This window comes from Typopeltis vanoorti, chromosome 19 (genome assembly GCF_054136105.1).
Source record: "Typopeltis vanoorti isolate ZY-2024b chromosome 19, IOZ_Tvanoo_1.0, whole genome shotgun sequence".
Taxonomy (NCBI): Eukaryota; Metazoa; Arthropoda; class Arachnida; order Uropygi; family Thelyphonidae; genus Typopeltis; species Typopeltis vanoorti.
The window spans coordinates 77610353-77847598 of NC_143567.1; the positions used below are offsets into that span (position 1 = coordinate 77610353).

At 35.9% G+C, this 237246-nt stretch overlaps 4 protein-coding genes across 4 annotated transcripts; 3 read left to right on the forward strand and 1 right to left on the reverse strand.

Annotated features, from left to right (window-relative positions):
• The first annotated feature begins 10023 nt into the window (after window positions 1-10023).
• On the forward strand, window positions 10024-44419 carry LOC150096269 (myosin light chain 1-like). The gene is made up of 6 exons (XM_090409655.1): window positions 10024-10144; window positions 14326-14353; window positions 38288-38428; window positions 41555-41722; window positions 43562-43648; window positions 44064-44419. Exons 1-6 carry the CDS (start codon window positions 10142-10144, stop codon window positions 44114-44116), a joined length of 480 nt encoding a protein of 159 aa, XP_090265781.1. The 5' UTR covers window positions 10024-10141; the 3' UTR covers window positions 44117-44419.
• Window positions 44420-85480: 41061 nt separating this feature from the next.
• On the forward strand, window positions 85481-121443 carry LOC150096270 (WD repeat-containing protein 27-like). Its single transcript, XM_090409640.1, has 5 exons — window positions 85481-85707; window positions 93483-93580; window positions 101792-101894; window positions 111536-111634; window positions 121279-121443. Exons 1-5 carry the CDS (start codon window positions 85597-85599, stop codon window positions 121336-121338), a joined length of 471 nt encoding a protein of 156 aa, XP_090265766.1. The 5' UTR covers window positions 85481-85596; the 3' UTR covers window positions 121339-121443.
• Window positions 121444-130366: 8923 nt separating this feature from the next.
• Window positions 130367-209867, forward strand: LOC150096271 (glyoxylate reductase/hydroxypyruvate reductase-like). Its single transcript, XM_090409018.1, has 7 exons — window positions 130367-130618; window positions 143094-143226; window positions 144447-144519; window positions 146919-147035; window positions 152453-152484; window positions 202656-202712; window positions 209839-209867. The coding sequence occupies exons 4-7, from the start codon at window positions 146926-146928 to the stop codon at window positions 209865-209867; spliced, it is 228 nt and encodes a 75-aa protein (XP_090265144.1). The 5' UTR covers window positions 130367-130618; window positions 143094-143226; window positions 144447-144519; window positions 146919-146925.
• An 8088-nt stretch (window positions 209868-217955) lies between these two features.
• LOC150096272 (glyoxylate reductase/hydroxypyruvate reductase-like) lies at window positions 217956-223368 on the reverse strand. The gene is made up of 4 exons (XM_090409021.1): window positions 223287-223368; window positions 222250-222409; window positions 219383-219513; window positions 217956-218232 (listed from the first exon to the last, which is right to left on the reverse strand). Exons 1-4 carry the CDS (start codon window positions 223366-223368, stop codon window positions 218108-218110), a joined length of 498 nt encoding a protein of 165 aa, XP_090265147.1. The 3' UTR covers window positions 217956-218107.
• Window positions 223369-237246: the final 13878 nt, after the last annotated feature.

The window sequence follows — 237246 nt, forward strand, 5'->3', positions numbered from 1 at the left end:
CAGAAGAATCGAGGTGGAGAATATCTAAATTTCAAGAAAGAACCAAAATCAAAAACATTCAAGATGTTCAGTGAAGAGGTCAGAAGCAACAAACTTTGACAGCTTGAGCAAGGAGATTGTTAGCCAAAAATATTTTAAAAAAAGGTGTTCTGGATTGAAAACTCTGTGTATGTTTATCAGGATAAACATACACAGAGATGGGACATCGTTGAGTCAGAGTCGAATAATGTACGATTAGGAAAAGAGGCGAATATTTATTGAAGAAGAAACAGTTCATTTCTGTTAAGTAAATAAAGCACAAAAAAAAAAAAAAAAGAGATACGGTCCGTTTTGTTTTTAAACCGCATGTGCTTCGTCGTTCAGCTGTAGTCAATACTTCAGCCATCTGCTTCTTGTGTGCCCGTTCGCTCCGCTTGAATGGTTCATTAAAGGAATAAAACTGATAATTTTTCAGATAAGCTTTTGTCTACTCACACCGGAAAAGCGTTATGAAGTAAACGTCTTCAGTTGTATCTGAAGTAGCTCGATCTGTTACATGATCACATATAGAGAAAATGTGAGTCGAATGAAAAGAAACGGTGAATTATGCAAGTTGAAAAACTTGCGTCATAATTTTGAAGTGCTGCTGTTTGATTCCATGCTGTATTTCAGCAACTTGCCAAACTCGAATTTTTTCCAGGTTCCTTCTGGGGGTACGAAATGGTTATTTAGCCAAACCATCAACACACTGTACTACTTTAACAAACCAAACATTCAATTTCAAAGTTAGACTAATTAGAAGAATTTTCATCTAATTATGAACGCACCACAGGTTTCGTTATTTAAAAAAGTTAGACTAAGTTATTATTTTGAATTCCATATTACGCACAAAAATTTAGCCTTTTTATTATTTGGAATGTCTTTCCAAATAATTTTTAGAAAAAATTACGTATTGCTATTTTGTATCGCTACAAACATTTTATTTCTTTTTGTTCTTATGTTTGAAATAACGAACTTATTTTCAATCAACTCTGAAAGTTCATTTAAGGTTTTTTGACCGCGTGGTTAGCGTATCCGCTCTAAACCTATAGCATGCAGGTTCAAATTTCACATAAACATTCAGGTTGAAATTACGAGTCTTTCACTTGGGTGAGATTTTAAATTTTATGTAAAAGATACAATATAATTCATAATATATATATATAATGAAACAAAAAAATTTCTTGGCATACTTAAGGTTTACAACCTTTCTTGGGTGAGAGTCACACAATTAAAAAAAAATACACATACACAATTATCTAAAAGTTCAAAAGACTGTTTTGTTTTCAAATGGCATAATACTCTCGTAAACTCGATTTCTTGTCACATAAAATCATACAGATTATAAAAATGTAAATTTTATCTGTGAAAAACCAAATTGAAAAAGGAGACATGTGTCTCCATCTGTTGGCCAAGTTTCCAACTGAATCTATCTGCTTAGGTCCTGTGTGTGTGTGTGTGTGTGTGTGTGTGTGTGTGTGTGTGTGTGTGTGTGTGTGTGAAATAATTTCATTTCCAAAAACCGGATGGGAGATATGTTTCCATGACAACACGTTCTGCTTTTGGTATCTCAATGGTAAGATACAGTTCAAACGCTGCACCTGAGTCACCTTACACAACTTTTTTTTTATTTTTTAATTAGGAAAGAACGAATTTTTATTTATTTTCTTTAACGATTTCTTATTTTGGTGTGCTATGCATGGCCCTTTCTTCAGACAACATTTATACACCTGGGTTCCTAAAACGCTTTCATGGCAGCTTCAGAGCTGTAATTTAAATATAAATCTAGCATTTAAAACATAGCAAAAACAGAAATAAAACATTTGTACCAGTTTTAAATAATAATCTATGTAAACTTCCTGATGCCTAATGATTAACGATGCTCGTCAGTAACTGAACAAATTAGATTCAAGTACTTGTGAATATAAAAATATAAATTGCCGCTATGAGTCAGGGGGCGCGTAAGTTTCATTTTATTCATAACAGTTTTCCACGTATAGGTAAATAGAAATGTGTGTGGGGAGGGAGATTATTAAAGAAAAATACGAACAGTAACTGGGAGTTGGCAACGATAGATGGGGCTTCATTATATTCTTACTGTAATATGAATCAGCAATGGAAACTATAAAATGAGAGAAGGAAAACAAAGATTAAATGGATTGACTGGTTTAGTTACATTAAGAAGAGATACTGCTTTAGTTAGTATTAATATATATATATATATGTTAAAGTTACCAAGCTATTTTAAACCTGGTTTAAAATAGCTTATAACTTTAACATTTATTATACCCAAGGTAAAATACTTTCTATATATATATATATATATATATTATTATTATTATTATTACGGGCAACTTCAAGGCGTCCTTAGACTCATCGACGGAGGCCCTAAACATCATATCAAGAACAACTATTCGCACAGTATCTATCATACTTTGCTTTGAACTCATTTTCAGTAATGGCACCCACAACAGACTCTGGCAGCTTATTCCACTCATTCACCACTCTCCAAGTAAAAAACCTAGCTTTAACACCCTTGTTAACTACACTCTTGCTCAGTTTCCGTGAATGGCCCCTAGTTCTCCCATCACCAGTCCTGTTCTGAAAAATTGCCTTGTAAAAACTTTTCAGTAATTTGAATGTCTCAATCATATCACCCCTTTTCCGCCTACCAACCAATTTCTGTAACCCACAGATCTTCAACCTGTTCTCGTAAGGTTCATTCCGTAGACCAGCTATCATCTTGGTCACTGGCCTCTGGATCCTCTCTACCTCCTCCTCCCCATCAAGAAGAAACCCTGGGGCCCAGATCTGGGCACAGTAGTCAAGATACGGTCTTATCAAGGCTCCAAGAGGAACAATAACTTGCTTATCTCTGCTCGTCAAAGTATTCTTCAGTAACCAAGTGATCTGATGAGCTGATTTAGCCACTTTTGCAATGTGCCCCCTAAACTAAAACTCCCTATCCACCAACACACCCAAATCTCTGGCTTCGTCAACTTCCTGGAGTACAGTTCCACCAATGTGACATACTGCTGCTAATTTTTTTACCCCAAAATGCATAACCTTACACTTTGCGACACTTAAACTGACATCCATTCTCATTAGTCCAATCTGCCAATCTATCCAAATCATCCTGCAAATTTTTGACATCATGTGTATTCACTTTGCATCATCAGCAAATAAATGAACAGTTCCTCTCAGATCCTTTCCCATATCATTATTGAACAAATTAAAGGAAAGTTCAGGGGATCATACATTTACGATATTTTCTAGCCGATTCTTGTGTCATTCCGTGATAACTCTTGAGACGCCTCGAGTTTCATTTAAGTATTATATACTAATTTTCCGATTAAGATGTTAAGATTAAAAATAAGATATTGATTTTTTGCCTATTTTGTTTAAATTACTTTATGATAATTAGAGGGAACGATGAATTTTTTTTTTTTTTTCAAATATAAAGCATTTTCAGATATTTCATGCTTAAGTACAATAAATGTTACTAACTCAAGAAACTAGCCAATCTCATCGATGTTTGTTGATTAAGATGCAGACAGATTAATTTCAGAAAAATATATTAAACTACAATATGATTAATAAGACTTAAATTATTATATGAATAATCCTAGCCGGCTACTGTGTTATTAATATAGTAGTCTGGTATGCCTACACGAATTTCCTTCTCTCTCTCTCACACACACACACACATCCTTTTCCGTCACACTGGCAATGCGCCAAATACGCCTGCTTACTAGACGAAACTATTTTTTTCTTATCCTTAGTTTAATTTGTTTCCCTGATTTCAGAGTTTGTTTCTTTGAGATTGAGAAGACGTTTCTGTTTTTTATTTTATTTTATATATTTTTTTTCCAGGTAGCTGTCTAAACAACAGATGTAGTTATTAAATTTTTTTATAAAAAAACAAAATTCAGTTTAAGAAAAGAAACTCAACACGTTTATACTCGATGGTACAAAAACATTAACACTACAGTGGAAGATAATTAGTATCGTAAGATGAATGCAAATCTACCCTTTGCTATAGAGAAACGAAACTATTTTTAACTCGTTGTAATGTCATCTGTACAGATTTTTCATGCCAATATCTGCAGTAGAGTCAGGCCATGTGAACAGTAAAAACTCTGTTTAAAAATCGCCCAGACTCATAGCGATTCTAACATACGATGCCAGTGACGTAATAACTGTATTAAGGCGAAAGATCGGTAGCCTTGTTTGTACTTAGACCATGTTTTTGGTGTTTAGAGAGAAAACAGACACATCTATAAATTTACTATAAAGAAAGGCAAATATTAGCTGATGAGAAATGCATGAGTGAGTGAGTGTGTGTGTGTGTGTGTGGTTTCACGGAGTCTAGCATAAAACTGAGGTAGGTTTTCTTACTCTCGTTAATAACATGCATTTACGTGTTACCTCCAACGTTTATCTTCCATGCGATAGTTCAATAACAAGCATTAGACAACACAGATGATTCACCTCTTTGCAGTGAATGATTCCTTATCCGGTATGCCACGATATTTATAGATTCATAGAACTACATGGATTTGCCAAGAACAAACTTGTAATTGCTACATTTAGATCAAAGCTTTTTTTTTTTACTTCCATGCATCTCGCAAGACCTCAATTCCTTTGTTCGACTCAACACTAAAATCAATATGAAACATCTAACGATCTGTTGAGTGATATTAAGTATTATCTTTAGCTTTTTATACAAAACATTTAGTGGGTCGAATGAAAGAGAATCAAAGGCCGTATTGCGGTGCATGGGCCACGACTTATTATAGAAACGAAATTTGTATAATACATTGATTTTCCTATAAAAATAAAAAAAAATGCATTTGAAGCATTGAATTCTCTTCTTTTTCCCATTCGTAACACTGAGCATTGTATAGTTAGTGATCAGTGTCCACTGTAAAAAAAACACAAACTCTGATTTGGCTGCATTCTTGCTAGTTAGTGGTTCTAAATTAAAAATGGCAATGGAATCTTGAGGATCTGTTAATAGAAGATTAAATCCAATGAAAATCGGATTTAATCTCCTATAAACACCAAACAACCTATCCAAGTATTGAAATTTTTCGTGACGGTGTCTGCTATTCATCTTCCTTTCAAAAGGAATTTTAAGAGATATACTCAGTGACTACACAAACAATAATCCTAAGATGTAATTCAGAGTTTCTTGTGAATACAGATGAAGATAGCATCCTAGGCGCTGATAAACGCCCTCGCAACTCAACTAAAATGCAATATTTGCTCTTCCGTTGTGGCTATCTGGGTTCATATCCCATCTAGGATGCGAAGAATATAAGGATCCCCATCAAATGAAGGCGAGCTATCCCGTCTCGCACGGTGGTGGTGGTAGTAAGAGGTTAACTCTTGGAAAAATGTAATTTTCATCTTCTAAAACTGAATTAAATAGACATTAAAACAATCTCAGTGGCTTCAGCTGTAATTCTGAGTAGCAACTTGAATAAATTTTAAGGGGTGATTCTGCCTTCTACTTCCACGTGACGAATATCACACGTTTTGATTTTTCCACCAGTAACCGAAACGATTTTAGATATTAATGTCGCCATTAATTTTTATTTCGATAGCCTTTAAATAAGATTTCCAACTGATAATAGATGATAGTTAAATGATATTTTAAAATAAAAATTTCAGAAGAAAACTACTTTTACCTCTCATTTCAAGCACTCTATAGTACCATCGACATACTGCAATGACTTAAAGATTAGAAAGGGAAAAAAATATATATTACATTCGACAATATGTTGGTGTTATTTATAAATGGGGAATAGCGTTATTATTCCATAGCATGGACGAATTAAAAATGAATGTGTCCGGAACAGCATATCTAGTGACTGGTTGTGGTGTTACTACTGGTTTGGAAGGTATTTGAATTATAGATGAAATTCAAGGACCATTTCATATTAGAGACGGAATTAGAATTTGTGGAGTTATTTATGCAAAATAACACATGAACAAAACGAAGGATAGAGAGGGAGAGAGAGAGAGAGTTTGAATCTCTTTTCTTGTAGAGCTGGGGAAAAAAAATTGCTTTTAGACTAAAAGTTAATTAATTCGAAGAGGGAGAAATCTAATCTTGTCCCGTTATTGATCGAAGGCAGGAACAGACAAAAAAAAATAACTTTTTTTATGTGAGAAAAAGACTGAATCTTACTAAAGTTCACGTGAAGAACACTTATTTATTAGCATGAATTTTAAGATCTCACAAATGACCAGTGACAACACCGACAAAGGGTGAAGTAGCACGATATATGTAACCTTCACTATAAGCAGTAACTTGTCCAGACATGTCACTTCGCACCCATCAGTCACCACTAATCATCGTGATTTACCATTCTTCAAATGAAATTCTTGCTATCGTAATTTAAATTACTGCATAAATTTGGAATAACTGAAAGCGTAAGTAATCTGAGGCTGATTGCTGCCATGAGAAAGAGTGGATCATCTCGTTTAGACTTCAAGAAAGGTTTCATACACAGTTTTCTGCATTTGTGTGAAACCCGGCGATTAATATGAAGATAGTAGTTGTGTCCTGATAATGCAGTATAGTCTGAAGTCAATGAGTTGTGTTGTTTTAGATTATCTGAAGACAATTTTTCAGTTTTCACCGCGATTTTAATCCTAGGTTAAAATGCATAGACAATCTAGAAATACATTTACACGTCCTATTCTATCCCGAAAACATATTTCGTGTTTCCTTCAGTCTGTCACTTGAGAATAAAAATTTTAAAAAAAAAAAGTGGAAACGAAAGGGAAAGGAGTTAAAAAATATTAAATATGTGCTACTCTTGCTTTACTAAAATGGTCTCAGCTCTATTTTTCTGTTTGCAAGAATTATCATTCAGCCTAAGTAGAAGAACCGCCTTTCTGTTAAATTATAATTTAGATTATTATACGGAGTTATTTCTGCTCCTTTGCACAGAGAGGAGTTGGTCAACAACTTAATTACGGAAAACACAATTTTTATAATTAGATAGCACGCCACCAACGAAAATGCATTCTGAGATAACTCGGCATTTATATTCTGAGTGCGATCTAGAGAATTGAGTTCATTACTTGCGAATTTATGCTTTTTGAGATGAATAATTAATTTACATTGTTTTTGATTACCCACACGTCCTTGTAACTTTTTTTTTATTACTGAATAAATACGTGGGATGTTTTGTCAACGAAAACATCCCATGTATTTTATAATAATAAAAATAATGGAACTGAGATAAGTTTTCAATTATGCACAGCAATGTTTCTCAAAGTTGCAGTAGCTAAATACTGGCTGGGACACAACTTCGTCGCTAGGGAGAAATAATAGAGAAAATCAGAGATATTGAAAAACTATGGACTTTTTTATTAAAATCTGCTGTCCAGTTAAGCGAAATACTTACGTAAACTACAATGCAAGCTTTTCAGATGTTGCTTCATATTTTGCGACAGATCCAAATTGATTCCACGAGTTTAATATTAACTAAAGAGGTAAAAAGGAATCAAATTCACCCACAATTAAGGCATATATGCCACAGCTGCTCCTCTTTTTTTGTTATTTTTAATAATCATGTCTATTTTGTATTGAACATGGAAAACGGATATAAATATACCCTGCACGGACAGATTGAGGTTATTCTAATGATGGACGTTGTGGTTACCGTGAGTCGGCCACCACAGCGCCATGGCCGAAGCATGAGCATAAATATTGGCATTAAGCGTTAGGCATTTTCTTTCTGCTTAATTGACCCATCAATATTATTAAAAATATTTATACCATAGTTTTCAAGAAACTTCTGGAAAAAAAGGAAGATTTATTGCTTTGTTTTCAGTAGCTTAATCCTTATTAAGCAGTGGTATTATCTACCATTCTAAACGGAAAAGTCGATTTTCACTTAGAATTTGCGCAGCCAAAAATACTGTCCATTTAAGCAACTGTTTTCATAATTTCGTGTCTTTTTAATTTTTGTGATTTTTCTCCCCCACCGCGTCAAACATTTTGCATACCACTTGTGGTACGAGTACTACACTTTGGGAAACACTGATGTACAGTTACTGCTATATTATAATTATTTATTTATTTAGCGTATGATGATACAACGGCCGTGAGGCCCCTTTACGGGGAAATACGATACCATCTCAATTCCCCCCGCCTCATTTTTATCCGGGCTCGGAACCGGCATAGCTGACGAATCAGGCCTTATAGCTGGCTCATAAATATTCCTGACTGTAATCCGTGTGTGTGTGTGTTCAAGGGGCAGGTTTGCCTGTTCTGGGGATCAAAAACCCTTCGTATGAGACCGGCTAACTCCGCTTTTGTCGAAAGAGACTAGATAAAGGTTCCTCACATCTTGGACGGGAATCGAACCCAGGTCTTTCCGACGAAAGAGTTGCGTCTATACCGACTGAGCTACGGAGGCTGTTACATTATAATAAATCCTTGCAAAGAGTTCTATTGGTGTTAACTAACTTTTGGCAATTGGAAGCAGCCAGTGTCCATCAAACTGCACCATTTCGTGATCCTAATCCCTAACACTCGTATTATCATTATTATCTGAAACAGTGCGAGTTCCAGCGATCTTCTCTGAGATGTTAAAAAATAATTTTCCAAGAGAAAACGCTACTTTCCTGTGTCACATATCGACTAGCTCAGGAGCTGGATAAATGCCTAGAAGTTCCTCTAATTTGGGACTAGAATCGCATTCATAACGGTCATCCTTTCTGCGGGTTAGCATTATAACACAAGAAACGTTGCAACAAGCTTCGTAAACTTTTAAGGCCTCATAAAGCTCTACAAGTTTTGTTCATGACAGGCTTCAGAAGAGGGCGATGTTTGCTCGTACTAACACATTCAAAGCATAATTGTAATTTGTAAGATGAGCAGGCTGTTGAATTTAATTAAAATGATTGTGGTATAGATGGTAGTCTGAAAGAAACCTAATTACCGTGTTTATCGCGTGATTCAAAGAGGATCATTTAAAATTTTTTTAGATTATAACGAGCATTTTTATAAGACCATTTTTTAAACGGTTCTGAACTCTCATTATAACGGAGATTTTCGCTCAGTCTCTGACATTTTGCTCAGCTGAACACAAATTGACAATGGAATATTTGGAACCCTTCACGATATTTTTTACTAACTTGGAAGAAGCAGTTTACTTGGATTCTACTGCGGTTTTTTTTTTTTTTTTTTTTTTTTGTGTTGGACCCTTCTCATCTTAATTCTCTTCTTCGTCATGGATGCAGTAACATCAATGGCTTTTCAAATTCCATTTCCGGAAGGCGGTATTTAACTACTCAGTATAATAATAAAGAAGATCCATTCATATCATGCATGAAATATGCGAGAATGTATTTAACTCTGCTTTCAAGCCCTAAACAAATACGACATGTTTTCATAGATGTCAAAGATCGTCCGGCATCATAGAACCCTAATCTTAGTTCAATTTATGTCGTCAGCAGGAAGATATTTTATACTAGAAAGTGAAAAGTTTGCAAGAAGGTAACCACGATTAAATTGCAGTTCAAGTGAAGGACTGTTCTTTTTCTGAATTAGCTACTTTTGAGCTTAAATTGACCTTCGATTATCCCAATTTTAGCAGTGTAACTAGAGAATGGTTAATAAAATATATATATCAAAAGCAGAACACACGATCAACAATCAAATTCAACACATAGGCTTAACCGTAATGTACTTCCATAGGGAAAAGTTGCACTGCTTCTGACACTACATGAAAAAACATTTCACTAATGTCTGTAGACATTCCTGCCGTTATCTAAAGAAAGTAGGTCTCCAGTTTGTTTATAGCATCTCTCACTCTCACACAAAGACACACAGGGAGTTGCTACGTAACAGACGATACCCCACTGTCTTCTCTTCTTTCAGAGTGGTGCCGAAATGCCATTGCAGTTACAAAGGAAAGTCATGTGCTTACTACGTAACTGCAGGATTATTTTTTTTTTTATCTTGAACTCTTGGACCTGCTTCAGTGCCCTCTATCCCTGGATCGTAAAAACCGAATGAGATAGACTAGTCTCACATTCAGGTTGAATCTGTTGCACCGCCAGGACCTCGACGAACGGTCACTAACAAGTAACTGAAATGGTAATTGGATTTCCTTTATTTTATTTATTACAGATTATATGAAAATAACGTACTTAAATGCATGGTATGTATGTTTGTTTCTGACACTTTTTGACCTTCAAATTTTCTTAGGAAACTTGAGTACTGAAGTCAGACAAAGATTTAGGTACATTAGACAGAAATTTCTGGAAATCGTCCGAAAATTCAATCGTTTGAGTATAACTCGTTGCATCTCAGTGTTTTAATACTGAAATCGTTTCGTTTATTTATGGCAATGGATCAATAGAGAGAGAGAGAAACGGGAAAAAAAATTCTGCAAAAAAATTAAATATTCAAGTTCTATAAAAATTCTCTTAAAAAAATTAAACACCTAAATTCTGTAAAAATACTTATGCAAATTGCTGCTTATCTCTCTCCTCTCCAAAATACAAGCTTCTAAGAATTATAAGTAGTAACTTAAAAAAAAAATCACGTTATCGACTCATCCTTAAAAGTAGCAAAATGCATGAAACAGTTCAGGAATCGTATTATTCTGCCAGCCTAGCCGGCCAAGTGGTTACCGTACCACTCTCCAAGCAACAACTCGCTGGTTCGAACGCTGCGGGGCATGGATGTTAGTGATTGTCTTTCGGTGAGAGATGAGCTTCATCATCCGGTGTGAAACCACTACCACTTCGCTTACTGGAGGCTGAAGTGGCATGAAAAACTTCCATGCATCATTTAGTCTAGTGCAGAGTTACCGGAATAAGTAAAAAGTAAATAAAAATATATAAACTTAATAAAAATAGAGAAACAATTATCTATAGCCCACTCAAGGTACAAATGTACTATAGGTTTACAAAAAAAAAAAAAAAAACTTTCGTGGGGTAGGAACTGCATGAACATCTAAGATTTTTATGCAATTTTAACTGCCAGATAGATAAATAAGAAGTTTCTTTACTAAGAAGAGTGCTTTTCTTTAGCGAGAGGAGATTAATGATTATTCTAAGAATTTAACTCGATCTAATGCGAAAATAGTTGGCAAATATTCAAGTTTTCCGAGACTTCTGTAACAAGTGATAGGCGGATAGTAGTATTACAGACCTCAATAAATGAAGGAAATCATCATAAAATGAAAGGAGGTGAATAACAGTTATGAATTACCCTTGTTACAGTAGATCTACTTCTTATCTCATGGTGAAGAAGGCAGTTCTATTGAACGGAATCAACAAGACGACTTCTTGCAAAAATGCCAACTATTACTGCATCGGGTTCCCTGATGCAGCATCTTGAGGGATATTCATGACAATCTATGTTTTGTTTGTCTACTGAACTGTGAGAAGTGTGTGTCCATGGAAACCATTCACGACCTTGAACGAAGTGATTTCGTTGCCATGGAAATATGGACGATATGTTTGTGTAATCATCTGACAGTTCACCCACACTGTTCTATGGATATATCTATCAGCGAAACGGACAAAGAGCTAACCAAGTGCATTCACGTGATCAATCTGCATTGTTGTTTTTTTCCTCTTAACAAAACTATCGCTAGCAGTTTTTTTAATTAGCAGTTTTTGCTAATTAAATTATATATAAAAGTGGTACGAATATACTTTATTGTGTGCAATAAAACACATTTTTATGCATTCGTTTTTATAATTGTAAAGTGAAATAGTTTGATTGTGCAAATTCGGCAGACCACTGTGTTTTCAGTCTTGCTCTTTAGACTACTTCAAAGAATATGAAAATCAGGTTGTTCCTATTACGATCATTACTTCGAATTAGAAAACAAAAGAGTTACAGGAACAAGCTTCTTATATTCTCGAGATATTTATATCGTAACTACAACTATTAAATCATGAATAAGGAAATCACAAGCTAGAAAATAACGCGCGATGCATATGATTTTCTAGATTGTAATTTCCTTAAGAGTTTTCATTCGATTGTGTATTATTGACTCTGGCTATCTTCCTTTTTGAATGATTTGTGAAGTTACCATAAATTTATTGTCGCCGAATCAGATTCCAAAATTGTCGCAGTTTTTCTAGGATATTATGAATAACCGATTTTTTTTTTTTTTTGGTGTGTGCGTGTATAAAAGATAGTTTACTTTCTTACTCGCATTCCTTCTCCTCTAATCCGACTAAAGCAAAAAATAAAATAAAATAAATATTAACTAGAGCAGAATTGTGATATAGAGGTATATATTGTGATACTAATTACTATAAAGCATTTAGCAATTTTTTTTTTTTTTTCACCGCACGCAGCATTCATAATAGTGATAACTATTACTGCAGGTCCTTAAGACCCACCACTTGTCTATATTGGCTTTCTTAACCATAATTTTAAGATAAGTGGATTAAATTTATGCCTAAATATATTTTTGTGTTTGAATTACGCGTTTGCCTGTTGTGGAATGAAAAACCCGATTTTCCGAGAGTGATAAAACTCTTTCGGCTCAATATGAAACTGGTTAACTCATCTTCGAATAAAAAGCCTGGATTAAGGTTCTGCGCGTCCTAGACGGGATTCAAAATGCAGTTTTTTTAACTAAAAGGCTTCGCCTAAACCGAACGGAGCTACCAGAAGCTCTAAGTATCAGTTTACCAACAATGTAGTGCTAGTTTAAAAGATGGTTAAAAGTGTTTTGTGATATATAATATTTACATACAGTAAGAGCAATAATGCAATTTTTGGAGCATATTATAGCAAGTATAAATTGTTTCTTTAAGAAAAATATTATTTCGCCGTTTAATATATAATTTGGCTAACTTGCTGCTGTTTTTCTCTTCCAACACTCAGTTTCGGCTGAGGTTTGGATAGTCCCCCCCCCCAAGTTATTGTTGTTGTTGTTGTTGTTGTTATTATTATTATTATTATTATTATTATTATTATTATTAAAGTAAATTATTATTATTAGCTTAATTATTATCCTAGTGTAAAATAATATATTATTTATTCTTCTACATTTCTGAGTAGCATAACTATTGGTGACGTCATCGTAATCCCTGGCATCGTTTTCAATTGCTTAAAATGAAACGCTGTTTAATCAAACATGCCCCATAGTTTACTGGAATTAGTTTTAAATTTGCTTTAGCGTGAAGGATAAATTGGTCACCACTATATGACCGATCATATTTTAGACAGACAGACTGATTACATATTTCAGAAATATGAAAGGGATCACAATCCATATATTGCCCATATGTAAATTCATTATAAAATAATGACTTATGCATACTCTGCCATAATAAACAGATTATAATAATCTACCATAACATTGTGGCAATAAATATGTGAAAGATAGCAACTATTGACTAAAGCTTGACGCATTTCTTAAAATGCAATGGGGAAAAGGCTATTAGTCCGTCACATAAACGACCCCAACTTTCAAGAAAATTATTATGTAAGGCAGCTATTCAACTAAATTGTAACATATTGTGAGCTTCCCACACAAATATTTTGACTAGAATGTTATCCAACTTCCATACATGGTCTTCAAATTACAGTAGTATATTAGTATATAATTATACCCACCTATTTCGAAGCTAACCCAAGCTTCGAAGTAGGTGGGATTAAACTGCCTCACTCATCCACACGTAATCCTCATAATCAAAGACTGCAAATTATGTAACAGAACAGTCAGTACGGTGTATAATAATAATGAAGATATAGATATAAAAAAAAATATATGAATTTGTATCCAAAGAAAAAATATTGAAAAGAAATAATGTGCCTTAAACTGCGTACAGTATAATGTACAGATCATCAAGCGTAATATGCATTAATTGTAAATATGTAAATACTCTGCACGATGAAAATACAAAAATTGTTATTATAATGTGTAAGCATGCAAAAAATGTCTGTAATAATCTTATGTATGTAATTTATCTGAGACATTATCATATTATTATTATTATTATTATCCATTATTCAAAAATTCCGCGTAATCTTCATTGTTAATATTAGAAGAACACGTGTTGTAAATATAGATGCAAAAAAAGTATCATTATCAAAATAGAAAATGAATCACATATGCAGGCAGCACTTAGTGCTGAATTTTGTAAAAATTACAAGTTGGAATGTCACTAAAGATGATTATTGTAATTGTGTAAATATTTCAGAAATCAATTCTTCTTATTTTTCTTCTTCTTCTTCTTCTTATTATTATTATTATTGGTTCATTAAATTCGTATTAATATTTATTTTTATTGTTTCCGTAGGCAGACCTGAAATCATACGAAGTTGAAGGTAAGCACTTTGATTTTTTGTATTAAGTATTTTCTGTATGTTTTATAAAGTAGCATACAATTTTGTTGTCTATGTTAAACGGCTGCCGCTTCATGAACACATAATGAAGTTATGTGTTCATGAAGCCACTGAAAATTTTTAAGGTTTATGGAGTTCTAGCGAGTGTTCTTTAGGTATCAAAATTCAATAATGAGAAAACTTAGATTGAAGTAGTATGATAATCAGCATACCTGATACATTTTGGGAAGATAAAAAAAAACTATAATTATTTTACATATCCCCCCCTCCCCCAAGCACATATCTATAAACTGTACTGATATCACAATAATAATAGTGGAAATGAAAACAAACTCATTAAAATATAAATGAGATTTGGATCGCGGTGAAGATTTATTTTTCTTGCTATATTACACAATGAATTTTTGCTCTTTCGAGAAGGAAAGGCGATGTTCTTTAATATTTTTAAGAGCTGAAGTAACCCAATTGTTTTTAAACGGATTCAATGTTTAGTCATCCATAGGATAATCAACTGTTAACATTGCAATTTAGGCCTGTTTCAAGTCTGCGATTCTTTCAATGACCAAATCTGCTACTAGCGCTGATCACTGATAAAATTAGATGAAGATTATGAAGTTGCAGACTGTAAAAAAGCTGCTTGACCATCAATCATTAGAATCTAAACCTAAGGATTAGTTAGTATTCACTGCACAGCGTAGTTGTTATGAGTTACTATGGCAACCTATAGGTATTTAAGGAATTCATCGAACCAACAAATCTGACAGCCTCATATTCCTGGATGCTGCGCTGGGATTACTTCATCTGCTGTTCCATTCATTCGTTTTCAGAACACATTGTAGGAGTATAGCAAGAATCACCTCATCCTTAATCGCCTTTGTCACTGAAATTAAAGCTTATTAAAGCTTATTATGAACCGTAGCAGAGAATAATGACGATCATCAAGACCATAGGAGTATAGTTCTGGAAGGAACTTAAGACTTAGAAATCTCTGAAAAGAGTAGACAGAAGCAAAACAAAACGAATGAAAAAACGGTACAGCAGAAGAAGCCAAGAATTATTATTTATATTTAGCAATTTCTTTCATTCTTAAACTTTTCTCTTTGATTTGCCAGCACATGCAATAAATCCATTTTAATGGATCCATATAGCAAGAGCTGAAAAAATAAAAAATTAAGAAAATGTTAATATATGTATTTTCAAACCTTATCAACGGAAGTTCTAAACGGTATTAAGAGTCTGCGATGCTACCAATCAGGCCTATAATAAATAAATCTTCCGCTTAAACACCGTCACCTTGATTGACGTCTTCAGCTGTTAAAGCAGAAAAGAAATTAATGAGAAGTGTCGCGATTCGTTTTTTAAGACCCACGCATTGTTTTGTATCACTGATGTGAGACAATCATTGCAGGAGGTCCAACATTTGTTATCGAGCCGTCAAGTGAGAGGTTGAAATGCTGGCTTAAAGCCAGCGTTTGTTGGGGGTGGCTAAACTAACCTTCTGTGAAAGGTTGATAACTGGCAGACATCTGCGTCTCCTACATTAAAGTCACGGTTATTTTTGAAGGTAAAGGGCAGAAAGATGTTAGAACTCGTTAGAGAACAGTGGGAGGTTGATAGCGGGTGATATCAACGATCTTCGTAGGGGAACCTGCAATGAGTCTCATTTGAATTCTTTAAAGCAGTGAGTAAAAATGATTAGTTTCCGAGGATTTATCTATCCGTTTGCTATTCATAAAAAAATTTGTTAACGTGGTTAAGTAGCCACAGGAAATGTACATTTAGTGAACATTCTCGGTAAGCATACCAATTTTGGTTTTTAATTCTAATATTTGATATCTAATAGCTGTACAAATATTTTAATAGTGTTAACATGAAAAATTGCCATGTGGAAATAATTACCATCTGTTTCATAGCTTTGTACAAATAACCAAAGTTTTAAATTCAAGAGAAAAAATGTCTCTTGAACCTATCTCTATAGGTGTTTTTCCTAGACATAAGGCAAATATTAACTATATTTGGGACACGACCTCATCGACGTACCACCGTCCTACGTGAGAATAATATTGAAAAAGGGCAGGGCTATACAAAACATAAAAATCTGTTATGAGTTTAACATAGTGTATTTGGAATAAACACAATTCAAAAAAAAAAAACTAATTTGAATACGAAACAAATTAATAATAATAGTTTGTTTTTTATTTCCTAAGATATTAGACACTATGACAGGGATTTGGGAAGTTTAATAAAGATGTAATTCTACAATAAGAAGTTTTCAATAAGAAAATTTCGCTTTTTCCTTTTAAGGTTAACCAGAGAATCTAAACTTGTACATGCTTCAATGCTTTGTCAGATAGGGCTTGATATTCAGAATTAGCGCTCAACCAGAATAATATTGGCGTAGTATAGACATTATAACAGCCATTAAAAGATCCAAATGGCAATGGATAGGTCATATTGCAAAAGTAACACTCAGAAATGGACAAAGTTGAGAAATCAGAATGGTATCCCAGATGGAAAAAGAGCTACAGGAAGACCAGGCTTTTCTCTATGGATGAGATTAAAGAGATGGTTGGAACTCAGTGCCATAGAAAAGTCTCAATATAACTGAATGGAGGACTTTGGGGGGGGGGGGGGGGAAGGAGGCCATCGCCAAGCAGTGGACAGAAAATGGCTAATGAAGAAGAATAAGTTTATTCCTTCTGCTGTTTTCAGGAATCTTTTTGAAGCAAACAAGAATTTTGGTTACTCTGAATCTGACAGGTCATATTTGGCAGTGTTTGACTGATAATGAAAGGGTTTTTTTATTCACTAAAAGCTGCTTCCTGGCTAAGGGAAATATATAGCTTAAAAAACTATTTTGCAAACTTTTCAGATGTTGCTTCATATTTTCAACGCATCAAAACCGATTCCACGAGTAATGTTAACTCATGAAGTGATAGGAAGGAATCGAATTCACTCACAACTATATATATATATATATATATATATATATCATAACTCCTGTTTGTTTATTTTTAATAATCAGGACTACTTTATTTTGAACACGATAAACAAATATCTTGCAAGGATAGAATAAGGTATTCAAATTATGAAAAGTGGATACCGTGAAGCGCAATCTCCAGCGCTATGGCCGGAGCAGGAGCGTAAACATGAATATGTGTTAACGTCTTTGGCGTTAACTGCCGTTTGACTTGATCTCTCTCTCTCTCTCTTTTTCAAGATAGCTTCCTTCTTCTACAGATGTTAAGAGACATCATACATTTGATTATCACTAATTTAAAAAATAAACGCCCTTTAAATAAAAAATGGCGTTCACAGAAACGTAGAATATTTTTAACCTTGTTCTTTTCCTAGACAGACCCGTCATACCTAAATTGAGCATTCTGCTTTATTGTGCAATAGAATACAGTCGTCATTAGACGAAGCAAGAGAATAAACAAATTACGATAAGCATAAATATATAAATATGCAGAGTCAGTTTTATTTCATGTTGGTCGCCACCCCATTAAACGCAACAGGCTACGTACTGTAAGAAACTATTTTTGTCACTGTCCATACAGTTTAGGATAGGGACTCGACCTAATTATTGACCGCTATTTACAGAAAGAGTAACAGAGATGGGGGTTCTGCCAACAGCACCCATTTAGAGAAAAGAACGTACCCTGTATGACGTAATGAAGAGGATTCATTTTTGTTTTCTTTCTGAAACTCTGCCAAAGACTTGTTCTTGACAAATTTGTCTACTTCCCCCCCCCCCCCCCCATCACTCCCCACAGACTCTAAATGCGAAAGAGGATACTAAAGTATCGCAATGATTGTCATATACAGTGAGTGTAATGATAATTACAATTTCGCTTGATGGTTACCCGAATTATTCAGAGATGTGGAAGAACTTATGACTACAAACTGATCGTTTTTTAAATGATTAGCATATTTTCTGATTTATGTTTCATGAATTCTTGTCAATTTTCTGATTTATATTTCATGAATGCTTGTCAATTTTCCGAATTATACTTCTGGATAGCACATTATCAATATATCTATCTACATACATTCAAAATAAAAAGCTAGAATCAAACTAATAAAAACAATTACTAAGGTTTCTCGACTGAATATGTCGATATTTTATTAACTATTATATATAAATAATGTGGATAGCTACATATGACGCTGAGGTTTAAATTTTTCATTTTCACTATTTTTAATGCATTACTGAAAAGTATTATTATTGTAAAAAAAAATCTGTGTGTGTGTCCTTGAAAGATACTTTCAAAGTATTTCTATTGCATAACATGATTTTGCCTCGTAATTCAGTCGATCTTTCTGTCCGAATAATTAGTATTAGGAAAATAACTTGTGATATCCGATATCTTAGCTTATCCTCGAATTAGCCAAAAAAAAAAAAAAAAAAACTGCAGTTTTCTTGGATATAACTCGAAGCCATACTCTGTATGGCTATATGAACTACACAATAGATATTTAATTTACCGAAAATGAAAATTCGGTTACTAACTTCACCGTTTTCAAAATATTGCGTCAAGAAGAAACTGCCACATCGCCATTTTTAATAACAGTCAAAATCATTTTAATAATCATTTTAAAATTTGATACAGTTTGCATAAAATATCATAGTGAATTTAACACACACACACACACACTGTTATTAACATAAAACAATGAAATATAAAACTGCATACTTCTGAAAAATTTAGTAACCGTAAAGAGAACAAAGCGGTCGGTTCGAATGTGCTGAAATAGTTTGCATCAAAACGTCTAAAAATTTATGCGAAGATTTTCGTGTTGTACAATAACAGTAATTTTTAAATAATTCTATAGTAATGTAGTGATTTGGGAGAAAAACGGTTACAAGCAAGTGGTAAAATTCGAAAATCACAACAGTGAGGTCTTTTGATATTACTAAAATTTTATTAGTAATTTAGGTGTATTTACTTCTTGATGTTCTTTTTTTTTTACATTATGGTGTTTCCGGAAGTAACAATACTTTTTGTGCGTGATGTTAGAATTTTCATATACGTTTTTATAATATCTTTGCAAAATTTATCATCTGATTATTATTATTATTACTATACCCTCCATGCAGTCGGCAGACTCATCGTGGAAGGTTTATTCAACTGACAACATATTTATCGATCTACTGTGTACACTATACCATCTACTAGATATTACACTTCGTAAAATTCCATTTAGTATACGTCGAGTATGTAGGCTTCGATAATTGTTTGTTACTGTTTTAATTTTTTTTTTTTTTTTTTTTTTTTTTTTTTTTTTTTTTTGCGGCCATACAACAGTATTGCAGCACAAATTTTGTTAATTTTTGTTCCCGATGATTCCTCAACTACTGAACATTAACAGTTACGTAATTACCAAGGATAGATTTAACTATATTTTGACCTTTTATGAAACGTAAATATATTTGTACAGATAATTGGGATTAATTATAAATACGCAAAGGAAAACTTGTTAAACAAAGCAGGCTTCAGATAATCAAAGTGTTTAAAAAAAAACAAAAAAAAAAAAAACAGACAATCTCTTTTGTCTTAACAGTTATCTCACGTACTTGCGACTGCCCAAATATAGTGGGTCCAGCCAAGAGTTCTTATAGCCATTAAAAGAGGAACTAGCGTTGTCAGGGTTTCTAAATTTAGGACTGAGCGCGGCATATTATTGTCATCAAGCTCTGCTTTCATTCCTCCTGACTTCATCCCCGGATTTTCTCCCTTATTTAGACGAGAGACGGATTTCTAAAATAGCTTCATTTAGAATTACCATCGTTTCTCTGCTATCGCACTGTTTGATTATTTTCGGTTTTTTGGAATAAACTTTAAACCACAGGGGACACAAAAGGGGAAAAAAAAAATTGCAACGACTGTTATTTTTACCTTGAAGAATTTCGCATTGTCTCTATGTAGCTGCTTAACTATGGTATTCTCAAGTTCCTAACACTGTTTTTATTAGCCTGTCTCCAATTTATTTAATCTAGTTTAGGAGTTAATTATAAACGGTTTAATGATCTAAGTACATTAACTAATAAACAAAGTGACAAAGTTGCTAGCACTAATTATCGCGGTTTAAATAAAATACAAGTTTTATCGTCTGATTATATACGCTTTCTTCCGTTAATTCAACGAGCTAGCAGACGAAAACTTTAGCGGTTTACATAAAGGCCTTTTTTTTTTTCATATAAAAAAGAATAATTAAATTCTGATTTTACACCGAAGCGGACAATTGCCTAGGTTTTATTCATCAGAAGCATTTATAAGGTATTGGCATTTCATGATTATAATATCTGTAAATTCATGTTTATGAAATAAATAAATAAAACGCTTGTTGCCTACATGGGATCCTATATTTGTGTGAAGAGTGAAAATATTTCAGATATCCGATTTCAAGAATAAAGCTTATTCTTGAAAGCTAGAGCTAGTTCTATATTTAATTATTCATTAGATTATAAGTTAACTAATTCATTATGTTCGGCCTAACCTAATGAATGAATAAAATATTTAAGCAACGTTAACACAAGATGCTTTAATTCATACGCCAATGTGTTTAGCAAGTATGTGGTTCGTCTGTAAAAATTTATTTCCTGGTATTTTACAATCATTGAGGTAGCAACACGCTTGCTTGGTAACTATAAACTTGCAAGTGCACCTAACCTCAGACATTAACGCTGGAAAAGCTCTCATCATTTCAGTACGGAATGCTGGAGATAATTTCAGCCATAAAGAATGTTAAGACGTGATCATTTAAAGCAGTCAGCAAGCGCGCTGCGAATTATGCGCTGTTGCTGACGGTTTTACATTGTTTTACTGTATTTAAATTGTTTAGAATTATATTTTAATTATTGAAAGTTTGATCCTCTTAAACCTTTTTTTTGAAAATTAGAAATGAAGTCTGTTATGGGTATTAGCAAAAGAGACATGCTGACGAAAATCCCTGAGTTTGTATTTTAATGCAGGCTTTGCTAGCTTATGAAACAACTCGGTTGTTTCATAACCCAGAAAAGATCCATTTGAAAATGAAATACGGAATTTTTTTAATGATTTTTAAAAACATTTCAATATACTTATCTACGCTCTACTATGATTAAAACAAACTCGCGACTTTAAGTTACAGTGTCATCAATGCTAATAACAAATTCGCTATTACACACTTGCTCAAAGCCTTCTTCGGCGATTTATCTGTATCCGGGTAGCCAGCGTTTTTCTCTGGTCGAGCACTACGTGTCATGGTAGATTACTTCCTCTTCCAATTTCTGCACCAGTGTCGAAGTGCCTAGGACCTCTTCCATCTGCCACCCTCTTTTTTTCCTATGCATAAATGCCTTCTCTCACTGACCTCGATATCATAACTTCGGCGATAACAGTACATTCTTTTCACTTCTCTATTTTCCAAACCTTGTAATACACAATCATTCGAAACTTCAAAATCTTCCATAATCCATGCCTTAAACTCTGATCTCCCGACAATTCTTCAGTGAAGCGAGGAAAACCTAGGATAATCTCCAACACAACCAAAAAGAGTCTTTTTCACACACACACACACACACACACACAAAAAAAAAAACTGAATTTGCTTTCCCTTACCTTCAATAACAAGGACGAGACAGGATCACAGTTCTCTACTTGGACTGACATTTATCTTCAGCCTTTCCATAGCACATCGACAGCTTCTCAGTCTCTAAAAACTTTATTATTTTCTGCTGAAGCCCTATTTTTCACCCATCCAGTTACTAACTGTAAATCCTCCCAAACATAGAATTCCTTAACTGTTCTTAAATTTGGGGTGATGCACCAAACACTTTCCTAAAAATTCTTGATGATGCTCAGAAGAAGGAAGTTCGGCTAATCGCATCCCAGACTGGATTCAAATCCAGGTCTTTCCAGACCTGGGGTTGAATCCCGTCTGGGATGCGAAAAACTGTTATAAGGGCTTTTCAACAGAAGGTGAATTAGCCGGTCTCAGAGTCGAAAAGGCGTTTTTCTCCCAGAAACTATGTTTCTCATCAGAACATACGCAATTAAAGACATAATACACTGGCTTCATATCTCAATTGCTCAAGCTCGTAACAGCAGCCTTCCTCATGTCCTCACTTACCTTCAGCAAAGCAAAATATCAATAGGCTCATTTTCTCTTAATCTCTGCCTACACACACACACACAACACTGATATGCTATACATTCTGCAGACACTGGTGTGAGCGTGACATATAACAATTTTAAAAAATCATTTTAATTTAAATTAAACTTTTTGTCGTACTATAAGTAGACTGGTTATAAGCATGCCGCTATTCGTATAACACAATCACCAAGTGCATACTGTACACACCCTGGATTTCAATGTATTTAATGTCAAAAATGCATAAAAAAATGACATCTGAATCAATTTCTTCGCTTGAATGAATCTTCATATATTGTTAAATAAATAGTAAAGAATTGTTGCACTTATATCAATTAATATATAATCATTGCTTATATGGTTGAAGTTGTCTCCATTTGTATTAAGAAATAATTGACGTTAGTCTTCTTATTAGAAGTAGCAACATATTCATCAACAAATATAATATCGTTCATTTTTATGATTACTGGAAATATTTATTACCAAAATTATTAAAACACTAACAGGCGCACAATTGTAAAGTTTTTGTAGTGTAGAAATTTTATAATAATAATGAGGAAATCCTCTACTTCAAACTTCCAACAGTTATGAAACCGTGTGGTCTAGAAATATTATTTCTATATAACGCTGTTCAGTACAACCTAATTCAGTACGTATTTTTAAGTTTAAATACAATTAAAATTCATATATTCCAGAGAGAGTGAGAGCGTTGTATGGATATTTAAAAATCTTACTGCGATATAGTTTTATTAAATTATGATTATTTTACCATTACTATTATTACGTGACACCTCCAAGGAGTCCTTGGAGACTCATCGTGGGACACACACACACACACAGTCTCCTCTACTTAATCCTCCAACTACCGAATACGCTACTATTACCATCAGCATAGAACGCCATCTACCGCCCACAACCACCACCACCACCATATTTTTTCTGTAAATTGCGGGTGTTCTCTTGATAGATGTCCTTGCTTGTACGCGGGATGGAAAAAAACCGAATTTCTGGAGGGAAAAAAAATTACGACGAGGGGGTAATCACAACGAGATTTTTCAATAAACTATAAATTGATTATGAAAATGTTCTGGAAAAATATTTAAAAAATTATAATTTTATTTAAAACATTTTTCCGGAACTCGAACATTCTAGCAGAACACAGTTGGAACATCACTGCACTAATCTGATTAGAAATTGGTTATGATTAGAAAAACAAAAGGTTAATCTAACGAATTCAATACGCTCTTAAAGAAAGACATGAAGTTAGAAAGAGTAACGGCAAGGGAAATAATATTCTGAAATCTCTTACAGACTAAATATGGCCAATACTTTCAGTGAGCTGTAGTAACTCTGTTAAATAAGGAAATACTTCGAAAGTAGCCTGAATTAAAAGGCATGTTTTTCATTCAAGAAGGTGAATATTCTTGCAACGTATCTCGAACCTGATTGCATTCAGACTATGATGATCACTCCCATGACCTATCAGACGCATGCAAATAGTCGCAGACTTCGTGTCGGGCATGTATAGACTAAGAAAAGTAAAATGTTCACTTCTGTCTTATTACCATGCATGGACTTCCACTGTAATAGAACTTTCCAATGGTAATGAATATTTATAATAATGCGTAGAACGTCAAAGAAGAGATAATTAAGTGAAGCGAGGTATTTTCGGGCTTCTAAAACTTCTAGAGGTTGTGATGGATATGCTTTAACTAGGTTAGTTATAATCGACAGAGATATATCAGCTATTCAACGTAAACCGCTTACTCGATGACACGTCTTGTATATGTTAATTGCTTTCATAAATCATGTTTGGAAGATAAGTCAGTTAGTTAACAGACATATGTAGGAAGATAATGAATTGGATATTACTGCTATGGAAATGGTGTTATATGCTCGGATAAAAAAAGTATTCAGAATATAGGCGTAGATTAACAAATAATTTAATAATTATGAAGAAAGTTCTTCACAATAGTAATTTCTTACAACGGTATTTCATCTCCAGCGCTATTTTATTGTAGGAAACAGAACAGAGAAGTGGATTAGCAATCCCAGAAACATGTTAAATAAATATTACCTCTTATTTGCAGACAGAATTAAAATAATAATTTGAAAATTAATGTTTTGTTTGTTGTGTTGTTTTCGTTGGGGAGGATTATACATGAAAAGCATATATGATGTTAGTTCTTTCTTTAATGAATTACGGTGTGATTTCGAATATCAATCTCCTAACTCGTTATTTGAATCTTGAGAAGTAGTATTATAAGAATTTATGACAGGAATTAAGAAGAGAAATATAATATTAGAAAGTCTTGGTAAGACTTTCTAATATTATCCGTCTACATATTTCATTACTCTCTTCTGCATACTAAAAAGGGTTAATTTCTTTACGAATAAAGCCATGTTTTTAAAATTTTAGTGAAGAATTGTACACTTGAAAGTTCCAGACGTCCTCTATCAACACAAAAGCTTAAAAATGGCAGAATTCCAAAATGCGGATTACCCTGAGAGTAATGCAACTTCGATTTATAAAGTAAAGACTTGTCGCTTTTCTTTTACTTGATAGAACTCGGAATCAGCAGACTTGAAAATTTAAATGGAAATGTCTTTGATGGATTTTATTCCATAAAAAGACGAGAAGGCATTTCAGCTGCGATCTGGTTTTCGTCGAACAAATAATACTGGTTAGAACTATTCTCTTTAAATAGTATATCGCATATATTTCACCAGCACTTACTGAACGAAAGCCTGATAATTAAAACTAAATTAGAATTTCAACGTTAAAAACAAAACATCTCAGACCGCTGTGGTTGATTTTCTTGTGTTTTGCGTGTTTTTTTGTTTTGTTTTTTTTTACTCTAAAAAAAAAGAGAGAGAGAGAGAGAGAGAGAGAAATAATTCATTATTTTTATCCAATAAAGTCGCTTAATGTTTTGATTAATTCTGTTAAATAATTAACTTGACTTAACAGGCTTCCTAAAAGTAATTACAACATCTGCGATTTTTCGACTCCTCATTGATATTCTTCAATATCTCTAATTGTAAATAATAGTTTTATATTTAAATATTTAAATATTATAATAATAAATTTATAATAATAAATAATATAAATATTATTTATAAACATATAAATATTTTTAAACATTTTAGAAAGCTCGTGGCTGTTTAAAATGTTTAAAAAAATTGTTCCTAAGGGGCATTAAATAGATCTATGAAAACGTATTGAAATTCTCAAATATTGGTCTGCTTGGTATCTAAGGGATGTTTCTGCATTTGACATCGTTTATGCTGGACCATGGCCCAGTGATGTCACAGTGATTTACTATATTATGCAAAATTCAGATGTAAATTATCCCAATTTAGATACAAATAATCCACTGTTATGTGATGTTTACAAGTCTATATTGAAAACAAAACAATAAAATATTTTATAAATTCGGGCAGTTGTTTTTCTATGTTTTTTGAAATTTCGTACCTAATTAAGGTGCATGTTTAGAACTTTAAATTATCCTAATTCATAATAGCCAAACTAATTTTTTATTGAACAGCCAAATATGAATTATGAAATTTAATAAAGTAATTTAATAACCCGAATTTTGAATCTATTTTGATTTTAAACGAACTGCTGACTATTGTAAATACATTATAATTTTGCCTAGAAGTAAGTTTATTATTACCAAATTAGATTTTTGCCGTTAAAATTATATATTTTATATATATTTAACTTAATCCAAGTTTCCGTTACTTCATTTAAACTTAGTATAAAAATATGTCTCCTCATTTTTAGTATTTCTTACGTAGTAATTAAAGTGTACCAACGTATCTTATTCATGCCATATATACACATATATTATATAGAATGCGATTCTAGATTTTGTTTGTTTTGTTTATGGATATTTACAAATCTCACGCCAACAAAAATGTTCACAAACTATATGCCACTTTTTTAAAAAAGGGTTTGCTTCTAACACCGCATAACGTATAACGCTGATTTCATCCATACCTGAGGTTTAGTCACATTTTGAATACCGCGCCTTTCTGATTAATGGTTGATTTAATAGTGTACCTAATCAAATATATTATTTTATTTGTTTATTGCTCTCCGTTAATTATAATTAACTATGCAATAATAAGAAATTGAGACAAGACCGATCTTTCTTACTTGGGCACTTGGCTTTGTCTTAGACCACACTTTTTTTAATATAGAGTATGTAATTTAAAAAGCTGGCTGTACGACATTATCAGTCAGATATATCGTTGTTTGCCCTAAATTATTTCCTATGACTGTGCTTTAAAATATTGATGAAACGTTGCCATTAGTGAGAAAATGTAAGATTTAGCGAATGCTAAAAACGCCGTCAAAAAGCATGTGTTCCACTTGATGGAAAACATGCTTTGAATAATTCTTCAAATAATCTCACAATCGCAAATGCGAAGTGTATTCCATGCATTCCTATTTGGAATACACGGAATACTATGTATTTCTATTAGGACAAAAATCCTTATCCTAAAATAGCCAACAAAATGTATTCCACTTAAGATCATATAGTCTCCTATGAATATATCCAGTTTTGAAAGTGCTTCTAAAAGTGAAACCTTGAAATGAATTGCTGGATATCTTGTTAGAAGATTGCATATTGCAAACGAAGTGAAGAAATATATTTAATAGATATTTGCTAATCTATTTGCAAATATCTATTAAATTTGCAGCCCTTTTCCCGCTCCACACCTAGAAGTAGATGAAATACGCAATTCCTTCCCCTCAAGAATGGGGATAGTTATAGGCTTCATTTAACTATAAACATTGTAACTTAGGGTGTAAATTAACGGATTCGTAATAAATAATTTGTTTTTAACAAGGTTATTAGTTGCATTTTTGAACTACTTATTTAGTTCTACTTCGAACTTCTTTCCCCCCCCCCTAATTTCAAGTCCATCAAGAGCTTGCGGCAAATTAAAATGCTACAGCATCGCTTTTTTAAGTTTTTTTTTCTTTGTAAGCTTTTTTCTTCCCTTTCAAAGCGAAGAAAAAATACTGGTTTTTAGTAAAAGCTCGCCCTCTTTAGTTATGAGTAAAAAGGTATTCTCGATAACATCAATACCAGATGTAGAGAGAGAGTTGTTGCATCCATATTTGAAGTCACTGAAAGGGTTTACTTCCACTATTGGAAAAATCGATCATCTGTTCAATGAAATTCCAGCGATACTTCTCGATATATTGGATAGATCGGCTAGTATATTGGCTTACTAAAGTTACAGGAGCTTAATTCTCTTCAGATCTTTACAACTAGAAAAGGGATGTTTAAATTATCAGTTGAAACTCCGGAAAATTCTGCACTATCGGCTTTTAATAGTTATTCTTTCGTTAAACCTTTGGAAGTCTCGCTAAACCTCATTAGGAGTTAAGCAAGTTCGCAGAGCAAATCGAGTTCGTGATGCTTCACTTGTGCGCTGATAGGTGTAGGTGGGAGAAAAGAGCTTCTGCAACGTAATGCAAATACATTAGTGACACTCCACTCACCTGAGGCACGACACGCTTGCATAACACTTCTTAACTGCAGGTGCATATGACCTCAGAAATTACAGCTGGAACATCTCTTGCAGCCTCTGTATCATGGGGGTCTGAAATAGCCTTCCAGCTACATATTCTTCGCTATAACAAGAACCACAAATTTTAAAAATTAACGCCACCTATTGTCAGGATATAAATGCATAGGTGAAAAAAAAAAAAAATCAAATTGAAATTTCTAAACCTTCATTCTTAATCTGTTGTGACAGACGGCTAAAACATATTTCCGAAGAATACTTATAAAAATATCCAAATGAACTTCTCATTGTATCTAACAAAACGTTAAATACGAAGAGAAATGTTGGGTTATACAAAAACATAACGTTCTGTTTATTAGTTTCACAGTTGATAATGTAATTTATTTTATTTTTATTGAAAAATAATAATATAAATTATATCCTAATTGTAATCGACGATTCAAAAGGTTATAAATAGAATATAATTTTTATTATTTCTAATAATAATAATCAATTACATTATAAAACATTTTCTGAAATTCTACAAATGCGGTTTTCCATACCATATTATTATGGTTAAATTATGACAAAGAATCCTGTAAATGGTATTAACTGTAGCACATTGTCGTGATATATCTTGGAAAACAGCACCCATATGCATACCCTGAGGGCCGACAGTCCAGTTCTGCATTAAAGATAAAATTTCGTGACACAACATTAAATAAGGAATTTTCAACTGAGTTAGCCAGTCTCATACGGAGTGATAGGTTTTCTGAGGCTTACTGGCCCGAAGAACACACGCAATTAGCACACATGATAAACTAGCCTCACAGCCTTAAATGCTTTAGCCGTCCAATCCTAACGAAAACCAGAGGGAAAAGGCTACAAAGTGTACTGACGTCTTCTATCTAACTAGACACTGTTTAGTGAGATTTTTAGTTCTTTACAAAAATGAAATTTCACACCTCAAGGGAGAAGACGTTGACGATGTCCAAGCCAGAGACAAATGGACAGGGTGTGGGAGGTTGATTATATAGGAAATATAGGATTGATTAAACTTGTGTTTGATTATTTATTTGTGCTGCTTTTCTTTCATTAAACCTTATAATGAATTCTAACCCGCACGTAATTCTAAATAGTCGACTATTAAAAAATAAGGGAGAAACATGTAAAGAAATATAACAATCCGCGTAGATCTTTTTCTTAGCCGCAGAATCAGCCGTTTCAAGTTGTCCTAAACTTTAATTTTAAAGGCTCGGCGATACAGCCGTTAGTGTCCTTAGCCTTGGCCACAACTTGGCAGTAGCGTCACGTCAAGTTCCAACTTTTGACATTATACTGCATATAGACTGGTATTGGCAAACTTGCCTCCTACTATCGCAAGCAATATCAAATATCAAGTCTGACGTAGCTAATATCCTCTCTCAAGTTTCGCCACCTAGAAGAAATCTCTCTAACAGCCCTCCTCTCTCTCTCTCTCCGTAAATTACGCAAAGATGGTAGCTCAAGTAATCACCAGAGCCAATAAAGGTAACTGTACTGTCTTCATCAATGTTAGTGAATATAATCGGAAAATGAATGTGTTGCTCAAAGACCGCACTATTTATAAACTACTGTATTATGAATTCTCAAAAGAAAACATTAAAAAGGCCTCTTAAAAATGCCACTTATTGGCTTTCTGAAATAGTTAAAAACAACTGAAACCGTTTAATTACTCACCCCCCCCCCAGATATACGGGTTACCAAAAATTTATAAACCCAATAACCCTCTTTCTTCATTTTATGTTAAAAAATCTTTAACCAAAATTTAGTTTTAGATAATAACTATATCATAGTATCAACGATATCACGATATAATCTTTGATGGTCATCTCTCTTTTTACGATATCTCTCTTTCTGACACTTTGAATTTACTATAAAATGTTTTTCCCGCTGATATCATTGATCTTTTTAATTTTACCATTCATTCTGGCTACTTCCTTGGCAAAATACCATTCATAAATAATTGAGGGCAGCGACTTGGGCTTTCTCTCCCCCTTTAGCCAGTTATTATATCGATCATTTTGAAAAACATGCTCCTGATACTGCTATTCTCAAATCTTCTATTTGGCTAAGGAACATTGATTATTTGTCCTCTATTTGGCCGTTTGGCTCAGACATATTAGACTTCTTCCTCCTTCATCTCAATAGACAACACTCCAGAATTCTGTTCACTATAGAAAATGAAAATAATAATAGTCTACCTATTCTAGATACTTTAATATCAGGCGTCTTCCCAATGGCATCCTTTCTTTCGCTGTTTACAACCCCCCCCCACACACAAGTAGATACATGCACAAACTTTCCCATCATTTCTCTTCCCTCTCAATAATATCGTGTTATCAAAGCCCCCGTTAGCAGAACCCCCAATATATGTTCTACCCAGGCTGAATTTACTACTGAACTCTTCTTTATTCGTCAGACCTTCTTTTCAATTCCAAAAATAAAGATCAACAAATTAGTTGTTCTTCCCATCTCCCCACTACCCTCTTAACATACTGACGCTATCATTGTCCTTATATCTGGGACATCTCGGAAAAAACAACCAGAACGCTAAAAAAATGCAACCTCTTCACTGCATTCAAACATCATCTGAAGCTGTCTGCCTTCATCCGCTTTCCCAAGATTCCTCTGTTACAGGTGTTTATAGGGTTCCTTGTTCTTGCAACGTATCATATTATGGTCAAATTGGGAGATCTGCAAACATCCGCCTAGAAGAACCTAGACCTAACTGACCATACTTATGCAGCAGATGTATTCTTTATGTTCTTCTAGGCCAGGGGTCGGCAACCTTTTTGGAGCGAAGAGCCATTTTTAAAATTATATCTGTTAAAAAAAAAAAATTTGGGAGCCGCACGTTTTTTTTTTTTTTTTTTTTTTTTTTTTACAGTAACACGTTATCATACTTGTAAAACACAGGGGTGACATGTCACATGAAATTATATGATATTTTAAAATATTAAATAATAAACAAAGATTTCCTTCTCCTTACAAAAGCATATGTATAAAATCCAATAACATACCTATTTCTTTAATTTTTTTAATTTAAAATATCTTTTGCTGTTGAACTTCTTCGGATAGTTTCTCAATATGCGACGAATACGCCGAAATTTTCATTTTCAAACATGACGAAAGACTCACGTTGTTTAGTGGGTTTCTCAACTTACTTTTAATAAAATTCATATTGGAAAATATTTGCTCACACAAATATGTCGATCCGAAAATCGATAGAAGTCCAAATGCTTATGTTTTTAACCGAATGTAAGTGTCCGGTAAACAATTCACGTGTCAAATAAAAAGCAAGATCAGATTGTAAGATCTATTTCAGACCATTTGTGTTGTATTGCAAGGGTAGATTTTGGTCTTTTCAACTCCTCCAGGTCAGCTTCAAGATTTCTAAATTTTGAATTCCACAAATCCTGGGTTTTCAGGTCCTCTAACTCAAGTTGAAATGCAGCCTCATCAATTCCAGCAAAAGGTGAAAAATTTAATTCGGCAGGATTAATTTCACGTGATCGCAATAAAAATGACATAGTTGCCTTGCTTTTTCTAAACTCCTAAAATCTCCCATTAAATTCAGATCGCATATTTACCACAATTTCTTTGAAAAAGGTTAAATTTATGGAATTATCAGCTTGTTCTTGTTGATATTTCTTCAACGTAGGAAAATGTAATAATGTGCCTTTCTCTTAGTCTGTCGCAAACAAGTATAATTTTTGTTCAAACGAAATCACTTCTTCTAAAAGCAAAACTGCTGTATTTCCCTTTCCCTGTAGTTTCTTATTTGCGTTTAAATGGGAAGTCATATCCACCATAAAGTAGAATTTTTGTAACCAATGAGTATCTTCTAACTGTACATATTCAAGGTCTTTTTGTCTTAGAAACAACCTAACTTCTTCAAGGCAGGTGGCAAATTGCATCAACACCGCACCTCTGGAAAAATATCTTATTCTGTTATGCAAAAGAAGATCGGAATATTCGCAATTGATTTCTTTAAGAAGTTCACAACATTTCCGATGATGTAGCGGTATTGCTATTATTTTGTTAACAATTTCTAAAACCAAATCCATCACTACTATTATCTCGTTGGGAAAAGTTTGTGCACAAAGTATCTCTTGATGGATTATGCAGTGAAAGGAAAACACGTCACGCAAAATTTGTTTTTTAAATAAAGAAACAAAACCTTTTTTTGTACCTTTCATGCTCTGCGCCCCATCGGTTGAAATAGATATTATTTTGTTAATATTAATATCCTTATTTTTCAAGCAAGTGGTAACAGCAGATTCAATGTCTTCTCCACGAGTTTGTCCTGTAAGTGGCAGTATATCGAGTAATTCTTCCTGAGGTCCTTGAGAGTTTATGTATCTACAAATAAGTACAATCTGTGCAATGTCATCCACATCACATGATTCGTCACAGGCAATGGAGAATCCTGGTGTTGAATTTAGATCTGTAACCTGCTGATTTGTTATATCTTCTGCCATTCGTATAGTTCTGTCCCTTACAATCTTAGCAGATAACGGCATGTCTTTTATTTTTTTTTAATTATTTCCGCTTTGTTTTTAAAATCGCAGGAAAGATATTCGGACATTTTAATGAAACATTCTTTCACATATTCGCCGTCCGTAAAAGGTTTTCCTCGTTTAACAACTTCTTGAACGGCCACAAAACTAGCAATAGTTGTATTTCTTGATGCTTTTATCCATTTGGAAAATGAACATTTAATTAGATTTACTTTACGTTGCAACTCATCTACTGCCTTTTTTTTTCTTTCATCTCCCCGTGGATATGCTTTGTCAAATGTATCGTGTTTATTTAAAAAATGTCTTTGTATATTTGATTTTTTATTATTTGAAAGCTTTTCATGGCATATTAAACAAATTGGAAATCCTGCTGTATTTGCTACAAATTTCGGTCCATTCACTTTTAACTCCCGATTTTCTTGTTCTATCTTTCTCTTCTTTGCTGACATTTTAAATACTATAAAAATATTTTTATTTTGTTAATATTTAATTGAATGTTACAATATTCACGTTACCTAACACAACCACCAGTAAATAAAAGCACGGCAACGTCCACTACAAAACCTTTACTTATTTTAATAAAGTGAGCAAATTTACACACCACACCTGCACTATATGCGAAGACAATGGGCACAGGCAAGCGCTACATGTGCTAGCCTAGCGTGACGTCATAAATGTGTCCGAGCCAACTGCTCGATTCGTAGCGCTAAAGTAGCGATCGCCATTCGCTACGGTAGCGCTAATAAATTAGCGCTATGGTAATGACTAATAAAATTAATCACTACAAATTAATTTAATTTGTAGTGATTAATTTTCGCTACAAAGTAGCGCTCTGCCTGGCTGATCGCGCCCAATGTAAACTGACGTTTTTTGAGTATCGACATATGGTTAGGGATCATTTGACCTACAAAACATTTCTTTTTACTTCTATGTTTAGATAGATCGTTTAATAACGAAAAGAGCCGCAATTATTCATTCAAAGAGCCGCATGTGGCTCCGTAGCCGCATGTTGCCGACGACCCCTGTTCTAGGCGGATGTTTGCATTATGCAAACATCCGCTTTTGATTGTGTACATTTGATACCTTGCACAGAATCAAGTGGGAAAAACTACTGTACTTCACCACAACAAATACAAATTTGAAGACTTTTTTTTTTTTTAGAATAAGCAGCAGATTTGAAAAATCAACCCAATCTTTATAAATATGATTGTATTAAACTTCCCAAGATTTGGGAAACTTTAATTCTTAGATTTCCCGTCCAACAGCTAAGGCTAGCTAACAGCATCCATAGAGGGAGCCCCTTATAGGACTTTATGCTTTCAGTCTAATCTTTTACACTTATTGTTTTGTGCAATTTTGTGTGTGTTATTACAATTTTAATATTCGTTTCCATGACGATGTCTCAGTGACTGAAACTAAATACACCCATACCTCGTTATACGGCCGAGACGTTCATGAAAAGTCGGCCGCAAAGCGAAATCCTGTATAAAGAATCATTTATTTCCATATAAAGCCGTATAAATTCAGTAAGATCCGTTCCAATTTTATAAAAAAAATAGATCATTGGGTTTCTGGTTGAAAATGCTTTTTTTTTTCTTCATTTAAAATATCGTTTACATTAGTTATTAATAAAAACAAAAATATAATTCTATAATACGTACTAATAAAATAAAACAAAATAAAACACAAATAACAAATGAACGGTTTTTTTTTTTTTAAGTTTCGAATCAGTCTGATGACGAATTGCACGACATCACTTCGTTAATGTCACCATCTGTTGTTGTCTGAGGACCCGGTTTTAAAAATTTGTCCAACGTTTGTTGTGTTGCGTCCCTTTTCTTTTCTTTTTGCAATTCTTTGTAGCAGTTAATAACTGTGTTAATGCCGCGAGAAACTTTGGCGCTGCGTTCTTCATTAGGATCGTTTTGAAGTAGGATGTTTATTCTTTGTTCGAAATGAGTAAGCGCATTCGATAAATCCTTTGAAGTTAATTGTCGGCAAACTCTTGTTGTTCCTCATCAAATGTACGAATTATGTGCTGCGCGACTACAAGACGACGCAAGTAGCGTTCATATTAATAATTAAATAATTAAACACGTTTAATCAATAGATTAAACGTGTTTTAATTATTTATTTGTGCCGTTTTTATTCCATAAAGATTTACAATGAATTACAACCAGCACTAAGTCTAAATAGTCAATTGAGGTAAATGAGATGAGATCTCATACTTTCAATACATTGGCTACTGGTACAAAACTTCTAAACGAGTGAATAAAGGAAAAATTGAAATATCCGCAACTAAATTAAGAATCTTTATATGTATATTTAGGGCAAAATATTCTAAAAATTAAGATGCGCTGCTATCGATTTTGGTATAGTTGTTATAAATAAAACAACATTTAATAAATGAAATAGAAATACATCTTTCAAACAGAATATAAAAAAGGTAATACGAAATTCTTTAAAACAGTTCAATAATTTTAATATATGAATGAAGCAACATGCTTTAGAATTACACCTTTTCTTTATGAATATGACTTTTATAGTGCAGCTACTTAGGTAAAACAGCGTATTTTGAATAGCCACAGAGAGTTTTTACGTGGCGTGTATTCTGATTCTATTTGAATAGTAATTTATATTAGTTTGAAACCTTTGATTCAGATCTTCGATGTGGTTCAATCGTTTTTTTTTTTTTTCATTATCCCATGGTATTATTACACCAGATCATGGAGGTCAAGTTCATGTAATTTATTGAGTACCTTTGCTGGGTTGTTAGAGTTCACATTTGGAAATATTCATACAGTTTAGCAAATGCATTGGTGATGCTTCCTCGATGTTACAGATTTTGCAGGTGGGAAAGACTTTTATGCCATTGCTAAACTTGATTGGTCTTGTGTGGCCGGTCTTGAGGCGAGAGATCATGGCAGTGGCACTGCGATTAAACTTGGAGTTGATGGTAGATCCTGGATTTTCTGCTGAGTACCAGTGGTGAGTCATGTCCTGAAGAACTGTTCTTTTTATGTTTTCTTTCTGGGTGGTTTTAAAAAGATCGAAATCTGTGGTATCACTTGATGTTGCGGCCATTTTTGCTACCTCATCTGCAGTTTCATTTCCCTTTAATCCCAAGTGAGATGGGATCCATTGGAAGATTATTTCTGAATCCTTATGTAGTTTGTTTATGTTTTTTGCTATGTCTCTAAGTATTTCTTGATGGCTAGTGTAGCAGTTCTTAATAGCTTGAAGGGCTGCTAAGGAATCTGTGAAAAATATAAACTCCTTCGGGATTTGTTTGTCCAAATATTGCTGTGCTGTGTTAATGCCTATTAATTCTGCATGGTATGAGTTGCATCCAATACTGTTAGTTGTTTTTAGTTCTATATTATGAGAGCCATAGATCAATACGCCACGCCCAGAATTGCCATTTGGATTTTCGTTTGATCTTTATTGAGTCAGGTCCATATTCCATTCTTTTTGAAAGGGCTAATGATCTCAAGATTTCAGGGTTTTCTAGGCTTTTTTTTTTCCGCATGTTTCCCTATTTCAGAGTTGATAACTATATTTTTCCTGTCTTGATTTGGAGGAAATGCTGGGTATTTGGGAATTTTATTTTCTATGATTTCATGCATTGTTGATTTTTTCTTTATTCTGTTTGTTGGTTTCCAGTTTTTAAAAAAGTTCACTTGTTCTATGATGTGCAAGGTTGGCTCTTTTTTCTACAAATTTGGTAATATTTTCTTGCCACCTAATTTTTAAAGGAACATGGTTGGATTCGAATTCTGCTATTTTTCCAGAAGTTGTATTCCTTCCTTAGTTCACATATGATTTTAGCTGCATTTTTCTGAATTTTTATAAGCTTCTCTAAACTGGTTTGTGATGTTTGCATCCAGATTGGCGAAGCATATTCCATTATGGGACGGATAATGGAGGTATATGTGACTTTTAAGGTTTTAGCATCGGCTTTCCACTCTTTACCTGAGATTTTTCATGATATTTAGTCTTCTTTTTGCTCTGACTGCAACATTGTTGATATGTTTATTGAAGCTTAGCGATGGATCCAGAGTAACTCCAAGGTATTTATGGTTTTCATTAAATGAAATTAGTTGACTGTTTAGCTTAATCTTTGGTCTCCACTTTCTGAGGTGGTTATTAATAGTAAAAATACAGATTTCTCATTTAGTAGGGTTAATTTTGATTTTTTTTTTTGGTTTTCACAGTATGTAGCTAAACTTTGAATGGCTTTGTTTAAGTGACCTTCTGCTGTTTCTAGGTTGTTGTGAGTTGAGAATAGGACCATATTATCAGCAAACCTAGCTATCTTTGTTTCTTTATTAATATTTTTATCTAAGTCATTTAAGTAGATGAAAAAAAGGAGTGGGCTCAAAATGCTACCTTGAGGGAGTCCCTGTCTTATTTTCACTTTCTTGGAAAATGTATTATTCATTCTAATTGGAATTGTTCTATTTCTTAGAAAGTCATAGATCCAGTTAAGAACTTTCCCTTCTATTCCAATATGACAAAGTTTGGAAAAGAGTTTCTGCCTCCACACCTTGTCAAAGGCATTGCCAAAATCTATAAAAGCTGCAATGGTGGATTTGGTAGGTATGGTCTGGAAGTTATTTTGAATTGACTGGATTAAGTAGAAAAGATGATCAGTTGTTGGGTGATTTCTTCTAAACGCAGCCTGAAAATGTGGTAGCATACTATTTTTGTTTAGGTAGTAATTCAAACGTTGGAGTATCATTTTTTCCATTAATTTGCCTGGAATTGAAGTCAGTGAAATTGGTCTATAACTTCCTGGTTGGGCTTGTGGTTTGTTAGACTTTACGATTGGTATGATTGTGGCTGTCTTCCAGTCTTTCGGAACTTTTCCTTGTTTTAGGCTATTGTTGTATAGGCGAAGTAGCCAATCTAGGGCTAGGGAAGGAAGATGTTTGATCATAATTCCTTGTATGTTATCTGGTCCACATGATTTATTTATATATAGTTTCTCCAACGCACCTCCTAATTCAGAGATTGTAAATGGATCCCAGAATAGTTTGTTTTGATAATTTGGGGAGTTTGCAGCATTTTTCTGCTGTCGAAATTGTTTTGATATTTGATGGTCTTTCCTAGTATTCATCTCTAGTTTGCTTATTTTTGAAAATGAAAGGCCAAGGTATTTGAGATCTCCCTATCTCCAATTTTGATATTTCCATCTGGATCTTTTAGCGTGTTAGTCTCACTTGCCTTTGGTAGGTCTCTTTGTAAATTAGCAGTCAGTTTCCAAAGTTTGGTATCTGAAGTGTTTGGATTTAAGTTGTGGCAAAATTCTTGCCACCTAGTTCTTTGAAATATATGTTATATTTTTGTTTAATTTCAACATTTATCTTGTTGTTGGTTCAAACGTTGTTACCCTGAACAGGTGATGAGGTGTAACATGTACAAGTTACACCACTATCCCGCTGATATAATTAGTACCATTTCTAAGAGTGAATTCTGAAATACATCTCTTTATAAAAATTTAATTATAGAATACGTAGATTTTGAAAATATTTAATTAAATGGTGCGGGCATATATATATATATATATCAGTTTTAGATTGGGAATTTTATTTACATTTTGAAAACAAATTTTGCTAAAATCTTTTTTTTACATGTATATATCAGGTTAATAATAGAGTTTTTCCATTCTAATTAAATGTAACATTTCCAGAATGCAGGGCAAACTTCGAGGTATTTGACACCACTGGTGGTGGAAAGATCGATGCCTTTTACCTAGGCACTCTGCTCCGTTCCTTGGACATGCCAATTACAGATGCCCTTGTGGAGAAGAGCGGAGGTACCAAGAAGCTAGGTAAGTCAGTTTATGAGTATTATCGGCATGATTTCAGTCGGGCAACATAGCCAGAGACACTCTTTTCTTAATGCCTTGAACTTTTAAATAAAATTGTGAAATACAGAAGTTCTAGTCGAATAGTTTGATGACCGAAAGGCTTCAGTGTAGGAGATGAATAAACATCAACGGGTCATGTATCACATACAACAAACGATATTTGGCCATGATGATTACATTCCGTTTAATCAAGGACATCTTACATGTGAGGCAGATCAAAGATGCTGAAGGAAGAGTATTATGGAGGGATGTGGACATAAGAAACAGATGGAAAATATACTTTGAGGGACTTTTGAATGAGGAAAATGCAAGGACTCTCAGAGGAGATGGGCAGCCTTCTGAGGGGATGGTACAGAACATCAGTAGAGTGGAAGTGACGGAGGCCATGAAGAGGATGAGGAATGGAAAATCGGTGGGCCCCGACAGAATTCCAGTGGAGGCATGGAAGGCACTGGGGGAAGAGGGAATTGACCTTCTGTGGAACCTGTTCATGAAAGGTTGCCAACAGGAGAATATACCCGAGGAATGGAGGGAGAGTACTCTTGTCCCCATCTACAAGGGTAAAGGGGATGCACAAGACTGTAAAAATTACAGAGGAATAAAGTTGATGTCCCACACAATGAAGATCCTAGAAAGGGTTCTTGATGGTAGATTGAGGAAGGAGGTGGAGATTGCAAAGGAACAATTTGGATTCATGCCTAGTAGATCAACAACAGATGCTATCTTTGGGTTACGGCAGATGATAGAAAAATATCGAGAGAAACAAAGGGAGCTACATCTGGTATTTATTGATCTGGAGAAAGCATACGATAGAGTGCCAAGGCAAGGAGTCTGGAGGTGTCTGAGGGAGAAGAAGGTGCCGGAGAAATATGTCAGGTTGGTGCGGGAAATGTACAGAAATGTGAAGACAAGTGTTCGGACCTGTTTGGGACAGACAGAAAGTTTTCAAGTAACAGTTGGCTTACATCAAGGGTCAGCATTAAGTCCGTTTCTGTTTAATATTATGATGGAGGTGGTAACAGAGGAGGTGAGAGAAGATGCACCATGGACAATGTTGTATGCAGATGACATCTTGCTGTGTGTAGATTCAAGAGAAGAAGCGGGAACTAAACTGGAAATATGGAGAAAAGTACTGGAAGAGAGAGGTATGAGATTGAGCAGAAGTAAGACAGAGTATATGTGTTGCGCAGTCGGCGGCGGCCAGGGGACAGATCTGGAGCCGGAAGGAAATGTCATCAGGAAGGCGAGAGACTTTAGATACTTAGGTTCAACAGTGGAAGAAGATGGAGGAGCTGAGAAGGAAGTGGGATGCAGGATACAAGCGGGTTGGAGGAACTGAAGGGAGATGGCTGGAGTGTTATGCGATAAGAGGGTGCCGATCAATCTGAAAGGCAAAATTTATAGGACAGTAGTGAGGCCAGCTATGACATATGCTATAGAAACTGTAGCCCTGAGGAAAAATAACATCAGCAGGATGGAAGTAGCAGAGATGAGAATGCCTAGGTGGATGTGCGGTGTGACCAGAAAGGATCGTCTGAGAAATGACTATGTCAGGGGAACAGTGAAAGTTACGAACTTAGGAGCAAAAATACAGGAGGCAAGGTTGAGATGGTTTGGTCATGTGATGAGGAGGGAGGACGAATATGTGGGAAGAAGGGTCATGCAGATGGATGTGCAAGGAAGGCGGAAGCGTGGGCGGCCAAAGAAGAGATGGAGGGAGCTGGTAGAAGAGGACTTGAAGATGGAGAACTTGGATGTGGTGACAGCCCAAGACAGGAAGGCGTGGAGGAGACTCATTACAAACAGTGACCCCACTTAAGTGGGAGAAGCTGCAGAAGAAGAAGATTACATTCCGTTTAATGTACTGTATTAATGCTACCTTATTATTGTTCGCACGCAACTCACAGTATTATTAGTATTATTACAATATGTTCGAAACATTAGTTCATTTATTTATATAAATAACAGAGCTTCAGTGAAGGCTAGCGCACTAATAAATTAATATATCCTCTAGGGAAAAGAGGGACAGGTCTTTGTGAAAAACCCATAGAATTTGATTATTTATTCTGAATGATGCCATTAATTTGCATATTTCATAGAAGCATTTGATGTCACAATGGCCTTAGTCGACAAACAAAACTATTTTATTATATAGAAGGAATAACGAATATCAATTCATCACATTCTTTGTGGCATTTATATTCGCTTTTCCGGTAAGATGTTGCGATCAGTATAACTTTTCTAATTTATTTCGTATATTATCGAAAATTCTAATTTACTTACTCTTGGTTCCTACAGAGGGAGCCTCCTTAGTTCAATGGGTATTGACGAAGCCCTTGAGTAAGAAAGCCCTGGATTCAAATCTCGTCTAGGATGCGAAGAATATTTATAAAGGGATTTTCAATTGAACGCATAGCAGGGTTTCTCATCCCAGAATTTTTTATATCATTCTCTATCCTTCAAAAGAGGCAAAGAACCGGCCAGAAGGCAGTTGACACACGTAACACTAGCCTCTTGTTGTTAGTTGCTTCGGCCATAATTACAAGACAACCTACAGAGAAATGAGATAAATACCAAATATCTTTTGGCATGTTAAACGCAGTAATTTCAACAATAAGTAAATCCGCTGGAAAACTTTCAGAATTTTAGACTGGGCAACTTTCATCATAGGAGAGATACTCACTTTTGACTCCAGCTCTCTCTCTCTCTCAGTGTCATTTCAACTTACAGGAAATCCTACGTTTTTTTTTTTTTTTTTTTTTTGTATTAGTAACGAAATATGTGATATTCTTAAGAACTTACTCCGATCCTAATTGAGCTTACATTTGACACTTCTTGGTGTATGTATATATATATATATATATATATATATATATATATATATATATATATAAAATGTATATATAATATAGTATATATAATATATAATATTATGTACAAATTATATATATATATATATATATATATATATATAATTTGTACAGAGATGATTTATATAAATATATATATAAATTATCTCTGTCCAAATTGCATGCGATCAATTGTTGTTCACTAAGCTTCTTTCTAAAATGCTGCTTCAATTCACAGGTGAGAAGATGCTAGAATTCGACGAATTCCTCCCAATCTTCAGCCAGGTAAAGAAAGACAAGGAAGTAGGCGCCTTTGAGGACTTTCAAGAGGGTCTGAAAGTATATGATAAGAATGAGAACGGTACCATGCTAGCTGCAGAAATGGCCCACGTTTTGCTTTCTCTAGGTAAGTGTCTTGTCAATCCAATGCACTAATTATTTCCATTTATGAACTATCTACTTAACTGCACTCAGGTTTCTTCCTTTCACCTGAATCAGGGATTTAAGTAGAGAAATACCTGATTGCATAAGCGAAAGATGACAATTTTACTTGACAAATTAGTTATTAAAGTCGACCTATTAATGCACTAGTATTTTTATGTGTTTTTTTTTTTTTTTACTTTTTTTGCTGAGGGCTCTGTAAGGAGAATATGATTGATTATGACACGCAAAAACCAGTTTCGCATATGGCAGATTGACGAAAATCATTAGCATTAATTTGCATCCATTAAGCAATAGGGGATTCTTTCTGAGCAGATCGTATAAATTTCAAACTGAAATGATCAATAGAAATTTAATGGAATGAATAACAGTGATTTTTTTTATCATAAAAAGATGATCACAAAGAAATATATATGATTCTTAATGGATTTCATTTCCCACTTTGCTTTTTTTTTTTTTTTTAACTTAGAAGGATCTTCCAAGCTGGCTGACAGTAGATGTTACAATTTATCTTAAAGTGACATTAGCAATAACTTTTAATTTCTTAACAAGTATGAGGTTGAATTTCCTGAATTGAATGTATGCAAGAAAAGACATAAGATAGTACTTTTATTGTACAAAGCAATTACAACGTTTTAAGGGAATTAAATCATGTTAAGCTTACAATCTTTCGACCCTTCCACGACTTGCTGCTAAATAGAAACTGCTAGCATATATAGCATATATAATCTCCTGAGGTGGATTGAAAATGCCACGAAATGATAAAAAAGACGTGTAAAATGAGTACCAGGTACGATTAATAATATATGCATACATTTATTTAAAAATAATGAATTGCTGATCTCATAAAGCAGAAATCGTGTGGCTTGTAGAGAAAGCGATCTTGTCTCTGTAAACTAATCCTGGATTTCAAATTCATAGAAAAAGTTTGAATACTTAAGCAATGAAAGAAATTTAAATGCATAGGTAATGCTTTTTATTTTTCGCAAGAAATAAAATAAAGAGAACAATTTTTTAAGCCTAAACGAAACCAGCATTTTTGCAGATGCATCAGGAAAAAAATCTCTATAAATATTATTTAAATTCTGGTATTCTATAATTAATGAAGCTTATTAGCTCTTTATATTTAAGTATCTCTATAAATATTATAGGATTATCTCCAAGGCCAACTGCTAAATTTGGCTGTAAAGCAACGACATGAGATGAATAAAGGCAACAAAATTAAGTTTTTTGAGACCACTGGCTGGATATAAAATGATTGAATGTAAAAGCTCATGTGTATTAAAAGTTAACTAAAAACAAATAACAATACAAAAGAAACGAATAAAGAATGCCACTTTCTTCTTGGTCACAAAAGTCCAAGAAGAAGAAGAAGGTGAAAATATGATTAAATATTCGTAGGGGGCCGTTACGGAAAAGATATGCAATAACATCTGAGGCTCAAAAGAAGAAAGCCGCTTTGAAACAGAAATATCTTTAAATAAAAAAATAAATAAAATAAAATTTCTGAACATTATAAAAAATGTAAATTTGAACTGCAAGGGCATTAACAAAGGAAATAAAGCTAATATCGTGAAGTATTACGAGATTTTAATGAGAGTCAGAAAAAACCTTTTATATGCTTATTCTCAAACTATTTTATCTACAGTAGTTTAATCAGAGTAATTTCTGATAGAAAGGATATATATTAAGAAAATTCTTCAATTTTAATTTGTTTTGTAATGTTCTCTAATCAACATTCTTTTCAGTAAACTCTATTAATGAGACTAGCTTAATCAACAACTTTTATTCATTTATGCTTCAGGTGAAAAACTAACAGATTTGCAAGTTGACGATATTTGGGCAGCTCTCAACCCACAAGAAGATGAGGATGGATACATTAAATATGAACGTAAGTGTTTGTTTTCTTTAGTTGCTGTTTGCATTATTAAATTATTTCTTTAGTTTCTCTCTCTCTCTCTCTCTCTCTGTGTGTGTGTGTGTGTGTGTGTGTGTGTGTGTGTGTGTGTGTGTGTGTGTGTGTGTGTGTGTGTGTGTGCGCGCGCGCGCGCGCGTGCGTGGGGGGGGGGGGGTGACGAGAAGAAAAAGAGAAGACTTCATACGGGAAGGCGATAATCTTAGTAAGTTTATATTTGAGTTCTAGGCGATTCAACTAATATTTCATCCTGAAAGAGGGAACAAATGAGTCAGAAGTAACGCTCATATTCCGATGTATTTCAGCTGGGTTGTATTAGTTATTTTGAGAGAAGAACTCTATATTTACGATACCTTTACGATTGCTTGACTGTACTTTTTTTTCCTTGCAGCTTTCGTCAAAGCCATCATGGCGGGTCCAGTTAATCCAGAGGAAAAGAAGTAATTTCCTGCTATCTTCCTATCCCAGCAAGTGTTCCACTCCTTACTGTGCATCCAAATCCTGACCTTCCAAGAGGTAGATGCCTTCCACGTGCCTGCCCTCGTTTACCCCTGTACAAAGAGTCGAACCTCTCCTTCTTCTCTCCACCCGGGGTGTACATGTGGTTACGAGCATGCCGTGAACACCATTTCATGAACATACAAGAAGAGAGAATTGTGCAGTGTGTGGATGTGTGTGTGTGTGGATGACTTCGTATGAAATGCGAAGTCATCTCCGGAATGAGTAAATAAAGAAATCAGTGAAGTAGTGGTTGATTGTGTTTGATATAAAAACATTACGATAAAGAAATGTTTAGCTGTTGTTGTCACGAACATTAGCTAATCAATACACATACACCAAATCACCTTTTCCACGTTCCCTCCATTTTAAAGAATGAGCTATACCTTGCAACTATCTCCCCTGGATGAAAAGTACTATCCCGACACTCTCCCCGATACTGAATGAAGATTATTATTTCCTCCAACATTTCTCCCGATACTGAATGAATATTATCATACCCTCTATTTTTATGACCCTATTCATCAGAATGTCACATTGCCTGTTCCCCCATTTATCATGAACTCCCTTTCTTTCTCCCGCGGATATTTTCCTTTGTGTTGGATATTGGACCCTAAAAGAATATTTCCGCTTCCAATCTACTGAATAAATAATAATTATATGATTTTTTTTTATCTTAAAGCAAGGACAACAGTAGCCAGTCTTCAAAAAAAATCTTCCCTCCTGATGTCAAGTACTGGAATATAAAAATAATGGTTAGCCACATAGTGATATAGCTACCCACATTAGCTAGCCCAATGTTATGCGGATAATGTGATCTGAAGTCCTCACTGGAATCGTTATTAGAATAATGAATAAATATACTGTTTTAATCTAGAAGCAAAGAGGGCAGAGTTTCAAAATGATGAAACCAAAGATTGAGATTATTAATCCTAGGGAAAAATAATACAGGAACCTTGTAAACAAGTAAAACATATACAGAAAGAATATACTTATGAACTCTAATTACAGTCTTTCATTAGAGGGTAAGCTAGTATATTTATGATAATTAAATAATTAAAATGATTCTTTAATAACAACACTGTTGTGTTTTATACTTGAAGAGCTTGTTGTTGACTTGTTCTTTTTTCTCTCTTCCACCGACGGACTTTAATAATAGCTGATGTGTCGAGAAGCTGGTGGATGAAGCACGTTAGAGTTATTTGAAATTACAACTAAAAATTAAATCCCAACGCAGTGTGTACTAGGTTGTAAATACTAGCAAGAACGTGCAATCAAATTTCTTCTTCAATATATCTCTACCCAGTCAGTAATATCGATTTAGGCGAATAATGTTCATTGGCCATTGTCGTTAGTGCTTTTTATTATTATAAAATTCCAAACGAGGCTTAAGAAACCAAAAGAAGAAGAATAATAAAGATTCGATCATTGATTAATGAGAACTAAGTAGTTTTTCTGTAAAAAAAAAAAAAAAAAAAAAAAAAATCTGATTAATAGAATAATAAAAGTTGGTCGTTCTGCCTGTGGCGGTTTCTATTAGCGTTTCGTAACGATATGAAGTTTGATTTTTATCAAAAATATTTTCCTTCAGTGTCTTTTTTTTTCTCCTAGTAATTATTTCTAAAGACAGTTTTGACCGATTTTTATATTTAACTATAACAAGTTGTTTTATTGGAAATTGCCATCTGTTGTAGATAACTGATTTCAGAGACTGTCTAGAGTCTGCAGTAGCAGAACACTAACGAAGGTCTCTAGTATTATTTGCGATTCCTGACAAGCAGTGACTATATCATTAGCGAAGGCTTTTTCTACGGAAATCGTAAATCAAAAATCAGCTGAAAAGTTTATCTGTTTAATATGTATTTTCTTAAGCTATATACATCAAAAATATTCCTAATATTTTTCGTTGTTGCTTTGGTATTTGGTCTCATTTTCATTTTTTTTACCTAAGTATATTATTATTATTATTATTATTTTATGTCGTGTCAATGGAGTACAAAGACTCATCGCAGGAGGCTACTCTACACCCCACGATGCATCATCCAACACCATGTTGTTCACTGTAACACTGTGCAAAAAATCAGATATGGAATCAGAATCAGGCCGATTTTCCTGTTTTGCAGGACGAAAACCGAGTTTTCGAGGGTTTTTCGCCCATTCGTTTAGAAAAGACCTCATATAAAGATTCTCGTCGTCACGGCGAAAATCGAATTGAGGTCTTTTCCAAATTAATGGTGTATGTCCCTTCCAATGCACTATGGAGACAGTCTAATCACAATTATTACTTGACCCTCAGTTGCGATATTTTTGCAATATGTTCCACATCTTAGGATTCGTCCATCATTTTATTACAGTAGAAGTAGTACTACCTATGTGATGTCTGATCTGTTTTCTAATTTATAGCTTAACAGCACTAAATCGTGATATATTTTAAATTTATTGGATATTACACTGTCATAGTGTAATATCCAATATACTTCGAACGTACTTGAAATATTGTCTTGTTTTACTGACACCCTAAACCTGACATTTGTTTATTTAGTGTCACAGACGCTGCAACTGCATGTGTGCTCGCCAAAAAGTCACCATTCACAAAGTGTTAACAAAATGTGTTCTTTAGTCATAATAGTTTCTTCAACACCATCTATGAATTCTGTCATTGCACACAGCAAACTGCCGTACGCGAGCTATTCATTCTTCAGATATCAAACTTTTATTGCCCATAACCTTTTGGACCATAATGTTTTATTCTTTCTAGAAACTAAGTGTAATGGATTGTCCTACCATTCTGTTTTAAATTGGGTACAGCGAGATTTCTATCTACTAAGCATACTGAGACCATTTCGCTGTCTTTATAACAGATTTTTGCAGCGGATCCCATCAATGTTGTCATCTGGCTGTTAAGTTATGGCTTTGTGATCTCATGAACAATAATGCACTAAAGTCTTAGTAATTTTTTTACTTCTTCTTCGGTTATTTTCGGTCTTTGTGAACGATTTTGCAGAATAACATGTCAGCACAAATCTTACTAACCGTGTATGGCGCCTGCTAAATGTTCTCCATTTTTATCCCAAAGTACTGTAATTGTTTCAGGCAGCAATTTCTATCATAGATGGCGCTTCTCATCTGGTAATATACGTTTAACCTTTTAAGTCTGGTAATTCATTTCGCACTTGCTGCAAAAATACAAATACATAAAATGTGCTTCCCATTATTTGATTTGACTGAAATATGAGCCTTACTTTTAAGTAAATCTTATATTTCAATCTTCATTAGATTCTTCTTTTTTCGTTCTAAAATAAACCGAAGATATTCTTAACCAGTAAACGAATACGATATGTTTGTTCACTGAATCTAACAGAATGCCTTAAAAATCAATTGAAACCAGAATTTTATTTCTAGTGATAGGTAGCATTATGTCTCCAATGGAATTTCGATATGTGGATTCCTCGTTGATAGGTAGCATTATGTCTCCAATGGAATTTCGATATGTGGATTCCTCGTTTTCAAAGCTTGCGAATTCCTTCAAAAAACGTGCACCTGCGTCCATTTTCTCTCTCCCCCCTCCCCCTTTCGGTTTTCATAAAAGAACAAATCATGAGAGATACCATCACTGATAATTCAAAACTTCCAAGAAAGAATGTATCTAATCTACAATGGGACGATATTTTTATTTTAAATAATTAAAACTGCTTTGTAATCTTCGTTCCTTAAGCGAGTAACACTAAATGTAACACGATTTAAACATTTTGCAAAATATACGGTCTTTGGAAGTTTTAACTATTTTAAGGAGATACATGCAAAGATTACTCCAGGATTAAGGTATTTATGTATGGTATGGGCAGCTCCCGGTCCGCGGGCCGGATCCGGTTCTCTACTTCTTTTGATCCGGCCCTAATCCAGTTCAGCGAAGTTTGTCTGATTCATGGTGGGAGAAAACATGATGTGTTCCACTAACTCACATTAAGCTGACGTCATATGACTTGCGCAAAACACACTGTTTTCTCCAACCAAGGTCTCTTTCTCACTTTGACTAGCGGTATGTGTGAACGTGTTACAACGTGTCAGTTCGGTACTTGCGTTGGTGTTGTGCTTTGTTCAATGCCTGCATTGATATTATGTTCTGTTCGCTGCGTTGATGTTGTGTTCTGTTCAGTGCCTGCAGTGTAGAAGACAGTTTTGTTTGACAGTTCTGAATATCGCTTATAAATTTGGGACAATGTCAGGGGTTATTGCAAAAAAAAAAAGAAACTAGATGCAGAGAATCGTCAATTTCAAGACAACTGGACGGAGGATTATTATTTTATTCCGAATAAAGGTTTGCCTGTATGTTTGCTGTGCAACAAATCCGTATCCGTCAACAAAGAATACAACTTGAAGAGACACTTTACTTTGAGACATGCGGATCACCCAAAAATTGTTTGGATGAAAAGATGAAATACAGAAGTTGAAGAACTTGGATACCCAACAGCAAATGTTCAACAAGTAAAGAACGCAGCACCACAGCATTGTCAAAGCCAGCTTTGTGGTAAGCGAAAAAATCGCTAAGCATTCTAAGTCATTTGGCGAAGGAGAATTTATCAAAGAATGTCTGCTGGATGTTGCAAGTATAATATGTCCTGAAAAGAAAAAAGACTTCGAGAATATTCGTTTGTCGAGACATCCTGTTGTCCGACGGATAGAAATTATGGCTGATGATATCAAAAAAAGTTTAAAAGAGAAGACTGCTAGACTGGACGCATTTTCAATTGCTTTGGATGACAGCACCGATGCCTCCGATACAGCACAACAAGCAATATTTATTCGAGGAGTTGATGCGGATTTTAATCACAGAAGAATTATTGGCGCTTCGGCCGTTAAAAGGAACAACTACTGGTGAAGATATATTTGAAACAGTCAACACAGTCTTCGAGAGATTTGTGTTTAAATGGAGTTCGTTATCTGGCATATGCACTGATGGAGCCCCTGCAATGGTTGGTGCACAGAAGGGATTTATTGGAATAGTTAATGAAAGAGCAATAGAACTACAGATCCATCCGAAAAATTTAACACATTTTCACTGCATTATCCACCAACAAAATCTGTGATCTGTGTGCAAAATCGATTAAATTCACAAATGTTATGGAAGTTGTAGTAGCCAGTATTAACTTTATTAAGTCACGTGCACTTAATCACCGCAAATTTAAGGAGTATTTGGCAGACCTATTTTCGGATTATGAAGGTGTGTCTTATTATTGTGAAGTTAGGTGGTTGAGTAAAGGTAAAATGTTAAAACGATTTTATGATCTGAGACAAGACATTGCAGATTTTATGGACATAAAAGGAAACACAATTAACCAAGTAAAAGATCATGAGTGGGTGTGTGATTTATCATTCCTTGTAGATGTCACCAGATACCTAAACGAACTGAATCTTAAATTGCAAAAACAAGGATAACTGGTTAATGAAGTGCATGGACATGTCAAAGCTTTTTGTAATAAACTAAGATTGTTGGAAAGTCAGATAAGAGCTAAAAATTGTTATCATTTTCCTACTCTAGCAACTCATAAAAATATCTCTTATAATTGTTATGGAGATGAACTGAAGGCACAAATACAAGGTTTGATACAAGGTTTGCCGACTTCAAAAACAAAGACTCCACATTCGCTATATTTGCTCGTCTGATGGATGCTGATGTAAATAATGTGCCAGAAAACTTACAGATGGAACTTATTGAGCTTCAGGCGTATTTAGTGCTAAAATCACAATTTAACAACATTGCTTTGACGGATTTTTATAAATTTTATTTGGTGGAAGAAAAATATACAAATTTACGCACCTTTTCAAGAAAAATCATTTGTCTTTTCGGCAGCACATATGTGTGTGAGCAGTTTTTTTCCGAGGATGAAATACAATAAATCAAAAATTCGGACAAGAATAACGGACGACGAAAACCTCGAAAATTCTATGTGATTATCCTTAAGTAATATTAACGTCAATATTGATAGTCTCGTAGTTGAAGTACAAGGCCAATCTTCACATTAAATTGTTATGTCGTTCATTATATTATAAAATTTATGTAGAGCTTTATACCAAAGCATTATATTATAAATAAATGAATATGAAGTAGCAGCTTATTTTAATTCATTTAATATTAATTTATTTTATTTAATAATTTGGTCCGGCCCTTGACTTGGAGACTATGATAATTTGGCCCCCGAACTAGGAAAGGTTGCCCATGCCGGGTATATATGATCGGCGTAGCCTGATTGATTCAATACTGTGACACACAACGCGAAGCTGCAAGTATTGAAGGCAAAGGAATGCACAATACTAGAAATGAATTATGGTTTATATTTAACTGATTTTCGGTGAAGTGCTACGATAGGTTTTCATATTATTCATCAGTCATTTCGAGCTACTGCAGCAGTAAAGCATCTGAGATCACATTCGGCTTCATTAAAAGAATGAAGAAATTAGAAACAGTCTGACAAATCACATAATCTGAGAGAAAGCAACAAAAAAGTGCTAAGAAGGATTGCCCACTCGTGCAACATTAGATACTCACAACCAGGAGATCAGGAATGTCAGCAGCTCAATATATTGTACTAGAACGTTACATACTGAACTCCATGATCTCGGTTTTCATAAAAGGTTGTTGGCAAATATGGCAAAGTCCTGCTTTTGTAGTAGAAAGTTCACCATTCGTCAAAATGGTAGTGTATTTTCTTTCTTTCTTTCGAAGTCTCTTTTTGAACACGTATAGACACTCACTTACCTCATAGGGTTTCGTGAGTGAAGTCTCTGCTAGGAGAAAGGTCGCAGATGCCCTTTCCACGCAAAATGAGTAAGACAATCACAACCATTCATACCCATGGCGAGATTCGAACAGGATTCTGATCTTAGTCCCTTAGCCCTTTGGGAAATGTGTTCTTTACCATATACACTAGAGAAAATGCTTGACCTTAAACAACCAAAACTCAGTCAGGTGAGGTATGCGAAGCATTCAGGTGTCCGTATCATTTTGTAACATAGTGTAGTAAGTATACACGCCAAACTAAATTAAAGACATATAGTAAAAAACCCTATTAATAGTTTCGATATATGTCTAAAAAGAAAAGTAAAAGCTACATTACAGGATTGTATTTTTTCCTATCACAATAAATTATTGATGTTTTACAGCAGGCTCGTTAGGAAGGAAGGTGGGAAGAGAAAAATAAAGAGAGGAGAATGAATTTGTTTCTAAACTGCAGTTCAACAAGAAAATAGCATCGTAACGAAAATTTAAAAAAATTCCGTTTTTCCGTTTGCATGGACTTTCAAGTTACATAATTTAATTTTAATATCATAATTAATATTGTATGCATAATAAATGTCACAAATTCACGACGTCGTCAAAAATTAGAACACTCGAAGGTAAAAAAATAATCGCACAGACTTTCCATAACTTGGAATGAGCTTAATGACTCGCGGTAGTCACAGTAAGTTCCCAGATTATTTATTAGTTCACAGATTCAGTGAACTAATAAATAATATAGAAGTTGTCATAGCAGCAGGAGACTCTATATTTGTATTTTTTTTTGTTGTTGTTGTTTTAAATTTTCTTATACATTAGCACTATAAGAGCAAAGAACTTTTTCTTCAGGACATGATTACTGTATTCTCCCTTCATTTTTGACATAAAGTTATCTAATGTTTCAAACATAGCAAAGATGCTATGTTTGACAACAATAAAAATGCAAGTTATTTTTACATAATGCATGCTAATAATTATGAATCTATTAAAGAACTTACAGTTTTTACTGACCGTTTTCAAAATACCAGTGTTTATCTTACTCGGAAGTTTCGTTTGACATCAATATTTGAAAGCTTTTTAGTCGCCAATACACAGTACTAAATCGTTTGGTTTACGTTCAGCCTGTTGCTATCGTGAGCGACTGTAGCGCCACAGTGGCAGATTTGTTATATCAAAATTTCAACAGTTTCTTACCACCAAAATAAACCATAATTGCATACAAGCCTCTATTCTCTAAAATAATATATTTTTTATTAAATAAAATTAAATCTCATAATGTTAAAAATCTATGTTGGTATAACGATTTATATTTGTAACGCTTATGATGTGATGATAGAGAAATAGAAGCATTACGTATCAAATTCACTAATTAAAAAAAAGTTCGTATTAGTTTGCCGAAGATCGAGTTTTTGACACTAAACAAACGTCCCCAACCTTTTTAAATCAGCGCAGTTTATATATATATATATAAACTTAATATAAAATTAAGTTTATATATATGGAAAATTAAGTTTATATATATTAAATATATATAAACTTAATTTTCTTCTTCACTAGTTTTTTTTTTCTTTTTTGCCACGTTTCGTCACTTTCATCCGCAGGGCGTTTCAATAGAAACCTCTCCAAGGAGCTTTGTTTCTTCCTCCTCTTTAGAATGTTTCTGAAATGAGTTAGGCAAGTGTCATTAAATAGCGCCGCTGCACGACCAGTTGCAACTTTTTCAGGGTGTTTCTTTTCAATAAAGTCCGAAAGTGTTTCCCACATTGCTAACACTTTCTTTATCTCACTTGAAGAGATAACCTCCTCTGCCTCTGCGGTTGTACCAATCTCCTGCAGAACCTCCGTATGTTGCTGCGTATGTAGTTCCGTCAACTACTCCGTCGTCAGTTTCTCGGAATGTGCGGCGACAAGGTCTTCGATGTCTCCCTCATCCACCTCCATGCCCATGGACTTTCCGAGGGACACATTCTCCTCCAGCACTTCCTGTTCAGGTCTAAATCCTTCAAAGTTCCTTTCAGCCACAGCCTCAGGACACAGCGTTTTCCATGCAGAGGTCAAGGTCCTATTTGTAACACCCTGCCAGGCCATATCAATAATTTTGAGGCATATGACAATGTCGTAGTGGTCCTTCCAGAACTCTCGAAGGGTGTGGTTTGTGCTCTCCGTAACCTCAAAGCAGCGTCGGAACATGTGTTTGGTAAAAAGTTTCTTGAAATTGGAGATCACCTGTTGGTCCATGGGCTGTAGGATAAGAGGTGGTGTTGGGTGGAAAGTAGAGAACCTTTATAAAGCTGAACTCCTCGAGGATGTCGTCCTCAAGGTTTGGTGGGTGGGCAGGAGCATTGTCAAGAACGAGAAGGGCTTGCAGGGGGTAAGTCATTGACCTCAAGGTATTCCTTAACGGCAGGACCAAAGACCAAGTTGACCCACTGCACAAAAACTGCCCGGTGACCCACGCCTTTGGGTTTGCCCTCCACATAACCTGCAGTTTTTCTTTTAAAACCTTATGTGTCTTGAAGGTTCTGGGGTTTTCTGAGTGGTATACGAGCAGCGGCTTGATCTTGCAGTCGCCACTCGCATTTGCACACAGTGCGAGGGTCAACCTATCCTTCATGGGCTTGTGACCTGGCATCTTCTTTTCTTCTGCCATTATGTAAGTTTTGCTTGGCATCTTCTTCCAGAAGAGCCCTGTCTCGTCACAGCTGAAAACTTGTTGGGGGGATGTATCCTTTGGCTTCGATCAATTCAGCAAAGGTTTTTACAAATTCCTCAACTGCTTTAGAATCAGAGCTCGAGGCCTCACCATGCCTGACAACGGAGTGAATGCCGGTCCTTTTTCGGAAATTTTCGAACCACCCACGACTGGCTTTGAACTGCTCTTGTGAAGCCTCCTGTGCTGAAGTATCTGGGGTCTGCTGCAGCAAATCTGCGTAAATGGCTCGTGCCTTCTCGCAAATTATAGTCTCTGTCACAGTGTCTCCTGCGAGCTGCTTCCCTGTCAACCAAAAAATCAGCAAGTTCTCCATCTTTTCATGGACAGAGTTGCGTAGCTTTGAAATAATTTTAACCCCATTAGCTGGAGTTATAGCCTTTATCGAGTCCTTCTGCTTCAGAATAGTACATATCGTAGAAGTAGTGCGATCGTACTGCGTTGCCAAGTCTATTACACTTACGCCTTGCTCATGTTTGTCCATTATCTAACGCTTTAATTCCATGGATATCACCTTTTTCCTTTTCTCACCACTGTTCTTTACACTCACCTTCTTTGGACTCATGGTTATATGAAAAAAAAATTAAAACTCAACACGACAGAAATGCTTCTACGGTGAGGTAAACATGTGAACTGAACGACGCGCAAGACTCGGGAATCTGAGCAGAGTGGTGGTTGTGACGTCACCAAAGCAGGCTCGTATATCAAATTCTGGCCTCGTAACTCAAGGCAAAAAATCGACCTAGTGACGGATTGTATCTCAAAACACTCGTGTATGTATATATATATATATATATATATACATATATATATACATACACACACAGTGGTGGTGTTGGGTGGAAAGTAGAGAACCTTTATAAAGCTGAACTCCTCGAGGATGTCGTCCTCAAGGTTTGGTGGGTGGGCAGGAGCATTGTCAAGGACGAGAAGGGCTTGCAGGGGGTAAGTCATTGACCTCGAGGTATTACTCTATTGCTGACTCCAGAAATGTTATACACTGACCTGCATTCGGCTGATTGGCATACCTGCTTTTCGAGTATGTAATAGAATAGTTCAGGTGATTGCTATCAAATGCGATAACTATTTATAAAGTAAAAGTGAAAGACGTTCGATAAGTCAGTTTCTAAAATGTGATGTTGATAGAAGTGCAAAGCAGTTAGTTAAACACCATTCTCTTGAAATCTAAAACTCAGAAGTGAATGCTGGCGTCAAAATAACAGCCAGCATATCGATAGTCCAGTGAGTACTGTATAAGCAAGTCTGAAGCTACAGTTGATCATCTATACATTACCTATAATATTGCAACAAGATATTTTCGTATGGACTTAATCACTACAGTAAACAAAAAATAATTAGCTTATTGATAGTAACAGTTCTTTCGAAAGAGGTGGATTGGACATAATAAAGCTCGTATAACAATCGGCTAACAGTTGGCAAGTGTTACATGCTAGAGGAATGGTGTGTTATCCAACAAATGGAAAATCATTTTAGATAAATTACTGCAGAAGTATGTTTATTAATATTACATAGATGTCTTGGGGGGGAAATGTAGAAAATGCAGCTAATTTAATGCAGTTCAAGATTAGAATCTCCGAAATTTTTGGCTCATCATTCCGATTTAGGTTAAGGCGATATAGTAAGGCCTTAAAACTCTCCTGAAACAGGCGTTAGTGTCTGAATCTGTTTCTTTGAATTAACAAGGTGTTTTTCTCATTTTAATACCAGGTTGGGATTATTTGGACTTCTGCTGTTTGATGTAAGCTTTCAAGGCAGTAGAGAACCGAAAAGTTCTCTTTTTTTCTTTTTTTTTTTTCTCCCCAAAATACTGGGTATGAAACTCTTTTATGATTGTGGAAATAGTTGGAGAGGTGTGTAGTTATGTATGATTATCTAAATGACTTTAGGGCGCCATATTTGTGATTTATTTAATAGTATGGCATTCTTGCTGTAATGGCTTTTGTGTGTGTGTGTGTGTGTGTGTGTGTGTGTGTGTGTGTGTGTGTGTGTGTGTGTGTGTGTGTGTGTGTGTGTGTGTGTGTTGTAGAAATTCTATGGGTTTTACTCATAGAATTTCTATGAGTAAAACCCATAGATATATTTTTTAGACGTCATAATTTTCAATTTGCCAGTAAAAGCCTTGAGATATCTTTATAATGCAAGGGTTCTATCGGACGGTCTTTTAAAATATCTGTTACAATTATGCGTGTTTTACCTGAACCCTATGGTTGGTAGAGTAGCAATGCTAGGGAGTAGCAAGGTGATTTCCGGTTACCTTCCTTGCTCATTATTCTGCCTGTAGATATGTGTTCATGGGGCCGGTTTGCATGTTTTTTTGGGACAAAAAACCCGAGCTTCAGAGAAAAAAAACCCGAAAATCCCCACCTCAGTATCACACCAGCTAACTCACCTTTGAGTACAAAACCTTGCTAAAGGTTCTTCGCGTTGTAAACAGGATTGGAACCCAGGTTTTTCCAATCTCAAAGGGTTCTGTCGAAACATCTCTCTGTTACAATTAGTAATCAATATTACTTTTCGTACCGCGATTACGTATATATTAGTACAATATCAGAACCATAAGTACCTTTAAATTTTAACTGGAGATATTTTGAGCCAGATGTCAACTCCCTGAGAAATGATTAGAAATTATATTTGTGAGATCCTCTGAGCATAACTCCACTGAGTTCGTTATTATGGAATTTGAAAAATGAGTATTTTCAAGTAAAGTATTATTTTCTATTTCTCGACATTTTTTTACCTCAAAAGCGATAAACGCGGATAGATAGATATATCATGGGAAATTTATTACAGCGTTATTATTGCTACAGAATGCATTTAAATGCATTTTATTTGAAATTTTCGATTATCACGAAATCTGTGGTCTGATTCTAAAAGAAATCCTGAAAAGACATTTTTCATATTAACTTATAAATTTAAAATTCTGAATTCACCTTGAAACTTTTGAAACCATACCAGACCTAAAAGAAACAAAGAAGGAATCGGAGGAATAGGAAACATACTTCAAGAAATGCTTTCATCTATGGTTAAGGTTAACTGGCTTTGTTGGTAAACTTACCAAAATGTTTCGTAAAGCTGTTCTCTGTTATGTCAAGTATTTGCTTTAAGCATTCAAGTTGACGTTGTGTAAATATTACTGCAAATATTTAGCCATCAATGCAAACAGCCAAAAGATGTAATTAATTTAACTGGCAATAGCAGTCCGAAGCCTATGCCCACAGTTAATTAATTCCAAAGTTATCAACATCTTATTCAACTTCGTTCAGTATATCATCCTGTTCAGAATTTATAAACTACTATGATATTTGCTAGTTATTACGTCATCGCTGTTTTCTTTTGAAAAACCGTTTTCAAATACAATCTTTGCTGTCTTTATTTCAGTTATAACATTCTTTGAACGTACCTTGTTTCTCATCCCGAAATAATTTTTAAAGTCTAATGGTGTAGTCATGGCTCTCCAACATATCTTATATCAACACTATAACTGTGCTATTCACGAAAATTACCTGCTTGAATTTAATTCCTAGGTAGTGTAATCAGAGGAAGACACGCTATTTGATTTTATGTTGGAAAGATTTGTGTTCGAATCCCATCTGAGATGTGTAGAAACTTGAGTTAGTTTCATCAATATATCGTCAATTTCATATGGAAATAGACGAGTTCCCTCCCCCCCAATAAATTTTCATTTTTCCTTCCTGAAAAAAAGGGGCAAAGAATCCTCTCAACAGACGTAAAAGACCATGCAGATATGATTAATCATAACATAAGTTATTTAAGTGGAAGTATATACGAGTAGATATTCCATTTAGAAAAGGCTGAACTTCAAAGCAGGAAATTATGACCAACTGAAGAGAATACCAGGTTCGATCCAATGGTATAGGTTGCTACCCATATTGGGCACTGGATTAGAAGCCTTTATGCAATACGTAAACGTCATTTACGCAGCGTATATTGCAAAATTCTTGGTCAGGTGCGTCACCACGTGTTTTAGACAGCTATTTAGGAATGGTGGTGGTCAGTAATCGCCAATAGTGTTGATCACAATGGAAAAAACAAAGGATCTTTCGGAACTCGATAAAGGACTTATTATAGGTGCCCATCTAGTTGGAGCCACGATCTTGAACACAACACAGCTGACTGGTTTCTCAAAGGGTGAGATATCCCCGATGTTAAATTAGTATAAAAATAACCCTTGTGTAAAAAGGCGTAACTGTGGTCCTGATTCTAAGACACCAAAGAGATCGCCATCAGTTAAACAATTCAACGAAGTCAGGTACGAGATCGCCATCGTCTAAGAAGGCTTGTACTGACAAACAGAACTTAATGAAGTTCTGTTTGTCAGTACAATTCCCTACACATAGTTCAGACCGAACTATGTGCAGGGAATTGAAGAGGACCGGTATTGGCGCGTTCCTATACGTAAAATAAAAGTTTCTAATTCAGTGTCCGATATGTAGATTGGAAGAATATTGCCAGCATTTAAAATGTATTTAAGAATACATTAATGGTGCAACATTGGAATGTGTCCCAGGGGAGAATTCTCTATGCTTGCTGCGCAAGCTTTACTTGAGAAAGAAGTACTATTTATATGTTAATAAATGCATGCATTTATAAGCATTCCATTTAGGCTTTTATTTTTGTAGACAGAAGACGTCTTAAGCTTGCGCGGCAATAATTGAGCTTTGCGTTGTGTATCGAAGGCCGATGCTTGCTCGTCTAGTCAAAGCTACCTTGGCTTGCTCGGTTGTCGGAGCTTCCAGGTGCCTGCAGCAGCAATGTGATTTCATGCGCGCGCATAGCCATTTCACGTCGTCTCACTCTGTTGCTTAAACACAAGCCATACGCAGCAAAAGTAGCTCTAGCCAGTGAGCTTCAGCCAGCCTTTACAAGTGTGCGTGTTGCTTGGAAAAATTAAGTTACAGCCAACTTTTTATGACGATGTTATTGACCAGTTCATAAAAAAGAACCGTAGGGTAGAAATTGTATTCAAGTAGCTAAATTGAAAAAGATAGAATATCATTTGTAAAATAAATGTTGTATTTGTATGATTAAATGCACATAAATTTCTAAATATATAGTTTTAAATGGTCAGTAATTCATTATTCCGCTAATCAGAATTCTGAATGATAACAAGAGCAAACGTGAATTTCAAGACCAGCATTCGCCCCTGATGTGTCCCTAAATTTTTATGTTCCTCCCATCCATGAAAAGTTATATAAAGAAAAAAATGGCATAGCATTTTTTGTTTTTTCAGACGATTTTTTATGTGTGTATGTTTATTTTTATGAAGTCCAGAAAGCCTGCTCTAGAGACCAAACATGGAACTTTTCCAAGCTACTTCAGACCTCCAATGAGCGGGGAGGTGGTCTCACACACCGGTCGATGACACATTCATTTCCCACTTGAAGACAATCACAAACATCCATACCCACGGCGGGATTCGAACTCACGACCTGCTTGTGGGTTAACCATTCGATCAACCAGGACGGCAAACGGATGTGCAATTTTATTAAGCTAGAGATGCTTAAGAAAAAAAATATGTGGAAAAAAGTATCATATGTATAAGGATGTCAGTTTCGAAAATTATATGGCTGAAGCCAAAAGAGTTACGACTATTGTACGGAAAGCTAAATGTGAGAAGGAAAAGAAACTGGCTCTGCAAGCTAGAGACAACCTACAGGAATTCTGTCGTTATGTTGCAAGTAAAAGAAGGAATGAACGTGAAAGAACAATTCTCGTCGGTGTGGGGTGACACATCGGAAGAGATTGTTTAACTAATGAGAGCCAATTTTCCTAAAAGCTATCAACCTGGTGTAAGCAACATTGAGCTCAGTGCTACTTCTACACTGGAAGAAAAAACGTAGGAGGAGGATACTAGAGCTGTTGCATAAACTGAATATGAATTCTGCAATATGAACTGATGGATATCAGCATGGATGCTAAAATATTGTTTAACTAAACTGGTTGTTCCTTTGACTTGGCTGTATAATTTGAATCTCAGTATAGGGAAGAAAGATTCTACACGAGTGGAAGGAATGAATGATTGTCCTAGCGAATAAAGATGGTGCAAAGACTGGTGTCTAACGAGCGCCCTATTCAGTATCACTGGAGTGATAGTGGTGAAGATTTTGGAAAAGCCGATAAGAGATCGCATACAGAAATGGGTTGAAAAATAATCTGTAATTTACAATAAAAAACATGGGTTGATGAAGGGAAGGTCATGTCTGAGTAGCTTGCTCACATTTTATAATAATGTCATAGATGAGATAGACAAGGGGAATGAATATGCCATGATAATTTTGGATTTATTAAAACTCTTGACAGGACTCAACATGGAAAGCTGTTGCATAATTTGAAGGATATCAGATTGGAAAATTGCTAGTTTCGATAAGACGATGGCTGAGTAACAGATATAAAAAAAAAGTAGTTTATTGGGAATATGAAACTACCTGATTTAAGGTGTACCCTATGATCACTCTTTAATCCAGGGTTTCCCAAAGTATGTTCAGCGGAACACCAGTGTTCCGCGGAAAGTGAATAAGTGTTCCGCGAAAAATTATTAAAATTAATATAATGGTTTTAAATGCCTGCGCCAAGTTCAAACATGTTTGAAAATCATTTTGCGTGTGGATTGTGCTATTAAGGCCAGCGCGCGCTGGCCTTGACTCAGTCGCCCGCGATTGTCGACACCCACGAGTGCGAGTGAAGTACGGAGGTATCTATTCTAGGAAACGGGCGGTCACAAGCAAGGTCAATGCGATGCGATGCGATGCGGCGTGGCATAATCTGTAGTGTGCGCTGTCGCATGTTTGCGATGCGATACAGCCTGCTTCGGTGATAGTGTGCGCTTAGCGTTATATTGAATACGAGAGCGATGATACTTGACTCTAACCAAGGTGTTCCGTTAAAATTTCGGGATTTGAGAAGTGTTCCGGCGTAAGAAAAGTTTGAGAAACGCTGCTTTAGTCCATTGTTATTTAGTTTTGATATTAATGTTAAGTGGGAAGATTTGGCAGGAAATTTACAGCTATTTTCTGATGATGTAAAGATAGTTACAGTAATGGAGAATGCGAATGATATGAAGTACTTGGAAATTGATTTTAATAAACTAGAATTGTGAACATGTGAAAATGGATAGTAGGTGAATGTTAATAAATGTAAAGTTGTGTACTTTAGTGAAATGAGTTATCCAGTGGTATGTTTTATTGGTGAGATTATGCTAGAAGCAACTGACCAAGCTAGATCTTGGAGTTTAATCGATAAGAAGTTAAAGCTCAGAGGTCATATAGCAAAAATTGCAATACCACACTTAGAGTCAGAGGATAATTGCAATGCCGAAACGAATAATGTAAGAATAAGGAGGCCAGTTGCCTTTCTACAAGACTGATACGACCTCGTCTTGACTACTGTGTGCACAGAATTGGTCTTCTAGTTTCCGAAGTGATGCAGATAAAGTGGAGAGGATGAACAGACAGAGAAAGAGAGTGATATGATATGACTGATGGACTGTTTTGTTTTGAGGAGGGTGGAAAGAGGACGAGAGGGCATCCAGTGAAGTTGAAAATGAATGCATCATTCAGAACGAAGTGAGATGTAGATTTTTCTCTGATCCAGCCGTGCGTAAATGCAACAGTTTGCCTTTGGAGGTTGCGAGGGCAGACAGAAGGAAGGAATTCAACAGAATGTTTGACATATGATGTGAGTGACATGTGACCTATCCTCTCTCGATGAGTCCCTGACTCCCTGGAAGTCTATTGTAATTAAAAATAAATAAATAATAATAATACTAATAAATTCAATTTATGAAAAACCCAGTTAGTCAGTCACTTAAATTTCTGTAACTCTGTAGCTAGTCTCCTATATTCATTTCCTGTTAAATTATACCATTAATAGTTAAACAGCGCAATGATATTTGCACAGTTTTCACTAATTATGCAATATTTTTAATGATTGTGACCGGTTCTGAGAAGACTGCCAGTTTAAAATTTCGTATCCCCAGTGTTAAGATTCAAATAGCTTTTTAGGTTCTCTGCTACTCCAACGAAATGCATTGCCAACAGCATTTTTCTTCTAAATCTATTCGGGAAATTGAGAGCATTACACGTTAAACTGAGTCTATTGCTAAAGTACATTTTGTGAAGTCAGAAACATGATTTTGTCTACTATTAATGTGAAGAAATATTCACATTAGTGCTAATATGATTCTGGTGTCATTGTTGATTGGACTTCACATTGATGGAAATTTAATATTCAGTGTTTCCTGATCAATTTGCAGAGTCTCTGATTGGTAGATACTTTTTGTTTGGACTTTAAAATTATGCGTTTCACTGTGGAATACCTTATTGAACATAGGACACTTGTTTATGATTTAAACACGAAAGTAACATAAATTTCGACAATTTATGTTAATTGATTAGTCAAGGAAGTAAATAAACCTCATGTTTCTGCATTTAACCACCTGAAACAAGAAACTTATTATTATTATTATATTATTACTAAAAAGCGTGAAAGTTCTTTGCATTTTTCTCCACCCAATGCAGCGAACTATATATATTTTAATATTCGCAAAATAAGGGCCATCGCCAGGTTAGATCGCGCCCATAGACAAACAATTAAATATCACCCCTTGATGGATTATAAGACAAAAATATAAGAAAATCTCTAATTGCTCTTTTGTTTTTATTGCATGAGAAACATTAATGCAAAAATTACATATTAATATTAATTAAATACTCTACGGGGATATCGCAAATAAAACTATTTATAAGCACTTCTAAATTTAAATTATAAGCATTATAATTTAAATTTATCTAAATTTAAATTATAATGCCTCTATCGATATAGTCGCTAGACCAACCAATCATCTTTCTTGGGTCATTGACTGACTGATTTTCCCTTTCAGTCGTTTCCGACTGTAGGTGACTTTTGTAGGCGTGGCCCACAAAGTATTCCTGGTGAGATTTTTATAGGGTAGTTCACAATTGCTTTCCCCAACCCCACAATTTTATCCGGGCTCAGGACCGGCACATGGCTGGGATGTATTCATGACTGTAATCCTTGTGTGTTCACCGGGCTGGTTTGCCTGTTCTGGGGAACATAAAACCCGAGTTTCCGAATGAAAAAACCCCCCTACCTCCGTATGAGACCGGCTAACTCACCTTTAGTCGAAAGAGACCAGATAAAGGTTCCTCTCGTCACTGACGGGGATCGAACCTAGGTCTTTCCGAACAAAGGGTTTCGTCTATACTGACTGAGCTAAGAAAAAAAAAAAAAAAGATGTTCTTTGGTCTTTGCTGTTCGCAAATAATTTTTAATCAGTTTAAGCTTGGAAAAACTTCTTTCAGCACTTTCTACGCTAAAAGGAATTGTTAACAATATCCTTTGGGCGGTGGTTACATTGGGATAAATTTATACACAATTCTGGTTATATATATATATATGATAAAAATTTGGTGGGGAGTACTTTTCTCTTGTATTAGTTTTGAGAGAATTTTCAATTCTTCAAATAAATCTATTGCATCTACATGAGATGTTATAAATTATCTTGTTGCCCTACCGCAATATGGCTGATCGAGTGCCCTTAATTAAGCGGCGCCGTGAGGTAGGCTCTATGCCACACCCTGTCGATACTGCGCAAAGTTCACTGTATCCAGTCAGCATTAGTTGTAAATGAGCCAAAGTAATCTTTTGGCTTCATAATCTTCTGAAAGGAATGCTTCCGTTATAAATTCATTAACTATTGAATTAATTTCGAACTGTGTAATCAGTATGTTGAATCCCCCCCCAAAAAAAAAATATATATATATATATCCTTAGATCAAAGATAAAACATCATTAGAAAAGACACCTTGCTTAAGCACCTCCGGGAACCTAGTCACGCAAATTCTTGAAAACAGGCTTAATCACCACTCCGCGAAATTTCGGAAAGTTCTCTAGGTAAAAAAATCTACAGGGCTTCATCTAAATTCTCAAAAAAAAGTCCACGAAGAGCTTATTATCTAACACAGTGCTTCCCAAACTTATGGACGAAAAGGCTCCTTTGTAAAAATTTAAATATTTCACGGCCCCCAATAGAAAAAAAATCGTAATATAGACATATATTATTATTATATTTATTGTATTTATATTCAATACAAAACATACAGAGCAAATATTGCAAAAATCAAATGCGAATATTACATTTTTAGCATCTTACATACATATCTAACATGGCACACTTAGTCTTAAAACATTTTAAATTTGTTTTCATTATTTCGTGGCCCCCCCTCAATAAAACTAACGGTCCCCCCTTGGGGCCGTTAGTTTTATTGAGGGGGTCATGAATACTCCACTGATTATAAAATAAATGTTATACACAATCCATACAGGAAGTGGTGAAGATAGTGATCAGAATGATAGACGTTGAGGAAAAGGTGGGAATATCAGTTGCAGAAGAAGTCTATGTGATGTAGTAACATCGAATCATGATTAATAATGAATAGAATGTTGGATGTCAGAAAGTGCCCTTGATGATAGACTTTGGTGACGAAATTCTACAACAGAAAGAAAAAAAACTTTAAAATGAATCACTGCTTAAGAATTACTACAACCTTCCCCCACTTCTTGTTGAAGATTCATATGAAGCTGTAAACTTGCTGGACGTTTTTTTTTTTTTTTTTTTTTTTAAATTCAGTAACTACTATAAAGAAAATATAGAAGGTAATGGAGCTAATTTCTACCGAAAGATGGCGCTCTACTTCATAACTTATATGTGACATTTTTAAATCAATACTTTCTTGAGCCCAGTATCATTCTCGATGAAAGATTTCTTGCTTCACTGTTCCACTCTAGCACAAGTGGAAACTTCCAAAGGACGTTTAAATGTAAATAGTGCGATTTTAATGTGTTGAGGATTTTACACGAGTTATCAAATGAAAAAAAAAAAAAATCTAATAACCAACCCCAATTTTCTCTTCAGTAAATCTTTTATTTATGAATCACTTTGCTGTAAGGAAAGAATATGATATTTCTTGTATATGGAATGCACCATCACAGCAGACTGGCATGAGAAATATGTAATCCTCGTAGTATACCTGTTTTGACAATCTTGTTTATAAATACCCTGTATTGAATTGACTATTGGGTCAGAACCATATTTCAAGAAATTAAAATTACTGAGGTGACTCACACCTCAGTAGTTTGCGAGTCACCTTTAGTTAGCATGATTACGCTTTTCACTATTCCAAGTATAGTATAGTATCTACCACTATGTGCTAATTCTTCCTCCAAAATGATAGCCGATCTATTGCGCTGCTAGACGTACTCTTCTCCTAAATCTTAATCATACACACAGTGCTTGGAAAGGAAACGGCTAAGAAAAGGAAACTCACGAAGTTTGAAAGAAGCGTTGTGATAGGACGTCATGTTGCAAGCCTATGTTCGGCAAATTATTGGGTCATCCCAGATCGACAATCAGTAATACCATACTGAGATGGAAGCGCAGGAAGTCAACTGCAAGTGCTACCGCAGTGGATGATCCACCACACTCCCCAAATGTGACTGTAGGCGCTACGAAGGATAATCTGTAAAAACCACCATGGTGAATGTGGAGTTCCGAACGTCGACTCTAACACGAATCTGCACAAAAGCTCATAACATTGGTTTCCATAGTAGGACTGCAATATCCCCCACCCCCCCCCCCCCCCACCCCCCCCCCCCCCCACCCCCCCCCCCCCCCACCCCCCCCCCCCCCCACCCCCCCCCCCCCCCACCCCCCCCCCCCCCCACCCCCCCCCCCCCCCACCCCCCCCCCCCCCCACCCCCCCCCCCCCCCACCCCCCCCCCCCCCCACCCCCCCCCCCCCCCACCCCCCCCCCCCCCCACCCCCCCCCCCCCCCACCCCCCCCCCCCCCCACCCCCCCCCCCCCCCACCCCCCCCCCCCCCCACCCCCCCCCCCCCCCACCCCCCCCCCCCCCCACCCCCCCCCCCCCCCACCCCCCCCCCCCCCCACCCCCCCCCCCCCCCACCCCCCCCCCCCCCCACCCCCCCCCCCCCCCACCCCCCCCCCCCCCCACCCCCCCCCCCCCCCACCCCCCCCCCCCCCCACCCCCCCCCCCCCCCACCCCCCCCCCCCCCCACCCCCCCCCCCCCCCACCCCCCCCCCCCCCCACCCCCCCCCCCCCAGTATCACACATGTAGTATGATACAGTGCACTGTATCATAATGCAGGTGCAATTACGATATAGTTCGAGAACAAAATGTGGAAAAAAAGTTTTGCCGTGTACAGACTCCGATTTGTACCCTGCTTGGAAAGAAGTCAACAGACAAAATAGTGTGGGGAAGAAACAGCCATGGTGCTCACCATCATAACATATAGGACTTCCTATTGTTGCAATGACTACAGCAGTCCTACAGGACATACTTTCTACAAGCGTACGATAGTGATCAATGGGAGTTTTGGACTATTCTTCTTATAGGCATCTAATGAGGTCCTGGATTATTGTCAGGCAGACGTCCCTTGACCTCAGATGTTCAGTAGAGTTAAGATCAGGGCTCTGTAGAAGACAGTCAAGTGTGGTGACTTTCATGTCGACAAACCACGCAGTTATAGCAGCAGGAGCCTTATGACACAGAGCAGTGTCATGTTGAAAAAGACAATGGTCAGTTCCGTAGAAACGCTATAAAGTAGGAAGCATTTTGTCCAGCATGTTGAGATATCTCTCAGAATTCAATGTTCGTGGCACCACAAAGAGAGGTCCGAGGTCAAACCAGGAAAAACAAGATCATTCAATCACACCGCCTCATCCGAATTTCATAGTTGGGATTATTCACTCTGGTAAAGAAACGTTCATGGGCATCCACTACACCCACACCCGCCCATCTGCTTGGTAGAGGATATAGAGTGATTCGTCGTCCATAATATAGCCTTCCAAGCTTCCATGTTCGACTGCACACGCCGTTTGCACCACCGAAGACGACGCTGCATGTTGGTTCGGGTAATGTGGGACTTGCATATTGCAGTCCTACCATGGAAACCCATGTTATAGCCTCAGTTCTGAATGCTTTTGTGCAGATTCGTGTTAGAGTCGATGCTCGGAACTCCACATTCAACGTGTTGGTTTTTCCACAGATTATCCTTCGTAGCGCCTACGGTAACGTTCGGTGAGTGTGATGGATTGTCCACTGTCGGTAGCACTTGCAGTTGACTCTCTGCGCTTCCATCTCAGTATGGTATCACTAATTGTCGATCTGGGATGACCCAATTTGTCAACAATTTGCCGAACAGATAGGCCTGCACCATGGCGTCCTATCACAACGCTTCTTTCAAACTCCGTGAGTTTCCTTTTCTTAGCCGTTTCCTTTCCAAGCACTGTGTGTATGATTAAGATTTAGGAGAAGAGTACGTCTAGCAGCGCAGTAGATCGGCTATCATTTTGGAGGAAGAATTAGCACATAGTGGTAGATACTATACTATACTTGGAATAGTGAAAAGCGTAATCATGCTAACTAAAGGTGACTCACAAACTACTGAGGTGTGAGTCACCTCAGTAATTTTAATTTCTTGAAATATGGTTCTGACCCAATAGTGAATTCAATACAGGGTATTTATAAACAGGATTGTCAAAACAGGTATACTACGAGGATTACATATTTCTCATGCCAGTCTGCTGTGATGGTTCATTCCATATACAGGAAATATCATATTCTTTGCATACAGCAAAGTGATTCATAAATAAGAGATTTACTGAAGAGAAAATTGGGGTTGGTTATTAGATTTTTTTTTTTTCATTTGATAACTCGTGTAAAATCCTCAACACATTAAAATCGCACTATTTACATTTAAACGTCCTTTGGAAGTTTCCACTTGTGCTAGAGTGGCACAGTCAAGCAAGAAATCTTTCATCGAGAATGATACTGGGCTGAAGAAAGTATTGATTTAAAAATGTCACATATAAGTTATGAAGTAGAGCGCCATCTTTCGGTAGAAATTGGCTCCATTACCTTCTATATTTTCTTTATAGCAGTTACTGAATTTAAAAAAAAAAACGTCCAGCAAGTTTACAGCTTCATATGAATCTTCAACAAGAGGTGGGGGAAGGTTGTAGTAATTCTGCATCCATGCACATAATCGAGAGTCCGTTTAAGCAGTGATTTCTTTTAAAGTTTGTTTTTTTTTTCTATTGTAGAATTTCATCACCAAAGTCTATCATCAAGGGCACTTCTGACATCCAACATTCGTAATGAGGGGAGCATGAAATAATGAAAACAAATTTAAAATGTTTTAAGACTAAGTGTGCCATGTCAGATATGTATGTAAGATGCTAAAAATGTAATATTTGCATTTGATTTTTGCGATATTCGCTGTGTATGTTTTGTATTGAATATAAATACAATAAATATAATAATAATATATGTCTGTATTACAATTTTTTTTCTATTGGGGCCGTGAAATATTTAAATTTTTCCAAAGGAGCCTTTACATCCATAAGTTTGGGAAGCACTGTGTTAGATGTTAGATAATAAGCTCTTCGTGGATTTTTTTGAGAATTTAGATGAAGCCCTGTATATTTTTCTACCTATTGAGCTTTCCGAAATTTCTCGGAGTGGTGATTAAGCCATATGTATATTTTTTTTTGGGGGGGGGGGGGTTCAGCATACTGATTACACAGTTCGGAATTAATTCAGTAGTTAATGAATTTATAACGGAAGCATTCCTTTCAGAAGATTATGAAGCCAAAAGATTACTTTGGCTCATTTACAACTAATGCTGACGGGATACAGTGAGCTTTGCGCAGTATCGACAGGGTATGGCATAGAGCCTACCTCACGGCGCCGCTTAATTAAGGGCGCTCGATCAGCCATATTGCGGTAGGGCAACAAGATAATTTATAACATCTGATGTAGATGCAATAGATTTATTTGAAGAATTTAAAATTCTCTCAAAAATAATACAAGAGAAAAGTGCTCCCTCACCAAATTTTATCATATATATATACATAACCAAAATCGTGTATAAATTTTTCCCAACGTAACCACCGCCCAAAGGATATTGTTAACAATTCCTGTTAGCGTAGCAAGTGCTGAAAGAAGTTTTTCCAAGCTTAAACTGATTAAAAATTATTTGCGAACAGCAATGACCCAAGAACATCCTTTTTTTTTTTTTTTCTTAGCTCAGTCAGTATAGACGAAACCCTTTGTTCGGAAAGAGCTGGGTTCGATTCCCGTCAGTGACGAGAGGAACCTTTATCTGGTCTCTTTCGACTAAAGGTGAGTTAGCCGGTCTCTTACGGAGGTAGGGTTTTTTTTCACCCGAAAATTCGGGTTTTTTCGTCCCCCAGAACAGGCAAACCAGCCCGGTGAACACACATGGATTACAGTCATGAATACATCCTAGCCATGTGCCGGTCCTGAGCCCTGATAAAATTGTGGGGTTGGGGAAAACAATGGTGAACTAACCTGTAAAAATCTCACCAGGAATACTTTGTGGGCAAAGCCTACAAAAGTCACCTACAGTCGGAAACGACTGACAGGGAAAATCAGTCAGTCAATGACCCAAGAAAGATTGGTTGGTCTAGCAACTATATCGATAGAGGCATTATAATTTAAATTTAGATAAATTTAAATTATAATGCTTGTTATTTAAATTTAGAAGTGTTATAAACAGTTTTATTGCGATATCCGTGTAGAGCATTTAATTAATATTAATATGTAATTTTTGCATCAATGTTTCTCTTGCAATAAAAACAAAATAGCAATTGGAGATTTTCTTATATTTTTGTCTTATAATCCATCAAGGGGTGATATTTAATTGTTTGTCTATGGGCGCGATCTAATCTGGCGATGGCCCTGATTTTGCGAATATTAAAATATATATAGTTCGTTGCATTGGGTGGAGAAAAATGCAAAGAACTTTCACGCTTTTTAGTAATAATATAATATAATATAATATAATATAATATAATATAATATAATATAATATAATATAATATAATATAATAATAATAATATTATTATTATTATTATTATTATTATTATTATTAAGTTTCTTGTTTTAGGTGGTTAAAGGCAGAAACATCAGGTTTATTTACTTCCTTGACTAATCAATTAACATAAATTGTCGAAATTTATGTTACTTTCGTGTTTAAATGGTTGTTGTTGTTGTTGTCTTGTCCTTTGAAGAGTCTTAGATGTTTCCGTGTGCTCTTTGTACTGCTTTGGCTATGTCTGTGATTTTGTTTGTATAGAGCTGTTGTTCAGGATTAGGATCTATTTCTTGCAAGGCTGCTGTAATTGCTGGACAGGTAAAGATGTGAGTGGGTGTCAGTTCAGTATTGGGGCAGTTGTTGCAGTTTCTATATGTTCTCGTATCATCTGTATTGATCTTCATTCCTCTATAATGTCCTGTTCGTAGTCTTGCTATCGTGGTGGAGGTCCTTCTGTCAGCATTGATCTCAGGAATTTGATGTTGTATCACTGATTTCAATGGAATTAGTTTAGCTTTTGCTAGTGCATTGGCATCAGCAAGAGTTATCATATGAGTTTCTTGGTTGAGTTCTCTAGCCTCTTTTGCTAATTTATCAGCTGCTTCATTGTGATCAATGCCTACATGAGCAGGAATCCATTGTAAAATGCAACTTTTTCCTAAACACTTTAGATGATTTAAGAGTTTATGGATGTCTTGTGTGAGCTTGGTATTGCCATTTTTGATTGCCTCCATAGCTGATCTTGAGTCACTGTAAATTATAATTCCTTCAGATTGTTGAGATGATGATAGATTTAAGTAGGCTTCTAGTGCTTTATTTATTGCGTAGAGTTCGCTGGTAAAATTGGAAGCGAATCTCCCAGATCCAACTTTTATTGAAAGTTTTTCACCTTTCGGGAGTAGAAGGAGAACACCAGCGCCTCCATTAATCATATTGGTGTCTGATGATCCATCGGTATAACAAGTAACCTGTTTGGAGGATGAAAGAAGGTTGATGGTACTTAGGCCTTTTTCTTTAAGCATTTCTTTTGGTTCTTTTTTTGTACAGAGTTTGGTAAGGTTTAGATTTATGGAGGTATTTGAAGGTAAAGGACTGGAAAATAGAGGTTCTTTGTTTATGTGGACAGTTAGCTGATCAAGACCTATTTCTTTCCTGATAGTGTCATCATATTGTAATGTTGATGATCTGTGAAGTCTGCAAATTTGGTTCCAATGTTCATAAGTTTTTAGGGAGATATGATCACTTTGGTAGCTTCTGATATTATTTATGAATTTTATGGTGGCAAATTTTCGTGTGTCCTCCAGCAGGTCAAGCCCACATTCCTGTTGTGCTCTGATGTTGTTAGTGGATGAGACTGCACCAATGATAATCTTGGATGCTTTTGCTTGTATTTTGTCGAGTTTTTTCTTTACCGATGAGGCCGAAGGTGACCAGATAGGTGCTGCATATTCCATTATTGGCCTTATTAGTGTAGTGTAAGTAGTTTTGAGGATTTTTGGCTTTGCGCCCCAATTTGTTCCACAAAGCCTTTTCAGTATATTTAATTTTTTTAGAGCTCTGTTGGAAGTGTTAGAGATGTGTTGTGCAAAACGTAATTCCTGATCAAGCGTAATACCAAGGTATTTTGGATTTGTGACTTTTTCAATTAGCTTGTTATTGATCATGACTTTGGGATTGTAGGAATGTCTATTTTTCCTGTCTGTACTAAATGTACTTAGTTTTGTTTTGTCTGGGTTGATTTTGAGTTTGAGTTCGTCTGACCATTTTTCTAATCCTCTCATGGATTTGTTTAGAATTTCCTCTGATTCTTTGATTTTAGCACTAGTGTGCCAGATGGCTATATCATCTGCATAGCAAGTTACTTTTGTGTCTTCTGTAAGGTAGGGATGAATATTATTGACATATAGAAGGAATAGTAAGGGACTGAGTACTGAGCCCTGGGGAACACCAGCCCAGGCTCTCCGCTCTTTTGATATTGCTGCATTGATTCTGACTTTGATCTGTTGTTTAAATCATAAACAAGTGTCCTATGTTCAATAAGGTATTCCACAGTGAAACGCATAATTTTAAAGTCCAAACAAAAAGTATCTACCAATCAGAGACTCTGCAAATTGATCAGGAAACACTGAATATTAAATTTCCATCAATGTGAAGTCCAACAATGACACCAGAATCATATTAGCACTAATGTAAATATTTCTTCACATTATTAGTAGACAAAATCATGTTTCTTACTTCACAAAATGTATTTTAGCAATAGACTCAGTTTAACGTGTAATGCTCTCAATTTCCTGAATAGATTTAGAAGAAAAATGCTGTTGGCGATGCATTTCTTAACAATTTTTTATATTTGTTATTTAAATAATTATGCAATATTTTTAATCATTAAAAATGTTGCATAATTAGTGAAAACTGTGCAAATATCATTGCGCTGTTTAACTATTAATGGTATAATTTAAGAGAAATGAATACAAGGGACTAGCTACAGAGTTACAGAAATTTAAGTGACTGACTAACTGGGCTTTTCATAAATTGAATTTATTATTATTATTATTATTTATTTATTTTTAATTACAAGAGACTTCCAGGGAGTCAGGGACTCATCGAGAGAGGATGGGTCACATGTCACTCACATCATATGTCAAACATTCTCTTGAATTCCTTCCTTCTGTCTGCCCTCGCAACCTCCAAAGGTAAACTGTTGCATTTACGCACGGCTGGATCAGAGAAAAATCTACATCTCACTTCGTTCTGAATGATGCATTCATTTTCAACTTCACTGGATTCCCTCTCGTCCTCTTTCCACCCTCCTCAAAACAAAACAGTCCATCAGTCATATCATATCACTCTCTTTCTCTGTCTGTTCATCCTCTCCACTTTATCTGCATCACTTCGGAAACTAGAAGACCAATTCTGTGCACACAGTAGTCAAGACGAGGTCGTATCAGTCTTGTAGAAAGGCAACTGGCCTCCTTATTCTTACATTATTCGTTTCGGCATTGCAATTATCCTCTGACTCTAAGTGTGGTATTGCAATTTTTGCTATATGACCTCTGAGCTTTAACTTCTTATCGATTAAACTCCAAGATCTAGCTTGGTCAGTTGCTTCTAGCATAATCTCACCAATAAAACAGACAATTGGATAACTCATTTCACTAAAGTACACAACTTTACATTTATTAACATTCACCTACTATCCATTTTCACATGTTCACAATTCTAGTTTATTAAAATCAATTTCCAAGTACTTCATATCATTCGCATTCTCCATTACTGTAACTATCTTTACATCATCAGAAAATAGCTGTAAATTTCCTGCCAAATCTTCCCACTTAACATTAATATCAAAACTAAATAACAATGGACTAAGGCAGCGTTTCTCAAACTTTTCTTAAGCCGGAACACTTCACAAATCCTGAAATTTTAACGGAACACTTTGGTTAGAGTCAAGTATCATCGCTCTCGTATTCGATGTAACGCTAAGCGCACACTATCATCGAAGCAGGCTGTATCGCATCGCAAACATGCGACAGCGCACACTACAGATATGCCAGGCCGCATCGCATCGTATTGACCTTGCTTGTGACCGCACGTTTCCTAGAATAGATACCTCCGTACTTCACTCGCACTCGGGGGTGTCGACAATCGCGGGCGACTGAGTCAAGGCCAGCGCGCGCTGGCCTTAACAGCACAAGCCACACGCAAAATGAGGAGCGCCTGATTTTCAAACATGTTTGAACTTGTCGCAGGCATTTAAAACCATTCCAGGCCCATATTAATTTTGATAATTTTTCGCGGAACACTTATTCACTTTTCGCGGAACACTGGTGTTCCGCTGAACATAGTTTGGGAAACCCTGTACTAAAGAGTGATCATAGGGTACACCTTAAATCAGGTAGTTTCATATTCCCAATAAACTACTTTTTTATATCTGTTACTCAGCCATCGTCTTATCGAAACTAGCAATTTTCCAATCTGATATCCTTCAAATTATGCAACAGCTTTCCGTGTTGAGTCCTGTCAAGAGTTTTAACAAATCCAAAATTATCATGGCATATCCATTCCCCTTGTCTATTTCATCTATGACATTATTATAAAATGTGAGCAAGCTACTCAGACATATGACCTTCCCTTCATCAACCCATGCTGTTCATTGTAAATTACAGATTCTTTTTCAACCCATTTCTGTATGCGATCTCTTATCAACTTTTCCAAAATCTTCACCACTCACTCCAGTGATACTGAATAGGGCGCTCGTTAGACACCAGTCTTTGCACCATCTTTATTCGTTAGGACAATCATTCATTCCGTCCACTCGTGTAGAATCTTTCTTCCCTATACTGAGATTCAAATTATACAGCCAAGTCAAAGGAACAACCCGTTTAGTTAAACAATATTTTAGCATCCATGCTGATATCCCATCAGTTCATATTGCAGAATTCATATTCAGTTTATGCAACAGCTCTAGTACCTCCTCCTAAGTTTTTTTTCTTCCAGTGTAGAAGAAGCACTGAGCTCAATGTTGCTTACACCAGGTTGATAGCTTTTAGGAAAATTGGCTCTCATTAGTTAAACAATCTCTTCCGATGTGTCACCCCACACCGACGAGAATTATTCTTTCACGCTTCCTTCTTTTACTTGTAACATAAAGAAAGAATTCTTGTGGGTTGTCTGTAGCTTGCAGAGCTAGTTTCTTTTCCTTCTCACACTTAGCTTTCCGTACAATAGTCGTAACTCTTTTGGCTTCAGCCATATAATTTTCGAAACTGACATCCTTATACATATGATACTTTTTTCCACATATTTTTTTCTTAAACATCTCCAGCTTAATAAAATTGCACATCCGTTTGCCGTCCTGGTTGATCGAGTGGTTAACCCACAAACAGGTCGTGAGTTCGAATCCCGCCATGGGTATGGATGTTTGTGATTGTCTTCAAGTGGGAAATGAATGTGTCATCGACCGGTGTGTGAGACCACCTCCCCCCGCTCATTGGAGGTCGAAAGTAGCTTGGAAAAGTTCCATGTTTGGTCTGTAGAGCAGGGTTTCCGGACTTCATAAAAATAAACACACACACACATAAAATATCGTCTGAAAAAGAAAAAAAATGCTATGCCATTTTTTTTTCTTTATAGTACTTTTCATGGATGGGAGGAACATAAAAATTTAGGGACACATCAGGGGCGAATGCTGGTCTTGAAATTCACGCTTCCTCTTGTTATCATTCAGGGAGTGAGAGGTGTGACTGAAGTCTGATTAGCGGAATAATAAATTACTGACCATTTAACACTATATATTTAGAAATTTATGTACATTTAATCATACAAATACAACATTTATTTTACAAATGATATTCTATCTTTTTCAATTTAGCTACTTGAATACAAATTCTACCCTATGGTTCTTCTTTATGAACTGGTCAATAACATTGTCATAAAAAGTTGGTTGTAACTTAATTTTCCCAAGTAACACGCACACTTGTAAAGGCTGGCTGAAGCTCACTGGCTAGAGCTACGTTGACTGCGTATGGCCTGTGTTTAAGCAACAGAGTGAGACGACGTGAAATGGCTTTGAACGCGCATGAAATCGCAGTGCTGCTGCGGGCACCTGGAAGCTCCGACAACCGAGCAAGCCAAGGTAGCTTTGACTAGACGAGCAAGCATCGGCCTTCGACACAACGCAAAGCTCAATTATTGCCGCGCAAGCTTAAGACGTCTTCTGTCTACAAAAATAAAAGCCTAAATGGAATGCTTATAAATGCATGCATTTATTAACAAATAAATAGTACTTCTTTCTAAAGTAAAGCTTGCGCAGCAAGCATAGTAAGCATGGAGAATTCTCCCCTGGGACACATTCCAATGTTGCACCATTGATGTATTCTTAAATACATTTTAAATGCTGGCAATATTCTTCCAATCTACATATCGGCCACTGAATTAGAAACTTTTATTTTACGTATAGGAATGCGACTGCCAATACCGGTCCTCTTCAATTCCCTGCACATAGTTCGGTCTGAACTATGTGTAGGGAATTGTACTGACAAACAGAACTTCATTAAGTTCTGTTTGTCAGTACAAGCCTTCTTAGACGATGGCGATCTCATACCTGACTTCGTTGAATTGTTTAACTGATGGCGATCTCTTTGGTGTCTTAGAACCAGGACCACAGTTACGCCTTTTTACACAAGGGTTATTTTTATACTAATTTAACATCGGGGATATCTCACCCTTTGAGAAACCAGTCAGCTGTGTTGTGTTCAAGATCGTGGCTCCAACTAGATGGGCACCTATAATAAGTCCTTTATCGAGTTCCGAAAGATCCTTTGTTTTTTCCATTGTGATCAACACTATTGGCGATTACTGACCACCACCATTCCTAAATAGCTGTCTAAAACACGTGGTGACGCACCTGACCAAGAATTTTGCAATATACGCTGCGTAAATGACGTTTACGTATTGCATAAAGGCTTCTAATCCAGTGCCCAATATGGGTAGCAACCTATACCATTGGATCGAACCTGGTATTCTCTTCAGTTGGTCATAATTTCCTGCTTTGAAGTTCAGCCTTTTCTAAATGGAATATCTACTCGTATATACTTCCACTTAAATAACTTATGTTATGATTAATCATATCTGCATGGTCTTTTACGTCTGTTGAGAGGATTCTTTGCCCCTTTTTTTCAGGAAGGAAAAACGCAATTTTATTGAGGGGGAGGGGGGAACTCGTCTATTTTCATGTGAAATTGACTAACTCAAGTTTCTACACATCCTAGATGGGATTCGAACACAAATCTTTCCAACATAAAATCAAATAGCGTGTCTTCCTCTGATTACACTACCTAGGAATTAAATTCAAGCAGGTAATTTTCGTGAATAGCACAGTTATAGTGTTGATATAAGATATGTTGGAGAGCCATGACTACACCATTAGACTTTAAAAATTATTTCGGAAATAACTGAGAAACAAGGTACGTTCAAAGAATATTATAACAATTAAAGACAGCAAGGATTGTATTGGAAAACGGTTTTTCAAATGAAAACAGTAATGACGTAATAACTAGCAGATATCGTAGTAGTTTATAAATTCTGAACAGGATGATATACTGAACGAAGTTGAATAAGATGTTGATAACTTTGGAATTAATTTACTGTGAGCATAGGCTTCGGACTGCTATTGCCAGTTAAATGAATTACACCTTTTGGCTTTGTATTGATGGATAAATATTTGCAGTAATATTTACACAACGTCAACTTGAATGCTTAAAGCAAATACTTGGCATAACAGAGAACAGCTATACGAAACATTTTGGTAAGTTTACTAACAAAGCCAGTTAACCCTAACCATAGATGAAAGCATTTCTTGAAGTATGTTTCCTATTCCTCCGATTCCTTCTTTGTTTCTTTTAGGTCTGGTATGGTTTCAAAAGTTTCAAGATGAATTCAGAATTTTAAATTTATAAGTTAATATGAAAAATGTCTTTTCAGGATTTCTTTTAGAATCAGACCACTGCGTTGTGGATCAACTACTTTCTTTCGTGATAATCGAAAATTTAAATTAAAATGCATTTAAATGCATTCTGTAGCAATAATAACGCTGTAATAACTTTCTCACGATATATCTATCCATCCGCGTTTATCGCTTTTGAGGTAAAAAAATGTCGAGAAATAGAAAGTAATACTTTACTTGAAAATATCCAGATAGAGACCAAGATATAGAAGATTGCTTCGGTCAGATGTGCCCTAGAAGGCAGAAGTAAAAGATCCGACAGTACTGATGTACTGACATGTGATAGTCTAATTTGTAGGAAAGTTGCTGACAGGAGATTAGCAATAATGCAAACTTAATTGTCATAGTAACATGTATCTTGCACTGTCATAGTACATGTACACTCCTTGAAGGTGCATATTAGAATATTGGTTTGGCGCGTAGTGATGAGGAGTCATGCTGTCATTGTGATCGGACGTATTCCTTTAGACTCTGCCTAGTTGATTTTTATATAAGGTTTTTAGGGAAGCTCGCATTGCACTGGAACTATCACAGTTCGTGATCTACTATCTCCCCCTCTGTATGAAATATGCAGAGGTCTAATGGCCGGCAGGCCCCACCCGCAATGAGGACCAGTGGTGGTTGAATGATTTTTTTTTTTTTTGGGAGGTAGATCGCTGCACTGTGTCCAAGTAAACTCCTGTAACTCCTTTTTCCTCGTTTTTTAGGATAGTCTCCTATAACAGACTAACTTTTTGCTGGTAGACGCTTATTCTAAGCTGTCTACGGGATTTGCTAGTAGACTCTCAGTCTACAAGATCACACGAGAAACTGCTAGTTTCTCTAAAGCCAAACTATGGACTCTCCATACAACGAGCTTGATTTCAAACAGCTTTTGGCTCTTTAAACACATTGGAGGCCTTCTACAAAGGAAATGGCCAGGTAAGGTGGCAATCCACCAATTGGAAGAGGTGGATACAGAGGACTGTCAATCCCCTGACCCTCTCCCCAGCACTTCTCAAGATAACACCAGAGAGATTATGTCACCGGTAAACGACCAACCCCTAGTGGACTCAGATAACTCTACAGACTATCAGGTTGTCAGCAGAAAAAAGCGTAAGAAGAGTTCACCAGCAGCAGAACCTGAAATAGTACATCAAATGGACACATCAGTGCTATCTGGTGCAAGAACAGAGACAGATATACTGACACAGCCCAAAGAGAGGATACCACCAGTAATCCTGAGATCTAAGGAAAAATTGTCGTCACTTGCACAAATGATGAAGAACAATAACATCAAGTTCTCATCAGTCAAAAACACAAATGATGGAGTCCGCATACAGCTGGAAGGAACAACAGACTACCGTCAGCTCACCAGGCTTATGGATGAACAGAAACTACCATACCATACTTACCAACTAAACAGTGAAAAGAACCTTAAGGTAGTGATCAGAGGATTGGTAGAAAACATAACATCAGAAGAGATAGCTACTGACCTCAGATCACAAGTCTTGGAGCCAATCAAGATTTCTCGTATGTATAGAGCAGACAAGCGTCCCATGCCTCTGGTCTTAGTGGAGATCAGTAAAGATCAGAGAGAAATCTACGATCTCAGAATAGTCTGCAACTTAGTGATCAGGACTGAGCCACTGAGAAGAAAGGCATCGGCTGGTCAATGCCATCGCTGCCAAAAATATGGACATGCACAGAAACTATGCAGGGCAGAATATAAATGTGTAAAGTGCGGTAACAACTATCCCTCACACATTTGCACTAAGCCACGGACAACGCCTGCAAAATGTGCAAATTGTGGTGGCCCACATCCAGCCAACTATAAGGGCTGTTCTTTCTGCCCATCTAACCTGTCGAAGACGAGAGAGGCAACAGCCCCGTCCACTCAGAAGCGTGGCACACAACCTGCTCCGGAAGTCATAGCTCGCACAGTAATACCCAACAAATCATATGCCTCCGCGGTCTCTTCACACAACATGCCGGGACCGAGCAGCCAAAACTCCACCGCAACGCTTGCCGTTACTCTGGGAGAGATGTTACTGGCATTCAGCAAAACAAACCCCTCCCAGGCTGACACCAACAAATTCCTGAGGAACACCCAAGTCATTTTCACAATGATTAATGGATAATCCGGCCAGCACAACGAACTCTTTACAGATCGCATTTTGGAATGCCAACGGTCTCAATAATAAACTCCTGGAGCTACGAGAATTTGCAGTCCGCTACAAAATTGATATACTCCTGGTAAATGAGACTCACCTCCGACCCTGTGATAACCCTAAACTCAGATATTACTCATTGTTCAGAAACGACAGATCTAATGCCAGAGGTGGTGGTACTGCCATTTACGTCAAGAGGAACATCCGACATAATGAAATCAAAAAAGATCAACACAACAAATCTGGAAAACACTGGTGTCGGAATCCACACCAATAATGCAGGCAGTCTCAAAATATTCTCAGTCTATAACCCCCCCTGGCAACACTCTATTATCCTCTGATCTTTCTCAGCTGCTCGATACAACTGAAGCAACAATTGTGGCCGGTGATCTTAACTCTAAACATCCACTATGGAACAGCAAAGGCTTCAACAGCCACGGACACGTTCTACACAACTTCGCCTCACTAAGGAACATCGTTATCACAGGCCTGGCTGAACCAACGCACTACGGGCCGCTAGGCACACCAGATGTGCTTGACATTGCCATCTTCAAGAATACATCATATCACTTTCAACTACAAGTCGTTAATGACCTCAGTTCTGACCACAATCCAGTACTTTTAAGCCTGGGAGGGGATCCAGAACTCATTCCCAGCCAGACGCGTACTAACTTCAAAAAATTTAATACTACTCTCTCAGCACCCTAATAGGCTCAGTACCAACTATCTCGTCGCGAGAAAAAATTGATGCAGCGGTCCAGTACCTTGAAAATAAAATACATGTTGGCTTATCTGCAGCCTCCACTGCTCACATCCCAGTCCAAGAAAACCTACTTCCGGAAGACATCCGCACTTTAATCCGCAATAAAAATAAGATCAGGCGCCGCTATCACACCACACTCTCTCTCCTCAAGATCGCCAAGAGCTAAACAGAGCGACGAATTTAATTCGCTACGCATTGAAAGATTACAGAAACCAAGAGTGGGAAAGAAAACTGTGTTCCCTTGAAGCGGAAGACAACTCCATATGGAAGATGACTAAAGCTCTCCGAACGAACCGCTCTGCCATACAGCCCATTCACGGTGAAAGAGGTATTGTCTATAGAGACGATGAAAAATCTGAAGCCTTTGCAGACGCCCTACAACTTCAATGTAGCCCAAATTATGCACATGCAGATTTACTTTTCATAGAGAGAATACACAGACGTGTCCGAAGCGCTCTACGCCAGCCCTGCAGCCGTGAAAATATCTGCAATACTTCGCCTAGAGAAGTCTACTCCATAATAAGAAAAATCAACAACAAAAAAGCTCCAGGACCAGACAAAATTACAAACAAAACCATCAAGGCGCTCCCGCATATGGCAATTATGCACCTCGTTGCCATTATTAATGCAATACTCCGTTTTAGTTACTTTCCCACTCGATGGAAACATGCAGACATTATTCTCATCCACAAACCAGGTAAGGCGCCACAATTCCCGCAAAACTACAGACCAATCAGCCTTTATCATGCCTGGGAAAAATAGCGGAAAAAGCCATTCTAAACCGACTGCAAGCTGAAGTGGACAAAAACAACCTGATCCCTGGTGAACAATTTGGCTTCCATGCTGACCATAACACTACCCAACAGGTCCACAGGTTGACAGAATTTATTACAACTGGTTTCAACTGGGGACAACACACAGGAGCTATCTATCTCGACGTTGAAAAAGCCTTTGATAAAGTGTGGCACAAAGGCCTTGTATATAAACTACTTACAGCTAACATACCTCTCTATCTTTCCAAACTCATAGACTCCTTCCTGAAAGACCGGAAATTCCAGGTGAAGCTGCACGGACTCAGATCCTCACCGAGAAGAATCACCGCGGGCATCCCCCAAGGATCACTACTTTCGCCACTACTATTTAACATCTTCGTCGCAGATATCCCAAATGCAGCATCAACGCTAGCTATGCGGACGATATGGCGATTCTGAGCAGATCTCTCAGACCACACTTAGCCACGCAGCGTCTACAAAACGCATCAACTAGCCTGGAAGACTGGTTCAGGAAATGGAGAGTAGAAGTCAATGAGGAGTTAGCTTGGGGGATTTTCAAAAACTATCTAGTAGATGCAATGTTTAAATGTATTCCAAGGGTGAGAAGGTTAAATAAGGAAGGTGTGAAATGGATGAATAAAGAGATTAAGTATAAGAGAAGTATAGTAAGAGAAGTGGAGATTACCAATTTCATGAGGACTACAAAGACCAGGCAAGGCGGGTGACTTGGTTGGTGAGGGTAGCTAAAGGGAGGTATGAACAGCATTTAGCTAATGAAGCCAAAAAAGAATCCTAAGGAGTTCTTTCGATATGTACCCAGTAAAAGAAAAAATTATTATGGAAGAATGACATTGATTGGAGAAAATGGTGTAAACACAGCTGTTGCAGAAGGTGTGGTGGAGATACTTAATGAACAGTTCATAAAGGCCTATCAATTTTGTGAATGTGACTTCATGGAGAGATTGAGAGCAGTTGATGATGGGGCTGTAAGTGAGCAAGAGGTGTATGGGGAGTTGAGCAAACTAGATGTAAATAAGGCTGTGGGACTTGATAATATATCACCACGTATTCTGAAGGAATGTGCCAGAGAGTTGACGCTGGCCTTGACATATTTTTTTAATACGAGTCTTGCACTCAGTCAAGTTCCTAAGGAGTGGAAGGAGGGCAAGATTGTGCCACTTCATAAAGGAGGTGATAGAACTCAAGCATCAAACTATAGGCCTGTCCGTATGTCAGGTGTTGTAGTTAAGTTGTTGGAGAAGCTTGTGAGAACTAGGCTCCAGAATTGGGTTGACAACAATGGCATTATCTTTGATGGACAGCATGATTTGCTAAAGGGAGGTTATGTTTTAGTAATCTACTTACTTATTACAATAAGGTGACTGTTTCCATGGACAAAGGAGAAGGATACACATTTTGCAAAGGCTTTTGATAGATTACCACATGATAACCTGATAGTCAAACTGGAGTGGATGGGGTTGGATATCAGATTGGTGCATTGGATTGGAAACTGGCTATCTGATAGGTATCAACAAGTTGTGTATGGGGGAGCGATATCCAGGAAAAGTAAAGTTACTAGTGGTGTGCCTCAGGGGTCTGTTTTACGGCCATTGCTGTTTAACTTGTATATTAATGATATTGGTGAAGATTTGGATGGAGATATTCAGTTGTTTGCAGATGATGCAAAGTTTTGGGAAGAACCAGGAAGAGTAGGGAGGATGTTGTGGCCTTATAAGAAGACTTCAGTAAATTGAGTGATTGGCATGGGAATGGAGATGTGAGTTCAATGTTGCAAAATTATTATTATTATTATTATTCGTGACACCTCCAAGGAGTCCGAAGACTCATCGCGGGAGGACACCTACAACTGTCTCAACCACTACACCGAACCTCTACTACGAATCATCTCCATCAACGCCATCTACCGCCCACCACCACTACCACAACTAGTATTTTTTGTCTGTAAATTGCGTGTGTTCTGAAGGGCCGATTTGTCTGTATGTGGGATGAAAAACCCGAGTTTCCGGGAGAAAAAACCCTGCTGCCTCCGTATGAGATCGGCTAACTCACCTTCGATTGAAATCGTCCAGACAAAGATTCCTCCCGTCGCGTGTGTTCTGAAGAACCAGAGGTTATCCCTGGAAGCTGTATAAGGAGGGTGTGAGAAGCAGGTTTTTTTCATGCAGAGTTGTGAATGATTGGAATGCCTTGCCTTAGAGTGTGGTGTCTGCAGAGAATTTGAGTGTGTTTAAAACACGGTGATGATCTATGTGTTTGATAAAAGGACCTCCTAGATGAGTCTTTGACTCCATGGGGGCTTGGCTAATAATAATAATTATATTATACAGATAAACACTGATACACTAAATTTTGGAAACTTCCCCAAAATAGATATCATACCAAATGATATATATTTTGTTACGCAGAATAACTACCATCAACTCCAATGTTGAATGCTTACATGTTTTTGCAATGCTCTCTGTCCAGATTTCACAATTCTGCTCTTACATTCTGCTTCCTGTGCTGCAGCATTTATTTAAAAGAACACTGCCTTCTCTAGCACCAACCAGTTATGTCATACTGTAGAAGCATCTTTGTACAATTATTATTGACCAACAGAAAGTGAATAATTCTAAAAGAGATCTACATGAAACCATCACTCACAAGTGATGTTTATATAAATAAATTTGTAAAATATGTTGAATATGTTGCCATAAACTAAGTGTGGCTAAACATTTTTATGACAAAGATATCGAAAATGAAACTCTGGATTATTAACAAAGCATTCATCAGGAATAGTTAACATAGATAAAAAAAATCAGTAACATCATCAATATTAATAGTAATAGTTGGGGAAAATTATAAGGAGTATTACTGACATTGATTCCCTTTAGGAAGATTTGAATAGACCTTTAGCTTGGATATATATATATGCAGGTTATAGTTTTAACATTAATAAAGGTAAGGCTGCAATGTTGAGTGCAAAGATATAAGGCTGAAGATATAAGTCTGCCTATACGGTATATTAGTGGAAATATGCTTCAGGAAGAGAATGGGATTCAGAATCTGCGGGGTGGTGGTTGACAGACTGAAGTTCAGAGGACACATTGCAAGTGTTGTTGCAATGATCGCTTTTAAGTTAGTGAAGAGATTTTACCAGATTAATACCTAGGAGATTATAAAGAGAGTGGAAGGTGAGAAGGGAAGAATGAGAGGCAATCCCTGGTGGTTGTGTAAAGGTGTAAGGAGTAGATTTTTTAGATGGTAAATCTACTGGGTGGGAGGAGTGGAACTGATTGAATGTTGTAAATACTGGGAACATAAATCAGGTTAGGGTTTGATATGATAGACATTCCTGGTGATTGGGGTCTCCCATGATGTATCTGCTGACTCTCTGGAGATTGCTGTAATCATAATAATAATTTAGTGAAGGACACTGATTACAAATATGTGCAATCTGTTCCATATACCAAAGGGCTTCTCTTGAAAATGTTTACAGTTTTCTGCAGTTATAAACTCAGAACTATTTTCATATAGTTCTCTAAACTATACAATTTTTTTCTGATCTTTTACAATTCCCTTTTCCCCAGAAGCAATGCTGCATTTCTTGTAGCATTAAAATAGGAATAATTATTTTAATTATACAAGAAGAACATAAAATACACATCATTACTAACCACAGAATTAAGTGGCATGGGATTCTCTGCTCTAGGTTTGCTAAGGTATGAAATTGACAGAGGCATATGCAAGACCATTGCTAATTATCTCAAATTATATAAGAATGATGGACATAGGAACTCAAAAAAAAAAAAAAAAAGGACAAAAAGAAGGATTATTGAAAACAAAGCTTCTTTAATTGAATAAAAAAAATGTTATTTTCTTAGGTATTTTATGACAAAAAAAAAGGATTATGACCACATCTTCTATTATGTGGATGTTCGTGAGCTGTGAAATTGCAACTGTGTCTATACCTGTAATCAATATTTTAATTCTGCACAAGCCCTTCTCAAATGTGTCATTGTCTGATTACAACTACTTAGTAAATAACGGTGATCCTTTGATTATTTCATTCTGCTTATCCACTAGCAGAACTAAGTTAGTACACATGCAACCTGATTTTACTGAACAATGGAACTCTACACTAGGATTGTCCACTTGCATGTTTCATGCTAGTGGCAAACTGCAGCTTTGCACTAGCATGATTAAATTGTCTCTAGGTTTATTTATCTGTATTTAACTTCATTCAGGATTCTAAGCAGATCATTATATCACCTTCTTAGTGTTGTTTGATATAGTTTTTTCTTCCACCATGAGACTGGTCTGTTTACTGGTCACAATGTTGAAAACTTCAATGTACTCATTTGCTTATGTATATTTCTTAAAACTATGGAGGAAGAAATGTGAAGCTTATGAATTTTAAATAAATTAATATTCTTTTGAGATTATAGACAGTCTGTCAATTTATACAAGTGCTTAATATCCTCTAACCTGTCAAGAATTTTTTTAAATTTTTTTATTATTATAGTGTTTTTCTAAATTGCTTGATAATGCATTCAGTGTAATTATTATTGTTAATTAAGTTTTTGATAATTTGGAAAAAAAAAATTTGAAGTCTTTAATTTGCTGTACTAAAATGTGGAGCTTTTGGTTGATGAAAAGAGATCCCTCTCCACCCCTTTTTTTAGGACTCAGTGTGCTGAGTGAACTTTGAGAGACTTCATAAAGTGCTGTCTTGTTGACTTTCTTATCAGTTTCTTCAGATCTTTGTGTATGCCACATTCTACCAATTCTATTGGCATAGTGGATATGAACACAAAGCAGTGTGCACGACATATACCAGATGTACACACAAGACCAGCTCATTGTGTTTGTTTAAATCAGGTAAGTTCGTTTTTACATATGATGATGACAGAATTATTACAAAATTAAAATGTATAACTGCAGTAAAAATTCCAAAATATCAACTTTCAACAACAACAACAAAAAAAAAATACCAGCAACTACATTGATTGTTTTGAAATGATAATTTCATGTAGCCTCTATTGAATTGCTGAGAAGAGTAAAATATTGCATTTGTATTAAGGAGCACCTTGCAAAGTTGACCTTGTTCTGTTACCATGTAACAGCCAATGGGGCTTTAATCATATGATTAAAGCATAGGATACTGTTTATTTATTTTATTTATTTGTATGAAGTTTCCTTCCTTTTTCTCCCCCGTCCCTATTGCGGCGAGTTGAGCCCCCTCATGGGGGGGTTAAGTATTTATGGCGGTCAATCCGTGTGTGTTCACGGGGCCGGTTTGCCTGCTTGCAGGATGAAAAACGCCAGATAAACTGGCGGAAAAAACCCTGCTGTCCACTCCCAAGACTGGCTAACTTGGCTATGGCTGAGGAAGATCCTCAAATTCCTCACATCTTCGACGGGAATTGAACCTGGGACACTCCTTCCCCAGTCATATGGTTGCGAAGCATACAGCCATTAAGCTAACTGCGTGGACATAGGATACTGTGAAATTCTTCTACTACTATCAAACAAAATAAGGAATAAACCATGCTATGTTTTTTAAGATCAGTTAATAAGGTAAAATCTTGCTTTGAACTATATTGGAGAGATGAATGGTATAATTGCTTCTTCTGTTCCTTTGACATTGGCAAGGTGGTTGAACATAGATTTAAACTTACATAATAGTACCAAAGCATAGAATTAACAGAATGTAAAAATAATGAACATACAATTTTAAAAAAAAGGCACTATGAGGAAGTCAATATGTAGAAAATATAAACATGGATTAGAAATGCAAACTTAAAACCTAAAATGTTGAAAGTTTTTTCACATGGTTATACTATAAATTAAAGATGCCAAGAAATTATATTCTTGGGTCATCCTTTATCCAAGTGTAAGCAAAATTTACATCAGCCTCTATGTGAAGTGGCTTCACGTGCTAACTTTGTTTGCTTACACTTGGATAAAGGATGTAACCAAGAATATAATTTCTTGACATCTTTAATTTATATTAAAACCTAAAAATTAAACAATATAAATAGCTACAGTAGTGAACAAATTAATTCAAACAAGCTGAATTTTCATCAAGTTTTTGGTTTGGGCTTGGTTTTTTTTTGGTTCATAATAATTTTGGTTTTGGTTTACTATTTTGGTTGAGTGCTGCATGTTTTAACGATGTATATTAATAGTTGTTCGTTTTTAATAATGTAAACAAGTTGACATTCATAGTGTTTTATTCATTTTGTGTAGCTTTAAAATGGATACATCTCCAAGAAAGCATTCAAATATATGTACTCTTTTTCAACACACACATCCATGACTCAAAGACAAATTGCTAATGAGCGGTTTTGGTTTGGGTACTGTTAATGCGATTTTAAAGAAGTTTAGGGAGACAGATACCTTTCTCCTGACAGGAAAGGAAAATGTAGGTTAAAAAAGAAAACTACACTTATTCAAGATCATTTACTAGTTAGGAATAGCAAAATGAATCCAAGATTGTCTGCTGTCAACTTAAATAGATGTCAGCTAGTAGGATTAATGTTTCACATGGCAGTCCATCAAAGATTGTTGGAAGCAGGGAGGACTGCCTACATACCAAAAAAGAAACAACTGTTGATGAAGGCTTAAAAAAAGTAGAGGCTCCATTGGGCAAAAGTGTACAAAGATTGGACTTTTGAGAAGTGCAAAAAAGGTCATATTCTCAGCTGAGAGCCATTTCTTTCTCCAAGGAGAGCAAGTACCCTATGTTCACAAATCAGTGGATGAGAAGATTTCTCTTGCCCATCTTTAATAAGCTTCTAAACACCCAGCTAAAAAGATGCTCTGGAGTTGTTTTACACATGATGGTCCGGGATCACTTGTGCCTGTTGATGGTATGATGAAAAGTGATCAATACATAAAAATATTGGAGAAACAAGTGGTCCCACAGATCCAGAAAGACAAAGAACTCATCTTCCAACAGGATCTCGCTCCATGCCACACTTCAAAAAAAGTGAAAGAGTTCAAAAATCACAACATCCAATTGCTTCAGTGGCCAGGTAACTCTCCTGACATTAACCCAATAGAAAATTTGTGGGCTATTGTGAAAAAGAAACTTGGAAAATTGAATTATGATACAAAGGATAACTTGATACAATCCATTTTAAAAGTATGGTTTCAAGATGCAGAAATAAAAAAATTTGTTCTATGTTCACTAGCCTCCGTATCGAAGCAAATTAATAAACTTATTTGGAATAGAGGAGCATACATAAATTATTAGTTAAAGTTGGAGTTTAATTTTTGTACTTATTTTCTTTCTTGCAAAATTAATTATTTTTTTTAATTTGTGAGTGTTCGAATTAATTTGATCGCTACTGAGAGATCATAAAACATTCTTGCTGTATGAATGATTTATGAATAATGTAATGAAATGCAAAGAGGAAATAAAATGGTGGAAATTACAGTGTGTAAGCCATTTTGAGTTGTTCAGTTATCTTCAGAGGAAGAATAAAATGAAAGCCATGAGAAGAGTGAAAGGTAGGTGGTGGTAGTACTCTTTAAATCTTCTGTAAAATATCAATGCTTTCTTACATACATATAAAGCCTTTAAATATATTTTCAAGCAGGATAACTATAAAACTGTATTTGTCCAATCAGAACTTATTTAGCCTTGTAAAATCTCTAAAGATCCAAACAGAAAAGGAAATATTCAAGTGTCACAATGTTTTATGGTTTCCTTTTTCAATCAGACTGCAAGTCTTTACATAGTTTCACTTATTAAATCACTACGACTATTGTCCTACTGGATAATTTCACAAAACTGTAATATTTCTATCCCAGACAATCTGATCAGCACTAGTAAAAATCCTATAGTAGCAAAGGACTAAAATCGCAGTCCATGCTTCAGAAGAGAATCATACACCACAAATATAAGGATTGATAGAAGGATGATGTTGGTTAGTGGAAGTATTAGAATGATAACCAGTTAGGAGGATATAGTAGAAATGTTAAATGGTTCATTATTATGTTTAATAAAATAATTACAGCACAGATGAACAATGAATGCAAGTTTATTAGATCCTGTATTTCATTTCTTCCATAGAGACATCATCAGGGATACAATCGAAATTGTAAAACCACATGTAAAAAAGCACTTGAAACAATAAGTGGAAAAAATTAGACTAAAAGCCTAAAGTCTTATGAAGGAGGTGACTTCTGTGAGTGCTGTTCACTAGCCTTCACAGTTGGGTAAGAGGACTGAGAATTAAAGTTTCCTAAATCTTAGGAAGTTTAATACAACCACATTTATTCAGATTAGGCTGGTTTAACAAATCTGCTGCTGATTCTAAGAAAAGTCTTTCAAGTTTATATTTGTTGCAGTGAAGCATAGTAGTTTTTTCTATTTGATTCTGTGCAAGGTATCCAAAGCATGGTTCAGCTAGACCAGACTGATCATAGATATTGTGGCAGATGTATTTCTTGTGTTTTTCTAGGCAGATGTTGGCAGATCTCCTAGTTTGACCATAATAATAATATAATTTGAAAGAACAAGGAACTGTGTAAACACCTGGAACAGAGAGGAAAGATAGTGAATCCTTAGTAAAGTGAATAAAGGTAGCCAGCTTTGGATGAGGTTTGAAAGCAGTACAGAGATTATATATCTTTACAGATCTAGCTATTCTTTCTGAAGTGCCCTGAATATAAGAATAGTAATAGCATTATTGTAATGTGTATGTTGAGATGAATATGAGGAGATGAAAGTAGCAACCAGTTTGTTAAGTTTTTTTGCATTGTAATCGTAGAACAAGAAGATGTGGCAGATAAAGGAGAGTTCAGCTGAAAGGGAAGTCTGGGTGGAACAGAGGTTGGAGGTTCTGTTGACAAGAGTTTTGATAACACCATACTGTTGAGATGAGTGGGGGGGGGGGATGATGGGAAAGTTAATGTATCTTATCTACCTACCTGTGTGGGTGGGTTTATATAAACTGAAAATAGGGTGTCATTGGGAAGAAAGCAATTAAGTATCTAGAAAAGGCAGGCTATTTCTATGATGAACTGGTTTTTACAGCGCTGTCTGTTCAGTTGAGAATGGCAGTACCAGAAGCATGCTTTTCAAAATGTTCCATAAAGAAATTAGCTAGAGGGAAGAGAGGGGAGAAACCATGTTTATATATGGTATCCTTTCAAGAAATGTAGCTGGCACGGATGGCAAAATTGAAAAGATCATTGATATCGGGGGGGGGGGGGCATTTTTTACTAAGAATAAAGTATCAGAAAGAGTAATATTATTAAATGAAGAGCAGACATAAAAATTCACCATGATATCATTATTATTTAAAACTGAATTTTGAATTAAAGATTTGAACTGAGTGGAATTTTTAATATAAGATGAAGTATGACCAATCAGTAGGTAAAGGATTTAGCTAATTGTTTGATTAACTTAAAAGATGGAGAGTCAGTAGTATCCACCATAGGGTGGAGAGGATTATTAGGTTTATCAATTTTAGGCAATCTGTATATCCAGGGGACAAGAATTAAACAGTTTGAGTTTTTTAATTGTTTCTAGAAGTCAAGAAGTGACAGTTTTTAGAAGCCTTTTTAATGATTCTTTCTGAGAATTGATGTTGAAAGTTTATTTTTCACTTGGTTAGACTATAATAAATTTAAATTTAAAGGATTAAACTAAATTTATTATAGTCTAACTAAGTGAAAAATAAACTTTCAACATCTTTCTCTAAATCCAGAGTAATTTAATAAAAAGGTGGCACACTCTTTGGCAACTCCTATAAATAAAGATGACCTCATCATTGCTTCTGCCTGGTATCTCCACTTCTGGGCCTGGCTCCCACTGAAGAGACCTCAATAAAGGTCGAAACTAGTCTGGGTAGTGGCCCTTCCCTTAATGCATAACATTATACATATCTGCAAGGAGATGTGTTTTGCATTATGGGAGATACTGAGATAGGAGTCATGTTAGCTTGGTCCACCTTTGCTATGAGTTGCCCAGTGTTGTACTTCCTTACCCAGTCCTGAAGATATTTTCAGGCGCAAACTTTGTTTGCTCACACTTGGTTAAATGATTAAACTAACTTTATTTCCGAGAATTGAAATTATTATCTACAGGTTTATAAGTAGTAAGGTCTCTTGAGCAACACATTCATTTTCCAATTATAATCACTAGTATTGATATCATAATAGCATTACCCTTCTCAGCTCTAGTGATTATTATGTTAGTGTCTTTACATAATTTATGGATAATATGTAACTGGTTACTGGAGAAATTTATTTTTTAGTTACATCAAGCCTGATGTTATTGACAGTACCAGTGCCAAGTGATGGATTATGCGTTCTATATGCAGTGATGATTGAAGATGAGGTGCTACTGCAAAACTGTGACCAACTTGGGAACAGGCCAATCCAAGTACAGAAAGAGGAGGGAGCTGATCTTTAGCTGAACATATAAGGGTGGCAGTCTTTAATATGTTTTAAGACTGGCTATTTTAATTGAAGTGCCTTGGACATATAGTGATAGGATTACTAAAATCTTTCTGAAAAGCTCAAGGATTGGGAGAAAGATTGATTTTTTTTTCTTTTTTGGTACTCTTTTTTTGGGGGGGTGAGGTAGAAAAATTTGTGAATATATCTGCTTGTGTGGGTGGGTTACCTGTATACAGAAAATAACACGTTACTATTAGGTAGGCATGTTACCAAGGTGTCTAGAAAGACTAAACTATTATTAGTTTATTTTTCATTGGTAAACTGGATTCTAGTGTGAATACTATTGAAGTGAGAGAGGAAAGAGTGATGTGTCTGGGTCATGATGCCACATGGAGAACACATCTTCAGTATGGTTAAGATTTGAGAGGGGCTGAGTCAAGAGCTTGTTTTTCAAAATATTTCATAAAAAAATTGTCAAGGGAGGCGAAAGGGGAGAACCCATTGAGGTACTCTCTGTCTGTCTATAAATTTTGTGCATCCAAGAGAAATATCCAGAATGGATAGCAAAGGAAAACAGATCAGTAATGACCGAAGGAAAAACTTCCTTTATAAATGATATCTCATTTAAGGGAATATTGGTGAACAGTGAGGTGATATCAGTGCTAACCAAAATATTTGTATTATTTCATGTTTAAAACTTAAGTTTTAAAATGGATGATCAGTGAGTTGGGGGATGTGGAGTAAGATAGTTTGCTAACTGTTTTGTTAATATTTATAGCATAGGGAATCTTAAGGAGGAATTGGGTTTGTGTATTTTTGGTAATCTGTATGTCTAGGGAGGGACAAGAACTGAAGAATTTGAATTTTTTTGTGATTTCAGGAGGCCAGGGAGAATTTTTTTTGAGCAGACTTTTCAATTTTTTCTCTGGGATTTGGTGGGATCATAATCTGAAGGTTTGTAGGTAGAGTGGTCTCTGAGAATGACGTCCATTTTTTTATTGTATTCACTGGTATTAAGAATAACATTAGCACTCCCCTTATCAGATCTGGTGATAATTATTCTGTTATTTTTGCATAGTTTCTTGAGGGCACTGAGTTGGCAAGATGATAAATTTCTTTTAGGAATTTATCATCTTTCAATGCCAAGCCTAATGTTGTTAGCTATGTCTAGAGCCAAATTATAAATACTGCATTCAATGTTGAACATTAGGTCTAGTGCTGATACTTGCTTCGAAGCAACAGCAAAATTATGGATGATATTAAGGACAGTGACAGCAGCATTGCTAAGCCTTTTCAACTACATGTTAACTACTGCATGAAGAAGTTGAACCAGAGGGATGGATTTAGAATCCAGAAGACTGTTGTACTTTTTGATGTGCTTAGCTTTTATTTTTAAGAATTCTTTCTGAGCTGAGGCTTCTGAATTATCAAAGAGAATGGCACAGAGTTCAGTGTTCAGATTAGCTGAGAGCTCTAATTGCAATGAGCTGATGGTCGCTATGGTAGCAATCTGTTCCCATAGTAGAACAAAACTGGCATGCTTGTAGGTACACTGGGCCTTTTTAGATTTGAACTTGACTAAATTTCATGAAGTTTAGTAATATTTCTGTATCCGACATCTTTTGAGAAGGACAACCCAGTTTAATTCTCAAGACAATCGAAGTTTAAACTTAAACTTCGATTAAACATATGCTTACTGTAATGTTTTGCTTTGCACACTAAGCAAAACATTACAGCCATGAATATTCATAATATGTGTATTAAGGCTTAAGTTCTGGAAGAAACTCATGTTAGAAGCTTAATGGAGTGAAACAGCACTGAGGAAGGATTTAAAATATTTAATTCTTCCAATATTTCATCTCAATCACTGAGACATCGTCAAGGAGTACAATATGAGACAGCACCAGCATTCTTTCTCGATCTTCACCTCCTAAAAGAAATCTGTTATGTGCCAACTCAGTGATGTATAGAAACTATACAAAGATGGCAGTATAATCATCACCAGAGCCTAATCCTAAATCTAATTCCAATCCCATTTGAAAAGTAGTCAAAGGATTTTATAATCCAGTCAACTTTCAATGGTTCATCTTAATGTAACAGTTAAAATCTGTTCTTTTTTTCTTTTTCTTTTCTTTTTTAAGTAGGAGAGGAAGATGGTGCCTTAGTTTTGTAATTCTGATATCTATCATTGACAGTGAACTGTAATCCATAATATTAAATTGATCCTCAACTTTCAGGGTTCTCCTTGTACAAGTTTACCAGTCTCATTATACGATGTGTTCTTGTCTGTTGCAGTAGGAGATGGCATAAAAGTATGGGACTTACGATGTAAGAGGTTAGTTAATAAAATTATTCTTTAAATGTTATGTGAATATTTATTACTTCATTATTTTTAGTCATTAAATGTAATACTGAAAATAATTTGCAGTAATCAAAAAAATCTATAGCTGAATGATAAACAATGTCAGTAATAATGATCAGAGAAAGAAGGAATAGCTATTGTATTTGACATCAAAGACAAAGGTTAATCTTGTTGAATGGTAGACAATTTCAATTAGAGTGATTGTGGGAATTGAACAATGAAACTTATTTATACCTATTCACCCACAGAGGGTTCTACTAAGAAAGAGGAACTTTTTGAGTCATTAGAGAAGGCAGAGCCTCCATAGATCAGTGCTCTTTAATTAGAAAGATCCAGGTTCGAATTCAGTCTAAGGCACGAAGAACCTTTATCAGGACTTTTCATCTGAAGGTGATTTAGCCATTCTCATACAGTGGTGGAAGGGTTTTTTCTCCCAGAGACTCAGGTTTTTCATCTTGCAAAATAGACAAATTAGCCTGAAAAACATGCAATATACGGACATAAGTTGCTAACAGAATAAGGATTAACCAACCTATTCCATAGGATTTAGTTTTGAATGCCTGCATCGTATGGGCATCTGTGCATAAGTGTTAAACAGGAAGTGAAGGCAGCTGACATAAAGAAAAAGTTGATCCTTAGGAAACCTAAAATAGCAGAGAAAGAAACGAATAACACACACATATATATATATACGTATACATATATAATGTTTGGAGAAAATTTGGAGAAATGAACAAACTAATGATAATGTTAATTAACTGCTGAATTTCTTGTCAGAATATGGACTAGCCATTACTAATATTCCTTCATAGAGATAAGCACAAATTCATATGAAGATAAGATACAGGAAACAAGAAAATCTTACTGACTTTGTTATTGTGGGTAGTGAAAATTCAGACTTCAAGACCAGGCTGCTTGTATATAGTCTAATGACTTTACATTAATTACCTTAGTATCCTATAATGCAAAGCATATCCTTAAAGGTGTGTATAATGCTATGCATTACAGGAAGAGCCACCACCATCCAGACCAGTTTCGACCATTATTGAGGTCTCATCAAGAATCCAGACCCAGAAGAGGTACCAAAGTTGGAGTAATTCAGAAGTCATATATTTCCCATATACAAGTAGTAAAAAGGTGTAACACCTCATTAATAAAATACCCTAAATTAGTTGATTAATTCAGATAAGTTAATTCAGTTAGTTGTAGAAAGTTTATCACTTGGTTATAAATTAAATTAAAAATGCCAAGAAATTAAAATCTAAGGAAGTATGGTCACTTAACAAGAATGGCTGAAGGAATTTTGGATGGAAAGAAAGCAAAGGTATATAAGCGAAAAGCGAGAGTTTACAGGGGATCAGTAGACCAAAAAGATTCACGATAGTGCGGTGAAGAGAGAATGGGGGAAGCACTCACGACAGTGCAGAGAGGCGGGAAGCAGGGAGCACTCATAGCAGCACGGAGTAAAGTAAGAGGCTGTAGTAATAGGAATTAAGTGCTGTAATTAGATTACGAAGGATCGGGATGTAAATTGGCAACTTAGAATATTGATAAGGAATTCTAAAGTTATGATGAATTCCAGAACTTTTAATGAAGATTAGTGAAAAGCTGATTTTATTGCAAAGTAGTAAATGAGGAACAAGTGAATTTTCTAGTGAAAGTGTGTCTACATTTGTGATGTGCAGAGATTAATGACTAAGTTATTTTAATGAAGATTACTTTTGAAATGTGTAGCTCCAGTGTGATAGTTAACTAAAGTTTTATGTGTGCCTCAGTGAATACCTTGAGCAAAGGATTTATCCGGTAAGAACTGTCCAATTTTATATTACTTCAGTGCAGAGATATGTGTAATTTCTCCTCTTATTCCCCACATTAACTATAACTTTTTTTGCTGTAATCAGCTGGAATATGAAGTATGAAAGTGTATACTCATGAAGCAGTTGTTGCCACCATTAATGTATTGAGACTTTACTGACTGTGTGATTATAGTTAAATTTGTTACTAAGAGATTTTGTGATATTGAACTCTATTAAAAGTTGTTTTAATAATGAAAGCTAAGTCTGATAGCAGAATGCCCATGGACTGAATCTGTAAGATGTTGTGACCAGTTAAACTAAGACATTTATGTTATCTTGTTCTCAGAGTTGAATTTATATGTATAATATATAACCCAGAATTAAATGTTTTGTTTTGATGATTTTAAAATTGTTTTTGCCTGAATCTCCTTTACTGCACCGTTCATGAAATTATCGGACCTAGCGGGAGCTTCAAAAATAAGAGATAAACTCGGTCTACGTAAGAAATAATATTGATATAAAATTAGTTGATGTTTGGTTTCACTACATTTCATTAGACTAATCTAAATATGGAGTGGCACACTCTAAAAATATAAATTTCTCTATATTTAAATTAGCAATCAACCAGCAACTTATTACTTGTTTAAGAACAGAGTTAAAACAAGATGGCAGATCAAAAACAAGGAAGTACGATCCAACAAAATGGCTCACTCGACAGGATTTGATTCCACTAATATAAGTTAAGATTTCAGTATTAATTTTGTGATAGTATTAGAAAAAGTGATCCCAGAAACTTTAAAAGTAATTTAAGTGAATCAAAGTGGACAGGTTGTGAACTAGAATCAGGCAAAGAAAGAAATTGTTTTAGAATTCTGAATTTTTTTTTTAAGATTAAGTTTGTAAGCTGATAAAATTAAAATGGCAGTTTCTTCTAGTTCTAAAATAAGAAGTGTATTTTCTCCACTCACAAGTCTAATGAAGAGAAATTAAAGTTATTGTTATTTCTTTCAGAATCCAACATGATCTTCCATAACATAAGCAAGACTTGTAAATATTGTTTATTGTTTGTCTCTTGTTTAAACTGTATTACTCATATAATTGCTCTGTATTTTGTCAGTTATTAATTAATTATATAATTTTAGGATATGTCATAATAATGAAAGGAATCTGTAGTAAATGCCATTTATTTTATTACTTTATTCCTTCAATAATATTATAAGAAATTGTATGTATGTAACTTTATGAGCCTTATGTGAACTGTAATATATGTTTTTTTTTGTTATTGTGAATGAAGGTAAATTTAAGTAACTATAATATTTTTTTTTATTAATTTTTATTACTGTATGTAAAGGTATAATGTTATGCAATATTTCTGTTTTCATTTTATTTTGTTTGTTACTATGGAGACGGGCCAGAAATAGCTAGCACGTGGTGGTGGTGCGTGAGCTATGGTATTCAAAGGGAGAAGGAATTGACATGAGAGAGCGTGAGAAAGAATTTGGGGCGGGAAAGAAAGTGAAGGTATATAAGCAAAAAGCGAGAGTATACAGGGGATCAGTAGACCAAAAACATTCACAATAGTGTGGTGAAGAGAGAGAGAGAGAGAGGGAGGTAGCACTCACGACAGTGCAGAGAGGTGGGAAGCAGGGAGCACTAATGGCAGCATGGAGTAAAGTAAGAGGCTGTAGTAATAGGAATTAGGTGCTGTAATTAGATTAAGAAGAGATAGCTTATTAACAACACTGAGTAAAGTAAGAGGCTGTAGTAATGGGAATTAAGTGTTGTAATTAGATTAAGAAGAGATGAGGAGATAGCTTATTAACAACACTGAGTAAAGTAAGAGGCTGTAGTAATGGGAATTAAGTGTTGTAATTAGATTAAGAAGAGATGAGGAGATAGCTTATTAACAACACTGAGTAAAGTAAGAGGCTGTAGTAATGGGAATTAAGTGTTGTAATTAGATTAAGAAGAGATGAGGACATAGCTATTTAGCAGCACGGAGTAAAGTAAGAGGCTGTAGTAATAGGAATTAAGTGCTGTAATTAGATTACGAAGGATCGGGATGTAAATTGGCAACTCAGAATATTGATAAGGAATTCTAAAGTTATGACGAATTCCAGAACTTTTAAGGAAGATTAGTGAAAAGCTGATTTTATTGCAAAGTAGTAAATGAGGAACAAGTGAATTTTCTAGTGAAAGTGTGTCTACATTTGTGATGCGCAGAGATTAATGACTAAGTTATTTTAAAGAAGATTACTTTTGAAATGTGTAGCTCCAGTGTGATAGTTAACTAAAGTTTTATGTGTGGCCTCAGTGAATACCTTGAGCAAAGGATTTATCCGGTAAGAATGTCCAATTTTATATTACTTCAGTGCAGAGATATATGTGTAATTCCTCCTCTTATTCCCCACATTAACTATAACGTTTTTTGATGAAATCAGCCAGAGTATGAAGTATGAAAGAAAGTGTATACTCATGAAGCAGTTGTTGCCACCATTATTGTATTGAGACTTTACTGACTGTGTGATTATAGTAAAATTTGTTACTAAGAGATTTTATGATATTGAACTCTATTAAAAGTTATTTTAATAATGTGAAAGCTATAAGTCTGATAGCAGAATGCCCATAGACTGAATCTGTAAGATGTTGTGACCAATTAAGCTAAGACATTTATATTATCTTGCTCTCAGAGTTGAATTTATATGTATAATATATAACCCAAAATTAAATGTTTTGTTTTGATGATTTTAAAATTGTGTTTGCCTGAATCTCCTTTACTGCACCGTTCATGAAATTATCGGACCTAGCGGGAGCTTAAAAAATAAGAGATAAACTCAGTCTACGTAAGAAATAATATTGATATAAAATTAGTTGATGTTTGGTTTCACTACATTTCATTAGACTAATCTAAATATGGAGTGGCACAATCTAAAAATGTAAATTTCTCTATATTTAAATTAGTAATCAACCAGCAACTTATTACTTGTTTATGAACAGAGTTAAAACAAGATGGCGGATCAAAAACAAGGAAGTATGATCCAACACCTGCCTTGCCTGGTCTTTGTAGTCCTCATGGAATTGGTTATTTCCACTTTTCTTATGTTGCCTCCATAATGCCCTTTTTTCTCTGTATTGCATGCTTAATCTCTTTATTCATCCATTACACACCTACCTTATTTAACCTTCTCACCCTTGGAATACATTTAGACATTGCATCTACTAGATAGTTTTTGAAAATCCTCCAAGCTGCATTGATCTCTTTCTCCAGCTAACTCCTCATTCCATGCTACACCTGCAAGCTGTCTCCTGAGCTCTTCATAATCATCCCCCCCCCCCTTGTAGTTCCACATATACCCTTTTCTTACAGAGGTCCTCACACTGCTGGCAACCACCCAGGTAATCACCTCATGGTCACACTCACCAATTGATGGGTGATTTGACACTTCATTTATAATTACATCCTCTGATGAGATGACCAAATCCAAGACCCTCAATCCTCATGTGCCCTCTGTTACATACTGTCTGAGGTAGCTATCCCTCAAAAACTCAAGAAAATCATTTTCTTTACTTCCAGTCTATATTGCCATAATTAAAATTGCATAATGATCACTCTTTTCTTATTTGCTTGGCTAACTTGATTATACATTTCATAGTCACTAGCGACCACATTTCCTGGTCTATAACAACATCCAACCGAGTATTTCATTCCATTCACCTCTATCTCACATCATACTGTCTCAGAATGACTGGCACTATTTCCCTCTTGCATCTCTACTTTGTATGAACATAACTCTTTTTCTGTCATCAATAGCACTCCCCCTTCTATCTTCACGAAACACATCATACCCTTCCATCTCTATTCCTGTCAGGATGTCATCCTCATCTAACCATGTCTCACTTATTCCAACAACAATTTTTGGGTGAACAGACTCAATTAGTGCAGCCATTTCATCAGCCTTGTTTCTTACACTTCTAGCATTTGTATATATACACAACAGTTCATTCCTGGATCTACAGCTAGTTCCACTGATACTGATACCACTTATTCGATGTGATCTCTCCATTCTCAACTGGGGCCATTTCCCTTTCTGATTATTCATTTTAGAACCCCCTTCATTTCCAACTGTTTCCTCTTGATCCCAAGTCATCCCATTCCTTTCCTGTCTACACATGTTCTCACATCCTCTTGGAGCATCCACCTTTCTCAAGCTGTGTACTCCTGTCCACCCTGAGCCTCCCCGTTCATCTTGCACACCCATTCTCTCATTTTCCATACTCATGTCACTTACTTCCTCATTCATAACCACATCTTCAATCTCTCCTGCTCTTCCACATCACTTCCCACTTGATCTGATTCATTCTCTGTACTCACTTCTCTACCTTCCAGCAGCAGTCTTTCCAAGCAACTCACACCATAACCACTCAAATGCAGTCCATCGCTCCCATACAGTTCACTTCGTCCTTCAAACTCATTCCATGCATTAACAAATTGTACTCCCCTCTCCTCACACATTTCAGCCAACATATCATTCATAATCCTTGCTCTTCACCTCATCTCACCACAGTCATACCTAGGCAACACACTTACTACCCTTCCTGTCACACTATTCTCTTTTATCTTTCTAAGCAGCCTCCTGATATCCATTCTGACGTGCTCTTTGTCTTCTGTCATTCGTACCTATTAAAACCATCAACTCCTTTGCTCACTCTCTCCTCGTATCCAATGCTTCAATCGTTCTACTCATTTTACCACCTGGAAAACATACCTTGTGCATCCCCTCATCCAGCACACCTTTAATAATGGAGTCTCCATCATCTTTCGTTAACTCTTTCATACCCTCTTGATTTGTTTTAATCGTTTTCACCCAAATTTTCTTAATTTCACTCCGCACCCATTTCATCTCTTGCTTCATCCATCCCAATTCAACATTCGAATCTCGCATCACATTCTCTCTATTATTCAGTCTTTCTAATTTTCGAACTCTCGACTCCTGCTTCACACTTTTACTCTCATTCATCCTTTTGAGTTTCTGAACTTTTGGTTCATGCATCCAACTTTCACTTTCATTCATTCTTTCTATTTTTCCCACTTTCGAACCTTGTGTCACACTATTTCCGGATTCATTCATTATTTTGATTGTTCCAACTTTTGATCCTTTCATCACGCTATTTCTGGTTTCTTTCGTTCTCTCAATTTTGTTTCCTTATGCCACATTTGCCTTGGTTTCATTCTTTTTACTATCCATTATGGTTTTCAAATCACTCGTTTTCTTTTTTAAAGATTTTTTAACAATTTTTCGCATTTCTTTCACACCATGCTTCTCTTTCGAACGAGCACTCATTCTTCCTGCGACATTCTTGCTACTAACACTTTCTGTCATCCAATTCATATTAGCACTCATCGAATCCTCGTTTAGCTCACACTTTACACATACCTTCCTTCCATCAGCCCTAAATGTCCACAAACCTCATGTAGCACACCTTGCACTTCATGAAACGACTGAAGTTTAAGTTAAAGTCATGCACTGACAAAGCCGCCACCATCTTTCCTCTGCTGGTTACTACTCTAAGGGCCATAAACAATGAATTTGTAATTAAGTTTAAGCAAAATATCCCACACACTAATAATACTAGTAGTGCACAAATTTTATAGCAGCTCTTACTCAAACAATCACTCATATACAATTAATATATATACAATCTTAAAACTAACCTTAGCTATAACTTATCTGACTGTCACTCTCAGCTATCCAGCATTGACGTACACAAGATCATGCCCGTGTGAATGTGCCCAACAATAACCATTCATCCAGAATGCATTCAAATGTTAGAATATGTTTGCAAGTTAATTTATAGTGGTTGTTCTGATGAAGTCTTCTAAGAAGATGAAACCAGTTTTGTGCTCAAATAATAAATAGTATTTTTCCATTTTGGTATCTCCCAGCTTCTAGTCATTAAATTTATTTGACACACACACACACACACACACACACACACACACACACACACACACACACACACACACATATATATATATATATATATGTTTCCCTATTCATATATGAATAAACAATGCCAGTGGTCTCCCTTAGATTTTTTATAGTTTGGAAGTGGAATACATTTATAGTTTTGGTGTAATCTTTGAATTTCTTATATGGTGACTTTCATTAAATAATGATAATTTTAAAACATTTTGACATAATATTATATTGCTAATATTATTATATTATATTATATTATTATAATATATTATATTTTGACATAATATATAATATTTAACTACAGTATTTGTAATTTTCTACGAATACTGAATTTTCTCTAAACAAACTTTTAGATTGTTAACTTGTTTTTATTTTAAGTTTAAAACCTATTGAAACTCTTATTGCAGTTGTGTTCTGTATTATGCTGAACATCCTAGTAGATACCTGCCTTCTGGAGCTTGTTTCAGTGCTTGTGGTAGATTCATTGCTGCAGGAGCAGAGGATACAGCTGTAAGTTATTCCTTTGAAGTATAACAAGTGAAACATTTAAAGTGATAAAATAAAATAAAAAACTCTAATTCTTTTATTGCCTGAAGATAGCAAATAGCTCTTTTTATTCATAACTGACTAACTTTTGGGGCATCATTAGGTAGCCAAGTTCGTAGCCACTGATGATTTCAAAGACTTCAGAGCAAGAGTATGGCAATCCACTACCACTACCTTACATTCCTGAACCATAACTGGTTCAGGAACGTAAGACAGTTAGTCGTCAGCTCACCATCCTTTGTGAAAATAAGGTACGGTAGTATCTCGCTAATCCAAACTAATAAAAACCGTGATCATTCGGATTAGCGAATTTTCCCCCAAGAGACAACAATAACTAGCGTTTAAGACAAAAATAATCAGATTCTATTGGTACATCAATTTAATTCTGTAAATAAATGAAGCAACTGATAGAAAAAAGGTACTGTACTGTAATGTAAAATTTAAAACATAATACAAGTTTATTTTAGTACAAAATTTAGCTTGTATATATCTGTGTTGTTGAGGATTTTGATTTAATAAAATTGCATAGTTCAGTACATAACTTAATTTGCGTAAAATATATCACATGTACACAACACAAAAAAAAGTTTCACAAAATAACACACAAAAAAGTTTTTTTTTATTTCTCTGTAAAAAAGTCACTGATTTTCTTTTGCTTCTTGGAAGCTAAACTTTTTTCGAATGCTTCTTCTCGGAGCTCATTAGCAATAAAATTTTGTGGAATGGCGTAGCATTCTGCTTAGCCCATTCTATGCACATATTAAACAGTCAACTGCCTCTCCATGTTTTACTTTTTTTTCTTCGAGTTCTTTATCGTCATCATCGTCTCCTAATTCATTCTGTTTTGTCATATTTATAATTGCAGCATCTGATTTTTTTTTTTTTTTTTCGTGCAGAGTTGTAAATGATTGGAATGCGTTGCCTGAGAGCGTGGTGTCTGCAAGGAGTTTGAGTGTGTTTAAGACACGGTATGATGAGCTGTGCGTGTAATAAAAGGACCTCCCAGATGAGTCTTTGACTCCATGAGGTCATGAGGTAATAATAATAATTTCGAATTCACTTTCGGTTCTACCTGTAATCCATTCCTTAACATCTGTTTGTGAAATATCAACATCTGGATTTATATTTTTAACTAAATCATGCATGTTTTGAATTTCCTCTTTTTGTATATCACAGTAGTTATCTTGGTAAATTCTAGAAGGCCACAGTTTTTTCCATGATGCTTGAATTGCTTCAGGTTCGAGGCTTCCCAAGCAGCAGCAACTAGAATGCTACATTCTTCAAATTTATATTTTTTATTGATGTGGTAACGTCATAATTTTGGGAAATTACATTTAAAAGCAGGTCTTTACAATATTTTAATTTAATGGATTGTATTATGTTCTGATCCATTGGTTGCAACAATGGAGTACAGTTTGGAGGCAAAATAATAGTACACAAAATAATAATATGTAATAAATAAAACTTTTTTTTCTTTCAAACCACAGTTCAGATCACTGGAGGGTTTGGACTAAAGAGGTTCAGATTAACGAGATACCACTGTATTTTCAAATCATTGCTGTCAGAACTCATAATCTGTTATTCAACAACATACCTAAGAATGATAGACAAAATCATCAACCATTTTTCTCCCAATTCTACAAGAGAAGATAACCTCATAGGATATTTGTTCCTTATATTCAAGATACCTCTGAATGTTTTGCTCATATGCTAAAGAAATTTCATCTTGCAGTCACATATAAACCTGCCAACAAAATCAGGATCCTTTTACCCTCTCTGAAAGATAAATTACAACTTCTGTTGCTATGTGGAGTCTGTCAAATTTCCTATAACTACAAGTTTCCTGTTTTGGACAAACTGGCTACCCAATTATAAAACTTTCTAAACACAAATCCTATATCGAACTAAATATACGTAGGCTGTTCAATAAGTTATAAGACTATATTTATACAGAAAACAGTGTGACGCGATGAATTTGTCCCAACGTTGCATCCACTTCTTAAACACATGTGAAAGTCCGTTTTTTGAGAATTCTTTCAAAACCGCCTTCGCAGCTTTTACACATGCTTTGTTGCTTTCGAAATGGCGGCCTCTTAGTGGTTTCTTGAGCTGAGGAAACAGCCAGAAATCACACGGTGCGAGATCAGGATGGAGGGTGTGGTAGGATATCTATGTTGTTCTTCTACAAAACGTCCACTACACCACTAGCAGTATGTGGCCTTGCATTATCGTGGTGCAATAAGAAGCCATTCTTCAGCAATGGATGCTTCCTTTTGACGTGCTGTACCACTGTCCGTAAAACATCCGCATAGTATGAGCCGTTTATAGTATTCCCGGGTTCTACAGCATGTTGGTAAACAATGCCTTCGTAGTCAAAAAAACATTATGGTCATAACTTTACCAGCCGATTTTACAGTTTTTGCTTTCTTGGGGGTAGGCAAAGATGGATGCTTCCATTCACTGCTTTGTTGTTTCATTGTAGGGTCATAGTGATACAACCAAGCTTCATCTGCTGTAATGATGCGTTTTAAGAAGTTGTCGCCTTCTTGTTCCAGTCTTTCTTTCCATTCTGTGCACACATCCACTCGATGCTGCATTTGATCCGGTGTCAAGAGTTTGGGAATCCATCGAGCGCAAACATGTTTTAGTCCCAAATGTTCAGCCATGATTGAGTGAACACTTCCCACAGAAATATTCAGGACAACATGCAGCTGGCGTACTGTAATTCTGCGATCCTCCTTGATGATAATTGCTGCTGTATTGATCATTGTCTCTGTGATGGACGTTGAAGGTCTTCCCTCACGTTCAAGATCTTCCACATTTTGCCTTCCTTCCTTAAAAGTTTTATGCCAGCGAAAAACACTTGCCCTCAACATTGCTCCATCGTGGAAAGCTTCGCGTATCATGTTAAAAGTCCGATGCCAATTTTTGCAAACGCACACAAAATTTAATCGCATAACGCTGTTCCAAGGACGCTTCCATTTCGAAGACTGGTTGCGCCTCGTAAGCGCTCCAAAACAAGCTTGCGTTTAGTCACGTGACACTCTGGCGCATCAGCCTGTATACGCCATCTATCAACCTCTTTTATTAATACAGACTGCAACATTTCTTTATTCCACAGAAATTAATATTGTGATGAGTGGTTTTGCTACAGTAAAATTAGCCTTATTACTTATTGTACAGCCCATGTATATGATTAACAGCATCATCAGGAGGTTATTTAACATAAATAAAAAAATGGCCAAAATTAAACTTTTCCAACAACAGTTAATATCTATAGTTGAAAAGACTGGAATTATAATTTAATCATAGGTATGTTACATACAGTCTCTTTATGTCTCTTCATTTGTGTTTTTTCAGTCTTCTTTCCTCTGGAAAAGTATCTGACAATATTCTTTCCAAATTTTTTTAATACCTTGAATTGTTCCAGTTTCAATATTGTTTTTATCTTTCATTTTTATTAATTCTTTTATAATTTTATATACATTATTGCTATATCATTCTTTTTATTGGCTTCTTCACTCATTTTTGCTTTTTCTTCTAACCAATTATTTTTAGTAGATCTGCACATTCTATCTATTTTGTTTTTCAGTCATTTATAATGTTGCTTATTTTCTTGTGTATTTTCTCTGTTCGGAGTATTTTTTGCAGCTCTTTTCTCTTCTAAAGTTTCCAAATTTCTATGGTTATCCACTTGTTATTTGCTCTAATTGTTGTAGTTTTCTTGCAGCATTTACCATAACTGCCCTGCCCATTTTCCATGTATTTTCTACATTGTCAAAGGTTATTTTCTTTAACTCTGTTTCTATAGTTGTTTTGTGTAGTTATATCTTTCATTTTGTTATCTTAATACTGTTGCTTAGGGTCTTTGGTTTACTATTTATATTTATAATCTTATATTAGCAACAACAAACTGGCTGTGCCAGTTTACTGTTGCTAATGAAAGCTAATAAAAGTTTACTGTTGCAAAAAAATCTGGCTTGGCACAGCACGGAACAAATGCATATCACAACATCCTATGATATGAAACACGCTAAGTTCATCAGTTTTGGTATAAATTTGAATGCTTGTTTAAAGAAAGCACTGAGACTTCACTGTCTGAACTTAAATCAGAATGACTGCCTCTCTCTATCTAAGATATGGGAAAGTTTTATTTTAATCATACATCAATATTTTTTTAAAATAGCTAATGAATAATTAATATTGCAATATTTTCTCAGTTATACCATTGCATGCTCTATGTATAACATCATGACACTCTTTTTCGAATCAGTCCATTGTTCACATAAAAGTGTTAGATCTGATCGTTTCTTTAGAGGATGTAATTGTGAATGGAGTGTTGCATTTCCTTTCGGTTGGCTAGAGTGATCATTTAAGTGGTGGACTCACATGTGAAGATCTTTGTGAATAAAGGATATATATAGAACTACAAGGCTGGTGATTAAGAAAGCTTAGAGGATAACAGCTGGGAACTATAGCATGGAATGAGGAGTTAAGCTGAAGAGATTAATGCTACTTGGGCACTGAACAAGCTATTTAACAGCATGAGCATGTGAATGTATTCTGAAGGTTAATAGTCTAAATGAGGTAAGCATAAAATGGATGAATGAAGGGATTAAGCATGAAATCTGGAAAAAGAAGACACAATGGGGACAAAACAAGATGAATTATCGATAGTAATAATGTGTTTCATGTAGAGTATAAAGAGCAGGCTAGAAAGGTAACTTAGTTAATAAGGACAGCAGAAGTGCAATATGAGAAGAAATTAGCAAATTGGGCCAAGAACCTAGGGCATTCTTTCAATATGTGGCAGCATATAGAAGAAAGAATGATTATCATAAGATAATGTTAATAGAAAAATGGTAAATGGCAACTGCTGCAGAAGATGTAGTAAAGGTATTTAATGAGCAGTTCATCCCCACCAATAGGCTCCATAGTGTAGTCAATTTTAATGATGCTATTTGGTTGGAAAGACTTTGGTTCAAATCCTGTCTAGGATATGAAGAACCTTTTTCAGAGCCCTTCAGTTGAAGGTGAGTTTGCCAGTCTCACACAGAGGTGACATGGTTTTTACTCCTGGAAATTCAGGTTTTTCAACCCACAGACAAAAATACATTACAAAGTTGACTTCTCTTAGTTAACTTCATAAGTTGACTAGAGCCTCTATAGCTCAGTCAGTATAGACGAAGCCCTTTGGTTGGAAAGACCTGGGTTTGATTCCCGTCCAAGATGTGAGGAACCTTTATCTGGTCTCTTTCGACTAAAGGTGAGTTAACTGGTCTCATATGGAGATGGAGGGTTTTTTCACCTAGAAACTCAGGTGTTTCATCCCTCAGAACAGGCAAACCAGCCCGTGAATATACACAGATCTATAGTCATAAAATACATACTTAATCCCTCATTAAGAGGGCTCAACCTATTCTAAGAGATGGTTGAGGAAAGGGGGAACCCCACACAAAATAAATAAATAAATAAGTTGACTGAGATGATATTGTACAGCATAACCATAGGATGGTGCTGTACCTGCCTGTATTGACTTCACAGCTGTTATATCATCATAAGTTAACTAATCCTCATCATTGTGACATCATGGGAAACTTGAGTGTAGAGGAGATGAGAGTGGATGGACCATTGTTAAGTGAGCAGTAGATGTGTGAGGAATCAAGTAAACTTGATATCACTAAGTAGTATTCCACTTCACAAAGGTAGCGATAAGGCTGTGGCTACAAATTATATTATTTCTGTGTGCCTGGAGTTGTGGTTAAGAGGTTGGAAAGAACTAGGGTACAGAAGTGGGTTGATGACAGCAGTTATTTATTTTATTTTTATTTAGCATATGGCTCACACATTAAAAGTTACATTACATTAATCCTTAATATATATGGACATAGTAATAGACATATGTACAATAATAAGACATAATACAGTCATAAAAGAGACACTCAAGAATAGGCCACAACTGAATGTCTAGGTTGATTATCCAGTCGACTGCACTTGGTGTAGCATGGATGAAGTCTGACAGGTTTCCACTGTATGCACGTTGGACACATTCTGCTGTAATATGATTAATTGTCTGGTGGGGTGATCCACAGTCTCACCTGGGTGAGGCAATCATGCCCCATTTGTAAAGGTGGTCTGCACATCTGCCATGGTTGGTGCGGATTCGGTTAAGGGCAGACCAAGTTTTCCGAGGTGAGTCAAAACCCGAAGGTATCTGTGTTGGGTCCACTAATTCATGGAAGATCCCTGTTGAAGTGTTACACCAGGACTCTTTCTACTTCTCCTTCATGTTGAAACTTGTCTCTGCAAGATTTTTTGCTGTTAAGATTGGAATGTGCCTTGACTTTAGCCTGTTTATTTCTAGGGTTGGGATGTCTTCATGGATTGGAAGATTTTGGATTTCCATGATTTTGCTGTATTCATGTAGATGAAAGTTAGATCTGCGGATGTGTAGGGGCAGGATGTTGCTTAGCACTGGGAGCCAGTTGGTTGGGGCTCAGTCATATTGCAGTATTTTCTATTATGGTCAGCAGTGGTCTGTTAAAGGGGGTAACATGTTTTAGGAATTAAGCTTCCTTCTACTACAATAAAGTGACTAATGCAAAGGAGATATACAGAAAGTGTTTTGGAGCTGTTGTTGTTTAACTTGTATATTGATGATATTGGAATAGCTTTAATTGGAGATATGCAATTGTTTGCAGATGATGCAAAAATTGGGGAGAACAATGAGTAGATCATGTGAATAGGCAAGTGAGTGAAACTATCAGTTCATTGTTGCAAAATGTGAGGTTCTGAAATTTGTAGGTAAAGATGGGATGGAAGAATGGAATGTGCTTAGTGGGGAAATTTTGAAAGGGGTAGAGAAGATGAGAGATCTGGGAGTGGTGGATAGAGACCCAAAGTTTAGGGGGTCACATTGCAGAAGTGAATTCATCACATTAGATTATAGCAATGATGCAGAGGATCTTGGAATGCAGAAATAAAGAGGCTGTGGTTCAAAAGGCCATGATCAGGCCTCATATTGGCTATTGTGCAATGATTTGATCACCTAGTTTTCATGGCAATGAAGATATATTAGAAAGATTGACTAAAGTGATATCTGGTCTTTGTAGAAAGGGAAGTTGGCAAGGGATTACTACCAGGTTAATGTGGGAGAAATTATTCGTAGAATGGGAGATAAAGGTGGAACAACATGCCATCCCTGAAACTGTTTAACAAGGGTATAAGCAAGGGAGTATGGACCAGGTTCTTTGCATGGAGAGTAGTTGGCGACTGGAATGCATTACTTGAGAATGTGGTCAATACAGACACATCAAATGAATTTAAAGCATGGTTTGATGAGCTTTGTGTGTGACATTGTGTACTCCCCTCCATGATGAGTCTTTTGACTTGATAGAGGACTGGTGTTAATAAATAATAATGACTTCCCCTTTGCAATGGCATGTTGACTCCCATCTCATAATATGTGGAGAGATATCCAGTATACATCTTATGCATGCTTAGCTCACATTTAATCTCACCTTCCTCTTACTTGTTAGGCTGAATGGCCTGCTACACTCAAGCAACTTAGCTGTATACAAGCCCAATTAATGCTATGATGGGGTAGCTAATGCCATCTGTATAGTTACATCTTCTGTCTATCAATTTTTCAGATCAATTTTTCTATCTTGCTGGATGAAAATCCCAAATTTCTGGGAGAGAAGCTGTATGAGACCACTTAACTCACCTTCAGTTGCAAAGCTCATATGAAGGTACTTTGCATGCTAGAACGGATTAATAGAAGTGCAATCAGAGGGCATCATTATTACTGTCTGAGATACAGAGACTCGAACATATAATGTACATGATTATTGTGTAAACAAGGTACCCTACAAAAAATTAATTAATAGAGTCAGTCTTCTAGGTTAGCTTCATTCTATAACTTTTTTGAATGCTATATATATACAGGGTGGTTCAAAATTCCACGTACAAACTTTGAGGGGAGGTAGAGAACATCAAAATCAACCATATTCACATAGGGAAGCATGACTGGAAACGCTACTGGAAGGTTCTAACAGGGATACAGAAATAATACAAGGCAGTAAGTAGTGTAAAAAACTTTATTAGGCTAACTGAACAGTTCAATAGTAGTTGGATACATAATATAGTTTCACATCAGGCGCTCAAAGTTATGACCATTAGCAATGATGCATGCCTGACACCGACGACGGATTGATTGCCGTACATTTTAGAAAATACCTGGAGTTTCCCTGATATTAGCAGCGGCGATGGCGATTCTTGCCTGTTGCCTCCATGTCAGAGGCAACAGGCGTTTTGTAGTACATCATTGCTTTAAGGGTCCCCCACAGAAAGAAATCAATGCTCAATAAATCAGGTGAGTGGGGGGGGGGGGGGGGCATGCAACGGGTCCACCACGCCCAATCCATCGATTCCCAAAGGACCTGTCCAAATATTGACACACAGAAATGCCAAAATGGGCTGGAGCCCTATTGAAACCTGTTGGAACCACATCTGCTGACGAACAGTCTTTGGAATATTGTTCAGTAAATCTGGCAGAACTTCTTCCAGAAAGGTCCGATACTTCTGGGAGTCCAGTCGGAGTGGTAATGGTAACAGGTATGGGCCGACTAAATAGCGACGATACCTGCCCATACATTAATGGCAAAGTGTTGTTGTGCAGCATGCGATCGTACAGCGTGTGGGGTCTCATGGGCCCACACACGAGCATTGTGGTGGTTGAAGACCCCTTTGTGGGTCAATGAGCTTCATCCGTGAACAAAGCACAAGTTGGAAAATCCGGGTCTATGGCACTTTTCTGCAGAAACCACTGCGTGAATTCCACATGTCGAGGATAATCTTCGGCCATCAGTAACTTGACCCATTGCAGATGAAATGGATGAAAGGACTCAGAGTGCAAAATGCGCAGCACACTGGATCGAGATACTCCTATAGCAGAGGCAACAGCACATGTGCTTGTCTCTGGATTATTGTCCATCGCATGCAACACCTCCTCTTCCATGGTGGGATTTCGCATCGATCATGGCTGCCCACTATCATGCCTGCAATCCCTGAATGATCCACAGTCACACAAATTCTGATGCAAATGCGCAAACATTTGGTGATGCAGTACATGTCTGTTTGGGTACCTTTCACGATACATTCGTACAGCAGCTCTTCCATTACTGTCAGCTAACCTGTGAACGAGGTGCATGTCTCCCATGCACCTCGTTCGACGACGAATCAAAGTTCGACGTATGAAGAACATGCATCGTTCTCAAAAGCTTGAATGAGGAAGCCCTAACTGCTCACCTGGAGCACTGGCAAACAGCGCCACCTATTACTTTTGGGTGGCATTTCCAGTCATGCTTTCCTATGTGAATATGGTTGATTTTGATGTTCTCTACCTCCCCTCAAAGTTTGTACGTTGAATTTTGAACCACCTTGTATGTATAAAAATATAGATAGATAGATAGATATGCTCATATTTTTGGATATTTTCTTAGTATTTATGTATAATAAAATTTTGAAATTTAAACACTGTGCTTTGTTTACCAATAATTTAAATAATTAAAAATCTGATGATGTAAGATATTGTTATTTTATAGGTATGCATCTATGATTTAAGAACTGCTGGCTACCTTCATAAGTTGAGTGAACATAGTGGTACTATTTCACAAGTTTCTTTTTTGCTTAGGAAATCACATGTATGTTTTTTGTCTTTTACTATAAAACATTTATATAAAATGTAATTACAGTGTTTTTCCTCTTGTTTTAAGTTGAGATAAATGCTTCACACTTGAAAGTAATATTTTCCTTGCTTTTTGTAAGTGCCAACATGGATAATTATCATTTAATTCTCATAGAAAGGCTTATATGTTGATTATACATGATTATTAATTAACTTAAGGAATTCACAACGTACACTAGAATATAAATTAAATTAAACTTTAATATATATTTCCAATATTTCGGGAACGTCATGTTGCCATCTTCAAAGGAACGTAAAATAAAGACACGTGCATGCAGGCACCACACACAGTAAATGAGGACGAAGCGAGTAAGTTATTGTTTCTTCTAAAAGTCCTGATGGTGCCCCCTAGCAGGTTATGTAGGTATTCTTGACCGTTGGGCTGAAGGTCTCCTGATGTACGTCTCTCAAATCTGGGGCAGTCTCATGCAACCAAATTTGTTGAGGTTTGGCATCATGCCAAACCTCAACTGAAATATTGGAAATATATATTAAAGTTTAATTTAATTTATATTCTAGTGTATGTTGTGAATTCCTTAAGTTAATTAAAAATCAATTATCATTTAGTAGTACAGCATGCGTTTCATTTGTTATATAGTCAGCATTTCATTGTAACAAATGCTTCAAGGTTAATTCTAAACAAACCCAATGCATCCATAGGGTGAGTGAAGCAAATACTGTGGCATTAGCAGAAAGCTTTAAAAATGGGATTTAATTGCTGTACATCAGTCAAGGTACTGGCATAAAACAAGAAACATTTATAATGGAGCTAGCCAGTTTCATATAGAAGCACATGAACTTTTCACCCTAAGATTTAGTACTTTTATCCACCTGCTAAACAAACAAACAAACAAGTTGGCTCTAAAATACACTTAGCATAGTATAATAACCTACTATCCATGGTGATCCATTGTTTTCTCAGCATTGCATATTAAACAATTCTTAGTTACATGGGCTTCCAAAATTAACATATTCTTAATCACTTGGGTGGCTGATGAGCAGAGATCAGAAAGTAGTATATGGGGGATGTAAATCTGTCAAATTGAAGATGACTGGTGTAACTCAGAGATCAGTCTTTGGACCATTTTTGGTTGATCCATACATTAATGATATTGGAAAGACAGGAGATCTTCAGTTTGCTGATGATGCAAAGATAGGCAGAGCAATCAGAGATGCTATTGATATACAGCATTTATAGGATGATTTGAATAGACTAGAAGTGTGGGCAAATAATGATGACTGTCAATTCATCATTATTTGCATCATCAATTCATCATGCCAAAGTGCATAATGCAATATCCAGCAACATATTATATTGGTGGAATTATGTTTGATGTAAGTGACAAAGCTAGAGATGGTGGATAGAAAGTTGAAGTTCAAAAGTCACATACCACAAATTTCAAATACAACTCAGAGGATAATTGCAATGTTGAAACAAACATTGGCATATAAGAATACAGACGTCATTTTGCATCTTTACAAGGTCTTACCTGGACTACTGCACACAGATTCGATCTCCTGGGTCCCAGATGGATAAGAAGCAGTGGAAAGACTGAAAAGAAGAGTTAAAAAGATGATATTGGGATAATGGAATGTAGATTATAAGGATAGATTGAGAGCATGCAGACTACAGACCCTGGTAGACAGAAGAGAGAGGAATGATATGATAGATAAGTTAAGTTTGTGTGCAGTTAAGAAAGGGGTAAGAGCTAGATTTTTCTCTCATAGACCCCATGAATGAGTGGAACAGTTTGCCTGTTAAAGTTGTGAGTGCATCTAGTGTGAATGAGTTTAAGAGAAGGCATGATGAATCCTTGATCCCTGGAGGTCTCGTAATAATAATAATAATTTGCATAGAAAAATATTTGGAAAGATTCCAAATACACAGTCAATTTGAGATATATTTTATCTAGTAGATACGAATGACAAATGACTACTTGCAAAGACTTTGTAGCTCTTTTCAAGTGAGTTTGAGTTACATTTTTTTTCATGTGAATCTCCTCCTCCTCCCCAAAATGGTTATAAACTTATTATATACTTTGTACCATGAGTGAGCTAAGGATTTGATAGTCCAGTTTAAATACTTTAAATACCAAAGTCCTTACTTTAAATACCAAACAATGGTATACCTACCCCTATTGTAGCAAACACTGTTTATGACAAACTCACTCACTATAACAAATTGTCAAAAAAAAGTCTCGCCCCAAATTTCAACAAACACTGCTTGAAAGAAAATGCACTAACAGCAAATTCCCATGGTTCTTACAAGTTTGCTGTAATGAGAGTTGATTCTACTTTATTCAAATCATTTCAGACTTTCAATGTTGCACTGGGCAGAAAATCATCTAATGCTTTCAGAAATTGGGATTTGAACCCATTGCCTTGATTGGAGAGTGGAAATCCCATCTGTCCAACCAACCAACCCAGCCTTCAGCAGAGTTATGCATCCTAGAAGAGATCAAATTTCTCTCTTCCCCACATCTCAAAAACTTGTTTTTGTTCAAAATAAACAGATCATCCATCCAGATGTATGCATAATACAAATATGACAGAGATACCACTAATCACTATCTTCTGACTAAATGCAATATGTTGTAATCAGGAAAGCAATGCATAATTTGACCAGGTCAGGATCACCAAGAGTCGAAAATGACTGGATGGCATGCTAAGAGATGAAGTGGTTCATCTCTTAAATTGATTGTCACTACTTAGAGACAATCAGAAATATTCATCCCACATTGAAATTCAAACTAGCAACCTGTGGGTGTACTCGATTAATTAAGCTGACTGCATATATATATACTTTTTGGAATTTGCATCTCTTAGAAGGGTGAAGTTATGCCTTCATAGGATGTTGGTGGACTGTTCTCGTTGTTTTTCAGCTGGATAAAATGTATATTGCAAATTTAAGACATTGAATAGCAATATAGCTGCTTGTGAGATTAAATTGTATAGAATTATTGCTAAGACATCTAACTTTATGAGTCTTTAGATGTCTATCAGTCAGGTTCCTGACTAATTCATATCTTTCTTAGAAAATCAGAGTAAAATCTGTTTTTTTTATGCTGAAATATTTTTAATAGTATCTAAAACACAAAAGATTTCAACTGATAATACATCTCTATTGTGAGAGGTGGAAGGATCAGAAGAAAGTTATTGAAAGTTATTAACATTAGATTAATAACTTTTTTGGAAATACTGTATATACTTTTTGAATTGTATGTACTTTTTGGAAATACATACAGAAAGAGATTATTCCAAAGAACAATAGCAGAAGGAATGACAAATATGAAGAATAATTTGTTTCATTAATTTGGAGTTGAACTCATTTAGAGTATGAGTTTCTCCACAGGGGAAAACTACACTAAGTTGTGATTTCAACTAATATTATAACTATATTTATAAGGATTATTTATTGATACAGAAGAAAACAAGACTGGTAGAATTATATGTCATTCTGGTAGACAAGTTAACAATTAATGTGACATTATTGTTGATAGAAAGAGCATCTCTATGGCTGAATTCAGTGAAGTTGGAAGAAAGGGGCTAGCTGTAGTTTTGAACATTAAACAGTGAATGAGGTATCAGAACATATGTGCACGAATAAATGGACTTCACACTGAGCCTAAGGACTCCTTAGAGGTGTCATGTAATAATAATATAACATCTCATCATTGTCATAGTTTCCTGACAAGTACTTGCGAGAGATACAGAACACTACTACTGTAGCATCCTGTATCTCTAAATTATTACTAGTATCGTAGGACGCTACAATACTAGTAATAATTTAGTACAGTAGTACTTAATTATTACTAGTATCTTATCAGCGGTTTTCTTCCAAATTAATCTGTTAGTTGTTAGGTCTCTAGTATTTCCTGCTCTTCTGGCATGAGACACCTGGTGTGCTAACTGTTCTCCCATTCTGTTTAAGTTGCCATACAAACTGCCTTAGATTAGTTCTGCTCACATTCCTGAATGCTAACAATGTTAAATTACTTTCTAATCTAATATTTTCATTTAACATGATTTCACTATCAATGCCATCACTTCACTCCCCATTTGCTCAGAATTCATATTTCTAAGTCAACCTTAAGTTCAGATTGGGTTAAACACATCTTATATACTACTAGTTCAGTATTTTGGCTAATTATCTTTTTATTGCTGATTTTAATCCTAAATTTGTTATTGCAGTTATTTAGGAAATCCTGAAGACATAGTATATTTTCTTAAGGGCCACTCTCCTTCATAATGTGATCCTTTAGATAATGAATGACAAATCAGATATCATGCATCCATGCTTTACACCTGATTTTCCATCATCTTTTGTACTTCCCTCAATTCTAATGCCAATGTACAAGTGTGTGGTATATATCAGTCTGTATAATGTCCTGTTTACATCATAAAATGTAGCATTTTGAAAAGCTTTTCTCTTGGCACCTTATCATATGCCTTTTTGAGAATTGCAAAACTTAATTACATATCCTTCTTGCATTTCCAAGATTAAGTTTTAATTATTTGTCTTAAATGAAAATCTGGTTCTGACAATACTTATTTGACCTGAACCTTACTTGTTTTTCCCCAAGGTGCTATTGCACAATCTTTCTTAGTTTCTTCTCAAGTATGTTTTCATAAATCTTGCCTGAAATGCCCAGCAGGGAAATTCCTCATTGTTCTAAATGTCTCACATTCAGTTTTTATAGTTGGGTATTATAAGAACTCACTTCAGTCATCCAGAATTTGAACTTTTGACCATGCTATCCAGATTCTGCGTGGTTAAGCATTTTTCATCAGGTGTCATCTTCTCCAGTTGCTTTTCCACATTTCAGATTATTAACAGCATTTCCCATCTCATATATGGAAATGTTCTCATTACTGTATTCCTTGCTGCATATTTTCTGCCACTGTTCTTTCACTGCTTATATCATTTAATAATTTTCAGTGCAAGTACTCCAGACATCTAGAGTAGTATCCATATCCTCATTTTTATGTCATCTTTAGTTCTAATTCCTTTTTTGAATAACATTCACTTTGTGAATATTTATCCAAAACATTTTGTTAACTTCATGATATTTATCTTCTATATTTTTTCCATATACTTTTGTTTAGCCATTTTTACACATAACTTAGTTTTGTTACATTTTTTTCTGTATTCTCTAAGCACATGCTGACTTACTTGCCATGATTTCTTGTCATGAAATCATTATGATTTCTCCTTTTTAAAAACTGTCTGTTTAACTTATTGAATCTACTATGAGCATCTGCCATCTCTGATTGAATCAGAGAGTGGATTAAAATGTGTATTTGATGTTGTTTGGACATTTGAATGAATATTACTTAGATGTGGAATTGAGACCAGATAGGCCTGTGCAATGCAGCCATAGTTTGACTTTTCATACATGAATAAATACTCTGATAAAAATAAAAAAATAAATAATGTATCCAACTCCTGACTATAACATAGTCTTTGTGTCCATCTAAGAGGGGTGGCATTGACTTTAAACTCTGGTGACTTCTCAAAATTGAAGGAATGCTTTGGCTTCATTATGCCATGTTATATCTGATATTCATATCAGGACAATTAATACTACTTTTTTGCTCTTTCTGCATTTTCTGATGGCCTTAAATTGCATGTCACTAATCTTCTATCTACATTGAAACAGTTTGCTGAAAATTCTTAAATTTTGATCAAGTTATTAAGGAGAAAGGAGAAAATTATGTATGAAGACTCAATAATCAGGGGAATACTTAATGAAAGTATGACAAAATCATGTTTTCCAGAAGCAAAAATTCATGATATTAGCCACACCATCTGGATGCAAAATGGTAAGTCAAAGAAAATGATTGTCTTGGTTGGTACCAATGATTTGAGAGGTGAGAAGCATTCTATGAGGGAGGATGTAAAGGAGTTGTTAGAAGAGGTAAAACTGAAGATTATAAGTCTCCTCCCATGCTATGAAAGAGACGAACTGAGGAGGAGGATATTGATAGCCAATGAGTCTATACATAGATTGTGCAAAAGGAATTATATAGAATTTGTGGATCTGTGGTCTCTGTTTAACAGAAAGAAGGATTTGTGCAATGCAAATGGACTGCATCTGAATACTTTTGATGTTAGGTGTCTGGAGAGAGCTTTTGTTCACTGAGCATGCTGATGTGCAAATTCAGGGAAACTTAAGCAATTAGGGTGGAAGCAAGTGAGTTTGTGTGAAGTCACCCATGAAGCGAGTGAGTGTAAGAATGACCAAGTGAGGAATCTAGTCTCTCAAAAATATTAAATTAGGGTAGTCAATTCAGAAAGTAAAAGTGGGTGGGGGAATAAAGGGATGTTGTTGTTTCTACACACTAATGCCAGAAGTATCAGGAACAAGAGGGAGGAGTTTTTGACATTGGTTAGTGCAACCTTGCCAAAAATTATAGGCATTAGTGAGACTTGGCTAACAGCAGATAATGTAGTTACACGGATTGAATGTGAAGGATTTAGTATTTTCAGGGAAGATAGGATGGGATAGCAGATGAATTGCAACCGAAAAGAATAGGAGATAGGTGGAATGGTGGCTGTTCATTTGAAGCAAATCAGGTGTGAGATTAAGACCAATAAGACAAAATATACAGTTGGTTTTTGCTATAGGCCAGGGAGTTCCATAGATGATCTGGAAAACATGCATCACCAAATTAGTACAATGAGTACAGGTCAAGTGATTATCATGGGGGACTTCAACTATGAAGATATAGACTGGAAGGAAGGAAGATCACAATGGCAGAAAGGAAATAGAATTTATACACCTGCTGAGGGATAATTACTTAAGGCAGCATGTGATGGAGGGACTAGAGGTGGGACAGTACTAGACTTAGTCATAGGATCAGAAGAGCTATCCATAAACAAGGTGAGCACATTGCCTCCAATTAGAGAAAGTGACCATGCGGTCTTGACTTGGAAGATTGTAAAACATGAGGAATGCTCTATCGAGTAGTGGTATTTGTGGAACTACAAGGCAGTAGATTACAACATGCTTAGGAAAAAGCTTAAATCTATACAATAGCATAAAACACTGCAGGATAAGGATATTAGTAGTGCATGGGATATACTCTCCCACCCCTAGTCCTGTCCATCACATGCTGTCTTAAGTAATTATCCCTCAGCAAGTATATAAATTCTATTTCCTTTCTGCCATGTAATCTTTCTTCCTTCCAGTGTATATTCGACATAATCACTTAACCTGTACTCATTGTACTAATTTGGTTTGGCAATGAATGTTTTCCAGATCATCTGTGGAACTTCCTGGCCTATAGCAACAACCAACTGTATATTTTGTCTTAATGGTCTTAATATCACACCAGATTGCTTCAAATGAACAGCCACCCTCCTGCCTATCTCCTATTCTTTTTGGTTGCAATTCATCTGCTATCATCAGCAGTACTCCTATCCCATCCTATCTTCTCTGTCTTCCCTGAAAATACTAAACCCTTCACATTCAATCTGTAGAAGTTAGATGGATGAATAATATCATTAAACACGAGCTGCAGAAGAAGAAAATGTTTTGGAGGGTATAAAAAGAGAAAGGTGACCAGCAAACTCATGAACAGTACAAGGCTCAGGCAAGAAAGGTGACATTACAACTTGCTTAGGAAAAAGCATGTTGTAAAGATGGTAAGGACGGCAAAATCAGATTATGAGAAGAATTTAGCCGAACAGGCTAACAGAAATCCCAAAGAGTTCTGTCATTATGTGACAAGCACGAGGAAGAATAACTATGGAAGATTAACCTTAATGAGTGATGGTGGTCATGAGGAGATGGAAGCGGATAAAATAGTTGAGTTACTGAGCAACAACTTTGCAGGCATATATCTTCCTAGTGAGGTTACTGCTTTAACCTATGTGGCAGACACTAATGTGAGAACAGAGGTCGATGAATTGGAGGTTCTTAGGATATTGGAGAATCTCAATATAAATACAGCAATACAGCTGTGGGATTAGATGGGATATCAAGTATGTGAGAATGTGCAAAGGAACTGGCAATGCCTTTGGATAAGCTGTTTAATTTAAGTCTCAGCTCTGGTAGAGTTCCAAGGGAATGGAAAGAGGGCAAAATTATTCCTTTGCATAAGGGAGATTCTAAGACTATTGTAGCAAATTATAGACCAATCAGTATCTCAGGCATGATGGTCAAAGTACTAGAAAAATTGGTAAAAAAAGAGAATTCAAGAATCCAATTCAAAAATATGATACTGTATGAGAGTCAACATGGCTTTCTGAAGGGTCGGTCATGCCTTAGTAATTTACTAACTTTTTATAATAGAGTAACTGCTGAGTTCGATAAAGGAAATGGCTAGATGATGATTTTGCTGGATTTTGCAAAGGCATTTGACAGAATACAACACGGAGCACTGTTACACAAATTAGCACAAATGGGGATGGATATGACACTGTTAAGTGGATAAGAAAGTGGCTGCTGCACAGATATCAAAAAGTGGTATATGGAGGGCAGAATTGAGGCAAAAAATCAAGTGACTAGTGGTGTGCTGTGCCACAAGGTTCGGTGCTGGGACCATTGCTGTTTAATTTGTACATAAATGATATAGGAAATAACTTGAAAGGAAATATTCAGTTGTTTGCTGATGATGCATAATTAGGTAGAGTAATAGTTAATCAAGGCGATGTGGGGAGCTTGGATAGGAAGAATTAAATAGGCTGTCAGTATGGGCAAAATTTAATAGGTGTCAGTTTAATGTCGAGAAATGTAAAGTTATGCATTTTGGGATAAATAAGTTACAAGCTGTGTATCACATTGATGGCACTGTACTCCAATAAATAGATGAAGCTAGAGATTTAGGGGCAGTGGTAGACAGAGAGTTGAAGTTTAGAGGACATATTGCTAAGGTTGCTAAATTAGCCCATAACATTACTTGGCTAATGAAGAATACATTAACAAGTAGAGATAAGGAAGTTGTAATTCCTCTTTATAATCCTTAGTACACCCACATATGGATTACTGTGCTCAAGTCTGGTCCACTGGGTTTCTTGGGGATGAGGAAGCAGGGGAGAGGATTCAGAGGTGAGTGGCCTGTGGAATGTGCCCTATTATGGGTACATTCCACAGGCCATTCACTATGAGGATTCAATTCAACAGGCCACTTTATTCTATGAGAATAGATTGAAGGTGCATGGATTGCAGAAGTTGGTTGATAGGAGAAAAAGAGAGGATATGATAGAAACATAAATTGCTTAAAGGATTTTATAGGATAAATGCAGGGGAAATGTTTCAGCACCTGGTTAGAGGGATCAGAACGAGGGGGGAGTCATCCCTGGAAGTTGAATAAAGGTGTGGTCAGTAGGGGTGTGAGGACTAGATATTTTTTCTTGGAGAGTGTGAATGAGTGGAATGGAGTGCCAGAGTCAGTTCTGAGTGCTTTTTCTGTTAATGGATTCAAGGTGAGGTATGATAGATTGTATGGATGGATTGGGTCTCCCACGATGAGTGTTTGGACTCCATAGAGGTGCTTGCATAATAATAATGATAATAATAATAATAAAATTTGATTTAATATCCATTTCTGTTTTTTTATTGAAAAAACTTACTAAATGCATTCATTTTTTAATAGCTTCTTGTAGCCTCTCTTGATGCTAGCTTATACCTTTATGGGAAGAACACATCTTCATGAGGAAAAGCTTTTCTGGATAATTCTCTTGTAAGATATGATGGATGTCATATGGATTGTAAATAGTACGCATCTTGAATATGTTAATGAAATAAAATTTTAAGTAGACTTCTTTTGCATATTATTAAGAACAAATCATCTGGCATTTTTTTCTCCTGATCTTGATAAGTGTTGAATTTAAATCGTCTCTTACAGAACTTAATCTTTCCCTTGTCAATTAAAAACCAATTAATAATGAAGTAATCTAAGTTAAGGGGATAATAAATCCCTCATTGTTTTAAAGCCGGATACGAAACTCAGAAATCGAAATCTAAGAGTTTCATGCGAAAGAACTGTAAGTTATTCGGCATGAAACGCTTAGATTTCGATAGATTTTGATCTCTGAGTTTCGTATCTGGCTTTAAAATAATGAGGGATTTATTATCCCCTTAACTTAATTTACGCCACCGGAAAAATAGCCTCTTGGCTCTTTCTTGTAATGAAGTAATCTGTTTCATACAGCACATTCCTTGCATTGGAAACTGCATTATTAATGTTGAACCTCTTCATACGAGGATGGTCTGAAAAGTTCTCTGCCTAACAATAAAAAAACGAATTTATAATTTCAAAATTTATAAAATCAAAATTATTTTTATTTTTCAACATAATCTCCCTTAAGACTAATACATTTATTCCAGCGATGCTCCAGTGCCATTATCCTGTCCCTCTAGTGGTTCTCAGTAAGATCTGCAAAATACCCCCTCTACAGCTGCAATCACCTCTTGATTCGAAGAAAAACACTGAAACTAAACTAAAACTAAAACTCTTCCATCGAGGAATAGTTTTAGTTTTGGGAAGAGATAGAAGTCAGAGGGAGCCTAATATGGGAAATAGGGTGGGTGTTCCAAGAATTCATAGTGCAGATCACTTAATTTTCCCATTGTCAAAACACCTTTGTGGGCAGGTGCATTGTTCTGATGAAAGATGATTTTTTTCTTCTGCAAACTGGGTCTCATATGATTACCTCATATGGAGATAGATGGTTTTTTCATCCAGAAACTCTGCTTTTTCATCCCTCAAAACAGGCAAACTAGTGCTGTGCTGTGAACACACATGGATTTATCGTCATAAAATATATATATATTTTATGACTGTAAATAATCTCTCATTAGGTAGTCTCAACCACCACGTCAAAGGGATGGGGAGAAAGGGGGGAAACCACATACGAATAAAGAAATAAATCTGATACAACAATAGTTGTGTAGTATCTCATACAACATAGAAGAAGCATAAAATAGAGATCTTATAGTTTGTATTTTTTACAAAGTCAAGATTCCTTTGTTAGAACAAATTCCTTTTAAATAATAGTTGTACCCTCAAAGGATACACAGGATATTGTGATAGTACTACAAAATTAAGGTATTACTAGCTTGTAGTGGAGTAGATGAGTCCTTGGAGGCATCACATAATAATAATATAAACAATTTTCCTCCCAAGTAATTTGTTGGTTGTATCAAACCTCCAACATTGTCAGATCTTTTATTTCATTCTTCTTAGGCATAACTAAATCTGATTCAGTTCACTTAATGCTTGGTTCTGTGAGTCATTTTCCTGGCATCATACAAGTGTTTTTCTAACCTTTCTCTTCTGACTTTGTTTAAATGACTGTACCAACTTAACTTATTTCTGCTCAACTATTCTTAAATACTAATAGTGTTAAGTTCTTTTATAATATCCTCATTTTTAATATGATTCTCCATTGTTTTCTGTTCATCCCATAATTTTTCTTGGAACTCTCATATCTGTGGTCTCTTTCTCTCTACATCCAGCCATTTTATTTCTCACCCAGCCCACAAATCCATAAACTAAAATTTGTTGAAACACTGTCTTGTACTGTTAGTTTAGTGTGTTTGCTAATTTGCCTCTTATTTTGTATAAATTTCTTCATCTGGCTCTCTACCATAAATTAAAGATACCAAGAAATTATATACATGGTTTAATCTTTTATCCAAGTGTAAGCAAACAAAGTTTTCCATAGTATTTCCTAAGTTTTCCACTTAGTATCCCATAATGCAAAGCATTATGGGATATACATATCCTTGCAGACATGTATAATGCTATGCATTATGGGAAGGGTCACTACCCAGACTGGTTTCGACCTTTGTTGAGGTCTCTTCAGTGGGAGCCAGACACAGAGGTGAAAGTATCACCTGTGGATCTGGCTCCCACTGAAGAGACCTCAATAAAGGTCAAAACCAGTCTGGGTGGTGACCCTTCCCATAATGCATAATTCACCTCTGGGTCTGGCTCCCACTGAAGAGGCCTAAATAAAGGTCGAAACCAGTCTGGGTAGTAACTCCTTCCCATAATGCGTAGCATTATACATGTCTGCAGGGAGATGTGCTTTGCATTATGGAATACTAAGGCAAGTTGCCCCAGTCCTGAAAATACTTCAGGTGCAAACTTTGTTTTACATTTGGATAAAGGATTAAACAAAGTATATAATTTCTTGGTATCTTTAATTTATAGTATAACCAAGTGAAAAAACTTCGAACATGGCTCTCTACCATATTACAACTTTCGCTTATCATGTTATCTATTTCCAAATTTAATTTTGCCATTTTCATTGAAAAGTATATCTAAAAAGCTGAATTGTTTTACCTATTCTGTAGGTTTCCCATTGAGAAGCAGTTGATGTTTTCTGTGTTCTTGCCTATTTTCAGAGCTTTCATTTTTTAATTGCTGATTTTTCAGCTAAATTTGTTAGTAGTTATTCGGTTTAGTTAAAGATTCCTCAAGACTTTGTAGTGGATTTATTTAGGAGTATAATATCATCTTTCAAAATTAAAGAGTCAAGTTGAATTCCTGTCATTTTGATATCAATTTAATGCCAAATTTCCTTCATCATCAATAGAGATGATGAATAAATGATGGTGGTCGCACTAATCTATGATTGCATCAAACATATTTCAGTTCTAACTGCTGATCTGCACTTTAAGTATAGATTATATGTTGTTCTGTATGTCTATTCACACAATATAATTAATGTTTTGAACAGCTTTTCTCATGGCACATCATCATATATGCTTTTTTACAGATCCACAAAACTTATAAATAGACCCTCATTATATTCCTATGATTTTTCAACTGTTTGGGCTAAACCCAACTTGTTTTTTCCCATTTCTCTTCTACAATTTTTGTTATCCTTTCCTTAAGTATGCTTGCATAATGTTACCTCGTGCATCAATAAGGATCCTCTGTACTTCTTACATTCACTTTTATTTTCCTTTTTTGATTATAGATGAATACTGTAAGAGTTCTCTTTCATTCATTGGAATTTGACCTAAATTTTGTACCCTCCCCCCACTCCAGAAAATCTTTATACTTCCATGTTTGAGCATTTCTGGTTGACTATTAAGATTAAGTGCCTCTATAAAACATTTGGAAGAACAACAGGAGACCTTTTTTCCCTTCAGTTAGAAAAGACCTGAGTTGAATTCTCATTTGAATTTGACAAGAGGAATCTTTATTTTTTATTTTATTTTTTTCAATGGAAAATGAGGAAATGAGTTAGTTAAGTTCATGCAGTGGTTATAGTGTTTTCCTCTCTGGAAATCCATGTTGTTTATCCTGCATACAGGCAAATCAGCCAGAGGATACACAATTCACTGACAAAAATACTGTTAGTGGCCAGCATAGTGGATGATAGTTAGTGGTGTAGTGTGTAAATTGAAGATTAAGTACTGTATAACAATATATAGTAATAACTATATTATATTATTTTTATTTCTATATTAATTATATTAAAGGTCTGTGTAGCCCTGTGGAAGTGTCATTTGCATCCATAGCACTAGGCTGCTTGAAGAAAGCCATTCTCAGTTTGAATATAGTTGATTGTTGGCTAGAGGGACTTTTTCTAATCCTTTCTTCAACCAGTTCCAGAGTCAGTCAATCTCAAACACTGGTAAATGGGTTTGTTCTAATAGAAGCTTATGTTTTTTCATCCTGTAAACTCAAGAAAATCGACCACAGAACCTGCATAATTTCAGACAGTAATATACTGCATTATGGACCATTAGATGGCTGTACTTGTCTACTGTCTGTTCACCAGATCACTTATAATTAGCATTAGTCTTGGACTAGCTATCTCTGATTGCTATCAGTAGAGATTAAACTGCCTCCTCAGTCTCCAAAATGATAGGGCTAAAAGCAACCTTGCCTATGAAATAAAATGGCATTAGGGATTTATTTATTAATTAATTATATAAGCAGTAATAATATCTGCTATAGATGCCTTTTCCACAGTGCAAGTTCCTGATGGTATGATATATGCCCAGATGGTTTTTTCCTGCAATAGTATTGATATTATGTACTCCTGATTTAATGTGACTCTTCATTTCTTACCTTCACCTTCTTCTTCACTTTACACTTCACTTCTCATCTCATCATGTGGATGATGAGGTGACAGTAAGGAAGTGAAATAGCATGCTTACGTAGCATCCTTTATAGGAAAAAACTTATAGCACATCATTAGCAGGTTTGATAGGGATTTTTTCCAAATATTTTTCATTAAATTTATATTATTATTATTATTATTATAAAAAAAAAATATTATGAGCAACTCCAAGGAGTCCTTAGACTCATCGAGGAAGGCCCTAAACATTATGTCAAAAACAACTATTCAACATCCACACAGTATCTATCATACTTTGCCTTGAACTCATTCACAGTCATGGCACCCACAACAGACACTGGCAGCTTATTCCACTCATTCACCACTCTCCAAGTAAAAAACCTAGTTCTAACACCCTTGCTAACCACACTCTTGCCAAGTTTCCATGGATGGTCCTCCCACCACCAGTCCTGTTCTGAAAAATATCCTCTGAATTAATCTTATAGAACCCCTTCAGTAATTTGAATGTCTCAATCATATCCCCTTTTCTGCAACCCACAAATCTTCAACCTGTTCTCATAAGGTTCATTCCATAGACCTGCTATCATCTTGTTCACTCACCTTTGCAGCCTCTCCACCTCCTTCCCATCAAGAAGAAACCGTGACGCCCAGATCTGGGCACACAGTAGTCAAGATGCGGTCTTATCAGGGCTTGACACAGAGGAACAATAACTTGTTTGTCTCTGCTCATCAAAGTATTCTTCAGTAACCAAGTGATTTGATGAGCTGATTTATCCACTTTTGCAATGTGCCTGCACCCCCCCCCCCAAACTTCAACTCTTTATCCACCAACACTCCCAAATCCCTGACCTCATCACAATCTATCCAAATCAACCTGCAAGATCTGATTTAGCCACTTTTGCAATGTGTTCCCTAAACCTCAACTCCCTATCCTCCAACACTCCCAAATCCCTGCCCTCGTCAATCTCCTGGAGTACAATCCACCAATGTGGTATACTGTTGCTAATGTTTTCACCCCAAAATGCATAACCTTACACTTTGCCACATTAAATTGACATCCATTCTCCTTAGCCCAGTCCTCCAATCTATCCAAATCATCCTGCAAAATTTTGACATCATGTGCATTCACTATTGCTCTACCCAACTTTGCATCATCAGCAAACAAATGAACAGTTCCTCTCAGATCCTTATCTATATCGTTAATGAACAAATTAAATAGTAGTGGTCCAAGAACAGAACCCTGCGGCACACCACTAGTCACAGGCTGTCTGTTGGACTCTACTCCTGAATAAACTACTCTCTGATATCTCGCCATCAACCACCCTCCTATCCATCTCACCAACCCTATATCCATCCCCATATACTGCAGTTTACTGATTAGAATTCCATGTGGTATCCTGTCCAAAGGCCTTAGCAAGGTCCAGCAGTATCACTGTAAACCCATTACCCTTATCCAGTTCAGCCATCACTGTGTTATAAAACATGAGCAAGTTACTGAGGCATGATCTACCCTTCACAAAACCATGCTGTCCCCCATACAGTATACCATTTTCATCTATCCATTCCTGTATGTTTTGTGTTTTTATTTATTTGTTACATAGTCTGGAAACCCTAATCAAACATGTTTTTCAAGCCACTTCAGGCTTCTAGTAAGCAGGGTAGTAGTCTCACACCAGATGGCATGGAACTGGATGGCATGTCAGCCTGTGAACTATGTGGGTGAGCAAGAGAACTGGCATTGCCTCTGATGAAGTTGTTCAATCTAAGTTTCAGCTCTGGCAAGAGGATAAGATAGTTTCATTACACGAAGGTGTCCCCAAGACAGAAGTAGCAAACTATAGACCAATTAATATATCAGGAGTGTTGTTAAAATATTGGAAAAGTTGGTTAAAGGTAAAATCCAACAGTGGATGGATAGGGATATGATTCTCAATAGTAAGCAGCACAGTTTTGTAAAGGATAGGTCCTATCTTAGTAATCTGTGCACATTTTATAATCAAGTGACAATGGAATTGGGTAAAGGAAATGACTCGACCATAATACTGCTGAACTTTTGCAAAGGCTTTTGACAGAAATACCACATAGAAAACTATGACAAAAGTTAGAGCCAATTGGAATGGTATATAAACTGGAAATTCGGGTTTTTCATTCTGCATGCAGACAAATCAGCCTTGAGAACACATGCAATTCATAAACAAAAAATGCTAGTGGTGGTTGTGTGATGGTAGTAGTGGTTCGGTGTAGTTTGGTGGAGATGAAGAGTTGTTGAGTAAGTGCCCTTCCTCGATGAGTCTTTGGGCTCCCTGGAGGTGTCACGAAATAATAATAATATGAAGCTAGTAGCATGGATAAGGTTGATAGACATCAGAGAGTAGTATATGGTGGAGTGGAGTAGAATCTAGTAGAATGAGGGTGACTAGCAGAAGACCTGAGGATTCTGTACTATGGCCATTGCTCTTTAATTTCTATATCAGTGATATTTTGGGAAAGATTTAATGCAGGGGAGGGGAGATATTCATTTGTTTGCTGTTGATGCAAAATAGGAGGGCAATAGTTGGTAAAGCTGATGTAGATATCTTGCAAAATGATTTAAAGAAATTAGCATTGTAGTAAAGGATAATGATTTTGAATTCATTTTAATTTTGCAAAATGTAAGGTTCAGGTTGAAAAGGTTGCATACTGTGAGAAATGATGAGTAGGGAATTGGGGATAATGGTGGACAGGGAGTTGTAGTTCAGATGGCATATTGCAAAAGTTGACAAAATAGCTCAAAGGATTAGTTGGTTGTTGAAAAACTCACTAACAAGTAAAGATAAGGAAATTATTATCCCATTTTTTAAGGTTATGATTCTGCCACATCTTGCTGTGCACAGATTTTGTCACCTTGGTTTCTTGGGGAGATCAGAGAATTTACAGAAAAGTGACCAAGCTGGTAACAGGTCTCTTCCTATGAGGATTGCTTGAAGGTGTTGAAAGTTTTTCCACTTGGTCATATGCCCATGAAGTTACTTTCATGCACAAACTTTATTTGCTTACACTTGGATAAAGGATTAAACCAAGAATATAATTTCTTAGCATCTTTAATTTATAGGTTGAAGGTGTGCGAGTTACAAAGTTTAGTTGATAGGCAGAGAAGACAGGGCATGATAGGAACTTGTAAGATATTAAAGGGATTTTATAAAATTGACACAAAGGAAATTTTTCAATATATGACAAATGGAGAACTGAAGGTTCATCTGTGGAAGTTGTGTAAGAGTATGGTTTGTGAGGGTGTGTAGACTAGATTTTTTGTGTGAATAGCTGAACGAGGGGAATGGACTGCCAGAATTAGTTATCAATACAGTGCTCTGATCATAAATGAGTTTAAGGAGTGGCATGGTAAGTTTTGTGTGTATAAATGCTAGTGTCGGTCTCCCAGGATGAGTGTCTGGACTTTATGGAGATACCGTATAATAATAATAATAACAATATTTTATTTTATAATAAATGTTAGATTTTTAGATTTTTATGTTAGATTTAGTTTATAAGATATTATTATGTGTGACACCTCCAGGGAGTCCAAAAACTCATCGAGGGAGAGTGTGGCAACAGCATCAAATGATTGAGTCCTTCCAACTACTAACTGCACTCAAACTTGCTTAACTTTTTGCATGAGCCATTAGCAGCAGAGGCTCTACCAATCAACCAACCTTTGTTGGCAAAAAAAAAGAAGAAAAGTTTGAGTTTTGCAAAGATATTGGCATGTGTTATTTGAAATTTTATTTTTGTTATTTTTTATTAGTATATAGGCTCCTCCAGAGGGTCAAGGACTCATTGAGGGAAGACTTTTTTCGGATCACACCGTACCCATACATCTATCATCTCTCTGTCTCTCTTTGAAAATATGCACTGGAGATGCACTCATAACCTCCACTGGTAGCTCATTCCATTTACTCACCATATGCAATGAAAAGAACTTTGATCTTAATCTTATGCTTCTCAACCACACCCTTGCCCAGTTTTCAGGGATTATTCTCAATTCTCTTCCCACATGCTATGAGGTATAAAATCTCATTTATATCTATACTGCAAGATCCCTTTATCATGTCCTTACTGCAAGAACCACTTATCAACTTTCTTATATGTTTTTTTTCGGAATTTCGTATAATTAATTAATTAATACGGATTGGCACTATACTCCTGAATTTGCATACAAAAGGATTAAAGTAATAAGACCACATCGTATTGACTTTTGCTTTAATATGAACCTGATTCCATGGTAGGTTCAGTTTATCTCATAATCGTTCCCAGCGTTCCATTTTCAAGATTGGTAAATGCCTTTTCCTGCATATGTACAAACTGAAGAAATTCGTAATATTTCGTCAAATATTTCTTCATCGTCAGTTTTGCATAAATCTAATTTCTAGCGATCCATCTAATATGCGCTGTTGTAACCATCGCATCGTGAACCCAATAGTGAGAAAAAGGAAGGTAATCGTAAAGAGCATTTGCTAATCCACTGGACTTACGTATATTGAGAATTTTAATTTTTGCAGATAACTGTACATCTGTTTTTTTTTTTTTTAACCTGCTATTAATAGTTTTGTAACTTAGCATGTCTTAAGTTATAAAATATCTTATCAAGAGTTAGTATTTGTAATCGTCTGTGTATCATGGAGATCAAAGGTTGAAAGGCGTATCGGTTTAACTTAGGCCTCGCATGAAATAAATAACGTCTTCTAATCAAATGAATAAATTTGTTGGAAATTGTGAAGAAGAGACCTGTAAGCTGTTTTCTTGTTGATTAATATAAGTTTACTTTGGAGAAAAGGAAGAGAAAATGAACAAACCGAAAGTTTATCTTTGCCTGTCTAGCTATCCAGTTGATGGCGTTGCACTACTGAAAACAAAGTAAGCTGATTTCATAATACTTAATATCAAGTTAACAGTGTGTATGTATATATATATATATTCAGGATTGGGTCGCACATAAGCGAATTTGCCATAGAAAGGGCCGTCTTTGTGAAGCAACTACATATGTTTTGTAACATCACCAGATTTTTTTTTTTTATCAGTTATGAAAAAAAAGCACATCACATAAATGCCTTCCATTTTCGGCTTCACAAAGACGGATCCTTTCTACGGAATGGTATGTGGCTTATGAGCCACCTAGAGCCGGCTCTACCGACTGTGCAACACGTGCATTTGCACAGGGCCACAAGCTTTTGGGAGCGGCAAAATCGGCCTGAAGTATACGAAAAATAAATCATAAAAAAAGTCATTTATTCCTTCTCTGTTGAAACCAGACTTCAGGAAGTCGTTAGTTAAATTTTTATATAATAAAATTTCATTGTACTGCATATTTTTTTTTTTTTTAAATCATAATAATGTAGTATTATGTTGCGTTTAATATCGCACTGTCGGTGTTCATATCAGACTACGTGACTCTAGTAGAACACCTATTTTGCATTTATTTCCGATTCCATTGTTGGCCGTGAGTTGACCTTGACTGAAGGTGAATCTCATTTAACCAATGAGGCCAAACGATCATAATGAGATAAATGGTTAAGAGTAAACTAGTTAAAGAAATAGAATCAAAACACATAAATACAGACTGTATTTATATATTTTGATAATACAGTTGTGCAGTGATTGTTAATAATACTTTTTGATACAGTTATTAGGATTTGGCTTTGAAAATAATTTTAACATTCCAATATGGCTGATAAAATTCATATAATTTTTTTAAATTCATACTGAAGATATCTTTGATTAAAAAAAAAAACTATCAGGCGCAGAATATTGCAAACGAAAATCGGAAAAAGAACGCGATATTCAGAAACAAAGCGGGGCTTTGCATAAATATCTAAAAGCAACTGAAACAGCTAATGTAGTACAAGAGAAAATAAGCGAAAGGACCGAAACCAAAAATTCTGAGCTCATGACAAGTACTTCTCATTGCGATCCCAGTAATGTCGATATTAGTAGCAATTGATTTTAATTATCCATGCAGATGCACATTTTCAGAACAAAATTCCACCGTTAAAGGGTTAATTATCTCTCTCTTTCTATAAAGAAATAGTTTATGATAATTTTTCATTAACTTAAGAATTTTCATTAGCTAACGTTACTATTTAGAATTTATGATCAGACATGTTGAAGCCTAGCTTAACATCGTAGCTTTTAAGACGTCATTAAAAGAGTTTTTTTAGGGGAAAGGGGCGGCAAAATATGCTATTGCACGGGGCGAAAAAATTCCTAGGGCCTTCACTGGAGCCAGCTTGTATATATTCACTTAATTAGAATTGAAATCCCAAATAATGACATCGAGTCTTATGATGACAATTACTATAATTTAAGCAAATATCTAAAATATATTGAAATTGTTTTCTAAAACAACCAATATCAGATTTTATCTACACGTTTTTAGTCCTCATTTATGAATAATTCGTTTGTTATTTGCTTTGTTGTTTAATAGAAAAATCACATCAATTTCTCTTGATGACTTTGACTGCTTGTTAACTGCTCCGAAGTGTTTTTTTTTTTTTAATTTGTTTATTTCGTTATCCATTTTTAAAGTCTGAAAATAGAAGCAAGGATAGGATTGAATGAGTACTGCATTCTGAATAAACGTCGACGAAACTATTTGATTGTTCTCAGTTTCTTCATGGAAATGCAGGGGTGGTCTCGTATTCAACAGACATTTGATTTTCTTTTAATAAATATAATTTGCAATGTTTATATTAATTGTACTAATCTCCGTAACTGTTGTTTTCGACGGAGCCCTTTGGTTGGAAAGACCTGGATTCGAATCCTGTCTATGACGCGAAGAATCTATATCAGGGCTTTTCAATCAAAGGCGAGAGCTAGTCTCGTACGGAAATGGACGGGTTTTTCTCCTGGAAACTCGAGGTTCTCATTCTCCTAAACAGGCAAGCCGGCATCGTGAACAGATATCTGCAGACATAAATGCTATAGCTGTTGAACTGGGAAAGCATTGGAAAATCACCTTATTATATAATCACTATTTCTAGTAAAGTAGTAGTGCTACTCTAACCAGTCTTGAGATTGACGCACTCGAGAAGAAGGCTAATAAAATGCAGTTCCATATCTACTCTATACTATAAAATGATAAGCTGAAATTGGAAACGGATGTGACGTCGGCTTGAAACGGATGTAGGTTGTAACGTTTTTGTCAAGTTATTTGAAACTCAGGGGGCTACCCTGAGTCTCGAGTCATCGGAATTCAAGGAGAACCGGCCTACCAGTCTGGAACACGGGGGGGGGGGGGGCGTAGGCGTCAGAGGGAGGATCCCCATAGTATATTATAATATGACAAAACAAAACAAATGGTAAGCCTTATGGCTGTCATGATGCTTCCCATTCTAAGCAGTAATTAATAAAATCCATGCTTAAAACTTATCCTGGATGAAATTACCATAGCATAAAGTTAGGATTTCAACAGGAAATTATAAACGTGTTCAGTCACGTCAGTCGCTCCAAAAGTGATTGTGCTATTACTCAAAACTTATTAACATAGTAGTGGATCCAGTAGGTCGATATTTAAATGATACATAAGTTTGAGTCTAAGAGTTTTGAATAATAGTTTTTGTATTTAAAAAATACACCGGTTCAAAATTTGATGGATTTCTGACAGATTTTTAAATGGATTTCCAATGTTTCAGTGCCCTGTGCAAAATGCCCAAGCATTTATTCATTTTGTGCACACGCAAGTTAATGGCAGTTCTGGCTGGACGAAGTTTATTGAAATTATATATTGCAATTACCTCGCTATGACTAAATCACGTAATAATAATAAAATATAGGATTTAGGATGTACATTAGAATATGTTCACATGGTTGTATTTTTACTATCAAATTGGCATATTCCAAAATGGATGGATGGATGGAATGGAATTTGATACTTATTAACATTTGTGGAAGAGAAGTTTATTCTGATTTCAGTTAGACTACAGTGATAACAAGTAAATAGAAGTATATTCGTAGAGTATATATGTCACAAATACGTAAATGATCGTAGACAGTTATAAAATGGTGTGTTTCGTAATGTTATTCTTTCGTAGTGACAGCATAATTATTATGGATCTCAGTTGCAATTTTGTCTAGATTGATTTGATGAATAGATTTTCAATTTTACGCACCTTCAGTCTAGATTTGTTCAGTTTGTTGCAAGGACTATTTTAATGGGCCTGTTGAAACAAAGCTAGACTCGCAAAAGTTTAAGAGATGGTAAATACCAAAGTTTATTAAATTCCATCTAGTGAGAAAGAGAGAAACTGTTATAAATTTCGAATCGTTTTGCCAATAAATGCATTTCAGTTATAGAAGGGAAGAAGTTCATCACGACATTGATCTATTCCCCCCCTCCCCGGAAATAAAAAAAAAATTACTGAATTCATGCATTTCTTTTTTTCTAGTTATTCTTATAACGCATCCACCAGTTGAAAGGACAATCTACATATCTGGGGATTGGAAAATGGGAAGAATCTTTAAAAATAGTGATTATAAATAAAAACTGATGCACTCGAGAAGACTAATAAAATGCAATTCCATATATTATATTATAATATGGTAAGCTTTATGGCTGTCATGATTCTTCCCGTTCTAAGCAGTAATTCATAAAATCCATGCTTGAAACTCATCCTGGACCCATAAGATCAAACACACGTTGATCTAATAGAATCTTATCATTGTTTACAATGTAACAAAGAATTTTTTAATACAGTGTGCAATGCTGCTTGATATTTGACAAATGTCAACAACACTTGTTTGTTGGTTCTCCAAACACCATCATATTTGGAGAACCAATATCCGTAATAGATTTGCTATCGAATGGCGATGTTTATGTCAAAAAAAAAAAGAAAAAGAAAAAAAAAAACGAGTGTTGTCAATTATTTATTTATTTTACTCACCCACGAAAAGTCACGAGATCTATAGAGCATCAGTAGCGTGTGCGGACAAGAAAGAACCGATCGGACTGAACTGTAAGGAGAGGGATCATCAGTTGTATGTGCGGATTATAAATCTTTGACCCATTTTAAGTGCGATTTGCAAAATGTGTGAACACCTATTAGATTGGTTTTGTTCCTACTTCTTCCTCTCTCTGGTTGAGTGGAATTTAATTGAGTTTGGGATTTAGAATGCTCCCGAGAAAATATTTACATGGTTAAATTTTGATTTCATTTGTATTTATAGAATTAGGCAAAACGATTCGAACTGATTCCTTTAGTTTTACATGGTGATCAGCATTCATTTCGGTAAATTATGGAGACTATAACCGTGTTATGAATAATTACTTTAATTTTTCGACGTTTCCACCTTCATATCAAGGTTATCATCTGGAATATATATATATACATACAAAGATATGTATAGTCCCGATGAGACCTAAATATGAAGGCGGAAACGTCAAAAAATTAAAGTAATTATTCATAACACGGTTATAGTCTCCATAATTTACCGAAATGGATTCGAACTGATATTAATACTTCACGTTGGTCGAATGGAATTTAATGAAATTTGTTATTTAGGATGCCGGTTAAATTTTGTTAAATCATTTCGATTTTGATGTCGGTCAAATCATGTTTAGTAGCAACATGATTTGACCGATGGAATGCCCTAACAGATCCCCACAGCAACAAACGTGCAGCTTCCAACCCTTCGGATAACACCACCATACAATGTACGTCAAACAATTCAATTATAAATTGATCAAGTTATAATTCCACACCCGATGAAATTACCATTCTAACTAAAGGTCTAAACTTTGCAATGCCCCCCCTCCAACATGTGCCAAACAATCCTTTTGAAATCAGAATTGAAATGACCCGATAAATTTTAAAAGAAATGTTATTAAAATATAACAGTACATTCAAATTACACGTAAATCCATCCAGCGAGAGAAGAATTTTTATTATTATTACGAATTGTTTTACCAAAATAATTTAAACGATCAAAACACATACCAAAAAGTCCTAAATGACCCCCACTCCAGATCTCATAAAACAAGTTAACAACACATTGCTCGTTTTAAAAAACCAAAACAAGATAGATAAAATAACAATGAAAAACACGACACCCCGTACCATATATATATATATATATGTAGAAGTATTTTTACCTTGGGTATAAATATGTTAAAGATACCAAGTAATTTTAAACCTGGTTTTACTTTAAAAGTCAAGTTTGCGCCTGCAATTGATGCAAGTCTAACTTGCATACTTTGCTTACTTTGCTTACTTTGCTTACTTGGGAAATGGAGTAAAACCAGGTTTAAAATTACTTGGTATCTTTAACATATTTATACCCAAGGTAAAAATACTTTCTACATTTATATATCTCCTCCAGAGATTTTTATTTAATAAGGTTAAAACACCTTATGGTAACTTGTTTTGGCGAAATACTTACAAGCTCGGTATTACTAAATCTTGGTATTTCTAAGCCTAGCTCCCACTGACGAGACCTCAATAAAGGTCGAAACCGGTCTGGGTAGTGGCCCCTTGCCTTTAATACAAAACATTATACATCCCCTTCTTGGAGATGTGTTTTGGCATTAAGGGTAAATATTAAGATTAGTGATCGGAGCTTGTTCCACCTTTGCCACGAGTTGCCCTGGTCCTGCACTACCTGTGGGATCAGTTAGACTTGCATCAATTGCAGGCGCAAACTTGACTTTTTAGTCTGTTTGCTTACTTGGGAAATGGAGTAAAACCAGGTTTAAAATTACTTGGTATCTTTAACATATATATATATATATATATATATATATATATATATATATATATCGTGCGTACTCCCAATAGTCTCATACAAAAACACTATCATATCACCGTTATCAAAATTCTTAGATTTCTGCTTAAACCTTTACTAACCAAGTCAAAATCAATGATAAAAAACATTTGACTTATTTCAAAAAATAACAAACCTAACTCTATCCCACGATGACGTCCTCACTTCACTGGATGCAACATCCAGTTGCATCCAGTGAAGTGAGGAACGTCCCAGGAACGTCCACATTAGTTGTGGACGTTCCTGGGACGTTAGACATCGTATATGCATCACTTACAGAAGACATCACTCTGGGATCACGAACAAAATTAACACCCAGCGATATCGTAAACCTGATAAAACTAATAAGCTTAGCAAACTTTTTTAAATTTAACAATAACATCTATATCAGTGAAGGCCGGTGAAAATTTTAAGTGAGGGTGCGGCATATACAAAATAAGAAAAAAAATTCATTTCACATTTTCAACAGTGACACTTGTCATAATTCAGCCCTGTATTTATAATCAATATAATATTATAATAATATAATATAATTATTATATAATAATATAACAAATAATATTATATATTATTTTAATAGAATAAAATAAGATTTACCAAAAATATTTCACCCTCACCACAAACACACGCCTCACCACGAACATATCTCACAGAAATAACGCGCTCCAGCATGCAATTTATCTGTAGCGACATTGCTCAACGAGCAGTGTCAGATTCACTTGTAACGTGCAGTGACAAGTACAAACGAATATCGGCGAGTCTAGCCGTAACTGACCGAACGTGATAATTCCGACACTGCGTTAGATCGCAGTGCATTTGTTTCGTAATCTAAAGCGTTAATCGAACAATTCCAATTATTAACTATTCAATCAATGCCAAAACATAAGCTGTAACCTTTAACGTGTTGTACTGCATTTATATGATGTTGTAAGCATTGTTATTATTTATAAACACAAACAAAATTTAATTTTTTCGTTTTTCATTGGGGAGGGGGGGGGTGCTGCAGTGTCGCAGTGCTTATGTGCAAGCCACCACTGATCTATATCCAAATTTTCAGACTCCTTATGGGCCAAAATATTAGCGAAAACAATTAGCCGAATTGTTTCTATCACATCTACTCAGCCCTCCCTCTCCCCTCATCACCTTTTACGGCCGATATGGACGATATTCTATGCATTGGAAAACCAACATGCATAATCACTTTACAAGCGTCCCTTAATGACTTCAGCACGGACTAAAGTTCATTATAGAAACAGAGTATGAAAAATCCATAAATTTCCTAAACCTAACATTAATTAGAGCAAACACAAAATAGCCACAAAAATATTCCACAAACTCACGCACATATCGGAAATTACCTCCACTTTAACTCGTATCATCCTGATTTTATCAAAAAATCAGTCATTCTAGCGCAATTTATAAACGCATATAAGTTTTCGACTAGACAATTATCTCACCATAGAAATAAAGAAATTAATAATGATTTTTAGAAACCGAAATTACTCAACATAGCTAAAAAATTACGCCAACTGAACAGCGAAAACCTGTCAAAACAATTCAATAACCAAAGCAAACTTCCCGACGCAAAAAAATTATTAAACTGTCATACATCCAGAACACGTACAAAGCCTACAAATACATTTTCAAACACACTAACTACAAATTAGTGTTCACCACGAACCAAAAGGCAACACTCCTAAAACCTACAAAATCTCACACATACAAAGAAATACTAGAATTTCAAATATTTCTTTGTAGGTGTTGGCAAATTTCCTTGCCAACAAAATTGTGACGTCACCTACACAGGTTCCACAATCAGATCTTTATGGGCAGTACTACAAGAGCACTTTCGTGACTGCAACATACCAATCCTTGAACATTTAAGCAATAAGAAACGTAGTAACCAAGAGAAAAACAAAATATAAAATACAGGAAAAACAGAAATAGCAACCCACGCTCTTGAACAGAAGCATGCCCCGCAAATCGACAAAACCGTAATAGTAGACATACAGGAAAACGAAACAATGTTTAGAATATCAGAAACAATAGCCATAAAATGTGACAAAAAACTCCATAAACATTCACCGTCCCTATATCACCTCTGTGAGGTGGAAGCTCCACAACATAAAAATCAGGTCACGATGCACTCAAGACAAAAACAGTAAGGCGACATGACAGTCTCCACTTTTCCCACGAGCTCCGAAGACGAGACTCAGTCGAAACGGCTCACACCCTTCCCTTTTCCCTAAAAAAATTTCTGTCTTTCACCTTCTTCCCAAATAGTTCACAGCCCACCTTGAAACCCTAGTTTTAAATTCGCATACTTTTGTCTTATCCGTAGTTCTCCCACATCTTTCTATCTCCACATTTCCGCTTGTGAAGTGATGATGCATGTTGGTTTTCCAATGCATAGAATATCGTCCATATCGGCCGTAAAAGGTGATGAGGGGAGAGGGATCCTACAAAGGCATGTCCAAAATTATTCCTTCCTTATATTCTTCATGTATCTGTCTTTAAAACATTAGTAATGCTCTAAAAATCAAGTAAAAAAAAAAGCCAATGACATCAAAAGGGGTACTCCTAAAGAAATATTGGCAGAATAGCCATAAAAATTAATACTAATTTAGAGGAGTAACATGAAATATTATTCAGAAATAATATCTTTAATTTCAGGCCTCTCCAAAGGAGAGTTAGAGAAAGAAAATTTTTATCGCACCTTTTAGGCCTAAAACTTGGAAAGTCGATTGTTTGGTTGAGGAGTTCTTTCAAAGCACTCTGTAGAAAATGTTATAAGACAATCGGCGAATGCCATGGTATCACCAGTTGTTTTGTCAAGTGAGTAGCCAATATAGCTTGGATATTTACAGAATAAATATCCAAAAGATATCATCAGCGAGTAAAGCTTCTTGAAGTATAGCTTGAAGGACGACACTTTAAAAGGCCTTTTAGTCAGGGACACCAGAAAAAGAGACTTATTGTTAGGATGCAGAGAGAAGAGAACAAAAAATGAAAATGTTTAGTACAGCCATCGGGGGTGAAGGCCATGTGACTAAAATCACGCTGGATGTGTGGTGTAGCTGAAGCCTTTCTAAAATGGGGATAGTTAAACTGACTAAAAGAAAAGTAGGAGAATTAAGGCAACTGTAATTGAATAATAGAATGGTGCTGCAAAATTCTCTCCTCCCCTTCGTTTGGAGTAACTATCCTATCTTAGACTGATGCAAATATTATGGTACATTTGTAAACAGAAAGAAATCAGATCTAATTAGTTCCATGTCTTCGTCAAAAGAACATAAACATTTTCTGCCTATGAAATGGATCTGACAATGAAAGAAACGACTAAGTCGGTTGGTGTGGTTGTGGAGGAAGAGATGCTCTATCCAGTATCGTTCTGGTACAAACGCTTCTGTTCTTATTATATAATGCTTGCATTTGTACAAAAAGACACACTCTCTCTCATCGAACAGATGCAGAACGGTATACCTTGCTTGGGAAGAAGAATGTTCTGACAAATTTTGTTTCCAAACAATGATTCAACTTAGCTGTGATAGAAACTTTGATGGGTGATATTCTGATAGTTTTCTTTAATCTTGACTTACTAGGATATACATGGCAAGATCGCATTCCTAATACTGTCGTTCTTAAAGAAAGACAGCAAAGATCCTTAATAGAAACAATTCAGAAATATATATATATATATATATATATATATATAGACTTCCATCTTCACCTAGGTTTAGTGCATTACTCTCTACATACCAACTAATGAACACAGAGGAATAGAAATGCCAAGAAAACAGTTTCGGCAATACATGTTTTGAAGACGAGACTCGTAAACAATCTGATGTTTATTAGCTAGCACATAACATCAAGTTGATTCACCCTTATTTAATGGGCTTTGTTTCCATGAGTTATTTATACATGCATATTTATGTATATATATTTCCCTATTTATACATGAATAAACGTTGATGAATCTTGACTATACTGAATGAGTGGAGTGAGTGGAGGCTGGTCTCAAAATGCAAGATTAAGACTTCATGAGGAAGAGATTTAGCACGGAACTGTATTGCTCCTACTCCCCTGAGATGGTGACTGGAGAGATGATGGTCCTAGGATGTAGGGAAATATTATTGCTTGCCTTGGAAAGATATTCTAGCATAATATCTGCATCCTCGTAACTAGATTTCTGTAAGATGGTAATTTACGAAGCGACCTAATTGCTGCTATTGTTCATTGGGCAGAACTTCTGCTTAACTTCATTAATATGAACTATTCCTTTTGTAGGTAAGTATTTCAAGAAAGGCAAGAAGCTGTTCACCACCAGTCCACCGTGCGTACTTCAGTACAAATTTCACAACGAAGATAGGATGTGTTTGCAGGGTAGTAAATACCAAGGTTGATAGAGGTAAAGTTCCTTTAACTTTCTGGACAAAGTGTCTTTGAGACGAGACCTCGCCGAACATTACGTTGAGAATTGGAGTTTGAGATATGGGTACATTAATACCATGGCGGACCGAGGATTGTTTACGTACAAGGCGGTCCGAAGAGATGTCCGTTGTTTAAAGAGACTTAAACGCTGTCATGTAATGTTTAATATGCTCCTTTATGTAAGAGAATATTAATATCCACAAAAAAAAATGTTCAAAGTGTCTTCTTCCCTCGTTGTTCAATACATACTTACTTCAGCCCTTGCTCGAATACTACAACAAGCATTGGAATGCCATCTTCAGCAAGAGTGTCAGTTGTTTGTTTTAATTCAGAAATTGTTCGTGATTTCCTTTTGTAAACAACATCTTTCATTACAGCCTGCAGACAGAAGTTAATTAGATCCAGTGATAGTGCGGAGTTCGCACCCCCATGATTGTCTTAGTTCATACGATCTTTCTGCCGTTGTTGGTGAAACTGGTCTGTCTGTTTGTTTGTTTTTCATCATTTGCACCTCTCATTTCTTCAAATTTTCGGACGTCTCATGACACTACGACTTTCAAGTTGCCGAATATTAAATCCGTATGATAACAAACGAGCAGCTTTAGTTTCACACACACACACACACACACACACACACACACACACACACACACACACACACACACACACACACACACACACACACACACACACACACACACACACACACACACACACACACACACACACACACACAAAACTCACCACTCCATCATGGGGTTTGGGTTACGGAATAGTTAAATCTCAATTTCGGACAGGTGGCTAGGCTGACGTGGTTACATTGAGTAGGCACTTGACTTCTATCTGTGGGCTCGTATGTATGATCTTGTTTATAAGAAGAAACCACAAAACAGTTTCTGAATTAAAACAACCAATGCTGGGCAAATTTGCTGAAATTGCCATTGCATTATATATGAGGGTTTGTACGATTGTTATAGTAAGGACTGAAGCTTGTGTCCAACAAAAGAGCAGGGGGGGGGATGAACATTTTTTATAGATATAAACATTCTGCTTCATAATGGAAGATTTAAATGTTAAATGGCAGCATCAAAATCCAACTCGTAACTCGATAATCAGCTGAAATAAGCATAGAACTGTTCCTTTTGTTGGCGACTAAAATCGATCGAACATAACGCAAGCCATCTTTACGAGTTGGATTTCGATGCTTTTTCTAGCACCTGCAGTTGCTAGAAAAAAGGTCTATATTTTCTTTTTTTAAAAAAAAAAAAAAAGCGATACTAATGTACTGTTGGTTTACAGCCTTTCGCGGAAGGGATTCTCATAATAACAGAAAACTGATAAGGTTAATGTATGTAATTTACAGGCCATTAAGGCTCACCATCTGGTGAGCCTTAATGGCCTGTACACTATCTACTCGAGTTTTCAAGAGAAAAAATCCTGTCACTTCTAAGACCTGCTAACTCGCCTCTAATTGAAGCAACCTGATAAAGATTCTTCGCTTGCTGGACAGGATATAGGATTCCGACCCAGTTCGGAATCCTATATCCTATCTTTCCAATCAAAGGGCGTCGTTGAACCTTACTGAGTTACGGAGACTGTCCAAAAACAAACAGAACAAAACAAATTTAAAACAATTGTGGTGTTATCGTGGACACTGCATTCCTCCAGTGTTCCATAACTTGATATGTTGCTTTTTACATACACATACCGGCCACGAAACTTTTATGCTGATATACGTAAACATCACTTACACTGCATATATGCGAAATACTTGTTCACCCCGTATTTGTAAATGATAAAATGCAGAAAAAAAATTATGTATATTTATATAAAATTATTCTAATCAATATCGTTAAAATCAAAAAGATCTTTTAGTACATTAAATGAATTGTGGTAAATATTTATGTAAAAAAAAATGGAAAATAAATTATTATTACTAATATATTTAGATAGTAACATTTACTTAACATTCTAGACTGAATATTTGTAGTGAACAGAAAAAGTGATAGTTGTATATTTGTACACATCCTATATATGTGATGAGGATAATAAACTTTGTCAATGTTATGCCAAATAAAACATTTATTATTATTGTTACTAAAGAACCAAGCACCTATGCTAAAGCATTACTTTTATGCTTTGGTAGGTGTGATCTGATAATCAATCGTGGCGAATTTCATACATTGCAAGAAGACTTTCTTAAAGGAATAAAAGGTGTAGATGCTATTTTTTTGTAATCCTCTCACCAAAATAAGCAGAGAAGGTCCTTGATGCAGCAGGTAAATATTTTTGAAAGCTAATTGTTTTGCTCAGTTTTTAATGCAAAATGTTATATAAAATATAAATCATAACATTTACGAAATGTCAGCAAGTAGACCTAGATAGGTGATTACAGGGAACAGAAATTTTTAACATTTGACTCTTTTTTTTAATACGTGTAAAAACGGTTTCTGCATTGAAGATTTAACAATATCGTGAAAATCGGGAAAGAATTGTCGTAAAAATAAGTAAAATAAAAGACTAAGCCATTCTTCAATAATTTTAGAATGTAATAGTATTTAACTCATATTACTCTTAGAATACCGTTTTAACATGCATGCGTACGAAAATGTATTCAGTGACTGCATATTATAAACAACGTTCTTTCGTTTGAAAGAATATTTATAATATATTGCGCACACAGTACCAATAATAGGTCTTCAGATGCCTATGGCACAGTTAGGAATAGTTGGAAAGACTTCCCTCTTCCAAAAGGCAATAACACACAAAGAAACTTTATTCGGAAGCTATTTGTTTAATCCAATGAAGCACATCCGTATTATATTGAATACATGAGAGAAGCTACAGAAAACACGATGGATTAGCTGCTAACTGATTTAGTTTTGTTCATTAATATAAATCCAGTGGGTGAGATCTCGTGACCGCTGTGATTTTTCGGACTCTCATAGGCTGATCCATGCTTATTCATTGAAAAGAAGATGTGTGGTCCAATTAGTGGGTGGTTGTTGATGTCATCGTGGGTAAACTGCAGTGAATAAAATGTAGCGATACAAGCTGTGGATCACATGCATTGGAATAAAGTCATTCGTTCATTCCAGAAATGATTTCAGAAATCTATGAAAATTTCAAGTTTTCCTTCCCATAGCTAACTTTAACAATTTTATATTGTTCCTAAGAAGTCCTCAACGATTTTTTACTTTCCTCTATCTATTAGACGAGCCACCTTACATAGTCTATGTTGTTTAGCCATTGCTGATCCAAACACAAAAGGAGGAGGGGAATTACATTCTAATCTTCTCATAACAATGGCATTCTATAATAATAAATGTTGCTGATAATGAATTTAATTAAAATTCACGCGTTACTATTCCTGATTTAAGGTTAATTGAAGAACTAAGTATAAATTGTAGGTTATATCTTACACTTATGTCGATTCGTGGAATAACGTGCAGCCTATATGGCGATCCAAAATTCTCATATTTCTGTTTCAATTTTGTAGGACCACAGTTAAAAATCATAGGGACCGTATCAGTCGGTTATGATCACATAGATGTTGAAGAGTGCAGAAAACGGTAAGTATATTTAATTATTTTTTTAATATAATTTTTAGTTATCCAATATATAAAAAGGACATTTCGTTTGGATGCCTGTTCACTTGAACGTTCTCACTACACGTAAGCCAGACCAAATTTTTCACAGCCTCCTCTTTTATCTAGTAGAAGGCACTAGCTATATTTAAAGTAAAAATTTTTGATTTAGGTGAGTTTGCCAAGATTTAGTTACAGTTGATAACGACGACACTCCTTAATTGTACTGATAACTAGCAGCAGCAATTAATTGTAACCACTTATCCTATTCATTAAGTAATCATTCCTGGTTTAAGGCTAATTAAAAAAAACTATGAAACTATATATCTGCACAATCGCGATAAGTTTTACACAGCTAATCGCAGTTTTATAAATTAATATGTTTAGTTGGATGAAGGTTACTCATATATTGGGATTACTGTAGGCTTCCACAAACAGAATATTGTATGTTATGATTTTTTTAAATTATTTTACTTCGATCACGAAGCCAAAGGCCTTCACTTCGTTTTTATATGCATCAAACATCATGGCTGTGACTGTTAAGACAACTGATATACAGTAGCTAACATTACTCCTATAACACGAATAATTAGAGCCAACATTTCACTGATTTTAGATAGAATATTATTGATCCTGCTTATAAACTGCGTATTCGATAGAACACAGCTTGCAAAATATGAAGTGTCGGATGCGGTTAATGGGAAAATAAAAAAGAAAGAAAAGAAGAAACTGATACGTTCTTTTCTCTTTCTCCTCCTTTGCATAAAAAAATAAATAACTTGAATTATTATTCAATCAAAATCATAATTTATTTTATTTTGTCTCAGAAAGCATCGCTAAATGATACAAAATTCTTAGTTATCTGAGAATACTATTAGGACTGACTCTATAGATCGTACCCTTTAGGATTATTTATGAAAGCGTTTAATAGGTGAGTTAGCTGTCACGGAGGCGGTGATTTTTCCTCTCCTTTCCCTTCCTATTTTCCTGAAATTCAGATATTTCCTTCCTCAAAAGAACACAAACAATATCCGTAGCTCGTGGCTTTAGTTCCTTCTCCAGAATACCGAACAACCAGAACGTAAATATCTGTTTCTTTATGCAATATCAACAAAATAGACTCTTGGTGACTAGAAATAAATAACTGAACTGTGAAGGAAATGGTAACCTTCCGATGAACTAAGATTCCTCGGTAGACACGGATTCAAAGAATAAAGACTATTTTCAATTATTCTAATTGCGTCAAAAGCAATAGCAAATAATACAATTGCGAGTAATAAGGCTCAAAGGAAATTAGCAATTACACTGTCAATAAAGAATATAAAATAGTTTTATTGAATCAGAAAATTTCTTGAAGATATGTTGAGGGCAGTAATAAAGCAGAATGGAGATTATATCCTCCATCCTGCTTTATCACTGCTTCCCAACGCGTTTGGATAAATCTTGCATTCTTGCTGTGTGTGTTTTCCCTTAACCCAATGGTTGGTGGAGTAGCAATGCCACTTTATTAGAGAATAGAACAAAGCGTTTCTCGTTGCATTCCTTGTCCAATCGTATTCTCTGTCTGAAGATATGTGTCTACGAAGCGTGTTTGCCATTTTTGAGGAGGAAAAAACCCTCCACCTACGTTTGAGACCGGCTAACTCAACTCACCTCTGATTTGAAAAGCTCTGAGCTATGTAGGCTCGGATTCCTGTTAGCAAACCTTGTTTTGTTGTTGTATTTGATAAGTCGAGTCACTTCTGTAGAAACCTAGTCAGTGGCAGCGAGAACGGAGTTTGTTCTTTCAACTTTTCTAAGTTGAAAGAACATAAGTTGATGTTCTTTCAACTTAGAAAAGATATCGAGCTCTGAGGGGGGTTCGTATCAGGATTACATGAGGGGGGGGGGTAACATCTATGTTTTCCATATCATCATATATTTCAAGTGAAACAAGTGACCGCACATTGTCATGCTGAATTAATGATATGCAATATTTTAGTCCGATTCTTCCTCCATTTTGAAGTCTTATTTCTTGGAAAAGGATACCAGAAACAGTAAACCATCAGAGGACGTTTTCATTTTATCTGGTTTACAACTAACGCGAAAATGGAAACTATTGAATCATCCTAATAGCTAAGAATGTAGAGTATGCATAATTTTTGAAACACCTCATACACCTTTTAAAAAACACCCTACGCACGATAATAATTATTACTTCCGAATGTATTTTATCTTGAAATATCATTACTCTAAGAAATTAATCTCACCATCTATCTGATATGGTTTACGTGCGTGCATGCGTGTGTGTGTGTTCATATCTTACAATAGTTGCAGACCAATATCCCAATAGCTGATTACTTTCCATTACAACTGAGTTTTCGTTTCTTTTTTTTTTTTATAAGAAATATCATGATGAGCTACACTCTAGAAATATCTGTGAATGCAGTGGCCGAGTTGACTGTAGCCCTCTTACTAACAGTAACAAGAAATATTATACCAGCTGCAGAAGCAATTAAAAAGTAAGTTCGTTTTCATTTTTCTGTTTGTGATGATCTTTATAAACACCGAAGTTATTTGTCTTTTAAATTATTTTTATTTTTAGCCCTTTAAAATTATATTTATTTATTTTAACGGGGATCTCTTTAAATATCAAAATTTCTTTCAGATGATTGTTTGCTATGAGGGCTACCTTCTCGAATTTTTATAATTACTATATATTATTATTTATTATTGTAATTTACACTTTCTCTGTTTTAATTTTCTAAAAAATCGGACATAAAATTCAAATATTCTGGATATAAAATCTGATCCTTTTGAATTCGCCAATGAAAAACATCGTCTAGCGATGGTACGAAGAATGAAAATATGGAAGGAATAATGAAGAAGTCGAAGCCAGTGTTTCGGATTTCAAAATGAAGGTTTTTAATACATAGCATTTTAAGTGAGGAACATTTTTATAAATATATACACAGTACTTATTATATATACACTTACTTTAGTATATTTATATAAATATAATAATAAAACATATTATAAACTGTTTTTAGAGTAATCGGCATTTTGCTTTTATATTATTTAAATTAGCAATTTAATATACTAATATATTAGTATATTAATATATTTTGCATATAAATATTTTAATTGAATAAATGTATTCAGCGAATAAGCATGCGGTTTTTTTTTTAAATCCTAAAAAAAATTATTGACGCGATGATCACGTGGATTATTACATACGAAACCTAAGACTGGCATAAACTGGTTTGAAATTTTATTGATTAGTCTCATACAAAATGATATCATTCGTAAATTAGAGAAGAAAATACGTGCTGTGATTTATATGTTTGATATTTATATTTACACGTTACTTATATTACAGTGGATGTGTTATTAAGGAAGTTTTGATATAATATAAGTCTTTGATCAGATCAGAATTGAATTACAGTTTGCTTTACTCTTCAATGGTTTTAATGGGTGCAAAACTACCATCACCTGCTTAATGGAATCCGGAATTGGGCTTGAAAAAGTTGATGTTTCGTCTCTAGAGAAGAATTTCCAGATTATCTAACCTCCACTTAACTTTTCCCACGGTACTAAAATGTACAATAGGTGTACAACCTTTTGTGGGTAGAAATCAACGTAGTAATAACCTTATATACTCACAGTAACGTTACAAAGTTTGTTCAGTGATATTTTCCTCCTCTTTATTTAAAAGAAATAATAATAAATATTAATTTGTATTACAATTATTATGCAATAGGGCAATGTTTCAAGCGAATAGCTTTCATTAAATAAACATTCCTTCTCACATATATATGTAATTATACTTAATAATCACACTAAATATTTACAATAATAAACCTTCAGTATTTAAATGGTAAGTGCAAGAAATAATTAATTATTTCTTGCAAGTGAAGTAATTACTCTAGCTGTAAATTGGCATTGGCACTTTTAGTATTGGCACGTACAAGATCGGATGCTATACAAATAAGTTGTGTAGTCCTTTCTCACTGCGTTCCCACAAATGAGAGAAAAAGTATGTAAATAGTTATAGATGTAGAGAATCTAGCTCTTCCATACATCTATCAGAATATTTATAAACATGGCTAAGACTTCTAAGCTGGCTGTGTGATAAGTTTGTCCTGTTCACATGTAGTTTTCCCACCGGTCACGTTTGAACTTGTAGAGACATTGGCTATCAATATCCATATTTTAATCATAACGCAAAAGCTGCTTCGTTATTTGGATTCCTTGAATTCGAAGGGTGGGCTTTTTTGTGAACAACAAGGATTCTGATGCCATGGCAAAAATATGCTTCAGATATATGATTAGCAGATTCAAATCATTTATTATCCATTGCGTGAAGTACTGAAACCAAGCTAGAAATCGCCATCACCAGAACTAGAATTTATGCAACTTGCTTCCAATTCACCTTGTTGCTAAAAGCATGCAACTTTTGAGTAACACTAAAGTTATGAATGAAATGCAAAAAAAAAAAAAAAAAAGAAAGAAATAATAAAAAAACGTTAAAAAATTATGTAAAGTGAAGAACGATCTATAAGGAGAATAAATACTTTATTTGCATTTCTTCACATTTCGCCCTTTTAAGGTCGGAAGACTGGATTTTGGCGAAGCATTTGCTGCAACGGCGGAAGTGTGGGCTGTCCAACATACAATACGGTTCGTATCTGTTATCCTCATAAGAACAGCAACGCTTTACAGATCTCTGTCTGCAAGAATTTCATCGACTTGTTAAAGAACTTGAAGAAGCGGAGTATGCCTGCATCGCCATATGAACTCGTTTGTTTAAAGGCATTAAAGACTTCAGTAATCTTAGCTTGTTCTCCAGAGATCTTCAGATTCCCTTTAGTCTGGTAACTTAAAGGTGTACGAAGAGGATAGTTTGTTTTTATACCCGTGGGCAACACATTGGCTTGGTTGGCCTTGACAATATTCATCTTTTCCAGTAAATGCGAAATTTGCTTAACACCTTGTTTATTATTTTTAATCTAAACAAAGAAGAAAAAAAAATCTACACATTTTCCACATGCGCATAAGACAACACTTAGATCTTAAAATTAGACCAAATGAAAAGCTAACACAAAAAAGAAAGAAAGAATTACCTGCATAAATATGGAAGCGGGTCGTTTATTTTTGTCCCTTGACATATCCATGGCAGTGAAGCTTTTCTAGCAGCCTGAAAAGAATTTTATTATTAATAAAAAATTAAAATAGTCCATAGAAAAGTATGTTGAAGGAATCATGAAAATTATGAAAAAATTATTCGCATGTAGTTTTCCTACCGGTGCGCATCAAAAGACTTTACATTCCATCGATCACGTTTGAACTTCTAGAGATATTAGCTATCAGTATCCATATTTTGATCATAATAATGCAAAAGTTGTTTTGATGTTCATTATTTGGATTCCTTGAACTCGAAGAACGGGCGTTTTTTTGAAAGACTACTAGATTCTAATCACTGCTAACAGCTCACGGATATCGATGATTCCAAAGACATCAAAGGCATCACTCTGTATAAATCCTCAACACGTATATTGTTGTAGACTTTCTTGAGTTGACGGGGTGGGGGGTTTCCATGAAGGAAAATCCCCATCTGCCTATGCCAAAGATCGACCAACTCGGCAACTGAAGAAAATCCTAAAGGCAACTCCTTCTATTTGAAGACTGGAATCGAGCATATAACAATCTAGCGCTATGAATACAAACGGCATTTCCACAGGCATCCAACTGTCAACTAATAAAAGCTAATTTTAAGTGATCAGTTGATCAGAGTTCTTTGTAGTCTTATTTTCGCATCAAGCATATTGCACGCCCTTCAGAAAATAATGTACAGTAGTGTACGAATTTATAAATCCAAAATTCCTTAAAATAGCGCTTATCTCCTGAACAGGAAGAACAAAGGCTTACTCACTGACGCCAATAAATTAAATAAAAAAAATAAAAGTTAATTCAAAAATGGGTTTTTCGACTACTTTAACAAAGGTAGCCGAAATTAATTATTCGGAATTAAGAGGACTTGAATATTAATGATTATTTAATCTTATATATATATATATATATATATATATATATATATATATATATATATATATATATATATATATATATATATATATATATAATTCACTTCTCTACTAAATTCATTGACGTGAATCTGCTATCCCTACTCACCTTTAATTGGTTGATTTCGATTAAATTAAAAAAGAACCACGCAATCGATTTTTGCTTCTAAGTGTTCACAATTTTATTTTGGACTCTCGTATCATTCACAAGCGGTACTCGATCGCTGAAGTTTCCTATCGTCTATTTCAGAACGGCAAAGCTAAGCTGATCTCTGGAGCTAAGTTGAGACTCGAACTAACTAAACTATAGGCAGACTATTCTTTGTCAGGTATGGCTACCTGTTTCTGTTGTATAATGTTGTTGGTTTTGTGTGTCACACTGATTGTTAAAATTCGATCTTTTGTTAAGAGAAAAATGTACAGTTAATTAAATGAACAATTAAAAGAAAAGGCAAATTAATAAATTAATTTGTCTGCTTAGGGCAGTCTAGTCGGTAAATGCTACTGTAAATACGCATAACATGGATGCTTATAAGGACTTGTTCGTTTAAAAAAAATGCGTAGAAAAATAAATAAAATTAAAAAAAAAAATACAAATTAAAAAACTTGTTCCGGATTGCCAGAAGTTGCCTAGTTGTGAGGTTACTTCACGCAAAAATCATATTCTCATCTTCTTAAAGAAGATGAGAATATAACTTATAATTTCTTGTTAAGTATAATTTACCCTCAGAGCCTTACGCATTGAGGCAATCTTGATTAAGACTGCCCCACCTTATTGCCTCTAGAAAACAGACACGAAGACAAGAACTCTGCCCTTTGGTTGAAAAAATCGCGGCTTGAACTGCACTTAGAAATAGCAGGATATTTAATCCTCCAGTACAAATGCAGTAAACAGATTATTAACATTTAATTAACAGCATATGTTAATTAACATAGCCTTAATTGTCTCCATTATTCAAATCAAGTTATTTTAGCCCTACAAAACATGCAAATCAGCCTGAGAACCCATTTCACTGCAACTTACAATAATACTACACCAGAATCACAACTTAATCTACTTTACTAATCATACAAGGTTGTAGTCTCACACCGATGAGTACCACCTAAGGACTTGTTTTGATTGGAAAGATCTGGGTTCGAATCTCTTCTAACACACCCGCCTTTAGGGTTTTTCCTCTGAATTAGTCTCATTCGGATGTGAAAGGGTTCCCACTCGTTCTTTTCTTCACGCAAATCAGATCGAAGAACGCATGTACTGTCCGACCATAGATACGAGAACCTCAGCTGGCAAGGTGCCAAGAAGAGTCAATTCATGTTGAAGGGGGAGAAAGAAATAAGTCGATGTACGAATTCGTCACCAACACCCTAAATCACGTGCTTTGTACGTAAAAAATTCCAACATTTGTACAAGCAGAATAGTTACCACTTTAAAAACTAGAATATTTATGAAAGAAAAGCTACTTTTCCGACGTATAATAATAAACACTCATCCCACGAAACGCATTGATTACCCCAATATCGAATGGATTAGCCTTCTTCTGCCATGCGCAGAAGTGTAGAAGGGTCTCGCATCTGTGGTCGCACAGTAATTAGCACACATAATGCTGGAACATAATACTGAACCGGTTAATACTGGAACACTGAACTCAAAACACAGAAGTGACTGACTCTCCATCATAAAGCTGAGCAGCATGCATTTTCGCTAGTTCAGTAATTTGACAGACACGGAATTCTCAAGAAAAGACGCTGCTTGGAATTGCTGATTTCAAAAAAATGGCTGTGTATTATAGATATTCTTTTTTTTTTTTTTTTTGTAAAATCTCAATATAAATATTATATTCTGTTATTCTTTTCAGCGATGAATGGTTTACTTGTTATTCCAAAATTTCCACTGGAAGGAGTTTGGCTGGATCAATTGTTGGAATTTGGGAATGGGACGCATTGGTAAGTGTACTTTAATAAGTGTTCCATAAGTAATATCAGCATAATAACAGAAAAATCCAATACGGTGCTTATTCTCATCTTTGAGATTGTCAAATATCGTCGCCATGTCTGCTAACGACTCGGTATGCAACGCTAAAAGAAATCCGTGAAAATGCATACATTTTAAGATTTAGTTCTAGACGTCATAAGCAGGAAGTTGGTAAAATATGTTTACTGGTGATCTTATTTTAAATGTTAAAAACCGTAAAAGCAAAGTCCTTATTTATTCGGTAATGAAAGTAGACATTTTATTAAAATTAAAACTTGTATTTCCATTGAAGTCTATTTTTCAATTTAACCATCCGCTGTCGTTTATGCGTGTCTGTGAAGGTTATCATTGCGGCATTAGAGGATAAACCGCTGTAACACTGGGATGAACACGTGTTACAGCAGTTTATATAGTTGCAATGTTCCGACTTTATATTGTCTCTGAACTTGGTTATGCTGCTCCTTTTGTAATCTTTGATATAAAGAGATAAGCAAAGCTTTTATAAAGTACCCTATAGATCAGAGTATGCCTTTTGACAGCAACTATATTTTTAATTAAAAATTCAAATTAAAGTTTAATGTAGTGATCATATATATATATATATATATATATATATATATATATATATATATATATATATATATATATATATATATATATATATATATATATATATATATATATATATATATATATATATATATATATATATATATATATATATATATACAGTATATACATTATACTCCCTACTGTGCGACCACAGATGCGAGACCCTTCCACACTTCTGCGCATGGCAGTAGGCGAATCTATTCCGATAATAGGGTAATCGATGCGTATCGTGGGATGAGTGTTTATTATTATATCGGAAAATTAGATTTTCTTTTATGAAAATTCTAGTTTTTAAAGTGGTAACTATTTACTTGTACAACAGTTGGAAAATTTTATGTATATAAAGCACCTGATTTCGCTTGCTAGTGACGAATTCGTACATCGTCTAATTCCTTTCTCCCCCTTCAACCTGAATTGACTCTTCACAGCACATTGCCAGCCGAGGGTCTCGCATCTGTGGTCGGACAGTACATTTGTTGTACTTTTGGCAGTAACGATCTGTGAAATTTGAAATGGAGGTTGCAGATGGTGATGAACGAGTATGACATTTGTGATAGGCAGAACAGTCAGTTGAATTTTAAAATTTAAAACTGAAATATGAATAAAGCATAAAATCATAAAAAAAAATAAAATTACTAGGGGTCAGGGAGTTGACCTAGTAATTGCACCTGAGGATTTGATTGTAACGAATATGACCACATTGCCACTAATTGGTGAGAGTGATCACAGGGTCTTGACTTGGGAGGTGGCTAAAGGTGTGGAATTTACAATTAAGACAGGGTACATGTGGAATTATCTGGCTGGAAAGTATGACAAGCTTAGGAGTTTGATTGGTTCAGTGCCATGGCATGTACAACTGCAAGGGCTGGATGTTGATAGTGCATGGGAGGTGGTTAAGAAGTGTTTGCAGGAGGCAATGGCTGACTGTATACCTAGAGTCCGAATAATAAATCAAGTAGGGATTAAATGGATGAATAACACCATTAAGCTTGAGCTGCAAAAAAAGAAACAACTGTGGAGGGAATTTAAGGAGAAAGGTGACCTGCAGGCATATGAACGGTATAAAGCCCAGGCCAGAAGGGCAACAAGTGTGGTAAGAAAAGCAAAAGCAGATTATGAAAGAACATTAGCCATGGAGACTAAAGAGAATTCCAAACAGTTTTTTCGATATGTTGCAAGTAAAAGGAGAGCTTGTGTAGCTCAGTGGATGTGGCGTTTGCTAACCACGGCGCTTGGCCGCACGAAGGAAGACTTGGTTTCGAGTCTAGTCGGCGACTAGAGGAAATTTTTCTAAGCCTTTTTTCGACCGGTTCCCGAGTTAGTCGATCTCTGGCACGGGGAAGCAGGTTTTTCCTCCCGGAAACTCGGGTTTTTCGTCCTGTAAACTCAAGAAAATCGACCATAGAACCCACATTATTTCAGACATTAAATATATTGTGTTACGGTTAGGGACCACGAGATGGCGGCACATTTGAGCCGTCTCTCTTCACTGAGTACCGCTTAATTAGTGATAGCCATGGGCCATCTATCTCTGATTGGTACCAGTGGAGATTGAATCTGCCCACTCAGTCTCCAAAAGTTAGATAGGGCTAAATGGCCTCGCCTACTCCCGTATACGGGAATATAAAGGCGTTAGCTGATTTTTTTTTTTTTAAAAAGAAAAAATGTATACGGCAGATTGATTTTAAAGAATGCCGATGTTAGGGAGGTAACCGAATCAGTTGATATAGTAGAATTACTGAGTGAGCACTTTGCAAGAGTATATCATCCAGGTGGTGACATTGCAGATATGGAAGAACCAACAGCTTATACGGGAATTGTGGTGAATGAAGTGGAGGTGAATAGTCTATTACAAAATCTCAATATCAATTCATCTGCGGGATTGGATGGTACACCAGCTCGTGTTGTACGAGAAGCGGCTAAAGAATTGTCAGTGCCTTTGACCATTTTGTTTAAATTGAGTCTCGGGTCTGGGTTAGTCCCAAGGGGGTGTAAAGAGGGGAAAACAGTTATGAGGTTCTAAGACTGCTGCTGAAAATTACCGGCTGATCAGCATATCAGGAATTGTTGTCAAGGTGTCTTGGAGAAAATAGTCAAGAACAAAATACAATATTGGATAGATGAAAATGGGATATGGGGGACAGCATGGTTTTGTGAAGGGTAGATCATGCCTCAGTAACTTGCTCACGTTCTATAACACAGTGACGGCTGAACTGGATAAGGGTAACGGGTATATAGTGATTCTACTGGATCTTGCTAAAGCCTTTGATAGGATACCACATGGAATTCTAATCAGTAAACTGCAGCATATGAGAATGTATATTGGGTTGGTGAGATGGATAGCATGGTGGTTGATGGAGAGATATCAGAGAGTGGTTTATTCAAGAGTAGAATCCAAAAGACGGCCTGTGACTAGTGGTGTGCCGCAGGATTCTGTCCTTGGACCACTACTGTTTAATTTGTTCATTAACGATATTGGAAAGGATCTGAGTGGAACTGTGCATCTGTTTGCGGATGATGCAAAGTTAGGTAGAGCAATAGTGAATGCTCAGGATGTCAAAATTTTGCTGGATGATTTGGATAGTTTGGAGGACTGGGCTGAGGAGAATGGATGTCAATTTAATGTAGAAAAATGTAAGGTTTTGCATTTTGGGGTGAAAAGATTTGCAGCAGTATATCATATTGGTAACGGCTTCCTGGTAGAAGATCCCTGTACTCCGCAGCCTTGTTTTGGTCTTCCTAGGAAGATTTGGTCATCTATAAACAGGATCAGAACTAATCAGGGCAGATGTGGCTATCTTCTACATAAATGGGGGCTGTCAGATCACCCTTATTGTGATTGTTCTCCCGTGGCTTAGACGATTACTCATATTGTGCACGACTGCCCAAGGCGCCAATTTTCACGGTTGTGGCCTACAGGACATCCACAAAGTGACGGATGAGGCCTTGAATTGACTTTCCAGCCTGGACCTTGATCTGTAGTTGGTATGGTGGTGGCGGTGGTTATGGAGGAAACAGAAAACCACGGTCCCGTCTGAAGACGTTATTCTAATAGTCATTCTCATAGTCCTCGTCATAGTATCAGCGGAACTCCTCATGTCAGAAGATGATGATACAGTGTGAAATGGGCCTCCTCTAATGGATCAAGTTTTCTCACACAAGACACAACTGCTCTCTACTTAAACCTCGGATACAGCCACTTTTATGTTGTGAAGTGTTGTGAGAACATGCAGTCTTGTCATACTTGATGCAGCAGGACGATAATTGTCTCTGGCTTAATTATGACAAGTTACTTTTGCTTTATTTTTTTTTAAAAGAAAGACTTAGTAAGCAGGTTGTGCCTTTTATGTAATGAACTTTTATATGTTAAGATTTTCATCATTTGTTTCTGGAAATTGTGATTGTATTTTTCACTTACCAATTTCATGTAGCCATAAGAATAAATAAATAAATAATCACATTGGTGGAACTGTACTCCAGGAGATTGACGAGGCCAGGGATTTGGGGATGTTGGTGAATAGGGAGTTGAAGTTTAGGGGACACATCGCAAAAGTGACAAAATCAGCTCATCAAATCACTTGGTTGCTGAAAAACACTTTAACAAGCAGAGACAAACAGGTTATTGTTCCTCTATATCGAGCCTCGATAAGACCCCACTAGACTACTGTGCCCAGATAGGGCACCAGGGTTTCTTCTCGATGGGGAGGAGGTGGAGAGGATCCAGAGACGAGTGACCAAGATAATAGCAGAACTATGGAATGAACCTTATGAGAACACGTTGAAGATTTGTGGGCTGCAGAAATTGGTTGATAGGTGGAAAAGAGGTGATATGATTGAGACATTCAAATTACTGAAGGGTTTCTACAAGATTAATCCAGAAGATATTTTTGAGAATAGGACTGGTAGTGGGAGGACTAGGGACCATCCATGGAGGCTTAGTAAGAATTCTTGGTTAGCAAGGGTGTTAGAGCTAGGGTTTTTGCTTGGCGGGTGGTGAATGAGTGGAATAAGCTGCCAGAGTCTGTTGTGGGTGCCATGACTGTAAATGAGTTCAAGGTGAAGTATGATAGATAATGTGTGAATGTCGAATAGTTGCTCTTGACATGATGTTAGGGCCTCCCTCGATGAGTCTAAGGACTCCTTGGAGCTTCCCGTAATAATAATAATAATAATAAACATAGGTTTCGCTTATGACATTTGATTTCATTAGCACTGAAAATGGAGAGCTACACGTGATGTTTACCTTTTGGTTAGAAAGTCCGTTTTCGAATATCAACTCAAGACGTGGTGAACTTTTATAAAGTGGATTAAAACCAGAATCGTATGAAGTTTCCCCTCCCAGACTATCGGGTTTTTCATTTCGCAAAAAAAAAAAAAAAAAAAAAAAATGTTGGAGAATACACAGCAGAGCTTAGCGAGTTCGAATGTTAACAGATAGTTGAATCTGTTTCTCCTGTGTATGATGAACATCCTATTCGAACAGAACATTTGTGAGATAAGTCGATTCCAAAATTTCTACTCGAGAATGGCAAAATATTCCGCAGAAAACTTAAAGATCGATAGAAAGCATACTTCGTTGGCTGTGTGTTGTTCACGTTTAGTTTACAGTAATGTTAGTCTGAATTTTAACTTTACTCCCATACGTAAAGTAAATAGTATCTTTCTTTTCTTTTCTTTTTTTTTTCGATTATACCAAATAATCAGCAAGTAATATTAATTATGGAGCAACAATTTGCTATTAATATTAATTAGAATTAATATTTAGTTATTTAAATTAATTATAATTAATACAAATATGAAAATAAAAGTGATATTTGGTTAAGGAAAAATATCATAGCTGTTAGTGCTCTTCAAATGATTTTTTTAAAGTAATTGCAGTATTTAAATAATTCTCTCGCTTGCTCATTTACTAATGATGTAACTTCTTTTTTTATTTCTTTGTAGTTCTGTTACCTTAACGGGGGGGAGGGATAGAAAGCTAAACGTGAAAAAAATTTCATAAACCAACAAGCATAGAAATTATTATTATTACGTGACACCTCCAGGGAGTCCAAAGACTCATCGAGGAAGGACACTACTCTACAACTCTCCGTGTCCGCTACTCAATCCAACTACAGCAAACCGCATCCTCTACACCAGCGCCATCTACCGCCCACCACCATTTGTATTTTCACAGACAATCACAAACATCCATGCCTAGGAGGAATTCGAACCCGCATCCTGACTGGAGAGTGGATACGCTAACCCAGGGGCGTAGCTAGGGGAAGGCAGTGGGGGGGAATAGCCCCGGGCGGCACTTTGCGTTTAAGAAATCTTGCCATACTGTCTATAGAACAACAACTGAGTGATGAAATAGACTTCGACAATGTCATCGACGATTTTCTTAACGGAAAAGCAAGAAAAATAACATTTTAGAATGTTGGAATTAAATGTTTACTTCACAAATAAACATAGTGTTTTTAATTTATTTTCCTATATGTCATTTTGACTTTTTTGTAGTATTTTTGGTGTGTATTGAGAGGGGCGGCAAACTTAGGGACCGTTCCGGGCGACAAAAGCTTTAGCTACGGCACTGCACTAACCAGTCGGCCAATCAGGCCGGCTAATTATTTTCATTATTAATCTTTGCACCGTTCTTAAATTATTATTATTATTATTATTATTATTATTATTATTATTATTATTATTATTATTATTAAAAATAAATTAATACTCACGCAATTTTAAATACTTTGAAAATCAGGAACTCACACACGAATAAGTAGCATTGAAATAACTTCATTTTACTTGAAAAAAATTGTATAACTGCCATGAACTTAGAATGTTATATCCATCTGTAAAAGAAAATATTTTTCCATGTGTTTAAAATATCTAGGATATCAAGCGATGCTTATGTCTAAGCTTTAAGCAGTCGTGTTAAATTCAAATAAACTATTTTCTAAAATAGAAATTCTTCAATACCATAAGTGTAGATCTCAAACTATCGTAATATTTCATATACAGTCGCCTTTAACGACAAAACATATTGCTAAAGAACAACAGACAAATTAATACTGCTACTTTGATTTTCTACACCTGTAACCAAAAATGATTTTTGTTTGACCAAAAAAAAAAAATTATGTTAAATTTCCAGATACATTTCTTTCTCTCTTTTTTTTTATTAAAAAAATACAGTTATTATTGTTACTAAAATTTGCGTAACAATATATTGAATTTATAAGGGGGAAAAAAAGCAAACTATTTTTTTTTTTTTGGCTCTCGAGTGAAGACTCATAACAGTCTTAACTGTTATTTCATTTTTATTCCTTAAAAGGGAATAAGTCGTCAGATTTTGGAAATCGGTTAGAGAAGGGTCATTTTCTCGTTATCTTCAAATACGAGTGCTGTTCGAATTAAACTTGCCAAGAAATTATATTCTTGTTTAATCCTTTATCCAAGTGTATGCCAACAAAGTTTGCGCATGAGATATCTTCAAGAGTCGGCTACTTGTATATAGAGGCTTCGCATCAGTTGTCTTATTAGCCTTGTTTCTAGTTTTCGATAAGGCAAAGGGCGAGAATGCCCCACGCAATTGCTGCCATCTCGTAGTCCTAATCCTAACTAGTATTTTTTTCGATTTTTTTCTAAGTGTTGTGAGATGAAAAACCCACGTTTCTTCTAGCTAGGGAGCCATTTGGGGGGGAAAAAATAAGTTTTCTTCAGTTGCTAGAATAAAGTTGTATTTCTTCTGAAGATAACAGGATCATGAAATTGCAGCACACAGGTAAATTAATTAATTAATTAAATAAAATTAAAATCAAGTCTGTGAGCTACAAAAAAATTTGTAGCTCACAAATTTTTGTGAGCTACAAAAATTTGTAGCTCACAAAAACCCAAGCATCTCACGTTACATCGTGTAGTTGCTGAGATACCATGTTCAATGATTTCCACATATAAAAGTAAAAAAATATAAACATTGCAATAATAACAAAAAAGTAATGAGTCCGGATAAAAAAAAATAAAATAAAATAAACATCTAATACGAGTATTATTCCAGGAGAGAGAGAGAGGACGCTATAGAAGCATATAAGTGTGACGTTCGTAGTATTATCCATCTAAGCTTCTTCTTCTCCAATAGTCTCCTAAATGAACCTTTGGGTAATTCATCGCTGGTAGGTGATACTCTTTGCTAGCCTCCTCCAGTCGTCTCGGTCTCTTGTTCTTGATATCAGTTGAGAAAGGGAGGAATTTTTTACATATTATATATCAGTTTTTAGAACTGCATATAACCTGTCAACTTAAACAGGTTAAGTTGACAGGTTATATGCAGTTATTAAACACGTAGTTAAATAAAAAAAGAAAAACATAGAAAGAATGGAGAAAAGTGATACATTACAACACAGGATTCAGAGGTATTTTACCTCTGAATACCAGACGATTAGCAGCTTACCGTCCAAAAAAAAAAAAAAAATAATAATAATAATAATTTCGTATAATTTAAAGGCGCGAGTGACAATTGATATAGGTGGCAGTTGTATTACTAGCGCTCGTAACCATGGCAACATTTTTTGTTTTGTTTTGTTTAATTATTATTATTATTATTATTATTATTATTATTATTATTATTATTATTATTATTCCTGATACCTCCAAGGAGTCCGAAGACTCATCGCGGGAGGACACTTACAACTGTCTCAACTACTATACCGAACCTCTCTACTACGAATCATCTCCATCAACGCCATCTACCGCCCACCTCCACCACCACAACAACTAGTATTTTTTGTCTGTAAATTGCGTGTGTTCTGAAGGGCCGATTTGTCTGTATGCGGGATAAAAAAAACCCGAGTTGCTGGGAGAAAAAAACCTGCTACCTCCGTATGAGATCGGCTAACTCACCTTCGATTGGACGATTCCAATCGAAGGTGAGTATAATTCTTAAAAGTTGCTGTGTGCAGATATATATGATGTTGGGTCAGTTACATTACTCAAAAATAAATAAATAAATAAAAATAAAATAAAATAAATAAAGTAAATTCCTCACTTTACTCGATTATTTTACTTAACAGCAAATTTACTACCAATACTAAATAAATTAGGTATAGTTTCTGGGAAAATTCCCACGCCACTTCTCTTAAACACTATTATTATAATTACGCTATTATAGCCTGTTTTTGGGAATGTCCCTTATTTTAAATGCATTGGCTATTATTACTCAAAAAAGGGGTATATATATTTTAGGGCATTATGGGTGGGTATAGAAGACAATTATAGCAGAATAAAAGAGGTGGAAAAATTTTGTGCATACCTGGTTTGAATACTAGGATGTCTTCCAATTTCATGATCCTGCTGAAGGTTGTTTATAACAAGTAGGGGGATTGACGCGGGAAAAATCAATTTGGAAACCCGGGTTTTGTGTTAATAATATATATATATATACTATTGTGTTTAGGGGCGCATATTGGGGGGGGGGAGAAGGGGAAGGGTTTACTTTAATTCCGTGTTAAGATAATTACTGTTGGTTGAGAATTTGTAAGCATTGATAAATTGTGATAGGATGACTGATTTTTTAAAGGAATATGGATGGTATGAATTGAAATGGAGGTAGTTTCCGATATGTGTGTGGGTTAGTGGAATATCTTCGTAGCTATTTTGTTATTGCTTCTGATAAATGTCAGGTTTAAGAAATTGATGGATTTGTTCTGTTCTGTTTCCATGGTGAATTGTAGTCTGTTGCTATAATTGTTGAGGGATGTTTGTAACGCGGAGATGTGTGAGGGTTTACCAATGCATAGAATATCGTCTACGTATCTGACATAAAAGGTGATGCCGGGGGGGGGAGGGAAGGGCAGAGTAGAAGTGATTCTATATGTGCCAGGAATAATTTTACTAGTTGCCCACTGATGTTTTGGCTCATTGGGAGACCGAAAATTTGAACATATAAGGAGTTGTTGAACTTAAAGAAGTTGACGGATATTGCGCGAATATACTGAATAAGGACTCGTGGACCAACAGGGCCAATCGTCTTGATTGTAAAGGAAGCGGCACTCTCATGGACCCCTAGCTGGATCTATCCTCTCCTTCTTCTACTTTGAGGAAGACCCACTTACTTTAATCTTTCTTATAAGGCCTTATCAGCCAACTCTTCTTATTTTATGACCCTTATGCTATTAGAGTACTCGAGGGCCATGGGATCTTTTCATTTCTGGCCTTACAACTATGCCCTCTCTATAAAACTTACTATAATTCTTCTATAATCTACACTTTCCCCCTTCAATATACCCTATTCCTCCTATGGGTTTAAATTCGGAAGAAGGCTAGTTCAGAAGCCTTAAGGTAGCAGCTCTACCACTGAACTCAGGCTAGTTTCCTGACATGGAGAATATAATTCTATAGTAAGCTGACAGAAAAAGATAATCGGATTGAATCTATGGGAAACGACCCTGGAATGGAAAAGGTAAAACAAAAATGGAAACGACAAAATATAATACACATAGCAAACTGGAACGTAAGAGGAATAGCATATAAAGAAATAGAATTGGACCAATTATTAAATGAAAGAAATTTTAAAATAGCAGTAATCACTGAAACAAAAAAGAAATTAAAAGGATCCATGAGACTGAAAATTTTAATGTGATATACAGTGGAGTCGACAGAGACCAAAGAGCACAAGCAGGAGTCATGATTTGGATTCTAACTCCCTTTCAAAACAGTTAAAACATTATAAATTATGGAATGAAAGAATGATAGAAGCTAGAATAAAAATAGATAGAGGCTATTTAACAATAATTGGTTTATATGCCCCAGAAGAGGGAAGAGAACAGGATAATATTGATTTTTATAATCAGCTATAAAACATATATAATGAAATAAATATAAGTGATTACGTAATTTTAGCAGGAGACTTAAATGCAAGAATTGGAAACACGAAAATTAATAATAATATAGGAATACCGACTAGAGGAAACTTTTCTAAGCCTTTTTTCGACCGGTTCCCGAGTTAGTCGATCTCTGGCACGGGCCAGCGGGTTTTGTCTCCCAGAAACTCGGGTTTTTCGTCCCGTAAACCCAAGAAAATCGACCGTCGAACCCACACTATTTTCAGACATTAAAAATATTGTGTTAGGGTTAGGGACCACGAGATGGCGGCACTAGCTTGCCGTCTTCTTCAGTGCGTACCGATGAATCAGTGATAGCCTTGTGCCAGCTATCACTGAGATAGCTGGTACAAGGCTATCACTGAGAAAAACTGCAAAGTATATCCAATTGGATCACGAAAGAAACGAAAAAATTATGAAAGAATGAAACCAAGAACCAGTAATAGAAAAAAATTAAAAAATATAAACATAAATGGACGGAACACGTTCAAAGAATGAAAACAGAAAGATTACCAAAACAAGCCTTAAAGTAGAAGCCATTAGGAAAAAGAAAACCAGGACGTCCTCTTAAACGATTCAACGATGACTTCTAAGACCGGATTAGGCCATGCTAGGCCAAAATCCATGATACGCACAATGATGATGAAGAGAAATGCTTCGCGCCAAACAATTCACAATAAAATATTGGCCAGGAAATTGAGATTTTTAAGAACATTTGTATGTATCGTTTTTATGACAACATACTGAAAGAACGTTTATGTAGGATGAAAACATATTGAGTACCTAAATAAATCAATAACTATAAGGGAAAGAAAAGAGTGAACAGGGGTCGAACCACTAATTTCAACATGAAAGACCCAATGAGGCAGTAACAGACAAATACCTAATCTTTCAGTAAAAAAAAAAAGTTTGATGTTTCATATATACATAATATATATTTTTTCATATATATATATATATATATATATATGAAATAATATCTGAGCCATTAAATGGTGAGATATATATTACAATGCATCCCGACATTTCGAAGAATAAATAGGTTGGAGTCAAATTGGTGTGTAATCTTATTAAGCAAGAGATTCGTAAGCGAAGGATGATGTGGAAGGAATACTGTATACATAAGGATGATGTCCGTTATGAAAAATTATTATTTCGTGACACCTTCAGGGAGTGCAAAGACTCATCGATGGAGGGCACCTATTCTACAACTCTCCGTCTTCGCCACTCAATACACCAACTACAGTGAAGCGCATCATCTACACCAACGCCATCTCGTCTCCACCACTAGTAATTTCCCAGACTATCACAAACATCCATGCCCATGGCGAGCTTCGAACCCGCAGCCTTTTGGCTGGAGAGCGGATATGCTAACCACTCGGCCAACCAGGCCAGTGCAAGCAGCAAGCTAAAATAGTCACAACTATTGTACAGAAAGCAAAGTGTGAGTATGAAAAGAAAGTGGCTCTGCGTGCTAAAGACAACCCCCAAGAATTCTATCGATATGCTGCAAGTAAAAGAGAGAGAGAGAATGAATATGAAAGAATAACTCTACTAAATGCAGATGGCGTGAGACGTAACTTATGAAAGAAGATGCTGTTCAGCATCTTCTTTCTACTTCTTCATCTTCTTCATCTTCTTCCTACTGAGTGCCCATTTTGTTAAAGGATATCAACCTTGTGTATCCAACATTTAGCTCACTTCTATCTCTTCAATGGGTAAAGAAACTCAGGTGTATGAGGACGAGGTATCAGAGCTCTTGCACAAAACTAAATAAAAATAATAAGAATTCGTAGTGTTAAGCTCGGATTTCAGCCTTCGACAGTTTTCCTGACGTCAGATCGGGGGAATCTCGCCTTTTTTGCATTTCGGTAAAATAACAATCTATACGATGCTGTAAATGCAAATCAGCGAGTTCAGGACACATATAGTAGTTATCCATTGTAATTCAGTAACCTTTCTCCAGTAAGGGGGTCTACTAATTCCATTACTACAGCCTCGATAAGGGAAAATCCGAATATTTATCATGTTCGAGTACAGTGATTTCCCCTATAAGGTTTGAAATCCTTAAGTTATTCACTTTGCGCTTCGCAAAGCATACATTTACCCCATACTTTGCTCTGCTTGGAAAATATACTGCATACGTTTCAATTTGCCTTTGAATGGCATAAGACTTTTATTAATAATCACGTCTCTCTCAGGAATGTAGAGTGATATAAATTTATTATTGATTTTCATCAGAGAATCATTAATTTTATTGAAGACTGGGCAAGGCTGTTACCTGATTATATTCCTCATTATTCTGAAAATACAAATACTTCACAATGAGATTGAATTGTTTTTCAGTCATAATATCACGAAACATTGACGTGTTCAGAATCCATTCGATAAACCTACATGTAGAAATACATTTCGAGAGTGGGTTTTTTCACGAATATCTTGCGCAATCAAGAGCGTTATAAATGTAAGTTATACAAATTATCTATTGGACTTCAAAGTGCACTGCGAGAATGCGGACTGTACTCAACTGGCTGGTGTTGTTGTTGACAAGCATATAGATAAGTCTATATGAAGGAAAGAATATCATCGCTGTGTCATAATATTCAGTAGTCCAGATTTACCCATGGTCCGCGCGGTTAGCCTAGTGGCTTTGCGCCTCGCAACCCTATGCCTGGGGAAGGAGTGTCCTAGGTTCGATTCCCGTCCACGACGTGAGGAGCTTAAGGATCTTCCTTAGCCATAGCCAAGTTAGTCGGTCTTGGGCGTGGGCAGCAGGGTTTTTTCCGCCAGTTTATCTGGGGTTTTTCATCCCGCAAGCAGGCAAACCGGCTCCGTGAACACACAGGTTACAGTCATAAATACTTACGGCAAGGAAGGCAACGGGAAACCACCTTGCTCATAATCATCTCTCCCTAGAATGGTAGCATTTAGCTACCCTCCCGCGGCCGTATGGCAGATGGGAACCAGAAGAAGTTATCAGTACCTTCAAAACTGATACGCTACTGTTGCTATTACTTGCCATCTCAGAAATGAACTGTGTCTTAGATATCCTTGCTAATATTCCTTTCAGCTCGAGTAACAGGCTGTAAGCTAACGAAAATTGTCGAGAAAGCGAGGCAAGAACACGTCCAGTAGACCTACTAAAAAGTCCCTAACAATAATACAAACAAATTTTTTTTTTTTTTCACCTGCTTAGGCGCAGTTCCAAACAAGACAAAACAAACTTCCGTAGTATGTATCTATTCAAACTGTTCTGACTCACGATGCATTATATTAAACTACAGGTGCTGAAAAAACACTAGGGAATGCCATTGCAGGTTTACTTAAGTAATCGGTTTTTAAAATAATTTTATAATAAAATATCGTAAACTGAACAATGACAACATGAATGCTATAGATGTCGTATAAGATGGTCGATTGGCGAGTAGCGTATATTTCTGTAGTGTCACTTGGATCTGTTAAAAAAATCATCATCATCATCATCAAATTCCTGCCATGTACCCTCAAGGGGTGTACAGGATATGATAGTACTACATGAAAAAAATTACATCATTACTAACTGTTAAAAAAATGGCATAAATAAAAAAAAATGACTACAAGTATTTTTATCTCTATATTTTTATTCGTTACCACTTGTAAATTTTTATTTGTTTTAATTAAAATAATTAAAGAAAGTAGAGATTAGTTATAAGCTTATATATCCATACTAGTTGGATGAAACTAGCTTACATTACAAATTTAGTTTAATAAAAACTAAAGTTAATTTGAAGAAAACAAGACGCCAATTTTAAGTGGATTAATGAGATGGCGATATATAATTAACATCTTCCCAGCAAAATATTCCATTTTCATGGAAACCTACTTGACATTTATAATAATCGCTAATATAAGAAGGTATCACGTGATCTTTTTGATCTTTCTAAGCACTTTCCTCATCCACGTCACTTTTGGAAAGAGGTGAAGAATAAAGGTAAGGCAGTTTAGTTGATGGGACAGAGGATACAATAGAATTAAAAATATCATCATTGGATTTCGTAGATGGCATTGGAGTCGTAGTGAAGATGGAGTGTTTCGTTGTGGTTCTTTTATCAGAAGATTCATTGAGCTTTTCAGATGTTTCATTTTCTTGAAAAACTTCACCTGTATCTAGTGGTGAGCTATAAGGGGCTCGCCCGATCCCTTTGTTAAATTTTTCTCAAATTTGCGAGCCCCTTGTTCTTCTTGTTTACTTTTTTATGTTTTCAAAAAAAAAAAAAAAAAAAAAAAAAAACCATAATATTTTGAAATATATTAAGCGACAAACTCATACGGTAATCTAACAAAGTGATTTTATCAAATAAAATATTATAGTTACTGTTACCACCAATTTATTACTATAAAATAATGCCCGTCGATCGGTACCGTTGATTATCACTTGAAGTATAACAAAAGAAAAATAACGTACTTCAATAAAACCAAAAGAGAAATATAACGTACTTCAATAGATAATATTTATTTATTATTTAAATTATGGGGATATTAAATCCCACATTGTTTTATAACCGAATGAAAAACTCAAAGATTGGAATCAGAAAGTTTCATGCCGAATATAGTAACTATAAAAGTATCGGCGACTGCTAGCGTGAGCTAATGCACGTAGTCCAAGTACGTAGTACAAACTCGGTTAACTCGCAGCAAAGGTGGTGAAGTTCTGATCGCTATTCTTTGTTTGGTATTTTCCATAATATAAAAACACATTTCCTAGGAAATGTATGCTGTTTATACATTATGGTGGGAGGTCACTACCCGGACCGGTTTCAGCCTTTATTGAGGCTTCATCAATAAAATTTATTTATTCTTTATAGATTGTTTTTCATAAAAACTTCTATCGCAAACAAAAGAAATTTATTTTGTTTATTAAAAATGCGGACTATTGCATATGTGCGATTATAAAAAATTGTATTCTAATAATAGTTTGATACTTAAATAATGTTTTTCTTATGTAAAATAAATTAACAGAAGATTGTGTTCAAGTACGTATGCTATGTTTAGATCATGAAATATTATTACCTTCTGCTTTCATCCTCCGAAGGATGAAATGCGCCAATGGGTATTTTACAAGATTTTGTTTCTTTTTCTTCTTCGGGATTACTCCTTCGTCTTTTCATTTTGCTTTCTGAAGATATGCCCGGCAAATGTATATTTGATAAAGTATCGCTCTTGATTTCGGTAGTATTGGAGTCAGATGATGCCTGTTCTTGTCTCCGTTTTCTAATATTGGGCGTTGTGTAAATTATAGGTACTTGTTTATTTTCAGCTTTCGCTGAATTTGAGGTGTAGGACAATTCTGGAATGGACACCATAGAAATAAAAATAAACAAATGAAAATAAATAATAAGTAGATTTCATCAAAAATGTGCAAAAAAAAAGAGACTACTTTTCAACAAAATGTAGATGCATATATTATCAACTTCACAATAATCATTTGAACCGTAGTTATTTAAATTCAATGGGAGTTAATGGAAAGAATAAACATATATTAGTGTGTAATTCTAACTGGATACTATAATATACCAGAATACTTGGGAATCAACAATACAAGAGTGGTCTGAAAAGTTCTCGGCCTCGACCATAGATGGCAACACATTCGGCAAGATTTTTTTCCCTAAGTTGGTACATCTGTCATAAGCATCCATGTGAAATTACAAGTCATTCTATCAAGTAATTTGTTTTATACAGATGTCTGAAGCAAAAGTGTTGTCTGCATCCCTTAAAATGGATAAAATTGAGTATCGTCCAGTTACAAAATTCTTTGTAAAAGAAGGTTTAACGCCAAAAGAAATTCATTCGAAGTTCATAAAGTTTATGGGCACTCTTCTCCTTCGTTTTCGACAATTCAGAAATTGGCTGCCGAGTTTAAACGTGGCCGTACCAGCCTTGAAAATGATCCACGTGAAGGACGTCCAAAAAGTCTAACAACACCAGAAATCATTGATCAAGTGCACGATATGGTATTGGATGACCGGCGAGTCAAAGTGCGTGAAATTGTTGAGACTATAGGCATTTCAAAAGAATGTGTAAGATATATTTTGCATGAAGAATTGCAAATGAAAAAGCTTTGTGCAAGATGGGTGCTGCGCTTGCTCACAGCAGATCATGAAAATGAAAATAACAAGAATAAAACTGATTATATGTATCGATTTATTACTATCGATGAAACTTGGATTCACACCAGAACTAACCAGAATCCAAACAGCAGTCAGAACAGTGGACAGAAGCCGTTTGTTCAGTGCCAAAGAAGACAAAGTCGGTTCCATCAGCAGGAAAGGTAAGGGCATCAGTGTTTTGGGATGCTAAAGGCATTTTGTTTATTAATTATCTTGAAAAGGGTAAAACAATAACAGGGGAATATTATTCCGAAATTTAACTAGACTATACGAAAAACATCGTGAGAAGAGATCCGGTTTGCAGAAGAAAAAAATCATCTTTTATCAGAACAAGGCACCTGCCCACCAAGGTGTTTTGGCAATGGGAAAATTAAGGGATCTGCACAATGAATTGTTGGAACATCCACCCTATTCCCCAGATCTGGCTCCCTCTTTCATCTTCTTTTAAGTTTAACCCGCTCTTTGTTCTCCTCCGTGCAATCTTTTGATCCAGGCGCAGAAACTTGTCTCTAAAACTAGCGGATCTCTTTGATACTTTGCTTCTCCTTTCGTGCCGCAGAAACTTCATAAATAATAAAATTTATTATTATTTATGAATAATTTATGAATTTATTATTATTTATGAATAAATAAAGTTAGTTTTCAAGAGTGCAAGCAACTCTTATATACAAAACTAGTAAACAACTTTCCCGTGCTCTTACACATAACTATATATATATATATATATATATATATATACAGACAAATCGGCCCTTCAGAACACACGCAATTTACAGACAAAAAATACTAGTTGTGGCAGTGGTGGAGGTGGGCGTAGATGGCGTTGATGGAGATGATTCGTAGTAGAGGTTCGGTGTGTAGTGGTTCAGACAGTAGGTGTCCTCCAGCGATGAATCTTCGGACTCCTTGGAGGTGTGACGAATAATAATAATATATACAAAGTTCCGATCGGAAGGCATTGCCTTTGTTTTTGACGTTAAAATAGTAAATACATTTACTTCCCATAGGGTTAACTACATTAATATTTTGCAAAATATACATAGAAACAAACAAGATTATTCAGTTCTCATGGGACTTGACCTCTGTAAAAAATCAATGTAAAGCGCTTTGATATTTTTAAGCTACATCGAGTTTTTACAATACTATTGTTGATGATGATGATGGGCGGTAGATGGCACTAATGGTATTAGTGTCATACTTGGATAATTAGGTTGTAGTGGAGAGGATGAGATGTATTTAGCGAAGTAGAGTAGTGTGCCCTCCCAAGATGAGTTCTTGGACTCCCTGGAGGTGTCATGTTTTAATAATAATAATAATAATATACGAGGGTGGTCTGAAAAATGCTCGACGTAAGAATGAAAAATGAATTTATAATTTCAAAATTATTTTTATTTTTCAACATAATCTCTGTAAGACTAATAACCAGCGATGCTCCAGCGCCATTATCCCGTCCCTGTATTGGTTCTCAGTAAGATATGCAAAATACCCCCCTCTACAGCTGCAATCACCTTTTGATTCGAAGAAAAACGCAGACTAGCGATGAAGAGTTTTAGTTTTGAGAAGACATAGACGTCAGAGGGAGCCAGATCTGGGGAATAGGGTGGATGTTCCAACAATTCATTGTTGCTAAAGATTTTTAGATGGGTAGAGAAAGCAATCTCCCTGTGGTTTGTTTTGTGTATATTTCATATTAATGTAAATAAATGCTTTTTATTTATTTGTTAAAAGAGTGCTGTCTGATCCTTTATCTTACAACTGCACTGTTCCTAAATAAATCGGATTTGTGAGCGGGAAACAACTAAGGCATTAAAAGCGCAGTTTAATTACTGAAAAACCACGACTGTTTATAAACTTCGTTGAAGGAATTTACGCTAGTAGGAGAGAGAGAGAGAGAGATCTACCGGAAGTTTTATTAAGTCTTATGTCGAATATTTGATATACTGATGTCTTAAAAATAAATTTTCAGTGTTCATTGACATACGGCTAATAAATACGGAAGGTGGATAAACATAAAACGCAGTAGAGTAAGTTAGTAAGGTTAAGAGAGAAAAAAAGCGCATTCGAGTAAAGCTATAAAGAATTAGGAATAGAATAAAGATAGAAGAGTAAGGATAAAGATATTATATATAAGAAAATAAACATTACGTTTACAATATTTTTTGTAGTAAATTGCGTGTGTTCTGGAGGCCGATTTGTCTGTACTAGGGATGAAAAAACCCGAGATTCCAACAGAAAAAACCCTGCTTCCACCGTGTGAGATCGGATAAGTCAACTTCAACTGAAAAAGCCCATAGGATTCCCTTCGTCACGACGAGAATTGAACTCAGATCTTTTCTAATCGAAGTAGTTACGTGGTCAAAACAATCCACTGTGTTATAAATGTAAACCAATATTTTTATTTTTGTAACACAGAGGATTGTTTTGACCACGTAACTACTGCATTATATGGCATAACATAACAGCCGTTGTAACGCAATTGGAAGAAATAGCGGAACATTGCTTCCGCTAACATAGCAAAGTTAAATTCCTGCATATCTAATGCATTATTCGAATCAATAGTTCGGCTTACAACAGAAGCTATTGTGAATATGAGAAGGTGCATAATTCTACCTTCGGTAAGAACTGCAGGTACACTAAACTAGGAATTATGAATGTCAAAATATGTCAAAATTATCATAGGATCCAGAAAACAAACAAACAATAACCTTATCGATTAATGACTGCAGACAAACTGCTACATCAATGAATTTAACTTCCTAGGTTTGGGCTAGTTTACAAAAGGAAACCTTGTTGCCACCGAATGAGAATGGCTGACTCACTCGGATTCAAATCAGATGTGATTTGAATCTGGGAGCTTCGAGTCGAAAATTTTTAGTGTCTTCTCCCTTTCAAGACACCTTTGTAACTCCTAACAGGATATAAATTCCAAATTAACCTAGGCAGGGCACCAAAAATCTTCCTAAAATGCTTGATATTGTTCAGCAGAAGGCTGTACTCTTAGCAGATGATCTCTCTCTCTCTCTCTCTCTCTCTCTCTCTCTCTCTCTAGCTAGCTCTCTTTGACTCACAGACTTCCTTCAATCACTTCCTTTTTTTTATAGTCCCTTATGGACTTTTTATAGGATTTATCATGAATATCAGATCCGCCGAAATTTTTGCAATTTCCTATAAACATGGAAAAGCATGAGCAGCTGCCACTAATATCTATATACATTTCAGTTTGAAATTTAGTGAATGTAACCCCCTCTCCCGTTCTTCCTTCATACTACCCACTACTGTTTATTTATTATTTTTTTGTTTGCTCTGGGACTACGACCTCCTGCTGTTCAGGAAATACATTGGTTAAGGTTATCTAGAATTATGGCCGATGCAACTAATATTATGAAGCCAGTGTGTTGTGTCTGTTAACTGTGTTTGCTCTGCTGCCATGTTTTTGCAAGAAAATCCTGAGTTTTTCGGGAGGAGAACTCTACAACCGTGTATGAGTCCTGTTAATTTACTTTCAGTTGAAAACTCCATAAAACGTTGCTTCGTTTTAGGGACGGCTCGTTCATAGGCACTGCTGCAGCATCCCCCCCCCCAGTTTTTCTGGATATATAAATATATTTATTAATTCATTTATATTTGCTTGTAATATTTAATTTTATTATCAACAATCCTATACAATTCTCTTATTTTATATAAAAAATAATAAATATCCACTTTTAGCACTTAGGAGGGAGAAGGACGCTAGCAGCACTGTGTTTGCCACAGTACCATATTGCTATGCGCGCAAGCATATGCGCGTCATAGTGAGATGCGAGCTATTAACGTAATGAGGCAGTGTCCGACGTTCAGTTCTGTTGTTTATATGCAGTTTGCAGTAGTAGAGTGTTCGTAGTGCTTATCGTGTTTACTCTGTCTCTTTAAATATTTGGACATTACAATTAAAGACATACCATTTGTTATAGTTTTTATTTTAGAACATTATTGGGGATATGATAATAGATTTTATTTTTTAAGTAATTTTGAATTATACCAAACTGTATGATTTTATCGATAATAAAAAATATTTTTTAATGTTTAATTTTTTTTAAAAATTTTTTACCATAATTATGATATTTTATCCAAACACGTATACACTGTACTTACAGTGTGTATGTATATTTCGAAAGTTGCAGCCCCCTCACGATTTCAAGTTACGAGTTCATGGAAAAACCTTATCCTTTCTCTTAATCAAGATGAACTACAGCTAGCCAATAATAACATTACACGTTTACAACAAACATGCATGTGTGATAATGAATAAGAACAATATGTCTTCTCTGTCACGCGAATGTGTAACCTTAGTTACTAGTTGGTTTACAACGTTTTTTATGTTTCTTTCAGTTTGCATTTACTAGTTTAAAAGCCAGACAGTCTCTGCTGGCGAAATTGGTAGGCTTTAATATAAGTTTGTTTTTATGGTCAACATTAATAAAATTGTATTTTAATTTATATACATATATATATGTAAGTTTTTTAAATTTGGGAAACAAAGAAGGGATGTAGAATTTACGCTTGGTGGGGATATATTGTTGGAGGTGAAGAAATAAGGGATCTTCGGACGATTATGGATAAGGATATGGATATATTTAGAGGATATATTATGAAAACTGTGAGAATTGCACAAGGAATTCTGGAAATGATGCGGAGGACACTGACTTGTAGAAGTAAGGAGATCCTTGTTCTTATTTAAGTTAAGGGATATTTCATCCTATATTGTTTCATAGCCGAATAAGAAACTCAAAAAGTTTCAAAAGTTCGGCGAGTCCAAGCGTAAGCAAATACCTGGATAGTGCAACACCTGACCCATTTGGTAGTGCAACACTAAGGCAACTCATAGTAAGGGTGGAGCAAGCTCCAATCACTATTCTTGGTATTTACCCATAATGTGAAACCCAGCTCCTAGGAGCTGTATTAATGTTCTACATTATGAGAGAAGGTCATCACTACCCAGACCGGTTTCAACCTTTATTGAGTTCTCATCAGTGAGTAGGTAGAATGGGAGTTCATGTCTTTCATCATCGGCTTTGGAGTATAAAAGATTGCTGAGAGTCAGCTGGTAGTAAGAAGGGGAAGAGAGCGACAGGTAGAGTATGATAGTAGTAGGTAGTAAAGAGGCCTTAGTCAACCTGTTTAGCTGTATAACCCAGAGGTTGTGGCTAAAAGGTCTGTGAACATCTTCTCCTTGCACCTGTTCTTTTTTAAAAAAAACTTTGAAATAAACTTTTCTTATATGTGCTCGTAAAATAATTTTAAATTAACAATTTAACTAACCAGGTGTCTATGGAGGTCATCTCCTAACACCAGTTTTTGTATAAAACTTAAGCTGGATTTTTTTTTCCCGAATAAATAAAAAAAAAAAAAGAACATTAACTACGGGAGTCAAAAGGTAAAATTACTGCGGGAACGAAAGCATTTCTGCGTGAATTAGAGCATAAAAGTTATGAGTGTTTTTTTTTTATTATTTATTTATTTTTTTATATAAAGAAGCAGTAAAGAACTGGCCAACCTTACACCACGGGAAAAACAAGATTTGGGGGAAGAATTTGGCCCGAGAGATGTCGCTCCCAAGGAGCAGCACCGCCTCGCTGTAAGCCTTCGCAGCTCGGGTTCTCAGATCTGTCCCCTCCTATATGAACTGTAAGAACCCGTGAAGAAAACAAAAGGAAAAACAGATCTTACTTTTTAAAGGAACAGACACGGTGTGATTAGGCCCTGTCTCAGGACACAGAGGATAGGAGGTTTGCACCATTTATTTACAAACCTTCCATCCCCTTGTATATGCCTTTCTTGTGCGAAAAACCTAGGGAGGTAGAAATAGATCCCGCTGAGTATTCTGGCTTCTATACTTTTTTCGTCGCTGATTTGGGACTTTTTCCGCACTTTCCAGATGTGATACTTGATTACGTTGATGAGGAAAATTGTAAATGTCTGAATTTTCTTGACTGGTGGGGGAAATTACAGGTACAAGATTTCCTCTATTGTAAGCGGCTGGATTCCCAGTACTGCGCTTAATCTCTGCCAGACATGTCGGGCGGGGGGGGGGGAGTAAAACAAATGTCCCAGAAGCAGAAGGGGTCGCACGGTCTTGAATTGTACAGGGACATAACCAGTTTCACCGGTAGCCGACCATAGGCTATTCGCCATGCCAGATCCCGGTGAAAAGGCTGTCCCCAGCTATTTCTGATATTTTGAAATAGCGTTTCCATGTTAGTTTCTATATTTGGCGCATCACATCTGGAAAGTTGAAACAACTCCCAATATCTTGCTTGTGGCTTTAATTTTAGGATTTCCATCCCTTCGGTTTTAAATTCTGGCACAACCTCTGCGCTGGGATCAGCATGTCCCGTGGTCCCGAAGTAAGGGAGAAAATGCCCTAGAAAGTATTTAATTAGGGATCCTGAAATATGGTTAGATTTTAAGGCCTTCCCTATGGTTTTGAGAGTGTTTGAATAGAATAGGCAGTTTAATTTCGGAAGTGAGAAACCCCCCCTTGATTGGTTTTGAGTTTTAGATATTCTTTTTTAACCTCATGCTTTCTTTCATTCCAAAAAAAAAAAAAAAAAATCTATTAGTATTTTGTAAAGTTGATTCTCTTGTTTTTTTTTATATATTAGTTATATTTATTGTATGCATTAGCATGGGGATTATTTTAATAGGGACGGGTCCCGAGAGGAACCCGTTGATAGCTATTTGGGTGGAGGCCTCTGCGTAGATGTTTTTGATTGTTTGCCGAAGCTTTCAGCCCACACCTATTTTCTGAAGGATGTCCTGCAAGTACGTGTGTCTGACGCTGTCGAACGCCTTTTCCAGATCCGTAGAGAGAAGTGCCAAAGGGTAATTTTTGTTTATGGCCAGACGGATTAGATCTCTTAAGAAAAAGAGATTTAATTCCATCGATCTACACGGTATTCCGTAAACCTGGGAGCTTGTTATGATTCTTTCTATACCGCCTTTGATGCGGCTGCAGATAATTTTTGCAAATATTTTGTAATCCGAATTAGTTCGGGAGATCGGTCGCCAGCTATCTGCCAAGGTGCGATCTCGATCTTTCTTTGGGATAAAAATTGTGTAGCTTCTAACGAATTCCTCGGGGATATTTCCCGAAGTGAGGAATTCGTTAAATATTTTTGCTAAAACTGGTAGTGCGTAGTCCCAGATAGATCGGTAGAATTCTATCTGGGACTAACCCATTTAACCATGGGGGTTTTCCTTGCCTTCATTGTTTTGCAAGCTTTTTTTATTTCCTCAGCAGTTATCGGCTTGTCATGCAGAGCGGTAAGATGCTCGGAAAGACGTGTGATGTCCCACTCACTGAAAACCTCTGCGCTCTGCTGAATCAGAAAAAGCGCCGAGGTACTGCTGATGGAAAAAGCGAAGTATTTCGGGGGTTGATTTTAGCAGTTGACCATTCTCTTGGATCTGGTAAACCGTTCGCTCGTCATTTGCCGCCACCCGTTGTTGATTGTAGAAAGCGGCGGAAGGTGTTTCGAAATATCTGAGATAGAGTCTCGCTCGAAAATCGAAGTCCTCGACTCTACTCTGCCGCTCTTGCTGTAGCTCGATTTCTACTTGTCTGATGAGATCGCTACAGGGAATTCCTCTCCGCTCGTTGGTGCGGTACCAGCCGAGCTCCCTACAGAGATCCCTCAGACGTTGTCTCTGTTGGTGTGCCCTTTCACGCCCACACCGTTGAAAGAATTCCCTTGCCTGCGACTTGAACTGTAGCCAGGTTTCCCAGTCCCAGTTGGTGTCTTTCCATTCGTTACAGAGGTTCTGTAGCTTATCGCTAAAAAGACTGGGGAAATTGGGAGGGAGCCTCCAAGGACCTCTGACTGTTTCTATTATTTCTGGTATCCTTATTTTTAATAGGACCATTTTGTGGTCTGTTAGCAGACCTCTCACAGCGATATGACGTACCCCAAGAACATGTGGTTCTAAAAACTGGGATACATAGAACCTGTCGAGCCTTGTTGATATCTGACCACGACACCACGTTGTTCCGACTTTTAGTGGATTCTGCCGTCTCCAGATATCAACAAGGTCGAAGTTTTCGCAGCAACGTTTTAGTGCTGCAAACCCGCCAGTTCCGTTATTAGCATTTCCACCTGACCTAGATAATACCAAGTTTGTAGCGAACAGAACTTACATACCCTACTATAAGAATTGCCAAGAGGTGTCCTAATAAATTACTAATTATATGAAGAACCAAAGGCTTCAATTCGGCGACATGAACTTATTTAAGTTAAGGAATATTACATCCCACATTGTTTCATATTGGGAAACAAAGATGGGATGTAGAATTTACACTTGGTGGGGATATATTGTTTGAGGTGAAGGAAATAAGGGATCTTCGGGCGATTATTCGTTGAAAGAGCAGTTATGCAGCTCAACAGTAACAAGGCCCCAGGTGCAGAGTTAATTAAGGCCACAGGAGATGGAAGGATAAGAGTGTTTCACAGATTGATTACAAGGATATGGGAGACAGGATCATGGCCTAGAGACTGGAAGAAGTCAGTTTTCATACCACTACACAAGAAAGGTGATATGAAGGCATGCAAGAATTATAGAACTATTAGTTTGATATCTCATGCAAGCAAAATTTTATTAAAGATCATGCTAAATAGGATTGAGGTCAAAGTTGAGGCATAGATGCCAGAGGAACAAGCAGGTTTTAGGAAAGGTAGGGGGCACCAGAGATCAGATCCTTTGCCTTAGACAGATCATAGAAAAATATAAAGAATTTAGACTCCCTCTGGTAATGTGTCTCTTAGACTACTCTAAAGCTTTTGACTGTGTTGAGCATGTGAAACTGTGGGAAGTAATGAAAAGAATGGGTTTTCCTCAACACACTATCAGGTTGATAGCCAACTTGTATAAGGAGCAAGAAGCCACAGTAAGAACAGGTGTTGGATTGACTGACTGGTTTCAAGTTGGAAAAGGAGTTAGGCAAGGATGTTTACTTTCTCCTCACTTGTTTAATATATATGCAGAGGGCATCATGCGTGAAGCATTGGATGAGCTCAGGACAGGAATTACGATAGGAGGTAGCTTGATCAGTAATCTGAGGTACGCTGATGATACAGTACTCCTTTGTAATGACATGGAAGAACCAGGACTAATTCTTGACAAAGTTAACAAGATCAGTAATAACAGAGGACTTCAACTCAATTCTAGCAAGACAAAGATCATGGTTCTCAAAGGAAAAGCAAACAGAGAAGCTCTTGAGAAACAAATGTATCTTAATGGAGAAAGAATTGAGGAAGTCAGCAAGTTTGAGTACCTGGGATCCATTATTAATGTGAAGAATTGCTGTTCAGAAGATGTCAGAAAAAGGTTAGGAATGACTAAAACAACAGTCAGAGACCTGTCTAAAATCTAGAAGGATGGATCTATCTCCATGGGAACAAAGTTGAGGATTTTGGATGCAGTTGTTTTTCCAACAGCGACTTATGGATGCAAGACTTGGAACCTAATGAGAAACTGAAAGGCGTACAAATGAATGGGTGTTAGAAAAGATTAGTAGAACTTTAAGGCTCCTTAAGGATATTGACAGAAGAAAGTTAAAATATTTTGGACACATAGAAAGGATGGAAGGAGGACTTCTCAGAACAGTAATAGAAAGTAAAGTTCCTGGGAAAAGAGGAAGGGGTAGACCATCAATGAGATGGATGGATGGCGTGTGTGTGGAGTGATTGATCTTCAGAGAGTTGAGGCTGCCAGAAGGGCAAACAACAGGACTACATGGCGAGGCCTAGTGTGGAACATCATCGAGCATCGGAGTGACCATACGGCATCTGTAGATGCCCAGTGAACACAGACAGACGGGGCGATTATGGATAAGGATCTAAAATTTAGAGGATATATTACGAAAAATGTTTCTGTTCGCTACAAACTTGGTATTATCTAGGTCTACCTACTCACTGATGAGACCTCAATAAAGGATGAAACCGGTCTGGGTAGTGATGACCTTCTCTCATAATGTAGAACAGTAATATGCCTCCTAGGAGCTGGGTTTCACATTATGGGAAAATACCAAGAATAGTGATTGGAGCTTGCTCCACCCTTACTATGAGTTGCCTTAGTATTGCACTACCAAATGGGTCAGGTGTTGCACTATCCAGGTATTTGCTTACGCTTGGACTCGCCGAACTTTTGAAACTTTTTGAGTTTCTTATTCGGCTATGAAACAATATAGGATGAAATATCCCTTAACTTAAATAAGTTCATGTCACCGAATTGAAGCCTTTGGCTCTTCATATAATTAGGGATCCTTGTTCAATTATACAAGGCTCTGATTAGGCAACATATGGACTACTGTGCACAGATTTTGTCATCTGGTTTTCTAAAGGACGAAGAGATGTTGGAAAGGTCCAGAGACGACTGACTAAAGGAATTTCTGATCTCCAGAAATCAGAAAGGAATTTTCTGAAGATCAGAAAGGAATTTCTGATCTCCAGAAAGGTTGGGAAAATGCAATTTACAGTCTAGTGGATAGGAGGAAGAGGAGTAAAATGATAGTAAGGAGTTTTTATAGGATCACGTTGAAGAGGTTTATTATAAAATGGTGGGAGATCGGAAGAGAACAATAGGCCATTCCTGGAAGTTGTATAAGGAGGGTGTGAACAAAGAAGTGAAAAGTAGGTTTTTTTTTTTTTGCAAGCAGAGTTGTGAATGATTTTAATGCCTTGCCTGAGAGTGTGGCATCTGCAGAGAATTTGAGTGTGTTTAAGGCACGGTATGATGAGCTGTGTGTATGACAAAAGGACCTCCTAGATGAGTCTGTGACTCAATGGGTCTTGATATAATAATAATAATAATAATAATAATAATAATAATAATAATAATAATATCAGGTGGAATTATTGTCGTTTAGCCACATGAGTTCCATTTCGATTTTGAAAAAGAAGCCCAGTGACCTCCAATGTTTTTTGAACAACAACAACGCAATTCTCCAATGTCAAGCCTGCTTTTATAACAGTCTAGAACAGTGTTTCTCATCGTGGGATGTACGTCCCACAGGGGGAAATTTGAATATTTTGGGGGGCAATTAGAAAATGATGTTGCATTCGTCACTCGTCACTGATATACTCAAAACGCCCGCCATTGTCGGCGAGGACATCAAAATCTTTGAGGCGTTGAGGTGGGCATGATCCAAAAAACATTGGGAAATACTGGTCTAGAAGTTGATTTATGGAAGGAATAAATTTTTTTCCAAGAGTGACTACTCTCTTCTAAAATTTGTTTGTTTGTACACCAATTATTTGGTATTAATTCCTTGTTGTTAGTTATATTTATCCCAATTATGTTTTTAAAGATTAAAATGTAGTTTCTACATATTCCTGAATTTATGAATATAAAGCAAGTCCGTGTTTAATGGAATTTGTTTCAAATTACTGATCCTAATATTACCTTGGAACTTTATGAGACTCAAGTTACAAATTGTTGATCGTTTGTTGGTGCAATAGTAGCACAACTCAAAAGAAAATGGTTAATATATATATATATATGTATTTATTTTAGTTCCCCCCCCCATCCAAGAACAGTTTTTGTTTTTATTGTGGCAATCAGCCAAAGTCGTCAAACATCTCTGTACAATTCATGGAGTTACAATCAACTACTTAATTCATGGAACTAACAATTTATGCAGCTAAACGTAACCACCTAATTAACCACCTAATGATATTTCGGAAACTACTATGATTGCCACTTTCCCTTTACTTCTGCAGTAAGAAAACTATCATTTTCCTTAATGTTAAACGCTGAAGGACCTGAAAGAGGTTATATCAGAACCTTCGGTGTAACGACCTTACATCTGTAGAAAAATTCTAGCTATAGGAAACATTAGTAATAGATATAATTAAAAGTACTAATCAAATGCACGTCTTAAAAAACTAAATGGTGTAATGTAAATGAGGGATTTACATTATAATCTTCGAATGGTATCTTTTAATGCCACCACTGTAAATAATAAATTCTAAATAACTTTATTAAATACAAAAACAATCCTTACCTGGGTAGTATCTTTTTTCCGCTTTGATCTGACATATTCTTCCCTTCCTGGGCCCCATGATGTAAATTCCTGTTAGTTCTTTCCCATATACAAGGGCGGTGTCCAGCCCGGTGGCAAACGGGTATTGTTGAAACCCTCTTTCCGAGTCATGCCCGAAAAACACGTGCTCTGGGCCCCGCCATACACTTGCCCATGGCACTCCTTTCTTGCTTTCATATAATGCTTTATAGCGTCGTGTTTCTTCTTGATAAAGTACATTTCTCATATTTAATATATCACGTGGAAACATTGTTTCTACTGCTCTGTCTGGGAGCACACCGGCATGAACTATTAACACATTTAGCGAAGGTATCCTAATGCTTAAAGGAAAGGATCTCAGTAATTCAATATCCTTATCTGTATATAAATATGACGGTTCTTTGTTGTAGTTATCGATAACCTTCTGTTCATGATTGCCACAACAAGATATGACTGAGTGCTGATGGTCTTTGATGAATCTTATAACTTCTCGGCTGAACCATCCTTTTTCAATAACATCCCCTGCGAGGATTTTTAATATATCTTCCTTCATTGCATTCTCTTGGTAAAGCAAATCAATTAATTCGTTTATGCAGCCGTGCAGGTCCCCGAGAACCATAATTTCGTTGTACTTCGCAATGTATTTTTCTTCTAATACAAGGTGGCGTGTTCTGTGTGCAGGTAGATCGTCTTTATTTAACATTCCTTAGAAATAAAATAATATATATATATTAATCCTAATAATTAAACGGAAATCTATGAATTGAAATGTTTCTATTGAGAATGAAAGTGGTAATAAAGTATGCTCGAAAGTATTTCCACTGGTACCTCATCCGAAACCATAAAACCAGCTTAATTCATGAAAGATGCCAAACCTTTCAAACAACTAGTAAATAACTTGAACTAATATTTTATAGTGTCTGTTCTAAGAACTTCAGAGAAAGATTCCTCCACTCACTTTATGTTTTTTTTTTTTTTTTGTGATCCTAGTGGAGGACCACAAGAAAAACAGACTTTGTGGTACCCAACCATAAGAGGAACAGAACTCCTTTCTGTAATCCATCAAACCAAACCAAATAAAGGCCCAGAAATCGACGAAATCAGATTTAAATATGTGAAGAAACATGCAACTTTCCTAGGCCTGATCTTATTAAAATTCATAAATAAAATATTTAAAACAGGATAAATTCCCAATATGTTAAAGGCTGCCATAATCACACCTATATACAAACATGGAAAAAAGAAATGTAACCAATTATGATAGGCCCATAGCAAAACTACTAATCATCAATCAAATTAAGGAGCGGATCGTGCTTAGCAAACTAGTAACATATGGAGAGAAATTTTACATCATCCCCAACACGCAGTGCTCTTTTCAGAATAATAAGAGATTAACATCTCTGTTAAAAGATTTCACGGACGCAATTAATGCCGCCTTATCTTCTTTTTCTTTGGTGCATCAATCCGAAGATTGGTTAGTTATAGCAGTACATCATAATATTCTGTCTTGTGACCTTTTTATTTCTTCATAACTCTTATCATCGGTTAGCATCATTATGTTATTTATATATATGAATTTTTTGGTCTGTCTCGTGGTCTCTTTCCTTCTACCGTCCCCTCCATTATTTCTGTAATCAGTTTCCCATGCCTCAGATGGTGTCTACTTAGGCTTTTTTCTTCTCTTATTGATGCGTTCCATTAATGACCGCTCTTCACGAAATGTATTTAGAACTTCATTACTTTTCTTTCTGTCTAATTAATTTTCATCATCTTTCTCCAGCAGCAAAGTTCAAATGCCTCCAACATTTCAATGGCTTGTTTTGTTAGCGTCCAGGTCTCACAACCACATAATGCAATGCTCCATATGTATGTTTTCACTAGCCTTTTTTTGAGCTGGATGCTGAGCCCTTTACTGGTAAAAATGTTTCTTCTGTTATAGAATGCTTTTTTGGCTAGGATTATTCGTGCTTTAATATCCGATTGGTTTCTTCCATCTTCTGTGATAAGACTGCCAAGATATTTAAAAGAGGATTCCGGTTGTATTAGGTTTTTGTTTATTTCCAGGTTTATTTTCATTGGATATGCTTTACTTGTAATTAATAGTTTTGTTTTCTTATAATTAATTTTAGGCTGTACTGTGTGAAAATTTTTTCCATCTTTGTCAGGGTGGATTTCAGTTTGTTTTCGTTATCAGCTATAACTGTTATATCATTCGCAAACCGTAGCCAGTTAATATCAATTCCATTTATCTTAATTCCTGTTTCTATCAGTTCTTTCGATTTATTTATTGCATCTTCAGTGTAAAGATTAAACAGTACGGGTGAAAGAGAGCACCCCTGTCTTACACCTCTACGTATTTTTTCTATTGCGGTTTTTGTTTTATTGCTGACTGGTTCTATTAGGGCTTCTTGGTGCTTGTAAAGATTAAATATGAGCCTTCTATCTCTCCAATCTTTATTGTTTTTAGGAGGTGAAACATTTGGTATCAGTCAATCGAAGGCTTTCTCTAAGTCAAGAAAGACTATCAGAGTATTTTGATTCTTCTCAAAATCTTTCGATAACTGTTCTTAGAGTTAAGATTGCTTATCTTGTCACCTGCTGTTTAATTAATCCTGTTTCCAGGATTAAGGAAACATCACAAGAACGAAGAAGGCGGCTCATTGCTTCAGAGTACCGTTTTCCACTGGTCACTTGTCCACTTCCCACACTTTTTGCACCAGATCAGATGAGCCGCCTTCTTCGTTGTTGTGATGTTTGGCTCTGTGCCGCTGTCCTTCCGTGAAAATCCAATAAATGGAGTTCTTTTCGTACAGTATTAATGCTCACCATGGTGTTACCGGCGCTCAGGAACTCATCACAAATGATCTGTGCAGATTGTAGCCAGTTTTTGCGTTTCACCCCTTTTTAACACCCTCATATCTCTCTCACTTATTTTCAGCGGCTGCTCTGGGTATTTTCCTCCACTAGTGATGCTAAAACGTTTCCATTTTTTCATCACATCGCCAACCATTGATTTTTTAGATGCTCCATTTGAGTGGCAATGCCACCAATGTGACACAATTACACCTCTCTCTCTCTCGAAGCCACTGAGTTCACCTCGTGTTGCCATTTTTTTTATTATACCGTTATTTATTTATTTTTTATTCACAAACCTGGAATGTTCTATAACTTCAAATAACAGGGGTGTCCATTATTGGTAGATGGTGTACATAAAGTGCGTGTATGTGTATTCTAAAAAAATTGTGTGTGTGTATGTGTGCTGTAAAAATGTAATTTTATTTTACTGCAACTGTAAATTATTCATTTCATTCACTATTATTAATCTATATATAATCTACATATATATTAGTTATTTATGTATTGTAAAAATATCTGTAAAATCATCATTGTTAATATTTTAATAATATACTGAAATACATAATATATAAACAATAAAATAAGTCTCGTCTTGGTATTTTAAAGATACCAAGAAATTTAATAAACTTGGTTTTAATCCTTTTTTCCAAGTAAGCCAAGTTTCCGCCTGAAGTATTTTCAGATCTGAGGCAAATCGTGGTAAAGGTGGCATAAGTTCTGATCACCTGCCTAAGTATCCTATAATACAAAGTACATATCCTTACAGACATGTATAATGCTATTTATAATGGGAAGGGTCACTACCCAGACCGGTTTCGACAGTGGGAGTCAGACCCAGAAGTGGTAATACCAAGGTTGAAGTAATGGTATCGCTACGTCTGGGTCTGGCTCCCACTGATGAGACCTTAATAAAGGTCGCAACCGGTCTGTATAGTGACCGTTCCCCATAGAGCTTATGCCAGCTTTACCACAAGTTGCCTCAGATCTGAAAATACTTCGGGAGCAAACTTTACTTGCTTGCTTGTTTGCTTACTTGGGTAAAAATGATTAACACCCAATTTGTAAAATTCCTTGGTATCTTTAACGTATAGTACACCCAAGGTAAAAAACTTTCCACACACACACGCGCGCGCGCGTATATGTGTGTGTGTGTGTGTGTGTGTGTGTGTGTGTGTGTGTGTGTGTGTGTGTGTGTGTGTGTGTGTGTGTGTGTGTGTGTGTGTGCGTGCGTGCGTGCGTGTGTGTGTGTGTGGTCGCCAACACCTCGTAGAATGGCCAAAAACTTCTAACATCCATGTGTGTTATGATGAACTCGAAAGAAAGATCATCGAATCTAGAGAAATTTCTCTAGATTCATCCCATACTAACAACAGCCTTAGCTTCAATCTCACTGACGCATACATTGCCACTGTTCAGAATTGGCGCACTCGTGGCAGCTCACGCACGTAGTCAACTTTAATTGGAACTCAAGCTTGCATTCCTGTTTTTAAAATGTACTATTGTCTTTTATACTAGATCTGTTGATGTAATTTTATCATGTCTCTGTCATTTTTTGTATAATTCTTTGCCTGTGATACCTCAAGAGGTTGAATCATTCAACTAAACTAGTTGTATCTTAATATTAAACCTTGTTGTTTTTCATCCTCGGTATATAGTCATTCAAACTAATTTTTTATAACATTATCTTCCGAGTAAATATGAACAATAATAACAATTATATATATATATATATATATATTACTATTTTATTGTTTAAATATTATGTATTTTCAGACTTAAGTTCAAGTCTAGTCGCCAACTGGAGGAACTTTTTCTAAGCCTTTCTTCGACCGATTCCGAGTTAGTCGATCTCTGGCAGGGGCAAGCGGGTTTTTCCTCCCGTAAACTCAAGAAAATCGACCGTAGTACCCACATTATTTCAGTGAGTGACATATCATGTTAGGGTTAGGTACCAAGAGATGGCAGCACTTGTTTGCCAGCCTCTTAATCGGTGGCTGCTATAATTAGTGATACAGATGGGCCAACTATTGGCTACCGGTGGAGATTAAACTGCCTACTCAGTCTCCAAAAAAGCTAGATAGAGTATAAAGGCCTCGCCTACTCCCTATAAGGGAATAAAGGCGTTATCTGATATTTTATTTTATTTTATAATAATAGTACTATAATATTAATATAATAGTAATATTATATTAATATGATAAATGGATAGTATAGATTTATAATTATAAATTATAATTATTATTATAAGTTATAATATATTATTATTATTATTATTATAAATTTATAATAAATTATTACTATTGTATCTAATATATGAATATCTTTTATGAATAACATCATAAAAGCTAACCGAACTTTTTGATAAGAGGGCGAATTAAAATACCATATTAAAAATACCTTGTAGTACTACAATACTGTTATAAAACTCCAAATTTTTGGAGAGGATAAACTATAAAAGCTCTGTATGATAAACGATAAACAACTTCCACAGTCTTTGTCACTCAATTCCGGATCCTTTCCACGACACTTCATTCCCCATAGAATCCAGTGACAAAGACGGCCATCCGGGCTACTGAGCGCAGCCCGGATGTGGCCTTCTTAAAGCCTGATAAAGGGGAACAATAATTTCCATATCCCTGCTTGCTAGTGCGTTCTTCAACAACCACTTGATCTGGTGTGTTGTTTTGGCTACGCTACCTTTGCAATATGCTGGCTTTTTTTTGATAGCTTGATAATATCAAGAAGTGTAATGTGGGCAAAAATCAGAATAGAAGGAATTGTATGAGACTTATTTCTACTTAGTCTCACCGAAGATTCTACTAGGGAGGAATTTTTTTGATTCGCTCAAGAAGGTTGCTGACATCTTATTGAACAAAGAAATGCTTAAACTGGACCAAAGTTGAGCAACGTTTTGAGATGAACGGTATTCTGAAATATGCAAGAAAAGGTGGAAGAATGTGAACAGAAACCAAACCTTGGCAAACCCTGAAGAAAATATTGATTGTTTGGGCCAGAGGACATCTGGCGAAGTGGTATGCAAGCAGAAATAAATCAGAATTCCACGGAGAATCGGTTCTGGATTAAGATAAAGATAATAACAGTCCTGTATTAAGGGATAATCTTGGAAAATTCAAAGACTCATACCGAAAAGTTCCTAGCAAGTAAATCAGCATGTGATCTCATAGAATGTAAAGAAAAATGTGAGAAAACAATACAATATTTAAAGGCAGCCGAGAAATAGTCGTGGCTTCGGTAAAGGAAAAAAAACAGATAACATTCTTCTAAATAGCAAATACGAGGGGTTATTAAAGGTGTTGTTATTCAAGCTGAGTGACAAAAAGTTTTGAAGGTTATTGAAAAATCATGAAAAGAGAGGAAAGAGCTAATGATAATAACGATGCAATGAAAACTGAAGATAAAGTAGTATTCCAGAGGATTCTGGAGAAATTATTTTGAAGTAATGCTAAATGAAACAAGAAGCGACTGAAAAACAGGCAGAAAATATACAGGAGTATGTGCATTCAAAAGCACACATCATTAATACAGACAAAAAAAAACCATCATATGCCTCATCGGTGGAACTGCAACTGGATCAAAATGTTCAAATATTTTGGTATAAAATTTTTAAACTTGTTGCAATACATAGTATTATGCAACTATGATTTGAAGAGCACACGAAATGCGCTCGTCTTGCTACTTAACATTTGTGAGATCTTGTTGGAAGCAAATATCCGCGGGTTGAAGTTGGTGCCTCGCTCGAATACTGCAGTAGGAATGTTCTGAACATTGAAACTGAAGTTTTATTTCAAAGCTGTAAAAAGCATCAATAAATAATACCCGAAACAAAACACATTGACGCAAAACGCTCCCTGTACCCTGACATCCGACACTAGAACTTGGATTCTAGTGTACGACCCACCATATATTCTTCTAATTACTATTCGATAGGACATTCCATTGCATGCCCTCACTTCACACACCAATACGACATATTCTCATTTCACTAGAGAAGCACGATGAAGCATAAATGTGTGAGTCAGATGTTTCCATCTGTTAGACCTCCTCTACGACCTCTATGTGTTTCCCCCATACCTCCCGTAAAACACATAGCAATCCTCATAAAATGCCTCGTAATTCTTACGATAGAGAGAATGAGGATAAGGCTCTCCCAGTCACCAACAAATGGGCAACCTCTAACAGTCGGTACTAATGCTGACCATGCACCCAAGTAACCCATGTCGGAACCTGAATTCTACTAAACAATCCACGTTTCTTCTCCTAATTACTGCTTGATAGGGCCATCTTTTGCATAAGCTCAATATTTATACTTGGACGGTCGCTATTGTATGTAATTTGGACTATAGAAGTAGAGATAATCTATATCTGACATTTACATTTCAAATATAGCTTGTCTTTTACGTGAAGTCTACAGGGAAGATAAAATCGTGACTTCAATGAATCCAGATTCAAACGCAGACTATGTATATTGAGACATAGACGCTCCCAGTCCTATCAAGTGTAACATGTGCTTCACATTAACTTCTTCTTCTTCAAAGCTTATCCCACTTAAGCAGGGTCGCTGTTTGTGATGAGTTTCCTCCACATCCTCCATCTCTTCTTTGGCCGCCCGCGCTTCCTCCTCCCATGCACATCCATCTGCATGACCTTTCTTCTCTCCAGTTCCTCCCTCCTCATCACATTACCAAACCATCTCAACCCTGCCTCCTGTATCTTTGCTCCTAAGTTCATAATTTTCACCTTTCCCCTCACATGGCCATTTCTGAGACGATCCTTTCTGGTCATACCGCACATCCGCCTAAGCGTTCTCATCTCCGCTACCTCTATCCTGCTGATGTTATTTTTACTCAGGATCACAGTTTCCATAGCATACGTCATAGCTGGTCTCACTACTGTCCTATAGATTTTGCCTTGCAGATTGATCGGCACCCTCTTATCGCATAGCACTCCAGCCATTTCTCTCCAGTTCCTCCATCACGCTTGTATCCTGCATCCCACTACCTTCTGAGCCCCTCCATCTTCTTCCACTGTCGAACCTAAGTATCTAAAGTCCCTCACCTTCCTTATGACATTTCCTTCCAGCTGAAGCTGGAAGGAAATGTCATAAGCTGATAACAACATGGCTTCAGATCAACCCTGAAAAATCTTATTTCATCTTAAGCTATGTTACAAGTCTCTCTGACATAGATTACAGCTAGGGATTGTCTGAAATATTGGTAATAAACAACAAAGTAAATGAAGTTCATCTTCGCCATTGGTTAAAGTCTGAAACAATCGTTATCAGGGAATGTTTTCAAAACATTCAAAGTGTCTCTGAATGACCGAGTATTTATAAGAGGGCTTCTGACGTTTATTGTTTATGGTTTACTATGACGTCATTTGAATTTTTGCCCCAGGAAACCTATTGAGAACAATCATTGGTCCGCAAGTTTGGATTAAGATTTTTTTTTTCCCATTATTGCGTTCACTACTTGTAAATGTTTCACTCTTATGTTGGTTTAAGAATAAAAGTTAAAATATTTAATAAAATAATAAAAATTATACAATAAAAACAATATTATAACAAATATTTTTTTTACTTTAGGCTGAACAGCCTCTCATAGCGTAGCAATAAATATTTAGGATATGAATACATAGTTTTTTCCCCCTAGAACTAATGAGTTTTATAAATTTTAATCATCATCGTTTTGTTTTCTTCTCCGTATTAATATCGATGTCCTGTTATAATCAAGTTATAGATAAATTGCGTATATTCTTTGCTGTTTTCAAGAGAAAAATCCCGAACCCTTCCACTACGTATGTGACCAGCTACCTCATTCAAGCTAATTTTCACATCTCAACAATCACGATCAGAATTCAAATAGCTTTGATATAAAAGAAAGCCTCAAAACATTTTCCCTTCCATTAACGTCAACAAGATATCAAGACCACCTTATTTGTCAACAGTCCTATTGGGCAACTGTTTACTTTACGACAAATAATTTTCAGTTTACAAATAATTCCTCCAGTAATTTCCTAAAAATTCATTGCCCTGCTTATTATTATTATATTATTATATCTATTACCCAAGACCACATGGAGTGAAAGACTCATCTGGGAGGTTCAAATCAGTATCAAGTCAGGTTACTTCAAATATAATACTCTATTTAAACAGAACTCAGGAGTAACCATGGGTGGCGTTCTTTCTTCTTAGAACCAACATCCATACGGAAGAATTTTCTGAAAAAAAGCCTTGAAAGAATACCGACGTTATAGAAACATATATACAGTGATGACGTGTTCTTAAGATGGAGTCAGAATCAACAATCTTTTATTGATTTTTAGTCTTCTGAACAACCAATATCCCAAAATGAAATTCACTGTTTGAATTGGTGAAACAGATCATTTCCTTTCTTAGAATAAATTAATTACCATATCGCCAGGAAAACTGAAATCCTGTCTGTAGGAAGCAAGCCATACGAGGAGATTCTTCAATGATTCTTTCCACTATTGTATGTTTGAGGATAATTAATGAACCTTTCCCTTGTTCTCAGAATCATCTGGAAAAAGAATGTACCAGATGTCATTCACTCCTATCCATTGCAACTTTTTTCTAGTCATTGCTGTGGCATTTTGATTTTGTAATCTCTTGTTCAAGAAACTTCTGTTTTGGCCTTTTAACCTGTATTTTATGCATCATCTTTCTTACCCAAAAAAATCATTTTTGGATGGAAGCTGATGAAAATGAAACCATGTTCATAAAACGTCTCTGCCTCAGAATAAGTTTTACCCACTTTCCTCTTCTATTTTCTACTGTGCTCATGATTTCTCAAAACTCAGTTATTCGTTGGAGGAGTATTTCTTCAATGTTCACTTGCTTATATCATTTTGAGTACTCTTCGTCCACACCCTAAATCAAAGTCTTCCATTCTTTCAATGTTTTATTTTCACAAGGTCAGCGTTTATCTTACATGAAGAGATATTCTAGACATATGATTTTATGACTGTTATTCGTAGTTCCAAATTTATGTTGGAGAAGAATAAATATATATATATATATATATATATATATATATATATATATATATATATATATATATTTATCTTTGTTAAAGCTTCCGTTGCAGTTAATATACTACATCTTATGCCTCGTAGACTTCTACCATCCTCTGCAATCACATTACCTAAATAGTTAAATCATGAAGATTGAAATACTCTTTCCCTGTTCAGCGAAATCTTAGCAGAGATAGTCGGTTTCTACTCCTGAGAAGTTTGGTTTTATTGGTAGTTATAATCGTATATTTATAACCGAAATTAGAATTAGAAAATCGACTGTAGTACCCACATTATTTCAACAGTAACATATCTTGTTAGGGTTAGGTACCAAGAGATGGCAGCACTTGTTTGCCCGCCTCTTCATCGCTGGCTGCTGTAATTAGTGATAGACATGGGCCAGTTAACTCTGATTGGCTACCGGTGGAGATTGAACTGCCCACTCAGTGTCCAAAAGCTAGATAGGGTATAAAGGCCTCGCCTACTCCCTATTAGGGAATAAAAGGTGTTAGCTGATTTTTTTTGTGGGGGGGGGATGGGATTTCTCTGTCAATTTTGATGGTGTTGATCAAAAATGATAGAAAATCAAATAAGAATCCTAATCACTATCATATTAATTTTTTTTTCAGTTATTCGTGAATATTCTGGATACGCCTATTATCTCTTCAGTTCTGTAATAACTTTGGAGTGCGTTGCCCACACCGCGACGTAAAAAAAATGATATTGTACTGACTGATTCAACAGTATCTCATCATTGTGGTCACTTCTCACAATGGTGAATTTGTGGTTGAATGGTGATTTTTTGGGGGGGGTTCTTTTATTTAAAGTAACATAAAAACATTCTTTACAGTGTGCAAAGACATACTTATTGCATGTATTATTATTACTATTATCACTGTAACATATACTGGATTAAAGAAAATTATATCTACCTCCATGTGACATTCAAATTTATATAAATATAAGCCTAACAAAAACATATAAGTGTCATTTGAAGTTCAGTAGTGCCAATACTTACCGGACGAATAGGAGCAGGATGGTGATCCATAAAAGTCAGATGGTGAAAGATGACCATAAGTACTAGTTGTAGGAATACGCGAATGCTGAGTACAATAATCTAACCTAATTGTATAGCCATCAATTTTTAAACCAGTACATCGTGCTTTTGCCACAGCTGCATCTTCTATATTCTCGAACACAATAAATCCAAATCCTTTTGATCTACCAGTCTGAGCATCACGGATTAATCGAATATGTTTTATTGTACCATATTTTGCAAAAACTTCTTGTAATTGTCTTGACTCTGTGCTAAAGCACAACCCGAATATTCCGAGAGTATTACTAGGAGCACGATAGTCCATGTTGAACATGTGTTCTAACCCAAGTTGATTTGATCTGTTTGTAGGGCGATCTTCTTTATTTGATATTCCATAGAAAAAAATAATATATATATATATTAATCCTAATAATTAAACGGAAATCTATGAATTGAAATCTTTCTATTGAGAATTAAGGTAATTCGAGAATAAAGTATGCTCGAAAGTATTTCCACTGGTACCTCATCTGAAACCATAAAACCAGCTTAATTCATGAAAGATGCCAAACCTTTCAAACAACTAGTAAATAACTTGAACTAATATTTTATAGTGTCTGTTCTAAGAACTTCAGAGAAAGATTCCTCCACTCACTTTATGCTTTTTTTTTTTTGTGATCCTAGTGGAGGACCACAAGAAAAACAGACTTTGTGGTACCCAACCACAAGAGAAACAGAACTCCTTTCTGTAATCCATCAAACCAAATCAAATAAAGGCCCAGAAATCGACGAAATCAGATTTAAATATGTGAAGAAACATGCAGCTTGCCTAGGCCTGATCTTATTAAAATTCATAAATAAAATCTTTAAAACAGGATTGTGTTCTATTTATCTATTTTTTTATCTCATGCACCAGCCCACCCCGAGTTAAAAATGATGAAGACAAATCAGAACTCTATACGCGGTGGTCGCGCGGGTTACCAAGGACCGCACTGGATGTTAGGCTTCCTGGACAGCCAGTGACAAATGGGCTACAGGAGCAAGATCCACAGAACTCGAAAGTATTTACTAGGAAAAAGTGGAGAATGGCTGAAAATAGACAAGTCATGCAGTGCTTCTACAGTTCAAACCCATCATTTAGGGGATTTCAGAAAGGAATGTTCCAACTTTGGCTGGAACGACACCCAAATTCTGAAATTTCATTCGAAAGGCTGATGCAGCAACGCAGCTTCATTATCAAACGCAAGGTATTTAGTGAATTTGAGCTGGAAGCACTAAAACCTCAAGCTGTAAAAGGAGACCGTACTGACCTTGAAGTGACCAAGAATATGAATGGAGCAAAACCAGATTCCAGCGTGCAGAATGCTGAAAATTTTGAAAATATACAAATAGTTGAAAGGAAGCTATCAGATAAGGAACAAGAACTCGCAAGAAAAATTATCGAGCAAATGAACAGCAACCAGGAACGAGTTAGGCTTCCAGTATTGAGACAAGTACCTCAACAAAAACTGAAGGAACTCCTACAAGAGGCCAATAAAGTTGCAAGGGATATTCCTACTGGAACTATTGGTGTATATGTACTCAGTAGCCTACGTCGTAACATCTGAATTAGGATATAAGATTAGTGAACACAAAAGCTGTAAGGCTCAGGAACCAAAATGGAAGCATCGACTGGAGAATAAAATTCTTAAACTCGGAGCAGACGTGAGCAATTTGAAAAACCTTAAGGAAATGAAGCTGATAAACACAAAAATCCGAAATAACCTCATAAAGAGATATAATACTGGAACACGACCTATTGATGAAGTATTAGGGGAAGTGAAGCAAAACATAGTTGCAGTTGCAGCTAAAATAAGAAGATACAGTGCACGCATTGAACAGTACAACCAAAATTCGATGTTTCGCTCAAATCAGCACTAGTTTTACAAGAAAATTGATTGCTGTAGGTATGATAACCTTAAAGAAAATATAAATATAAATAACAGAGACAAAGAAAATACACTAAAGTTTTGGAAAAACCTATGTGTCAACCCTAAGAGGCACAATAACAAGGCAAAGTGGACTGAACATATTACGAACGAATCTCAAGAACAAAAAAATGGACCAACTGAAAATAACAACTGAAATGGTTCAAAAGCAAGCTATAAAAATAAAAAATTGGTCAACACCTGGGAAGGATGAATTACATGGCTACTGGTTGAAATATCTAACAGGCTTACACGAAAGACTTGCTAACCAATTTTATGATGTTTTAGAAGGAAAAAGCAAAGAAGAGTGGCTCACAGCAGAGAAAACGTTTTTGATCATAAAGGATAAAGAAAAAGGTCCAAACCCAGAAAACTTCCGACCAATAACCTGCCTGTCAACAACTTTTAAGCTACTCACAGGCATACTAGCTGATAAAATATACAGCTATCTTAAAGCAAATTCTCTTCTCCCAATTGAACAAAAAGATAACAGCAAAAATTCATGAGGCACAAAAGACCAATTGCTGATTGATAAAATGATTCTGAAAAATTGCAAACGTAGAAAAACTAACCTTCATATGGCTTGGATAGATTATAAAAAAGCGTTTGATTCGATGCCTCATAGTTGGATTTTAAAATGCACAGAACTATTCAATATTAGCGAAAACGTTCAAAAAGTTTTGCAATCCAGCATGAAAAACTGGAAAATAACGTTGGGTCTAAATAGAGAAGAAATTAGAGAGGTCATAAAAAGGGGCATCTTTCAACGAGACTCATTATCTCCTCTATTGTTTATATTGTCATTGATCCCCTTAATTAGAATTTTAAATAAAACTGCTCATGGTTATCAAACTGCGCAAAAGAGTGCAAAGATATCTCACCTTTTATACATGGACGATCTGAAATTGTATGCAAAATCAGAGAATGAACTCGAATCGTTGCTTAACACTGTGCACATTGTTAAGCAACAATGTGCACAGTGTTAAGGAATAACTTTGCTGGAATAACAAGAGAAAAGTTTGAAGATATGAACGAAATCGAGCTGCTCAATGGCGAAATAATGAAGGCAATAAAATTCGAAGACCGCTACAAATATTTGGGATTTTAGAAGCATCACAAATTCTGCACATTAAGATCAAAGAAAGAACTAGAGAAGAATACATAAGACTATTAAGAAAACTCCTTAAGTCAATGTTGCTTAATGTTGAAAATTTGATAAAAGCAACTAATTCCTGGGCCATACCTGTTCTGAGATATTCAGCAGGCATTGTTGAATGGACCCAGCTAGAGATGAAAGATTTAGATCGAAAAACTCGAAAATTAATGACAATGCACCATGCCCTCAATCCTCGCAGTGACATTGATAGGCTATATCTATCACACAAAAAAGGAGGTAGAGGATTATTACAGATTACTGAAGAAGAAAAACGAAATTTAAATGATTATCTGCAGCAAAGAACGGAAAAAATTTCTAATTGAGGTAAGGAAAGAGGGTTTATTTAAACCCATTGAGACAAAATTGGAATACAAAACCAACCAAGTAAAAGTTAGAACCGAAAGATGGAAAAATAAGGCATTGCATGGAAAATACCTTCACAGCATAGAGGACAGCGCTGACAGCAACTTGACCTGGCAATGGTTGAGAAATGCAGCACTAAAGAAAGAAACAGAATCGGTAATTTTTGCAGCACAAGAACAGGCCATTAAAACCAACGTTATGAAGGCAAAAATACAAAAAATTCAAGAAGACAGTAAATGTAGATTGTGCAAAGAAAAGGAAGAAACAGAAAACCACATTATAAGTGGATGCAGCAAAATCGCACAAATTGAGTACCGTAAAAGGCATGATAACGTAGCTAAGATAATCCGCTGGCATTTATGTAAAAAGTATGGGTTTGAAGTATCTAAAGACTATTGGAAGCATAAAGTTCACCAGAAAGTGGTTGAAAATGAAAAAGCTAAAATACTCTGGATTTCAAAATCCAGACTGACAAAAGCTTGGAATGCAACACACCCGATATCACAGTGGTTGAAAAAAGTGAAAACAAAGGTGTTAAGTTTATCGAAATATCAGTACCAGGAGATAGTCCGATTGACGACAAAGAAAATTAAAAAAAATCACAAAATATCGCGATTTGCAAATCGAAGTTGAACGAATTTGGCAAAAGAAAATGAAAGTTGTTCCCATAATAATAGGTGCTTTAGGTGCCATCTCTAAAACATTGAAAAAGCATTCTAGAAACACTCGAGTTAGATGGATTTAAAATTGGGCAGCTGCAAAAGGCCGCTTTGTTCGGCACAGCTTTCATTTTCAGAAATTATTTCCACAACTCATAGGCCCTTGGGTAGGGCTCGAATTAGTGGAATATAACCAGCCTTTTCTTAAGACTGAGGAAGCAAATCAAACTTTGATGAATAATATATATATATATATATATATAGTCTTGAAAGTTTTTTCACTTGGTTATACTATAAATTAAGATGCCAATAAATCATATTCTTGGTTTCATCCTTTATCCAAGTGTAAGCAAACAAAGCTGGCACGTGAAGTCACTTCCCGACAGGGCTAATTTGTATATAGAGGTTAATGACGTCCTGTCAATTGCCTTAGTATCCCATAATGCAATACATATATCCTTACGGACATGTATAATACTATGCGAAAGGCCACTACCCAGACCGGTTTCCACCTTGATTGAGGTCTCATCAGTGGGAGCTAGACCCAGAAATGATATATAGGCTCATCTAAGCTTGGTTCAAATATGAGCATTTCTTGAACCACGACAGACCCCCCCCCCCGAAGTATCTAGAAGAAAAATACTCACTACTGGTGAGATTTTTACAGGGTAGTTCTCCATTGCTTTCCCCAATTCCCCCAATTTTATCTGGGCTCAGGACCGGCATATGGCTGGAACGTATTCATGACAGTAATTCATGTGTGTTCACGGTGCAGGTTTGCCTGTTCTAGGGGGGATGAAAAACCCGAATTTCCGGGAGAAAAATCCCCCTACCTCCGTATGAGACCGGCTAACTCACCTTTAGTCGAAAGAGACCAGATAAAGGTTCCTCACGTCATTGACCGGAATCGAACCGAGGTCTTTTTTACCAAGGGATGACTGACTGAGCTGCAGTGGCTCCTTTTTTGAACTTTTGCAGTTAATTCTAAAATACAGTCTCGAGAACTCATTTCCAAATATTGTAATACTACTGCAAATTTTCCTTACAAATTGCTGTAAGTGTTGCGAGTTGTGAGAACAGTTTTTCTAAATAAGAAAAGTTTCTAAATTTGAAGACTGGAATCGAACCTATTACAATTTAGCGCTATGAATACAAACGTCATTTCCACAGGAGTACACAGGCACCCAAATGTCAACTAATAAAAGCTAATTTTAAAGAGCCAAGAGGCTATTTTTTCAGCGGCGTAAATTAAATTAAGGGGATAATAAATCTCTCATTATTTTATTTCCAAGCCGAATACGAAACTCGGAGATCAAAATCTATCGAAATCAAAGAGTTTCATGCCGAAGAACTATCGGCGAGTTCAAGCGTAAGGTATCATTTGGGTAGTACAACACTATGGCAACTCGTATAACATATATATACTGTATATATATATATAGTGAGAAATAGAAATAGGATTAAAACCTTAAAACCTTATAGAATGAGTTCATTTTTTAAATTTTTTTTCAGTGTTTGATTCAAAGTTCTTGTGAGCTAAAGTTTTTGGTCTTTTTCTTTTCCATTAGCATTGTGAGGATTTCTTTTTTTTTTTTTTAATCGGAATTTCTTTTTGGACCAATTTTATTATCACTACATAAAGCAGCGACACCTTTGCTAATGATCAATCAGTCTGCTAGTTTTCCGATCGTAATAGCCACTTTTGTAAGAGATCAACTTAATGATATATGAAATATTGGTGAATAGTTAAAATAAATTAACTAAAAAACTAAAAAATAATAAAAAATGGATATTTCGGCTACTTTTATTAAAGTAGCCGTTTTCAAATGGTGTGAGTTTACAAAAATATATGGACTAATTAATTAAAAATATTTCTTCGCATAGCTAACGTTTTAGCTATGCTACGAAATTTATATATATATATATATATATATATTTATATATATATATATATATAAATATATATTTTTTAATATATATATATATATATATATATATATATATATATATATATATATATATATATATATATATATATATATATATATATATATATATATATATATATATATATATATTTAGTTTTATGAAGAATTAAATGACTAGAACCGAGATTTAAGTAAAAAGGTTTTAATATAAACACACTACTAGTTTCGGCCTGTAACAGTCTTCTTCAGGTGACATTATAAAAGAAAAGAAAAGAAAAGAAAAAATAATAGGAACTCAAAACCGCATATCAATATTGACAAAGTCGTTATCAACAAATCCTCCTATATACTTTCAGATGTAGAAAAAAGCATCCTTAGTAAAGGTCTAAACTTTATTCCTTCCCCAAAATTAATACCAAAGGAGACACTACTTACAAAAATAGAAAAAGCTGCTTCTTTTCTCCCTCCACAAGATGCAAACCTTTTACATATTGAATCAATCTTTATTATCAATAACGCAAAACCACCTGCAGATAACATTACTTCAACTGAACGCAAAGCTATTAAAAGTTTAAAAAACAATAGGGATATGATCATCCTCCCTGCGGATAAAGGAAATGCAACAGTCATCCTGAACGCTGAAGATTACCACAATAAAATGATTGAATTACTACATAATGATACCTACTCAATACTTGAGAGAGATCCAACTCGTGAACTTCAAAATCGTACAAACAACTTATTAAAAACAAAGACTGAATTATCCCGAAACGTTCGTTTATCTCTACGCTCTCTCCATCCGTTAATTCCTCGCATATATGGTGTTCCTAAAATCCCTAAAGAGAACACCCCATTACGCCCAATTGTAGAAGGTATAGATTCTCCTACATAAAATCTTTCAAAATATCTTGCCAAATACCTAAAAGGTTTTTCAGGAAAGTCACCATCCTTTATCAAGAACACTACAGAATTTGTTACATACATCAAGGATATTACAGTTGATGAAAATGACATCATGGCTAGCTTGGACATAACTTCTTTGTTCACTAATGTCCCAACAGATGAAGTCCTAACATTACTCAAGGATAAGTTATCCAAAAAAATGTTAGCCTTGCTTATACATTGCATCAGGTCCTGTTACTTCAAATTTCGAGATAATATATACAAACAAAATCATGGACTGGCTATGGGTAATCCTTTATCTTCTGTTCTCGCAAATATTTACTTAGAAGATTTTGAAACCAAGGCTATCTCTTCTTTTATTTTAACACCTAAAGTTTGGAAACGTTATGTGGATGATGTCTTCATTGTTTGGAGCCATGGACATGAATCCCTTATGGTTTTCCTCGAACATCTCAATAGCCGGCATCAAAGTATTAAGTTTACTGCCGAGCTTGAAACGGATAATTCCTTGCCTTTTCTTGATGTCAAACTGACTCGCTCTTCTGGTAAACTAAAAATATCGATATATAGAAAGCCCACACATACCAACAGGTATCTGCACAGTCAGTCCCATCATTTCCCTCCTCATAAGCTTGGAATAATTTCCACCTTGGGATATAGAGCCAGTTCTCTTCTTGATGACCCAAATGAACTTCTTACAGAAATAAACCATCTGAAAACTTCTTTTGAAGTTAATGGATATTCCAAGAAAATCATTAACAAATTCCTTCTTAATCCTCCTAGACATCACTCAGAAGAAACAAATAGATTCAAAGGCAATATATCTATTCCTTACATAAGTATAGTTTCACACAAATCAGCAAAAGTTCTAAGTTCTGATTAGCAAAAATACAATATCAGAACCTTATTCACTCCACTTCCAAAGATCCGTTCCTTAATCCGTTCCTTAATATATATATATATATATATATATATATATATATATATATATATATATATATATATATATATATATATATATATATATATATATATATATATATATATATATATATATATCATATATATAAATGATAGTTTATATATATATGATTCCAAATATATAAACTACATTAAACTGCATAAACTACATAGAAGTGGATCTTTATTTCTAGTAGCACTGGAATAGGCTACATATAGCTAGCTGTCCATGTATGAAAGAGCAGGATCTCGAATCAAGTCATCGCGAAGCATCTGTTGACTGAAAAATTGAGAATTGAGACATTGAAATGGATAATTGGTCGGAATTAAGAGGATTGGAGTATTAATGATTATTTACTGGTTGAAAAAAAACTTAAGTATACCCATTGGAATCACTCCCAATTACCAATTGCCCTTTTTGTTTTCCCCACAATGTTTGGCTGAAAATACAAAACATCAGGTTTTGTATTTTCAGATATCAAATTTTCAAAACAAATAATTCATATAATTTTCTCAAATCATTTCAAATATCAAATACTGTATAAAATTTTCAAAAGTTTAAATATAAAACAATATCTCTCAAATAAACAATTGACTTCTCTACTAAATTCATTGACGTAAATCTGCCATCCTACTCACCGTTCATTTGGATTGCATTAAAGAAAAACCACGCAACACAAGTCTGCTTCTGAATCTCCACAATGGAAGTGAACTCTTGAATCAATCGCAAGGGTACTCGATCGCTCGAGTTTCCTATGTCACAACGACAAAGCTAAGCTGATCTCTGGAGCTAAGTTGAGACTCGAACTACTAAACTATAGGCAGACTATTCTTTGTCTGGTATTGTTACCTGTTTCTGTTGTGTAATGTTGTTGTTGGTTTTGTGTGTCACACTAATTGTTAAAATTCGATCTTTTGTTAAGAAAAAAAATGTAACAGTTAATTAAATGAACAATTAAAAGAAAAGGCAAATTAATTTATTAATTTGCCTTTTCTTTTTAGGGCTGCCCAGTCGGTAAATGCTACTGTAAATACGCATAACATGGATGCTTATAAGGACTTGTTTGTTTAAAAAAATGCGTAGAAAAATAAATAAAATTAAAAAAAAAACTACAAAATAAAAAGCTTGTTCCGGATTGCCAGAAGTTGCTTAGTTGTGAGGTTACTTCACGCACAAATCATATTCTCATCTTCTTAAAGAAGATGAGAATATAACTTATAATTTCTTGTTAAGTATAATTTACCCTCAGAGCCTTACGCATTGAGGCAATCTTGATTAAGACTGCCCACCTTAATGCCTCCCTGAAAACAGACACGAAGACAAGAACTCTGCCCTTTGGTTGAAAAAATCGCGGCTTGAACTGCACTTAGTACGTGAGGAATTATTATAAAGACTTGGAAATAGCAGATATTTAATCCTCCAGTACAAATGTAGTTAACAGATTATTAACATTTAATTAACAGTATATGTTAATTAACATAGCCTTAATTGTCTCCATTGTTCAAATCAAGTTATTTTCCCCCTACAAAACATGCAAATCAGCCCGAGAACCCATTTCACTGCAACTTACAATAATACTACACCAGAATCACAGCTTAATCTACTTTACTAATCCTACAAGGTTGTAGTCTCACACCGATGAGTACCACCTAAGGACTTGTTTTGATTGGAAAGATTTGGGTTCGCATCTCGTCTAACACACGCGCCTTTAGGGTTTTTCCTCTGAATTAGTCTCATTCGAATGTGAAAGGGTTCCCACTCGTTCTTTTCTTCACGCAAACCAGATCGAAGAACGCATGTACTGTCCGACCACAGATACGAGAACCTCAGCTGGCAATGTGCCAAGAAGAGTCAATTCATGTTGAAAGGGGGGGGGAGAAATAAGGTGAATTCATCACCAACACGCGAAATCACGTGCTTTATACGTAAAAATTTCCAACTATTGTACAAGCAAAATAGTTACCACTTTAAAAACTAGAATTTTTATAAAAGAAAAGCTACTTTTCCGACGTATAATAATAAACACTCATCCCACGAAACGCATTGATTACCCTAATATCGAATGGATTAGCCTTCTACTGCCATGCGCAGAAGTGTCGAAGGGTCTCACATCTGTGGTCGCACAGTAATTAGCACACATAATACATTAGCCTCTTAAGTCTTACTTGCCTCAACTGATTCCAAATAACCTATCTCCACAACCCGCTATTACTGCAGCATGAACGTAGTGCTTTTGTATTTCATCTTTGCTTAAAAAAAATGAATTCGTGATATAATAGTAATTAATTGTATCATCCTGGTTCCTCACATATACGTATTAATCTTTATGCTATTCACTAGTTCAGTAATTTGACAGATACGGAATTCTCAAAAAAAGATACTATTTGGAATTCTTGATTTAAAAAATGTACAGTTAATTAAATGCTTTTTAAAAAAATGGGTGTATATTATAGATTTTTTTTTTTTTTTTTTGTAAAATCGCAGTATAAATATTATTTTCTGTGATTCTTTTCAGCGATGAATGGTTTACTTGTTATTCCACCACTGGAAGGAGTTTGGCTGGATCAGTTTTTGGAATTGTGGGAATGGGACGCATTGGTAAGTGTACTTTAATAAGTATTCCATAAGTAATATCAGCATAATAACAGAAAAATCGAATACTGTGCTAATTCTCATCTTTGAGATTGATTGTCAAATACTGTCGCGATGTCAGCTAACGACCCCGTATGCAACGCTAAAAGAAATAAGTGAAAATGCATACATTTTAAGATTTAGTTCTAGACGTCATAAGCAGGAAGTTGGTAAAATATGTTTACTGGTGATCTTATTTTAAATGGTCAAAACCGTAAAAGCAAAGTCCTTATTTATTCGGTAATGAAAGTAGACATTTCATTAAAATTAAAACTTTATTTCCATTGAAGTTTATTTTTCAATTTATGCGTGTCTGGGAAGCTTAGCGTTGCTGTATTAGAGGATAAACCGCTGTATACGGGGATGAACACGTGTTATATGTTAACGTTATGTTTTCCACATTGTGTTCCATAAAGTGTGGGGAGAATGTAAAGCGACGGAAACAACGCATCATCGCCGACTCAGCATGCATCAAAAGATACTACCTTAAGTTAGCATACCCACCAGTTATACGTTGTGATATCCATACCCCGAGAGAGGTTTGGCCAAATTATTTTAAACTCACACCAAATGTTTTATATCCGTTTATTATTTTATTTTATAACACACTCCCTTCATTTCCCTTTGGTTGGAAAGATCTGCGTTCGAATTCCGACTATGATGCGAAAAAACTTTATAATATATATATATGTTACGGTTAAAGTGATAAATCCGGTTATTATTAATAATTACCGGTTAAAGCGAATAATTTATGAGAATTAATCACTTTAACTGGGTTAAAGTGAATAATTCCTAGAGGAGTCTAGTAAATGTAATAAAAACATGTTTATAGGTTTTATATATGGGTTTTCATTCTCAATAGAAATTATACCAGCTTTGGTTAGGTTAGGTTAGTTTATAAAAAAAGTAAGGAAAGTACCTTCTTTTGCACTCAATGAAATCAGAAATCATTATAAACTAACCTAACCTAAACTAACCTGGATGTCGCATGTGTAATCGTAGTTTGTCGTGGGCAGATTAATGGGGATGAAAGATGAACGTTGTTGTGGGCCGAGCTTAATGATTGCGGGCAGATAAATGGGGATAACAAATAAAAGTTGTTGTGGGCAAATGAACGTTGTTGTGGGCCGAGCTTAATGATTGCGGGCAGATAAATGGGGATAACAAATAAAAGTTGTTGTGGGCAAATGAACGGGGATAATATATAAATCAGAGAGGAACTGATCAGTGTTTTTCTCCACTGATGAGCAAAGACGTTTATCTATTATCCCCAATTCATCTGCCCACATCAACTTTTATTTGTTATCCCCCATTTATCTGCCCATAATCATTAAGCTCGGTCCACAACAACGTTTATCTTTCATCCCATTAATCTGCCCACGACAAACTACGACTACACTCTGGTTCGACATGCGACATCCAGGTTTGTTTAGGTTAGTTTAGGTTAGGTAAGTTTAGGTTAGGTTAGGTTAGGTTAGTTTATAATGATTTCTGATTTCATCGAGTGCAAAAGAAGTACTTTCCTTACTTTTTGTCATTATAAACTAACCTAACCTAACCTAACATAAGCTGTTATAAATTCTATTGAGAATGAAAACCAATATATAAAACATGTAAACATGTTTTTATTACATTTACCAGACTCCTCTATGAATTATTCACTTTAACCGGTTAAAGTGATTAATTCTAATTATTCACTTTAACCGGTAATTATTAATAATAACCGGATTTATCACTTTAACCGTAACATATATATATTTGTTGTACTTTTGGCAATAACGATTTGTGAAATTTGAAATGGAGATTGCAGATGGCGATGAACGAGTACGACATTTGCGATAGGCAGAGAGAGTAAGATGGAGGGAGCTCCATTGAATTTTAAAATTTAAAACTGAAATATGAATAAAAGAGTTAAAAGCATACAAATATTAGGATACTATTGAAAGATGAGAATAAATCCAATAATGAATGATGTGATATTATTAGTAAATACATTATAAAACTTGTAAAATTTAAAAATGAAAAATATTAAGATTAAAAACTGTGAAGGATAAGAAAGGAATGTAAAGGCCTTGAAAGTAAAAACATAAAAATGTGTAACAAAAGATGAAATCGATTTACGGGGTAAAGAGTAAGGCGTTTCGGGAAAACTGTCAATGCCGTTAAGGTATTTTGATTATATATACTGAGTTGTAAATATATTAGGGATACCGACCCCCAGCTAACAGTATTCGATTACCATACGTCTTCAGGATAACCTTGATATTATGCCAGGAAATCGACGCTTCGACATTTCAGAAACACTGGTATCCTATCCTAGGCAGAAGTATAACTATATATATATGTGTATAAATGTATGATAGATGTATCTGCATCTATCTTTCATCCTGAGATTTTTATTTAATAAGGTTAAAACACGTTATAGTAACGTGTTCTGGTAAAATACTTATGAGTTCCGTACCACTAAAATCTTGGTATTCCTAGCCTGGCTCCCACTGATGAGACCTCAATAAGGTCGAAACCGGTCTGAGTAGTGGCCCCCTTGCCTTTAACACATAGCATCATACATCTCCTCCAGGAGATGTGCTTTGCATTAAGGGTAAAATATAAGAATAGTGATCAGAGCTTATTCCACCTTTACCACGAGTTGCTTTGACTTGCACTACGTGTGGGGGTCACCTAGACTTGCAATACTTGCAGGCGCAAACTTGACTTACTTGTCTGTTTGCTTACTTGGGAAAAGGAGTAAAACCACACACACACACACACACACACACACACACACACACACACACACACACACACACACACACACACACACACACACACACACATATATAGTATAAAAATTCTTATATTTCTATGAAATTTGCTGGCGGTCTCTATCTATCGAACTTCCCTTTCCACCACATACCAAATATTGGGTTGAGATGATGAGATACGATGACGGAGGGTGCCAATCCATTGAGATAATGTCACTCTTATGTTTCTGTAATCATTTCCTGAATCACATGCGAGGTGAATAGCTAGCATGAATGAGTGTTCTTAGTCGATAATGATGTTCAGATATGCTATTCGATACTTCTCTGCTGGTATCAAAAAGGAGTTCGAGAAAAGTGTATATCTATCTTTGATCCATGGTTTTGTTGTGTCACCAAATTCTTGTCCTTTCATTCATATGAAATAGCAGGAAAGATTCATCATTCCATGCTGCGGACTTTCCCCCACTTCTGTAGTATAGTCAATGCTGATGTTTCTTTCCCCACCTTGACTCAACTATTTTTTCTTTCTTTTTTTTTTTTTTTTTGGACAAACGTGGTATCCTATTGTCATGTGATGTTTTAGACCAATTCTGAATACTGTTTAGATATATCCCGCCTGTACCGTGCAGCTATTTGACAAATAACAGCACGTCTGTTGGACTTGGCAATTTTAACGATATTTTTGTCTTAAGTATCAGCTGTTTCTGTCCAAATGTCCAAAGTTAACTTTGGACATTTGGACAGAAACATGTTTTCTGTTCATCACATCATTTTCGGTATACCCAGAATGTTATCATCGCTTTAGTTTGAACTCATTCGGGTGTCATAATATTGTCATTCTTCAGGTGTCATGCGAACGTATATGAGTATCTTTATTATTGTCATAATAAAGATACTCATCTGTATCTTTTCCCACACGTAAGATAAATGTATGAGCCAAAATTATGTGCTAATGCGCTTCTCAGTTTTTGCCTTTCTCTTTAGACTATAATTGATTATAACAGCCTGAAAAATGAAGCCTATGGATACATTCTCGGTTTTACACCCAAGGATTACTCTGATTATATAAAGGTATGTGTGTTTCATGGTGAGCAGGCAAAAATTAAGTAATATTTGTCCATGTACACACAATACTTCTAATCGAAATAAGCCCCAAGAATCTTAAAGAGATGATACGTTTATTGCACATCGGTAAAATAATCCGAGGAACTTTAAGGAAGATAAATATTTAATAAGCAAATCAGGAGGTGCAGAGATTGCTGCTATTCCATCTGTTTTTATTTTTGTTTTTTTTTTTTTTTTTTCCCCTCTCATCTCCTTGGGATAGGATAGAACTTTGTACCGTCAAACGTACAAAGCTCCATATCCCAAGGAGAAGAAAGAATATTTTGCAAGTGTAAAGCAGATTAAATAGAAATTAATACTACGGAACACTTAATAACATTAGAATTTTATATTCGCCCAAGTATCAAAGACATCTTCTGTATAAATTCAAAATTAAACTGGACACAAGTAACATAATAAATGTTCAACAGTGAGAACATATTAGTCAAAAGTCCTAATGATATATTTTTTTAAATTTTAATTATAGTAAATAAATAAAAATGATTTATTTTAATTAAACCAAATATTTATTTTTAGAAATTATTATTTTTTAAATTTAAATAATAAAATAAACAAATACTTTATTATTTTGTATTTATTTACGTGGAACTTTAGAGCATGGACTGCTAATTATTCTACTTTTTTTCAAATGTGATTGACAGTTTTAACTAATTGTGTATTCGTGATGCTACTTGTGGTTTGTTTAAACTTCGAATTCATATTGAAGATATCCAGATATTTGGCGAAAATTTCATGTAATTCAAATTCTCTTGTAAGTGTTCCGTTGTACTATCTTTTACTTAAATGTCTACCCACGTTTTAATTACTCGACAACTTGTACAGTGCGTAAATAAGAATTAAGTGGTGGAGATGATGGGTTGGTGGGATTACATAATAATAATAGTTATTATTATTATTATTATTATTATTATTATTATTATTATTATTATTATTATTATTATTATTATTATTATGTAATGCTTACTACGGTATGCACTGAAATATTCATACTATACCAAATTATAATAACTAGCGAGTCAAATTTGTAATTTAACTTATTCCACTTTTAATTTTTCTTAGAGGAGCTGTTGTTATGCACGACGACCTTTATGACGCTCTTAAAACAGGGCAAATTAGAGCGCGGCAGGACTGGATGTGATGACTCCTGAACCATTGCCCAAAGATCATAAGTTAACTACTCTCCCTAATCTGGGTAAGAAATGTTTTAATACCAAATGATATTTAACTCTTTGTAAAAATACTTGCATATTTCCAGAGATAAATAAATTGATTAATTAGTGGGAGGAAGGTGTAGATTCAATTGCTGAGTATAATTTTGCCTTTCTTTTTAGAAGAAGGGCAAAAAAATTCCTTTTGCCCTTCTTCACAAAAGTAACATATAATTAAAAATTCGGTTACGCTTGAATTTATTCGAAGCAAGTTGAGATCTCGTTCCCGTGTTGTTAAAATGGATAAAAAAAAGTCTATATAATTCTACGCCATAAATTCTAAAATGCTATAATTGATGAGAAAGGAGATGAATTATTCGTATGTTTCTGCCAAAGTCACTACTGTCATCATACGTATCAAGGATTTAGACCTAGCATGGCCTCTTCCGGCCTTAGAAGTCATCGTTGAATCGTTTAAGAGGACGTCCTGGTTTTCTTTTTCCTAATGGCTTGTACTTTAAGGCTTGTTTTGGTAATCTTTCTGTTTTCATTCTTTGAACGTGTTCCATCCAATTATGTTTATATTTTTTAATTTTTTCTATTACTGGTTCTTGGTTTAATTCTTTCATAATTTCTTCATTTCTTTTGTGATCAAATAGGGTATACTTTGCAGTTTTTCTCATAAACTTCATTTCTGCTGTTGTTAATCTTTGTTTGTCTTTTTGCTTTATTGTCCAGATTTCGCTTCCATACATTAAGACTGGTAGGGCTAATGTATTGTATACTTTTAGCCTGGTTTGTTTTTGAACTAGGTTTCGTTTAAATATAGAGTTAATTACACCTGTTATTTTTAAATATTTTGCAATTTTTATGTTTATATCTTTTTCATTTTCTTATGTGATCATACATCCTAGGTAGTTAAATTAATTCACCTGTTCGAAGATCTTGTTATCTATTACTATTTTAGTTCTTGCTGGATCTTGTCCTTTAAAGGCCATAGTTTTTGATTTTTCCGTTGATATTATCATACCATAATCTTTGGATATCTCATTTAGATTTAAGATAGCTTTCTGTAAGTTATCTTCAGAATTTGTAATTATTATTTGGTTGTCGGCAAAAAGGAGAGTGTTTAAGTTCACAGTAAGAGAAAGTTTAATTCCTTGATGTGAATTTTTACTCCATTTTATTATTATTTCATTTAAGTAGATATCAAAATGAGTTGCTGAGAGGGGACAAAGTCACTACTATATTTTTTAATTTTTTTTTTTTAAATAGAGCATTTCGGAGAGAAAAGGAAAGGATTTTCCCTAGAAAATGTATCAGAATATTTACGAACTTATTCTTTTTACAATACAAAAATGCACTACACTTCCAAAAACATTGTAAATATCTAAGCATACGATACATATTATACAAACATAGGCTTCGCTTATAACAACATTTGATTTCATTAGCACTCCAAATGCAGCGCTTTCAATAGGGCAGTCGCGAGCTTCATGTGATATTTGTCTTTCAGTTAGAAAGTTCGTTTTCGAATATCAACTAAAGAAGTTGCGAATCTTTGTAAAAACTCTACAAGCGAAGTGGATTAAAGCCGGGATTATACGGAGGACGCAAAGTTTTCTCTCCCAGACTCTCGGGTTTTGTGAAGACTTCCCCCGCTTAAAAGATAACGGGGTAAATGGAGTAATCTAACTTCCTCCGATCTTCTAATAGAACATTTATGAGAATGGCAGAATATTCCTCAGAAAACTTACTGATTGGTAGAAAGCATACTTCGTTGGCTGTGTGTTGTTCAGGTTTAGTTTGCAGTAATGTTAGTTTCAATTTTAACTTCACTTTTTTTTTTTGCACGATTATGTCACATAATCAGCAATTAATATTAGCTATAATTAATCAATTCTTAATTACAATTATAATTAATACGAAGATGAAAATAAAAGCGATATTTGATTAAGCAAAACATAGCTGCTATTGCTATTCAAATGATTTATTTAAATAATTCTCTCGCTTGCTCATTTACTAATGATCTAACTTCTTTTTTTTATTTCTTTGTAGTTCTGTTACCTCACGTTGCTTCCGGCTGAAGATTCCACACTGAATGAAATGTCCACACTTACAGCCAAGAATATAATAACTGCTTTGGAGGGAAACTCTTTACTCACCCCTGTTCCAGTGGAACCGCGTTACAAGCCTCTAAACCAGACAACTGAGCCGTGAAGATGCAAAATAATAAAAATATTAAATGATTTTTAACGTGGTAATGAACTGAACATCTTAGTCCGCGCATCTATCCTTTTCTATTATTACTTTTTTGAAAAAAAATTGGAATTCTCCTAATCCAGTAATTTACAAAAATGGTAACAACGATCCCTTCACTGATTAACAAATACATTTCGAACACAAAAATATTCAGTCGTCTATTCAGGTGATTGAGTTTGATTTGGAATGTTGTGAAATATTTTCAACCGAGAACTATGCTTTACTTTTATGCAACCAAAGTTTTGATAATATCAAACGGCTACGCTAACAGGTAACTTTCGAAATTGTGTTTTCCCAAATTGAAGCAGTTGGCTTTAGTTTTATGAAGCTTGTGTATGATAATATGAAGCTTGTGTTCCGATAGTTAAATTAAAAACAGTTTAGACCACTCTCCAAGTTTGTCTCTGGAGACTAAACGATTCTTGGAGGCCCACTTTAAACATGTTCTGGTGTATAGAATTAAAACATTTTTGGCCATAATTAAATCAACACAACAGAAAGGCAACATGATCTATATAAAAAAATAGCAAATGGGATATATACTCTACTCACGACCATATATTTGTTTACTATTTGAGAAGAGACAAAATGCAAATGTCATTGTCGGCTCCTTTTGCCTTGTAAATTTAAAGTTTTAGAAATGCCGTGAGCTAACAGACAACTTTGCTTCTGTGGACCAGCATTATTCTACCATTTGGAGATTACTTGTTTTAGACTAATATGTAAAAATAAGCATCTTAGTATTTCTTCTGTTATTTTAACAAAAATTAATATCAGTTATATATTTTGTAATGAAGTGTATTTAATTCGTCCATCCAGTATGAACAGATGTAGCAATTTGTATATATTCTTTTAAAAAAATACGTTACCCAGAAGTATTTATGTATATATTCTGGGAAATGTAATTATTACATTTAATATCAACAAGTTATGAATAGTTGGTTAGTATTATATATATATTGCTAAATGCAATACCGCAAATTACTGGCAAACTATTCCTAATTAGTTGTTAAATCTAATAATTACATTTATCATATTTAATTATATATATATATATATATATATATATATTATTAATTAGTTTAAATGACTGATACCGAGAGATAAAGAGATGACGGTTTATTTAAAAAATATACTACTAGTTTACTAGTTTCGTTGAATGGATCAACTTCTTCAGGTATCACAATCAAAGAAATATACAAAAAATAACAGAGACTTAAAAATTGCAATAACAGTACTAGTACAAAAGACAGTAGTACGTTTTGAAAACAGTAATTCGAGCTTGAGTTCCAAATAAAAGTTGACTACGTGCTGTCATGAGTGCGCCAGTATTGAACAGAGGCAATGTGTGCGTCAGAGAGATTGAAACTTAGGCTGTTATTGAAGGTAATTTGAAGAATCTAAGGTAATTTCTCTAGATTCGATAATCTTTCTTTCAAGTTCATCATAGCACACGTGGATATTAGAAGTTTGTGTCCAGTCCACAATGTGTTGGCGACCTTCATCTGAGTTAACAGAAAAAAAGAACATGGATAGAGAAAGCACTGGCTCTAGTCCTGTTGTAGGAAATATCTCTACGGTGTTCTTTCATACGCAAAAGGATGGATTTAGCAGTTTGGCTGTAGTATGGCTTTTCACAATCACATAAAGTCTTGTAGACTCCTGGAAACTGAGTGGGAAGATGTTTCTCTTTAAGTTTACTAAGTATGGAGCGAAGTTTTGGGAGCGTAGAGAAGCAAGTTCTGAAGTTAAATTTCTTGAGAATTTTAGCTAGTTTTGGTGAAAGAGAGCTGATGTAAGACAAAGAAATAAAGGCTCTGGGGGGAAGAGTGATCTTCAGAAGCAGTTGAGTGACGGAGAGAAAGAAATTTATCAATCTTATTAGGAGAGAAACCATTATTAATAAAACCATTATTATTAATAATCTTCTTAAGAACAAATTATCCAAAAAAACTCTTTGCTTTACTCTCCCATTGCATAAAGGCAGGATACTACAAATATGACAATAAGATCTACTTACAAAACTCAGGTCTAGCCATGGGCAGCCCACTCTCTCCGATTCTCGCAGATATATTTCTTAACGATTTTGAAGAAAAAGCTATTAACTCCTTCCCCCTTAAACCAAAATTTTGGTATCGTTATATAGACGATATATTTATATTCCTCATCTGGGAAAACGGTGTCAACAACCACAATTAATTTTTGGACCACTTAAACAAGTTTCATGAAAAAATCTCTTTTACCTTCGAACTGGAATCCGATGAATGCCTCCCCTTTCTAGACCTGAAGAGCTTACCAGATGTTCTGAAAGTATTAAACTCTCAATTTTTAGAAAACCTACTCATACCTTCATGCTTCTTCCCATCACTATCCTCCGCAAAAAGTTGGTATTATTTCCATCTTCGCAGACTGGGTGAAATTTTTACTTACAGAAGAAACAGAAATTGAAAATAAACTCCTTTTCTTAAAACATCATCATCATCATCATCATCATCATCAAATTCCTGCCATGTACCCTCAAGGGGTGTACAGGATATGATAGTACTACATGAAAAAAATTTACATCATTACTAACTTCCTATCTACAATTTTCCTCCCAATCAATCTGTTACTTGTCAAGACTCCAACATTATCAGATCTTATATTTCTATCGTCTAAGGCACTTTGTACGGTATCAATCCATCTATATCTTTGTCTTCCTCTGGGTCATTTTCATGCCAACCTGGCAGAGAACACTTGTTTTGCTAATCTTTCTTCGCCCATTCTGTTTAAATGACCATACCACCTGAGATTAGCTCTGCTAACACATTCCTGTATGCTGTCAATGTCAAGTTCTTTCCTAATATCCTCGTTTTTATTATGATATTGCCATTGATGCCATCTGTTCACGCCTCTAATCTTTCTCAGGACTCTCATATCTGCGGTCTCTAGTCTTTGATCAAGTGTTTTACTTCTGACCCAGCTCTCAGATCCATAAGTTAAAACTGGTTTGAACACTGTCTTGTATACAGCTAATTTAGTGTTCCGATTAATTTCTCTCTTATTCCATATCAATTTATTCAATTGACTTCCCACCATACTAGCTTTGCTGATTCTGTTGTCAATTTCTATATTTAATTTACCATCTTCACTAAAAATCGTGCCTAAGTAGCTGAAATGTTTTACTTATTCCACAGGTTCTCCATTCACAACACAGTTGACATTTTCAATGATTGGGCCTATTTTCATTGTCTTTATCTTTTTATTGCTGACCTTCATACCATATCTATTACAACAGTTATTCAGTTTAGTCAGAGAATCTTGCAGACTTGTAGCAGATTTATTTAGAAGTATAACATCATCCGCATAAAGCAAAGAGCTGACATTAACATCTCCAATTTTGATATCATGTTTAATACCACTTTCCTTCATAATGTGATCCATATAGATAATGAATAACAGAGGGGATAATGTACATCCTTGTCTCACACCAGATTTAACATTAAACCATCTTCCTGTACTTCCTTCAATCCTAACTGCTGACTTCCAATAAAGACTAAGTATTGCTTGATATAATGCTCCATTGACACCATATAACTGTTGCGTATTGAATATCTTCTCTCTTGGCACCTTGTCAAATGCCTTTTCCAAATCGACAAAACTTAAATACAGATCTTTGTTATATTCCCATGCTTTCTCGACTATTTGTCGTAAAGTGAAGATCTGATCCTGACGGCCTCTATTTGGCCTGAATCCAGCTTGTTCTTCACCAAGCTTTTCTTCCACAATTCTTCTCAACCGTTTTGTCAAGTATACTTGCATAGAACTTGCCAGGAACATCAGTAGGGAAATACCTCTGTAATTCTCACATTCAGTTTTATTTCCCTTTTTATATATGGGTACTATGAGAGCTCTACTCCAATCATCGGGAATCCGTCCCTCTGTCCAGGCTTTCTGAACTATGCAGTGCAGCCACTGTAGGACTCTAATACCACCATTCTTCAGCATTTCTGGTCGAATATCATCTACTCCTGCTGCCTTTCCACATTTCAAGCCTTTGATGGCTTTTTCTACTTCAAGTACAGATATGTATGTATTCCTGACTGCATGCCTGGTCAGTTTTTTTACCACTCTGCTGTCATCACTGCTTGTTTCATTTAGCAGTTTTTCAAAATAATTACTCCATACTTCAAGGATATCTTTTTCTCCTATTTTCGTGTCACCTTTATCATCTCTAATTCCTTTTACAGCACTCTTTCCTCCATTACTAAGCTTCTTCAACAACCTCCAGAATATTTTGCCACCTTCTTGATATTTTCTATATTCTTGCCAAAGTCCTCACATGACTTTTGCTTAGCTAGTTTTACACAATGTTTAGCATTCTTGCATTTGTCTCTGTATTCTCTAAGAGCACAAGCTGACTTATTTGCTAGGAACTTTTGATATGCTTTCTTCTTTTCCTTCACTGCCTCTTTAACTTCCAGTGTCCACCATGGAGTTCTGATTTTTCTATCCTTGCAGACAACTTTACCACATGCCTCTCTAGCTGAATCAATCAGGGCTTTTTTCAAGGCTTGCCACTGAATCTCCAGGGTTTGATTCCTGTTTTCAAACTCTTTCATTTTTTTCTTCAATAATCTTTGTGTATTTTAGTCTAAAGTTCATATCTGAGAGCTGCTCAACTTTTATTCGCTTTAAAACTTTCTTGCATGTCATTCTTTTCAATATGAAGTTCAATTTTATCCTGCTCAAGACTAAATAGTGGTCACTTCCAATTTCAAATCCTCTGTACACTCTGGTGTCCTGCACCAGGGAGAAAACATCACTATCAACAATAACATAGTCAATTAGACTTTTCTTATTCCTTGCCTCTTCTCTCCATGTGAATTTGTGCATTTTTATGTTGGAACATGGTGTTAGTAATAACCAGTCCATGTCCTGAGCAGAAATCCAACAGATATGTGCATTATTATTAGCTTTGCTCTTTTCTCCAAATTTTCCCAAAATATTTTTGTATGTCTCACAATCATTTCCTACTCTGCTATTTAGATCCCCAACAAGGACCAACTTTTCCTTTTTCATTGTGTCAGTTGCTTTTTCTAAAGCCTCAAAAAATTCCTCCACTTCTACCTTAGTAGAACCTTCTGTGGGACCATAGGCACAAATAAGTCTCATTGTTCAGTTCCCCATTCTCATATTTGCCCACATTACTCTACTTGAGACTGCCTGCCATTCAAGAAGATTAGCCTCGTATTTTGTGTTGAATACTATGGCTACTCCTTCTTTTCCTTGATTGTCATTGCCTGAATATAACATTTTGTATTTATTGCTCAGAAAGATCTCACCGGTTTTTATCTTTTTTGTTTCAGTCACCCCTATTATGTCGATCTGGCACTTATCTAATTCCTCAGCTAGCTCCATTTCTTTGCCATTCAAGCTTCTTTTTTTGATAGTACCGATCTTTAACTCTGTTGATATTGAGTTGGGATGTGTTTTCAGATTTGTTCCAGTAGCTGACTTTTCGCTGCTCGCCCTGGTTCCCTGGCGAAAACAACGGGGGCCTTGTTTAACCGGGCGACGCCCCAGCCGGCATGAAATTTTGTCATGTTGTACCATCATTTTTTTATTTTGGTTTAACCAATAAGAATACAATTTGGTCGGCTAAATCCCAAATTTCCAGCCCATCCTCGTTCGTTCAGTATTCAAATAGATACCAAACAGGGTGCACCACGAGAAGGTGAGGATTGGACATTAGGTCAGAAGCCCTGGTCGGTTCTCCGCATTCCTTTAAAGACTATGTGGAGGTCTCCTCTCAGTTATACAGCTTTGACCATGAAGCACCCCTTACGGTTTACTTACAGAAGAAACAGAAATTGAAAATGAACTCCTTTTCTTAAAACGACTTTTATTAATAATGGTTTCTCTCCTAATGAGATTGATAAATTTCTTTCTTTCCGTCACTCAACTGTTTCTGAAGAACCCTCTTCCCCCAGAGCCTTTATTTTCTTGCCTTACAATCAGCTCTGTTTCACCAAAACTAGTTAAAATTCTCAAGAAATTTAACTTCAGAACTTGCTTCTCTACGTTCCCAAAACTTCGCTGCATACTTAGTATCCCTAAAGAGAAACATCTTCCCACTTACTTTCCAGGAGTCTACAAGATTTTATGTGATTGTGGAAAGCCATACTACGGCCAACCTGCTAAATCCATCCTTTTACATATGGAAGAACACCCTAGAGATATTTCCTACAACAGGAGTCGAGCCAGCGCTCTCTCTAGTCACGTTCTTTTTTCTGTTAACTCAGATGAAGGCCGCCAACACATTGTGGACTGGACACAAACTTCTAATATCCATGTGTGCTATGATGAACTTGAAAGAAAGATTGTCGAATCTAGAGAAATTACCTTAGATTCTTCCCATATCAATAACGGCCTAAGTTTCAATCTCTCTGACGCACACATAGCCTCTATTCAATACTGGCGCACTCGTGACAGCACGTAATCAATTTTTATTTGGAACTCAAGCTCGCATTACTGTTTTCAAAATGTACTACTGTCTTTTGTACTAGTACTGTACAAAATGCAATTTTTAAGTCTCTGTTATTTTTTGTATATTTCTTTGATTGTGATACCTGAAGAAGTTGATCCACTCAACGAAACTAGTAAACCAGTAGTATATATATATGTGTGTGTGTGTATATATATATATATATATATATGTGTGTGTGTGTGTGTGTGTATGTGTGTGTAATAGGTGGGATGGAATGTACCGAAGTATGTGTACATTTCCTCCCATCTATCACTCTAGCTTTAGGCACTTGAAATCAGAATTACGATTTCAAAAACATGAAACGCTATTTTAAACATTGATTTGGGCATTTCTGATTTTTCTAATACTGCCATCTAGCGCTGTAAATGTCTTGAAAAATTGTGGTTAGGCAAATAATATAATTTATCTTGCTCAAATATGGAATTTTACGCACATACACACACAGCGAAAACAGTTCTCGGTTATCGATTTAAGTTTTTACTTTCATATAATAATAGCTGAAATGTGAATCATGTAATAAATTGCAGAAATCTTTATTAAAATATGAATTTCAAAATTTAATTCAAAACCGTTAATATCTTTACTAGAGTATTAACATATTTTTAACAGCAGAAATATAAATATAATTAGCAAATGACAGCTAGCGCCAGTAGTTACCAAACGATTCATGACATTTATATGTTCTGATAGTCAACAGTTAATTGCAGGCTAGACAGGAGAGAGTGGATTAATTTAATAGGTAAGTATTCCTTACTCGTCAAGCTATTTAACGTATTTTTTTAAAATCTTTTTCACTTGTTTGGGCTGCACCTACATAGTACAATGCAAATATGTCAACCAAACAAAGCAATAAAGGAAATTTTTTTTATAGTTATAATTGATTTTTATTAAACTGAGGAATTTAATTACCGTTAACAAAGTTAAGCCTATTAATCTTATAATGGTAGTCAAATACTATTTGATGTGATCAGCTATTGCTAAGCCTAGCTTAAATTACGCTTCAGGTTTCTCAAAGTAGAACTAAATAGCATAAACACAATTCGTTTATGCTGTTTTGCAAAAGGAATTGCTTACGTCGAAAGAAATGGAAAACACATCGGAAACATTTTTGTGCTTTCTAGGTTAAATCTATTTTTGCTTTGAAGGTTGTAGAAGTGCATTTAGTTAGGCTTCTTGAATTAAGATAATGCGTCATAGCAGTTGTCTGTTATTAGAAGTGGCGCATTGTTCCTTTAATTAAAATGTAATTATCATATAAAATTATTAATTATATTTAATGCTTGGATTAAATTTTATTTTAAAAAAGCATGGAGGTAAATTAAGTATTATTATTTATTGCCTGTAGTTTAATTAGTCTTTTGATGTAAAATTTGACTTGGAGTAATTATGATTTTAATATTTTATTTTCTCTTTGGTTTACATAACAACAATAACAATCCGGAATTCACATGTTTGCATTAAATTTTCCTTCAAAATGGAACCTTTTTATTGTACTTTCTCAGACTGCAAGAACATGTTTTATCAGCTGCTTGCACATCACGGTAGAGGTACAGGACTTACAAGTGGCTTCCCTTCCAGACCAGCTAGAATGTTTTCGGCTGCCATTTTTGCCATCTCTACCCTTGCTGATATTTCAGCACTGGCGACATGTGGGAGAAGAGCTGTAAAAATATACAAACAGAGATAAGAGACAAGAATAGGACAAAGATAAAAAAAAAAAAAAAAAAACACTAGTAAATAATAATATTTGGTTAACCGATCAAGTGTTGATCAATTTTATTAATTAACTGAACCAACTAGTTTCATTTAAGCTTTTAAATGAAAACAAACACCTTATGTAAAGAAACGGCTGTTGATTATAAAGATTGAACGCGCGCAGACACACACATCAAACTTTAAAATTTTTTAAAGTTTGATGTGTGTGTGTGTTTAAAGTTTTAAAATTTAAAACTTTAAACTCAAGAATTAAAAGCTACCAAACGAAAATTGGGATGAATCATTCACGAACTCATTTTGTTTCTGTGGCATTTTATCCTTAAGATTAGTGACGTAACTGTGATTTTTGAAACTCTGAACGAGCTCTCATCCATGGAGTCTTTACCCAACTCCCACCCCCTCCCTCCCTTGCGTTGCATGGTACATAGTATGGTACGGTAGTTACAATGCTCAAAGATTATATTATTTAGTTCAATTACGGTACGTTAACTTGTCCTGATTCCACAACCAGGAGTTCAACGTGTTACAAATTTAGTTTAAGCACTAAATTACGACAATGTACCAATATTATTATTCCATTCCTCCTCTTTTACCTTGTGATGTACTATATGATATTTGCCATATCATATAGTATCGATATAAAGGAACAAGACATGGATGGATGATTTAAGATGGATGATTTTTGAAATATTTTAAACATTCAAAAGTAACCGCATATAGGTACGTGTAAATAATATCCATAATCTAGAGTGCCGACAACGCATGTATACTATCGAATTAAAACAACAGACTGTTTGAAAACAACCAACTGTGACATATGATTAGGGAGAAAATACATATATATATTGAGAGGACGAAATTATTATAGCTGTAGTTATTTAATCCCAATTTACGTACGCACTAATATGTTTGTGCGTGTATGAGCGAGTCATCGAGAGAGATTAAAAAAAAACGAAAAATTATCTAATTCGCTGTTATTGCTTTAAACAAGTCTAAATTTTGACATACGTTCGATTTTGTTTACCAGCTATGGCAGATAACTAAATTATACACAGACACATTAATTCAATTTGAATTTTAAAAGAAATCACTCACCAATATTAGGTAATGTTGTTAGTATATGATCCTTTGGTAACGGCTCGGGAATCATCACATCCAATCCTGCTGCGCGAATTTTTCCTGCTTTTAGAGCATCGTGGAGGTCATTCTGATTGACAACCCCTCCTCTGAAAAAATAAATCGCTTATTAAATTACGGGAAAACAAACTATTTGCTGTTCCATAATTTAAAATATAAAACATTATAAATTGAGATAATACGTTAAGACAGTTCAGTAAATAGCGTCTCTGTACCACTTGTTGCATCTTTGAGGAATTTCAGAGTCACCCTTCTGCGTGTGCGCTGCTGTGCAGAAAATGCATCATATCATTGATGACTGTCCCGCGCACTCCTTCCCTAGAGGCCTCAGGAACTTGCATTTATTCCCAGACAGTGCCATCGATTGGTTAACTGAACTGCCAATTTGTATATAGCTTTGCTCATTGATTTATTGTATGTTTACCCATATGTTAAATAAATTGTTTTAAGACATAAATTCTATCTATATGCGATCTTCCCTGTCTAACCCCCCCTTTTTCCCCCGAGAGTAGATTATTGTTCTGAGAGTTATTTGCAATAATTCTAAGTCTTTTACCCAAAGTTTTACTATGTACTTTGTAACTTGTATTTTGTAAGCTTATTCCTCTATAATTTAGACAGTCATCTTTATCTCTATTCGTGTATGTATATGTATATAATAACTTTACTTTTTAACCAATATGTTGTAACTTCTCATTTCCTCCAACAGTTATTTATTAACTTTAAGCACCTTTGATGTAAATGTTATTCACCATACTTTCAAAGCTTTTGTATTTATTTATGTAATCTGTTCCAATTGATTAATGGTCATTTTGATTTTCTGTTTCTAATACCTTATTAGAATAGAGTGTTTAGAGAGTATAGAGTGTTTTTTTTTAATCTAATCAGCTTTATCTCTGTACAGATTTCTTCACTGTCTTTTTCCATTAACTGTCTATTTCTACTATTTGGGTCATACCATAAATTCTTATAAATGTGCTGTCTGTTGTTTCGCGTGTATCATTTCTTCACTATCTAATTTACTTAATATTTTACATGCTATTTCTTGTCATCCATATGTATTTTCTATTTTATTTATAAATCTATCCCAAGAATCATAATCTTCTGTTTTCTTTGCTTCTGAGTTGTATGCTAAATGTTTTCCTTTTATTTCATTTTCTATATCTTTGATCCAAATTGTAATGCTTTTATGCGTTTATGTAACTGCTTTTGTGGGTCCTCATAAAATTGTTCAAATCTTCTTTTCTAAAGTCTTTGGGGGGGGGGGGGGGAATAGACTCCTATAATATTTGAGTAGGTTGTATTTGTTTTTAACTATTAATTGTTATAATTTAATTAAATGTTATAATTTTGTCATATACAAAAGTGTTATTCGTAAATGCGTATTTTGCATTTTTTTTTCATTTATCATAAATTAAAATGACCACTCCACTCGAAGCTTGATACTGGTTTAATCCACTATATAATCATTTGTCTTCTTTTTCTTCCTAACATGGATTTTAGGCTAAGTGGCCTGTTCCGGTCTCCTGCCATCTCTTTTTTGGTCTTCCGATTCTTCTTTTTCCACTTATTTTATTATATCTGTATAATATTTTCGGTAGTCTGCTGTTGTCCATTCGATTTAAATGTTCTAGCCATTTTTGTTTATACTGTCTTGTGTAGTAATTAATTGGTTTTATATTCAGGGAGTGTAAAATTTCTTCATTTGTTTTATGCTCCCACTTGGCAGGGGCGCGCCGGCCATATGTGCAGTGTGTGCGTCGAACACATTGCACATATGGCCGGCGTGGTACTAGGATAGTAAAGGAGCCAAAGAGGAGGAAATACTTTAAAAAAATGTTTTTTAAAGTGATTTTTTTTATTGGAGTGGGGGGGATAGGGGCGCCAACTAAAGTTTTGCACATAGGCGCCGGACACTACTGGCGCGCCCTTGCCACTTGGTATATCCAGCTGTTTTTCTGAGAAATTGCATTTCTGCTGTTTGAATTCGTTTTTCATCTTTCCTTTTTATGGTCCCTGTTTCACTTCCGTATCGAGATGTTGGTTTTGACAAGACATTATATAGTCCGATTCTGGGGTGTTTTTGTACTAGGGATGGCTTAAATATATTATTTATTATGCCATTTACTTTGACAAAGTTTGATAATCATCTGTAACATGGAAAAATATGAAAAATTTAAAACTATTAAAATAGTTATAAAACATGAAAATGCTTCCTGCTGAAAAATTGCTTGGACTGAGACCGGGAAAAATCCCTAGAGATTTGATTTTAAACCGATGAGTTATTAAAAGGGAGAGTAATAATATATTTCTTTTTATTTAGCAAGTAAGCAAACAACGTTCCTCTTAAAGCTCCCAAAGACTTCGCCTTATTAAGATAATACTATATCCAATTCAGCAAGTACGCACAGCTACCTGCCTTGTTAGCAGAGTGGGCAGTGCTTCTGCTTTCCAATCAACAACAAACTGTGGTTAATTCCACTTTGGGTTGAATATTTGTGAATGGCTATAGATAGCAGCTAATTTTCGTTACCGGTGTGAGACGACTATCCTGATTATTGGAAACCTCATGTAGCTTGGAAAAAAAAAAAGTACCATGTTAGGCCTCTATAACAGAGGACCAAGATCCTTTCCCATCCACGCCAATGATTAATTACTATTACACGTCACATCTCTCGTCATTGCAACCATGAGTTTGGCTTGGTGCTGTTTGCACATCAACTTTTCACTATATCTTATGAAAATTGTTCCGTTCCATTAATTGATGCTAAAATAATGCTCTAGTTTATTCTGCCTTAACATCAAATGTTCTTACCAGTACTTACCTACTGGTATTAATAAAAACTGCATTAGGTTTCATCATGTTAAAAGCTCTAGCATTGAACATTTCACGCGTCTCTTCGGAAAGGTTACACATGGCTACGACGAAGTCAGATTGCTTTAGTAATTCGTCTATACTGCAGTACTCGGCTCCCATGTCTTCAGCTGCAAAATATAAATCAATTTATATGTAACTTGAATTTTCACTAAAAAAAGTTAAAAATGTAGATAATCATTCATTCATGAAATTTGCTGAGGCTAAGTTAAAAACAAATCTTGTATTGTTGAAAACAAAAGAATTTGAGCGATAGCGTACCGAAATCCTTTAAATACTCGTCGTTTATTAATTCATTGATTTAGAAATTCACTGATCCGACTGCATTGCTTCGAAACTTAGGTCTAATCAGGTCAGGCACCCGAAAGCAAGATTATCTCAGTACTTCATGTTAAAAGTTATGTGATCCATTTATACACTGCTTGGAAAGAAGTCAACGGACACACCCATAGTATGAAGAACAAACAGCCATGATGCCTATCTTAATAAGATATAGGACATTCTTTCGTTATGATGACTGCAGCAATCCTATGGGGCATAGCATACTTTCCACAGGCATACGATAGTGATCAATGGGAATTTTGGACCATTCTTCCTATAATGATGTCCTGGACTGTTGTGGAGCAGACAACCTTATTGAACATCTGATGTTCAATAAGGTGTTGAGATCAGGACTCTGTGGTGGCGTTGATGTTCACAAACCAAGAAGTTATAGCAGAAGCATTATGACACTGTGCATTGTCTTGTGAAAGAGACAATGATCAGTCCCGTAGAAACGCCACAAAGTACATAGCATTTTATTGTCCAGAATGTTCGGATACCTCACGGAATTCACCATTCATGACACCACAAAAATATGTCCGAGGCCCAACTAGTAAAAACAGGATCGCCATCTTCGAATTTCATAGTTGGGGTTACGCACTCTGGTGAGAGATGTTCACCGGGCACACCCACACCCGGCCATCTGCTCGGTAGAGTGTACTGTACCGTGATTCGTCGCTCCATAACAGTTTTCCAAGCTTCCATGTTCCACTGTACATTCTTTGCAACTCTGAAGACGACGCTGCATGTTGGTTCGGGTAATATGGTGCTTTGTTGTGAGCCTCAGTTCGAAATGTTGTTCTGCAAATTAGTTTTGTGATCGATGCTCCCCCACCGGAACTCCGCATTCAATGCATCGGCTGACCAATGGCGGTTTTTACATTCATCGTAGCATCTTACGATCATGTTCGGTGAGGGTAGTGGATCGTCCACTGCTGGTAGCACTTGCAGTTAACTTTCTTCGCTTCAATCTGAGTATGGTATCACTGATTCTTGACCTGGAATGGCCCACTTTGTGATACCGTACTGGGATTGAACAGATAGGCCGGCAACATGGCATTCTATCACAACGTCTCTTTTAAACTCCGTCAGTTCTCTTCTCACAGCCATTTCACCAGGACACAGTTGCACATCATATTTCTCCAATTTATAACTGCTACAAACACGTGACTCGTTACATGCACCTTCCCATGAGGGTGTCCGTTAACTTCTTTCCAAGCAGTGTATGTGACTAAATGAAGACCGCTATGTTTTTTGAGTAGATTCCTTGTACTATTGGATTACTCTTGGCAAAAACATTTATCTGTCCTAGCGTATTTGGATAATTTTATTCTTCTCTGAATAAAATTTTAATACAGAACTTTAAGGCTAATTTAAATTAATTAAAATTTTTTAATTAATCTGAGTTTTTATCTTTCAATTTTTCTGAGTGATACAGGTTTGTTTATTTTAATTGTTAGTTTATCATTTCCATACAGCGTAGCATATTCATGTAATACGATATTGCCGGATACGAATCTGTGTCATCAGAACGACAAATAGAAATTCCTAAAATATCGATGGAGTCCCTTTATTTGAAGTCTGAGAGCAATTTTAAAGGCCTTACTGGTGTCAGACGTAGTCAACTGCAAACCGCATTATTCGTATTCAGATTCCACAGCTTATTCATATGCATGTCTGGCGTTATTTTGAAGTTAATATTATTTGTCTAAATTTACGTAATGCTAAAGGATTTTTTTTTTTTTGTATGTGTGTGTGTAGCATTGTGCCATGCATAATTTTTTCAGTGACGAGAATACTTTGTATTTTATAGGAAAGGCAAAGTGAAAAATTGACATTTCAGTCTTAAAAATGTCAGTGTTTCGTCCTTTCGAAAAAATTAATATGTACAATTGGTAAATCCGATACACGTCATGGTATTAGATTTACTGAATCTTCAAGTTCCTTTTTATTTCTCTATTTTAAGATTTTTTTTTATAAAACCTCATTTGCCTGAAGAGGGTCCTGATGCACTCCTCTTTTCAACAAAAGGCTTTTTGAAATCCAACAACCATAGGTGTGTGTGTGTTGGAAGTAATTGCTGTTTTACTTTAATATGCGAAGAACAACGAAAAGTATAACATAACTGTTTTTTCCCTGCTGACCTCGTGTTACTGAAGTAACTACTGCTCCCAGCAGGCTCCTAAATTGACTGTGTAATATGACTGACGTTGAAAACGAACAGTGCACAATGAAGGAGAGACGAAGACAATAAGAAGTGCAGTGGTATTATTTCTTTCACAGCAATTAACTTTTTTTATTTCTTGCTGTATATTGAAAATAATTAAAATGATAGAAGAACCGGCGAAATAAAGATGCACATTAATTTATTCTGCATTCTTATTTCACTGATCTCCCCCTATCCTTATAAGCAATTTGCCGTCTTTCCCAGCTGCTCTGTAGGGCTTCACACACATCGGGTACTAGATTATCAGTAGTTGCATACCAGCATATACCGAGTGAACAACTAACACTGATTGTTGTAAGTACAGATTGTTCTCTTTCCATTAATTTACCTACTTTGAAAAACTGAATAATTTTATTGTTCGTGTCACAATTTGAATACTTGATTAATTTTGTACTTGTTTTTAATCAACGGTTCTTAACTATTAGGCATTGGGCAAGTCTCGGGAAACGTGTCTGTTGGAGAACATAAACGTTGTTATTTTATTAGCTTAAAGACAAATCTAAGTGCATAATTAAATGACAAATATTTAATTTTCATAAATCTCTGTCTTGTGTGTTTTAAGAAGGATTTTAATTGCACACAGTAATGTAATTATCATAACGCGAAAACCAGGTAATGCTGGGGGAGCACTCAGCGAAATTAACAAACAAAATTGTAGTTACGTAACCTGAGTGTACTAATAAAAATGCACGAATATACCTATAAAGATTTTTATAAAAAAAATGTTGTCCAATACATGATAGGTTTCGAGCGGAGAACCAAATCAGTTCTTCGCATGCAATACGAGACAGCCTCGTTCTCTAATTATACCCGTTTTTAATTAGCTTCCCATTTGTCAGCGTAGAACGACACACTGCACTTTCGGGAAAGGAATGTATTAAACTAATCGAACCACCTAGGAGGGTATAATAATGAATGAATGTATTATTATTATACCCTCTAGGTAAATAGCAAGAAATATGTGCGCTTCGTCACGTATTACCTTCGTTAGTGGCTTTGTCCACCTGTATGCTTTCACTGTTGCGAAAGAATATAGGTGAGCACACTTAACTTTAATGAACTAGTAGTAATCAAATGAATCATTTGATATAAGAAAATATTTTGCACGTATTTTCGTGGAATAATAATAAATTAACCCATTCTGCTGACTACGCAACACTTAAATTGCTATTTTTCACTGTATAGACCAAAACACACAACTCACTAGTAAAAACTTTAATCAACTTGGCATCGCAGTTAAATTTTACACTAAATTTATAAGTAATGGAGGCCATGTAATAATGTTATTTCTAGTGCGGAACTATAGAAGAAAAGCCCGTCTCCTCGCTCTACGCATATCCTTCATTGCTTAAGAGTTTTACGCACGGCTGTCTTCTATTTGCATTCATTGGGTGTTTATGCGGTGGCAGTAAATAGTGCATCATAGAAGCGATCGTTTGTGGAGCTGATAAAGGAAACCCAACCACATATTATGTAAAATGTGCTTTCATGTATCACCTTCTGGTGTAGGGGATTCAGTTTCTGGTAGTATGTGCGATTAGCGCTAAAAGGGATCAAAGCGTACTGACTGTGTGGTCAAATTGGTTATTGTGTGTATGGGCTCCGATATATTCAAAATTATTGTTTTACAGCGAAATGCTAGCTGGTACACTTTAACCCCCTCCGTCACTGCGTTCATTTTTGTACATCTACACATAACAAGTGTAGAGCACGAGGAGCAGGCTCACAGAAAATGAGCAGACCCTGTAGTATTATAAAAGAACAATGTGGCATGCGCACCTCGGTTTGAAAAGATCTGGGTTCTGTTCTTGTCGTGACATGAGGAATCTTCATGACAGGTTTTTTTGTTGTATTCTCCCTCCCCCACACACACACACCGCCGTAGGAAAGGAGTTGGTTTACTCTATAAAACGGGCAAACCAGTCAGAAAACATGTAATTAAGAGACAGAATTACTGCGTAGCTGGTGGTGGTAGTAGTCTTAAAAAAAAATGGATTGTGCAGTGTAGAACAGTGGATCGCGTATTGTGAAGTATAAAAGTACCCCTCTGGAACTACGTGGAAGTATTATATTATGTTGTACTTCGTTATAAAGAGGATGAAAATTCTGTGTGAACACCAGGACTGAATTTAAGATGACTACTAAGCTATAATTTAAGAGGGTCTCATATACAGTACTGAGTAAATTTTAGGTTATTTTGCCGATACTGAAGTCCTAATGTGCGAGGCTCTTGTCTAGCTTATGCGTAAATCCTGTCCAGCAATGAAGAAACCGGATTATATATTACAAAAAAATGTTCGATGCCAGTTTACAATATGAAGCGGAAAAGCAAAGAAAAATGCACAGCTGAGGCAAATGATGGGACGCTCCGATACCACACTGAAATAGTGTAGTGTATAATTATCTAGAATCGCTACGTACAAATGAACTTTTTTTTATATATTTTTTACTTCAATAGCGTGACAAACAAAACAGTAGGCTAACATTCAGTGACTTAAAAAAAAAAAAGCGAAAGGGGGGGTGGTAAAATTAGTGGATCATGCGCGAATGTATCGATTCACTGAGCTGGCTAGTACACTATTTCTATTTTAAATGCATGACAGAATACTTATAACCTTTACTAACGTTATAAAAAAAAAAAAAAATTAAAGGCAGAAGTCGAACGCTAGAATGTCGATTCAATGAGCTGGCCGTGATTGAGCACGCGTACCGATTGCACTCAAGAATATTATTAGCATTATTCAAGCTGCTATAGATAATCGCAATAAGCCAGACTCTTCAAACGAAAAGCACTATATTTACTTCCTATCGGCAATGCATCCCATTAACCAAGTACTCCGGTAATTTCCACTTACTGTTCTACTTAAGCAAAAATCTACTTCTGATACATTCCTTTATAAAGCTTCCGGGATTGATGTCCCAGAATTCTCTGCAATATTGCTCCTACATTATCCGAAAGACTCCTCTCACTAGCTTTTATATCTATCATATTTTTCCTTCAGGAATATCTTGTCCTCGCACTTCCTTATCATTCTGATATACAGATGACTAAGTTTGTGCGCAGAAATTCAGATTACACTAATCGGTGTCAATGTCCCTTGTCATTTTGATACTAATATTTTTGAGAAACTCGCAATTCGATACGTTGTGCGAGATTTCATTTAGTTATACTATTTAGCTCTTGAAATCAGCGGGTCTCTTAGAGACGTGTTTTCAATTCTACGCTTGATCAAACGCAATTTACAGCTTTATTTCCCCCGCCTCATTATTCACGATATCACTACTGTTTCCAATCGGTATACCGTTAATGCTTCTGTGAAGGTGTAAGCCCCCCCCCCCCCTTCTTGGATATTAAACCAGAATATTAGTGAGATATTTGGTAGGTAGAAATTAGTACTATGAGTGGACTAAGAGGTACATAATTCGGAAGGGTGCTGGAAGAGGATTGAGATTACCAGGAATTCTGCTACATGTATATAGATTTTTTTTTCCCGCGTAATATGAATGTCACCCACGAAAAGGATGAAAAGCAAGATACGTGGTTGGCAAGGAAGTGGGAATTTTGTTTTTCAATGGTTTTGCTGGATTTCAGATGAAAATGGACTTCTTCGAAGTTGGAATATGAGATATGTACATCACTAAAGCTTATGAAACCAATCAAAAATATCAATCAAAATTTTGTCGAGAATTTAAAGAATACGGTGGGGGGGGGGCTGAAAAGTTCTGATAAACATCTAGAACAAAAATTATATTAAAATAACTGATATAACAAGAAAGAATACACCTTAAAACCTTTTTTTAACCCCATGTTTCATCAAATTGTAATAATTTGTTATTTTTCTTTTAGGATATATAAGAGGACATGTCAGAGGTTTTGAAGAAATTCGGTAACACAGGGCGCCCGTCATCAAGTTTTTCGTGTTACAAGAAAAGTCCAACTGAGATATACCAAATTTTGTGAGAGACTTTAGGGGACTGTGCCCCAGCATATCCAACAGTTGCCAGATGTGCCCAAGTTTAAAACTCGGCATCCTGAAACAACATATGTCCCCAGGTCAGGAAGACCTTCCATACCTGAAAACATTGATGCAGTGCATGCCATGATCCTTGATGATAGACGAATACCAGCCAAAAGAAATTGCAAAGACTCTGGTGACATCCAGGGAACGAGTTGGGATCATTATCCACCAACATCTGGACACGCAGAAGTTCTCAGCGAAGTAAGTGCCCAAATGCTTGAATGGCGACCAAAAGAGAGAACGTGTGCTGCCATCTCAAGGGAGTTTGGGTCATCTTTGAGAAACGAGGTGCAAATGTTTGGCTCGTATTGTGACTGTTGATGAAGCATGGCTTCATCACTATGACCCAGAGACTAAACAGTCAATGGAGTGGAGGGACAAAAGTTCTCCATGGCCGAAGAAGTTCTGAACCCAATAGTCAGCAGGGAAGGTTCTTGCCATTGTCTTTTGGGATATGGATGGTAATCCTTACCAAACACCTCAAAATGGTATTTTTATAATTTAGAGTACAAGGTACATAATACCATCTTCTGATTGTATGCAGCGATCCTTTCATTATGCGTCTAATAAGCTAGCTTGGAAATGGCTCGTACCTCGTTTCTACTTCAGAAGAAAAAGTCGCGGGGGGGTAAGAAATTCTGGTGAGGAGGTGCTAGGAAAGCACATCAAGCCAACGTTGCATTGCGCATTGTCGTAGTTAGTCAGAAATCACATTCCGGAAGACCATTGTGAGGATGCTTCTGACGAATTGTATCTCAGCCTTGTTGGAGAATATTTTGTCGATAGTTTGGTCTTGAAGTCTCCGTATCGCAATTGGTTTCGACTGCGACGAAGTCCTTCGGTTGAAAAGACCAGACTTCGAATCTGTCTGACGCGAAGAACCTTTATCCTTTTTTGACCTCTCTCATACGTTGTTTGGGGGGGGGTTTCATTCCTCAAAACAGGCAAACCGGTCCCGTACACACATTTACAGGCATAAAATACTCGTCCTTAGGGGATGCAGCAAAGGAGTGTCAGAAAACTCGACCCGTTCTATGGTCTAGAGGAGGTGAAAAGAAAAGTTTTGAGGTGCCAAACTCTCTCCTTGAAAGAAAGCAATCATGGTTGCTTTGATTGGACTTGTCTCGTTTTTTCGCTTGACTTAGCTAAATATTATAACGAGCAATTGAAGAATCTATTTAGCAAATTTATGGCAGAATAATTAGTCGATTGGACAGCATACCCGCTCTCCAACAAGTCCTGGTTCGAATCACACCGTAGGCATGGTTGTTTGTATAAGCCTGCTCTGGACGAGCTTATATATAGCTCATCAAATTTATAAGGCTTTTCTTTAAAAATATGCACACTCGTTATTCCTTAACACACCCCGTTCACAATGAACAGCAGATATTGCTAAATGGTTACTGCTAACGGTTTCCTTCAAAAAAAAAAAAATGTCCTGAATATTTTCGATCGGCGTAGTATATTTATGAGGGAGTACGAAGAGACTTTTCCCCCATGGGAAAGAAAGCACCATATTATTGTAACCATGACCTTAGTAGTATCTTGCATAAATCATTATTTAAACTGCTGATATATCTATCATAGGTAGAGAGATTATTTACAACTGATCTACCTGTTACCGTTAAGTGCTATTTGGTATATTATCTGGAGTTGGCCTTCACTACTCGCATATTATATTAATCTCATGCGAATATTTCGTATCATATTATAGAATTGAAAGACGAGTGGAGAACTGCCAACCATTGTGCATTTTTTTTAAACTAAAAATGTGTCAGCTTTTCCCTGATGAAAGGGAAAAGCTGACACAGCAGTGTTGCATCGCGTATAAAAGTACTTAATTTTATTTCAAGGAAAAGTCATATTTAAGATTTATTATTTAAGGATTAATATTTCCTTTTAGTTTATTGAGATTGATGAAACTCTTTTGCTTGTATTCGTGTTAATGCCTGTGTCTACAATTTTTAACCAAAAATTGCTGCAACTTATTTTTGATAATCCATGTGGATAATTACAATATATAAGTAACTGATTTTGCTTAAGAGCAAAACTGGAGACGTTATCTCGTTGACGCTTAACCTTTCCGTTATCCTTCTTCACTCTTGATAAGGAGTATACCAGGAAAAGCAGATATTTCGAAACTACTAATGCACTGTATATTTACTGACTTTCGTGGGTTGGACATGCATCCCCCCCCCACCCCCCCCCCCCCCCACCCCCCCCCCCCCCCACCCCCCCCCCCCCCCACCCCCCCCCCCCCCCACCCCCCCCCCCCCCCACCCCCCCCCCCCCCCACCCCCCCCCCCCCCCACCCCCCCCCCCCCCCACCCCCCCCCCCCCCCACCCCCCCCCCCCCCCACCCCCCCCCCCCCCCACCCCCCCCCCCCCCCACCCCCCCCCCCCCCCACCCCCCCCCCCCCCCACCCCCCCCCCCCCCCACCCCCCCCCCCCCCCACCCCCCCCCCCCCCCACCCCCCCCCCCCCCCACCCCCCCCCCCCCCCACCCCCCCCCCCCCCCACCCCCCCCCCCCCCCACCCCCCCCCCCCCCCACCCCCCCCCCCCCCCACCCCCCCCCCCCCCCACCCCCCCCCCCCCCCACCCCCCCCCCCCCCCACCCCCCCCCCCCCCCACCCCCCCCCCCCCCCACCCCCCCCCCCCCCCACCCCCCCCCCCCCCCACCCCCCCCCATTTTGCTGGGATTAAATTGAGCACTTAATTCCATCTGATTTAGTAATCTGACGAACCGCTTGTATACTTTAACGAATCGCAAGTCTGGAAAAACAATGTCATCCTTTAATTTGGTAGCTTTGTTTTCGTAGTGTTTTCAGAGAGCTCCGAAAGCTAAGTATAATTGTGAGTGAAAATTGAAATATTGGTTTAAATCTTAACGTAGTATTGTTTATTTCTGGGTAGCTTGTTGCGTCTGTGTGATTTTGGTGTGAATTCTGTTTTATTTAACTTAGTATTTTAAAGATACGTTTCATAGAATAGCACATGGCGCCAATACAACGAAAAATAATGGCGTCCAAAAATATGACGCCTTTGTTCAAAAACTTTAATGTGAGGGAGTTTGTCCAGTGTGATATGTGTGGAATGTATGCTTTCCCGAAAGAGGCTGGAGTTTGGATGGAAAATGATGGTGGTGGGAGAATGTGCAGAAAGTGTAAAGAAAGTGAGGAATTGAAGTATGTGTCATGTCGTGAGATTGTTGTGGTTGAAGAAAGCCAGAATGTGAGTGAAAATAGCGGCTTCACAGGGAATTACGATGTTGTTCAAGATGGCAATAAGAGCGGTGATCAAAGAGAGAGTGAAAGCAACTATACAGAGAGAGAAAATGGTTTAATTGATGAAAAAAAATGAGGAATTATTTGTAAGGAGTGAGATCGCACGGTTACGCGGAGTAATACACAATGCGCAGCGGCAGTTGGAGCACCTGCAAAACTCTTTCCAGAGTGCCTCGGCTAACGGAAATAAGAAAATGTTTGAAAGGAAAAATAAGCGTAAGAGTGGGAGAGTTTCAGAAATGAAGGAAAGAGTGTTGTACGGTGACTCGTTATTAAGAGGTGTGATAGATGGGAGTTTAACTAAATCGTACTTACCGGGTGAGAAATTTAAGGATGTAAGTGAGAGTATTAGTGCACAAAAACAGAAGGTGAAAGAATTGGTAGTTGTGACGGGTACGAATGAATTGAAAGGAGATAAAGTTTTTACGAGAGAGGACTTGAAAGTATTGTAGTAAGGTAGCATAAGAAAAGAGTGACAGAGTTAGGATGGTGAGTCTGTTGCCGCGGTACGACAGAGAGGAGTTTAGAAGGAGGGCCATAATTGCCAATGACTTTATGCGCAGCTTATGCTGACGGTGTGGTGTGGAATTCGTGGACGTGTGCAATGAGTTTGATGGGCGAAAGGATTTGTACAAGATGGATGGCTTACATTTGAATGGATTTGGTGTGCGGAGACTGGAAAATGTGTTGCTGAATGAAGTGAAAATGGATGTGCAGAACCAGGGAAACTAGAACTACCAAGGAGTGGGATGCGGACATCAGTGAGACAGTTGAGTGTAAGAATGTATATAATGTACCCGAGCCAGTACTAAGGACAAGTAATAGGAATGGGATAGTTAGAATAACGCCTCAAGATTGGGGTAGGACAAAGGGACCTCTGCATTTCATGTATACTAATGCCAAGAGTATTAGGAACAAGAAGGAATAATTTTTGGCCTTGGTTGGCTCTTCCTGGTTATTGGTATTAGTGAAACATGGCTGACGGAAGATGATATAGTTAGTAGGATAGAATGTGTAGGTTATAGTGTGTTCAGGAGGGAGAGAGAGAGAGAGAGAGAATAAAATGAGGGGGGGGATGTTATTGATGATAGCTGAATTGAAGTTGTATTGCAGGATAGTGAAAAGAGCTCATTTGAGACTATTTGGTGTGAGATTGAGACTGGCAGAACAAAATATACAGTTGGGTGCTGCTATAGACCAGGTGATGGAATAGATGGTGGAGATAGTATGCATAAACAAATTGATGAAATGAGTAGAAGGAGGGTAATTATTATGGGGGATTTCAACTATGGTAACACTGATTGGAAGGAGGAGAGGAAACATGTGAGGAAGGAATTGGATTTTATTCAATTATTGAGGGATAACTATCCGAGGCAGCATGTAATTGAAAATACTAGGGGTTCGAGAGTGCTTGACCTGATAATAGCATCTGAGAATTTGACTGTAATGAATATGACCATGTTGCCACCTATTGGTGAGAGTGATCATAAGGTCTTGACATGGGAGATGGCTAAAGGTGTGGAATTTTCGATTAAGACAGGGTATATGTAGAATTATCGTGCTAGCAAGTATGACAAGCTTAGGAGATTGCTTGGATCAGTGCCATGGCATGTAAAACTACGAGGGCTGGATGTCGATAGAGCATGGGAAGTGATCAAGGAGCATTTACAGGAGGTTATGGCTAATTGTATACCTAGGGTCCGAATAGTAAAACAACTAGGTGGGTTAAATGGATGAATAACACCATTAAGCTTGAGCTGCAAAAAAAGAAACAACTGTGGAGGGAATTTAAAGAGAAAGGTGACCTGCAGGTACATGAACGGTATAAAGCGCAGGCCAGAAGGGTGACGAGTGTGGTAAGAAAAGCAAAAAAGGATTATGAAAGGAAACTAGCTTGCAAGCTAAAGAGAATCCCAAACAGTTCTTTCAATATGCTGCAAGCAAAAAAAAAAAAAAAAACTGTACACGGCAGAATGATTTTAAGGAATGCCGATGGTAAGGAGGTCACTGAATCAGTCGATATAGTGGAATTACTGAGTGAGCACTTTGCAAGAGTATATCATCCACGTGGTGACATTGAAAGAATGAAGGAACCATTAGTTTATACGGGAATTGTGATGAATGAAGTGGAGGTGAATAGTCTATTACAGAACCTTAATGTGAATACATTTGTGGGATTGGATGGTATACCGGCACGGGTCTTACGTGAAGCGGCTAAAGAATTATCAGTGCCCTTGACCATGTTGTTTAATCTGAGTCTTTCTGGTTTAGTCCCGAAGGTGTGGAAAGAGGGGAAAATAGTTGCACTGCATAAAGGAGGATCGAAGACTACCTTTCAAATTATCGACCGATCAGAACATCAGGAGTCGTTGTCAAGGTATTGGAGAAAGTAGTCAAGCGAAAAATACATGAATGGATTGATGAAAACGAGATACCGTATTTGGGACAGCATGGCTTTGTTAAGGGTAGATCATACCTCAGTAACTTGCTCAAGTTTTATACACAGTGATGGCTGAACTGGATAAGGGTAATGGGTTTACAATGCTACTGCTGGACCTGGCTAAGGGCTTTGACAGGATACCACATGGACGTCTAATCCCTAAACTGCAACATATGGGAATGGATATAGGGTTGGTGAGATGGATAGGTGAGTGGTTGATGGGGAGATATCAGAGAGTACTTTATTCAGGAGTAGAGTCCAAAAGATGGCCTGTGACTAGTGGTGTGCCGCAGGGTTCTGTTCTTGGACCACTACTTTTCAATTTGTTCATTAACGATATAGTGAAGAATCTAAGAGGAACGGTTCATTTGTTCGCTGATGATGCAAAGTTGGGTAGGGCAATAATGAATGCAGATGATGTCAAAATTTTGCAGGATGATTTGGATAGATTGGAGTTCTGGGCTAAGGAGAATGGATGTCAATTTAATGTGACAAAATGTAAGGTTATGCATTTTGAGGTGAAAAGATTAGCAGCAGTTTACTACATTGGTGGAAGTGTACTCCAGGAGATTGATGAGGCCAGGGACTTGGGAGTGTTGGTGAGTAGGGAGATGAAGTTTAGGGGCCACATTGCAAAAGTGGCTAAATCAGCTCATCAAATCAATTGGTTGTTGTAAAATACTTTGACGAGCAGAGACAAGCAAGTTATTGTTCCTCTGTATCAAGCTTTGATAAGACCTCATCTCGACAGCTGTGCCCAGATTTGGTCACCTAGGTTTCTTCTTGATGGGGAGGAGGTGGAGTGGATCCAGAGGCGAGCGACCAAGATGATAGCAGGTCTATGGATTGAACCTTATGAGAACAGGTTGAAGATTTGTGGGTTGCAGAAATTGGTTGATAGGCGGAAAAGGGGAGATATGATTGAGACATTCAAATTACTGAAGGGTTTCTATAAGATTAATTCAGATGATATTTTTGAGAATAGGACTGGTGGTGAGAGAACTAGGGGACATCTATGGAAGCTAGGCAAGAGTGTAGTTAGAAATGGTGTTAGAGCTGGGTTCTTTACTTTTAGAGTGGTAAATGAGTGGAATAAGCTGCCAGAGTCTGTTGTGGGTGCTATGACAGTGAATGAGTTGAAGGCAAGGTATGATAGATACCGTGAGAATGCCGAATAGTTGTGTGGACATGATGTTTAGGGCATCCCTCGATGAGTCTGAGGACTCTCTGTAGTCGCCCGTAATAATAATAATAATAAATTCACTTATTCATGTTTAGACTTTATAGGATCGTGCCACTCACTCTACCCAGCAACTTATAGGATACACATATCACAAATGATAATTATTAATTATTTCTTTATCATTAATGAAAGTGTTTCTACTCACACTTATTTTTTCCTATTCTTACATGTCTTATAAAGGATGGTTCATATATTTTCATCTTTGAGTATTTCAGATATACCAACCAAGGGGGGAAAGCAAATGGGGCACTTCCCCCCGGGATCCAGTAAAAATTCCACAATTTTTTTATATACATGAAATTGTGCAAAAAACTGTGTTAATTCTGAATACTTTTTTTTTCTTTTTTTTTTCTGAATACTTTTTTTTCCAAGAATTAAAGATCATTAAAATCGATGTAAAATGAAAATAATGTATTTATAGTTTACATCGACAAATAATTGCATAAAAATAAGCTAAAAGACGTTTATTGATGAAATTATTTAATTAAACCAATAATTATAAAAATTTATTGATGTAATTATTTGTCTCTAAGCTTTGCCACCCCCTCTCCCCCCCTAGAAAATTTTTTGCGGACGCACGCCATTGCATATGGTTAAATTGGGTTGCATAACCAATTTGCACGGGTTGCATAACCCACGCGACAGCACACCCAACCGAAATATATATATATATGTCATTGTTGTGGATGACCTCTGTCACTTTCGAGAGTATATGGACAGATGATAATTTGACAGCTGGAGACATTTTTAGAAACCAGCTGGATAATGGTTGGCTTCTATGCAGTTCGGCAGATGCTAGATGAGTATAACAGCCTATATAGGCGATGCGGATGGGTGTTAATTCTGAAGCAAAAGGTTGGAGCACATTTAGAGGGGTATCGTCTGGACTAGTAGATGTACTAAGTATCAAGATTGATGAGGATTTTAATAATTTCCTTCTGATGAAAGATTAGAGGAGACATGCTGAGACTATCGGGGTTAGTTGTCTTGGTTGGACGAAAAGATTGATGTCGAACGGTATGCGTCATCACTCAACAGCGATGAGTGATTGTAGTACGGTCCCATCAGAATGTGAGAGATGCGGAAACGAGGTTAGGCAGAAGTTATGCCAATTAGCGAGAGACTAGAAAGCATGACTGCTAGAGACATACCGAGTGCATTTGGCCATCACAAAGAGTACCTTGTACACACATGGCCTGTTTAAATTTTAAGGTGTATTTTGTGTGTGTGCGTGCGTGCTTGTGTGTGTGTGTGTGTGTGTGAGACACGTTTCACTTGGGAATTACCTACAATGGCTTAATGAGACCAATTTTAATCGAGAAATGTAAGGAAATGATGGGAGTTTAGTTCACACCAGCGCTTAATAAGAAGGATCATTAGAGACAAACATGGAACTTTTTCATGCCACTTCA

Excerpts from the sequence above, each read along its gene's own strand:
- LOC150096269 (XM_090409655.1), top strand. Across the intron at positions 14,354-38,287 it reads GAAATCATACGAAGTTGAAG|AATGCAGGGCAAACTTCGAG; the intron begins GTAAGCACTTTG and ends TAACATTTCCAG. Across the intron at positions 41,723-43,561 it reads CCACGTTTTGCTTTCTCTAG|GTGAAAAACTAACAGATTTG; the intron begins GTAAGTGTCTTG and ends TTTATGCTTCAG.
- LOC150096270 (XM_090409640.1), top strand. The coding sequence starts at position 85,597 with ATGCCACATTCTACCAATTCTATTGGCATAGTGGATATGAACACAAAG. Across the intron at positions 85,708-93,482 it reads ATTGTGTTTGTTTAAATCAG|GGTTCTCCTTGTACAAGTTT; the intron begins GTAAGTTCGTTT and ends CTCAACTTTCAG. Across the intron at positions 111,635-121,278 it reads TTTTGCTTAGGAAATCACAT|CTTCTTGTAGCCTCTCTTGA; the intron begins GTATGTTTTTTG and ends ATTTTTTAATAG.
- LOC150096271 (XM_090409018.1), top strand. The coding sequence starts at position 146,926 with ATGATGAGCTACACTCTAGAAATATCTGTGAATGCAGTGGCCGAGTTG. Across the intron at positions 147,036-152,452 it reads GCTGCAGAAGCAATTAAAAA|CGATGAATGGTTTACTTGTT; the intron begins GTAAGTTCGTTT and ends TATTCTTTTCAG. Across the intron at positions 152,485-202,655 it reads TACTTGTTATTCCAAAATTT|CCACTGGAAGGAGTTTGGCT; the intron begins CCACTGGAAGGA and ends CTTGTTATTCCA.
- LOC150096272 (XM_090409021.1), bottom strand. The coding sequence starts at position 223,368 with ATGCAGCGTCGTCTTCAGAGTTGCAAAGAATGTACAGTGGAACATGGA. Across the intron at positions 222,410-223,286 it reads TTATGGAGCGACGAATCACG|CTGAAGACATGGGAGCCGAG; the intron begins GTACAGTACACT and ends TATATTTTGCAG. Across the intron at positions 218,233-219,382 it reads AACAACATTACCTAATATTG|CTCTTCTCCCACATGTCGCC; the intron begins GTGAGTGATTTC and ends ATATTTTTACAG.